Source organism: Haemorhous mexicanus, chromosome 3 (assembly GCF_027477595.1).
Source record: "Haemorhous mexicanus isolate bHaeMex1 chromosome 3, bHaeMex1.pri, whole genome shotgun sequence".
Lineage (NCBI taxonomy): Eukaryota > Metazoa > Chordata > Aves > Passeriformes > Fringillidae > Haemorhous > Haemorhous mexicanus.
This window is the reverse complement of record NC_082343.1, coordinates 71,312,758-71,601,115: the sequence shown is the minus strand read 5'-3', so window position 1 is coordinate 71,601,115 and position 288,358 is coordinate 71,312,758. Positions and strand designations below refer to the sequence as shown.

Below are 288,358 nucleotides of genomic sequence, written 5' to 3'. Positions count from 1 at the left end.
TCTCTCTGAGAATCCATTCCAGAATAAAAGATACATAGACCCAATCCAGTCCAGTTAACTGGACCAGTTAAGCAATGCCTCTTACTCTAGTGGAGAGGCAGAGAAGAGACCTTTTAGCTGGCAAAAGGCTCCTCTTAATGACACTTTACCAACAGACAACACAATCTTCGGACAAACAAACCCCAGAGTATTTACAAGATCAGCATGGCCTGAAATCCTTTCTCCCTGGCTGCAGTTGGTCAGGAGGTCACAGGTTTTCACCTGTAGCCTTCTGTCACCACATACATCGTTCTTTGTCATGGGACCAGTTCTTGGCCTCTTTCCTATTTTGTGCTGGAGGTCAGAGATGGCAGGGCACTTGTTAATCATCTTCTGGTTGTACAAAAATACAGGTCCCCAAGGCTGAATTGATTTTCAGACAGGTTTGATGGGTTTCAGACAGGTTTGATGGGTCTAGCTAGCTCTACACTATAATGATCTTAAAGCCAGAAATCTTGTATAGATTGCTACCCAGCAAGATCAAGGTTCCTGTACAGTGACCCAAAGAATAGGTTCTACAGACCCTGCATGGAGCAGGCACACACTGCACATGGACGTGGCTGAGGGAGAAGACCTTCCCCTCACAAGACAAACTGAGCATCAAAAATCTTTGTTCCCCATTTCTTTAAACTGAGACTAGTCTCCAGAGCAGGCAACAGGAACCTCACCACTAGCTGAAGACTCAAAGCGATGCTTCCTCAGAGGAAATGGTGAAAAGTCACCGTGAGGACATAAGCCTTCAAACAGTGACCTCCTCATCTGCTCTGAGTGGCAGCAGCTCTCAAGTGTGCACCTCTGCTCAGAAACACTGTGCTCCAGCTCCCATTTGTTACCTTCTACAGTTCACATGGCTCTCCTGCTGTACACTCTAAGATGAAAACAACCTGGACCCCTTGCCCGGTCCTTCAATCTAATGTCTAGATTGCCCAAGTAGGAAAAATCCCACAAGGGGTCTGCAGAAATCCTGGCTTTAAATAAATCAACAGCCTCATCAGCTGCAAAAGCTCTGCTTGCCAATGCCCTTGCTGCAAACAGACATTTTAAATACTTTACACACTCCTCCAGCAGCCGAGCCGGAAGCGCAGCCGCTCTGTGTGCAGCCCTGGCTGGGCGCAGGAGCTGCTTTGCAAAACGTGCATTCAGCCATCTAATCCTGCAGGAGATGTCCTGCTGCCCACTCCCCCCACAGGGGGGGAAACCCTTTCCTTTCTGCTCTTTTGGTCTTCTCTGCCAGACACTGCTGGATGCCTGTGGGAACGGATATTTACTCAAAAGAGTAAATGGTGTATGCTAGACCCTCAAACCTCTTCATTAGAGGGGAACGAACATTTGCAGTCTGTTTGTGCTGCACCAAGCACGGATGGTGGGACACAGCTCCGTGCTTGCATAAAGCCACATTATCCTGGTCTTGCTGAAAGTGAAAGCCAGCAGCAACAGGTCAAGCACATTGCAGCAGGACAAGGGAGCTGTCAGTGCAGGAGGTTTGCAATAGGAGGGAAATGGTAAAGCAACAATTGATTCCAAAGCCCTGAGGGGCAAGACCTGCAAGTGTGTGCATGCAGTGCAAGGGACAGAGGGCTTAGGCTGCCATAAAATAGCTGCTCAGAGTAAACAGCATTTTGGCTGCAAGGCCTTCTATGGTTTATTAACACAGTGCCCATGGGGGCCTTCAAAATGTAGATAACTGAAGAAAAGAGCAGAGTCCCATCTTCAAAAAATGTCCACCACACCTTAAAGAACATCTTTTGCAGGATAAGAAGCAGCAGCCCTGGTATATTCAAGTAGCTCCAGTTAAACCTGGTGGAGGACTTGGCTTCCATCTGCACTTGCCAGAGCAATAAGGTCCTTTGAGACTGCACCCCTCCATGGGGATCTATTTGTTTCATTCCATTTCTGGTCCAAGGTGCCAACCTGCCTCCCTTCTATTTGCTTGCAACCATGACAGGAAGAAAGTTGCAGGTACATTCCTGAAAATGTGAATAAAAACCATCACAAAATGCTTGCACAACTCAGATTTCATCTGGGACAGGGATTCAGGTGGGGCAGGAAGAACTGCTAAGCCTTTGACCTCTGGATTTCAAATTTTTGAGAACAGAACATTAAACTGCTGTCAGATGAGAAGAGAGACCAGAAAGGATCCAGACACCAAGGTGAAAGTATTTAAACAAGATATGACCAATTCCAATGACAAGAACTTGTAAACCATGACAGGAGGAGGGACAAGTGTTGGGAGAAGAAAAAGTACATTTTTTTAGAAAGCTCCTAGAGGCTCTGAATAGGGCATCTATCTGAAGTGCTTGTTAATGTCAACACCACTGGGAAATTGTGAGAAAGATGGGCAGTGGAGAAAAACCAGGATGCTCATAGAAAGGGGTTGCTCTCAATTCTCATTAAACCCATGCCACACCACGGACCACCACCCCGATCAGATATTCAGTACCTCAACCAAATGGAAAGCGTAAAATTCACATTACTGTGTTTAAGCCAGGGTTAGTGGCTTAAGGAGGAGCTGGGGAGAGTGCATACAGGTCTGAGCTCAGCAGGTACCTGCATCTGGTACCACCTTGTGAAGCAGGGCAGGCTCCCCAGGCTCCTGCCAAGCTCCAGGTTTGGCAGGAGGAGGGAGCAGGACTGCCTGGTTTCCTTCAGCATCAGCACAGCTCTGTGCACTGCTCCACAGTGCCTGCAGCGAGTGCCATGCTCCTCTGAACGCAACTCTTAGACACTGAAAATGTCAAATAGGAAGGTGGAATTGAGCACAGCTTGCACAGCCCTCTAGCAAAGCTGGGGGAAAGAGGATTTTTACTACCTGATTTTTTTTCTGAAGGGTCTTAACAACCACAACAAAGGTAGCAAAAAAAAAAAAAAAAGGAAAATAAAACCCTAAAAAGAATTGTCCTTCCCTTCTAATTTTTACCAGACAATAATATGCTTTGAAAGTGCCTTTATTTCTTATTTTGAAAGATGACCTGAATAAGTTCTGCTTCAACAGCGCAATACTTCAACACTTTCATTACAATTCAGGTGTTGCACTAGGCCTTTTCCTAGGGGAAGAAAAGGCTATGGATTGCACCATATTCAGCCAATGGTATCATTAAAAAGATCTTTCCTCCATGCCTGACAGTTGCATACTGAACAGCACCTTCAGGTCGCTGTCTAGAAATACCAATATTCTTAACAATGTCTTGCGAAGTGCTCCTGGTGGAGAGAATTTAAATGAGGCAAAAGGAGATGTAAGGGACCAAGAGAAAACCTGCAAAGGAAAGTGCATGAGGCACTTTGTGCACACAACACCAAAAGCAAGAGGTGGTGAGCAGTAAATCACTATCCAAAGATCTTTGCTTCCAGAAACATGAGGTTGTCAAGCCCATTTTTAGTTGCAGCCAAACTCTTCAATCTACCTACAATTAAAATACTTCAGGCAGCAGCAGCCCCAGCTGATTAGGCAAATACAGACCTATCACCACCTTGATTTCATTATCCCTGAAATGAAAAAATATATAGGTGCAGGAAAGAAACACTGTGTGCCAGGAGCTTGTGGATTACTCAGGGGCAACTATTACAAGGCTACAGAATGCAGCATTTCCAACTGCAGGAAGAAATGTCTGCACCAGCTTGACTGCCTCTTTTCAGCAAGGGGAGTAAGGTTTGCCAGCTCTCTGAGAGACCCCCAAACAAAGGGTTCCCACGGGGCACCAGTTAGTGCTCAAGCTGCAGCAATGTCTGCCCTTGAACGAGACAAACTGCACCATAACAGTTTAGCTTGAGTCTATAAGGACTTCAACAGCTATCTCAAATGTAGAAATTTAAGTTACTGGAGGTGAGGTTCGTGCTCCTCCATCCTGTGGCTGGTCATTTATTTAGACTATAAGCTCTAAGTGCTATGGCATTGCATCTGCCTGGTGCAAAAGGGTGCAGTACTAAAATGGGACTTCGCTGAGCAGACTCACTCCTTCTGCAAATAGGTCATGACCAGCCATTTACACTCTGAAAAAATTCAGTGTTCTGAGACTAAACTCCTTCTACTGTGCCACTCAGAAACTGATATAACAAGGAAACAGTCTGATGAGTCACAAAAAGGCAAACAAGATGATAAGCAGTAACTGCAGACATTTCCAGGGAAGGACAGTCAGGACATTTCCAAGAAGAAGGCAGTCACAGCCTGAGCCTTAGCAGAGACAGCATTGGGACTTCTGAATAGTACTGATTGCTGATGCTCCAGCTGCAGGAGGGGCAGCTCAACACAAATAAGATGTTACTGGAAATAGAGGATCTCTCATATTGGAGTAATCTTAGAAGGGCCAGCATGATAGCCCTGCAAAAGCAAAGGCTGTTCTTCACTGCTATATATAGATGGTAAATAACAGCTGCAGAAAAAGGGCCACTTAAGCTTAGAGACCACTGATTGCACAAGAAAAATAGGATGTAAAAATAATGAGGCTAAAAATCAGATGAAGGGTGGGTTTTTTCCTTCTAGAATTGAGATTCTGGAAAAGCCCCAGATAAGCATAAAAAGCAAAGAAAAAATAAAACCCTTTCAAGAATTCAGAATTCCACACACTTACTTTAGGATTTGTGATGCAATGATTCAAAAGACCTGGTCTCATTTGTTCTTTCTGACACTAAGCCACGTAGCAGAGCAGATCTGAGCTTGTGCCCCCCACTCCAGCAAGGTGATGGGAGCTGCTCCCCAGCTGCAGCAACACCAGAGACAAGGACTCTTGTCCCTGCAAGAGCTCCTGGGCTTCTGAGCTCCTGGCTTCTCATCTTGAGCTCAGGATTCCACATCAGGACCAGTCTGCAGGTGCTCACCAGCTGGTGCTGAGGTCCTGCTGGGAGTTGAGATGAGCTGAGTGTGCAAACACTGGTGGCACCTGCACACTGAGCTAGGGCACAGTGAACCTCAGTGAATGCAACTCACACTAAGCAACCCCCAGGCTCCCTGGGCAACACCTAAGTCTAGCCTTGCAGAGGATAACCAAAATTAAATGTTTTTGTCTAGGCAGGATCAAGAATTCAAAAGCCTGTTCTGGCCCCTAGAGCCCTAAGGTATGCATAGTAAAGAGCAATTACAAGGATTTCATTGCTACAAAACTTGAACATGGACATTTCCCAATCTGAAGAGTTTATTTTTTTTTTTGTTAATAAAATCACCATGCGCATCTAAGCTGTTACACATTTTCTCTGGACTTTATGTTTACTTGTGTACTATCAACAGAGCTGATTTGAAGCAAAAATAGTTAATCCTTTCTTTAATACTTGTCCTTTCACATCAGCCTTCACAAAGCTGAAAGCAGCATAAAATAAATTCTATAGAATCTACTTGAGGAGAAGAGCAAGTGATAAATTACTTGCCTAGGCGGAGATGATGTTATTAATCAAAATGACTCCAGGGTACAGTGTTTTGAAGTTGTGTTGAGTATTAAATAACAGGTGAAGAGTTTTTTCCTTTTGAAATCCTAAATTGAAGCCTATTCAATAAAATGAAGCAAAATTATCCAAGTTATTACAGAAAAAAATCTTCACGAAGAGAAAGTGTAAATTAAGGCCTTCAAATCGAAATCAGGATGTAAAGATTGATTTGCATTTCTTTTCATAACAAACAATGACACAGTTTGGTCTCTTACACAATTTGTTTAAGATAACTTGAATGTCAGGAGCTGAACACAGCTCCGCTGAAAGTTACAGCTATGAGCATTTCCTGATTGAATTAGGGTTTTACCCGGCATTCTCAGATTCTCCTTTGCAGATTAATTTGTTTTACAAGAAACAATTTCATCTGCTGGTGAGCTATACTGCCAAGGAATGTAAACTCATAGCACTTACTGAGGGCAAGAGACTTGTCCTGCAGAGCTCAAGAGGGAGGAAAACTACTACTGAAATAAGAATTTGCATATGTGACCACTGTCCATTTGGGACAGAATAAACTCTTGCTTTTTTCTGCTCCTCAGAGCCTTTCTGTGGAAGGTTTTTAATTGTGCTTCACAGCACAATCTTCGGAATACTGAATACACTTAGTAGCTTGGTTTGAATTTCTTATTAAGGGTTAGCAGTGCATAGAAGCAGGACAAGAGCCAATAGACGTGAAAGGAAATCAGGGATGTTCAGACTGGATATGAGGAGAAATATTTTCATTAAGAGAACAGTCCAGCAGGACAACAGCTGACTAAGAGAAGCTGGAAAGCCTCTGCTCTGGAGAAAACTCAGTGTTTTTCAAGACCAGGTGGATAAAGCCTTGAACAACCTGGTCTGACTTCACAGCTGGCCTTGCTTTGAGCAGAGGACTGAACCACGAGCCATTCAAGATCCCTTCTGACTTGAATTCTCCAACAACTCTCTAGAAAGGAAGCTCTCCATGCACCTATCACTAATCCATGGGAAACACCAGCCCTGTAGCATCCTCAGCCTTGTAGGTAGCTCGAGAATAGGAAAGTGAAAGCTTTCATAACGTTGAACTCCACTGCCATAAGAATCAAGGCCCCTCAGTGGCTTTCTCCCTTTTTCCCCCACTGTTCATCAGGAGTGCACTACAGAGTGTGCATGTTCAGCAAAATAGTTGAGGGTGAGGGGGATGAGAAAGGAAGATGAGCAAGATCAATTTTTACATCTTTATGCTTTCCTGTGGCTGATAAAATATTGCTTTTCTCAGAAGATACACCAGTAAATTTTCAGTTTAGATCTGTATATCAGGAAATAAGGCTCGCGTGACATCCTTTGGAGATTACTCCAGGGCTTAAGAGATTTCACACTCTAATGGTTCCCAAAAATACTCTGACTACGTTTCCTTTGTCAGCCACATCCTAATATATTACTAGATAAATCCTCTGCCTCCAGGCTATTTACAATCCTCAGAGAACTGAGGACTGTTTTGCCACATTGCCAGTTAGATCAAGTTCTTCTAATCTTTTCTCACATCCACTCTGACTCCAAAAAATGTTTGTATTTCTTGCCAAAATATCAGGGTGGGTTTCCCTGGTGTGGATGAGGTCCCAGTATTGCCTGCAGAATAGCAGGTGTGCTCTCATCTGAGTCAGGGTGCAAATGAGCCCATCCAAGTTCTTTGGTTCTCTTGCACACAAAACCCCCAAAATGCAAGTTTTCTTTTCAAGACTACAACAGCAAGAGCTCCAGGAGATCTTGTCTGCACTGTCTTCATCAGCCCGATTTTCTTACATCAGTGGAAGTAGTTTCAGTCACTTGTAGGGTCTTGGATCAAGTCCCAAATCTCAAAGAATAAAAGCATGGATAAAGCGAGGCATTAACTTCAAATGCAGCTGGAATTCCTGCCTTGAAGTGGGAATGGAACAACATTGAGGGTAGGCGGAAGAGGTTTTAAATTAAAAATGGAACGAAGAGCATGTTTTAATTTTCTAATTGGAAAAAAGTTCTTCGGAAAATATTCTGTGAAACTGTTTTGAATTAACTTATTTATTCAGTCAAGGGAACATTCCACTCACATTCACCAGAAGAATGGTGTCTCTACACAATATACAATTTCTCAGGCTGCCTTCCTTCTAAGTTAAAGAAAACCTAAACAGAAAAATGTGAGGACAGTCAGCCCACTCAGGTATTTCACAAGTATAAAACACCAGAAAGTCTCAGAGTGTGTAACACCTTTATCCCCACTGGGAGAAAGTCAGCTCCTGACTTCACTAAGCCATAGCTTTACACAGGGGAGCTCCTCAAATGCTACCAGAGCAAGAGGCTTTATATGCTGTTCATAATGCACCAAAACACTTAACCAAATCCCATAAGTACACAGCTAGAGGAAAGCCTGGTTGCATGTGTTACGTGTGCATTATGTTCCTTGGCTGCCATCCAGCCCACTGTTTTCAGAAAGTTACACACTCAGAATTCACCCCTACATCCTTCTCTTTCACAGAAGGTGTTACAACCACTCTGTTCTACCATGATAACCCAACACTGGCCTCAGCAGGTCTGGTATGTCACAAGACTTGTACACTTTTTCTGGATTGGTTCATTAGTTTTTTGCTGTGTGACTAATTCTTCTAAAATCAAAATAATGCAAGGCTCACATCTAAGAAAAGCCATCTCTGTCTCCTCAGATATTTCACTAATGCACAGCCTAGCACAGATACATATGGCTAGGAAGAAGAAGGAAAAGGCTCCTTTTCTCTGCTCTTATCTTCAAAATGTTCCAATCAGTAGAGCTGAACCAAAAGAAAACATTTTAAAAAGGTAAAAAGTGAACTGAAAAGGACATCTTGCATTTTTAAATAACAAGCCAAACAAACGTTGCCCTGCTTGCTTTGTAAATCTTACACAGAAGAGCAGCTCCTTAGCCCAGGCTGCCTATTTCTTGAAAAACAAAGACAAGAACTAGCTGCAGGCAATGAAGTATATTAGCATTTGAATTCATGTTTGTATATTCTCTGAAGGAAAAACTCTCTTAAAAGCAACCTAAGAATTTCCTGAAATGTATTATGGCAACGTTTATTTGAGATTTGAAGATTCCTGATGTCTTTATAGTTCCTTAAAAACAAACTGGAAAATGTTATAAAAACACCCCACCGATTGCTGCCAATTTCAAAACAGGATGTTTTTGTTTTTGAGGACTGTAATTAGGAACAGTGACCTTGAAAATGTAAACAAACCATCCATTACCTCTCCTCTTCTAATTACTGTTGCAAATATTGTTTTCTCTTTATAAACTTGCCTGTGTGAGTAGTTCAGTTTTCAGACTCAGGCAAAGACCAGAACTTCCACAGGACTGAATGTGCTAGCTCCCAATGTCACCAGATACTTCAAAGGAAAAGGAAGTGAGGAGGAGAAAAAGTATTTGCTATACAGCTAGGGATTTAAAATCATCGTGGCTGTTTTCAGCACACAGAGAAAGCAAGACAGAAAAGGCACCCCTAAAAGAAATGCATGACAAGTACTGCTGAAGAAAAAAATCCACTATCAGGAGAGCTTGGAGAGTGTTTGGTCTCCTCAGGCAGCAAGAAGGGAGATCTGGAGCTTTCCCAACACCTAACCGTGCAGTCAGAAACCTGACACGCAGGCCCTTCCTCACCTTCTGATGTCCAAATTCATTCAATACTGTGCCCAGCTTCTTAGTGTTGCTGTGAAGTTTATGAGCTGCAATGGCTGGGTTGGGATCCCTCCAGTCGATGGAGAGGCGATGGTACCAGAGGCGCCGGCCCTGCTGAATGTGAGCTGACTTGATGCTGGGGTCAAAGCGATGCACCTCACATCCACTGTTGGCCATGCTGAGCTCAAACTGGTTGTCATCATTGCCTAACCTATGTTAAAAAAAAAAAATTATTAAAAAATGTAACAATTAATGCAGCAAAAAAACTATTAGTGAGTAGGATGTTCTGAGGATGAATTAACTTAACTTGAAGAAAATTCAAGCTCAATGCAATAGTAGAACTTTCTAGGCAAGAACTAAACCACTTTTAGCCATTCTGATAACTTTCCCAAAATACTTTTCCTTAATTCAGAAGTTGGAAAAATTTGTACGAAAGTAAATTAAACATTGGAATCTTTGTGCTGTCATTGCTTATTTAATATTTTATGTTTATATATATATATTTCTCTATTTTGAATTTTTTTTTTCTTGAAAAGTTTACACTACTTTCCTTAGTCCCTGCTGCATAAACTTCCAACAACCAAGCCATAAACAGAAGAGAAAATACATTTAAAATGGAGGCAATACTACTTTGTAAAAATCTGGCATATTTCACACCACATCTGTCACTTGTTACAAATGTGACCCACAGTGACCACCAGTATGGACAAGGCACAAGAACCAAATGCCTCTCTTTCTCTGTGGACAGGAAGACACAGGTTTAAAATAGCATATTAAAAAATAAGCACTTTACAACAGTAGCAGAGTTGTTACATAAACTCGAGAGAAAGATTGCTGCTAATTTGGAGAAGACCCAAAAGAAGAAGAAAAATTAATAGCCCCCTTGTACAGCAGTATTGTCTCAGTCCCTGCCTCTGTGAGAAGACGTGTTTTAAAAGGCTGTTCCCTTTTAAAACACGTCTTCTCACCTCCTGTGGCCCAGTGGTTCACACAGGGTGCACTAAAAAGAAAAAAATTTGGCATTTACCATTGCAGTCACACATCTGAACCATGGGCCTTTCCTACTCCGTAAAACAGGATGTTCTCCTCATTCCTACTCCTCCAAGCTTATTCCAAATGTGATTCAAATCATGCACTAAACATTAAACTTAAACAAAATTAAGCTGTTTGATATACACACATGTAGCACTGAGAAGAGAATAAAGATTTTTTCGAATCAGTTGTACTGCAAATTGTACAACTGAGATTCTTCATTTTGTACTAACAGCAGAACATTTATCTGTTGTGCACAGACCATGACAGGGCAGTCCTCTTAGATGTACTAGCAGAGCACTTGCTGCACTACACCACAGTTATCTTCAGCAAAGATGGGGGGCTGAAATAATTTTGGCTATTTGCATCAATATGTGAAACGTGGCACATTTTAAATCACGTCACACACTATGGTACATTAGGCCAGCACTAAATGATCTACACAGATGACATACAGGTAGGATAAAATGAATTCAACTCATGAAACAACGTGTGGAAGAGCATTTTCTTTGGAAGCTACCAACACAGTATGACACCTGCTGTAATACTGGCCAAGCACACTGTAACAATACCCTAGGATGCTGTCTTCTCCTCAACCAACTTCCCTTGGGAAAACAGGAGAAGACAGAGTGAGCAAAAATAGCCCAGTATGCTTTTAAGAACAACCCTAATTCACATGATTCCAACCCATACAGCTGTGTGGGAGGAAAAGAGAGGAGTTTTCTTTTAATACATTCAACACACATTAGGAAAAAAGTTCAGAAGTTAACCAAGTGAATCGACATGTTTGTTTGCATGTGGCTTTCTACAGAAGGGACAGTGAGGGACAAAGACCAGTGTAATCCCTCAGGAATGAGACACTGGCTAAAAATGAACAGCATGGGAATTGTTGGGGACACTCACAGCATTAGTGATGAGCCCACCAGCGACCAATGGCCACATGTGTCCGTGACACACTTCCGACCATACCAGCTGGTACAACCCAGAGGGCCAGCTGCTTTTGGTGCAGACAAACCTCAGGCTGCCTCCAAACAGATTGCTGCTCATGGGGACTGCAAAGGGAGCTTCACAGCGGTGGAAAAAACAGGATAAAAAATACAGATGAGGGTAGAGACGGGCATGTGGCACTCTAGTTACCAGCTCAAATTTATGCCTCAAGAGAGATCCAGCCAGCAACAAATGTATAGGAGAGAAAATGAGGTCTTCTCCAAAGGAACTGGTTCAAAAAATGCCTGGCCCACACGTGATCCTGCAAAGGGATACTGTAGCATGAGAAAGATAAAAAAATTAGGTCTCTTAACAAAGATTTAGTTTCTTAAAGAAAGAGGTGTTACTCAAAAAGGAATCATGACTTTAGAAGGATGGTGTGGAGGTCATAGAAGACTAGCAAGGCCTCTCCTCGCCATCAGGAGAGAGCAGCTGCTGCCTCCACCAGCAGCAAAACAAAACCTGCCGAAGAAGATGACCTATTTTCCCGTGAGGGAGAAGGCAGCTCGGTGACAGAGGTCCCGCGGTGCCCTGCGGAGGGGCAGAGGGGCCCTTCCCAGTAGCGCACACCGCGCCCGGCTCTCCCGGCTGCGAGCGCAGGGAAGGCTCCGCTCCCCGCCGGCGGCAGGGCAGCGACGCTGACCCGGGACACAGCGGGCAGCAGTGTCCCTTGGCTGTTCCCTGCTCCCAGGGTTCACAGAGGGTCAGGGGGCACAGAGCCTTGCACTCAGAATAGGCACTGGGCTGTAGCTTGCTCTGGATGAAGCATCACAGCGGCCCCTGCATCGCCCGGGGCACAGCGAGCGCCGAGCGGCACAAAGGCTGCTTTGTCCGCTCTGCACGGCTCTAGTGGACACCTGTAGCTGATCCAGCCTGAAAAACCTGATAACTGCAGGTACTCCAGCTCCCACAGCGACCACAGAACAGAGCTATAAACACATGCAAGTTAAGGTCCAGCTTTCCCTTTCTCTGTCCCCCCTCCTCCTCCTCTCTTTCAAAGGAAGATAACTGAGCTCAGCAGCTCAGGGAAAAACGATGGACCCCCTGCCTGAATCCTAACACTCCTACACACACTTCAGGATGCACCTGAAATGGCATTTATGCTGTATTACAGGAAGACTCTTTAAACCTCTGCTGGTAAGTTTCTGAAATCCCATTCATTTATGTTATCCCAGCTTGAGTGCTTGCCTGTGGTGTTTGTAACTGACTTAGTTTAATCCAAGCAGATTTAGCACTAATAACTAGAGCTCACTAATGCATATTGCAATTATGTATCACACTGGGAAATCCTGTCCCCCAAGCAAAAACATTGCTGCCTCCCAGTAGTGGAAGCAACTAATACTAATCTAAAAAGATCCCCAGATGTTCCAGACACTGCTCCCTCCCATTCACAAGTAACCTCTTCTATGGCATTCAAGAAGGCAAAGCTTAAGTAGCATGTTTTATTCCAGTTTTAATGATATATGGATTTAATTCAGGATTCCTGGTAACACTTCCACTGAACTTTCACATATGTCCTCCCTCCATTTTTTCCGCAGTGAATGCTCTTCATTAGAAGCAGCTGCTCCCCATTTGGTCCTTATGAAACATAAGAGATAACAAAAATGTTTAAAGTGGATTTTTGCCTTAGAACAAAATTACTTTTCTGTCTATCATAAACTAAAGGAAATGAGTCTGAGGGGAAGAATTACGCAGTAACAAGCTCCAAAGTTTGCAGAAGTAAACCAGTGGATTTTAGAATGCTTCTCCATAACCTCAAGTATTTCTCTTTAATTTTCCAGGTGTTTCATGAGATGCATGCTGGTTGGTTACTTACTGCATGTGTGTATCTGATGATTGATGGGAGAGCCAACATCTGTTTTGATCTTTGCTAAACCCTATCATTACAGAAAATCTGGCACTTGTGGTCCCTGGACCATACACAGAACAGCACCACATATAAAGCACTGGTATGCACACACTAGCTCAGTTTTGGCTAGGTTTTTTTTTTTTTTTTTTTTTTTTCAAAATCATTAGCAAAATATCTCAGTGCTGGTCAGCTTCGTGCCTAATCTGAACTTCCTAGCACAGATTAAATCAACTCTGGGCTGTGCCTACTGGACAATTCAACAAAAATACCATTCTCAATCCACATTTGATCCTTAACAACAGGGAAAATGGACATCAACACAGGAGCTCAGGTATAATATTAATGATCATGCAGCTTGCAGGCCAAGGTCTAGGTCGATTTCACTGAACTTTGACTACTTTGCCAAGACACCTAAAATCAGCAGCCACCTTATCCCAGACTTCCACTATAATCAAAGGAAAGCTGTACCTACCTCCAGAATGCTATTCAGTTTAGCTGATTTTCCACCTGAAAGTGCTTGCCTCTCCCTACTGACTACTAGAAGGGCCCTCAGGCAATAACTCAGTACTACAGTCAGACAGTAAAGTCTGGAACTGAGCATGCACAGCATCTCTCCTAAGTTTCATAGGGACATGAAAAGCTGAGAAGGAAAATAATCATGTAAACCTCTATCTTGCATTAATGCCAGGTAAGTATAATTTGAAATACATTGCAAAGAACACTCAGAAAATAAGAAGCAACAGTAGTCAAAGGAAATTTTCTCTCTGTATATGTGATTTGTCTCTAAGGAGCATGTTCTTGCTCTGCACACAGAGCAGTGCTGCTGAACAAAACTTGAAAGCACCTCCTCTCACAGATCTGGGTCTTTACAGCTCAAATAAACTCTGTCAAAGTACAAACCCACCCAAATTAACCAAAGCCACTCCATTTGACTAGAGGGCACCTGGCCTCCCCTCCATGCTCACTGCAGGTGTTACCTGCCATGAGAAATGCCACCCCGGCATGGTTCCTTGCTATTCACCCTCTGTAAATCCACAGCAGCAAAGTCACAGGAATGAAGTGCGTTGGTTCAAGGGAGGTGAAGCCTTTAAACACACCTCTAACCTAAAGCTGCCTCTCAGGACAGCAAGTACAGTTTTATCAGGCAGCTCTACATGGTGATCTGTGTGAAATGAGCCCCAGATCCCAGCGACCGTTCTCCTAAAGCACCTGTGTGCTGATGGCCTGATGCACTCTGAGAACAGACCTCCCTCTTCCTCTGGGACAACAGAATGTTTTACTAGCAGGGAAACAGGCTGCATGTGTGGATTTGCTACCTGTAAAAGCACTTCTTCTGAGAAGAGTGAAAACTTCACCCTCAAGAGCTGTAAATATCATCAACACTGCACACATTACAATTTACAAAGGCAGTCACAGCTGCCTTTGTCACTATCACTTTGGCACATGTCACCCCTGAGGTGTTGAGCAAACTCACTCTCACATGGAAATGTACTGTTTTGTCCCAGAGCTGGTTAATGAAGTTTTGTAAGCAATGCTGCTGAAATCCCTGGCAGTTATGTAAGTCACCTCTGCTCAAGGCAGATGCTGTAGGCTTCTCAGCTTACCTCTTTGATTTCCATCTTCCTCCACGTGAACTACCACTCACAACTCACCAGCAAGCAATTTGTTTTCATACCAATATTAGAAAGGCAAAGGAAAAGAAAGACCCTCATGGAGAAAGGATTTTTCCCTAAAAATAAAGTTTACAGAAGCACATCAACACATGACAAACACACCTGAACAAAGTTTGTATTTTAGAAGACAACCTTGCTGCAGCCTGTGTTGTATTTATAGGGCTTTTTGAAGCTACTTGCCATGAAACAATTTCCTTTATTTTAAAAAGAGCACTTACCCAAGTGAATAGAGACGGCATTTCTTGCTTCTGATTCGATGGATGAGGCTAAACCTCTCATCAAGGCAGACTGACCAGGGCTTTTTTGTGGTTTCGGAGTACCCTTTGAAGCTGTTCAGGTTCATGTGCTCACATGAAATCTGTTGAAATCAAAGGATATTTCATTTTAAGACAGGACTTTTAACTTGTTTTTAATTTGCCTTCTGGGGGAGTAGTGGAAAAAAGAAAAATGTTCATTGGTTTAATTTAAGTCTTATTGTCAATCTGATACACTGCTACAAAGATTTGATGGGTTTTTTTTCCTTGTTTGTCTGTTCCGCTTGGTGAAATTTAAGGCTTACATAATTCCCCAGAGAGCAATGCAGTTTGAAAAGCAAATAATTAAGCATTAGTACTATACCCAAATTCATTTTTTTTCCATGAGGAAAAGATGTTTCAGCATTCAAATGTTTAAATTTTTTTTTTTTTTGTTTTCAAACCTTGGAGTGGAATCTGCATCCTGAATAATGTTAAAATCAAGACTGTAATTAGAAAATTGCAGTGTCTCTGCAATGAGTACCTTACCCAGAGTGTCATGGATCTCAGCTCCAGAAGGGATTTAATCTTTAGCCCAACACATGCCCTCTCCAACAACAAAGGGATTTAAGCAAGTGCATAACTAAACAGAGGAATCATAGCATGTGTGTCCATGCTGAGCTGGCTTGGACATCTGGAGTCTAAAGCCAGGATAAAAGCCCTCCAAAAGAAGAGATAGAGACCCTGCGGGGAGGAACACTGTTAGTCAAAGCCCTTGTACGGACCAAGAAAGCAAAGACTGAAAATGCACTGGTTTCATCAGAAACCTGGACGTGTCAAAAATCACTGAGGGGTGAAGTCAGCTTTGCCAGTAGCTGAGCAGCAGCCTGGAACAGCCAAACCCACAGCAACTGAGCCAGCAAAGCCATGGCCCTGTGAGTGACACCCTACAGAGGAGCTCCTGCCTGCAGCTCCAGCTCTGCCTGTCCATCCAGCAGCTCAGGCCAGAATTTCACCCCCAGGCCACCAAATTCCACTCCACCTTCTTGCTCCAAATCCACTTGGAAAAGGCAGGCACAGAGGTGGAGAGTGCTGCACCCTTTGCAGAACACAGGGGCCAGAGCACAGCAGTGGATGGAGATCTGGTACAATTCGTACGGCTCTCACCATAGCAGTGGCAAGGAGGCAAGGGGAAGCAGAAGGAAGCACCAAAGCTGTGGCTAATTCTGCCCAAAGCTGTGGCTGCTTCTGCCCAGGAAAGGCTGCACTGCTCTGCAGCAGCATCAGCATCCACAGCTTGTTCCTGAAGGGCTTCTCAAACCACGCAGCCCAGCCATCAGTCAGGGGTTGCAGGGCATAGGCTGCTACCATGCAGAGAAGAAAGCAAAGAGCTGAGAACCCAGCTGGGCCATCGGGATGAAAAGTTTTTCTTCGGACCCAGTACCAGCCCTGGCTGCAGGAATGGGAGCTGGCACTGTCAGAAAGGCAACAACTAAAACGGTGGGAAGGACAAAACCAGGTTAAATATCAGTCCTGAACAGAGTGTTCTCATCTTGCTCCTCTCCTTCTTCTACAGCAGACTGCAGAGGCTCAGTTCTCATTCCTAGCCAAACTAAAAAGCACTGCTCTGGTCCCACCTGGAACCACAAAAATGAAACAATTTTACACAGAGGTGAGAGCAAAACCTGGAACCCAGCCTTTAATGTGGCACTCTCCACCACATACCTTATAATAAGTAAATAAAATTCTCATTCTTTAAGAACTGTATGCTCTGAAAGATCATTACCTGGAGCTTTACATTCAAAGAGCTGCACACTGCATCACCCCCTCCCTGCTCCTGCTTGGCTCATAATTCCCATGGAAAATTCATAAAAGCAAATACAACATCTCTTCATGCTGTTCCCAGGATTCACAAAGTTTTAAGCAAGGATTTGCACTGCACCCCACTACCCATTTCCCTTCAGTCACATAACAATCAAGGAGTAAATGGCACTGCAATAATAAGCACTAATTTAAGACTCAGAAGAATAATGTACTCTCTACAGAAAACTAAGATTCTGCAATGCTGCTACTTAATTGACTCATGGCATTATGAGCAATTACAACAGTCAGAGTTTGAAGCAATTTTAACAGCTCTTGCTACTGAATAGCTCTTGCTATTAAAAAAAAAAACAAAAAAAACCAAAACCAAAAACCAACAACAAAAATTTTTTTAAAAACCAAACAGAAATCAAACCCTGAACCTGTCTTTAGCACCATCATCCATCTGTTGCATGATTTATTGATGCACTGAGCTCACATCCTCTTCTGGGCTTCTGCTCACTACTATTGTACAAACAGCAGCACAAGAAAGATACTTCTCCTGATCATAAAATACCAGCACTGAAAATGCTTTTTCTGGCCACACCTTGACCCTGCTGACATGGCATCTTCTTGCTCCAGCAGTTTGAGCCATTCTACACTAATGGCACGGGGCTGAACTTTGGCACAGTATTTAGCAGACACTTGCTCAGCAAACAAGAAAAATTACATCCCATGCTTACCTACATAAGCAGGATGCCATTTTCAGAAGTGCTCATACCAGTCATGGTGTTATCCCATCAGTTACTCATCTTGTAATATCTGCTAGGTCAGAAACAGGGATTCCTCCCATTTTTTGTTTTCACTTATGATTATTCCCCCAGCCAGGGTCAGTTACTCTGGGAATGAAACTTCTCGCTGAGAGGGTCAAAAGCAATAAACTCTCTGTTAATTGATGTCCTTGTAGGCTTTGAACCAACTAGTGGAGTTCAGCAGAATCTGCCACTGTTTATTAAGTTGCTGAGATGAAGGATGTTTGCAAACTTAATACTTCTGCCACAGTCTAAACTTCTGTACAACAAAACAAGCAGTTCTACACACATCTCTTGCTGTCCCACATGCATCATCTTGCCTCCTGCCCTCTCAGTGCTGGCATGAGTGGCAGCAGAGATGTCATTTTATTGAGAATTTAGCCATGGGTGTCTGTAGGGGGATACAATACAAGAAAATAAAGGTAGTATAGAAAGTAATCTTAGCCCTTAATGAGTAGCAGCTGAGCCAATTATTAGAGAATAGGAACAGGCCTGACTCTAACAGGTCACAGATGTAGCCAGTAAGAAGAAGAGTGTTATAAAAGAGTTGAGGGGAACTAGAGTCAGTTGGCTCCTGCGAGAAGAAGGAAGAGTCAGTGCTTAGAGCAGCTGCCTATGAGAAACACCAAGGAGGTATGAAACTCTAGCAATATGGAACCTTTGCAATATAATAACAACATGTACCCCCAAGCTGGAGAATACATGAACACCCTGCAGTCTTTTTTTTTAGAGGTTTTTCAAATTATCTCAGCCTCAAAAGTACCACATTAACAAAGGATTTCATACATGAATGACATCTCAGTGATGTTGGCACCTGGGGCTTTTTGCTGCTCTTCAGAGTAAGTAATGATGCTGTCAACTCTGTATTTAAGGGTTAATTGCTGACAGACCTGGGTACCAAAAGCAGCTGCCCTGTTGGAGTTGTGAGCATCCAGCACCTTTTCAATTTTTTTTTTTTCTTACAGGAAATGCAGATGCTGTTGTGCATAAGTGATGCCTCTGCTAAGACATGATGGCCGATGAACTTCCATATATGCTGAAAGCTGGAAGTATTCATCAGCACAATCTGGATTTGGAAATGCCATATTTTAAAAAGAACATACACCTACCAATTTCCATGGCTTTTGTTTTTGTCCTGAAAATATCAATATTCTATTGGTATCATTGAAACAACTTGTCCAAGTTAGGGTCTGATGCCTTCTTCTCATTTTACTGGGAACCTCAACTACCTCCTTTTGAAGTAAAATGAGTCTGCTTATCATACTATTATTGAGAGGTGGAGAGGTTGAATACACTCTCTTGATACATGTGCTCTGTATTTTTCCATCTGAGAGGGGAGAGAGAGAGAGAGAAACATCACGTCTAGAATTTCAGTCATACCATACTCCTGTCAGGACAAAAACCCATTTGGAAATAAATAACATGGAAATAATGCATTCTTTCAAACCTGTGTTTTGACCTTTATATTCATGTTGACCATCAGTGCTAGGTCAAGCAACATTAGAAATAAATCAGTTTCAAAATGTTTGGTGTGAGGTTAATCCCTTAGATATGAGGGAACAATCTGCACCAGGCAAAGTGTTTTCTAAATGGAGACTGAAACAAAAAACCTACCTGAGAAGTGCTAATGTACTTTAGGAACCTTGAGGCCTCATAGTTGAGGGAAGGGGTTGGACTTGCCCATGGTTGTAGTTCAATGTGCCATCTTACAGTCTGTAAAACAAAACAAAAAACACCTTAAAGGCAATGCAAGCATAAATTACACGGGCTAATAAACTAAGGAGACTAAACTTCAAACTAAAATAATTTCCTGGGGGCTTGTCTACACATGAAAAACATTTCAGAACAAAGCATCTAACTATGATTCAAAATTATCAGCTTTGAAAGCAGATGCAGGTAATTCAGAAAGAAAGTGCTCCTCATCCAGGATACATGTGTTAACCCAATTATTCTAGGACATGCAATTAAGCTGTGAGAAATGCATGAAGAAAACCAAGATGTAAATAACGAAATCTTACATCAAAACATCTGGAAACAGTGATATCATTGTAATTTCATATCTATCAGTTATGAATGTCCACTGAAAGAAGAACTTGGACTGTAAACACTAATCACCAAAGGAAACCCCTGCAAGCAACCTGTTTTCTTTTTTAAGATCTATATTTTATTGAAAAAACGAGCTCCTTGTGGGCTTTGAGAAAAGCCCTCTTCCTCTCCCACTCTTGCCTGACAGATATACCAGAATCCTTTGTTCCTCTGGAAAAATCAAAGTGTGGCTGGCTGTAGCCCTACCACTCCTCATTTACATAGCCCCAAGGAAGTAGCTTTGGTGGGTGCTTTCTGCACTCCCTCAGCTCTGAACCTCGGGGATCCTGTCAGCTTTTCCAGAAACACTTCCCACGTAGACAGAGTGGGACAGAGAAGCCTTTCAGACACGTGCTTGCAGAGCAACAGGGCTCTGGGCTCCCATCTGCACCTCCCTCTCCAAATTCTGCCCGCTGTCATGCTGGGAAGTTTAGACTTGTCATCTCTTGCCCTCAAGCAGATAAAAATACAAGCATGGTGTTAAATTGTACTAAATCAAGATTGATTCCTCGTGGCCTTTCATCTTCAGGCACCATAACTCATTTCTACGGTTGGGCAGGTACTATCAAGCTTCCCTTTAATCATCCTCAATTAACTGAGCTTCCATAATGGACAGGATGGGGTTTCTCCCTCAAAGGCTCATGCTGGCACTCAGTAAAATACAATCAGAAGCCCCACTCGGGATTCCCAGAGGACTGCGTTTCAGATGAAGCCCTGGAAAACATGTAGGAGAGAGCAATTAGCTGGAGAGGATGGAGGCAGACAGGACTGGTCTGTGGCACCAGGAGAAGAGCCAGCACAGTGACAGCAGGGATCCTCTGATGCCAGGGAGGAATGCAGGAAAGAGAAGGTAAAATTAGAAGAGATTATTAAAGAGGACCACCAGACCAGATGGCGTTTGCCTTGAGCTGGTATCATGAACTGATATTTTTGCAGCCAAAGTAAACATAGTCTACAGTGAATGTGAGCCAGGGGGTCTGCATGCGGTCTGTTGTTACTCTAGGGGTTATTTTTCATATTTCTTGCGGGTTTGGTTTTTTTTTTTTGGGGGGGGGGGTTGTTTTTGCTTTTTTTTTTTTACTGTAAAGAGATGCTGAAAAGGATATTGACTTTTTTTTCTACCCCAAAAGCAGACAAAAGTAGCATTTCTCACCCTGAAACTTCCTGCCTGCAGCAAACTTGGACTCCTATACTCTGCACAGCATGAGCCTGGAAGCAAGCTAGCAAGCCAGCTCTGCAGCTGCATGTCCCCCTGACCTCTGCCTGCAGCAGGCAGCCTGCAAACAGTGAACAGCAGGAGGATAGGTGCACACAGGGGAGGGAAATTTGTGTAATCTTTCAAAATGAGTCACAGTTCACACGGCTGAATAACGTTTGCAATGACAGGAATGCGGCTGTTTCAACAGGCTTGAAAGCTGAAATGAAAATGAAGACTGACAATGGTTTTCAGAGGAAAAAAAAAAAAAGAAGAAAACCCAAACAACCAACCAAAAAACCAACCAAACAAAAAAAACCCAACCCAAACCAAATAAAATCACCAACCACCCAGATACCTACACATCTGTGCCCAGTTTTTCTGAAATCTATTTGTGTGAGAAGTAGCTGAAGTAGCTCATTAAGGAGAGGAATTGCAGGGCGACCATTGTGGACTATTCAGCAAGAATTCCTTCTGCACAGAGTTGACAGGGAAGAAAAAAAAATCTCTATAATGAACCACATGAATGAGATTCTTTTTCAGAAGAGTGCAATGTCCAAGGGCCACTGCAGCTTACACTCAGGTTCTTAAAATCTTCAAGATGATAAACTGCCTTCCCACTGACTGCAAACTATTGATAAACACATGGAAATGAAATAAAAACCCCAGTGATTTACTAATGCAGTTTCACTAAAAAATGGGGGGGGGGGGGGGGGAGGGGGTGGAAGGAAAAAGAACAGAAAATGATCAAGCTTTTGTACAGTTCTTTAAATTTAGGAGCAGTACATAAATGCTACTTTTATGACAGAGATCAGACCCGAGGCTCCTGTTTGACAGCAATGCTTTTGAATAGCTTCTCAAACCTCACACTTGGTCCCTGGCTCCTTGGGAAGCAGCAGCCTATTTCCATTCACTAACGAACACACGGGAGAGTCCTGTTCCTAACACCTCCTGACACCCCCACAGGGTGCCTCAAGAGCTGCCTTACAATGAGATTCACAGACAATAGGTGGGGGTCAAAATCCAACACATCTCTGGGACTGGGTGCGCCCCCACCCCGAGGGTAACTCACAAATGTCAGTGATGAGTTGATGAGTTTTGGGTACATTCAGGAATACAAAATATCCTCCTGAAGGAGCTGTTCCATAGGTACATTCATAGCCTTTGTTTATAGCTTTCCAGGTAATTTTCAGCCTGGTTCATAGTGTTTCCATGCAAGCCTTCTCAAATAAACTCTAGAGATGCTTTGTGAAAATCAGGTTTACCCCTGATTAAAAAAGGATCCTTATTTGAGGAGTTTTCCCCTCTCTTGACTTTGCAATTTTGTTTACTCAGAGCGAACTGGAGTAGGGGCATCATGATTTGGATTTTCCCATCTGTATCGTGGAAATCTCTAGAATCCCTGTGGCTGCTGAACAAACAGGCTGAGGAGCAGCTCCTTTCACAGAGGGCTTTACAGCAAGAGGAGCAGAGGAGCTCTTACAGCCCAGATTATACGGCTCTGGATATGAAATTCAGACAGGCTACCTAGGAGGAGCCAGAAAATGGGGGCAGACAATCTGCATTTTTGCCTATCACCATGGGTGTGCTCTCTTCCTAGGGTTAGGATTCATCCAGCCAGACACTGTGACTGTCTTTCCTAAACACCAACATATCCATATTCCACAATGCAAAGACATGACCTGGAAAGTTACAATGCCACTTAAAAAAATATCATACTGAATATCTTAAAGTATCCCTCTGTATGTAGCTTCACTTATAGACACATCAATTGAAATTAGCATTGTAAGAAAAATCAATCTTCAGCAAGACTTTATCACAAGCACTGGTCAGACACTGACTTCAGTTACCCCTGAAGGTAATGGATATCCAGACACTCTTATTCAGAGTGGTGTCTAAATTTTCACCATGTGAGATAATCACAGAGAAAAGAAAATCTTAAAGCAATGCTATTGTTTTGTTAGGAAAACTAGGACGCATTTGAAGGTCTGATTTTTCTTCCAGGTACTTCACACTTAAGAATAAGGACTGATGTTTCCTTCAGGACAATCTGACAGTAATCTGCAGAGACTTCTCTCTGGAGACCACTTTTTCCTAGATCTTTTTTTTTCCCTCATAGCCATCTGTGATAGTTATTTGATAATCCCTTAATAACCTGTAGTATATATGTGATATACTTTTAAACTGTCATTTAAAATCTGTCCTAAAAATCTGAAATCATAATATAAAACTTAAATCAAAATGTGCAAAGGGCTCACAAACCAGGTCTAAAATTTAGGCTGGAAAAGCCAAAATTTGGCAGGTCTAAAATTGTAGGTCTGCCAAATGTTTGGCTTTTCCAGCCTAAAATTACACACAAATAATTAAATTCTTTCCAGACCAATCCTAGTTTTAGTGCACTAATTCAAAAAGCCCAACTCCTTCCTTCCCTTCTGCTTACATTTGAAAGGCAATTAGTAAATTTTTCACATTTCCATCTTTTTAAACTCAGTAGCTGTTTCTCCTCCCTTTTAATTTCCTTCCTTTTTAGCATCCAGTTAAAATACAGAAACATATTAGCCCTTTTTGTAAACAAAAATTTGGGTATCCCATTGCCCTGCCAAGCAGTCTGTTGCTTACAAAGAAGAAACAAAAGACTTGTCAATATATACACAGATGCCTTAAGTAAATCCTCCGATTAAATCATGCAACAATTTAACTTCTTACATCTGAGGCAGCACCAAATGTGAATGGAAATCATTTGTGGCAATAAATTCCATCAAGAACCATAAATATTTGCCAGCCATAGAAACAAATGACATGCACATCTTCATCTCCAATTATTCTGCCTATGTATTTCAGCAGAACAGAACCTGCTCATGGGTGAAATTTTGCAGGGCTTTTATCAATTTGAAAGGCAATGCATGGGATTCAGATTCAGGCTGCAAAACTTCAGACATCTACATGGCAAATTTATTAGATTGCATTCCTTGAAGGCTTGCCCTTGTGAGAACAGGTTGTCCCCAGATACAATTTACAGAGCTTGGACATAATTTTATTTGTGGTCCCTCTCAAACACCTGTGGCCTTAAGCACATAAGTTTGTTGTGGTCTTACTGTTTGGGGTTTTTCCCTCAATTCCAAAGTTCCCTGAATAGTGAAAGCTGTGTGCTGCAGCCCACTCAAGCCCTGGCTTTGCAGGACACGCCAACGCCCCACGAGGGACACGCGACCAGCGCGAAGCCTGCTAAGGAGAGTGGGAGGGCTGCTGAGGGTGGAGGCAGCAAAACCTGGCACACTGCTCCTCTTGCTGACAGCACAGAGCAGCTCCAGCAGCAGAGAATCCCTCGTGAACACCCACTTTTGGTTTCAGAGGCAATTAGCTGGGTGACTCCCGGGGAGAGCCAGGGGGATAGAAACACTTGTGCATGCAGACAGCCGTCAACGAAGTTCCCACTGTGGGCTGGAGAGCTAAGTTATTTGACAGGACAGATGAGGCAGACAGGATCTTAAAGGGAATGATTCATCTCACTAGAGAATAGACATATAAAATATGTAAGGTGAGTCAAGCACTGGAAAAGTCCATGTCTCTCCATGACCTGCAAAGGAAACTGAAGGATGGGCTCAGGAACACTTACACCACAGACCCTCAACATCACAGAAGAGAAACCCCAGACCAGACATTCACACAGACCATGCCGCAGAAAAATATGCATTTTAGAGGCCCGAGCCTGTTCTTTAGCTACGAGCCTAAAGCAACATTTAGCTGCACTTTATTCTTCAGCAGGGTTGAGTAATTCCTGTTTTATGTTTGGAGCAGCAGTATGTGGCACAAGTAAAACAGACTCCACCTAAAAGCAGAGGCATCAGTAGGAAAGAACAAGTATGCCTTCAGCCTTGGCACAGACCTGCTTGAGAAAGGTCAATTCATACAGTCCCCTTTAGCTAAATGTAACCAGCACCACCAGGGCTCACAAGACACACACTGGTAAAAATCTGCAGGAGCAGCAGGGACACACACAGGCTCAGCAAGCTGTAATTTAAAACACAGGCTTACAAAGTGACTGACTCATATTTAAAGCTTTGACTGAATTAATTTCCAACACAACTGGCTTTACAGATATTCCATCCCTACATGTCTGAACTGTTTCTTTCCTCTCTTTTCTCTTTCACATTACTATTATTTTCTTTTTTTCTTTGCAGTTTGTCTTTCTTAAACATATGAGGTTTTCTCTTAAGGAACCATAGTGCAAAACTTACTAATACACACCTCCTCTGCTCGTGTGTGCCTGCATTGAGAGAAGAATAGTGGGTTCCCTCTGAGGCATCAGGCATTGAGGGCATCACAGGGAAAAGCAGCTGACATCTAGTCCTGCAGCCTCCTGAACTGAGAGTTTTCCCTCTAACAGTGAAACTTCCACACATTGCACAAAGTCCATGATGAACTGAAGAAAAAAAAATTAATACAGGAAATCTTTGTCCATATTTCTACTTTTCTGAGTTAAACTAAGGCAGAGACATCTCTGACACCACTGCACACATGCACACAGCCTTTTCCATACCCAGTCACCACCAGATTGCTCTGTCCTCTGCAGGCACCACATTGGAGCAGTGCAATGAGCAGGCCACAAAGGGAGCCCCTCCCACAGGCAAACTCCAGAGCTAAAAAATCTGCAGTGTGCTACAGAACCACAGAATGGTTTGGGTTGGAAAGGGCATTTAAATATCCCTCAGTACAGCCCACTTCCATGGGGCACACATTCCACTAGGTCAGCTTGCCCAAAATAAACAGCATTGCCCCCAGTACAGACCCTTGATGGGCACCACTCATTACTGGTTTGTCATTTAGACATTGAGCCACTGACTACAATCAAATCCTTATCCATCAAATCAACATCTTTCCAATTCAAATCAATATATTTCCATTTTGGCTGGAAAATGGAAACAAACAGCTCCCCATCCTCAGCGTGTTTTAACGTGTCTTCCAGGAGGATCCACTCCATGATCTCATCCAAAGATCTGACATTGGAACAACAGGCTGAGGAACAATACCTTTGTACCAAGATAAGCCAGCAATGTGTCACACATGCTGTCCAGCTTTCCCATGCAGGAAGGCTGCTCAGGAAAGTAAATCCTGCCTATGGAAAGCAGTCCCATGATAAGAGTGCTTTCTACATTAATAAGTGTGTGTCTTAAATGTAAATGGGTTTCCAACATGATCTGTGTGTGGAGAATTCTATGTCTGGACATGTGTGTTTAATTTTGAGGAAAAGGGAATGTCTAGGATGCACTTAAGTTTCCCCTAGGTCCTCACTCTCTGTGCATCATCTTTTCCAAGTCTCTGCAGTGCAGCACACATTTGTCTGCCTGGAAGCAGGATGTGAGTGCTGCAAGAGTCAATTTAGGAAGCTCCAAACATCACCCAGAGGGCTCCACTTAAAAGCAGTTTATCAGTACTTGCTTCATAAGGCTCCAGTTTGCACCAGTAAGTAGAACTCTTAGACTTAGCAGGGAAAAGGAAAAAAAGGCAAAGTTTTACATTGAAATGAAGAAAACTATTTTCTGACTTCAATTCTCATTAGAAAAGCTTTCAGTCACTGCACGGTAATTGAAACCAAGAGTCTTTAGTAGAGCATATCAGTCTGAACATGAATACATAACAACGCATGAAAAGGCAGCAATCACCAATCATTTCACCTCTGCTTTCCTTTTGTTAATATTGATGTTTATTTTCTGCTCCTTTTGCTTCTCATTTGCCATCTGAAGGTGTGAAAAGGAGCCACATCCATACAAATTACTGCTCTGGGGGGCAACTGCTGCCCTTACCTGCAGGCAAGCTGCACTAGAGACCTCCATGCAAAACACCAACAACTTCAATGCCCTGGGAGATTCTGTATTTCACACACAAAGCCCACACTCAAGCTCTCTCCAACTCTGTTTTCAGGTTTGTGTCTTTTCCCCTAAATAAGCATCTCAAAAGAAAAGCATGCACAGGAAAAAAAGGACGCCCACCATTGACTTTAAGTGACAGAATTTACATCGCTTCAAGAATCAAGAAATGGATTTGGTGAAATAAAGAGCAGCTTCCAAAATTAACAGGAGGAAGCCACATCTGTAGAGGAATTTAGGTGACTAATGCTCTAATGAATTCAGATAGTAACCCTGAATTTCCCAGGAAAGGTATTGGGATATTGGGGTATTGGGAACTCACTTGCCAGGTTTACTTTAGCCACTGTGGACACCCCTGTAAATTCACCATCCCCCTGAGTGCAGGTTTGGGACTTACAGGAAGCAGGGTTTCAGAAGATTTGCCAAAATATTAATTTGCAAGTAGTTATGAATTCAGAAAGCATTGCATCTAATTCATAATTTACACAGCATTATTACCACGCCTCAATACCTCTGGGGAATAAATCCACTGCAGCCAAAGGATCTGGGGTCTGCAGGGGTAGGAAAGGGCAATGCGGCACTGAGGAACCTCTCCTCAGGCATTCAAAGGTCACCAGAGACTAACAGCTCTGCCACTGGAAATCCCAGCAACATATGGGAGAAATGCACATTTGTTAGAAGAGAGATTGATTTTACTCTAAAAGACATACAGCTTTGAAAACAGCCAAGTGAGATTTCTTTGCTATGGTTCTAAAATAGAATAAATAAACTGGGCAGCAGCATTCCTGCTCTATCCAGAGGCTGACAGCATGATAATATATCTAATGGAGGTAAAAACAGGAGCCAAAACAGATTGAAATTTATGGAATTAATTCTCAAAACTGCTTAAGCAGCTCAATTAGCTGAATTCCTTCCAGTGCCCGAATGCCTTTGCCAACACTTAAGGGTAACAGCAAGAAACAGATACAGCAACTACCGGTCACTGCTTGTCAAATTCAGTTTCTTCTAAGCAGAGGCAAGACCGTGGTTTCAGCCTGTATTCATAACTGCTTCAGCTGAAGCGCACTGGCTGAGAAATATGGAGATGTCATAATCCATACAATAAAGGAAAAATGCTATTTTCCTCTAGGTTGACTTCACTGCAAAATTTAAACCATAGAATACAAAAACCAGAATTAATCAGTAAATATTCAGCTAGCCAGATAAGCTGAGTTTATTTTGTGCAAGTTCCAGCACTCTAACTGTGATTTACATGTAGGGATGCCTCTGGCAGCCTATCCTCTGACTTCAGAGCCTCTGCCTGAGGCTAAGAACTGGGGAAAAAGAAGGTGCTTTAGAGTAAAACCAATGCTTTCACACAAATAAGAGCATTTCACACTTGTGCAGCCTTCTCTCTCATCCAAGTGGAATGCAAATGTCTAAACAGAAACGGTCCACCACACCTTCTAGACTAAAGGGAGACATGAAGCTTTAGAAAACTCCTTCCTCTTCACCCTCCCCTCCTGGGTAGGTACCAGGACAACCCTCTGTGCCCAGGGAGAAGGAGAGGGCAGTATTTGGCACTATACATCTATAATCTCATAAAACAGTAAATATCAACTCTTATCCATGGGTAAACCAAAAGGTTGAGTAACTTCCACAGGTATATGGATTTCAGAGTGTAAAACCCTAAGGCAAGATGGACAGTATTTACAACAGGTACTGAGGGTACTGTTCCTTCAACCCACCATCAGTTTACTTGGTTGAACTGGATTTTACTGGGTAGCCAGGGAAGACTCAAAATGCCAAACTTCACTTTTTTCCTCTCTAAGTCCTTATTTCATAAAAGCATTAGATAATGGAGTTCCACAGAATGAAATGTATTCTAGCTTTAAACATATTCCCTTTCTTTTTTTAATATGGTTATGGATTAGTGCCCTTGGTCTAGAGCTACGTAGAAGTCTTCCAAATAAAATAAAACTGTGTCAGGCAACTACTTCCCTCTGTCTAGAAAGGGAACAACAGTTGGCTTACAAATTGTTAGGATTTTAAGTACCAAATGACACATTTATTTTCCAGTCTATAGAGAAGAAACTCAAGCTCATTTAAAAGCACACAAATTTGAAATATTTTTTGTTCAAGACAAGTATAGAACCAAGCATCATAATCCCATGGAGGGTGGGCTTGGGCAAACATGTACCATCCTCTTTAATCAAGGATATTTTCCAATGTTTTATCACTAATTCTGAGCATTATACAGATGAAGTACTGAAAAACGACATGATTTGACCCTGAACTCATGATGCACCCAGAATTCCCACGGATTTCATAATGAATAATAATTGCAAGATCAAACCATTAATCAAGACGTCTAATGAAGAAAAAACACATCGGCTCAGCAGCAACCAATTGACACATAATTGCTTCTTGTTTAATTTTCTCAAAAGAGGGAGGGGAAAGGAACACAATGTTGTTGCTTCGCCCTATACAAGATGAAACAAAGTTCATTTCTTTGAAAGTTTCAGTACTGCAGAACAACCATGAGGAAAGCCCAAAAAGAGAGAGGGCACCAGTATTCAAAATTTTGGGGTTTTTCAGACAGCCCCTACCCTGTGGTGTTTACCTATTGGGTAAATCTCACTCCTCCACTACTGCCATCCACTCTGCAGGGAGCAGGAAAGATTTGGAACTGATTTCTATCATTTTTAGGCTTCTAAGTGGCAGATATTTTCTAACATTGCATGCCATATCAACAGACATTACCATCTGCTCCCCCTAACATTTGAAACAGTGTCTCTTTGTAAAATATGAAAGAGGATACTAAAAAAAGGTCACTGACTTTGAAGCTCCCAGTTGATTATTTGACTTAGCTAGCTGCTAGAAGAGGAATGAGGAAGAGGGCTGGGGATGGATGAGGCCAAGAGGGGGAGGACAAAGCAGCAACAGCAACTCTGTGATGTTAAGGTCTGCTGGTTCTAACATTATTTTCAAATGCAGTTTGAAAGCTTTCCCAACCAGGTCCAGCCCCTGGCACATCCCCTATATTTGCTTCTCTGCAGTAATTTTGGCAATCAGAGAAACATACCACAGAAACACACACTCAAAAAGTGACCCTACCTCATCAAAACTAACAGCAAGAATGGATTTTTAGCAATATCCCTACGACAAGTTGCCTATCAGGGTCCTGTAGGTGTTTCCTTGCTAAATTCTCAAGGCCCAAAGATTTGTCTTCGACAGCCCAAGAAGGGCGGAGGTTTCAATTCCTTCAGTTTGCAGAAGCCACAAGGTCAGTCCTGGAAAGAACCCAGAATTCTGTCTCTTCCAGAAGAACTCACAGCACTGCACCTGAAGCTGCATCTGAAACCTATCAGAAAGTGGAACCCAAAGTAAACTTCAGTGGGTCCCTTGTTAAATGAGCTGTTGGTTAGCTCTTTCTTCCACAAGCACATAAACCCAGAGGTTCTCTATACAAAATCTGAAGCAGCTGGCTTGACCTGACTGTCCCAAGAGACTCCAAAAGCCAACAGCCCACTGCATAGTATTCCTGGTCCTACATTGCCAGAGACAAGAGAAGCTCCCCATTGCATGATGGAGAGAGGTGGCAGCAGGACTGATGTTTCTCACAAGTACCCCAGATTTGGGATTTACAAAGTCACAACAATTCTGTTCTGACTTTTGAAGAACTCTGCAAAGCCATTTTCTGCAAAGAAAATGGAGAAGACCGGTGAGAAGCAGGATTTCTGTCTTCTAACAGCTGCTGGAACTACTACATTTATCATTACACAAAGACACAAGGAAAGGATTTTTTATTTTATTTATACATACATTAGATGGACATAAATTGCAACACTAGCTTTTAAATGCTGCAAAACATCAATAAGAGAGCAAAATAATCACCAAGGTGTTCCCCCAGAACCACACTCAGGACTTGTACTTTTCAAGGGGTCAGCAAAGACCCCGTCCACCCATTCTCTGACAGTGCAGTTCATGAGCATTTGCAGCCAGAGCCTTTCCTGGAGGCACCTGAACTTGATGGCCCATTCAAAAGCAACACTAGTGAAGATGGAAGAGAGGATCAGATGGGGAAAAAACATGTCATTGAAAATCCAAGCCCTTCCACTTAGCATAAACATCTGGGAACATTTCCGCCATCTCCTGCTGAAATTGACCCAGTTGTTGCCACGAGAGTGAGTTCAAAGTCATGGCTTTCATCTGTTACCCTAGGCATCAGTCCATTTGTGCACATGGTTTCTATTACCCTGAGGGACTGGCTAACTCAAAATAGGGCAGCACATCACCTTGTCACTTTTGTAGGCAAAAACACGAAAAAACCCAGCATTAGGGTGATTGTATGCATACAGGTTGCATGATACATATGCTAAATACCACAAATGAAAGAAAAACTGAATCACACCTTTTTTTCCCTGTTTTAATTGTTCCACTGAACTGCAGATCATTTGATCTTAGACTTACAAACATGGAAGGGCTCTGAACAACATTTCATCATGCACAAAAGTATCTTGGTGCATATATTCTAGCTACAAAAACACTGAAGTTGATTAAATGACTCACATCCACTGCACACAGCTCTGGAGCACTGACCAGCCGTCCAAGACAAACTCAGCTCTAAGTTAATATTAGAACAAGCGATAAGAGTAGGCTGTGTTGTGGATGCCATCAAAGATTAGTGGTGGTTCACACAAACTCTCTCACTTACACGTCAAATCTTTTATCTAATCTGTACCACGAGCCGCAGCCATCACTTGCAGGCTGCAGGACAGCCTGATCTACCACGACAAAACCAGACTGCTTGAGCAAAGGCTGGAGGTCCCTTCCTAATGTTACCTAAATCTCCAAATTCTACAACTGTTTTGTAGGAAGTGACACTCATCACGCTGTCCACACAAGTGTGCAAGGCAGCTGGGAGAGGGTTTTGTTCCTCACCACAGGATTTCAGTGCTGCACCCCTTGTCAGGGGCTGCTGGAGTTTTGCTCCCACCAAAGATTCCCCAGCTGCACCTTGGTCTGAACTGTGGCCACAGCTCAGTGCAAGTGGCATGAGAGAGATATCTGGCATGATGGCACCCACCATGCAGCCCCGAGCAGACATGTCTCTGTTAACAGCCTGGCTGGCTGAGTAAATGTTGATGTGAGCTGACTGAACTAACTGGGATGAAAACCTTACTAGCAATGAACTTAAACACTTGTCTTGTAAGAAGGCAGATAAAGGTTGGAGATGTAAAGTTAAAACTATAGGGCTATCCAGCAGAATTTTTACCGGTCCAAATCTCTCTTTCTGGACTCTTCTCTCTCCACAGAAGAGAAATTTTAGAAAAGAATGTAGAAATATTGGCCACGTTGAGAGCTACTTGAGCAAGGGAAGCTGTGTCCTCAAAACTGTCCTCACTTCTTATTTCAAAACATGAAATGTGACAAAAGATTATTTTTGGCACTAACCATGCCACTGCTACTGGGCAGTTCAGGTCACTTGGCCCCCAGAGCAGTCCCATGAAACAGTTTGAGCTGAACACAGCAAACAGGAACGCTTTTTTTTCTGATCTGCTACAGCAGTTATAAAGGATTCACACTTCGTACAAGGTGAACTCTGTCTCTGGGTTCAAGGAAATGATGGCACAACTGTAATGGCCCCACAGAGCAAGGCACCTGCACAATAAATTACCACCTCAATCCTTGGGTCCCTTAGAAGAGAAAGCTTAAACACCTAGCTTGATTTTCTTCTGTGCCACAGCAACCTAGAAAAACTTATCTTGTCTTTATATGCCAAAAGAAAGCCTTAAGCTGGCATTTGAAAGATTTTGAAAGAAATCTATGCTATTGGATATAAAGCCTCATAACACTGTAATGACTTTCTGAAGAATAATATTCTCCATCTGCTTCTCAAAAATTCATGAAGAAAGAACCATTTCAGGTAATAAAAAGTGTGTAAGAATCAAGGTTATTCTTAGTAATCATTTACCTCACAAGCTTGCAAGTGACATCATTGTCAGAAAAAACATTACCATTTCCTCTTTATGGTATACTATAAACACATTTCATCTGCAGTTAAAATACAATAAAAGCCCAGTATTGCCATTACCTGACTACTTGGAGAAGGATTCCTGTGTTTGGGTACTTTCTGGTACCTCAGCTACCCTCGTTTACGGGCAGAGCTGGCTGATGCTCCCCAGATTTGGTTATCAGCTGATGAAAACTGCTTTCAATAAAAGTTTATTCTTTTCTTCCAAAGACAATAACCTCACTCAGTCTGTGCTATCAGCCTGAATATTTGAGCAAAACAAGACCAAGGCTGTTCCCCAGGTACTAACAGATTGAAGACACAAGCTCCTATCTTGTGCTTATCTTACCAGATAAGTAAGTTTGGGCTGGTTTATATTTGCTAAGAGACCTCCAAGTGTTGGAGGGAAAAAAGTTGTCAACTAGTGTCCCTTCCTCAGGGGTCCACTAAGTCATCACAGAACAACTATGTTGGGGGCTGGTCTCTCTAGTGAGGTATTAAGCCAGGGCAATGATTGCTTATTATAGTCTTAAAAGACCCCATTACCTCTTTTTATTCCACTGATGTTAGATCACTGTTCAGGCTAAATTCCAGTTTGGCTAATCACATTGTATCTGCCAGATTGCTTCTCTAATTGCTGAGCAGGTAAATGTAGCCAGAGGGATGTCAGGAGGTTGCCCTGAAGCACAAAGGAAAACATTCCTAGACCTACCTTGTGTGGATACCCACAGTTCACATTCCTCTAAGGAGCCTTTCCATTCCTTACCAGCTGCAGAGTAAAAAGATTTTCCTAATATCTTGCCTGAAAATTAAGCCAGTTACTTCCTGTCCTACTTCCAGTGGACCTAGGGAACAATCAGTCATTATGTCCTTCAAAAAAAAAATTTTTTTTTTAGTTTGAAGTGTCTTGGCACATTCCCTCAAAAGCTACTTTTCCCTATTCAAAACAAGTACCAGTACTTCAGGCTTTCCCTGCAGGCTTGCCTTCCTGCACCTCTTAATACCTTTCTTCCTCTGAATGAAACTCTTCAGTTTATCTACCTGTTATTAAAGAAGGTGCCCAGAAGTAGCACACTCCAAGGAATAACCAATATCCAGCTCTTCAGCTCTGCACTCCTCTGCAGCAGCATCCCACGTGCCACTCCCATCCATCAAAGCCAGGATGCTATTCACTCCTCAACACAGCACTTAGGGAACAGCACTGCACTCTGTGAAGCTCATCACGCTGGGACACAGGTGGAGAGGCTGGAATAATCTTTGGAGATGCAAGAGGCTGCTTTAACTCCTGTGGCTCCTCTGGTTTGGCTCAGCCAGGGCAAATCCGTTGCTGCAGACACAGCCTGGTGGGACTCCCTGCACAGCTCCCAAAGCCCTGCCATGTCAAACTCTGCTGTAATGTTAAATCGTTGCTTCAGGCACACAGAATTAATAAACTCATAAAAGTTAAATCCCAATCCAAAACAGACAAGCTATTACACCATAGGGTGTGGAAAGACAGATGGATAAATTTAACTTCAGAAAGACAGACAGATCAATTTAACTTCAGAATAACCAAGTTTTCTCCAAGAATTTTGGCTCTTCCTCAAGAAGAGTCAGAGCAACTTCCTATAAAAGCAGTACCCAAAATGCAGTGTACTTTTAAAGATGTGAAGCCAGCTTGAAAACACCATGCATGCAACTAGGCAATGAAAGCATCCAATACATTTTTTAAACCAAATTTCAAGAAGAACTAAAAGGGGCTCTTGTCATAAGCCCTACACATCATCAATGACACCAATGTAAAAGGAATTGTCATTCTAAAGTTAAAACACAAATGTAAATTTAAGTAAAATCTTAGCAATAGTGTAACACTAAATCAAATGAGGTTTTTATGAGCCTGCTGTATTACTAAGTGCCAAACGTGTTATTCCACATAATTTCAAAGATATCACTCCAAAATAATTCGCAGACAATTAAAGATGAGACTGTTATCAGTCATCACTGCAGAGGAGCAGTAACCTCCTAGAAATAGTTCCTATTTAAAGAAAACCACAACTTTCAATCTAACAAGGAACAGCAAAAGATAATTAGTCTGCATTTATAATGAACCAAAAGACAAATGTGTACAAGTGAAAGGAACACCTAAAAAATATAATCTCAAAAGAGTTTTTGGTTTTAGGCAATAATACATCACGTTTCAAATTACATTATAATCCCAGGCAAAGTATACATGGGCCCAGCAGCAAAATCTTATTCTTTGCTTTTATTCACTGAAGGTAATATACTTTTATGTTCCTAGATATGACATGAAAGAGCATCCAAAATACCATCAGGTTAAGTTTGGCAGCATACCACACTCCCCACCTCCATGGAAATAAATCTGCCCAGAAGGCAAGGAATTCCAGCTTTTCTCAACCAGACTCTTGAAGAAGGCCCCTCCCAAATTCAGTACACAAGAGCCAACATAGCCTTGTTATTGCAATTATTGTGACTGGAATTTGCTGTTACTTCAAATTCCAAATGCAATATTTTTTTTTCTTTTGCCATGGCACCCTGGAATAATCTTTTAAAACACACCTCACATGTCCTCCACAGCGGTCTGTGGGTGCACATCCTGCTAATAACTATTGCAGAAGCAGGTACACCTGGCAGAATCTGTGTGTTTCCAGGTAGCTGGAGTTTTTATCTGCTGCATATGTTACCAGCTCAGTGCTTAACGCAACCAGATCTCAGAATCACAGTTTAAAATTAGCAACAATGCAGTTTTAAGTGGGATTATGAACTTACACCAAATATAAGTGGAACTATAAACTTCCATTTGCTTTACTCTTGCAGCACAACAAAACTTCTGATTCTTCAGATGACCATCATATGCTATCAATGCCAAATCTTGCTTGTTATTTGTCAGCAAGAGCAGCAGCATCTGCTCTTTGGTAGGCTCAGCTGGGAGCAAAACAGCTGGGAGCAGCACAGCTCCCTTAAGCACCACTACAGACAGCTCCAGCAGCTCCCAGAGATGTCACAAAGCTAAATTACTTTATTCCCTGCCCCTTTCAGTTAACATTTTTTATGTAGGCATCTTAAGGCACAAACAGATGCTTGGAACTTTGGTGGTCAAACTCTCCCACTGCTGCACAGCCATGGTCTCTGCTGACAGAGCCTCACCAGTGGTCAGGAAAAGCACAGGCAGTTTCCTGCAGACTTAGGGACCATTTATGGACAAGAGTTCATCTTTCCCATCCTGTGTCTTTTACTTTTTCCTCTTTTGGTGGTGTTGGTGTTGGTTAATGACTGCAGTTGTGCTTGGGAAATAAATAATAAAGCCCTGCTCAGGAAACTTTAAAGTGATTCAAAGCAGGCACCAAATAATTTCCTTGTGTGCTTTTGCAATTAATTTTTTTTAATACAGCCACAAAGTAGGATATTCAGCTTCATCTATGGAAACAGTCTGTTCATCAGTCTTCTGCATTAATTCAGTGATGTAAGTGTGAGCAGAGCTATAACCTAGAGGCACTAGGAAAACAGAGCAAAGTCTGGCCTCACTGACTTTTCCTTGCTGCCATCCTGCTGGCTCACACATCCCAATATAGTCCAACACCATCCCCATAAACAGCAGGAGAGAAAAAACTCCTGTACCTGAAAGCCTCTGCAGGCTTTAAGAAGAGATTGATAATAATTTATGGACAGACAGAAGACACTGAAAACACATAAAAGCCACAGCAAAAAGCAATGCCAACCCGATGTAGCACAGATCTGTGCAAGGAGCCTGTCCCTCTCCAGCCAGCAGCATTTAAACTCAGCAGTACAGCACACAGGCAGCTGTGGCACCCTGATGCCTTTCTCCAGAGCTGCTGGTAGAAGCCATGGACCATCAATTTAAGCAGCCTTTTTTGGTAAATGCCCCCATCATGTCATACAATACCATGTGAAATACCATGTTTCCTGATTAAAAAAAAAAAAATTATAAATCACCCATTAAATTTTTTAGCTATTGAGATTCTTCTCATGAAAAAATTTCAGAGTACAGACCACCTCTACTTTATTTTACCATTGCTTTTCACCCTATATTTTTACCTAAAAATTCTATTCCAAAGTACAGTTCTGCTATCCCCAAACCCTATCTTTAAGTAGACTTATCTTAGCCTGAAGCAACATGTTCAAGTCAAATAGCTGAACACAGAAGACACTTGATGGTCTCAAACCTAACCTAGCAACAACTTCACCCTCTATTATATATACTGATATTTTTCCTTTGACTTAACTAGAGGGATTCAAATGAGACCTCAGCAGCAACATGCCCAACACCACAAACCACAGCAGTGATGTTTCTTCCACACACTTCACCTGGAGGTGCACCAAAACACCCTTGGGCTTTCCAGAGCCTCGAGCTCTCCAACACTGCAAGGTCCTGCCAGTTCTCAGGTAAAATAAGCAGTCTCTCCTCTACTTACCCACTAGAATTTCCTCAAAAATCATTAACTCAGTTAGGATGTGTTTTAATTTTGCCTCTTGTTTTTTGATTCTTAGCATATTTTCAAGAAACTCTCTGAATCCACAGAATTGCAGGTTTTTTCCTCCATTAATGCTGAAATTCTTCCATTATTAGAATCACTTAAAAGCTGTACTTTAGGATAATGCCAAGTAACAGAGCATCAACAGCAAAAAAATCACAAAAACTGACACTGCAAGACCTAGGTACCTCAAAGCAGTATCAATACCACAGCACAAAAGAACATCACATGGTTATTATTCTGAACAAATATATGGCAATATTGTCCTCATCACTGCCAGTGGTCAAGGAAGTGTGGTAAAGGATTATCTAATTTCTTCTAAACCTTTCAGGAAACCAGAGGCAGAAAGCAGCAGGTTATTTTTTACATCACAGTTTCCCACAGAAGCTGAGCCGAACCTAGAAGTCAATCTATATATGAGATCATTGTCCATCTCCTCGTGAAATAAAAAAATTATTACTGGGGTGGAACAGGCAAAGAAAAGAAAGCTGATTTGCAGTAGACACCACATGCATGATCTCTGAGAGATCACTAGTCAGGTGGTGGTTTGGATGTTAGCAAGTAGTCTTTTCATCAAGGCAGTAAGGACAAGCTTTAGCCGTTCCACAGAAAACTGGTTTTATTCTTGTAGGGGTAAAGATCAGAAATAGTTTTTTACTTTGACCACAAAGGTGGTCTCATCTCCTAGCAAAATCCTGTGTGCTCCTCCTCAAGATCATTCCAGTTTTTTTAAGAACCTGCATGTCTCTGCACAGGCCATCACTACCGTGCCCTGACAGCAGGACCCCAAAGTACATAACAAACTACTCTTTCACTGCCCTCAAAGCTGGCTCTTCTCCCCCTGAAACTCTGCAAAGAAAACTCCACAAAATCATTATCTAGGTCTCTAAGCAGTTCCTGAGAGTGTGGAATCTGCCAAAACCAAGGACGACACGGAGACCATTGAAGAAGGCAACATCCCTCTACTGGCCACACACGCAGCTGAATGCGGGGTGGAGGTGGCACAGGCACTCCTCACTCTTGCTGATCTCCAGATCCTAATCCTCACTCACCCAAAAAGCTTTGCAGTCATTGCAGGGTAGGAACCTTGTTACAGATTCATTTACCAGCTCGTTCACTAACTCACTAATTCTCACGCAGACCAGGTCTTAGAACCATTTCTTGACGCCTTTCTGCGAATGCAATGGCACTCGGATGCCAAGAATGCCAAGGGCCGTGGTCTTTGCCCAAGTTCGATCCAGCTGGGGATGCGTCAGCCAGCGGAGCCCACCCTGACTCGGGGTCAGTGTCACCCTCTCAGACCGAGCTCTGTCCTTGTCCAGCTCCCCTCCCGCTTCGCTGCAGCTGAGCAGTACTGCTCAAAAAGTCGCTTGACCACTTCCCAAGAGGTCGACATCCCGCCACACCATCTCGCTTCACCACCGCCCTCCCGGCCGCCTTTTCTCAGGTACCAGCCCCATCTCCGCCCCGGGTGCCTGCTCGCCCTCAGCCCCTCGCAGGGAGCCGGGGTCGCCTGTCGCGACACAGCGGCCGCTCCCCCCGAGCCCGCCCTACCTTCCTGCGGCGGCTGCCCGGGGGCTGCGGGGCGCAGCAGGCGGGCGCGGCGCTGCCCCGCCGGCCGCTCCGCACGTAGGTGACCCTCCGACGGCCACCCCCCGCCACCGCCACCGCCACCGCGCCCGGGCGCTGCTCCGCGCCGCGGGACGGGGCGGGCGCTCGCGCCGCCGTCGGGTCCCGGGACTTCTCCTCCGGACACCAGGACCGCCTCATGCCCAGCTGCAGGCAGAGGAAGAGTGCGGCGGAGAGCAGGCAGAGACGGAACGCGGCGCCCCGCCAGAGCGGCCGCTCCTTGGGCATGGCGTCGGGGGCTGCCCTGCCCGGCGCTGCCGCCCCCCCGCCCCGCCGCAGGGCTCATGCCGCCGGCGGGCCGGGCCCCGCGGCTCCCGCCGCCGAAACTTGGGAGTCCCCGCCCCGAGCGGGGCCGGCCGGGGAGGGGCCGGGATGCCCCTGTCCCGGCCCGGCGGGGGCTGCGGGACGCAGCGGTGCTCGCCCGCAGGCGGCCCGAGGGATGCTCCGCGCCTCGGCGGGGACAGTGCCCGCTACGAACGTGGGGCCGCGCCGCTGTGTAGCCACAGGTGCGTGTCAGCGGGCACAAACCCGCTGAGCGAAGACACAAACCGCTGCCCTAACTATTGTATCAGCTCGTCTCAATAAAATGGAAGTGTGCTGACTTGTTAAGGTACGTATTTGTCCAGATTATACACTGTGATGTCACGAGGTAGTGAAATTTTACTGGAGTCTTCGGGATTGTTTATGTTGAAGTCAAACAAAAGGACAGCCCAGACCTGGAAGTAAGGACTTTCCTTCTTGTAAGGTTAGAGCTGCCTGTGAAGGATAAAGGATTTTGGACAGCCAAGATAACACCAAAATCCTAGCTCTCTTGACACGTCTTTGAAACCCCCCCCTTCCCCCCCCCCAACTATCTCTGGCAGTACAGATAACTAACTCAAGCGAGGTTGACTCCAGGGACATCTGGATCAATAGACAAGCAGCAAGAATGCTGCAAAAACAGACCTGCTTTGGAAAGTTTTACTATGATTAGTAACCAGCGGTGTGGCTGTTAGTGACCGGTTAAATCATGCTGCTCCTGAACTTTTGAAGGGTGTGAGAAGCCTGCGTGAAACATCAGTTGTGGGGCCCTAATTTGGCTGCAACACCTCATGCTCATGAGTAACTCTTCAAGTTTATACTTCACCTCCTAGCCTCTCTCCTGGGTAGTCACACCATCCTGATGATTTTCATGATGCATCCTTGGTTTCACGTGTGAAGGAATGGATCTTCCTGAGCTGAGAGGCAGTGCAGGGGACACGTCCTGCCCATTCAGTGGGAGCACAGGAGGCCCTGCATTTGTTTTGCAATGGGGACACACTATGAAGAACTGTGAAGTGCTCAGGAGGACTTTGGTCCTAAGGCACAACAGTAATCCATGGCTAAGGCATGAGCAGGGAGCTGTGGCTGGGGGGATTTTCTGAAGCAGGAGCACAGGTGGGGAGCAGGGTCAATGACAGAAGGCAAACTCTGTGGGAACAGGGACCAGGCAATGGCAACCAATTTGCAGCTCAGTGAGTAATAAATATATTTCTAGATGGGATATACAGGGCTCGGATACATGACTATTCCCTGTTTCTTTGACAATAGGGAAGAGGGGCTGTGACTCTTGTCTGCTGTGAGCAGTTCTGTGCTTCCAGAGTCCCTGCCTTGTCTGCTGGCAAGGGAGAGGCTTGCTGCACCAAGCTCCTTCTGGTGTCCTCTCTTCAGCAGCAGGCTGCACTGCTCCTCTCTGACCTCTCCTGTCTCTTCACAGCCTGGAGCAGAGCCAGAGCAGGCTGCTGCTGGGAGAGCAGGCCAGAGAGGAGTGCTGGTAGAAGGGGAGCGTGCCAGCAGCCAAGCAACCTGACCTGCTGGCAGCAAAATGGAGGAGCTGCACCTAGGAAGATAAGGGAGGGAGCAATGATCTGTCTGGAGAAGTGGGATTTCAGTGCAGCTCTAAACACAGATGCTCTGGCAGGTGAGGTGCATGATTCCCGCTGTTTAAATATTGCTGTTCTCTATTTTTTAGGCAAACTGTCCTTCTGGATTCGGTTAAAGCAATTCCATGGTTGTTTTAAAACACCATAAATGTAGGCCCCTCTCGGAAGGGTGTAAGTGTCAGTCCTACCTGCCTTTCCTGTAACAGGAGGGTGGCTCTTTTGTCATCAACTAAGTCAAAACAGGGCCTGGCACAGATGAAAACTCACTCAAAAAGCACCCTATCTGGAGCAGTTTCCTAATAGACCTGGACACATTTGTTGATATAATTCTATCTTTTGATCAGCTTTCAGCCAACATGGGACAGCCTCAGATGTTTGCCACAGGGAAGCCAGTTGGCTCTGGAAGTGGATCCGTCCGACAACCACACACTTTTCCTATTTCCACTCCACTATGGTGGCTCATGAATGGATCAGACAAGTCGTGGTGCTCATGTGAGGAATGAACACATTCATGAGGGCAAAGGGAGAGTGCAACTGCACTCCCTGATCACTGACATCAACTTAAGAGACATGTACCTGGCTCCATTTGTGAGCATCATCTGGAGTTCATCAGCAGAAGGTCACTTGGGCTGTTGTAGGGCTGCCTGTGCATCACTTTGCTCCTCTGTTAAATGGCAACATTCACATGGAGGACAAAAGTAATGTTGCTGTTCAGGGAAGAGAGATTTTAGACATGCCTCAGGAACATTAAATGCAAGGATATTATTTAACGAAATTCTTAGCACAAATGTTGTTTTAAGCTATCGTCACCTAGTCGGTAAATGAGGGTATGTGAAATTCCTATTAAAATGTAAGTTTGTGTGTGTATGGTTATAGAGGAAATCTTGAAGTCAGGTTGACTCCAGAAGTACAAAGTACAGAAATACATTTTAAAACTCTCTCTTGAAGTTTAATCCTTGAGAAATCAAAGCTTTCCTAAAAGCTTGAACAATGCATACTCACATAAAAGAGGTCTACCTGAGCAGAATAGAAACTGCAAGGTATTTCTCAGTTTTAGCATCAGAGTTTCATTTGTTGTTCTTCTCTTTGTGTAGTTTCAGCAAAAAGCTCAAATACTTGAATACAGCCACTCTTCTTGTCATCAGTGAGCTGTAAGTGCTGACCTTGTACAAAATAGTCCCTTCCTTAGAAAGCTGAAAAGCCCCAGTTTGTGGGTATGCTAGGAGGGGTCCTGATAAAGAACAGTTCACTAATTTAACTCAGTGTTTTCATTTTCCTTTTGTGTTTCAACAAACAGTTTAATTTCTTGTGCTTCCTCCCCACTCCCCTGCCCTGCAATTTCTTATGAATGTAAGTCTGCCTGTTAAAAACACAACAGAGGGTTTCTAAAGATAGAGAATAAAAGAACAATGGTAGAGAATGATCTCGGGAAATCTCAGGGACAATGAGAAATCTTATCAGGGTTAGCATGAGAATCAGTGAGAATTAAGAAAGTCCCTTAAACAGTCTCATTTCTTCATTTTAACAAGTGTATTATAAATCAATTCCTCCCCCAGGAATTGGCTGCAAAGATATGTGTGTGAGCAAAGCCTGCTGAGAAGTAGAGCAAATTAAAATTTTAGCATAATGCATGAAACTCCAGTCCAGCTGGAGGATGGGCTTTTTTGAGGTGATTGCTGGGAAATACAGCTTCTGCAATGTTTCATATATTTCGCAAAACACGCTCTCTCACTGAGTCAGGCAGCAAATAAGCTCCTCTGCTTGCTCTCCTAAAGCAAGATGGATGGTGTTAGAGGGACATTCATCAAGCTGGATCCAGCTGAGCGCAAACTGCCGCCATGAAACGTAAGGAGTAACTGGAACAGAGTCTCTGAATGAGAGCGTTCAATTTCTGCTGAGAACAGGGAGCTTCGTGCCCTGATAACCAAAATCAGATATTGGTCTTGCAGTATCTACTTTTTATGTAGATACCACAGAGCTACAGCTCCCTCAGTTTCTCCTGGCAAAGTCTTTGAACTGTTAAAATTTCTCTCTCTTTTACAAATTTGTAGTAAGAGCACAGTGCTAAACCTCTAGAAGGAAAAAGTTTAACACAAATGAAATTTCATTGCTTCAGTGATATCTTTGCTGCATACAAATTACCTCTTTCTTGGGATATTGTTGGTAGTGAAATCTCTCCTTTGCAGCAGTTATTTAATGTTTCTCTCTCTTATGGCCATTTTCAGTTCAAACACCTTGCCTACCCCATTCATCTTCTGCCTCCACCCACTGTCAGGGCTTCTGTTTACCTTCTGGTTAGTTAAAATGTCTGCCTCAATCCCTGGGCAAAATTAAACCCCAAGCAGGAAAAATGCCACTAGGATCCTCTAGGATTCTCCAAGGGCTGTTAATACAAGTCAAACCTTCCTCCTATAAAATGAGTAAATTAATAAAAACATTCTTTTTTACTCTGTGCACTGGAATTGATATGAGCCACTTGCCAAGATCTACAGGACAGAGCAAAGGAAGAGTTTTTTCCCCTCTCCTTCCTCCTGCACTCCTGACTAATGCTTCAAAAATCAGAGTGACGTTGTTCCGTGCACTTGAAAACAGAGATGTTCTGTGTAGAAACTCCCCCAAGCACGGTGTGTCCTTCCCACAGATGTGTGTGCCTCAGATCCTGAGTCTGCAGCAGAGCTTTGGTCCTGGCCCAGTTTATTGCCTTGTGCATTTATGTGCGAAAGCCCTGCCATAGTCCTGAGAAACATGGAATTAAAAGTCTGTAATTAAAAGTCTGTTCCCTGGTTGGCTTCTCAGTGATGGCTTTGTGCAAGCCTGGTTTCAGTTCTGTTTCTTGAAATTGCAGCTCAAAATCCTGGAAGTATTTCTTTATGCGCCAAGTGACAGACCTCTGTGGAGCCTGCACACAGCTCTGCCAGGTAAGTATAGCCCTTACTCCTTCCCATGCCTTAAATCCCACTGAAAACGATGGAATAATCTCTTTGTCTTATCTTTTAAACGTTAGCAACAGAGAAGTAAATTGGCTGTATTGGTCTATTACCCACTTACTGCTGCTGAGAAATATGTGTCTGAGCAGCTGTCAAGGCAAAGCTGTGTGAATCATTAAAACGGCTTCTCAGCTCACCACTGGTAAGTTTGAAGATAACAACTAAAAAATATATGTTCATGCAGTCTCCCATTAGCTCACATCAAGCTCGTGGGCCGTTTAGGCAGCTTAACACAAGATTGATCTTGCTGTTCAGCAGCACAGCACGAGGCACAGGCAGAAGCTGTCTTTCCCTCCAGCTACAGAGGGAATCGAACAGCACAGCCTTGCCGCATGCTCCAAACTTGATGGAAGAGATGGTTGATAATTATTGGCCTGGAGAGGGGATTATAGCTCAAGGTTTACCTGTGAGTCACACCCTTGTGTGGTTGCACTCATACATACCTGTACCTGTGCACACACATTCGCTGCAGGAAGGAGAAGAAGCATAAGAATGAGACAGCCTTTTGGGAGAAGATGCTCTGCAGTTCTCTGCTACTCATGGGCCTCAACATTATTTATTTAACCCCGATCCTTGGGGTATCTACAAAATACAACTTTTGCCTCCAGAAGCTGTGTTTCAGACCTGGATAGGAATAACGGTGCTTTTGCAGCTTGCCTTTTACTAAATTGTGCAATCATTCTGAACAAGCAAAATTCTGCCTGCTTTTTAAAAAAGGGCTGGAAGAGATATTAGTATAAAAATCAAAAATGTATTGCCGTTGTAAAAAAAGGCATTCCCATTTACAGGAATTAAGTAGAGATGGCTCACATGCAGTTCACATACTGTTGCACAAAGATTTTTGTGATATCAGTTCATCATCTGTATTTCCCCTGTATCTATATTGTAATCCTAGGCAGATGTCCAGCTTTGCTTAGAAATTACCCTGTGTTTCTATTAAAAATCCTATTTTCTGTAAGTTTTAAAGATTACCTTAGTGTTATTCTAGCTTCAGCTCTCTGCCTTTTTTTGGATGCAGTAAATTTGACTTACATTTTTACACTTCTAAGCTCAAGGATGAATATCTTTCATTAAAAAGTGTAATTTGGCATAGGGATTAATCTATAATTGTCAGAATTTGACAAAACACCACAGCTGGAGTAGTAATGATGGCTTTAAGAAATTATATAATTCTTTTTATTACATGTTTTTAATGTGCTTATATAGAACAGTACAAATGCCAAAGTATTTATATAGGGGATGGCAACGGCACTGGAACAATGGAGCAGATGTCACTGAGAGAAACCTTCCTTCATCTGCAAGCACTCAGGGAAAAGGGGTCTCCAAGAGGGGATGAGGTGCAAGCCAAAGCACTGGGGCTGACAGGGAGAAGAACAGTAGCAAAATGTTTCAGGTAGAAGATTCACAAACAAATTAAGACCCATAATTAATGTACTATTCACTTTTTCCATTGTCTGTCTTTCAATGTTGTTTGATACACTGGTGTGTGTCCGTACAATTTATGCATCATTAAAGACAATAGGAAACAATAAAAGCTGGGAGTGGCTGGCAGCATCCTTGAGACCTGATGGATGAAAAGCATCTTTCCTAGGATATGAGGCTTTCCAAAATGTTCAGGACCAGTATGCAGGCCAATTTAATACTATGCATCCACCTACAATAAAGGTCTCATCCACGTGTCTGGAAAGCATTTCATTTTTTCAGGACATTTTTAAATTCAGTCTTTATCTGTAACAAAAAGGTTGTTTTTCTGAGCCATTACCATGTGGTCAGCCAGTCCTCTCCTCCATCTGGTTGCATTTTGAAGTCTTAGATACAATCCTAACAAGGAGGAGAGAAATGGTCTGCCCTCAGCAGAAAAGATCCCACAGCTCCCCTGCAGCTGAGCAGCCTGTCTAGGAGCAGACGGTGAGGATAAAACTCAGTGTTCTTCCCGCAGGCTCTTTTCCAAGCAGTTTGCCCTCAATGTCATGTGGAGCAGCATCAATGATGCAGAGACATCGGTATTGATCCAAAGTGGAATAACCTCCTCAGCCAAGAGTTTGTATGTAGGTTAGGTGCTACCACAGGGCTCATCCTTCCAGCATGTGCCTCCTTGCAGCGTGTCTGCCTCCCTCCTCAGCTCTGGATGTGGGAAGCAAAGGCCAGTCAGATGCCTCAAAGTTGCGCTGGGATGGACAGAGTGGGTTTGTGACAATGCAGGCACCTCTACCGGCATTGCTTCCAGCGAGGAACACTCAGCAGGGCTAATGCTTGTGGCTGTGCCCTAGTTCTTGGCTTGTTCACGGGCTCCTTGTTAGGAGGAGATCCCTTTGCCAGAATGTATTGAATTTCCTCAGGAACAAGGTCATTTCTCTGTACTCTATCAGAGATAAAGGACATGTTTCTGAAAGCATCAAGGCTTTTTTGCAGGGCTCGCTTTGTGCCTCCTACTCTCCTGTCAGCAAGGCTGGAGGACAAGCCACCAGCTACAGAGGAAAGCCTGCTCTGCTATCTCCCCATTGTCCAGTCAGCACAGAGTGGGGAGGAGTGTCTCACAGGACACTTGCCTCTCCTGAAAGGCAAAAGTGAAGCTGTGGCTTCTCCTGAACTGCAGGTGGGTCAATGCCAGGAGCCTGGCAAGCAAAGGAGCCTCCTAGCTGGAGCCCAGGACACCAAGACCTGCAGGGAGACACCCCAAAACTGGGACATGCAGAGCAGCAGCTAGAATAGTCAAATTTTCCCCTTAACTTTTCACTTCTCCCTCAGGCTAACATGAAGCCAAGATGATGATCACTGATCTATAGTGGCAGGAGCCTTTAGGAATCCAGGGTTTTTTACTCAATCTTTGTGCTGAAGTGCTCAGCCTTACACTGCAAAGACAAACAGCAACAAGATTGCTCTCAGCAACCCAGACAAGAACATTTTAGTGCATAATTATGGATGAGATGCAAAAGGACGAAAAAGAGGGAAAACAGCTGTTCGCATAGTTTATTGCCGTTCACTTAAGAGGCCCATTAAATGCCAGAAAAAGCTATTTATCCTTCTGTTTGAGGCAATTATCCTGCTGCAAATCTCTGTGTCAATTCGTCCTGTGATTATTCCTGGAGTGCTGACACTATGCAGATACACTCACCATACAGAAAAAAAGGTGCCCACCCAGGATTACGGAGGGATTTTCAGAAGCAGGATAGCCAGAGCTTCTCAGGAGCTTTACCTCTGTAGAGAAGTGGGTTGTTTCTTGGAGTCTTTCCCTGGAGTTCAGCTGCCTCCTCTTCTTTATTTCAAAAATACCCTTTGAGCCTTTTTTATTGGAAGCACACATTAAAGTGGAATTGCTCTTCTTGTAGTCACAGCAACATGGGATGTGAGAAGCCTAAATCCAGTTCTTCAAATGCTCAAAGGAAACCAGCTGTCCCACTGACCAAGGAATCATTTGACTCACCAGGCTGCAAGGTCTGTGCAGAGGTGTCCTAGGGTGACTGTTATCCCCATTTGTGTGTGTGTAATTTATGCTGGATATTATGTTCTGTGCCTTTAAGACTGGCAGAGTGAAAGTTTTGTTTTGGGCCTCTTATCAGCCACTCGGCGGGACACACAGATAGCACCAGTACATATTGATGCTTTTTTGCTTTTTGCCCTGCTTTTTGCCTTTGCTCTTGCTTCTGCTTCGCTTCTGTTTTGCTTGCTCTTGCTTTTTTTTCCCCCTACTCATTAGTTAATTTAGCTAAACAGTCCAAATTCCTCTGTTCCACCCCCGCCCCCCCCCCCCCCCCATTTGGACCTGCCGACTGCTCCGGACTGGGATTTGGAACACCAAGAGAGAGTTTACACCTTGTGACTGCAGCAGCTGCCTCAGCGCTGGAGGGACTGATAACAGCGACCACCCCAGGAGAGACTTTCTGAATTTGTCATCTTTTTCAGAGCGGTGAAAGAGTGGTGTCATCCAGTATTGTTCATTTTGTGTGCTGGGGGGTGCTGTGCTTGTCAAATAAACAGGTCCTTTCCACTTCTCTCCGAGGAATTCTTCCCAAACCGGTTGGGGGGAGAGGCCGTGTGGGTTTGTTTTTTGGAGAAGCCCTTTTTGGGGATTCTCTCCCAAATTTGCCCTAAACCAGGACAAGAGGAGAGGCTTCATCTCCTTGAAGCCCAACAATGTTCTTGTTTGGCAAGGAGGAAAGCAAGTGTGAGTGCATTGGTTCATCCCTCCCCCATCTCCTCTGGCCTGCTCAGGCCTTTCCACAAGAGATTGGTGGTGAAGCATCTCTTGATCATACTGGGAACTCTTGGAAAGCTAAGGTGCGGGTGGTACTGACCGTACCAGGAACTCCTGCTGCCTTATCAAGGTGGGAGATGACAGCGGGAATAATCAATCACCCCTGACAGCCCTGGAATGTTCCTTATCTGAAAAGTAGCTCAAGTGGAACAGTACCATCCTCACTGGAATTTCATAAATTCCAGTAATAATCCAGTAATAGACTGCAGCCAGGATGAAAATATATCAATGGCCTAAGCCAACATTCACGGCCCTAAAAACAGTGGTCCTAAGACAGACCCTTTAAGCTCTTCTGGACTGCGGTGGGCTGCATCAGTAATTCCCTCTGTGTGGGATGCCTCTCAGAGTGCCCAAACTCTCAAGTTTGTGAAATTCAGAGAAGTATCACTTGATGACAGAACCTGGACTGATATCCCAATACTTGAGGCTCAACACCCCACCTCACCCCCATTAAGAAATGCCTTTAAAAAGGCATTAGATATGAGTGTTTCACTGATTCTTGAGGGAAATGTTATGGTACATATACCTTTGCACTTATACATTACATATCTGTGCCGGTGTGTGTATTACCTTTATACGTTTGCATACACGTATCTGGGGGTGTGTATTCACTTGGACACCCCCTAGCAAATATAAGTATGCCTGTTATTATCTTGAATCCTTAACTGATATTACTGTTTGTTGTTGATCCTTGGTTAATCTAACATTTAAGTGCTTCTAGATCCTTTAGACAAACAATTGACCCTGTGTGAGTCTGAGATAGGATCCAGCCATGTGTGGGTACCTCTCTGAGAAGCAGTCTAGCAAGCAAGGGAGTTCACTCTGAATCTCATGACCCACCAGAGAGTCTTCCCTAACCTTTCCTTCCTTACCCCTTTTTACATCTCTCCATATAAATCACTCTGAATTGATCTAATTGGTTATCCTTTACATATGTATTATCCATGCAGTATTAAATAAGCCTTTAATACTGCATAGATAATACATATAAAGGATATATATGTATTGTGTATCAGGGCTTTGCCTGACTTTTGCATTTGTATTAAAGTTCGTTTTCACTAATATATTTGATGGTGATCCTTTAAGCAATCTAAACTATTCATTTGTGTGACAGAGAAGGTCCCTCCATGGCTCTACTGTGTTCCCTGAGGGAAGGATTGTTTTTCAGAACCTTGTTTTAGCCAAAATGCTGACTGAAGGCTCACACACAGGTGCTTCTGAAACACCGACAGCTGGCTCAGTTGCTTAATTGTCTGATGACACAGAAAATAAATGAACCTCCCCTCCTCTGTTTGGCTTGCAAATTGAAGGAAAGGCCCATGTCAGGCTTAGATATCCACTGGTTGACTGGGACTTTGGAGAAGTCGAATCAAAAAGCAGGCGATGTGACAATGGTGGGAGCACAGCACATGATGCACATGGTACACGTCTCTTACTGTGTGAGAAATATATTGGTGTTATGGTGGGTAGTGGACATTAACAGGAGAAGAGGAAAGTGATGTGGGGCAGTGCTCCCCTAGTGCTGGCTGCTGTCAGTGGTGTAAGACAGTCTCAAAGGATGAAAGCAAAACACAGGAAAAATATTCCTTTGAAACTACTTTTACTTTAGGAAATTCCATTTGTATGAAATTGTTACTTTCAGAAAAGTTTCTTTCCTCTTTCTTTTCTGACTAGCACCTCCCTTTCATAGTAAGCCTGGTTTTTGACCCATGTCTGCTTCTCCTTCTTCAAAATATGTAATTTTTACTTCTTCATTGAGAAAAATAGACATGAGGGGGAAATTCACAGAAAGAAGCCAGTCCATTTCAGATCTTGAAGCAGCAGTAATTTCTAATACCTGAGCACCCAGAATGGTGTCTGGGCTCACCAGGAGCCTGGTCAGGAGCCAGTGGACACATGAACCAGGGTGCAGCCCCATAGGGACTGCCCCACAGGATGTCCAAATCAGACATTCCTTGAGGGGCTAGGGGACCCCAAGAACCCACAACATGAGGAACTCAGGACACTTGGCTATCCAAGACAATGGTTTTCTCTCCAGCCTTTTGGTAGGGGAAAAACTCTGGTACATGCTGCTATAGTATCAGCTTTACCTGGGATTATTATTGTTATTATTTTTTGTTGTTGTTGTTTTTCTTGGGGTTTTTTGTTAACAACCACTTCTGGTATGCTGCTACCTTCACATTTTACTGTACTTCTTTTAAGTGTTCTCCATAAATCCATAAAGGATCCACGATCATTATTCAGAGCTCTACTGAAGCACCCAAATCCCCCAAGCCCTGCAGGTATGTAGGAGCCCGACAGGCACCCAGATTTCCACTGACTTAAGCATCACTGCATTTGCTCTTTGAGATGGTGTGAGGTTTTTTCAGCAACTGCTTGATCCAATATCTCCCTCTGGTGGAAAGTAGGGAATAGAGCAGGATAGACTAGAGCAGAGGACAATCTAACAATAGTCACTTGATTGCTATGAAAACAATAAAAAACTCGGTCCACGCCATGATGTTATCTCTAATTGCTACATTTATTCCTAATGAATTTGCAGTTTACCTCAAATTGTCCTCGACTGGAAGAGAATGGTAATGAATGGTGAATGCCAATTTTCCTGTATTTTCCAGAAATTTGTTTTAAGCAGAGGCAAAAGCCTGTATCAAGAAAATACGACTTTTTGGCATTGTTTCTGTAAAGAAAATCAACAAAATTCTCTGTTGCAGAAAACTATTATTTTGTGCTCAAGCTCTAAAATCCATCACACATCCCATCTGCTCTCTGGAATTGCAAGGATTGATAAAAATGTCTCAAAATATAATCGTTCTCTTTCTATACCACAATTACACCTTTGAAGTTCCATGTGAGTGTGACAGATTGCTTGCCATCTGCCAGGGGTGCCTCTTCAATGTCGATCAGAAAGTGTGGATAAGAAGGAAATACTCAAGCACAGTTTGGATAACTTATGTCCAGACACGCATGGGCTTAAGGAACAGCACAGGGATAAAATGCTTTGCCCAGATGACAGCTAAGTCTTTCTTTCAGGACACCTTTCATAAGCACAGACAGGTCAGGGAGTTTAATGAACCTTCCACTGTTAATCCTCTCCCACGTGAGAGTGTTTCTCTGACACTTGTTCTGTGATTCCAGATGAAATCTACAGAGCTGATGCGGCAGCACAGACAGATTTAAGATCAAAACAGAGTTTTGAAAATTCCTCAGCTGCTGGCTCAGCTTCAGCTGGAGCTGGAGAGACAACAGAGGCCGCAGCTTTGCTTCAGCTCCTGGCACAAGTCTTGGGTGAGGAGCAGAAACTCAGGGACGGCTGATGAGATATTGCTGGAGACCGACACCTGGGGCTGGGCAGCTGAAGCAAGCCAGGACTCAACAAACTTCAACTGCCTGAAAGCAGTCAGTGTCAGTGAGCTGGCCTGAAGTTCTGAAATAGTGTGACTCCCCTTTGTGGGCAGGTGTACAGCTGGCACAGGGCAGTATCACCATGTATCTAGGATATATTTTAGATTATTTAAATTTTCCATGCCCAGGGAAGCCTAACAGAAGGATGTTCAGTTATTCTCAAAATATTAGGGCATATTATTGGCAAATTAAAAGCTTTTGGAACAAAAAGAAGAGGTTTCTGAATAGAATGCCCAATCTTTTTGTGGCATGATTTTAACCAGGAAGAAAACCTCTGTGAGAAGGAGTAAGATTTTAAAAACAATTTCAAGCTAGAAACTGGAGGAGTAAGGAGGAGGAGAGGAGCAGAGAATCATGATGACATTTGTTTAAAGGTGCCATTTTGACCTCTTTATAATCACAAGTCAGAAATATCAGACATATTCCAGAAGGAAGATAATTACTGGGTCATTGTAATAGCATGATAAAAATTACATGAGAAAGAACCAAAATAGACCCCCTCCAAATTAGGAAAAGGACATGAACTCTGTCAAATTAAAAGCAGAAACAGAAAGGAAGACTAAAACAATATTTTGAGGAAACTTGCTACTAGACAAAAAGCCTCCTCTTTCCCAGCAGGAGTAGGAAGCCTGCTGGAGGGTTCTGCAGGTGACCAGGGTATGCAGTCAGCAGATGATCAAGGTGGCAAAGGAGTTTGAGAGGAAACACATCCTAACACAACAGCTAAACAGATTACTTGTGTCTGTGTTTAGCACTGAAAAGCTTAGTGAAATTCCCATGGCAGAACCACTTGCTAAAGGGATAATGTAGGGAAGCTGCCTCAGATTGAAGGGTCATTAGATGAGGCTTTAGAACAAATAAATGCAAGGGATAGTAGCAAATTCATGAAAAGCAGATGTTACTCGCTTGTGGGTTTTTAAGGAATGCTAATGGAAATTATTACACTATAAGAGCCAGTGTATAAGCTTTTACTTAAAACAGCCGAAGAAAAAGGATGGCAATTGATACCGTTTTCTTTTAAGTGCTGAAAGGGAACTAGAGAAATGCAAGCCATTAAATCTGACACCTGTGGCAGGCAAACAGCAAAAGCCATAGTAACAGAATAGTTGCGAGGAGAGACACAGACTAAGAGGGGAGAATTGGCAGAGCTTTGCAGTGAGAGCCTATGAAGCTGTGCTCCACCACCCTCTGACAGCTTCAGAGGAAACTGTGAAGCTGCAGATGAGAGCAATCCGCTCGCTATGATCTGCTCAGCTTCTGGAAAGCCTTTAACAACATCTGTCACCAAGGACCCATTAAGAAGCCAATCTGGCATGGGGTAAGGAGGTAGATCCTCTCATGAGTCAGCAACTGCATACAGGATAGAAAGACAAGGTAAGGATAAATCATCCATTCTTCACAGTGGAGAGAAGCTGCCAATTGCATCTTAGAAGGATTGTGGTAGGGTTCATCCACAGACCCATCAGTCAGGCAAATGACTGATCTGCTGGTGGTACCAGTTTATTCAAGGCAGTAAAATGCAAACTGCCTAAAGGAGTTGCAAAAACCATCTCACGAGTTTGCACAAAGTAACAGCAAGTGAAAATCAGTATGGCTAACAGCAAAGAAAAACAACTGGCAGAGCTGGGAGGAAGACTGCCTCACTACCCAGCCATAGCCATGGCCTCTAAAACACCTAGTACTACTCAGGACAGGTATCTGGTTGCCACTTAAATGCTTATTAAGTACTAGAAAGCATTTTAATATGAGGGGAAGAGGGGTCATAGAGTTATGGAATGGTCTGGGTTGGAAGGGACATTAAAGATCATCTAGTTCCACTCCTTGGCACGGGCAGGTGCACCTTCTATTAGACCAAGTTGCTTAAAGCCCCATTTCATTTGGCCTTGGATGATTTCAGGTATAAGGCACCCACATCTTTAGACAACCTGTGCCAGGGCCTCACCACCCTCACAGTGAAGACATTTTTGCTAATTTAAATCCACCCTCTTTCATTTTAAAGCCATTCCTGTTACTACATGCCCTTCCAAAAAGTCTCTCTCCAACTCTCTTGTAAGCCCCCTTTAGGTACTGGGAGATGCTGTAGGGTCTCTCCAGAGCTGACTCCTCTCCAGGCTGAACAACCCCAGCTCTCTCAGTCTGCATACATAGGAGAGGTTCTCCAGCCCTCTGATCATCTTCATTATTTCCTCAGGACTCCCTCCAGCAGGTGCATATTCTTCTTATGTTGGGGTCCCCAGGGCTGATGCAGCACTTGAGGTGAGGTCTCACAAGAGCAGAGCAGAGGGGCAGAATCACCCTCCTCAACCTGATGGTCACTCTGCTTTGATGTAGACAAGGATACAGTTGGCTTCCTGGGCTCTGAGCACACATTGCTGGGTCATGTTGAGCTTCTCCTCAACCAACACCCCCAGGTCCTTCTCAGGGCTGCTCTCAGTCCATTCTCCACCCAACCTGTATTTGTGTTTGGGATTGCCCCAGTCCAGATACAGGACCTTGCACTTGGCCTTGTTGAACATGACAAGGTTTGCACAGTCCCACCTCTCAAACATGCCAAGGTCCCTCTGGATGACATCCCTTCCCTCCAGTGTGTCCACTGCACCACACAGCCTGGTGTCATTGACAAACCTGGTGAGGGTGCACTTAGTCCCACTGTCTGTGACACTGACAAAGATTTTTAACAGCACCAGCCCCAATACTGACCCCTGAGAAATATCTCCTCTTGGGACACCAGCCCCTCCTTGTTGACAAGAACAGGATCCAGCACAGCACCTTGCCTTGTTGGCTGCTCTATTACTTGGAGAAGGACCTCCTGGATTGCTTATGCTTTACTGTGCTGTCTTCTCCAACAGGTATGTCCCCATGAAGATCAGGGCTTGTGAAAGTGAGGCAATTATGTATTATGTAAACCAAGATTCTTCAAGGTGGGAAAGAAGAGACAGAGAGAGTATGGTGGAGCTCTATAAACTCAAATGGGTCATGGAGTCACTACCTCTCATAACATGCTAGAAAGGGGTGTCAGATGATGTTTTTAGGTTCAAGACAAAGATGAAGGCAACAATCACTGTTTCTGGACAAAGTTTCTCCCTTTACAGAACCTGTTTTCGCAGGATGTTGGGGAGTATAGAAGCACCATAAATGGTTTAGAGGCAAGTCAACAACTGTGTGGAAGATAAATCATCTGAAACACTAAGCTATCCCTCAGATGAGGAAGACCCTAGACCAGAAGTGGCTGTCCTCCCTGCTGGCCATGAGCAGAGCTAGGACTCCAGATGGACAAGCTTTGGAGCCAAACCTGTTTTGACAATGTGTCAACCAGACAACTTTCAGAAGCAGATCAGAAGAAACCCCATCACCCTGCAGAGAAGAAGTGCACAAGAACAGCTTTGCTTTCTTATGGGACTATGATCACCCTATTAGCATTAGTAGCATTTCTTGCTCCAAGATAAGTTACACTGTTTGCTATTTTAAAGCTTAAAATAAAGATTAAGAAAAAGAGCCCATATTCTTTTTCCATGTATTTTTATGTTCTGTGTTAGCTGAGAACAAAGCTGCAGTTTGACAAGCCCTATGCCAACACTGCTGCCAAAAGCAGCAGCTCTGCCCTCTCATACCACTGGAAAGGACAAATGGGGGGGAACAAAGGGGGGAGTGCAAAATTAGCTTTCAGAGCTGAGAAAATAAGGATTCTCTTTTTCATTCTTCTTCAGTCCTGGTGAAGGCAGAGCTGGCTTAGGCTGGTCCCAGGTGCTTATTGACCCATAATTTAATTTGGTGATGTTTCTTCTGACAGGTGTCCCTTGCAAATGATAACTGTCCTCATACTCTCTGAGAACAGCAGGAGTTGGTAGCTGAATGTGGCCTTTCTTGGCCTTGTCAGGCCATACTAAATGAAATAAAATCCCTTGCTTATGAAAGGAAACACTACAGAACTACAGAACTGACCTTTGCTCCATTATTAGAACTTTATTTATCAGTTAATTTTAATCACTGGAATTATTGAAGGATTTTTAATGGTTTTGTAATTCTATGGACAAAAAAGCTAGACAAAAATGGATGATAACACTCTCAAGTGAGCCATTAAAGATTTAATGAGTCATTTAATCACTAAGAGTCAGACCTGTACTTTGATGGTAAGATCCAGTTTTGGGGAGTGATTATCTTCAGACACATCAAAGGGCTTGAATTGCTGAGGGGAGTGTAAAGCCCAACAGAGCCTCTGCCACGGAGTGAGCAGAGGACTCATCTTTCTTACAGCAGAGAAGCTTGCTCATGTCCAGTTACAGACAAATTCTTCCGTAGAGTGTTTATCTAATCTTAAATGGCTCTTCTACAAAACTGATGCTGGTGTCAGAATCCTTGTTGGTTTGTCTCCAATTTACTCCTATCAGCTGTTGCAAGGAAAGCAGACAGTGTTGTTGTGAAGTAGAAAAGGGATGCTGCATTCCCCAGCCCACTCTGAAAAATCCTCTTCAGTAGAACAAGTCCATTTCAATGTTGTTGTGTGGGGGAGAAGGGGAGGGGCCGGGGGAAAATCATTGGTGTCTGACAGCAAAATCTGAGGGCCTTGAAGGAAAAAAACAGATTTGCAAAGCAGTGTGAGAAAAGACGCACAAAACTGTAGCTCATGTGGGGCAATATTAGCAGAAACTTTAAGTTCCCTGAGGTGCAATATGAGCAAATGCAGTGATGGGTATCACAGACCTGCCCTTAAAATCACACTTGCCTGGTGACTGCGTGTGACAGTGACCTAATGCTGCTTTCTATAAGAGCTGACCTGGAGCACTGTAATGCAGCACTGCATGGGGTTTTATTTTCCTTTTAAATCATATAGACGAATGATAAAATTTATTAGCAAGGTGGCAGAAACAAAGGCAATTCTAGATTAGATTTGGTACAAGAGGAGACAACCTATTTTTACTGAATCTGAACCTACTGCATCTGACACCCTTTAGATGCAGGTGCAGAAATGCTAAATTGATGTTATTTGTATTATACTGGAACAATCTGTTATGTGAAGAGTATTTATGTATCTTGTCTTCTTCACATGAGACTAGGACAAATGCCCAGGACAGACGGAGGAGATGATCAGCTGAGCTAATACATGGATCAACATATCATGCCTTTCCAAGGTGGTTAAAGATAACACTGAGTATCTGCACTGGAACAAGATGTTGACTTAGTTCCCTTCTATACAGTAATGGACTTAAAGTCCAAGCTGCTGCTAGGAGATGCAGCACTAGCTGTAAATGGAAAAGGAGCCTCTGGGATTCAAAGTTTGGCCGTTGCTGAGGAGCCTTGCAGAGCAGAAATGCACTCTTTCACCAGGCAAGCAGCCTCTTTGGCTGTGCCCCTGTGCACTGAAAACCCACCTGCCCCATGCCCATAGTTGTGAACCACTGGGAGCTTAACTCCTCCTTGGCTCAAAACCTCTCTCTGCACTCTCACACACTGCCTGGATGGCCTCAGGCCCACCTTCACCTCGATATCCTGAGCTCCCTGCAGTGAGGGCTCAAGGGAGCAGCATCTGTCAAAGATGTCTCTAGTAGTGCCAGCATCAGGAGAGAGACTCCAGCTCCCCTTTTCCCTGGTTCCCCCCAGGGTCACCCTGTGTATCCCTGGGTAGATGTAAGTTAAGCCATCTCCATCCCGGATGAATTGTGTCACCCAAGGAGCGTGAACCTTGAGTACTTGTCCCCTAACAGGGAAGAGCTGCTTGTCCCCCACCAGCTGGTGGGCTCCCATGCCTGTGCAGTTGACAACGATGTCATATTCACTGTGCAGCTCCCACAAGTCTGCCACTTTCCTGGTGTACATCTGGGTGCCAGTTGCTTTCAACCTGCAAAAAGACTCCAGAAGTGAGGCAGAAAAGAAACCCCTAAACCCTTATGCAATTATTATGAACATTAAGTAAATGAGATAGATTGCCTTTGCCTTTACATACTGATCAAAATCAAACAATAGGACAAAAAGCAAAGAAAATGCCATGGAGGTTCTGTCTGTGATTTGTCTGATTTGATCAGAGGTATTTAGCCTGGTGGGGCTGGAAAAAGTACAGCAAGTTGAGCAGTTTTAGAGAAGGGTCTGGCATGAGACCCTAGGCAAACAGTCAGGTCTTCGTGGTCTGATTCATGTCTGTAACAGTATGAAGACTTAACAGCCCAAGCAAGCTGGGAAACAACAGATTTATTTACCAACTTGCTCATGCTAGTGGCAGAGCTATTGTCCTACACTCCTTTTAATGTGCCTATATATGATGTCACATTCATTCCCAACTCACCTCCTGAGCTACATAGCCATCTAGTGCCATGTGTCAAGCCCTAAGATCTGCACTAAGGCTGGGCAGATGTGGCACAGGATCCCAAGGGTGCCCATAACCTCCTGGAGCAGCAGCCAGGAGTCATCCAGGACAGCTAAGAGCACTATACATACATGCCTGCTCTTCAGTGAAAGTCACATATTCTTGAGATTCATTTTTGAGCTCCATTTCAAGGCAAATCCTCCCCTAAACTTGCCTGAATTTTGTAGCCCTTCCCTATGGAAAATCACTAGTATGAATTGGAGTCTCTGCATGCTATCAGCTGGATCCTGTTGCTGGGGGTTTTTGCTTAGGGTTTTAGAATAAGCAAGTCAGAAGACAGGTCCAAGATGCACAAAGTGGAAAATCCCATCCTCTGCAACATTCTAGCAGCTGGCAAAGTCCTCAACTCTACTATGAAGGCAGTGGTTTCCCACAAAGCAGTGAGTGAGCCAAGAATCCAGGCCATAGAGTAAGCTCTGGGGCCTGATGTAGCAGGACATTGAGGCTGTCTACAAAGAACAGGGGCGATCTCATGCAGCAGCTGTGGCTGGGCAACGTGCAGGAAGAGCTCCTAAGAGTTGTAACTGGGACTCTGTCTCAATGCCATAAAAAATACACCAATGAAAAAACCTGATGAAAACTCCTGAATTTGGGCAAGTAAGCAGGAAAAAATTCCTGAAGTCTATTTTTGTCCAAGCAAGGTGGGCACAACAACAATTTTCCTTGTGGATTGCCAGGAGAATGGTCTATAAATACTAGTCAGGTCACTAGGGGTTTGAGAATTAGTTACATGTTTAATATTCTCGCACTTCTCATCACCAGGGAGAAGAGAAAAAAAAAAGAGCTTGATCATCTCATTAGACTACATCCTTTGAGAAATAAGATTACAGCAGGAACAAGGAGGGAGCAAAAATCACACGGCAGATACTAAATGGGTTGTACAACTTAGCTGTCCTGCAGCAGAAATTGCTTCAGTTAGGCAATGAAACATGACAGATCATGTGTACCGAGTAGATGGCACAGACCTCACATGGCACTGGTGCCACAGGAGGACTCCCAGCCCGCTTGGCTGCTACAAAAAGAAATGCTTTTTCACATTTTGCAGTGTGATGAAAGGCATCCAAGTTAACCAGCTGAGCTGGCAATTTGTACCTTGGTGTCAGTACACATCTCTTTACTTAACCCCAAATCAGCTTGCAGCCTGTCTCTTTCTCTCAAGCAGATACAGCCATTTGCTCACTTTAGAGGTACTTATTTGAATTAAATACTTATCCCAGTACGTCCCAGCATGTCAAAGCCCTTTTAGATCTGCATCCTGTCTCTCCTATGGTTCTACAAAATTGAGTTATTGGGGGGAAACTTAAAAATTTGGAAATCAGCAGATTTTCTAACTTTCATGTCAATCCAGGCATGAACTCTGAAACCATAACTCCTCAGAGTGAGTGCATCACCCATCTTATGCAGGAAAACTTTTTCAAGAAATTTGTTACAAGATGATGCTGTTTAACATCTTGGGGCTCTTTTCTTCTAAATGGATTAAGAAATTACTCCAATTGTTGAACAAATTTGAGATTAATTGGTCCAGCTACTTCTTAAGAGCAAAGTCTTCACAATAAGACAGCTTCCTAGAAGCCTTATTCTTACAGGGACTGGATTATTCTCACAGGGACTGGATGTATCTTCAAAAAGAGAGGGATATTATTTGGGAAGTTTGGTAAATGTGGAGCGGCCAAATGCTTTCTCATAACATGGCAAGTTCCTGATGTACCTTCAAGCTCTGGCTGGCCAAGCATGGCCACTGCGGCTATGTTGGCCCAATGTCCAGGGTCCCTCACACTCCAAGCCCCACTGTACAGACACACTGGGAGAAACTGGACATTGCATAAATAGGGCCTTCCACATTTCAGAAAAGTTCTGTATTTATTTCCTGTGCTTCTCCCCAAGCAAGAGCTTGTTGCATTTTCCACAATGAGAAACAGCCTTTTCCCAGTTTTGTTCAAACCTAAGCCTCTCAAGGAAACCCTGTCTTGCCTCCAATCCCTCTGCCAGGGTTTTCCTCTGCATGCCCAGCCTGCAGCAAACCCTACCTTTTCTCCAGCCACAGCAAGTAGGGTGGGCAGTCACATTTCAGGGTTGTAAAGGCCTGACCAAATCGGTGCTGCGGGAACTTTTGGAGTTCTGCTTCGGACATTGGTCGAAATCCCAGCACAATATCTGACCAGAAAGGTAACTCTTCCTTGGGAGTGCTTTTAAAGATCTGCCAACTAAAAAGACAAAGAAAAATCTTGAAAACTTCATTGCTATTGCTCTGCCATGTTATGTGTCATGGCAATCTTAAAACAAACCCAGGAGCTCAGAACCTCTTTCCCCCCATCAGTGCAGCTCTGCAAAGCTAACAGCAATGGGGAAAAATTGCTGCCTGCTCCTGCAATACCTGTCTGGGCAAACAGGCAGAAGGTCAGCCGAGCTGAGTGTGAGGGTGGCACGCCAGGGTAAATAAACTGCAGAGAGCCCTTCCAGTGATAGTGTATGTACAGAGTGCTCTCGTACAGTGTCCCCACCACAACTGCAGACACCTGGCTAGACCTGGTGGGGCCACCTGCCCCACCAGACTGAATTTCCTGACTGACCTCCCTGTCCCTGGGGAAGAAAGGGGAGCTGTGGCTTGGTGGAGATTCAGGTTTCACAAGTCTACCCAGTTCAGATGGGATTTCTGCAGATGAGCCAGTTTGATATCAACTGATCCCTAAGCTGCAAAATCCAGCGAGGGCAGGAAGGGGCTGCTGACCTGTTCACCATTCCTTGGGTATCCATAAAGCTACAGAGTGCTCAGTCTCAATACTCCTAAGAGGCAAATTTCTCAGTACATAATAGGCAGCATAAAACATTCCCAACACACACACCACCCAGCAGAATCCCTGTACCTATTTGCTGAAGCTGGAGGATCCTGAAGTCCCATCCCTATGGAGATGATCCCTGATGCAAACAACTAGTGGGTGACAGTGTGGAAAACATCAGTTATTAAAAAATATTTCATGCTGGTCAGACTTGAGTGGGTTTTCTGTGCACACCTGTTCCTGAATTTTGCCTAAAAATACATCATATGTGAGCAGCTACAATGTAGTTTCTTGGGAATACAGACATAAAAGCTATTCCTTAAAGGGAATACCCCTGAATTCTAGCAAAGAAAACCCACTCCAGAACACAGCACAAATGTACCAAAGGCTGCCCCAGGGGCTGTTCTTACCCAGAGACCAGGTGAATGCCAGCCTCTGATGCCTCAGCTGAGTTGCTGATGGCAAAAAGGTAAGTGAAGGTCTCTTGGAACCACTGCTTCTGCCTATGGATCGGTGTGTCTGCATGTGAACAAAACCAAACATGCAGAGAGCAATAATGCAAAGAAGAGAAGCATTCAAATGAGTGTCAAGGATATGGGACAGACAGGGAACACAGGTCAAGGCACGTTTTTTTCCTGAGCCTCTATGCACCACTGCACACCTGGACACAGCTGCGTGAGGTGCCATGGGCAGTGCTGCCCTAAATTAAACGAACCTGGGTAGATATGAGGGATGAGCATCCCAGCTGCCACATCACTCGTTGTGTTGGGGCTGAACTGGTCTGAAAGGACTGTCACAGAGCAGCTGGGACAAGTCTCTGTGATGCACAGTGCTGTGGACAGGCCGATGACTCCTGCACCCACCACTGCAACCTTGGGTGAGGCCATCTCCAGGATGCAGAGCCAGAGGAGAGAGGTTCCTATCTGCATTTGGAAACAACATATCACACATCAATATCATCCAGGGCAAGAATCAGGCTATGAAATACCCACATGAGATGTAACATAATTCCTCCCCAACAACTAATTAACTGCTGCACACAACCAGGACTGTGGTTAGGATTAAAAAAAAATCAGCCTTTGATATGACAAAAAAGTTTTGAAAAGTCTTTAAGCAGCCAGTACCTCATTACCTCATCCTCAGCACAAGAGAGTGATCTGCACATGCACCACTAGTGCTTGGGCTGGTTTGGGGGAGGTATCCTCAATAAAATCTGAGGGAGTGAGGCACCCATCAAGTTTTCTATTGTGTCAAGTGCAAAAGGCACAGAGCTTTGGAGAAATTGGCTTTTTTTAAGCTTGTTAAGCCAAAAGTTACTTGAGTATTGGGATCTCCAGCAGTGAGGGCTATCACTGCCTGGGCAGCAGAAGCAAATCACACTGGAGGTCTCCAATCCATTCTTGGTCCTTGTACCTGCCAGCATGACTCACTACCTTGGACAGATTCATGGGATCCAAGGTTGCCATGCTCTCTCAGCAACACATGGCGGTCCCCAGGTGCCAGCCAGTCCTGCTGCTCCAAGAGCCTGTATTTTTGCCTCTCTCTGCATCACTTTATATCTTGCTTTAAGTCCCGGGCTCCACTCCACTCCTCATCTGCTTATTGCTACTCCAGGAAGTGCATTGTCTCTATTTTCCCCGGTCCTGGGCAAGTCTTGGAGCTGGCACCTGTCCTGAGGAGTGGCGCACAGCTCTTGCTAGACCTGGTTGCCCATCCCAGTGAAGTGCCAGCCTGTGTTCCTGGCCATGGCCAGCTCAGGTCTCACACTGGTGAAAGAACCAAGTAGAACCGAACCATGCAGCTGCATGCACCCTGCAAACTCTCTGAAGCCAGGACTAAATGGGCCCAGGAGAGAGAGACTGGGCACCCTCAAAGGTGATAAATCATTTAGCAGCTTTGAACCAGGTGAATAGGGGTGCTCCTGCTGGGTCAGGCATCCTTTCAATAGGTTACTGCCAAAATCTGACCAAGGATATAGGGCGGAGGATCCCTTCTGCCTATGACTAATTTTTTCCTGGAATAGCTACAATATTCACTCTTGGAGAGGATACTGAGCGAGACAGACCTTCAGTTGTGTGCCCTTGCGGTTCTAGTTTCTCCTATGGAGCTTGCTTATCAGTGACTAGAAATCCAGCCTCACTAATTGCTCTCTGAGAACTTTTTCTAGAACCCAGTGCCTGCACTTACAATGACAGGCTGATTTACCATCTTCCTGTGGCTTTTGGCATCTTTGATGTAAATTGAGGCAAGACAGACAACCTGGAATTATGATAGGTCAGGTTTATTTATGAGATCCTTGTTCATAACTGTTCACACAGCTTCTCACTTACCCCTGAGGTTTTACTACTTAAAATTTGATGTCTCTGCTATTTAAGAAGGGAAAGAGCAGCTGGAACTGTTGCCTGTCACTGCATTCCTTCTGCATCACAGCCAAGGGTTGTTATAACCCATCTTCTTCCTCTCTGGGCAACGCTTAAGTTTCTTTCTGTTAATTATCACATCTTCTCTTACAAGCTGACTACAGAAGTGCCTGCACAGCAGAGGAAGAGCACACAGTACAGGGCGGGGGAAATGGACCCTGGACCAGAACTGCTGGCCTGCATGGCTGACACCCAGAAACCCAGTCAGGAAAAATGCTGGGAGAAGAGGAAAGGGAAAGTAAGGAAGAATATTAGCAACAAGAAACTGGGGCAGGGGGGGAGGGGGGCTGGGTAATAATTCTTTAATTACTGAGGAAAACTGGTTCTGAGAAAGGTATCTAAATACATCTTTATGAACAAACCTTCTCACTCAGAACTGGCAGCTGTGGAAATGGCGTGCGGCCCTCAGAGTGCCCAGTGAGCCTCCCAGCAGTCCATGGACAAGCACAGCCCGGCTTTTTCAGCTGCCCTGGAACATATGCAATGGGTACATTATCCGCCTGCCAGAGATGTGCTTTTGGTTGTCCCTCACAAGTCTCCTTCTCTGAAGCCCTTGGACCACGGTGGAGATTGAATTTCCTGACTGACCTCCCTGTCCCTGGGGAAGAAAGGGGAGCTGTGGCTTGGTGGAGATTCAGGTTTCAAAAGCCTACCCAGTTCAGATGGGATTTTTGCAGATGAGCCAGTTTGATATCAACTGATCCCTAAGCTTCAAAATCCAGTGAGGGCAGGAAGGGGCTGCTGACAGTGCTGGAGCCTGTGAGAGCAGCTCAGAAGACCATGACAAGCACCTGTTCAATGCACCACTTTTCCTGCTGTAGTCCAGGAGCACGACAAGCCTCCGTGCCAAAAATTAACTGGGTGCAAAGCAGTGCATACACAGCTTGTAAGAGCAAGCACAGCTCGGGCTTTGCAGAGCTACTGACCCCACTTTGAGTGCAAGGCCCACCTATGGCTCTGCCCTGGCAGCACAGCCTGCATCTTGCTGGGTGGAGGGCAGAGAAGGAGAAACTATTTTTAGCTGATGTGGCAGCCCAGCTTAGTCCCAGCAGGGTTGATACATCTCATCCCCTCAGACAGGCCTGAGTGTTTTGCAAAAATCAGCATTTAAAAAGCAGATCAGTTGCAGTTGCTCTTGGGGATGGAGGTGAATGGTGACAGGTATTGTTTAGCTCTCTGTCCCTTCATAGTGAATGAAGAACAGGGCAGAAGCAAGAGAGAGCTACCTGGAGCTGTACTCCCCAGCAAGGAGGACACCACTTGCCAAATGCGGGTTTCATGTCCCTGCCACCCTCCTGCTTCTCCCAAGCCAGAACGAATTAGTTTTAAAAATACTGAGATACTTTGTGATGTGACTTCACCTCCCAACTCCAACAGCTGACAATGTCAGCTTCATGTGACATAATGGGGTCTTTATTCTTTCTTGCCTCATATAGCTGTATGTCACCACTAAGTGCCACTAACTCTCAGCTCTAACATCATTCTGGCAGTGGGTAACATGGCCAATATGGATAAATACACTGTTCCCCAGCACACACACACACATACACATACACATACACAGAGGAACATGCACATGCACTGCCAGCTGCAGCTGCAGCCCACGGTCACAGCAGGCTGGACGCTCTTAGCTTGTGTCGCAATCTGGCTGGCCTACCAAAATAAGCACATTTACACACCCAAATAAACAGTGGAAAAAGCCCAGATGAACTGTTGACCAGAAAAGTTAGAACAGGAAGTAACTAAAGAAAACCAAAACCTGTTCTATTTGAAGGGCTTAGTTTGTTGGTTTTTTTTAACTGACTCTCAGCATAAGTGCTGAAACACTGTTTTGAATCATGTGAGCCTCTGGTACAGGGGAGCAAAGGCTCAAGCCTTTCTGAGCTTCTGGAGGGGCTCTTCATCCACCAGGGCAGCTGTACCCACTGTCCCTGTCAGTGCATGAGATGGAATACTTTTTCGCTTCATTTTTTTTGTTGATCACTTTTATCACTTCCTCAGTTTACAAGCACCTTTGGTGTTACTTCCCTTCACATGACCCCAGAGAGGGGTTTTTCTGGGCAAAGACTGATTCATTCTTGGGTGTTTGCTGTGGAGGAGCTCCTGATTTTGGCCTTTTGACTCTGGCCAGGTCCCCTTTCTGCTCTTTGGGTAGCCCTGAGAGATGTGCATTTAGGAAGTGCTGCAGGAGAAAGGCAAGGATTATCCTTCCTCACCGAACAAAGGACTCTAGAGGCTCCTCGGGATCCCCTCAGCCTTTCTGCACGCACAGCACTGCTGCCAGAAGGCAGAATTCACAGGTGATCACAGAGAGCCACTGTCACGGGGGACCCCGGGAGGCCTCAGGTCCTCCTTCATGTGGTTTGTTTGCATGGGATACACCTTCCAAGGGATGGCAGGGATACCCCTCCATCAGCCACCTGCAGGAGACGCCTTCACCAAGAGCACCTATGCACCGAGCGGTGCTCTTGCTTTCCTCCCAAACGGGAGAGGAAATCAATCCTCTCTGCGATCCTCGCTCCCCCAGGGCCGGCATGTCGCTGCTCAGGACGGGGAAGAGGGGAACAGGGAGCAGCTGCGATCCCGGGCCTTCTCCCCAGCTAAGCCCTGCGGTTCACCCTCCCGCCCCGGGCTGTGGGCTGAGCCCTCCCTACACCGGCTCCGGGAGATGGGATCTGCCCGCGGGAATTCCCCACGCAGCCACTGCGGGCGCTTCCCCGGCCGTCGGCAGCAAAAGGGCTCCGGCATCCAGCATTTACTTCTTCACCTAGAAGTACGGAAACAACCCAAGCGGGGAGCGTAGGCGATACCTGGTGAGGAAGAGGCCCCCGTCCCGCCTGGAAGAGCCGGCGTCCCGGGCAGCGCGGGGGCCGCCGCACCCCTGTCCCGGGGCGCTGCCGGGCCCGGCTCCGCGCCCCGCTGGAAGAAGGAGCTGTTTGTGCCCAGGCCCAGGCTCAGGCCGCCTCCGGCGCTGGCAGCGCTCCCGGAGCGCCCGGCGGCCTCTGCCAGGGCCGGGCTCTATGCAGCCTGCCAGGACTTTTCCCCCTGATACTCCCTCTGGGGCAGGCCCAACGGGACCCGCTGTGCTGCAGGGAATACATTGCCCTTTTCTGTCCCTCCCAGGCAGTCATGTCCTGAGTGCTTTGGAGCTGCCTGAGGATTGCCACAGCGCTGGAGCAATGGCGCGAGCGGCCAGGAGGGGAACTCCAGCCACCGCAGGTCGGTGAGGAGCGAGCGGGCTCCTGCCAGACCGCAAATCCCTAATGAGCGCAGCCAGGCAGGGCTGTTTTCAACACAAAGACACGAGTTTGTCAAAAACAAACCTCTCTGCAGGAGCTCTAGGAATGAAATTGCATGCCATACACCCCGGTTTATTGCCTCCGGGGCATTAGCCGTTGGCAGGATATTTTGGCTAATATTTGACAGCCTGAGCATTCATCCCTGAACACTCTCAGCAGGACGGTGTTTGCCGACCACTCCCCTCCAAGCCTGTCGAACAGCATTTGCAAAGGATCTTCCAAGCAGGTGCCTTTTCTCTGTAGCCATTTGAATTCGGACCAGCAGCCATCCAAAGGGTAGCTGTATGAACAGCAACAGCGTGAGCCACACACGGTGGATTGTTCTTGCCTCCCAATCTAGCTGTGCTCTGAAAACTAAAGCCATGATACATTACACTTCACTGATCTTTAAGATAGATAATTTTTTAAAGGATTTTCCCTTCAACAGTGACAGGAATAAGGCATAATTCTCCCAAATTATAGTATGGCTTGATTTTTCTGTGTTCTGAAAATAGGGGATTAAGACAGGGAAGGCAGCAGAGGAACAGAGGTTTGCTTGCTTATAAGTTAAATTTTTGATAGGCTTGCTGTATTGTAAAATGAACACTGGTCTTAAGTTATTGCAGGGTGTCTACAATAGGTTTGGAAAGGAACCTCTCACATATGGAAATCTACAAATATAAATGGAGGTTGCAGATCCAGCTAAGATAAAAACTGCCTGCTACATCTCCTGAGATTCTACTGCTTATTGCTTAGAACTTTGCCAAATTTGAATGATTTGGATCAAAACATTCTGTGACAGATGTTTTTGCAAGTCTGAATGTTTCAGGGAATTCTCAGTGTGTTTTTTCCTGAAAATAAGAAGCAGGAAATTCAAGCTGGTTTGGGATACCAAATTTAATAGTAATGTTATTGAAAAGAATCTTCTATGGGCTAAAGTACTTTGCAAAGGTGAACAAACACATTGTGTTTGGTAAAGTACAAGTAATGATTTGTGTGTTTGGGAAGAGACTGCCAGCCTTCTGGCACAGAACAAACACAGCCCTGATTGTACTTGGAGCTCTTCCTGAACCATGACTGGCAGTGGCATCCCAGCACACCACCAACCCAGCCTGAGCAGTGCTTAAGAAGTGTCTCCTTCTACCTTAGCATTCCCTTTGCTTTGTGTGCTATCCTGAACAGAGCCATAACAACTGACAGAAATTACCTCTCTGAACACAGCACTGCTGACCTATTTCAGATCTTGTGAATGGCATGCACCATTTATCTGCCACTTCTTTAACCAGTTCAAGTCAAGCATCAGTGTCCATTGCAAGTTACTATTTCAGCAAGGAGTTTCAGCTGTGCCTCATTTTGCTGTTGTCCCATGGTATTTACTTACTTCTGGGGGAATTCCCTCTCTATGAGGAAGAACCCAGCAGTGATGACCTTCCTATTAAAAAGTTTTGTGAAAATATTTACTGAGAGATAGCCCAACCATTTAGGATGGTTGTTTTGCCGTGTTCCTGATTATCTCAGTCAAAACCACTTTTTAATCTCATCACTGGCAGTGAGACTGTGGAGACAATCTCTACAAGAATCACCCCTTGATGCTGTTTTGTTCTTATTCCTATGCAAGTCTGTTCATCTCCACATGGAAGATTATGAGGCAGTGTTAATAACTGAATGCCTATGAGCATTCCATAGCTGGATCCTACTTATCTGCAGCAAATACCCAAGCAGTATCCATGGCTTGTATGTTAGCCAGGAATGCAGAGACAGATGAGTGGGTTTGTCACTAAATGAGATATTCCCCATTACTTCTGATTATTCATAAATCTAGTTTGGTAATTTTTTTGAAAGTGTTGTTTTGTCCAGAAACTGGAATCTGTAATCACTGTTTATGTACCAGTCATACTAAAAAGGATATATCCCCATATGAAGTATATACTTCTTAAGCTTGATTTTTCTCAGCTTGATTGAACTCAGTGCTCTTGAAATCAGTCTATCAGGCTTGATTCAAATTTCTCAGCTTTAGCAGCAACTATTTGGACCATTCACTCCAGTTACTTTCAGAGAGGAATGTAAATCACCTGCCAAGGATGCATTAAGCCTTCAGAACACAAATGATGAAGCAAAGCAATGAGTGTAATTTGGTCAGAAAACACAAGATTAATAAAATATGCATGGAAAGTTGAGTCATGTGCACTAATTAGAGATTTAAGGGAAGTGAAGAATAAATAGGTTCCTGAGACACTCTAAGAGGACAAATAACAATAGAGCAATGAATTGCTGCAATTCTTATTTTCCTTGCGCTGTCAGCCCACTCCAGTTCCCACATGAGGAAGCTATAGTTAGTCTTCACATGCACTGAACACCACGTGCTTACAAGTACATTGTTCTGTCATTCCTGTGGTCACCTACTCTCTCTTCTGGTAACTCATACCCATTCCTCAGTATCTGCAGCTATTTTTGTCACTACCAAACGTGTCTGAGGGACTACTGCTCCAGTCAGCTTATACAAACAAAGGCAAGAAAGAATCATGTTTTTCCTAAAACTGAAATGCAAAACATGTCACATTTTTAATGCACCTTTTGTCATAGTCACCACTTAACATATTACCCAAATCTTGGTTTACACCTGCAAAGACAAACAGGAAAAAGACACACGCATGATATTTGCCATCCTAAATCATAGGATCTCCATGGAATGCCAAAACACCAGCCAGGCCTCTTTAAGGGAGTGTGAACCAAATGAAGAGTTGGTGATAGAAGTTAATTAATTCAGGTAAAGGTGTAAAGATTAAAAATGTGTGTCTGACTTCATTCTTGCACATAATTGCAGATAATAAATACACATTTAAAAAACCCATTAAAATGTATTGTATTAAATCCACAAATTATGGGCAAACAAACTTTCCTACAAGTACATACTTCCCCCATGTAACCAAAAGACACACTCCATGTAGTACAGAATCTTGTACAAAATTGTGGGGCTATCAGAACATAGATGTGTTTTAGTCTTTCTTCCTGTGAGAGGTAACTAATTGTCAGCATTGACTAGAATTTTCCCTGATAGAATAAACTCAGGTTTTGTCAATGCTCTTTTTTCTTTTTAGTCCTTGTGTCTAATTTCTCCCCTAGGAATCTGTTCTAGGATTCAGACAAACATGTTTCAGATGTTTGTAAAGCATGCAGGATGAATCCAGAGCCTCCTTTTTGCAGTCACAAATGCCTTTCTGGACCAAGAGCCCATGGCAGAAGTGAGCTCACCTTTCCCTAAGCCTTTCCAAAAGGCACTCACAGGCCGTGCACACTGCTGAGCCCAATGCCACAGAGGCTTCCTAAGTGACTGCACCTAAGGGGTTGGTAAAATAAACCTATGGAAGACACAGGAGAATGCCAATAAGTCCTTCACTCCATCCCAGAGCTGGCATGTCAGGCCATTTGTCTTTCCACAGAGCCACTACACAAAAGCCCTCAGCCTTCAAGGAGGCTTCACCCCTTGTTCAGACATTCAGGGTACCACCCAAAGCATACGATAACCCCACATGATTTGCATAGCATTTTTTTCCTACATAGTTGGTTAAATTACAGAATTTTGCACAGAGAAATTGAATGAAGCTGTTAAAGTAGAAAATACACCTTTTTGTATAGCTTAAAAATACAGTTTTGAAATACCAAACACATGTACTTATTATTTTTCCTTAGTTATCATTCAACTAATAATAGTTGCTCTTATTGTTATATTTAACGCAGAAAAGTATGTCCTTAACAAACTGCAAGACTGTCTAATAAAACTGGATATCAAATTTCGGAAAAAAACAAAAAACATTTGCCATCATGCAATAGTGCCCAGCAATTAAGAGAGATAAGGACTCTAATTCATTATTTCATAGAACCATTGTGTAACTCCAGAGACATCGATGAGCACATAAAATTTGCACTAAGATAAGGATGACAAATACAAACATAAAAGGACTTGTGAACTGAAGTGAGAAACTGTGAAAATTAATTCTTCTTATGAGCACTGAAATGAAAATATGCCCCACTGGAACAGAAGCATTTGTTCTCAAACTAAGTGCTCTCTTGCAAGAGGATTTTAAAAATCTATGAATATTTAAGAGAAAGAAATCAACTCACCCTGATTTTCCTACATTTATAATGCATGACTAGTGTTAACATATTTTTGCCCATATGGAAAAAACAAGCAAATAGAAATGCTAGAGACATAGAGATACATGCTATTTCCTTTTTAAAAAGTAATATTCTTCCTCAGGTTAAAGAATAGGATACCCCAAGGCAATCTCTACGCTATTGATGCATAAAATCACAAAAGATGTACCTGTAAATCAACAAACATTTTATTTCCAAGGAAAAACAGTAACATCATTAGTTCAGGGAAATTCAGGGGTCATTTGAATTAAAGACCAAATACCAGCTGACTTCGGTGACAGGAGGAAATGGCTTTTGGGGTTAAACCATCAAGCTACATTGTGGTCTAGACTCAAAATTCAACTTTAGTTGTAAGCAGTATCAGTACCATTGTGTATTTAACTTGTTCTTTTCTTCACCTTATGTGTACTGATTACACATGACCAGATCCTGAATCCCTCAAGCCAAAGGAACACAGAATATGCTTTGGGTGTTCTTGGTGGGGTAAGACCGAAATCAGTTACTCAGCAGGTAAAGAAGTAGAAAATTTAATTGTAAATATTCTTTAATACCTTGTTAGAAATAGACGGTACTGTTCCTAAAAGTTATGAGTAGTGAGTTTTAAGATAGATGGAGTTACATAGAGTTTTGAGATATTAAAAGAGGGACTATCAGTGTGAAAGAACCCCAAAATAAGGAAAGAATGTGGAGCTCTGTGTGTGGGGAGGGTGGTTGTAAGGCAAGACAGTACCAGTTTAATTCCTTGTTAGGTCTATTGCATGGTGGTGGTTTTTTAGCATGATTAAACCCTTATTTAAGGCAGGGGAGGAAGAGTTTGGCAGTAGATCTTGCAGATAAAGAGAGCTGCTCTGCCCTGAGAAGTGGAGGAGGACCTGAAAGCAGTGGAAGAATACTGGGTTTGCTCTTCAGCAAAATAAAAAACCACAGCATGTGAGTAATCTGATCTTCAGTCATCAAAGTATGTATTCAAGTCATTCTCAGAATAATGATGGGATTACTCACAGGGGAAGGTTAAGTGCTTTTGCTGAACTCATATCTGGACAGAAGCCACAGTATTCTGTGCAGGTCTTTCTGGAGGTTTTCCTTGCAAACACTGGAACACCCACAGAATTGTAAGAAGCATGAAGACTCCTTTCTGCTTTCTAAGTAATTATCTCAGAGAAACTCCCTAAACTTAAGTTTACTGATTTTTGCTTGCTTCAAAGCATGTTAATCCTCATATAGGGTATTATTTTCTTTTAATACCAGGACCAAATTCTAGGACAGTGCAGTGAAGAATAAAATCATTTATAAGGGGATATAAACCATTATTCTGGTTTCAGAAGTCATTGAAAGTAATAAAACTGTGCAGATAAAATTGAAAAATGTGGCCAGTAATTTCTACAGCATATAGAATATCTACAGTAATATAGATATCTTTTGGGGTGGGTACATGGCAAAGATCAAGACGACTTGTTTTGATGAGACCATGCCATGAGAAAAGGGGCCTGAGAGAGGAAAATACTGATTTCCAACCAGGGAGGACTGAATTCACACAACCCAGGCAAGAGAGGGCTGTCTGAACCTCAGGACGCAGATGTTCCTGTGCTGCTCACTCAAACCAAGGGTGGTCAAGCAAAGGAGATGCAGATCCTCAGACAGGGAAGAAACCCCCAGCTCTAGAGATAGACTGAAAAAGAGGAAGTGGGAGAAAGCCATAAAAGAAGCAGGCAGAATGATGCATTCCTATCTATCAGTTTTCTGTGGTCCAGAGTCACAAGGCAGAACCACTGCACCAACAGTAAGTGTTGAAGCACACATGAGGTGTAGCAGCAGTGGGATGTTTTGACACTTTGACTAAAACTACTACTAGGAACTCTTCTATTGATCAGTGTCCTCCAGCTACCGTCTTTTAATTTCTATTACTCTAACTAGTTTTGTGTGATATAGTAAGGAAAAAATTAGTTACAGACAGCTATCTATGAGAAAAATGGTGAGTGGAAACCGTTTCTACCAAAAATTCATAACTAAATCCACTTCTGTGCAGAGAGCCTGAATAAGAGCTATATGCCATTTATTCTTTTCCACTAAGGATTATGAAGACCTTGCTGGAGGCATTTGGCAAAGTTGCTGGTCTAGTTCTTACAAGTTATGAAAAATCTGGTGCTTGATCTAAGCTGAAATAAGTGAGAATGGGTGCACTGAAATAATGCTCTGGAATGAATATGACTTTAAAAGGGAATCAGACAGTTTAGTTTTACCTAGACTAAAAGAGCAGAAGATCCAGTGATTTTTTTTTTCTAAACCCCTAATAAAAATACATTTGCCATTCAACAGAATGAATATACAAACTATTTGCACATTTTGCAAACTTAGTATTATTTTTTCAGTCAGAAGCTGTGCCACAGAATACTTTCCTTTTGTTAGCAATGGCACAATTTCTAGCAGAAAACTTGAAAGAAAAAGAATAAATTAGTTTAAAATTATTTATGTGACCTGATGCAATGATAAGGCTTCTCTCTTGAATTGTAACAGAGTTTACTGTGTTCTGAAGTCTCAAGCCTGTAACTGGCAGCTGCAACAGGAAGAGGCCAGGCAGGGCGCTTTGTTGTAGGTTTACAAATCTAACTGCAGAAAATGTGAAGCAAAGAATTGGCATATTTTTTTTTACATACATGTAATCAGGTAGGTTCCAACATTTAGAGTAATCATTCCAACCGGTCACAGCAAGTCAGTTTAAAGTCTGGGTAAGTTTGATAAGGGATCTAGAAATCCTATCAATTTTCTGCAGTAACTCAGTCCCTTTGAAAAGGTTTCATACAATTGCTCTATTGAAAAGAGAAGACAGAATACAAAGTAAAAGGCACAGATGTTATAGAACAGTCACATTTCTTGAATACAGAGATCATATAAATTAGATAGTGATTAAAATTGGGAACGGCCATTTTGCTGCTGCTTTATTTGTCAGTGCTGACTCTTTCTTGACCAAACATCTCTATCTTTTCTAATGCTGCACCACTATGTGCTGGAGGAGTCTTTTCTGAATAGCTTTTCTTGTTTCTTCCCATTTCTGTAGCTTCCACCAAAGTATTAGTCAATGGTTTTCCCAGTGTTTCTGGAAGCATTATGGTTAAGATTCCACTCAGAAGAGCCATGATTCCAACAAGCAACTGGAAGAAATAAACAGTAGCTGTAAAGGTAAATAAGTCTTTCAATCTAACCATAGTTTTGATCTTGCTTGAGAGTAAATCTAAAACAAAGCACAAGGAACTGTAAAGCAAAGATCGTAAGTCTTAAATGTTGCCTGTATAAAAGATCTACCTTTTTTGTTGCATAAATGAAAATATTATGCAGCAGAATTAATGAATGAGCAAGTGAAGTGTTTTGTTCACAAGGGATCAGTACAGTGCAAGCAGGAGTAATTCTGTTTGGGTAAACAACACATATTACCTTCATTCAGTATTTCAGTATCAGGAGTGTGTTTAAGAACTGATTCTAGGATTGCAAACATTTCTTTTTACAGGCATGTTCACAGAGCTACAATTTCCCTGTCACCTGTAATCTCCATTCATGCTCCAGCTCCTGTGTACCTGTACCTGTGTGCTTGTTCCTTCTCTACATAGCCAGATTGGAATTTCTCAATATGGCTCATTGGCCCAGAGCCACAGAAGTGCACATCTGTGCTCAGGAGAGCTCTTCAGCATCTGCTAGCTCTCAACAGGAATATTTTGCTAAACTCAGTTTCAAAGAACTGTCAGGAGTGCAGGCATCTACTGAAATTTGCACTGGGATCACATTTTGGATTTGTCCATGGTGTACTCAATTCCACAGCAACAGCAGAAGTGGTGCAAGGATCAGGATAATGTGGGGTCAGTAGAGAAACACTCACTTGTTCCAGGAATAGCTACTCTTTCCATTCACATTCCCTTCACACAGACATTTCTATGTCTTGTTCAATGACACCAATTCCTACTTTGCTCCTCTGAGTACAGAGCAGCATTAAACCCCTGACAGTCCTCCAACACCAGGTTATAAATGACCTAATTCTCTCCTGATAAAAAAGCTTTCACACAGAACATCATGCCTGGTCTCAGTGTTTTTCCATTCTCTGACTGTGAACTTTGATGCTATATTATCCTTATCTTGCCCTGCGCTGATTCTGAAGTCCTTTGCTTAATGCATTCTTTCCAAGGGTGAGGGAGAACATTTGGAATCACTGTGCCTATGTCTCTCACACAGAGCTTGAGACAAGAGCTGCCCAGCTACCATCTGCAGCTAAGCCAGACTTTAAGTCAGAAAGGTGCTTTAAAATCAGAATTCCCTACTGTAACCCTCCTATTTGCCTGCCCATGCACCATGCTGGTTTTGCTTCTCTTCCCTCCCAAAAAAAAAGAGGACAGTTTGTTTCGTGTATTCTTTTGAGAAGCAAAATGCACTGTTGCACTACCTCGTTTTTGCATTTGCAATAAATATAGAGCCAGACAAAAAAAAGAAAAATACTGTTAAATACTACAAACTACAGTGAAAATAAAAGTTACAGTCTTACCATGAAAGTTAAAAAAAAAAAATCCTGTCAGTAATAGGACTAGAGGAAATGTCACAAACTGAGTGAGATCCTTTTAGACATGTATGTGGCAGGAGTGATACTTAAAAATATATTCCAAAATATTAAAATCTCATCTCTGAGTGTCAAATTTCTTCTCTACTATTCAGACATGATTTTCTGCCATGGAAAGACAGGATAAATTGACACATGGCAGCTATTCCACAATATCCTCTTTTATATACACCCTTTAGTCTGTCAGAAGTTTATAACTGAGGATGTTGGGGTCTGTAAAGGATATTGAATCTTAGGGACACCCATAAATTTGGAATGTATGAGAACTGGGTCACTAGTGGTACTCAAAAGAACAAGCTTAAAGTAACACTGTGTGCTTTGAATATGTGTGTCTTTTCTCTTTTCATTATTCTTTTTAGACACTTGGCATTCTTCTCATGTTTTCCCTCCTCATGAACCTACCTCTCATTCCCCTGAGAACTCTCACTATTCTGTAAGTGTACACAGCACCATCTTTCCTGCCTTTTCATCTCAGCTCTCATAACTCTATTTCATCCCATGTTAGTTTCCTTTTTTATTCCCCTCTTATGTGAAAGCTGCTGCATGCTGAGTAATACAGTACATTTCCCTTCTCCCTGACCCTCAAACCCTTTTCCAGTATTTCCTACAACTGACAGAGTATGAAACAATTCAGTCACAGTGTATTAATTCAAGAACATCTACCTTTTCAAGGGCAGTAGCCACAGTTTTCAATTAAGGGACTCACATTTAGTAAAAGCAACTCTTCTGCAGTCTTGGCACATTTCTTCATAAGGCATCTGACATAATTTAACCCTTTGTTTGCTCACAACAAATGTATGCATTTTGTATGTATGTATTTACTATTTTAAATACACAATTCAGTATCAGAAAATGTTCTCCTGATAAGGTCAAATGCTTATGTGTAGATATAAAGTGTATTTATGTTATTGTACAAGGTATTTAAGCATGTTGAAGTTAATTTGACAGACATACATGGTTAAATGCATTGTGTTTTCAGGGTGTTAATTTGAAATCTGAATTTTTGCTTAGTCAAACTCTTAGAGTGTTCCCAACACTTCAGTACAACCAGCAGATACCATAGAAACCCTCAGAAAATATTCACCATAATTTTTCTTATGTCCTCTTCCATTTCTGGAGCAACATTTATAATTCTGCAGTGATCTATGACTAGGACTTGATATTTATATACTCCAGAACAAAAGATAATTCGAATTAAATATCCCTACAAAATAATACCTTTACTTCTGAGAACAAATTATTATTATTATAGTCTGCTATTTATATTTATATTCACATCTGATGGCTCTGAACCAATCTAAAATGTAATCTTATTGACAAAGTTCCTACTTCAACAAAAAAGGTTATATTTTGACATGAAAAACCAGTAGTATTTGACTGAGGGTTTGTATTCATTTATTGACACCAGTGTGGGCTTTTAAAATTTCTAATTTATGTTTTTTCTGAGAGAAAAATCAACTCTGCTAAAGAGCTATTGCAACATAACTCTTAACAGCTGAGAAACAGAAATAGGTTATAGAAGGAGCAGTTGTTTTACTGCACATTTTCTATGAAGTTGTCACATGAAAAACATACTTGGCAAGTTATTAAATGTATAGACTTATTGAAGATTTATAGCCACTCAAGATGCTTGCAGTACTCACAGGTGGCATAACTGTGCATGAGGCAGAGTGCCAAACAAAGAGCAGTAGTAACTGTTCAACACTGTGTGGTGTTTGCAATAGATCAGGGTGATGTGTATCAGTTTACTTACAAATGTAATCCATTTGATTTCACTTCCATTCCAAAACACTTACTTGACCTGAGGCTTGGCACGCTATGCTCCAACTCAAGGCAAGCCTATTTAATAAATTGACAAATGCTCTATAACAGGAGCTAATAATGGAAACATGTTCACTGTGAACACTACTACTCAACTCTACAAAAACTCTGGATAACTTTTGTACCATGAGAGATGTTCATAGCTGAAATAATTCCTGTGTTTTTACTGCCATTTGCACTGCTCTCCAAAATATCTGAGCACTCCCCCATCTGTGGTTTAACTGCAGCACTTCTGCACAGATAAATCTTATTTCAGACAGTAAAGGCAAAATGCTGACAAGAGGAAAAAAGATATGTTCTCCCATGACCACTCTGCTGTGCAAATGTTTCTTTGTCTTTTCTGTGATTGTATCTTGGTGGAGACATTGTTAAGAAAGAAAACACTTTTAGGAACTTGAAGAAATAAATTCATTTGTGGTCTCCTTCATCCTCTTAGTTTTCATCGAAAACAACCAAAAGTACTTAATTTAAATAATGAAATGAGCTCACAAGAATTCTCTGAAACAATCGATAATAAAAGTTGCCAAATCAAAGGGACACAGTGCCCTTGTTTAGGAAACTTCAGTATGGTGGATAAAATTTGACTAAGAATCCAGGTTAAAGACACTTTCACTTTCTGACATGTATAATCTACATATAACAGTGCTGGAGTCACAGTGAATTCTAAGGGGTTTTTGAAAGAATTAAAACTATTCTAAATCAATAATAAACATTTTTTTTACTTAAAGCTTTAATACAAATTTTGTAATTCCATCTGGTTTTACATATATAGGCATAATTTATCCTTCAGGAAAAAAAATGGACTGAATTGCTGCAGGATTTCTAAGCAGCAAACGCTTCATAGCAGAAATGCAATGAAGAAATGTGATTCATGTGTGAGCAGGAAACACATAAAATACTTTGTAGTAGTGGATCTACTACATAATGCCCAAAGTACACAAAGAAATGGTCCCACCTCTCTTTTCTGGGGCAACTGGTGGTAAAAAACAAAACCTAAGGGTAACCTGACTTGCTTGTCCAAGTCATCATGAAGCTAATCAATATACCATTTCTTTATCTTTTCCTATCTCATGAATTGTTTTGTTCAGTTGTGGTGAAAAACACAGACAGGTCAGGAGAACAAATACAGTAAGCACAACACCTTCTTGACATTTTTGGAGGCTGTTCCAAAGATGCAACATCCCAAAGAAACTGTGAAAAATGTTAAGGCATAATGTAAGAAAATCCAGCTACCTGTGGTTACTTCAGGAATGGAAGAACTATGCCTTTGAAAAAAAGTGAAACTAAATCAGGAGCATGGTCAAAAACTGCTGGGCCTGCAAAAAATTCTGGACTATGACACTTCCTAAATGATACATGGTAAGTGCAGAATATTTTTATCAATTTTATGCTAGGATTCAGAGCATAAATATTTTTATGTCTTCTGTCATAAAAACTTTTCTGACTATTTCAGTGATTCAAAGTCTTTCTTTTGCTTTAGCAGCATATTTTTAACAATATAAGACTACTAGTCTTTGGGACTTGAAAATTTCAAACTAGAATGGTTTATTCAATTTTCTTTTTGAAATAAATGTTCAGCTTTTGCTTCCTTTGTCACATGAAAAACATATTTAGTAAGTTACTAAAGAGAAAAAAAGTGACACAAATGCCTTTTCAAAAAACATTCACCATTGAAATAAATACCTACAAGTGGCATGAAAATCCAGACACTTCTCAGATAAACACAGAAAGGAGCAACCACACTTCCTACACGGCACATCATGCTTCCACTTCCAACAGCAAGTGATCTACACAGAAAAGAATTTGAGTAAGAATTCTGGAAGTTAAAGGAGACAATTAGAAATGCACAGACACTTAAAACATCAGTAAGATTTGTGTCTTGAAGCAATTATACTAAGAAGCTGTTGCTATGCCAGTGTAAATTTATATTGTAGTGAAATTCAGCTGCTTCTGAAATTAAGATTAAAAATATAATTATCATTCAGCACAGATAATGGGATGAATAACCAAGACTTATAAGAAAGGCATAAAAAATGTTTAAGAAAGTATTGAGTATTCTTCTAGTTCCCCAATGGAACCTATCAAGGCACATGGAATGCAATATAAAGGAAAAACTATGGTACAGCCAAACTCCAGACAGCTCTGAGGCAGCCGAGGAACTCATCCCATCCCAAGTCTTTCAGATCACCACCACTGATGCCAAGAGCTGCTGGATCTTGTGTAGAATAACAACTTAATTAATGAAAATTAATTAATTAATGAAAAATACATAACTAGCAAAAGTTCTTACCTTACTATTGTTGGGTACAGTTCTGCTGTGTAGAGATATATAAGGCCAAATGCCACACCTATGGAAAATTTTCCAGCCATATTTGCTAAGATAATTAGTATATTGAAATCCTATTGAAAGAGAGCACAAATAAATATATCACCAGAAAATTACACCCTTCCAAACATAATTTACATTCTTCAAAAGTTGTGACCCTTCTTTAAACAATAAGCAATACTCATTGCTTGCTTTTTAAAAATTGCTCAATGAATTACTAGTTTCCACATCACTTTCTACCAGTCCTGGTTCACTGAAGCCATGGGAGCGTTTTATGTGTGACTCCAGCAATGACATTGAAACTTGTACTGAAAATACAGAAATCTATCTTAGACTGGCAGCTGCAACTTAAAACCAGCTTTTAATTAATTATTCTATGATTTAGAAAGAGCAGCTGCATCTACTGACTTAAGAGCCTTTAAAATCAATTCCGGCTATAGGAACACTTCCAAGCATATGTGACTAACCTGAGGTATGAACATAATTAAAACACAGATCAGTGCACTTAAAATAAGGAATGGAATGAGTGTGTTTCTCCTTCCCAGTTTGTCCATCGCAACGCAAGCAATGATATAGCAAGGCAACTCCACAGCACCTGTCAGTATGAAATTATCTCAGTTTAAGTCATGATTGCACATATTCATCTCATAACTGTAACTTCCTCTTTATGGGGAATTTATCTGATCTGGGGGCTAGTAAACAAGTAATATCTAAAGATAACCAGTGTGTTGGGCTAGTTCATTTGGTTACAGAAAGTGTGACAGAAGGCAGAGAACAGCCTAAAATATGGAAGTGGGAGTGGAGAAGGACAAGGGAAACAGGTTTCACAGCACAAAGCAGCTCCAGTTCTCATTGGGGTGGAAAATTACAGAAAAGAGCAAGGCCACAGTTCTGTTTCTATGACACTGACACTTCTGTCTGAAAGCTCTACATTTGCTGCTCTTCTCCTTCAGGTATTTTCACATTAACAGCTCAAGTGTGCCCACAGGGAATATTGCTAGTGTCACACCGACACAGCTCTCAGGATTTGCCAGCTTCCACCTGGACAGGGAATGGAAGCCACAGGTGCCTCCCCCAGCATCAGCTCAAAATCATCTCAAAGTAAAAGGCAGGAAACCTCTGTCCACATCCAGTTTTCTGAGTAAGCCCCAATATTACAGAGTGCAATTCCAGCTTTCTCCCTTCTCCATAAAAAAAGAGGGCTTACAATATCCCACTCTTAATACAGATCATCCTCTCCTAATGTTCCTTTCCAGAGAAAAACTTATGCTGCTCTAAAGGTCCTGGCATTTGGCTAGACCTGTTTGCCCTGTGTAAACATGATTTGCCCCTAGACAAACAACACTGAGCCAAAGCCAGTTTGGACATGTTTTAAGCCAATTTGCTCAGGAGGAATGCTACTATGTCCAATATAAAACCAAGGATGAACATAAGATACAGCCCTGAACAGCCTGGATTCCTTTATTAAGTACATATAGCATGTCATACACCTGTAATATCAGGAAACAATATTTTGGAGTTGTGTTGGAAATAGCAGGTTGCAATTATTCAGTGTCTGTTAGTCTGCTAAAATGTTTTTAGAAGAGGTGGGTCCAGTGTACTCCACAATAGCAGTTTAGTTATCTGTGCAGTACCAACACCCCCTCTTCAACACATCAGTCTAACAATACACTGTAATACATGACTAAACAAACTGGAATAATGAGAGCCCCAGCCCTTCTGTGAGCCTGTGTACACCAGCAGTCACATTCACTTCACTGAGAGTACTCAGCTGCACAAAGCAAAGCACATGATTTAATTCTTCACTGGCTCAGCGCTGCAAGTCTGATCTAGAGTCTTCTGAAGTCAGTGGAATATTTTTACTGATGTTAACAAACTTTGGATCAGGCCTTGAATGCACTTGAGCTGCCTTTATAAACAACTTACATGCCAGAGAAAGATTACAGCCAGAATGATAAAATTAAAAGAGTATTACCACTTAATTAAAAATACACTTCTGAGAAAATGAAAATTACTCTTCCTTCTGACAATTATGACTATGTTTTCCACACAGACAAACTCAATGTATCATGACTGAAAGTGATAAAAGGAATATTTTTTCTCCCATTTTCTTGGTTTGTGCCTTTAACAGAGCTGTGTGAATTTTGTATTGCTTGTCTGCTTCCCCTGGTGTTTGTGCAGATCTGCTATAAGCTTACAAGGCAAAGAGAAGACAAGCCAGAATATGGTTTCACAGTCAGAAAGACAGACAGAAAAGAATTCTGTGCATCAACAAATTCTATTTTTTTTTTCTCAGATACAGTGAAATTTGAAGTGAATGATACTGTGTTAGTCAATTTTATGAAAAGTTAGCAAGAAACTTTTCAAACAAGATTCACAACTGAATGAACAAAGTAGAAAATTGGCTGTCAAATCTATAAACATTTTAAAATGTTTGTTCCAGTTCTGTCATTAACAGAGTAAGGTACAAGAATATTTACCTATGAGAAAGAGATTTAAATATTCATTGCCTCCTAGACTGACAGAACTGAGGGAGAAGACGTAGTACCCCAAGCTCCCAGTGAACCAGATCAGCCAGACTGTGATGGTCCTTCTTGCAATTTGCCAGTTACAAAACAGGTCTAAGATGTTGTGCTTCTTTGCCGAGGATGTAGCATCATCACCCATTCTGCCACTGGCTAGATCGTCTTGTTGGACAGAGCACAGTTCAGAAACTTTGCAGGGAGTGCTGACTTTATTCCATCTTGCCATTGTATCAATCACTTTTTGTGCATCTTCATATCTTTCCGCTGACAGCAGCCAAAAAGGTGTTTCTGGGAGCATCCAGCAGCACAAGACAAAGGGAAGAGTTGCTATGGATAGAAATATCTGATAGACCCACCAGGTCCGAACCAAAAATCCCACGAGTGCCACAATCATAATTCCCATAGCAAAAAAAGCATGGACATGCATAGAAGCCCAAGTTCGTGCTTTAATGCCAACAAATTCAGTCACATAAACAAAAGCCACAACCAGATAGCCACTTGAAACCTGGGAGGGTGGGAGAGAGAAAAGAAAAAAAAAAAAAAACCAGAGTCAGGTTTGTTTCTACTCTCCCTGTGCACCAGCAGTAAAAGCAAACAGCTAACAATGTTCTACATCTGTGTATGCTTAATTGTCACCGCGCTGGCCTGTCTCACACTGACAGAAAAAAAGGCAACCATGAAAATGAGTCAGCTGGAGAAAAATTCACTCAAACCTTCCGACTGCGTGGACACTATTTAAAAATGTGAAGTGAATTAGGATGCTTCTCTGTAGTGGGGGACAGCCAGCAAGAGACACCTGTGAAGAAACTTAATTTGCTGATGTCATTAAGCCCTTCTCCTCCAAAAATCAGGTCCCTTAATGACATCACAAACTGGACGCTTGGGAAAGAGAGGTCCCCTGAAGTAATTGTCACTTCTGAAAATCTTGATCTCAGCTTTTAAGCAGACCATTAATACCCTGTATGTCAGAAAACTGCACATTTACAAACAATTACCTTCCACAGCCTTGTAAAATATCTCATTAAATCAAAATTTTTGCAATATTGGAAGAGAATCTCATATATATACACAATTACAGGTTCTCATATGGCATCAAGTGAATGCAATTACTGCATAATAGTATTTCTTCATTGAATATATATATATTATTGAATATATATATATATATATATATATATATATATATTTCAATTTCTCAAATATCTCAAAATCAAATTCCTGGTGTCTTAAAACATTGCAAAACACAGCTAGACAATACAGACTAGAAAATATTTCAGTATATTGTTTTGATTAATCGATTTTCCCATTAACAATATTCCACTTAATAGTCTCCGATTCTGAACCCACTGATAGGAAAGCTGCACTGACCGCAGTGGCACAGGGCTAGGGTTTAGGATTGCACCTTGCAAATCAGTCCCAGTGGCCAGATAAAACCTACAGCATCAGCCTGGTCAGAGCCTTTTGCTTTTCTAAACTACCACAGGACCTGGCATCAACAGCCAAAGGAGTCAGCAGAGGGACTCCTGTAGATCTCACTGTTCAAGGCTGAATGGTGCAGTTTTTCCTGCTAGGAAGTTCAGGCAAAGGGAGCTCCAGGTACAAGGTCCTGTCTTGACTAATGCACTGTCAGCAGAACAAAATAAATTATGGGAATATTTTAAAATATCATATCCAATAAGTTAGATGATTTTTTTGTGATGGCATTCTAATTTCTTTATGCCTTATGTAGTGAAAAGCTCAAGAATACACTTTGAGCTGTAAAATAGTTATTTAAAATTGGTTATTGTGTATAAATATTGAATAAGTGTCAGATATTGGATGTATACCACACACACGTAAAATCGTGGGTGTGGGTCTGCATAAACACATATACTGAAATACCCTTTAGTACAGTATAAAACATCTAGGTGTTAAACATATCTGCCTATGTATTTAGTATTCCAGATACAGCTTAAAAGACCAAAGGACCAAAGAGATGCATGGAAGAGAAAATGTGCATCTCTGCTCCATCACTCAAAATGGTAGAGATAAAAATAATACTTATTACAGATTTGCTAGTTTATGAAAAAATATATTCCATTTCTAACAATAAGGAGAAATGCAACAGCAGCTGCAATGCAGAATCCAGAGTTTGCTGCTCACACTTGGTATTTAATTACCAGTCCAGCAGAGGTTGGGATGGAGGAAGTACCAAACACTGCTTCATACGGACGCTTTCTATTAATTCAAAGAGGAAAACTGCTGTGGTCCAAGAACATTCAGACTCTCCCTGCTCTGCTGAAATAAGTGCAACAGACGGGGCTTTAGAATAATGAAGTAAGAGGGATTATAATAACAAAAGGGAGGTTTTCCTGAGAAGGGGTAAGAAATGACATGGAAAAGGGCCAAGGGTGAACATCCTTTCTTACCATAGCGAGGAGAAAGCGCACAATCACAAAACTGTAGTAGTCAAACGTGAAGGCCACTGCGATGCCAAATACAAACTGACCAGCACTTGTGAACCATATAACACGCTGCCTTCCCAGTCTGCAAATCACAGCAGTAGTAAAATCATCAATAGCCACAAACATTCTATTAAAATACACCTGTAGCTTCAGAGAGCCTAGAGGAAAGTTAATAACTCACTACAGAAATTCTGATTTAGTTACCTGTATTAATTTGTCAGTAATTCCAGCTTCCAAGAAAAAGGATGAATGGAACTTCCCTTCCACAATTCCTTGGCTGGAAGCAATGTGCAGTGAGCATTACATATGTTCACGTCCTTTTTTAACTTCTACATAACTGATTGGTAATTTTACTCTTATTTATAAGGACATAAATCAGTTTTTCAGCTATTTTATATTAAGTAGCATCATGTTAATAATTTCTTACAAAAGTTGGCTGTGATAACACACGCCACCTTTTGTCAAAGTAACAACCAATTTTGATAGTAACAGAAGGTTTCTGTAACATACCTTTGTCCAGTTTTTTAAAATTGAATTCTCTAATAAATGACAATCACACAATTCCCCATAATTTTCTGATTTGTGACAGCACATATGCATGCATATAAAAACACAGAAATCCAGGAAGAAAGTAAACTAATGGCAAAAAAAATCATGTCAAACTCTAGCTGCAGCAGTACATATACAAGACTCCGTTGGGAATTCACTACATTCTATCTACAAATGCTCTGTAACACAAACTGCATGGAGTTATTTTTCTTCCCCAATAATAATATCTTGGCCTCGTATTACCTCCTCCATTGCAAACAGCTTTTCACAAATGGGGATATTACTTTTAGACAGAGAGTTGGAGGAGTTTTGGACTGTTTTTTTTATGTGAGTATGTCGTACTCCAGTAAAATTCCTCCTGTTTTTTCCCCAGCCTTGACCTGAAGTCATGATTTGGTCTTTGATCCCTGCCAGGAAAGATCCCAATAAGTCTTAGCTATCAGAGCTCTTCTGTTGGGAAATCTGTTAATTGGTGATGGGAGGGATACACAAGCTTATTTCCCAAGAGCCAGGATGTGTCAGAAAACAATAACTTGCAGCTGTAAATTCTGCAGCTGTAAATCTGCAACTCAGAATGTGTGTATTATCTTAACTGGTTGTCCATGGGTAGAATTAATGGAAATGAGAACAATACAATCCTAAACTTATAAATCATGTCCAAGTATTAATTAATAAAGTTATGAATTATTTAAAGGGACTCAAAACAGATGTTGGCATTATATTCTGGTTTTGAATTAAATACAATTTTACAAAGCCTGGGATTGGGAGGCAGATTGATTCCATGTGTTCCAAAAGCCGAATTAAAAAGTTCATCATTGCTTTTGCATTCCCATGTTGTGACTGTCATACTGCACTGTTTTGCTAATGAAGGAAAATCAGAAAACAACACTCCTGATCTCCTTGTTCTGCTTACAGTCTTAGATGTGGGAGGAAATGTCACTCCACTCAGCAGAACTGTCAGTCAACAAGCTCTTTTATAGAAAGACATTAACTCTAAACCAGCCTTCAAAGCAAAGCACAGGTACAGAAAGTGCCCAAGACTAAGCTAAGTTCAACATAATTTGGATAATGGATTCTCATATGGACAGACAGGCATGGCTGCTCTCCGAGGCAGGAATATGCCTGGTCACGTTGAGAGAGAAAACCAACTGAGGCAGGAGACCACAGATGTGCACCCTGAGGCTCACTGTTGCTTCTGAGTCCAGCTCTGATGCTGGATTTCAGTGCATGGTCTGAGATAACACCCAGGGAGGAACTGTTGGACAGGAATGGGCCTTGGAACTAAGCAAGAGACTGCTCGGCTCAAGTCCCTCCAGGACTGGTGCTCCTCCTGCTCAAACAGAACTTTGTACATGCTGGTAAACAAGTGAAGCTACAGCACAGCTCACCCACACCCATTTTTCCTCTTATGTTCACAAGCTTTCAAGAGACTGAAGTTTAAGCGAATTTTTCAGGGAAAACCTACAAGTGGACAGCAAGGAAAAATAGTGCATGGGTGTTTATTTTATGAAGTGGGGTTTGATTAAACCTTCAAAGCCTTTGCATCAGCTCCATTGAACTGTACTTATGACAGAGGTTAGGAAAGGTGACTTTCAAATACATGATATTTAACCTTCTAGTAGTCCTTCAGCTGTTTGTCATATTACAAAAAAATAAAGAAATCTGCATTTCCACGAGGGACCTTTTCTCATGAAAAATGAGGTGAAAATCTCCTCCCAGGTTTTACAATTTCTATAACAATGAGCTATTGCTATTTCTGTCAAAATAAGTAAGTAAACAAACAAACAAACAAATAAAATTCTAAAGGCAAATACTAGCTGCACAGGGCAATTTCAGGGATCAAGGCCTAGAACAATGGATGAGAAAGTATGAAAAAGTTTTAAAAGTAAATTACTTGAGAATACATTTTAAAATTAGGACTTGTTATAGGAAAAAGAAACCAAGTTAAACAGATCTGTGAATAAAGCAATAGCCAAACCTCCTGGATCTTGCATAGGTAGTTATGAATATGCAATGAATAGAAACAACAAAAACAGTAGATACACATGAAGTTACTATGGTCTGAAGCTACAATTTTCAGAGGATGGCACTTTACCTGTCAGCAATGTCACCAAAAATCACGGCTCCAATCAAGACTCCAAGCATGAACGTAGGCTGGATTAATTTTGCAAGCCATTCTCGGTCACAGACCAGATCCCACTGTGTAACAACTGTGCTCTTCCACTTTGTATCATCATAGAGAAATCCATCAGAACAAGGAAATACAGACTTGTTGCCTTCGTATTCGTATGCCAGGTCCAAAGTGACTTCTCGTTTGGACCTGCTGCACTGATCAAGTTCCCAAATTTCTCCGTTTTCCAGCTGGACTACAATGTAGTTTTCTGTTGATGTCCATAGTGTCCAGATGTCCTCTATACTTGATGCAGAGGAGTTGTGGAAAAGAACACTACTCACATTTCCAGGGAACCCACATACAAAGTTAGGAGTAACAGCCATGAACACAGATGCTAAGTAATGGATACCACATGACATAGCTTGAAAGACAGATGCAAAATAAACACATGCTTGAAATCTGTAAAGGGAAAGAAAACATTTTACTGAAGAAAAGCCCTCTATACATGAAAAAAATATTCAGCACAATTGTTTGGGTAGATCAGTAAATGGAGATACCATTAGCGTGTCTAGTGTTTTGTTGTGTGGTGCTGCTTCAATGTTAGCTAAGCTCTTCAAGAGACCAAAGATGAGAAAAAGATCCCCAGTTTTGAATCTATTGTTAAGAAATGAGTGCTGCTCTTAGTCATGTGTTCGATCATAAGAGAAGACAATTTAAAATGAAACAGTTCTGACCTTAAGCACTTAGTTTGAAGCAGCCTTCCACCCTCCAATTCTCTGCAGCACATCCCCTTAAAAGAAGGCCTTAGATTACTTGAATGGTTAGAAAAAACAAAATGTTGCAACTTCAGGTTCTTAGGGATAGAGATGTGTGCATCAAATAAAACAAACCAAACACATTACGACCCTCATTCCACCCAATAGTATCTCTATAGCTGAATTCCATCTATTTTCCATCTCTCTTTATTGCAGCCAAAAGACAAAGAGAGAATACATGTAGACACATGTGGAAGGTAGAATCTGAACAATGTGAAATGTTTTGTAGCAAAACAGAGCTCTGAACTGGGTTGGGTTTTGGCTCAAAGACAGTGTGCAGTTATCCATTAAAGATTGTATCATAAAGCAAACCTAGTAAAAGAATGTTTTATGCCTAGCCGGAATTTGGGCATTTTAACAGCTTTTAAAGCTTGCTTGAGATGCAAGTAAATCTTAGTAAAAAAATTGCACATGTGTTCAGAATTTCAAAAGACTTGCATTGAACTCTAGTGTCACTGTATGCAAATTCTAGACAGTTTCTGATAATTTAAGCATAAGGAGTTGTTTTCTCAATTAAATGTTAAAATTATGCATCTAATTAATACAACATCTGTTCAGAAAAAAACAAAAAAGCTTTTGTTCTCCTCCTTTTTTTATTTCCTGAAGGCCAATGAATTGAAATAATTTGAAGTGTTCAGTGAGCTTCTATACATACATTCTTACTGCAGGATGCAGCAGGCCTTGGCAGCATGAAACAAAAAGCAGATTTTTTTTTTTTTTAACATGATCAGAGGCAATCTCGGCTGAAGTTATAGGAAATAATGTCTAAAACCAAATGCCTTGAAATGTCTTTTGGGATAAGTCAGAGCAGTTCCAATCTCTGTAAAAAATGCAGACTCTACATACTCCTTCTCCAAAATTTACCTAATCTAGCCATGAATTCCCATGATACAGATCTCAACAGTACATGCCCCAGGACTTTTAAATCTATCATCAAAATTTCTAAATAATTTTGAAACTATCTATAAGCAAAGTATTGAAGCAGAATTTACTGGCTACATTGTCTTAATACCCAATTAATCTTTCCAATAAAATAGTTCTCTTGTAAAGCACACTTCCATTCACCATCCTCATTCTCCTCTGCCTTTTATCTTGATTCTTATTTCTTTCCTTGGTAAATGCAAACCCAGTGGCCTATCCTGTCCTTCCAATGGCATTTGACATTGCTGTTGTTCTGCTGCAGTGCTTTTTATCCCCCTTTCTCTTGACTAACAGCTCTATTGACTTTTCTACAGCACTCTGAGGAGTGAGCTGAATTGCTAAAGCCACCGCGGCAGCTAAAAATCTGGCTCCACTTCCCTCTGGAGGATACTGCAAGGCAATCCTCACAAAGGTACTGTGCTGCTCCTTCCCAAAGAAAACCGAAAGATATGGTCAGGAGAAACTGAACATAACCACAGCAACCCTTCAAGTCTATCAACTCTCTCAAGAGAACAGCTTCTTGGGGATTAAGCAGCTAGCCATAGATCAAAGCAGGGCTGAAACAGCTCTGAAAGGTGTTTGAGCTATCTTGGACCATAAAAAAGAGCAAAGGTTATTTTGAAATGTAACCCTTGGGACCCTATTGATGCAGACAAATATGGTCAATTATGTTTTTTAGTTCCTCTTCTCCAGTTTCATTTTTAACTGTTCCCATCAAAAGACACAAACTCATTTTAAAAATAGCAGAGCGCGACCAAATTCAACAACCTGGGCTACTGTTGCAGTATGCAGAAGGCTAGAAAGAGAGAATAGTAAATTAAACCCCTAGGAGCTGTCACTAACATCTACTAGCGAGTAAAAAGTGGCATACTTAGAATCAGAGTCCCCAGTATTTGCAATATCTGCATTATGCATTAGAAAATTGCAGTGTCAAATAATCCACTTGGTATTTCTGAGAGAGAGGGAGAATGAAATAATTTCAAATATCAGGATCATCATTTATCTTCATCTCAGTAAGAGTGAGTAGGAAAAATATATTTATGCCTTTTTTTGTCAGAGAGGCTTAAGGGAGATAACAACTTTTAAGGATAGAGTCTGAGAAGATGGCATGAAACAATGCACTACACAAATTTTTACAAATTCAAAGCCCAACAGTATCACCAGGGCTATGAGCAGGTCTAGTTAATCTCTGCTCTCACTACTCACTTGAGAGTTTTATCTTATCTCTTCCTGAACATTTCTTGTGATCATACTTATATTACCATTTTGACAGACTGCTCAACTGTCAAATCTTTCTGTGGGAAAGTTTCTCATTAAATCTAATTTCTAAGTCCCCTTTTCAAATATAAGACTATTATTAGCTTATAAAACACCCTGGTACAATCTTGAATAGATCTTCCTTTTCTTTTATCACTTCATTGTACAGAATTCTCAGTTCTCCTCCTCCTCTTCCTCCCAACAACCTTGGGAGGAAGAGGAGGAGGAGAACTGAGAACCTTGTTACTGCCAACAACCATACAAACTACAGTCTGTACCCTTTCCTCTTCTTTGTGTCCCTTCTTTCTTTCCACCTCTGTAAATAGCAATAAAGGATTCATTTTAAAGAAATACCTGTCATACAATGTTTCACCCGTCTTTCAGGGGTTTAACTTACAATTAGATATAGCTTATTCTTGTAAAAACATCCTTCCATTTCCAATGTTACAAAAATCTTAGTCAGTTTCAACAAAGAAATCCACTCTGTAGCCCCATTATTTTTCTTACCTAATTTGCAGCATCAATGTTAAGCAAACACAAGAAGTCAGAATGCCAGATATACATTAACAGACATAATTTATGCTGAATATGACTTCATTTAAGAATGGGAAATTGGGTTTTTACAGCAAAATGACCATGTTGATCAGAATTTAGCAGGCAGGATTGCACTGCAGTTTTTAACCTCTACCTGCTCAATAAAAGAGCCAAGGAGCAGGCAGGGGGAGCTGAGATAGGGAGGAATAAGGCCTGATGTAAAGTTAGAAAAGCATTTGGAAGCACCAGGTCTGAAGGCACTCTGCACCACACTAACACACTGCTTCCCTGCCTGCAAAAACTATTTACTGCTCTCTCCAGTAAAATTCCACACTGGGCTGGCTAAGCCTCTCTCTGTATATACTCTGTGTGTGCATATTTTTGTACATACAAAACACAGAAAAGCTACCCTGAAAGTCCTGTTTTGCTGTGAAAGAAACCCACTGGTGTTCTAACAGCATTCCCACCGGTCCTAGATTGAAAAGCCCAACCTTACAAGCTTCTGCCAACCTCCTGTGGGTAGGAAGAGCTTTTCTTCCAGAAAGACCAGTGGTGTAAATGCCAGGAAATTCCTTAACCTGTATAGTTCCCAAAGAGGAATGAATCCAACCATTAGGGACAACATAGGGAAAGAATGAAAAGTGTGTAGGGATGTAGGAAGATAAGTATGTAGGGATGGGAGGAGATGGGAGAGTACTACAGGTTCATGGAATTTTGCCTTCCACAACAGCTGGAGACTGAAAAGGGACAAGGGCACAGGTCCAGCCTCAGTGCAGACAGAGGACCAGAGACTGGGGTGGCAGAGAGTGCTGAGCGAGGAGGGGCACAGAGCTGCTGCCTCCTCTGTTGCCACCTGGGACGCCTCCCTTTGAACCCCTGGGTCCATGAGCTGTATCCCAGACCCCGTGCTGTGGCCATGTGGGTGCCCTGCCCCTGTGTCAGAGCCCTGGGACAGGTCCCTGGCCCGTGCTCATGCCACAGCCAGCGGTCCCCGGCCTTTGCGGGAGCCCGGAGCAGCTCTCGGGACGCTGTGCGGGGCCAGGAGGTCACAGCACAACACACACAGGTCATGCACTTCTCTGGCTCTGAGGCACAGGGTAAAGTCTAGGCTGTCCCTGCTCCCCACTGTAAATTACTAACTTCTTCCCCAATTCTTCATTTAAGAACACCAAACCGGTAAGAAAGTCCTTTATTACTGAGCTTAAAGCTCTCTGCTGCAGACAAATGTATACTACAATGCCTTTATTAACCACATCAAACTCAATGTTTAAAGTTAATTTTCCCTGAGTAAAGAAATACTGTTGCTCATGCATCGAAATGGTAAGAAAACACCACTGCAGGAGCAAAAAACACTACTGAAATTCACCAAAAGAAAACAAATTCTGTCATTTATTTTCCAGGACTGATCTCAAAAAGGGCAGATTTTGGCAATAGGATTTCAGATGCCAGTCATCTTCACATACACACAACAGATCATAGAACATCTATTGTTGCAAATGGTCTAATGTATTTTACAGATATGTTTTCCTTTTAAAACCCCACTTTTTGCCATTTTAAATAAAGTTCTGTGAACATGATGACTGTCCTAAAAGGTATGATAATTTCTCTCAGTGTTTTTCCATCTCTTCAGTGACTTGCCATGGGAGATAATTATTTGGCAAGTACATTTTGTCACTCTTGCCAGGAGTGTCAAATATAGAAATCAAGAAGACTTTATAGGTTCCTGCTCCAGTATAGAGATGCTTAATGAATGCCAGAAGTCAAATGAGCCTAAAATTGTCTTCACAAAAGCAAGACACAACATGAAAACATTCCAGTCCCTCTTAAAATATTTGTGATATTTCTCCACAGTCTTTTTTTAATCTCACTTTGCAGCTTATAGTAAAAAAGAGATTTTTGCATTTTCTATTTCCTCTGCACAAGCTCAAAGATCAGAAGAAAAGCAACTGGTAATAGCATGTCAGTACCTGAATATGAAAAATACTGTTCCATAAAGACAATAAACTAGATCTCAGACCACTGTTGCTCTGGCTGCAATCTCACAGCCCAACATCTCTGTGGCACTCTCACTGCAAGATATTTTCTCCCTTTTCTTCTGCCACTGTTTATTCCCCCCTTGAGACACAGTGCACTCTAGTCTCAGCTGTGGTGGTATTTCTTTTGTGGACTATCTGTGAACTTTGTCTGGCAAACTGATCTGACTTGAATAAAAAAGTCAAAATATATATTAAATTTTTTTTAAATGAAACACAAAACCAATAAGCTAGACTAGCTGTTCAGTCTAATTTATATTACATCCATGCAAATTATCCATACCAGTCTATTTGGAAAGTTGTCCATCTCTCAGACAAAAAATAACTGAAGTGCACACTGCCACATATATGTTAGAGAATAAATCCTCAGCCTCAGAGTACTTTTAGCATTGTCAGTTATTGCAGTGTATGGCAGGAACAAGACTTGCTTTTGGACACTAATTTTATGTTAAATAAAATATGATTCTGATTTCCTTGTCTGTCCATCAAAAAGAGAAGAGGGCAAATTACCAGATACTCATCAAAATCTAATATAAACATTTTAAATCATTTTGGTGTAAAACAGAGTCACAAATCTGTTCTGAGATTAGCAAATTATTTGTACTATTCCACAGGCTTTACAAGAACTATTTTTACTGCTTGTCTTGTCAACAACCTCACTTGTAAGTTGCTTAAGTCAGAAAACACAGTCATTTTTGTTGTGCAGTGTACATTCAACAGGATGGATTCAGTGGAAAGAAATTTCCAGATATTTACTATTTCTGAATGAATTTGTGTTCAGTAACCACTTTAACCTCTGTATTCCATCCTGGGTTGATTGGTTTTTTGTTTGGTTTTTTTCATGTGAGAAAAGCCATTCAGCATTCTTTCCACTCTAAACCAAAAAGTGATGATGCACTTCTACATTTATCTTTTGAGAGGAAAGGAACTCAATGTGACTCAAGAGTATTTTTGCTATGGTGCAGAGATACAGATTTGGAGGCAGCCTTAAATATACAACATGCACAGCCTTATTTGACTTATGGTGTCAAGAATAAACTTCCTTCCCTCCTAAGGTCAGTTTGAACTATGCTGAGAGTCTCAGCCCATATGGTTATTGCCAAAATTTGTTTTCAGAGGCAGAAGATGCTGTGTTTGATGTCCAGTTTAAACCTATCAACAGCAGAGATGAAACAGGATTAAAGGAAACTGTGGAGATCAGAAAGATCTCAGGAATTAAATATTATAATTACTGACGACAATGTGTCATCTGCATCAATGTGCAGTCACCAAACATCAGACATCAAATCATTCTTACATTTAAAACTGATTATCTCAAGAATTCACTTCTATCCCATTAAACTTATTCACATTTGCCTTTGATTAAGACAAGCTCAGCATTTGTTCACCAGAGTCCAGAAGAAAAATACATTGGCTGCTCACTACCCAGCATTTGGTATGACAGCTCAGATGAAGGAAGTCATAATCAGCATGAAAATAAAGAAACAGTGCTACAGAATTAAGGGCCATACTTAAAAATAGATGTGGTTTTTGAAACTTAATAGAACGGTTCTACAGTTCTTCCTTTTTGACTATTTAAATCAGGCACACAAGGTTCCTGTCATCACCTGTGACAACACAATAAATATTGCTGGGTTTTAACAGCTGAGTAGCACAGCTTTCACCAATGGCAGCCGTGCACAGCCGAAAGGGAGCTGCTGCTAAAGGTGCCTCGGTGTCTCTTGCTACCCCCCTGCCAAGGGTGGCTGCCCCCAGGGGACAGCCAGGCAGGAAGATGGTGTGACCATGGCTCAGCCACTCCAGCCCAATGCCCAACCTTCTCATTCAAATGGCAGTGAAACTGGGAAAGACACAGAGGCTCTGGATTTGCACTCAAGCAACCAAGGTACACACCAACATTCCACTCGACTTTCCTGGGAAAGCAACCTCTGATTAAGGGGGAGCACATCACTGGGAGCAACAGCAATTCCAACACTGGAGTCAGCATTTTTTTATTCTAGCTAGCCCCTTGCCCTTTCTGCTATACATGGGTTAAGGACACATACCAGGTAATTTAATTAAGAAAGAGCATGCCCGTGCAGTTTGTACGTGATTTAGCTTTGTTTTGGAATAATTTGGACTAGTGTTACACACAGCAGAGTGGTTACACTTGGACAGCAGTAACACTTCAGGCTCTATACTTGGAAGTTTCTATTCCAGGAATGGCATTTCTATAAACATCTACCATTTAGAAAATGAGCATGTACTCTGCATGATGTATCACTAGCATTACTGTCACAGGGAAAACTCAATTCCAGTTTCTCTGGTAACGCTGTTTTCTTTCGGTCAGCCTCTGTTTCGTGGACAAATCCAAATTAGGTATTTCATTCCCTTCCACACTGTACCGTTTCCACCAGCTTACATAAGCAAATCATTTCACATCATAATCTGTAAAGTCTCTAATAGAATTTCAGTGTTTTTTTTGAGGTTCCATCTAACTATAGACATAGGCAGTACTTCAGGTATAGACAGTTATATTTCATTCTTCCTTTCCCATTTAGGAAATTGGATGTTTTCTGCTGGTTACATTGCTGACACAATGGATTAACTTTGCTCAAACTTGGTTATACTTATTTTATCTTTTTTTCTGTCTGTAATCCTGAAATAGAACTAACTGGTTGTCATATTAATTACGTTCTTACTCCTCTGTTATTCTATTTACATATTTCTTCTGCAAAACCTTGCATTTGTTGCAGCTCACAGTGCAAACACATTAACTGAATGTCTACTTCAGAGTGGCGAAAACTGCCTATTCTGAAGCAATAAGCAATCTATTTTTTAAAGAATAATTCACAAAGTAATTAAGGCTTACAGTTCTCATAGTTATATTATGCCTTTTAAGTCTCTTTTTTTGTTGCTGCTTCCTATTTATAGTTCACACCTAAGAAGATTTGGATACAGACAGTTCATTTTCAGTAAAAATTCTACATAAATTTTCTGCACATCCTGCCACACATTGTTAAGCATGCTACCCAAAGTTTAAAATTTCTGTATTTGAAATTTAATTCCTTCCTGCCTGGAAAATGATTGTAAAGTTACTCATTCTAACAGGTTTTTGAAAGTTCTCATGGAAAAATGTAAACAAGTGAGGAGTCTGTGTAATTAGTTTAAGAACACTGGACATCACTTTCCTAGGGAATGTTTGTAGCTGTTCCTGTACCTACGAGTACCTTCTGAGTTTTCAGTTAGAAATAATATGGAATATCAGTTCCATGGATCAAAGTATATTTAAATTATTTCTACAAATACTTGAGAGAAATGTCATGGAATTTTGGGTTGCTCTATTCTGTAAATCTTCCTTAATATAAGCAGTGATTTTATCCATAGCATTACTTTTGCAGCCTTTAACATGGTCAAGGTAATTTATGGGCTATTAATTCTATGGGCTATATAAAGCAGTTTATACTAGAAAATGTGTCATTTTACTCTCCCTGGCTCCATTTGCAACTCTTAGGATGTTCTTTGTTAATTCTGACATTCACCATAGGGACTTTTCATACAAAGCAAAACAGAGAAACTGAAGTAGATACCTTTGTCACATTAGCTTTTTTTGAATATTTCACTTAAAAAAATAATAACACTTAACAAGACATTACATTAAGGGAATTAAGTGTCAGATAACTCTGTCTTCTAAAATTTGGGACAAAGTCAACATGTAAATCAAGGTATCACTTCAGAAAAGGCAACTCAGTGTCAGCCGCAGATTCTTTTCTGTTGAAGAGAATACTGCCAGTTGCAATCTTACCCATATGGAATCCTACCTTTTCAATTCTGTATCTCTACACCTTGAAGAAAGAGATTCAATTTAATGCAGAGTCTGGTATGGTCAAATGGTTTTCTTCTGTTAAACATGCTTTAGTTTCTGGAATTAAGTACACCCGTCTTTAGTGGCTATGTGCTACATGAGAAATAAAACAGCCTCCACACCGACAGCTCTTCTCCCTCTCTCTAACAGAGTAGCTCGAGTCTTTAACAAAGTCTCTTACAGCTTTGTTAAAAGCCAGTTAGGACATGGAAGAAGAGTAAAAAGTATGTCCTTTCTTCCTCTCTCTTCAGGAGTCCACGCAGATGACCCACCAGGCATTCAGGAGCTCTCAGGAGGGCTCAGGTTAGTAGTCCTGACAGCACATCTTCCCCATGGCAAGTTATTTCTAAACCCACAGAAAAGATATCTATGGGTAGCAAGAGGACTTTCAGCTCCTTTTGCAGGTTCATGCCTCATCTTCCCTCCAAACTGTTCCTCTTCACTGCAAATGCACAACCCATTCTTTACTTCCACAGTACTGTCAGGTTCTTTCCTTGAATCTTTCCCTTGTGGTATCTCATCCTAGGGAATGATGTGGAATAATCCTATATTCTAACTGCACATTAATATTTACAAGCATTTTAGAGGTCCCATTCTCCACAAAAATAAAGAAGCCGAATTCTGCTCAGACCTACCAGGATTCTTCTACATAAATCTACTTCTGTACTAACTGCCCCCTCTATTCTCAATGGGTGAGACAGAACCAAGGTTGGCTACACTCATCTACAAAGGATGACAGTCCTTCGAGGAGAGCCTAAAACACAGGTGTAAATGGGATGAGGTTCCAGTGTCTCCAAACCTGGAACTACCAGGTTCAGAAGGGTGGACCTGTAGCAACTTTATGGTATTCCCAGCTCTGCTGACATACACCAGTTCTAAAGACACAGGAAAAAAGATCAAACAACAATTTGTTCTGGAATATGATACCTAAATATAAATTATTTAAATGAAATGGGATAGCATCAGTATAATTTTACCATGATTACAGTTCACTTAGATGCAATATAATGTAAACAGTATGCAACCCATATGCATCTACACTATTTCTCTAGATCCCTTTTCCACTTGGTGAGGAACCACACACACACCAGGACTGTCCTAACCACAAAGTGAAAACAAGACAGATGGGTCATGCCCTTAACAGTCCAATTCTCCCTCTGGACAAGGTGATTTAACAGGGTATGAAGTTTACACTACAGGCTGTGAAGATACTGAGGTGAGCTCTCCAGTGCTTTGACTTGGACAGCTGATTCCTCACACAGCTAGAACAGACTTTTACAGATGTATCAGGTAGGAACTTCGATGCTTCCATACCTCTTTCACAACTTAGAGAGGAGAATGATGTCACAATACAGCTGGAAAAGTTGAGGCTATCACAGATATAACACATTTAAACGGCATTAAGCTCCATCCAAAGTGTGGTGCTGATTGCTCTTTATAGAGCAGCAAATTATTCCCAGTTCTTTGAAGCACCTTTTCAGCAATTCTTTTCTGCTTCTTGCTGCCTTATTGGCCTTTTCCATCTATCCCTCAGGGCTTGTCCTGTATTCTTGCCTCAGCACCACTGCTGCAGCTGCATCTCCGGTGCAGCTACCTAAGGGTAATGCCTCCAGATAATAAGAAGAGGAAACCTAACTTCACCTCTTGATGAAAACATTTTCTTGAGGAAAGTGTTTGGTATATGATCCAACGGATGGTGCTTCTAGATTCCTCAAATCATATTTTCACCACATGTGATTTTCAAAGAACATCTGCTCTGCATCAGCTAATCTGCTAATGGATACCTTAATATGGTACTATATTACTATACATTGTGTACCTTAATATGGTACATTAATGGCCAAGCTACCATTCTTAGGACTTGTAAATCTCTGTCTTCTACAATTTTTCATCACACTTTTCCCAATCTTGCAATTGTATACAAGATATAGCTACCTCAGCTGGTATCTTCTCTTGCTTGCTATTTTTTCCCATATTTCTGAAAAGTTGAGGATCTCATGTTCTTGTTCAGCTGCTAAGAATTTTGTGCCTCAAGTCATCTTAAATAAAACATCAGCAGTGTATGTATCTCAGTACCAGCCCTGTGGTGTATAGCAAAATGGTGGCACAGAAATTGTCACAGAACGTGCTAAAGGCTCCTGGGGCCTTCCAAAAATTCCCTAAATTGAAAGGTGTTTTCTGCTTGCATGACTTTACTTCCTGCAATAAATTCAAACTTTTCATGAGTAAGGCCTTTAATAAAAATTTCCTTCCACCTTAGAGATATCTTAGTATTGCTGAAAATCTTTACCATTATAAGAAAATTACTGACACAGCTTTTATAGGATTGGCATCCCTGTCCTAGGCATTGTATTACAGGGAACACACTGTCCAGTGCCCTGCATATTTCATATTCATTCACACCATAGTATTTCAGGATGAAAGAGTTGATCATCAGCTCCTTGACATGTGTGATAACTGCCTTATGCTGCCATAACTGTGTCTATGTTACAACTTGGTTTAGAAGCCACCCTGGCGTGTTGGCAACATTTCAGAGGTGAATCTCAGCCGTCTGGTTTACAAATCATCATTGATTTACCAGCTTCAGATTTCAGTGTTGCTCGCACTGCAGGTTCTAGCCTTAGAGAAGAAATGGATAGTACAGGTGCAATTTCATCCCACTTTTTATTTAGTCATCTTTCTATTATGGCAATCTACTTTTTAATCTGCTTCTCTTACTATAATCTACTTTTTCAAGCCAGAAGCAGGCAAGCACCTCCAGGGTGAGGATGCCAGCATGTTTTGTGGCAAAACCATTTGTCCATGCAGATCTTGCTTCAGACTGCCCCCAGGATGACCTGGATCCCAGCAAATGCTGTTAGAGCCTCCTGCAGACCATGCTGCTGGTACATTGCCACCATTATCCTGGAACACTTGCCAGTATCCAGCTTTGGTTCTGAGTCTTGAGAATATTTCCACTTTTGCCTAGTCAGGCATAGATAATCAGGCCTTTGTTTGGGCTGCTAGAGTTTGCTCTCTGAAAACACATGGGCTGTCTCGGTGCTCCAAAGCTATTACCATGCCTTTCAACCAACAAGGTTAAGCACTATTTACAAAATATCTCCCCCCCCACACACACACACAAAAAGGGGGAAAAAAAGAAATGCTCAAGTCCCCCTGTTTCATCCTATGTACATCTGAAATGATCACAGGCTGACTCAGATGTTAGAATATAGCATAGTTGTAAGAATGCTTATCAAACATTTCCGTCAAACACCACCCCTGACTGGGAGCCAAATGAGGACTTAGATATGAGATTCTTCTGTCTGACAGCTGTCCACTGGTACATTTTGAAAACAGAAGGACAGATGTGTTGCAATAAACTTTTCCACTGTATAAGGTAGCATATTGGGGAAAAAGGGATTTTTTTTTTTTTAAACAATCTCCAAACCATGGCACTTTGTTCATCATCAGCAAACTACTCAAAGGTTAAGCAGAAATTCACTTTATGTTTTTTTTAAATATTAATTTTGTGTAGAATGTACTAAGTACTAAATGTATTAGCATTTGAGAAAAATCTTGCAATGCTTCCACTTTTTAAATTAAAACTTGACTGTTCAAATGCTGAATATGAATACAATGGCCTGCTTCTCCATACTAACTTGAAAAAGGAAAACCAATTTCTTTCCACATCTAACAATCCACTTCCCTACTTGAAAAATATATTTTTGCCGGGAAAGAACCTTTCAAGGTATCTGTAAAATACGTGAGTGTGAAAAATCATTGCTTGAAAGTGCTCTTTTTTCTTTTTGTGAAAAGAAGCAGTGAGCATGATCTTTGAGATACTTGGGACTCCTTGTTAATCGATACAAACCAAGAATTTCTGGAAGTAAAATGTACACAGCACAATTTGCAGATGTAATCTGATCACAAGAGCTGTGAGCTGTGAAACAAGAGAAAGGATAAGGGCAACAGCATGAAAAGAGGAGCCTGGAAAAGTTCCAGGATGTGAAAAGAAGACAGACTGTTTGGTGTAGAGCTTTAGAAGTGAACCAAAGCTCTGCAAAGTAGGGAGAGGAGAAACAGTTGTTAGCACTGGCCACTTAAATATTGCTACCATGGCACTGAGCAGCAGTCAGCAGAAGTCCACTAGAAAGAATTTCTACAAAAGTCAAGCAAGTTTTTTAGCTAAGCAGACTCTCTCATGTGTTTATAAACACTAGAAAAGTTCCAGGGTAATAAAGAGATGTCAAAACTGTTGATAAGTGTATCAATGTCTACTAAATCCCATGTTTGGCTGGAACAGGTGACTGTTCTACCCAAACAGGCAGCCTGTCCTGCTTCCCTCCTCCTCACAACAGCCATTGCTCATCTTTGGTTTGCTTGCTTCTTAAGTCCAAACAGCAGCAACTCCACTGACCAGGCTAAAAGTCCATAGAAGACAACAGTGCAAAGATGTCAAAATCTGAATGAATATCTCAGCAGACATAAATAGCAGTAATTTTTAATTTATTAGAGAGTCTAGCTGCTAGTAAAATGTATTCTTTATAAAACCAACATTTGAAAATCTAGGTAACGTATTCAACTTTGTAAAAGACAGAATATTTCAGAAGAAAAGGCACTTTTTTAAAAGACTCTGAAAATACATCATTACAAAATCTGGAAACAGTGTCAGTGACACCCAATCTTCCTCTCTCTGCCCGACAATTTCACCACCTGCTTTTAGCTAAAGTATAAGCCAAGATTTGAAAACTGTTAATCACAAGGAAAACTCTGCATACCGTGTAAGCTGCATCTCAGAGCTACCAGACGTTCCAGCTGGGAAATCAAATCCTTGCACTCATCCACACTTACCCTAAGGGGCACCCCCCAGAGCTCCCTCCAGACAGTCATTCCTGATTAGATCACGTCTCCACTCTGCCATGGTGCACATGAGAGCAACAGAATATACAGCCTGTTTCTCACCAGCAACCACACACGTATGTTTTGTGTCCTGCTGGTAGATTAAAGTCACTGAAGTTATTAGAAGTCCTTTAGTTTACCTGGGAATCAGCCATGCAGGCAGTGTGAGCCATCTCCCAAGGCTCACCTCCCCACCATGCTACCAACCTTCTGCCCACTGGTTGTGTCTCCCCCTTCCCAGAACGGGGCCTGCCAGTGACAGCCAGTGTTTGACTGCACCTGATGAGCCCCTGAGAGGGTTTTTGGACTTGGAGTGGGTGGGCAGAGAGGGGCTGAGGCACGGGGTTGGGAGGGAGGGCCCAGAGGTGCACTCTGGCAGGATCTGCTGCACGAGAGAAGGGTGCAGTGGTGCAGTTCACTGCAGGTATGCTGGGAGCTTAAAGGCTTGGCAACCCTTTAGTGATGAGGCCATCTGAGTCAGGCAGGCACTATTTGTCTGTCACCCAATCTCTGCAATAGTGACCAGTGATCTCATGCTCCACAGATTCAAGAACAATGTTTAAAACACCCTTCTTGAATTTATAGGCCACAGATGCTGCCCATGCCCAAATTCAAACAGAGGCATAAAGTCTTCCTCTAATGGCACAGGCTGCATTACATTTTTATGGTTGTTCATGCATGTCTCAAGACCCTATTAAGAACAATGGCATCACTGAGGCTTGTGAAAGAGAGCCCAAACAGAGAGCAAAATATTGTCAGCATCCATGTGAATGTCAATTCTGTAAAATTCACAATCTTAATCAATGGGAAAGACATATATAATCTTTATATTAATAACTTATGTATTATCTGTATATTAATAACTTTTATATAGCTATATATTATATATTACATGTATATAAAATGTATGCATATTATCTCTGTATTTATATATGTATGAACAGCTGCTCATTCTCTACTGCATCTGTCAGATTTTAAGAAAATCAAAGTAGTCTCAAAATACTAACAGTCATGCTTGGATTGCTCAGAATCTGACTGTGTCAAATCTATAGAATCTATATATAGTGCATAGGTTATATGGGAATTGCTTGAACTGAAGAAATGAACCACTGATTATCTCTCAGTGCCAGGATGCTGCATACTGAACAGAACTAACTCGATGGTTACAGTCATGAACAACTTTTTCATATGAAATAGGATCATTTATCTAGCACTATCAAGGGATTAAAAAAAGTTTTTACAATATTTTTAAGTAGCTCCACCCACTATAAGCTGCTATTATACCTACTGTTATACTATACCACTAGTGTGGCCTTTGAAATCTCAAACAGCCATAAATCTAACAGGACTATGCAAATTTTGGTAGCCTGCATCTCATCTCAAAGCTCCTAAACTTAAAGCAGCTCTTATTGAACTGCATCTCAAATAATCTGGTCCCTAGATGTCAGGTTGTTGCTGTAGAATTGGTCTTCTTTTAATTGCAAGGAGTAGTCTTGAAAACTTTATCCAAAGTTTGATTAATTGATTGTTGATAAATGTTCTCAAGAAGGAAAACTACTCCAGTAATTAAAAATAACTACTTTTGTGTTTTAAACTACTTTTGTGTCAAGTGCCTGCTTTCCACAAAGGGCACAAAACAGAAAAACAACAGCAGCATCAAAATCAACTAATTTCTCTCCTAGTTCACACAGAACAAGGCATTTTTGTTGCTGACCCAGAATTGATGACAAATGAGATTTGTTCAGATACACATGCCTGTAAGTCACAACCTAGTCAAATATCTAATTTCAGCACAGGTGCCACTTAAGCAAGAAAATGTCTTTCCATCCTAACCATCTGAAGACACTATTGAAACCCACCACTACTGCTCACACATGACATTAAGAGCCTCTCCTGCTGCAGTTCAGGCACTTCAACTATTACAAGGAGCTCCCAGGCTTTGTCCAGAATGCTGATCCTGCCTGCCCCTGAGAGAAGACCAGCACTGTGGGTTAGGCTGGCTCACTGCTCACAGAGTTAGGAAGCACAGCATTGCAACTCAGCAGCTTGAACTCGTAGCCAAACTGTGACACACGGGTCTATTCCAGCCATCTGCTCTGAGTAGCGTGTGCCTGCAAACCCCACGATGATCAGCACACCACGGACGTGCAGGACAGAGCTCACTGTGAGGATGTGCACCCATTAGCCTTAATATTCATATCCTCTGAAACTTAATTTCCTTGCCTAACATTTCTTCTCCATTACCCGCTACAAGCAGTCTCAGATACCAGCCTTGCATCCAGAGCTACAGAAGCATAAACAGACACACATGCCATGTCTGTGTATCCATCCAACAAACCCAGGCCTCTGTACACACAGACACACCCCACAGCCACAAGGCACATCAAAGGAAACTCACCACAGGCACACATCATTTACCATACAGGTAAACCCTTGCTGATAAGGATAGATGCACATACTCCTATTGCCTGTAAGACAGACAACAAACCCAGCCTCAATAAAAAACACATCAGCTCTTGCACTCCAAACCCCTGTGCCCCTAAGCAGAAACAGCCTGAGTGTCACACAGTGCTCCCCTGCATACTGCTTGTGCTCTTTTGTCACCCCTGAAGTGCGCAGGCTGTTCCACACCCTGTGTCTGTGTGTGTGAGTATGTGTGTGTGAGAGTGTGAGTGTGTGATTGTGCTCACACGTGCAAGAAACGTGTGAGTTTTAAGTGTCTAAGAGTGCATGGCCCTGACTGGGTGGCTGCACGCACGTGGTGCCGGCAGCTCGGTGAGGCCAGGCGGGATCGCTGCTGTGCGAGCACGGCGCACACAGGGATGCGTTGCGCGGCGTGAGTGGGCACACGCGAGGAGCGCTGCCTCTGGGTGGAAAAGTGCATGGGGGGTGTGGAGTGCTGCAGATACGAGCAGCAGCGCCCGTCAGCTCCGCGTGAGTTCACACAGCGCGGTGCCGTGTGTCATTTTCTGCGTGCGTGTGACAGTCCCCGCGCGTGTGCCGCTGTGTCTGAGTGAGCGCCCCGCAGGCTGCGCGGTGCCGGGAGCACACGGACACTCGGTGCTGTGTGCCCCTGGGGCTGCTGTGACAGCCGGCCAGCGCGGGCAGCATCAGTCCCCGCACGGGGATGTGCGGTGTGACAGCCGCGTGCGCGGGGCACCCCCAGTACCTGCCGAAATGTCCCAGCGAGTCGAAGAGCCGCTCGGAGCTGAGAGCCATGGCGGGGCGGCTGCCAGCCGGGAGCCTCGGCGTCGCTGTCCCGGCGGTGCGGGGAAGAGGCACTGTCCCGTCCCGTCCCGTCCCGCCCGTCCCCAGCCCGCCCCCGGCGCCCGCCCGGCCCCGGGCCCCGCCCGCCGCGCGGAGAATGGGCGGGCGGGAATGGCGGGCGGGAATAACGGGCGCGCCCAACGGCCGCCGCTCCCCGCGGGAACCGGGAGCCGGAGCCGGCAGCGGGACCCGGGAGCTCCCACGGCTGGCTCCAGGCCAGTCACAGCCCCCGTGTTGCCACTGCGGAGCTTTGGCTCCCGGGCGAGCGGTTCGACCTCCCGCAGTGACCGAGCGCCTCAGCCCGCTCCTGTTTTTAATGCAAAACGAAATTAAAGGAGGCAGTTATGTGCTTACATCCTCCTGTTACAATCCAATAATCCAATATATTTAGGCTGTAATGTATTTCACGCGGACGTTTTGAATTAAAGAAGGGTAAAACCTTTTTTTTTCCCCCCCACAGGGCAATATCCGAATCATTTTTAGTAGCCTTACAATCTACATTACTATTTGGATACATCACCTTCCTCCCCTGCCCCCAAAGTTTTAGCACATAATGTAAAATAGAATTATCATTTAATAAAAGTAAAATGTATAACATATACCATATCTGCTTGACTGTCATTAGTTCTCAAATTTGTCATGAAGCCTCAATTACATTTGGACTTACTTTTCTGCCTTGCCTGTAGTAGGCCAAGATAATCACTTTGAATTTGTTTGAGGATTAGCAAAGTGAGTTGCAACAGACCTTTGCAATTAGCTTAGCAGAGGGTTTTGTTACAACAGATACACTTTAGTAGCCCAATCACTCTGGGCTCTGATAATCAGGCAAAATACAGGGGAAAAAAATCCCAAAAAGGTTGCAGGTGCAGCTCTCCTATTTAAAGCTTTTCCTTCCTTAGAGAACTTCATTTCCCTTCTCAGATAGCTACAAGTTGCAGGTTTTCCCTGCTCAGAGAAAGGCAGTGGACCAGATGCCCTCCAAAGTCCCCTTCCAACCTGAGTTGTTTTATGACCCTGTGATGAAAGACACATTTTACAGCAGATTGCATTATCTCTTTCTGGGCTGCTCTATTGAAAAACACAGAAGACCAAAACCAAATCAAAACAAATCGGCAAAAAAACCCAAGTAAATTCAACCATTTTACCTGTGTACTTCATTTTTTAGGAAGCACAGGAAAAGCTGAGAGGTAAATCCCTGTTAAATCCCTGGAAATCAGCCTTCTGTCTCCAAAACCTGACCCTTCTGCTGTCACACTGAGGCTCTGCTGCTTCGCAGGGAAATGTGCCTTTAAGAGGCTCTGGCACCAAGCAAGTACCACAACTGTTCCTCTGCACAGAGCAGATGTTGGGGCTTCGGGGTGACAATCTGTTCCAATAGACCTGGAAAAAGCAGATGTTTGTCCGGCTCTTTGGCTCTGAGTGACTCCTGACCACACCAGCAAAATGAGCAAGCAGTTAGTTACACAACCAGGAACCTGAATAATGAGTTCAGCTGGGGATTGCTCCTTGCAGCTGGTGAGTTGTGAGACCACTCACCTCATCCACCGGCTCTGAAGGCTTTGCTGCTTCTGACAAAGCTCCCCATATGTCTCTGTGCATCTGCAAAGGACATTTTTAACCCTGAACCTAGACTTTGTTGCAGTTCCTTTCTTAGGATAGGTAAGCCAGAAAATCTAAGGATAGATCTGTTTTCTTTTGGTATGAATTTTTGAATTGCTTCAGTTTTACTTTAAAAATACCAGCATTAAATTTAATCATCCTGGGGTTTTGGGGGTTCTTTGGGGGTTTTTGGTTGGTTTTTTTTTTTCCCTGCAGAATGTTTTTCAGGTTTAAAATGGTATGTGCTTTAATGCAGCACAGGTACTTTAACAAGGAGTTTCTTTCTTCAAAGAGCCACACTAGCCAAGTAACTATTTGCATAAACAAACACCACTGAATAGTAAACATTTTGATTTAATATTGCATTGCTGGTCATGTGCCTGGTTTTAGTGTCTTGCTTCCTAAAAGTAAATTAATCAGTTTTCAGTAGCTTAATGGTAGGTAGGGAATATCTAATTTTGGTGTAAAAGTCAAGCACGAGAGAAAACCTAATCCCTTTCAGCACCATTTTTAAAGCCCAAAAAGATCCATAAATAATTTTTTCTCTTTGCAACCACTTGTAGGCGTTCTTGTACACATTTCTATGCTTGTCTTTTTGATAATATCATGACTTTACTGCCCACAGCAGAGTAAAGGAAAGAAATTTGCATGCACTCCTATTAAATTGAATATCAAACTCCCACATGCCTGCATTTCTAAGGGTTATTAATGTAATGTCTTTAATGTCTGCTCTGTTAAACTTGTGGTGGTCAGAGATTTGCCTTGTTTCTTTCAAGCCTGTGAAGATGCACAACATGGTTCAAGCTTGCCTTTCCTCCTATCCTGTTATGCCAATCCTACATGAAGTAGTAACTGTGCATTTAGTCCCCATCATTCCTGACTGAGATGTTTTTCACCAGGCATCTGGAAATAGTCATAACACTGTTCTCACACAATACACAGATCTCTTCCCAAAGGATTGTGCTCCATGCTAAACTCTTGTGCAACAGAAAATACAGGGAACATCAAAGAAGGCATGATAAATTTCTGTAATTAAAATGTGTCGAGGTGAGGCCATCCACATCTAAACTCTACTTACTGAAGTATTTTAGGGATTTATTCAGAAGAAACTGAAGCAAGGTTGTGATCCCTTTCCTATAATGTCTTCAGGTGGGAGCACCAAGGGTGTTCACAACAGACAAACACTCTTCCTGGTATTCCAGAAGTTTAAAATTTTGGTCTTTTAATCCTGCAAGGGGAATGTGCAGTGGTTCATCACAAGAAAATTTGAGTTAACCTCATTTCTGGCACTCACAAGCAGGATGTTTTTCAACAGAGACATTTGATACTGCACAGTCCTCGAGGAAGGAGGGAACTTTGCAATGTGTAACAGGAGATGAGACAGTTTACAAAATAATCTCCTTCAGTCTGACATTCCCACTAGGAAAACTCCAGCACCTACTGGTAAGGGCTGTTCATGGTCTCCTCTTTTTTAAGTCAAGTAAGAGTGTCACCAGTACATGAGAGGTGTTAGAGGAACGTGCCCATGACGTGGTTCTAAGGCACCCCTGTGTGTACACAGAGTTTCACATTGCAGCTGAACCCAAAACACCAAAGTGGTGTGGATGGCAGATACTGGCAGTGTTGCCAACGCTGTTCCATGCACACAGATAATGACTTCTCAAACAAAGCCAATTCCTGACCCATCTGTTTCCCCACTTCCATTGGCAAGGTTTGTAGACCAGAGATGAGGAGAAGTGCAGGAGCTACAATAAACAGTTGATCTACCCACTGCCTACTCTCCCCCAGGCTTTCAGGTAGTCTCATCCATGAGGGCTCTCTTGACATCTGCTTTTACCACACTAGTGAAAAAAAAACCCTTACTGAAATCAACCAAAACACATCTTGAATGTAACCTCTCACTTCCTGTTTTGAAGTTAGAAATTTCTGTTCCCTTGCAGGAAAAAACCTGCAGGACCCATGGCAAATGTATTTATCAATGAAAACACAGCTTCTAGAGAGTAAGCCCAAAATAAGCTTTACTTGCATAAATGTGTGTCCGCCATTGAATTGCTGGTGTTGAAAAACTCTTGCAGAAATCTTGTCTTTAGGAAAGGTTGGGCAGTGGTGCAGAAGTTGTTTTTATCGGCTAGAAGGTAAACAAAGGCACTGTAAGCCATTTGCTTTGGCAGTTTGGAAGTCTTGCAATGACCCTGCAGTAGCTCGTTCATCATTTTACATTTAACAGACTTACAAACATGGTCAGCAGTGTAGCAAGCAGGCTGATAAAGCAGATTAGCACAGGTACCTAGCTAAGCAAAAACTTTTAAGATTCTTCTGAGCTACAAGGAAGGAAATCTGCAATTCCCCGATTTCTCAGGAGTCCAGGCACTGTCTCATCAGCCTGGAAGAACCAGAGCTGTAGCAAGGTTGATGGGAGAGTGGTTTGTTGGCAGCTGCTGCAAATATGCTCAAAATACCTCGTTTTCCTCCCTGCTGCTGCTCAAAGCAGGCCAGGCAGGCACGAGGCAGTGGCAGCAGCCCAAAGTCATTCACTATGGCTTTGGCTATATTTTTTCTTCCACTGTGTCCTGGACAGAACTCTGGAATAATCATGAGAGGCTCTCCTAGACAACTCACTCAGGATTTGTATTCAGTGCAATAAAGGCCCAGATTGGATTTTGAAAGCCCAGAGAGTGTCTCCTAGCTGTACTGTGGACACCCACAAGGATACATCCAACCATGATCCTTCAGTGTGGGCCACTTCACCTTCACATTTTCAAGAGCTCTCCCTCCAGACTGTGCTTTTGTATTTAGTTATTGCAGCCACACAGATGTTGAATGGATATGAACAGTGTTTCATCATGGAAACTTCCTTTACTGGTCCAATATGAATAAATGCCCCCCTTAAATAATCCTAAAATCATACAGAAATTCAGAAAAGCAAGTTGAATGTTCAGGAAAACAATGAAATCGTTACAGGTCTTTGCTCCATCTCAAGTCTCTGGGGTAGCAGAAGCCTGTTAGTCCATAAGGAAGATGGCAATGAGAATTTATCTGAATATTGTTTCAGTTTCAGGCTACATCTACAGGATATACACATGGAGTTTGCCTTTTAAAGAAAGTAGAAGGTAAACTCCATGATAACTTCACAACAGAGCTTTTCAGAAATGTGGTATAAAAGAGAAATCTAATAGGCATCATAAAAATACATTTTAGCAAAAGCTTAAAGAGAAATTCAGAAGAGGCTGCTGTAATTAAACAAAACACAGCACTCTCAAAATCCCATCTGTGATTTTTATTTAATTATTAGGAAAGAGGGCAGATCTAGATTAGACATTAGGAAGAAATTTTTCCCTGTGAGGGTGGCGAGGCACTGGAACAGATTGCCCAGAGAAGCTGTGGGTGTCCCATCTCTGGCAGGGCTCAAGGACAGGTTGGATGGGGTTTTGAGCAACCCAGTCTAGTGGAAGTGCTGTCCAGAGCAGGGGGATTGGAGCTGGATGATCTTTAAGCTTCCTTCCAACCCAAACCATTCTATGATTCCATCATTAGTCCCTTGGCAGTTTTCCTCCCTTCCTGTCTTACCAGTGATCCCACACTGGCCAGGACACAGTCCCAGAAAGCACACCAGCACACACAGGCTCAGTGGCAAATATTCTCCCAGTCCTGTCTGCTCTAAGGTTTTCACCACAACTTCCTGGGCACTGATGTGACCAGTAAAGTGACAGTGTGGCCTTGTGAGCTCCCCTAGAGACCTCCTCAAACAGCAGCATTGACTGCAACAGCAGTGTTAGCAGGGTGACCAAATTATTCTTTGCCAGTCTGTATTTAGGTGGGGAACCAAGAAAGTCTCTGTAGAATGTGTATCTTTTAGAATATCCTGCATTTTATACTGGTTATGCTTTGATCTTTAGTACCTTTCTTACCAAAATACATAGATAAGAAAATGTTTCAAAGAGGGTGAAGGGAACTCACAGTTCAATTTTGTTGTCTTGTTAGAAGGAAAACAGAGGAGTGACTAGAATTTATGCTGCATTAAAACCCGAATAAGGAAAAAATACAACAACCAAATGGCCCTATACACTAGCAGAAACAGAGACAATATAAAGTAGAAGCTCAAGGTTTAAGCCAGATTCATTAAACAAGAAAACAGGGTCCATGGCCATAGCAGGTATTGTAAATAATTACTGAAACCATCAACCAAGGAAACTGATGGATTCTCCACTCCTTGAAATTTTCTAAACATCATCAAATTAGATTTTTTTTTCTTCTGTTTGCTATAGAGAGATATGCTCATATACAGAAATATTTATCAAATGAGTTATATAATAAACCAAATTGAAAGTCTGTATCTTTCATTATGCAGATGATCAGACATGCAAGAAGTGCCTTCTAACTTACAAATATATTCAGTGAGAAAACTGATGAGGTGAAATTTTTGTAGCAGCTGATTAGTAAAACCACACTGGCAATTACTGAATTCCTTTTACTGCTGCCATGCCAATGTTTGGAGCTCTTTTTGAAAACTGGACTTTCTTTGGGACCTCAAAGAAAAGCATTGTGGCTCCTTAGCAGTGCTTAACAGTGCAGAAAAATCCAGCAGCACATCATGTTAGCTTAAGCTCTTTAGCATGCTTAACCAAGGACACAGATCTGACAGAGTTAGATGAAGTGACTGAGGATGATACCAGTACCAGGTGTCTGCTCCATGCCCTCTGCTTGATGCCTCAGCAAATATATGGTCTGTGAAACAGCCTGGATGAGGTTCAGCTTTCATGTTATTTGGCACTCTCTGTGCTGGCAGAAACGTGGGCTGGACCTGAGTGCCAGCAGCATCTTAAACCCCTGCATTTGGACTCCCAGATCCTGTCAGTTGGTGGTCTCAGCAAGGAGGAAGTGGCAGCAGCGATTTCAGAGCAGGGAGGACGCCAAGAACAAGCACCTCAGGGATCTGGAATGCCTACTGTGTGTGCTGTACACGGCAAAATAACACCCTGGCTAATAAAGCAGACCATGTGTCAACAGGAGCTACTCATTTTCTAATGCAATATGACTTTAACATATGGTAAAGAGCAATGAAGAGTAACTGAAATTTTTGAGAAAAAATTACTTCCTTGGTGCAAGAAAAGTACCAAAACCAAGAGACACATTTTGTGTGTGTCTCACAAAAATCAGATGGAGGCTATAGGTGGATATGCAGCCAGATGTTGTCAGATACTCTCACCAAAAATTCTAGTTTGGAGTAAAAAATTTTAGGCAGCTTTGTCAACAGATTCAAAAACTATTGCCACAAGCAATTATAGGAGCACAATTATTCTGCATACCATTTAGGGATACAAAATGCCATGGGTGAGTTTGCATTCACTGGGCTTGCATTTAGGCTATGAAGAGTCAAAGAAAATGGAGGCTGACTTTCCAAAGACACATGCAAGCATCCCTAAGAAAACCCAATCTCAGGCTGATGTTGGCTACAAAAACACTTTAAAGATTTGAATACTGCTGCCAAGCTGAGCCAGGTGAAATCCACAAATGGCTACAAAGCAAATCCAAACTTGAATTTTACAACCTTGTCGAAGCACAGCCTCATAGAAAACCTTGTGCCAAGTCCTGTGGCCACATCCACTGTTTCTTAAGAGGTATGGAGAAGCCACTGTCATGAAGCAATACTCCAGATGGGTTTTTTCCATGCAAAAGTAGAACAAGGGAAACAGAAGCAGGTGAAGATAACTCCAAAGCCAAGCAGCACAGATGGATAACGCTGCAGCAAGGACCTTCCAGAAGAAGCCCTACCAAGAGATGGTCTTGTCTGTTGTCCTTGAGGCCTTGAGGGCACACCACCACTCCTAGACAACAGAGGCAAGAAGAATTACATAGTTTGTAAATTCATTTGAGCAAAGTTCACTGGCAATTTCGGCTACTATGCACTTAACTGTAACTGATTTCCTGTGCAAGGCAATTCATATCTGGGTAGAGAATCCCACAACAGATGTCATTTCACACTCTGTAGCACACACACCCTGCTCCAAAAAACCTTTGCATTTCCTGTGCCTCCCCTCACTTAAAGGAGCTATCGACAACCACTGCCACCTTAACCTGATACCAGCTGAAGCTGTCCTTCCTCTTCACTTCTGCAATTGGCATGTGTCACTGCTCCAGATTTGCAGGGTCCTGTGTTCTTTAGACAAATATGGAAGTACAAATGAACTTTGGTGACGTGCTAGAGAAGCCAATATCCTACCCAAGGCATTTCAGCTGCTTTGCTTTCACTTTGATACACTCAGCTCTTCGATCTTGCAGTGAAAATGACCTGGACTACACCAATTTTTTTTTCCAGTTACTTTAGTCCCAGTTGACCCAGTTTTTTCCTTTACTGGGTTTTTGATGCCTGCTATATGCTGTAAGACCACAGTGAGGCAGGTATGCTCAGCAAGTTCCTGCCAAGCCTTTGGGATTAACAGTTTGTTTAGTATTCCTCCTACACCCTGTCATGCTGTGAGGTTTCAAGCAGAAAGCAGTGATTATTCAGGATGCTGCTCCTGTTACTTTTGAATTTGTTTGGCTGCCTCGAGAGGGGCTGAACCAAGACTGCACAGGCTCAAGGACTTCCAGTCCTCTCAAGACAATTATTTTAAGGTACTAAATATTGTTTCTGTTCAAAACAAACCACACAGGATATCACTGTGATGTGATAATAATGGCCTTTGGAAAACTCAGCTGAGTTTTCCAAAGGGTATTGTAAAAATGCCCTCGATTTTAATACCAAATCAAACCACTCAGTATTTTGACAGCTCAAAACTCAGCAGCTCAGGAAACTAAAGGAGTGATTTTGTGTGCTTACTATACATCGTTTCCTTCTCTAAGAGTCTCCAATATACAAACAAAAATCATCCCAGGACAGTTACTCCTGACATAAACTTGGCTAGATGGAAAAATGGGGTCCACCGTCCTACAACACTACTTCAATTCAGATGGAAAACACAGGCAAAGAGTTGTGAAATGAAAGAAGTTAAATAGTGAGGCTCTGCATTTTCTTCCATTTGTTTGAGAAACATCAAGCCATGATTGATTTGAAGCACACCTGAAGAAGATAGAGGGGACTAACAAAGAAAGGAAAATTTGTGGCTTTGGATGTATTACCAAAGTGCTTGTTCCAGCAAGCTGGGTCTCTTCCTTGGAAAAGAAAAATGAGCTGCAATTTTTTTTTTTCATTAGAACTTGCCAATTCAGTGATGTTGAAATATCTTGTGGAAAGGCTATGACTTTGGCAGAGTTTCAGAGGAGCCCACACTTGTCCTAAGCAGTCGCTCAGCACCATTCCCTGGCTGCCCGACAAGGACTCATCTACCAGCAACACAAGTTGCTCTATTTTCAGCTTCTCAGGAGCCCACAGGCCCACAATTTCCAGGATGTGAGACTTGCTGCTTTCTCCAGTGCCAAGGCTGCAAGTCCCTTCCACAGAAAATCTGACGTATTGGAGTTTTGCAGCTAGGTGGAACAAGACCAAAATATTCAAATGCCTTGTGACAGTGTCAGAGGAGGCTCCCAGCACAAACTCCTAACTCAGCAGTTGCTCCACTGGCAACAGGCACAGGAGTGAGCAACAGGCATTGCTTGTGCAGGGATGTGGGCTGTGATTGCTGTGGCACATTGCAAATGCCAAGAATGGTAGATTGAAGAGAGGGAAACAGCAGTGGTGGATGGACAGAGAGGCTCACCCTGAACAGTGTTTCCTTGAAACCTGGAGGTGTTTCTCTCAGCTTTATTGTGGCCTTTTGCAAATGGGGAGGGAGATGATGGTACTTAAAGAGAATTTATAATGTCCTCAGCAAGAAAAAGCATAAAACAACTAAAGGTAGGGTGGCTCTTAATCCCTCTTCTCTCTGACTGCCTTTTAACTGGCAATCAGAAGCAAAGTCAAGGTTTAGTGGAGCATGGTGGTATCTATCCAAGAAGTCCACATGATCCATCTGCTGGGTGCTGCTGGTAGTAGGAATTCCTTTAAGGAGTATTCAACACAACAGGTCCAAGTATCTTGGGAAGAAGAGACACATCTCCTGTGCACCTTTACTGACAGGAGACACAAAGGTATGCGCAGACTGTTTCTATCCCACTGTCTCAGCAGAGACTGTGTCCATGCTAAACCCTGGATGCTGGCAGCTGCAGCAACACAAAACTCAGCCCCAGCTTCCAATCCCATCCAGAAAGCAGGGGATGAATGACCATGTAGGGAATAAAGCCATGTACATCATACTGTTGCTTCCAGGGTGGCTGCCACCTCGACAGGCTCCTCATGTGAGCCAAAGGCAAGGTTTTGTTAGCAGAACAACTCACATGAATATCTTGAGGAAACAGAGCAAGAGCTGCTGTTGCTGAAGAAGATCCCCAATGAAATCCTTGGGTGTTCTCTTCTCAGTTTCCCAGTTGCCTTCTGATACCCCTTCACTCTGTTTTCTCCCATCATCTCTCTTTCTCCTCTGCTCCATCTCCCTCAAATCCTGAAGGAACTGGTGAGCACTGGCCAAAGACCAGCAAGGATTTGTGAGCAGATCTCAGGGGAAGCTATCCCAGGTGGGTGCAGGTGATCCCCTGCACACTGCTGGAGGTCAGCTGTGTGATGGTCAGCTCTGTGGTCTCCACTCTCTGAGCTCAACAAAAGTGTGCCACCCCACGGGTGCAGCTCAGAGCCACTGCTTGTACACCACTGCCTCTCACTGACTGCAGTGGATAGGACTCCACAGCCATGAGCAAAGATCCTAGCAGTGTTCCCTCTGAGCTCACCCATGCCTTCACCTGCCAAGGGCTGTGCATGGGCTGTGGGACCCCATGCCTCTGCTGAGGAGCACAAATCAAGCCATGGCTGTGCTCTCCTCCATTATTTAGGCAAGGACAGCAGCAAAGCTGTGAGCTGTGGAACACCCTCCCTGACACCAGGAGGTGACCCCCACCTCCTCCCTGTCCCCTGGGTCATCACAGCTTGTAACATCCCTGGATGACCTCAACTACCTATCAACACATTTGAATCAGAGCAGCAAATAGCACCTTCCTACCTTCACACACCCCTGCTCTGGGTTCATGGGTTTCTTTGCTGCAAAGGGCATCGCAGAAACGGGATCTTTTCTGCACTTGACCTGGCTTTGACAGCCTGGAAGATGTCCAGCAGGCTGGAGCCCTTCACAGCCCAGGGACTTGAGCCCACATCCTGTGGGGGCCTGGCTCTCTCCTAGGGCATCGTGGTTCATGGGCTCAGCCCTCAGTTCTCATTTCCAGGCAGTGAAGCCACAACTGCTTCAGCCCATCATATGTCACACAAACCCAGGGAAAACAGTGCCAGGAGCACCAGCCTTTCCTGCACACAGGACCAATGCAGGTACAGCCACAGCGAGGGGAAATGAGGGATTACCTGCCAGGCTTCAGCTGCTCTAACGCAGGCAAGGAGGCTGTGAGCCACTTTCCCTGTCCTTGGAGCAGGGATCTCTGCATCATCTCACACCGGTACCTGGCAGAGGCACCATTACCTTCTAAAATCTTCTGCCGTGATCCTTCCAGCCGCCAGTAGATGGTGATACTCTATCTCCATCCGACGTGCGTGCCCTGCAGTCAGGGAGGCAGCGCGACAGCCGGTTTGAGAAGAGATTAAAAAATAAAAATAAACGCGAAAGTCAAGCTACAGACAACCTCCAGCTTGGGCAGATGCTGATCTTTACAGTCCATCTAATATCCCAGATCTCACTCGGGAGCCCCGGCTAGATTTACAGAGCTGAAAAAACGGCAACTTCAGCTATATCACCTGCTTCCTAGTGTGATCCTTTGTACGTGGGTGAGCGGGCACAAGAGAGGAGCACTGAAGGCAGAGCTCTTTATCGAATCTGCATGGTCTGGGCACCAGTGAGATGAAGGAAATGTATTTATCTCTGAGAATGCAAATAACATCCTCCTCATCTCTGACAAAGCAAAATCCTGGAGGTGTTTAGCAATCACTTTCTCTTGGAAAGCTCCCTTTATTTAACAGAGTTCTCTTCCCACTGTAGGTGAAAAATAGTGCAAATCACTGATCTACAGAGCAGTGTAAACCACTGATCTGCAGAGTCCCTTGTGGAAAATCTGCTCTCATGCTTCCACCTCTTACAAATTGCCTTCAGAGCCACATTTGTGCAAGAACTGACCACATCATAAAGAAAAAATAGAACAGATCTGGCTAAAAGCTGCATGAAATTGAAATGGCAATATTTTTGTCATTCCTGATTTATTCATATATCCTTTACTTTGGGGCAAGACTGATGTGGTTGTGAGAGATGTGGTCCTAAGCATAGGCAAAGGGTGGCAGGATAAGAAAGCCCTGCCTAACACAAAGCTGCATGGCCAGCCTGACACCTCACAGGCATGCTAGGAGTATCTGACAAAATATGGACCACAGCAGATCTTTCCCTTTTATTGCTCCAATTACAGGCCTGATCTTCTTTTCTCAGAAGCGATGTGGGTTACATAGGTGATCATTTTGCCTGCCTTAAAACCACTGCTAACATACCCTCACCCATTTAGCTGGGAGCCGTTTTTTGGCTGTTTCCATCTCCATTGCCAGAAGAAATTACTTTGCAGTCTCATCAGCTCATCCTTGTTCAGCCTGGATCCACTCCATAGGTGTTCCAGGTTCTGGCTTCACTGCCACCAGCCTGCACAGAATTTCACAGCTTGGGAATTGTCTGGCTCATGGCCTGTGAAGGGCAACAGTAGACACCAAACTTCGGGACACCTCACAGTAGAGAGGGCAGGGTGCAACTCAAACTAAAGAGGCTGGGCTTGTTTCAGTAGTTTGCATGAAGCATTAAGATTCTACAGGATCACAGAATGGATCAGGCTGGACTACAGAAGGTCCAACCCCCCCTGCCCAAGCAGGGTCATCCTAGAGCACAAGGCACAGGATTGTGTCCAGGCAGTTCTTGAATATGTCCCATGAGGGAGTCTCCACAAGCTCTCTGGGCAGCCTGCTCCAGTGCCCGGTCACCTGTACAGTAAAGAAGTTCTGACTCATGTTCAGGTGGAACTTCCAGTGCATCAGTTTCTGTCCATTGCCTCTTGTCCTGTTGCTTGGCATCACCAAGAAGATCCTGGCTTCATCTTCTTGGCACGCTCCCTGCAGACACTGATAGACATTGATAAGGTCCTCTCTCAGTTACTTTTTCTCAAAGCTGAACAGGCCCAGCTCCCTCAGCCTTTCCTTGTAAGAGAGATGCTCCAGACCCCAAATCATTCTTGTTACCTTCCACTGGACCCACTCCAGGTGCTCCATATCTCTCTTGTCCTGAGGAGCCCAGAAACAGACACAGCGCTCCAGATGTTGTCTCTATAGGGCTGAGCAGAGGGGCAGGATCTCCTCCCTCAACCTGCTGGCAGTGCTTTTCCCAATGTACCCCAGGATGCTGTTGGCATTCTTGGCCACAAGGACACACTGCTGGCTCGTGAGCAGCTTGTTGTCCATCAGGATCCCCAGGTCCTTCTCCACAGAGCTGCTTTCCAGCAGGTCAGCCCCAGCCTGTACTGGTGCCTGGGGTTATTCCTCCCCAGGTCCAAATGGGACCCTGCATTTGTCTTTGTTGAACTTTGCACAGTTCTTTGCTCATCTCTCCAGCCTGTTGAGGTCCTGCTGAAGGGCTGCCCAGCACCCTGAGGTTTCAGCCTCTTCAGATTTGTGTCATCAGTGAACTTGCTGAGGAGGCATCTCCCCTTCATCCAAGCAATGGATGGGTAAGTTAAACAATACTGGGCCCAGTATTGATCCTTGGGGGCACCACCAGTGACAGGCTTCCAACCAGACCCTGTGCCACTGATCATAACCCTCTGGGATCTGCTGTTCAGCCAGTTCTCAATCCACCTCACTGTCCACTCATCCAGGCCACACTTCCTGAGTTTGCCTGTGTGGATGTTGTGAGGGACAGTATCAAAATCCTTGCTGAAGCCAGAGCAGACCATAGTCACTGCTCTGCCCTCATCCATCCAGGTAGCTGTCACATGACAAAAGGCATTCAGGTTGTTCAAGCAGGATTTACCTTTAGTGAACCAATGCTGACTACTCCTGATGACCTTCATGTCATCTATATGGATAGAGGTGGATTCCAGAATGAGACTCTCCATCACCTTTCCAGGGATTGAGGTGAGCATGACTGTAGTCCCCTGGGTACTCGTTCTTGCCCTTTTTGAAGACCAAGATGACATTTCCTTTCTCCCAGTCCTCAGGCTCCACCCTTGATTGCCACAAATGATGCAAAGAAGGCATTCAGTAACTTCAGCTTTCCTCAGGTCCATGGCTGTAATCTTACCTGCTACCCTGCTTCCCCCTCACCCAATTCCAAACTCCAAAGTATGACCCAACAACATCGTTGGCAACTGCTGATATGAGGCCATAACGTTATTATGAAATCAGGGATCTAAAATCAGTTCTCCCTTTTACACTAGCAGTCCATGTAGCCCAGGAAAATGGGCAGGCATCTGAGAAGAAAATGGCCTGAGTAAAATCCCCTCCTCAGCAGGGTTCCAACTTCCCTACTGCACAGTTAGCAGCATGTTTCTCCCCTCAAAGCACAATTTCCAAACAACTAATTTGGACTCAAAATATCTCTCTCTCTCCTTTTAGGGTTTGAGAAGACAGAAACACAAATTAGAGAGGAACTGTTCAGATTTAGCAAGAGGTTGTAAGTGTTTCACCCAATGAAGAGAATAAACATTGGCCAAGAATTTTAGAATCCCATAAAAGAGGCAAAAGCCACCAGGCAGACCTCAGAGAAAGACCTCCAAAATACATGTACAGAAATAGGAGATAAACAACAAAGAGCAGTCAGCTCCCAGAGGCTCCTGGCCAGAGCAGTAAGGATGAGTTTGTGCTGGCCAGGCCCAGGAAGGAGGGAAAAGAGCAGCTGGGGCTCTGAGTGTACCCTGGGAAGGAGCAATGCCTGTCACCAACCACAGCCTGTGCATTCCTCCCCTTCTGTGAAATGATGCCCTAGTTTGAGCCTCTTCTGCATGTGTGGGGAATGGCTGACTGCAGCAGCTGGCAAATGGCTCTGGAGAGAGTAGTAAAAGGCATCATTAAAATTAAAAAAAAAAAAAAAAAAGAAAAAGAAAAAGAGTGAGATCAACAGATACATTTGACAGAAAAATCACATCAGAAGCAGGTTATGGGGAAATGCCTGTGGTGAAATTGCAGCTTTGGGCTAAAGAGGCACCTGCTGTGCCCACGATTAATTAATTGCCACAGTATCGGACACTGCCAGAAGCTCCTCGCGGTGGCTGTGCGGCATACGGCCGTGTTACGAGATGGCCTTGCCTGTGAACAACCAGCCCTCAGAGCATCCCTCCAAGCAGCTTGCTGGGGAACAAAACCCCTCTAAGCCATCTGGTGGGATAAACACTCTCAGTTAACTTGGAACCTGCAGTTCTGGGACAGGTGGAGGTTCAACAGCCTGTGCTCAGGAGTCTTCAAACCTTCATGATCTTAAGCTGGTGGCCCTGAGTCAGCCATAGGAGGAGCTGCTCATAAGAGATGTTTTCCATGTAAAGGTTCCACAAGGTTTTCATATTTTCTGTACTCCTCCTTTACAAGATTTTGTGATGGATGGTAGAGCTGGGCCAGCCAGGAGCTGTGGCAGTGTCTCCTCCCAGCTCTGCACAAGGCTGTGAAGGAGAAGTGTGAGTCCCCACACCAGGCACCCAGACACAGACCAGCAGCATCCACTTCCCTGGAGGCACAGAGAGGCTGCTCCTGCCAGCCAACAGCTCCTGCCTTCCCCTCATGCTGCCTCCCAGCCTGCCATCAGTGGTGGCTCTGTCCACCCTTTTTCCCATTCCCCAGGTCAGGTTCCATGCCCCCATCCCACTGAGAGAGCTGCAGGAATTCCATTGCCCCCTGTCTCCATCCTTGTTTATCCCACTCTGCATCCAACAGGCTCCATGTCCTCACTGTCCCTGCCCAGGTGGGACCAGCAGTTTGGAAGGGGTGGAAAGCCTGGGCCAGCACTACTTGAGGATGCTCTGTCCCAGTGCAACATCAGAAGCAGCATTAGGCCAATGAATCCCTTGTCTTTCTTTCTCTCAGCACTAAAGTTTTCCCTTACTTCTATGCCACACAGCTCTCTTACCAGCCACCCCTCTTATCCCTCAGTTTTAGCCATAAGTCTCCTATCCCCATTTGTAGAATATTGTCAGGAAGCTATCTGCCAAAAGAACAGCTTCCATTCTGAGCCCTGCCACATTCCAGGGATGCAGACAGCCCTAACTCCGTGGCATTTCAGCATCAGATTTATTATTAATTATTGGTGTCGTTATTACACAGCACCTACGAGCCCTGGCCGCCTAGCAAAACCCTGCACTGAATATTAAAATGCTAATTTCCCTCCGAGATGAGAACTTGCTGGTGTCTCTCTGCTCATTTGTTTGCAAATGCCGTTTTCCTGTCGAGGCTGTATTCCCAGCAGGCATGGCAAGGAAATGCTTGCATAAACAGCCCCTGTTTAAGAAACCTTGTATCTAGCACATTCCTGCGTTACAGCCCTGATCGGGATTACTGCGACACCGTAAGAAAAACGTTTCGTTTTGTCTCTTAAAGATTTTATGGTGCCTTCAGAGTGCCTCCGTGCAGCAACGGCATGAGGATAGATGGTGGGAGATGCGATTTCCTCCTGCAAAGCATGAGGATAGATGATGAGAGATGCGATTTCCTCCTGCAAAGCGCGGCTTAGCTGGCTGTAAGGGGTTATATTAAGGCACAGCTCATTTTTGTGCCCCTGTGTAAGCCTCCAAATGGCGCGCTGGTGTGTGACGGCTGCAGCTGTCCTGGCTTTGCCCCGGTGTCGGGTTCTGCTCGAGGAGCGGGTGGCAGCGCGGCTCTTGGCAGCGCTGGCTGTCCCGGGCCAGCTGCCAGCTGCCGCCGAGCCCACGGGAGCCCTGCACCAAAGGGCTCAGGGCTGACACCCTGTCCCCTGGCACAGCACAGAAACCCCTCTATTTTGGATTAGTAGGGTATGGTTAAAACACTAGGGACGGCTTGGTGGTGAGGGGCCTCAGGAAAAGCAGAGTAAAAGGCTGCAGCTCTGCAAGTGAAGCGAGAATGCTGTTACTCCTTCCCCCCCTGCACTGAGTTTCCTCGGAGAGCCGCATGCGAGGGGCCAATCTCCTGAGCATCGTCTTCCATTCTCACTGAGGAAGTGTCTCTTGAAAACGCCTGAATTCCCTTCTCCTCAGCTGTATGTTTTCCAGCAGTTGGTGCAGCATGGGAATTCATGCTACATTTTAAGGTAACTAAGCCAAGCATTCACTTATATGGCAGAGGGAGCAAAAGAATTTGGCAACACCAAATGCAAGTACAGCTGAGTACAGCTCAGCTTAAAACAAACAAACCAATGAAACCGGGATCTCTCCCTGCAGGTATTTTTTGTGAGAGCCTGCCACTATTATCCCTCTGCCATTGAGCAAGACTGGCAGCGTTATCTCAAGTTGTGCAATACCCTGAGGATTTAGATCTCTTTCAACACCTCCATACTGGGGGGATACAGACACACAGCCAGAAAGCAGCTTGGACAGCAAGATGGACAGTTTTTATAGCTTTGCAGTGAAAGTCACACACATGCACAGCACAGGCCATTTCATTAAACTGCTTTTTATAATCATGGTACCCATCCCATTTACAAATACCTGCCTTATATTTAGGGCCATGTGTCGGCCTTCAGGTGCTGATACAAAGTGATTGCAGTGGGGCTTGCTGCTCCCAGATGGGAGTAATAATCCCCTCCCCAGGTTAGGGATGCAATCATCTTTGCAAGTGTTTAACAGTTTATTACAAAAAAGGCATAGCTAGCACACCTGAGTGAGACAACAGAGTGAAAGAGAGTGGAAAATTTTCTGGGTAAAAAAAAATCAAAGCTAAGATGTAGCAAAGATCATTGCAGGTATTGGCTCCTGTAACTCTCAAGGGTAAAAGAAGTCACTGTCACAAGAGACAGGGGTGATTCCTGAGGATGCCTGTCTCCTGGCACCAGAACTGCTCCCAGCTTCATTTCTGAACTGCCCACACATAGCTTTAATTCAGGAATGTTCAAAATGTACAAAAGGGTCTGAGCAGACATACTGCCTGGTTTTGCACAGATGGATGTGCTGGAATGCACAATTTCCCAGAAAAAAACCTGCCCAGAAAAAAATCTCTGTCTCACACAACTGCCACTGCTCACAACCAGGGTCTGACACTACTCCAGCCTGCCCAGCCACAAAACTCAGTCAAATCTAGTCCTAATGGATACAAAAAAAACCTAGTAGGGAAATAAAATAAAGAACCATACCCACGATGGGCAATGCAGAGCAGTTTATTCCAGCCCAGCTATTCACAGAGGGGAAAGGGCAGAGAGAAGGCAGGCTGAGCCATCAGCACAAAGAACACCCCCTGGGCAGGTTCTTGCTCTCCTGCAGAAGCCCATCACATGCTGCCTGGGGCTGCCTGGTGTCCCCACTGCCGGTGGGATTCACCCTCTGCAGCCAAGGGGCAGGGAGCCTGGAAGCAGAGAGCTCAGGGCAGAGGATCAGCTGCAGCAGCCCTTGGCATGTGGGCCAATCTGCTGCTCCTGCTGGTGGTGCTAATGGTGCTTGACCCAGCAGGCTGGGCCCTCCCCGTGCCTCTGCTCTCAGCCTCCAGCATTATCTGACAGCTCAGACACGAAGAAGGCAAAATACGTGTAGAGCAATCTGGAAAACAGGTTCCCTGTGCAAACAGCAAGACTCAGGCAAAACACTGCTTATCTCCACGGCAGAGACAGGGGAAGGGAGGCACTCACTGTAAATGACAGCATTGCTCTTTCTGCACCAGGAGCATGTACACATCCTCTTTGCCAGGTTGCCTGGGCCCCAGACCACAAAAGCATTCTGGTGTGTAAATAGATTCAGGCACTGCTACTCAGAGGCACAGAACTCCCAGCTGGCCACTCTGAAGTCGCCAACATCTGCCCCGTTGTGTCACTGCAGTGCCCAGCTGCCTGCTCCCCCCTTGCCCACACAGACCTCGCTGCTCTGCCTGCCCCAGCCGGGCACTTCAGCAGCTCCTCCTGGGCCTGCAGAGACCTCCTTGGCTGTGGGGCTGGTCCCAGCGTGGGCAGGTCCTGCTTCCCCTTGTGGTCTCACCCTGCTGACTCCACAGCCAACGCTCCACTGTGGCACCACCCTCATCTCATCCTCCTGTGGGTCCAAAGGAAAGGCACTGGTGATGCCTGCTTTGGCAAGGAAGTGCCACAGCCCTGAATCCAGCACAGCTCATGGCTACAAAAGTGCAGAGAACTGGCTGAGTCTGGGATGGTGGTCACTGCAGGCCCTGGTGGTGGTGGGCAGAAGCTGGCATCACAGAGAGACAAGATATGGGCATCAGGATGTATGTGAATGCCAGGCAGTGGCAGATCAGAAATTTCAGGGCTCCTCTGAAGGTCATACATCTCTGCAACCTGTCCAAACCTGTCCAGAGCTGGGGTGCTATGGAACTGTATTGGACAATAATGCAGTCTTCAGTCTCACCAGCTGGAACAGCAGAGTGATGAGCCCTCAGCCCTTGATCCTGTCAGAAATATTGTCTCTGGCCACAGCAATACTATCTAACCACAGCAGCTTTCCCTTTGCAGCGCTCTCCTGGGCTCTGTCCATCCCGTGGGATTTACCAGCAGATGGCAGGCAACCCCTGGCAGAAGTCCTCACCATCCAGCCACAGAAGTCTTGGCCAGCTGCTCTTGGCTGCGGAACTCCTCAGTCCCACCCCAACAGCAGAAAGGTTCCCAGCTCTCTGGCCCCTTCCCCAGTCCTATATTTCAGGAAGAAGAGGCCCATTGTCCAACACTCCATGCCAGCACCAAGGAGCAGATACTGCACCACAGGCTTCAGGCTCGGGGCCCTGTACCTGCTCACCCTGGCCACTGCCCAGGACAAGGGCCAACACAAACCGCTTTCACAAACCCCACCACAGCACCATGGAGGGGTCTCTGCTGGCACCGACCCTTGCCAAGCAGAAAATGGCAACAGCTAGGGACAGGCATTTCTTTTTCAAGCCTCGAGAAGCTGTTTGCAAAATCAAACCCAGCATGCAACCGTTTTGCTCTGAAACCTCCCAGGAAAACCAGGGACAAGCCTGCTCTAGGAAAGCAGCTGGCTCAGAACTGTGTTCAAATTTTTTGTGGTTTATGTGTTAGAGAGTATTTAGCCAAAGTCTTACAGAGAAATGTGAATTTCACATTTGACTGTAGGTGTCTTAAGAAGGAAAAATCCACAAAAAAAACCCCTAACAAATGCACAGCACCCTCTTCCTAAAGAGCCACCCCTCCAGTGGCAGGCCTGCAGCCCCGGCTCTCCCAGGCTTATCAGGAGCTGTGGCTGGTGCTGGTGGGATGGAGCTGGCCCTGTGGCCATTCCAGCTCAGTGGAGCAGCCCCAGCTCTGTGGGCTGCTGGGCTGGGCAGCAGGGCCTCATGGCTCTTCTCCTTCCTCCAGCTTGCACCACACACTCTGACCAGCTGCCAAAGGCTGTCCCACATTCCCTGAGCCGTATTCGTGCTCTGGCAGCCGGGATGGGCAAGGCCTGGGCACATCCTGAGGTGCTTCTGACTGCAGGTCTCCATTTGCAGGTGCACATGCAACAGCTCAGAGGTCAGCATCTCTCAGTAGACACAGCAGACTGCTGGATGTTTGCCCTCCTGTTGGCATCACCAGGAGCCAGCTGGAGTGTGAGGGGACTGCTGAGAACAGCATCCACCGGCCTGGCTGCCTCTGTTCACACACATGCAATTTGCAGCACGGTTGAAAGCATGATTGAAAGGCTGCTCTCTCCTCCAAGCACACCAGGAGCTATGGCACAGCCCTCACAGGGCCAGCTCTGCCCACGCAGGGTGTATGCTACCCCATACTCTCAACTTCCACACGTGTTTTCCCGGGGGCTGCACCAGCTGCTCCAAGCCAGGACAGCATCACCCCTGCAGAGATGCCTGCCGGCACTGCGAGGAGCAAAGCTGGGTTTGGGGTTTGAGACAGTGACAGCTCTGCTGCCCAGATGCCAGGTCTTGCTGCAGCCCCAGCACTGGGCAGCCCTACACCTTGTCTGCATGGGATGGTCCCGTGCCCTCAGGCTAGCAGTGGCTCAGAGAGGATTCAGGCCCTTTCAGGGTTCTTATTTTGGGACCAATGCTCTTCAAAATCTTCATCAAGAACATAGAAAATGGGGTTGAATGCACCCTCAGCAAGCTTGCAGATGACACAAAGATGAGCACTGCAGTTGGCACAACAGAGGGAAGGGATGCCATCCAGAGGAACCCGGATAAACTGGAGAAGTGGGAGCATGAGAACCTCCTGAGGTTCAACAAGCACAAATGCAAGGCACTGTGGGGTCAGGACAATCCTAGAGGTGAGTACAGACTGGAAGAAGAATAGAGAGCAGCCCTTTGGAGAAGGACTTGGGGTTCTCATGGATGAAAAGCTGGACATAAGCCAGCTGAGCACTTGCAGCCCAGAAAGCCAAACACATCCTGGGCTGTATCAACAGGTGTGGCCAGCAGGGGAAGGGAGGTGATTCTGCCCCTCTGCTCTCAGTCCCCACCTGGAGTGCTGCATCCAGCTCGGGGGTTCCCAGCACAAGATGTGAAGCTGTTAGAGGGAGTCCAGAGGAGGCCACAAAGATGATCAGAGGGATGGAGCACCTCTCCTGCTCAGACAGGCTGAGTGAGCTGGGAATGCTCAGCCTGGAGAAAAGAAGGCTACAGGGAGACCTCCTTGTGGCCTTGCAGTACCTTAAGAGGGCTTACAAAAAGAAGGCAGAGAGACTTTATATGGGCAGATAGTGACAGGACAAGGGCCATTAGTTTTAAACTGAAGGAGGGCAGGTCTAGATTAGATATAAGGAAGAAACTCTTCAGTGTGAGGTGGTGAGGCACTGAAACAAGTTGCCCAGAGAGTTGTGGCTGTCCCATCCCTGAAAGTGGTCAAGGTCAGGTTGGACAGGTACCTGAGCAACCTGATCTAGTGGAAGGCGTTCCTGCCCATGGCAGGGGGTGAACTGGATGATCTTTAAGGTCCCTTCCAAAACAAACCATTCTATGATTCTCCAGGTCTCTGGTGACATTAGCACTCCTGAGGTCCAACAGCAGTGACTGCTACAGGCTCATGCTGCCTAGCTACAAAGCAAAGAGAAGAGGCACTCTGGTGTTCCAAGAATCCAGTGGAGGAGTCAAAAAAGGGGTCCTGATCCCTCACTGGAGAGCCTTGTGTAAAAAACAAGGAGTGAGAAACTCCTGCAGAATGGCATTTGCTCACACTTCACAATACCACAGTTCATATATCATAAAATCTTAGATTCATTTAGGTTGAAAAGAGACCTTCAAGATCAGCAAGTCCAACTGTAAGGCAAACACAGCCAAGTCCACCAAGCTGAGGCAAAGTCAGCTGAGCCCATTCCCACCAGGCTGGCTGGGTCTGGCACACACCACATATACCCACATGCACGTGGCTGTTAAAGCATGTTCTGGTGACAGAGGAATGTGGGTGATTCAAGAGAAAATAATGAAGCCACTCCCACCTGCCCGTGTGAATGTGACTCACGTGGGCTCAAACCCCAGCCAGATACAAATCAAGGGTTCATAAATGAAATATAAAAGAGCACCCCCTGAGGTCTAGCAGCCTGCCCCACCTCTCTCCCCCTACTGGGATGTCAGTCTCTCTAATGGTTTCTGCCAGGTGTGTTCAGATCCTCCCTGTCCTCGTTCCCTGCCAGCACCTCAAAGGGAAGCAAAAATGCACATTTTCAAGGGTTTTCTGGAAGAGGGTCTAGCTTTCACCCTCTTCTCCCCAAGTGGGAAAGTCATTTGAGTCAGTGTAGTCTTTAGCTGGGAATGTTCCTCCAAAGCAGCTGCTACCTGGGACTTTGGGCCAAGGCAGGTCAGGCTACAGAGAGAGGAGAGCAGGATGATGATGCCAGTGGGTGCTCAGGGTCCCACTCTGCAGAGCATGAGGGGCAGCCAGTCCCCTCCTTGATGTCTGAGGAACTGCTCATCTTGCAGGCCTTCAGCAAGATGCTGGAGAGCCCCTTCTTGCTTCAGACCCTCTGCTACCTCCCTTCTCTCGGGAGGCTGAGGCTGCCTGCCCATCAGATGATTGAAGGAGGCAGCAGCTTCCTGCTTGCAGAGGGCTTGCACAAACCACACCTTGCCTAGTCCAGATGGGCCATCTGGAGCCTCACACAAGCACAGTATCTGGGGACTTCCTTTTGCCTGCCATGGCCAAGGAATCCAAGTTTCCATCAGCCCTTACTGTTTAATTTGCAGGTCAATGAGATGGACTTCCTCAGCAAGACTGGTGTTCCACAAGTAGAGTATCCAGCTTCATGGCAGATGATGCCTGCAATACTGCTGAACTGCCTAACTCTGCCCAAATAGGACTATTATTTTCTTCACAGTTTCCTCAGTCGTCTCCAATGAGACACACCGTGCTTTAATCCACAATAGTATATCATATGTAAGAAAATTTAAGACTATAATCCCAAGAGGGCTCAGACTGTGCTCTGAAATACATGCTGTCACGTTAGATATCCTGACAGACAAACATCCAAGCTGTCAGACAGTTCCCCAGGACAGCAGACAGCACTGACAGCAGATATCCTCCCTGGAAGTAAACTGAAACAAACCACCCAAGGGCCCTCTGAATACACCTTTTTTTTAAATGCATCTGCCATTAACCATAAAATGGTCACCTCAGGTACAGATTGCTATGTCTCTGCAGAGGAGAGGCTTTGTGTAGGACGGCAAAGCTGAGCCATAATATGAAAAGGGGCATTTTTGCCAAAGCTTAGAGCAGCCCTAGCAGATGAGAACGGAGCAGGGGAAAAAGGGATTGGAAGGGATCAAATCTTCCTCAAGTCCACCCAAATCCAATGAACTGTCAGTTACTGTGAGACCCTCTTGTGGGACAGTACAGCAAAACAAGATCTGTATCTGGGGCACTGCAGAGAAGCAGAACACGCTTCCCATAACTTCCCAAAGTCCTACCCTCACTCACACGTGGGACTCATAAGACTGTCCAAAAAATCTCAGGGCCAAAATCATGTTGGAAGAGGGGTACTGCAGCCCCACTCCACGGAGGCACACAACCACGGAGCTGGGCAAGCCAGTGTGTCTCATCCTTCCAGCCAGGAGTGAGCTGGTCTGCACGTGGCACCTTCCCCTCTGCTCTCCCCCCGCAGGCCCTGGGGAGCGGCGTGCGTGGGGGGAAGCGATGCACAACACGCCCATGGCTGCTGTGCTGTGCTGGCTGGCACCTTGCTGCTGGCACCGGCCTCCTTCACGCTCCCAGCTGCTCGTGCCCCAGTTTGCAAGGCTGGGGTTTGCCATGGGGCTTCAGGAGGCCCAGAGTGTTTCTGTGAGGCACCGTGGTCTTTGCAATGTGTCCATAAGAGAGGAGCCCAGTGCCACAGCCCCTCTGTCCCAGACAGGAGTGGCACACCAGCAGCACTACCCACTTCCAAGCCGCCCCAGGCGCTGCCGGCACCTTCCCAGGACGCCCACTGCTGCAACATGTGTGGACAGCTTGCAGAAGGTGGGGACTCAGGCTCCTGGGGACTGGGCAACCTTCCTTCCCCTGTCTGCACGTGGGCCCCGCTCCGGAGCTGCTCCATGGTGGCACGTTGCATTCACCACCCCTTGCACACACCACTGCCACTGCCACCAAGAGGGGACCTCTGTGCCCACACCAGAGCCCAGCACACCAACCCAACAGCTCACATCCATCAACAGCAGCAAACCTCCACATCAGCTCTGTGCAGGGGCTCAGGGAGCTGCCCATGCCACACACCACCTTCCCTAGCAGAAGGGATGGCTCCAGCTGGGAGGAGGTGGGTCTGGGTCAGGTAATCGCACTCCCAGCCAGCAGCTGCCGGGCTGGGAGCTGGCCTGGCTCCCAAGGAAGCGATCACGTTACACGGTGGGGACGTCTGGCCCTGAATATCCCAGGCTGCCATACGTGGGGTAAACCCGAACCCTGCTCTGCGAATGCCCAGCACTGTTATATTTAGGATGCACGGCTATGCTGGCTACACAGGGTATCCTGTTTTCTCAGGGCATTTTTGGGAAACCAGTTATTCCTTAGCTCCACATTTGGATATGTGCGTGAGAGCAGCAAGGCATAGGAAACTTCCTTAGGTTTTTTAGTTTAAGAAGTGATAGAAACTATCAATGTCAACACAGTTTCATTATTCACGCTGGTCTAAACAAACTTAGGACATATCCCAATAATTTAAACTTGCATACTCTTGGAATTCACCTGTAGGGTAAGATCCTGAAATACCAAAGGAAAAGTGTGGTTTTGTTTTCATATTCACATGCAGCATATCCAAAAACCATCCCTAATCTCACAGAAGCAGTAGTAATTCCCACTCTCTTCCTGTGTCCCCTCTGTAAGCGTGCCATGTCACATGTACTGGAATTTCAGCCCACACAAGGACAAGACTGAATTCTGCTGTGGTGCTCTTTTGAGTTCATTTTCAAGGTTATGTATAGGCTATCCAGAGTCAGGGCCAGTGCATTGCTGGTCTCCCCACAGCCAAACATGAAACATCCCAAAGGAGTTAGACAGAACACAGATGGATTACCACATCTCTGATGAACGAGAAGCAGCAGTGATAATGCAGTCTTGGAATAGTACAGCCACTGTGTATTAATAAAAGCATGACGCACTGCAACTGATTTATGAGCTTGGCATGATAGGTGGGAAGAGAATATGCCTGGTTCTGATAGAGCTGATAGAGCATCCTCCAGCACACACGAACCACTGGCAAGTATTTAATAAGATTTAAGTTAGCAAGTCACAGTTGAGCATGTCTCCACAGAAAATATGTAAATGTTATCGTGCAAGACTGAGTTCTTGGAGTTGGAAGTATACGGCCACTGTTCAAATAGGATACATGTCACAATCTCAGATGACTCAAATGCACTTAAAATACCTCTAATATTGCTCTGGATGATAAGAAAAGCTGCTTTCTTCCTACTTTCCAGAACCAACTGTTTCAAAGTCACAGGGGACTTCCAGCTTTCATCTAGCAGCAGCATGATGTAGAAGCAACTCTTGATAATCCCCGTTGGGACATACCACCAGGGTGTGTTAGTAGATGTTCCCATTGTTTCTTAAATGAGTAGGGATTTATTTCGATGCCTGTGGGATACTGCAAGCTACAAGGAAACTTTCAGATGCTTTAAGAAAAGCTCCATTATTGCCATTATTCTGAAACCACAAACTATGCAGATTTTCATGCATTTATGGGTAGGCAAGACCAAAGTCTGTAACCTTCTTGACATGATCAAGTCAGTCTGCTTGCTATGTGAAGGGAATTTTGTAAAGGTGTCCAACTAATATCAAATTTGCTGGGTATACTTTCTACGGTTGTGATGCTGCACTCATAAGTATTTCTTTCAAAAGCAAGTGTTGCAGTTACTACACGATGTCATGGTATGATCTGCCTCCTTGAATCTCCTCTGCTGCAGTGGAAGGATTGACACCAGCAAGGGAGATGCCTGATCTCCTTTAGTTCCTCTTCCTTAGCAAATTAATGTTCTGAGTTTTACTGCCAAAACCAAACTACTGGAAACTGTCCTTTCTTCTGTACCACTGCAAAAACAAGTAATACAATTACAAAAGGTTGAAAACTGAAAATCATAATTACACTTTCACAAATTACTCATTCCACATCATACTAGACAATGGCAAGATGTTTTAGAACAATAGATGTTTTAGAATTGCACAGTCTTGCAGCAATTATATGATCTGATAATTTACAATCATCTCATAATACTGTCTGTCAAACTGGGGGGCCACAGGAGCCCTTTGCATAAGACTTTAAGCCTTTAATTTTGTGGTTCTCTGTTTCACCTTTCAGCCAAGGAAGTATGTTTTCTGTAAAAGCTAATTGCTTTTCCACAGACCTGTGTGACCCAAGCTTACAGGTTAAAGTTCAGTGTCCACCTGTGTAAATTGTCTGCAAGACTGAATTGACAACCGTGCCCCTGACCAGATCATGCATGCAGAGTTGAGGTTATCTTTTCAGAGCAGGCTGTGCCACATTGCCCAGACAAGGGCAGAAAACATTTTTAACAGATGTTAAAAATATATACTTAAAAGTATTTAGAATTTCATTATGAACTGGAGAACTTCAGATACCTAAATTTGATAGCATTGAAACTTTTTTACAAAATCTAAAGGCTACATGCTTCTACTCCTTCTTTCCCCTCCACAACATCCCAGAGAATTCCTATTTGTGGATACAGGGAAGAATCTTACCAGTGTAGGCTTACATGCAGGCCATAGAAAGGATGTCTGGGCCATATATGACTTGGCATATTTGGTTCATAATTAAAACTTTGTCTGCTGCTGCTAGGTATGAAGAATGCCTTTCTTCAGTGCTTCACATATCAGGTTTTTTAGTATTTGAAACATGATGTCTTGCGGGATGGAGATGATATACTATTGCTGGCTATCACATCATATCCAAGATTCAGTAGCAAATAACAAATTTTTAAGTAATATTTAAATATTTTCCTTTACTAATTTATTTACCATGTTTACTGACAGCGCAAGCAAAAGCAAAAATCCTTTCTCGGAACTGACTGGGGCAAAGGTTTCCTTTCTGTAATGATTTCATATACCAGCTTTATTCAAACAACTTCTTACTGAACAACATTATAAGACATTTTAGCTAAGTGAATGTATTGCTGAATACTTCATTCAGCCACATGTTCTGTGCATGCAATGCACATGCAGAAGTTAAATACTCTCAGGCTGTCCTCTTTATAAGGCTTCAAAGAACACACAAAATAATCATAGAAATGGCTTGTTACAGACCCTACAATACACCCAGCAGTATGCCAATACACCAAGCTGGAAAAATTGATCCTATTCAAAGGCAAGTACATTATATAAAAAATATTAGGTAGGTTAGTATTACTTTCAGACTTGCAATAATAGTAATAGTAATAATAACAATAATAATAATTTTTTAAACACCTACTCTGGATTAACTTGGCAATCTGTTACATAACAGTTGTGGTACTCCCCCAGCAATTTCAGCAGCTCAGCTATGACTGTACACACATCTTTCATAACCTTGTTGGTGATTTTAATCTACCTCAACAACTGCTGTTCTAATAAATATTTCTTACAAATGAAAAAAATCATTGTAGTAATTATGCAATAACAACTTTCTAAATTACTATAAACCCACCAAAATAAACCAAAGCTGCTGGTTTTTTCTGTGATCATAAACAAGGATATGAAGCTCCCTGAAAAGTAAAAAAGCAGAATCTACCTGTTAAAACAACATTACAAGACCACCATCATTAACCTTTGCTAGCTATTGGAACACTGCTTGCTCAGGTTCTGTGATTAGCCAAATTAAATTGGTGTTTGGCACTAACATGATGCTTCTTGTGTTGAAATAGCATATGGAAAGTGGCAACACTACTACTGTGTATTTTCCAACAGTAAAACACTAATATATTGCAATGATTATTATTCATATTCCAGAGTGCTGCAAGCCCCAGTCATGAAACTACTGTATCAGAACAAAATGCCTGTTCTTGTCACAGGGAGCCTGCAAGGGGCATGCAGGGAGGTGATGGATGCAGACAGACTGGAAGGCAAAATGAACACTGGAACAGTTTTCATTTACACAATAGACATGACTCCTTGCACACCAGTAGTGTTAAACACTAAACTTCTGTATACATCAGCGCCAGGGGGCTTTAAGGAGGGGTGCAGAAGACACCAAGGAGGGAATTTTTCAGAATTTTATGCAACCTCTCTTCAGAAACAATGGGCAATTGGAAACAGAGCCTTAAAATGCTTATTTTGAAGTTTGAAAATGAAGGGTGCAGAGGCTGACCTGGTGGGACAATGAGATCAAGAAATAACTTACATAATGTCTTGATTTGAGTAAGAGGGATGGTGTAACAGCAGGCTTTGGCAGTCATGAGCAAGTGAAGAGAGACGCTTTACAACTAATGCAACAGAGATGGCAATAACACAAAGCAAGAAGCAACAAGTCAAAGCAAAAGACTAATAAACAACCCACTCTGCAAATTTCTCAGTGGCTGTGAAATCAAAGTTGTTTAGCTGTCAAGGACAAAAAAGGGACACCATTAATTCAGATCAATATGATCAGGTTGGATTAGACTGTAAACTGAATGACCAGGTAGGAAAAACAGAGAGAGATGTGCTGTAAAAGAATGGAGATTGAGACAGAGCTGGCATAGGAGGTGTTAGAAACATACAAGTCAAAGCTGTTTACTAAGCACAATCGTATCAACAAAAGGACAACAGAAGCAGAAACCCTGAGAGTTACAGAGCTGGGAATATTCAGTTGCAGTGAGGCTGTCTTGAGGTGTCAGAGATGCAGACAAAGCTTTTTGTCAAAAGGCCACTCCCACTCCCACCCTTGTGTAAAAGGCACATCAAAAACCAAAGCCTCTTTCTTAAAGCAATGGGCAGTGCAAGTAAATCCAAAGCATTCTTACCCATGCAACTGTTGTGGAAAAGACAACTGGGATTTTTGGAAGAAGTTATCCATCCATCCATCCATCCATCCATCCATCCATCCATCCATCCATCCATCCATCCATCCATCCATCCATCCATCCATCGTTAGATGGAACAGAAACACACAGACTAGCAAAGCACACAAAATCTCATTGTGAAAACACACCAGTAATGCTCTAGCTCATACTTTCCATGTTGCCACCTGAAATACTTGAAGTGCTCCAAGATCCAGCAGGAGGAGAAAGCAGGAAAGCATTTATTTCCAGAACAGAGTAAACCAGCTTTCTTTTTCAGAAGATGCATCTACAGGACTGTCATGCAAGTAATAATGAATTTCAACAAGTGCCATCAGCATGGCACACCCGTACGCTTACAAGCAGAGAGCAAAACCTAAGAGAACACTTCATCAATCCTGCTTTCCATAAGGCTTCATTCTATTTTGATAGACACATAGCTGTGAATATCCTCGTGGGCATTTTAAAAACTGCAATTTCAACTCTGAGGTTTTGCAAGCTTTGTTTTCTGTGGCGTATGATATCATAAACATCCTGAATATAATTACAACTGCAATTTTGTGGGCTGTATTTTCCCTACTGGTAGCCCGAAGTTGACATTTACAAAAACTTTTCTGCACGCTTATTTGATTTGAACTTTTTATTATTATTACAAATGTATATTATTTTATTAAAAAAATTCACACTGAAGCAAAGTCAATTCCATTTCATTACAACCAAGAATATAAAATAAATGCAATGAACTCATAGCTTAGTTTTAACAGTCATTTCAAGAGTGACATCAGGACAACTTAAAAGCAGTAAACTCTCAACTCTAGAATGAGAAACAAGTATTTTGCTTCGTGGTTTTGGTAGCCCATTGGCACGGGCATTACTGAATGCGGCCACCACAGATCTAGAGCGGGAAAGTTTTGTGGCAGCACCAGGCACATACACAGTAATTTCTAATGGAAACTACAAAAATGAAAGATGCGTGCATGAAATTATTAGGAAAAAAAATAACTGAGTAGAGACAGGCACACCTCCACAAATAGTAAACATGGGAATATACAACTAGAACAATTTGAAAAGTTACTACCTTACATATATAAAAAGTTCTTTAAATTGCTGTTAAAAAGGACATGTTCTGTCCAGATTTTGTGTAATACTTTTTAGTGTCTACACAAGACAAATTTTTAAAAAAATTAAATAGCATTAATTTACTACTAAATATTTAGGAGATAACAGTGCATTAAGGACTTTTTTCATATTGTAATACACATCGCTCCTGTCTGGCGACATTTTTAGAAGATTACGTATGGCCTTATGTACAATACATTTATTTAATCCTAAAACAATTCTTTACTTAATGGTGTTAAAGTACCATTCCTGAAGATTATGAAGGGGAACTAAGCTTATTATGTTTATATAAAATATCATACATATTTGAACACTTCTAGCTTCCCGCCACCCCTCCCGCTAAGAATGCACTTCCCTCCCCCTCCCCAGATACAGTGTCACAGATACAGTGCAGGAGTTGCAGCTTTCCCTATATTTTTCCTTCATTGTGCAGTTTGTGCTACGTAAACTTCACCAACGCGGAGCAGGCTGCTCATCCCATTAATTCCCCACGTGTTTGTTTCCTCTGAGCCACGATGTGAAAAGCTGTGCTCAGCAGCCTGTTCTCCCAACAGGATGGAGAAGACAGCTCTGCGCCTCTCAGTACAGGGGTGAAACACTTTGCTGAGGGTCTATAGGTTATGGACAGAGACAGAGCTGAGTAATAAAGAAACTGCACAGGCAAAAAAAACCCTATAAAAATGACATGGTCCTGGTTTCCCACGACAAACTGCACAATTCACTTCTGAAAGCGGAGAGTTTTTACCTCATGGGATAACCCTAGGCAGCAAGGCTTCTTCCACTATGACTGCTACCAACCCTGGCAGCATGCATCAAGCTCCCAAGAAAAGGCAAATAATTTCACCCCAGTGAAGAAACTACAAGAGTGTGCCGAGCCTACATTTTGCAGCCAGTGCTGTTGCTTTTATTCCCTCTCCTCCCAGCTATGAATTTTGGAGGAAGACACCTCGGCTTCACCTGTGCGCATAAAAGCTAGAGAGAGGAGTGGCATGTGGTCATCTATCAACCCAAACAGGACAAGAAATGCAAGTGCAGCTGAGAGAGGTTGTGGCAGTCACTCTAGAAGCTGGAAGTTCACTCAATTAAAGCACCTTACATTGCTGTGAAGTTTCACACTCTACATACAGATTATTCTACACCATGATTTTACCTTGTTGGCACAAGAGCCCACCTTAATTAACCAATGGTCCCCCTACCACCTCCTGCTCTTGTATGAATTTTGATGATCAGCTGCAGGTCACAGCAGGGAAAAAAAAGTTGGATAGCTGTAGTAAAAAAGACAAAATACTGTCCCCTCATGTTCTTTTTATCCTTCTGAGACAACAGAAGGGGACAAAAATCACTCTGCCCTAAGTTAAATTCCAGAAATGTGACATTGCAGAAGTATAAAAGTAGTGTTACTTAATAGCATTGGCCAAATACCCATTTGATCAAAAGTACCTCATTCTAACATCAGTAAGGGGGGAGACAGAAAGAATGTCACCCCACAGTCACTGAAATGAAGGAACAATTAAAACCTGTCCTTTCACAGTACTACAGTAAGTATAAAATGTAGCAATTCAAGGGTTATACATTGAAAGCATCCTTTGGGAGATTATTTTTCCCCAGAAAGAATTTTTCCCTTCAATTGCTTCATTTAGTTTTTCACCACCTTCTCATCCATTTGATGACAAAAGCAGGTTTTACCTGCTTTTCTGGAACAGCTGGGTGTTATCAAAATCACATGATGGTAGGTATGGCCGAAGCAAGCCAACTGCTCGCACAAAGCAGGAAAACAGCACAAATATGAGGAGGAAGGGGCATTGAAGATGACTGGGAGATCAAATCCAGAAGAACCATGTATGTGATGAAAAGCATTCTCCTCAGAGCAAACAGACCCACTCATCTTGCTACATCTGATCACAACTTCAGTGTGAATGTGCAATGGTACACCATTTTTTTGTCTGGGCACAGGACAGAAGAGAACACTCTGCAGTATAAAAACCTGTTACCACTGACCATTTACACCTGAACTCCTGTCACCTCTTCTCTGGACACCAGCTGTAGAAGCTCTCTGATGTTATACTGCCAGTAGCTTTCTAAATGCATTCCTCTAGGTTTTCTGCCACAAGAGCCAGCCTTATTTCTGAAGGCTGAAGCAAAAGCGAAGCTGTCCCAAATTACATGTTGTGTCTCTCTGAATAACTGTGGTTCCAGAAGTTGGACAATAATCCTCTGATTATGCTTCTGAACTCTTGCTTAATTACTAGGGATTTTCTGCCAGCTACCCATCCACTTACAGTCCCTTAGGCACAATCAAAACATGTTTGCTCTAGGGAAAAAGAAACATTTCAGTGCAATCAAGCGCATCTGGTGTAACTAATCTGGTTAATCACAGCAATGTGAGGGGGACAGAATATGCATTATAAACAAGAAAAAGGAACAATTTTCAACATGCTTTTCAAACTGCACAATAATTTCTCTTAATTATAAATTCTAACATAAAATTATTAAATGCATTTGTTTTTGCAAGTCTTAGTATTTCTGTCACCTTTAAATTTTGAGAACTGACTCAGGAATGTGAAAGCAAGCTAAATTTATAGAACTCTCACACACATTAATAAGCTACTTTGCAGAAATACAGAAAAAGCCCGTCATCCACATTCCTACTGAGACTTGAGGGCAGTAAATACATTTTCCTGACTATTTTGGTGTCCAGCCTGGGAAGACATTCCATTCTTCTGTTCCAATAGATCCTGAAAGCATCTCCTTTTCATGTGACTGTCCTGGTTTCATTTAAAGTAATGCTTAATTTAAAACTAGTCAGATCATGATCACTGTGATTTCAAGAATTCAATGTGAATGAGTTAAGAAATATCAGCAATCTTCTGTGTGGCGTTCAGTCCAGTAGCATGAAGCATATCTGTCGCTGCAGAGACTTGGGAGGGTTTTTTTCTTTTTTCATTTTTCTCTTTACATTTTATTAATTTTTAAAATTTTTATTTTTAATACTTTGCCTGAAAACTAGACTAATAAAAACAGAATAGTAAAATACTCTGGAACAGTAAAATTTCGCTGTTCTTGACATCCATGAGCAAAACAGTAATATCCTGTGAAAATAACATAGTGCTTTAAAAAGGTGCAATATACCTGTATAGCTAAACTGGTTTGCCTAGTATAAAACTAACTATATACAAGCTTGAAAGCCTGGGAGTTCAAGATTTTAAAACTTTAAAATCCCATCAAAGAGATTGAAAAGACAGATTTATGGCAATCACTACAGCATAAGGAAGGTGCACCAGGAATCCTTCAAAATTCCAAAGGTTAAAGAAGTTAAGTGCTGGGTTCAGATCAGAAGGGTTCATTAGAGTAACCACAATGGAGCACATGCAAGGGCAGGAAGGAAGGAAAACTTCACTAGAATCTCCTTTATGGCAATAAAGGGATGGGGATGGGGCAGGGATGGGGCAAGTCTTCAGTGAGTGAAGTTTTCCTTTTATCATCATGAATTTTAATTCTGCATCACAGTTTGTATTTTTGGTCTTCTCATCATTATGAACTTCATATTGCTGGAGTCTTCTGGCTTCTAGTCCATTCCTTTCTGAGTGCAGCCTGTCAGGCCCCTCAGTACCTGTGAGACTGATGAGACTGGTGATACTGAGAGCTCTGCTGAGACGATGTGGAATAGCCCATTGTACTCTGGGACTGAGAAGATCCCTGAATGTTGCTTTGGTAACTCAGGCGCGAGCTGGAGTGCTGCAGGAAAAAAGAGAGGGATCAAAGGAATGATCATAACAGGTTCAGCCAGCTAGGACCATGCAGCTCAGGAAATTTTTAACCTCTCTGGTGCTCAATAAAACATGACTGCTGGGGAAAGTGATATTATTTAGGGTCCCATAAAACCCTAGTCATCATTCTGATCTGCAATCAGCTTTAACACAGCACACAAAATACACAAGAACCCTTGGAGACACCTAAAAGTACAGTATGTACACACCCATTTTCTGAAGAAAAAATGCACAAGAGACAAAGAGAGCAGACTCTCTTTCAAAATACATGTTTCTTAAACTTACATCTATTGTTATTGTAAGTGCTATTAATGCAAATACTATTAATGCTAAGACTACAAACACCCTTCTCAAGATAGGCAATAATAAACGTTATAAACATTTTATTCTTTTCTGAGAAAAAGACAACCATGACTACTACTCAATTTATCTAAATGAAAAATTGTCCATTAAGATTAAATAATATAATATTAAGTGAGTCATTTAACCTGATACCTTGACTACTGCAAACAAGGACAACTGCTTAAAAATGGGTATATGTATGTACATAACCTAACATTCATTTTCCTGAGTATTTTTTTTTTTTACCCCTCCACAGTTTGGGACTGTCAGCTCAGTGCACTCCAACCTCATTAAGACAAATTTGTGGATCTTGCAACCTGCAGATTATTATTATCATAATAATTTCATTATCATAACCATTTTCCATCCAGAATAAATTGTGAGCTGCCCAATAATGCAACATGCAAAATCACTTGGCATGAGAAGTATCGCTCAATGGACAGGAGACAGTCCAGCAAGGTAAACCCCACCACAATCCCATGATAAGGCTGGTTGTGTTACACAGTGTCTGAAACCTGAAATTCTTCTCAAAATTTGGGGAAGTTTTTCAACTTCTAATGGAAAAGAAAAAGAATTGTGATAAATTCTATGATTTTAGAGGTGCTCTTTCTGGATGAAAAGCATCAGCTCACCATGGTAAGGAAAATACCCAAGGTCACATAGGAAAGGTTCAGTAAAATTCAACAAAAGAGTTTTGCACTGTCATTTGTGGAAGCAACATAGATTGAGGCTGGTGAATGACAACAAAAACTTCAACAGAGACTTCAGACCACAAGCTAAATGAAACTCAAAGCAAAGAGAATCTTCCGAATAAAATAAAATGGAGTAAAATTACTGCCTTAAGACTAGAAGAATGCATTAACTTGCCCATGCTTATTTTTGTTTCACATATGAGAATTTGTTTTTAATAAAGTCAGACTTGGACAAATTGCAGACATTCCTTTCTGGAACAGAAGATAGTCAGCTAGAAGTTGAAGGCAGATAGCCAAACACAAGTGTAAAAATGGATAATCAGACCCTACAATTTAGTGAATGACATAAAAGAAACATACAGATCATGATTTTGATGCCTGTGCTGTTAAAGTTTAGAAGGAAAGCATCACAAAGGGCAAAAAAAAACTGAAAAAAAGAGTATTTAGACTACTAGCTACTTTTAAGGGGGAAGTTTGCCAACAATTCAGAGAACTGGATAAGAATTCTATAACGGATATCATCAAATGCAGCACACCTCAAAGTATAGACCAAACCAGACCAAATAGCGTGCAGTCCAAACCAAACCAATAGTGTACAGTCAGACAGATGTACTGTTCAGTCCTCAAGCCTGTGTTGAACTTTTCAAAAAAGAAACCTAGATGTCTTTCCCCTTAAATTGACCTCAATGCCTTCATGACAATTTGTAACTAAAGGAGTTAAAAATGGGAGAAATATGTCTGGCACTGAGTAATCAATTGTCTGTGGAGAAGGTCTGGAGGGCTAAGTCAAGACAACTGTAGAGTTGGTGTCTTAAAGCCTACTTATTTTAACTTTAAAGCAGCCTGAAAAGACCATTCTCCAAAGTAAGACCCTCTTTGGAGGCTAGGAGCAGACAGAATTTCTAGCATAATTTAAATTTACCCTTAATATCTAACTTTTTTTTTTTCTTTCAACTAATTACTGCTCCAGCAAGTATAAACTCTGAAGTACTGAAGATCCTGGTAAGTTCAATGCTTTCTATATTTAATCTAAGTCACTTTTTCAGTGGAAAATATAATTCTAGTAAGCAAAGACAAGTATGCAAATTCAAAAAATATTCAGTGATAGTGCTTTTCCTTATGAATGCTACTGTACCGAAAAACATGAAATCTGTTCTACTTTGGTCACATTAGAAACAGTGCATGTCTTTGTGCCTTGCTCTGGCATAAATCAAATGGATGAACCAAACTGTCATTCCTGCGCTTACATGCATTTTTTTTCTTTAACATTAGAAGTAGTCTTAGAAAGATACCAGAATAAACTACAGAACGACTTCATACATGTGACAATAGGAGGAATGAAATGGGAGAGCCTGGTTCTAACTTTGCTTCTCCTTCTCAGGATTGCCTCACATCTGCACCTCACATGGGATTTAATACTGCCAACACTCAAGTATCCTGAACTTGATGCAGAGCAGCATTTACATCCACTGGCTTCAGCAAGATTAGTCTAAAGTTAAGCAAATATTTAAGTGCTTTCCTGGAGTGGACTAGTCCTTAACACTTTACAGGGTGCAGTAGGTACAACTCAAACTGGTATTCGATTGAACATTACTAATCACAGAACAAAACGTCAGCATGCCTCAGGTTACATCAAAAATTCATGAAAACACGGTCTGCTCTTGCAGCTGGGAATGGGGAAAAATGACATTTTGGCCCTCTGCCCTACAGTATCAGAAGCAGCAAAATTTCCAGAGGTACCTGATAATCTGAAGGCATGACAGGCCCGCCTGAGTTAGCGCCTGAAGGCCCTATGCGTGGTTTCTTGTTGGGAGGCACCTGGTTGAGGCTGGAGTCCTGGCTGTGCTGGAGCCCCGCGCCCGCGCCCCCTCCTGCCGCGCCGGCGCCCGCCGCCGTCCCGTTGGTCTGGCTGCTGCTCTGCTGCTGCGGCTGCGGCTGCTGCGGTGCCGCCTGCGCCTGCTGCTGAGCTGCTGCTTGCTGCTGATGCTGATTCTGCTGCTGCTGATTCTGAGGGAAGAAGCCACACAACACAGTCACTTGCTGTGAGCTAGGTTTGTGAGCTTCATGGAGCTGCCAACCCCAGTGTCACTGAGGGGGAGGCAGGCTCTCGTGTGATGGGAAAACACAGCAAGGCTGAGTGCTGGGAGGAGTTCACCCTCAGTACAGACCTGCACACCTGTGGGGTGCCCCACTTGTGGTCGTTTTGCTTTTTTAATGAAACAAGCTGGACTTAAACTGGAAAGACAGTCGAGTGCTTCCTACAGCTACCCAGGTGTCCTGGGTTGCAAGATGTGGGTGGGGTTATATGTTCTGTTATCATCTGTTAGAGGTGGGGCAGTTATCTTCTGTAAATTGGGCAGTTTTTCTTATTGGCTTTCACAATCAACCCTCCCTCTGGGGAGACATCTACTGTCAATGGGTCATTGAGTCTCACTGATAAAACTACATCATGCCATCGTGAGATGCTCTGCCCAGGGGAGGAGCCAAGCATTCCTACCTGGATATAATCTGGGATTTGGAACACCACAGGCAGCCTTTTCCACTGGATTCCCAGAGGAAGATCAGGACCATCTACACTACCACTGAATGTTCAGAAGAAAACTACACCCTTCTACAGGATCATTGTTTCAGCAGAACCACACCTGTCACTGCAGGAGGATTGCAGCCACCATTTAATCAGACTGCAATCAACACTGACCAGCAGGGTGTCAGGTCGTATTCTAACTCTGTCAGTGGGTTTTTTTGTTGTTTGTTTCTACTATTGCATTTGTATTTTTAATTTTCCTAGTAAAGAACTGTTATTCCTATTCCCATATCTTTGCCTGAGAGCCTCTTATTTTCAAAAATTATAATAATTTGGAGGGAGGGGGTTTACATTTTCCATTTCAAGGAAGGCTCCTGCCTCCCTCAGTGGACACCTGTCTTTTTCAAACCAAGACACCAGGTGCTCAGAGAGGATAAAAGGAACACTTTATAAAGCAGTAATCACCTAATGAAGTAAATCAAAGCACCCAGAATTTCACTAGTGCTCAGTGGCAGACATGGGGAACCCGCAGTAAGTTGTTCTAAGTGGTTCAACGGCCTTGTTCACACAGAATCAAAACCACATTTCAAACTTTCACTTTTCACCTGAAGAAGGCTGACAGCATTACTACCAGAAAGGTAAGCACAGTGAGACCAAAGGAATTTTATCACGCCTTCCTGGTTGTGAGGAAATTCTGTGGCAAAACCAGAAACGGGTTTCATTACTATTTTGGTTTCCCATGCTTTTAAGCTCCTTGTAAATAGTGCTGTACTGTGAGTAGGGCCCAGCACAGTGCACAACGTACAGGGTCACAAAATCTTTCTGAAATAGCAGAAAATAAACCAGAAATGTTGAAGACAAAAGAGGAGGAAACTGATGAAAGAAGAATCTGGCAAGGGAAGGAGGAGACTAGCAAAGGAAGAGAAGCCAGATAATTAAGATGACACCGGTTCCTAGAAAGAAAATAAACAGAGAAAAATATCACAGAAGGGAAAAAATGGTTAAGAAGAAGAACACAAGAACAAAAGATATTGAGAGCTCTTTTGGCTTCGGAAGGCTACAGACTAAAAGTAGTATTTGAGGAAGTGGAGGGAAGGTCAGAAAATGAACAGAGTGCAACTCTGTCCTCCATGGTTACACTTCTGGGAAAGATGTCACTTGCTCATCATGAAAAAAACCTTCAACTGACATGGATTGAATTAAAAAGCCTTACTATCCTTCCCCTAAGATACTGTAGAGAACATTCCAGGATAGGTTGGGTTTTTTTTGTTGGGTTTTTTTTTTTTTTTGTATAATATCTGCTTATATAACAACCAAAGCTTTAGTATGGCAGCCTTTTAATTAAAACCTTAGTTTATTAGTTTCTCAGAAATTATGACAACCAGTTGCCACTAGCAGAAAATTCTTGATGTCCCCTTCACCTTGAGGCTTTTAGTTACCTCAGATAAATGACATAAAAGATCTGCATCTATGCCATTCATCACAATAGTCTCCCAAGATACATTCCAACAAAATTTGCAGTGATGTATTCATTTAAGACTACAAATAAGACTTGCATCTTCAAGAACTTAAGAGATGGCCTGAAATTCCATTTCACATTTAGCAAAACCCATAATGTGTCCCCCTGCATGTAGTTCTCAAATCCCATCTCAGTCAGATTCTATTTCCTGGGATATTTAGACCTCAGTAATCTAAAAAGTTAATCAAACTAGCTTGTTAAAAAAAAAAACTATCAAGAAGCAATTTATTTTTCATAATGGTTTGAGCTTCACTTACACAAACAAAACACCAATAACTAAGGTACATTTGTGTTATAATTCTGAAATTTGTGTTTTCATAGGAGTGTTTGGATACAAGTAAGGTAGTTACTATGGTGAGTGGCATTCACATTCTCTGAACAGAGAAAAACATAATTTTCTCTCTCAGGGCTTTTTCCTGGAGAAGCACAAAGAGAAGAAGAGAAAAACAATTCTTATTCTACTTGCTGCTCCTGTTGTTTTGCACATGTGGAATGCGTTGGGAAAATTGTTTACCTGAAGTGATTTGTCAATTGGATTCTGCTGAGGATTGTTTTGTTTCCTTGACCAATTGGCTCAAAGCTGTGCCCTGGCTGTCTCAAGACAATCACGAGTTTTCTTTAGTATTCTTTGTAGTATAGTTACAGTGTAGAATCATGTAATATAATATAGTTTAATAAAGCAATTGTTCAGCCTTCTGAATCAATGGAGTCAGATGCCATTAATTCCCTGAGTTGGGGGCGCCCTATTTTCGATAACTGTGTGAGCTGAAAAACTTCAATTTTTTAATGTGTAAGCAAATATTGAAGGCACTCTCACAATTAAAGGCAAGAGCTTGTTGTAGGCCCCAGGTTTTGTGCTTCAGTTGTTACCACAAAATTTAGTCGACTAGCTGGAGTTTGCTCTTGTGTGGAGCTACTACAGCTACTACCTGGCTAGAGACTGAGACCTGCTCTGCTAATCTCCAGCTGGGGCCTGGCTGCACCACCTAACTGCACAAAAATGGCTTTTTTGACAAGCAAAAACCTTGTCCTCAGGTCGCTCTGGTTCATGGCAGTTCCTAAATGACTAAACTCATGAAAGGTCTGCACTTAGCAACCCATTGCCATATGTCACCTCTCAGACACAAATTACCAAAATGAAATTTCAGTCCTACCTAGAAACAAACCTAGCAGAAACTTGCCTAACAGAATTTAAATGATAAAATTATATTTTCACTTTGTTTTCAAACTCTTATTTTAGTCTAGCTAACTAACAATTAACCATTTTGAAGAATGGGTGCTTATGCTAAATGTATTTAATTCAGATGTAAGTTTCAAATAAACAGAGACAACTTCTCCAGGTTTCCAAATGATTGTACAGATATTTACAGTTTTAAAAACAAACCAGTCTAAAAAAAATAAAACCTTTCATTTACAATAACATCATAAAGCAACAAAACATGGAACAGATTCAACTTTCAGAATAGCCTTTACCTCCACATTTTCTGCACTGCAGGAACACATTCAATGAGTAATGTGGGACTTGTATAACCTAAACGGCCTACGAAAAAGTTTAATTTGGAGAGTGCATAAATACCTGACTGTCCTCAACAATCTCAAAGACCATTTATATATTGGCTGTTTTAAATATAAACATGCCATTGTCATCACCCCTGCAACATTCCCAGGGAAAAGACAGATTTTTCCTTTCAAGTACACTGACTTAAATATAAAAAAGCCAGAGTAACTTTAATTCATAAGGTTTCTTTTTGTTTTTTGAGGCTGTGAGAGTTGAAGCAAAACTAGTAACTAAATTACAATCAAATTAGTAGCGTAAATTTAATTTTATTTTTGCTCAGGGGTCTGTTTCCTCCTCTGGAAAAAACCATCTGGAAGCAAAAATCATGGATACTACCACTTGGTCCCAGTAAAGAAGAAGCTGCAATATCAGTTCTGAAAACAAAATTTGCTCTCTAAAATATAGGTTTAAAATCAGCTAGTCTGTCATGCTACACAAAAAATTGAAAACAGAATACTCATGTCCTCAAATGGTTTCTCCCCAAGACAACAGCCTTTCTCACATAGTCCTCACACAACTACAGTTCAAGACTGTTCTCTTCACATTTGGTTAGCTATACATCACTGTTGGTGCCTCACTGTACCCTGCTCTGTGAAAATAACCCGCTGTTTCCTACACTGTGGCACCATTGTCTGGCCTTCCCAGCACTATGGGACAATTGCTGTGGTCACACAGCACAGCTGAGCTACACGCACCAAGCAGAGCACATTATGTTGCAAATATCCCAGAATTTATTATGCACACAATCAAGTTCTCGCTCATGTCTGTGGGGCTATGGAAAAGAGAATATTCAGAGCAGATTGTTGCTACCAGAACAGTTCAGAATCCTTATTACTCCTTTGTCTGAGGGCCCTTACAACATGATCAGGAAACTGCATGCAGATGGATGAAATGTTCTGATGTAGTGCCAGAAGCAGGCTGCCACTATTTATTTGAGACCCCGACAGCCATCTACATTCAAATGGCTGGATGGATGCCAGTCATACAATGAAAATGCCATTCTTTTCATGTGCTCTCAACGTATTTTCATCATGCGATGCTGCAGGAGTAGCAAGGTCTTCCTGGAACACAGCAGCTGAGAGCAGGCTGCAGATGACAGAACAGCCCATCCAGCTCATTCCCCACAGGTCAGGGCAAACCGTGCTGGTGATACTACCTGAGACACTCCGAGGCATCTGATACTTTTCAACTGTCTGAGAAGCAGTTTTAAGAGAGCTTTGCCTTGGAAACACATTTTTGTTAATTCTTCATGTTTCATTTTTGGTTAACTCTGTAACATTTTTGGTTAACTCTTCATGTTTCATTAGTTTTCATTTGGAACCATGATGCTTTCTTATTGCATACTTGAAAGTAAAGAAGCCCCAACCAAACAAGGAGTTTACTATACCTTATCCCCTTTCTCTTCGGGTTCATCTTCATTGAGGAACTCTCTTTTCGGATATGGAATCTGACAGCCAGCAAACACACTGAAACACAGTAAACACTCCACAAATATGTACACATGGCATACATTTACTTAATACTATGTTAAAAACAAGTGCCTATAACAAAACTTCATTTCTTGTATTTGACAAATCCCGTTTCCACAAGTGAGTGGCAGTGTGAGCACCCAAGATAGGTGCTGATTGTAATGTCAGATCTCTTTGCTGTTGGCACAAGGCTGTCATTTAGAAATCATGGCATGATTGAACATGCCCAAATGCCAGAACGACCACTTTTTGATCCAGATGGTAAAATGAACAAACACAGTGTCAGAGGTTCCACAGCACCCAGCTGGAACATGCATGGCTCACTGAATAAAGGGACTGATCCAAAGAATATTAGTGTCTTATGAGCATGCCTTGGCTTACAACAGGCTTCGACATATTTGCCAATCACAACTGCAGAGTTACTTTCACTAAGCTTCTCAGGTCTTGTTTAGGAAAAAAAGATCACTTTAAAATTCATCTGACCAATGGAATTTGGAACATTCCTTAATGACTATGGCAGAGACCTTATCATAATGTTATCCTGTAATCCATGGGGATCTACAGTTCTCTACAGGATAGCATCAGATAAACACTAAGCAGAAAATTAGTGGTAGATCTTGACCAGTATCAATTTCTTACATTTCTGTGCCAACATTCAGAATACAATCAACATGATGTGGCTTTTAAAAGGGTGTAAACAGTTCTTAATCTTGTTGCTATGTAGTGTTTGATTTTTTCAAACAGAAAAAGAAATTTTAAAACACCAACTAGTATTAACTAGACTCTGTTTTTATTCCAGTGACTGTTCCCTCCTTTTGGTGTTGCCTGCTAGTTGGGGAAACAGTGAAAGCAAAGGTAGAAGTCTATCTGCATCAAGTTCATACAGATCATAATGCGATGCACCACCATGCTTCTGAAAACTGGGAAGAGAAACTGACAAAGTCTGCCAGCTGGAACTGAGTATGTCATCTGAATTTTTCATGACAACAAAATATTCTCTCAAGCCTTCTGAATAAAGGGTTTGTGGGATTTTAGGCAGTCTCTTCACTTTTCTCATACTGTTACCCTGTGAAAAGAGGGCATGGGAATGGGCTGTAGGTCAGAGAACTGTCCCACTCCTAGGGAGAGGCACAGTCAACCAGGCCATGGAGAACAGGGCTCTGTGAGGCTGTGTGAGGCAGAGATTGATTCACTAAATGCTGCAGCAATGTTGTAACTCTGGCTTTGGTAGTGTGTTCAGAATTACAACACTACTGTGGTACTGGGTTATTTTTCATGAGCACTCAGTTCTCACACCAGTAGATACAGACACTTCTGTACTACACTTGTAGCTTCTACTAAGCATGGCTGAGCTGCTACTTCTTGTACACAGGTGGGTATCTGTGAATTTTTCAACTGTCATGCTATTCCAGGGACTAGGATGTAGCAGAAAGAAGTCACCCCAGATGTTCACAGAAGAGGGAATACATACTCTGATGTAGGCAGAGGATCCTCTTGAAAGTAGGGGTCCTGCAAAGCCTGCTCTGAGGTAATTCTCTTTGTAGGGTCCATAGTAAGAAGCTTCTGAAGCTGCAAAGCATAACAATAAAAAGAGCAAAAAGCTTATCAAACTATCATTTTTCAAACTATGACTTGTATGTCTTGGATTGTGGATTGCTAAACTATTTCTGGCTTGTCCAGACAGGCCTAAGTTAGCATTGCTTGTTCAGTGAAGTTCCCAAGAACTACAATGCACATCCATCAAAGTGCTGTGGTTGTGAAGTACTTCTCACGTAATAAACAGTTAAGAGTATCAGGCAGTCTTAATTGCTCAGGCTGAACCACTGCAATAAAGCAATGCTAAATTCAGCTATTACAGGTTCATAAAACATTATTTCTAAAGAATGGCTTTTTGTGGTACTTGTATAGCTTTTATACTGTTCTACACTGCTGACACAAAAGGGAAAAAAGTGTCAGAATGGACAGAACCCAACCAGGAGTCTTCATATCGCTTTAGGGACAGAAACAATAAATCTTCATTTTTTGCACTGGCAACATTCCAGAATCAGAGCACTCTGCTGATCATGCAGCTCCCAAACCCACTCTAATTGGTACTGAAATGAGAAGGAACAGACCCTTCCTAGTAACCTTTGTTCCTTGCTAGGAGGAAAACAAACATAAATTTATTAGCTAGAATGCTTTTGACTGAAGCAGGCTATAAAAGAGCCTGCTACAATATATTAGTAGTATAAAACAGGAATTATAGGCATATCAGATCATTTAAAATAGTTACTTATTTATCACATTCTGATAAACTTACAGTAGGAAATTTGGGTGCTCACATTACACAGTATCCTGCTCTCACACAATACTCTTTTTATTCAAGCCAGTAGTGAAAATAAATTTCCTTCTGTAAAGGACATCTCAGCTCAAACTCTCTTTCAGGTCTCCAACAAAAACTGCCTGGATATTCAACAAAAGAATGTGATTTTGGCATGAGTATTTGGGGTTTTTTATTCCAATAAATTAAAAACCTGACATACAATTCTATATTCTATATATATGCTACTGCAAAGAGCCTCAGTAAAAGCACTCACCCTCCTCAAGAAAGGAAATACAAGGAATAATCTTTTCCAATAGTTGTAGTTAACCCTACTTGATAGATAAGGTCTCAAAACTCTCTGTACTTTTGCCATTTCCTTCCCAACTCTTATTCCCATACTTTATGGGCCACAGACCTCAAAAGACTCCCAGCAAAACAGAGCCATTTGGGCTGTCTCTCCACCCATCAGTTTATTTGCAGCTAGCGCCCAAATGGGTTTATGCTGCTTGCCTAGAGATACACCTCAAGCTATTCCTGCATTGTATACACCTGGAGGGTTTGAATGGGTGCTTATTTACTGTATTTTTGTGTGGTGAGATAACTCTTAACCCTACATTTTCTGTGCATCTTCACAAACTGAACTTCTAATGATATGTCGGCTCTCTACATAGTAACCTCACACAATACAAAATAGACAACAGTTTGGTACTCAGTATCTTTACTTCAAATCACCTTTCCCTACATGAAAAATTTTTCTCAGCTAGAGCAGCTTCTGGCTCCATTATAGGTTATGCAAATTTCCCAGTTCCTCCACAGTGACTTGTAGAGACAAAAATGCATAATCTGTACAAGGCCACTCCTGATCTTTGGTGATCTCCCTGTTCTCCTCTGTCAACGATGACCAGATATCATCGTTGACAGAAGAGAACAGGGCATCAGCCTCTGCCCCATGGACTCCTTCCCTCAGCATGCCTGCTTCACTCCTGAGGAAACAATCAGCTAGCCCATTCCAAGTAATACCACACACAATATCACACCCAGCAAGATAACCTGCCTATTGGTGATGGTACTGTGAACCAACTGCTTTGAGAAATTCTGATTATCTGTAGCTTCTGGGAAAATGAATTTAAAAAAAAAGTCTGGAGACAATTTGTTTTTAGAGCAGCAGCTACTAAGACAACATTGGAAATGAAACCAATGAGACTAGATTCTGATGAAATCTCATACTTCCCAGCAGGTCTCAAGCTCTTAGGCTCCACTGGCCTGACAATGACAGCTATGAATACTATGCTTGTAACTTTTCCAGGACAGCAAGAACAGATGCCTCTTCTTGAATGGAAAACATTCTGCCCTTCATTTAGACATTATCATTCAATGTCAATCAGCAGAATGGCATAATATCATTCTCTTTGTCAAGAGTCACTTGCTATCCTGCACTGATCTACTTGATGCCATCTGTTCCCCATGAACCACACTTCCTGTACTCATTAGCACAGTCTCAATCAATGCTACAAAGCAAACATCTTTAGAGGTCACCCTGCAAGATGGAGATCATCTCATAAAAATAACTGTCTTGGATATGAACAAGGAGTTTTCGGGAGTCTGCTTCACAATACGTGCACCTCCAATGTACAGCAATGAGATATCAGGAAGGTATCCCATACTAGTGGCCATTTTTATTCAGAGCTTTGGGAGACTGACCTATTTGAGATCAGCCTCTGTCTCTGTAGCTGATCATTAAGACGCCCTTATTCACTCCTTGAACTGTGAGAAAAATCTAACAAACTACCTTACTTAGAGAACTAAATCTTTGTCATGATGTTCAGGAATAAGGGCAAAGTATGGCTGGTTTCGCTGTTCTTCGGAGATCTGGTTAATATTTCCCCTGGGAAAAGCAGTCAACCCACCCAAGATGATTCTCAGCTCAGTGTTCAGCCTTAGAGAATTAGTAATATAAGCTGACAGTTAGCAGGTTTTCCGGTGGATTCCACTTTTGGTAGGAAAACATGGAAATTCATGTGCTAACTAATGATGATAGCAACTGCTGTCTTTTCAGTTAGACTTACCCTCCAGGTGATTCCAGTGTGTGCCCAGTAAGTTGAGTTTAAGAAATTTTAATTAATTTTTCTTCAAGTTTCACTCTTCTTACGGAAATTCTTCCCTTCCGCCCACTTGGGACCAACCTATTTTGTTTCCACAGCTATTTGTGTCATCATCCAGCAGCAACTAATGAGTCAAAGAGCAAATCTTTGCCAGGACATAGAGAGATGACTGCTTTGCTGAATTTGTAACTGAAAACAGATCACTGAAAGTCAAGCTGCACTAAGAGTCTCTTTACAGACCTCCCTGTACACAGCATTAGCAAAGTCACTTTGAACTTCATTCCTAAATTTAGACAGCACTAAGTCATCACAGAGACATCCAGAAATTATGCTGTATTAGACAGAGCAACCCTGTGTTGGCCTACAATGGATGACTCAACTAGGCAACCAGCAAATATATGTTTAGGGATTTTGTTTGGAATCATCCCCAGAACAGTGGTGGACTACTGTCAAAGGGAAGAAAAAGAAAACCAAATTACAACAGGAAATAAATTTCTCCTTTTCTCTTCCCTTTCTTCACAAAACTCTTTGGCTTTGGGGGGGGCTCTTTAGGTCTCTGAAGCCACACAGAATCAAGACACAATATTATACTCACTCTCTTATTTGCATAGCAGGCCTAAAGGTAAGGCTGGGTATACAAGTGTCTTGCAGATCTTAACTAGAGAAGACCCTCTTCAATTGTAGCAGTTTAAGCAATTTGTGTATGAAGAAATCACATTTCAAAAATGGCCAGTTAGTGATAAATAGCTTTCTTTAACATTGGTGTTCATAAGAATGAGATAGGAAAACAGACACAGATATTACCCTTAGAAATGCAATTTCATTCCTGTCATCACAGCAATTTTCAAGTTGCACCTACCAAAAGAAAAACTTTGCTGTCAGGCTTGACTTTGTGTTTCTCCATGTATTTTATGAGGCTACTATTGGCATATCTGAAAAATACAGTTAAAGAAAATATGTCTGAAATAGTAGTGCATTAAAAACATGGAACTCTATCAACTGACCACAGAAACATTTCCCAACCCTCAGGAAGTAAACTGTAAAAAGAACTGCTATCTGAAGACATGTCAGATATTTATCTAGCAGTTGCACACATAAAGTGTGCTTTTCACCAATAGGACTACTATCAACTGTGTAAAGACTATCTCCACGAAACATGCAACTTTTATAGGATATGGATAAGCTGTTGATAAGGACAATGACAGAGACGCAACTTGAAGTTTATACTCTATTTTTCTAAAGCAATTCTGCCACAGAAAGTATTCAGCAGCTCATCACAGCTCAACATTTAAGCTATTGTTTCTGCTTAGAACTTGGCAGAGCAGTTAGATTACCATTCTGTCTCCCCAGCCTCCAGAAAACCACATAGTCCTTACTGCTCCCAAGCTCAAAATTACCCTGAATACCTATGACGTGTGCCTTGCATTTAATGTACAGCTCCAGAGATTATCTACAGCCGTTTTCAAAACAAAGAAGCTTCATATTTTGTGTAAAGCCAGTGTAATGAATCCATGTCAGAGCTGGGAACAGAATCCAAAACTTCCAAATCTATGTCCTCTACCTTACTTTAAGAAGTCCATGTGACTCCTTACCAGCTCTGATCTATTATCATCACTTGACTAATTTAGCCAAAGCACCAGGAAACAGTAAAAGTGAAAAATTCTCAGATCCTGGACAGGCTTTGAATCGCAGCCTATTGAACACATGACCTTCAATAGAAAATTCTGTCCAATACATTGCTGCCTCCACATATCCACTTGTTAAAAATACCAGTGCTTCCCTATTCTTCCTCTCACAAAATGAACAACATTATCTTGCATATGTAATAGAGATGGGTTAAGGAAGCTCATTTGTCTGTGCCTGCCATAGATTAAATTACACTTATAGCAACCCCTTCTAGAGAAATGAGGAGGCCACTCAGTCCATGTTCTTAACAAGCAGCTGAGGGAGAGAACACCATTCATGTAAACTAGCTTATTCAAACAGAACAGCTGCCACAGTGTTAGAACCCAAATACTTCCAAATCCCCTCCCCAAGAAGTCAGAGTGTAGGAGCTGATCTCTGCCTCCCCCACACTCAATGCACTGCTGTTATATGATCATTACTTACGTTGTTCGTCTAAAATCTTTCTGAAGAGTTGGATATTCTGGCATCTTTCTTATGTCTTCCCAGTCTTTATCTTCAATAGTGTGGAAAAAAGAAAAATCATTTACAATTCTGAATGTTTTGGTTAAGTAATACTCAGGAAGAAATAACTACAGGAGTTGTTTGATTTCCTGTTTGTTGGCCAGTGCTATTGTTCTTTAATTGCCAGCATTTCCAAATCCATCAAACTGACAGTTTCTTCATACCTATACAAACAACTAGTAATTTCCTTTAGGAAAAAAACCAACAAACAACTCACTAGCATTATGTCTGCTGCTTTAATGAAAATAAATTACCTGCAGGGAATCCCATTACACTGAAAATGCGGTCTAGCTGATCATGATGAAAAGGATTACTTGTTTTGATGTCCTCCTGGCGACAGTGAAATATAGGTTCTGAAGTCAATAGTTCAGCAAATATGCAGCCAATTGCCCAAATATCTACGAAAGAAGGAGAATAATTCATTAAAATTCACTGTACTCAATTTCTCTGAGTTTTTTTCTGCACGATTTCTCAGCCTGTATTACCACATTAAGACAAAATGCTTCACATTTCAAACAATGCATTAACATAATACATTAAAAAGGATAAAATCTGGAGATATGCTTTCTATAAACCAAAATTAAACTCTCAAAAGTCAATTTGTATGGTGGCAGTCCAGTACTTAAAATCACAGTTATGTCAGAAACCCAAAAAACATTTGCTTACAACATCGCTTAAAGCTGATCAAAGATTATCACTCACAAAGTTACATTGAAATAATACTGCTACCACGTATTTCAGAACAATTCCAAACAGATAATTGAGAACCAGGTAAATACTAAGGAGAAGACTAATGGCTCATATGTTTAACCAAAAGGTGCAAGCTAGTTAAAATGAAGAAAAAAATATGCTAATTTTAACCAAGTATAGAAGAGTGAGTACCAAACTTTGAAAAAATTAAAATCCTACTTGACAACTGACTCCCACAGCAACAATACTTTAACTGTATCATCTACATCTCATGTACATAAAGAAAACAGCAGCATGATATTTGACAGTTGGACTTGATGATCTTAGAGATCTTTTCTACCTTAATGATTCTACATACTGAAAGAAAAAATCCCAAAACTTCTATTTCATAAAACTCTCATTAATATACTTTTTTTGGACCAAAACATTAATTTACAAGAGAGCAGTTTTTTGGATTACATGCATGCATTCTAGTTACTGCTCATTACCATCCATCCTAGTGTTCTGTATGACCCAAATATGGATTCACTATGCATCTTAAAATGAAAGTGTGAATTTGCCAGTGAGAAGAAGCTTTTTTTTTTTTGTCAAAAAACCAAACCAAAACGAACAAAAAACAAACAAGCAAAAAAACCCCAACCAAAAAAAGGATTTAAGGATTTGCTACACTTATAAATATGTGTCTGGGATACTGGGGGCTACAACTTTGGAGAAGGTGTTGAGAACAGACTAATAATAAGTATAGTCTGCTGAATACAAGAGTGTGGAGACTTGTGTAGTAAGTGAAGTTAAATTAGATGACCCTTTTTTATTTTTTCTAATTTAACAAAATAAATGCAAAAAGCAATTTAAATTTAATATGTAAGTCTAACAGATACAAAATTCTTTAAACAGAGTTTAGCTTACTGGATTCAGACTAGAGAAAACATCAAGAAAAGCCTCTTGGTTGTTGCAATTAATCTGAGACTCCAAAGCCCACTTGCTGTCAATGGTGGTGTTACCCCATGCTGCCTATGAGACACAGGGTGTCCTTAAGAAACAGCACTGCTCTCCTTATGTAGGAAATAAAGAAATGAGCCATCACACCCTATTCGCCAAAATTGGTCAGCTCCATTTCCATCATGTTACAGGTGTGGAGCTTGAGGTGTCTCAATATATAACCCTTTCCTCCAACCTCCCTTACAGGAAAATCTGATAACATTTCATTCAGGCTTTACAGTTTTGACAGGGTATAACTTGCTCTGTGCATTACATCACATTCGCGAGGTTTTATCTTCCTTTGATTTTCCTATTAGCCCTATCTACATGAAAACAAGATCTTTAGCTGTTGAGATTTTATCTACTCAGGCAACTAATGCAGCATATTAATCACAATTGCTGCCTGGGTAGTAGGCATAAATTATCTACTCCACAATGAAAATTACTTATTAATTGAAGAATGAAATCTTCATTTAACAGTATCTCTTCACTCATTTTCATATGATAGCAAATCCTTTTGGAGATGGCTTATCTGGGGGCCAAAAGAATTGCAGCTCTCTTAGTTTTCATGGCTTTCTATAGTGCTCATTGTCCATCACATTGTCAGGGAGATGCCAGGCCACTGCTCATTACTACATTATTAACTGCTCTATCCAGACTGACCTTTTCCTTTTCATGAAAAAAAAAAAGAAAGGTAAAATCTAGTAATCTAGTATTCTCCCTGACAGCAAAACTGAACTGGGAAATCTCCCTGATGTGACACAGCAAACTTCAAAACTGTTTTTACTTCATCACCTGCACTGTGCGAGAGAAGAGCCACCATAGAGTGTACAAAGAGCGCATTTTAAAACCTCTGAGAATTCAGAAAGACAAACATTGTACCAACTGGATGTTACATCTGTATAAACACTGGAAACTCCCAAGATGGTGTTATAATTTTCTGTGGGATGGCATTATTGGGCAAGTCAAACATGAGACTACTTTAATTTTGACCAATTGTTATATTCTCTAGCAGTTCATATGGTGGGGTTCAACCCTTTATGTTTCCTGCCAGATATTCTTAATCTCTGAAGAACTAATATAAAGTAACCCAAAAGACTTGGTACAGAAAACCTGAGGCTTTAATTTATGCAAGAAAATATTAAATATATGGAAAAGGTCTTGCAGCCATGCAGCTCAAGCAGGTCAGGGTCTTCTCTTCATGAATCTTTTATGTAACCTGATCTGGAACACATCCTTGGCATATATTGATACCATTCACAGTTAACAATTTTCTGCTAAGATTAACTAGTCCTTTTGTTTGTTTTTTCTAAAAAAACATTCATAATTTGCAATAATATTGTACCACATGTGGCACTTTACCTAGCAGGAATGATTCATTAAATTCTGCTAAGTTTAAACACTTTGTAGATACAAGCAGTCTTAATAGGTATTTATCTCCTACACTGTCAACCAAATACAAATTTTAGGTCTAACTATGGAAAAAAGTCCTTGTTTAGGGCCATTTAAGGTTTTCCATTTATGACCCTTAAAAATTAATGATTATTAGATCTATTTCAAATATATTCCAAGTACCACCTACTACTCCTCAGCAGTGGGCATTAACAAAGCAAACCTTAAAACACACAAGTAATATTTTTCAAGTACAATGTATTATTATTCTAATGCACATCATCTGCCTCTAGCACTAGAGGAGCTCCTTATAATGTTATTTGAAAATTTCATAATAAATGAAACTTTTTTTAAAAGCAAGCACCAATATAAGTGGCAAAAATTATCCATCAATTAATTCTCTCCTCTAATGATCAAGACGGTGAGTGGCCTCGCTGCTCCTGAGCCAAAGCTAAAACTACTGAAGGTATCCATTTGTTATGTCCCAGACACAGTGAAAACTGGGACACAAAAGTCCTACAGCACTGACTGGGTACTAAATGTTTTCCATCTTGGGAAATGGGAAATGTGTTCCCATCTTGATGTCTTGGGAGGATGCTAGTAAGTTTACCAGAGTAACACAACCATTCCTGTAAAGATGGCTCTGCTTCCTACAGTCTCTTCCACTGTCATTAGGCTTCAGGACTGACCCACGGTAAAAGCATTTTACCGTCTGTTGGGCTGTGTTGTTTTGCTGATGTTCTCCTCCACCCCCAAGACTTACAAAGTCCTCACTTTCCTGAAGTTCACAATGGACCCCAGTGCAAGCCAATTTCGCTCCCTGGCTCTGGAAAGAGGGGTAGGAGTGACTCTTAACCACACAACTTCCTCAGGTTCCATCCAAGCCTGTTCTCCACTGAAATATCCTTCCACTGTGACAATCCTTCTCGAGTACTATATAATTTTATGAAAAGAAATAAACCTGTCCAGCTTTTTATGGATGGACACTTGTGATTGGCAAACAGACTTCCTATATAAATGCCTGTGTGCAAAGATTATTAAAATATTTGTATGGCTGTCTATGTCCCAGTTTTAAAACCTGGGACTCTGATAGCTTTATAGGTCAGCTGAGAAAATCCTGCATGTCCTGCTGCACTTCAGCACTGTAGCCAAGAAGCAAGAACAAAGGGATGCTGTTTCAATGATAGGGCTGATTAAGCAGACAAATGCTCATGTATTCTTTCATTTCTATGGAACAATAACCTCATTTCTGTATTTGTTCCAGTATCTTGGAAACATTCTTTAAGAATAGTATGACCACTTAAGACAATAAGACAATTTATTAAGCAATAGCCTTGACTCATAAAAGGAAACATCTTTTCCCATGCATATTAAGCAAAACAGAATCCAAGATTAAGTACATCATAATTCTTAACTACATCCAAGAAAAGAAATAGTCTCATAGAATTCTTTAATAAAATCCTCTTTAAAAAAAGCAAGTAAAGACTTGGAAAACATCTATTTAGGTGTAATCAATCTGAGGAATTCATCATTAGTGAGCTTTAGCATAATAGCATCAGTACTCAACCAAAGTGATTTTTCCTGTTGGTGTTTTGAACATTTTGAACACAAAGTCTACACTCTAGGACACATGTGAATGCCGGTAAAGGCAGTGAAGAGCAGAAGGACAGACAGCAGAAAACAGCTTCCCTGCACCTGTCAAGGGCTAATGCAACAACCAGGCTACCCAAGAGCTAGTTAGCAAGTCCTTAGCCCAAACAGGGCTTTTCAGGCCACCTCTAAGAGCTACAGCATTTACCTAAGATCCTCCAAAACCTTCCAGTCAAGGCAAGGACATCAAACACACACCAATGGACTGGAAACCTAAAATGGGGCTGTACAGGCAAACGTGTCTAAGTTTCTCAAACAGCCATCAATTGGTCAAATGAAAAGATAAAACCTCTTATTAAAAAAAAAAAATTCCATCTCATGCTGAGCACAACAGCACATTCTAGATTTACCTGGAATATTTATACACAAGAGACTAGGAGCACAGAGATAATTTAGAAAAATAGTTTCTTAATTTTTATGCTGGTTTTAGCATTAGAAATTAGATTTAAGAAAATAATATACCCTTTAACAGGGATTTCTTTGGTCTGGTAAGGTGTACAGAATATGCCTGTTACATATGTTCTGTTATCATATATATACACAAGGGAAAGACCTTCCCATTCATACATTAAGGTCCCAATTTTGATGTGCTTCATTTAAACTTTAGTCAGCAAAACAGAAGGTTGAGGAAGTAGTTACTAGCCTTTTACATTTGACACCTTCTATGAAGAACTGAAAAGGGGGTCAAACATTTTCATGTAAAAGGCTTTTCAAGGGGATGCAAAAAAGTGTGCCAGTGGGTTAAGGGTCAGAAATTTGCTTTCACTCTTTGATGTTAGGAAATGGTGACCAATTTTTAACAAACAGCATCTCAACAGACCCTGACTGAGGAATAACTTACACTGTAAAACCACAAAGATGACTGTGCTGCAGACAGAAACAGCACCTCCCACTAATCCAAGGGATGTTCACAGCCAGCCAACCATGTATCTAAGAACAATGTTTTATTTCAAAAGTGCATCATCTGTGCCATGATGTAATGTCAAGATAATTCAAAACTTTTAACTGCAAAACCATACTAACTTGAATTAATAATGAAATGCACCACCCTTACTTTTCTTTTTGCCTCTGTGCCTTCATCCTAGCATTTTAAACTAAGCTGCCTTCTTCTCATGTTTGAACTAACAATTTAATTAATTTCAATTAATACAACTCTAAACATTTTAAAGCATCTTGACTGAAATTCTGAGTTCACTTAAAGCAATTGTTATTTTCTGCAGTGCTTTAATAGATCAGGCTTTCAACATTCTTTCTTAACAAAAGTATTGAAGGTTATCAAAATACTTTATTTTCCCACTTAAATTTCTACTCCTCAGTATATCATTAAATGAAGATCCTGTATTATATGATTTCAGCCTTCTGCTATGCATTATATACATTATCTAGCTTGCAACATTACACTAAAATTACTGTGCTAAGCTTGACAAAAGAGGTACAATAGATTTAATACAGGGAGTGGTAATAAATCCAGATGCCCTAAGTAGTCCTTTCACGCAGCAAAATATTATTTCAAACAGCAAAATCCTGTAAAAGAACTTAATCCTTAATTTACAGAACTTCACATCCAATAATTTGGAAATTCCAGGTTTATGGTTCTATATGAAAACTTGCACTTAAAATGTGTAGATTCCTGAAGACAGGATTCATCAAGACTGAAATCTTATCAATCATTTTAACCCCAGAGCACAAGAATTTGACTTTTGCCAGCAGCAGTACCTTGAGAACTAAACCCCAACATTATATTGCTTTTGCAAGGATTTTCAGTGACTGCCTTCTCAAAGACTCCTCTCCCCCCAACCCATGAATCCTATACACCACATTGTCATCAGCAATTCTTTAACTCCTCACTTGTGTCTCCAAGTCTACTGCTCCATAAACCAGACGATCTACTACATTAGCGAGCAGTAGGGCAGCTAACTTCCTTGGGAGCAGAGAGTGATGGTTGCATGAATGCAGAATAGAGTGACAGTTCCACCTTCTTTCTCCTCTCAGTTCCTCCAGAACCTGGAGCCTCAGGTGGTTTCATTTCAGGTGCTCCAGCCTCAGGTGGTTTGATTTCAGGGCAAGGAATTGGGTCAGTGGGACAAGCACTTAGTTCTGGCATGGAAAGGGTGTTACAGGCGTGCTTTTTTCTTAATCCTAAATCTTTAGATGGTTGGAGATGGCAGAGGAACATTAAGAGAACTCCAGCACCTCCAAGATTTAGTAAAGAACATACTGCTACTTTTGTTTCAGCAACAGCCATGCTTATACCTCCAAGGGTCCAAAAGGTACTCTGGCAAGCTGTCAAGCTCTTTGTGGAAACAAGGGAAAAAAGAAGAATGGCCTTTCAGTGACAACTCTTCAAACACCTGAGGAATGTAATGGGTGACAAAAGGGAGCTTTGGAGCTTCAGTGCTACTTCCCACTACCAAGTATCAAACTGCAGCAAGTAAAGGAAGTATGAAAACTTATTGCAAAGGTCACAAATCTCTCTTATACTGCAAAGTATTAGGCAGGTCTAATACAGAAACTTTTACTATTTCCTCCTAAAATGATGACAGAATAAAGAACAGGCAGGATTAGCCACTGTTAGGCAAAACAGTATTTACAAAACTTTTCAGGAAATATGCACAGCTCTGCATTTCATAAAATCATGTGAAAAAATATACTGACAATAGCAAATAAGAAAGCAGTACATATTCTTTGAAATTACATCTGTGAAGAATGCTTTCTTGGACTGTTCCAATTCACAAGCCATGACAGTCTTTTCTAGATGTTATCAATGCTTTTGATGCCTACTTTATTTCAGTCAATGGAGAGGAATGCACATGAAGAAACCTTGCTTCCCAGACCACTGGAGAAGCTTCTTTGTCCTTCCAAACAGAGTGTTTTACTTTACAATATCTTAACATGTCTGTTACTAAGGTTTTCAGCCTTACAGCTATTTCTAGTAAGGCATTGACAGTAACTCCAAAGTAATTATAAGCAACTCCATTGGATAATACATGAAACAAACTGGTGTGAAGAGTAATTCTGCTGTCAATCACAGTAACTGACAAGAAGTCAACTTGTGAAGCAATCGCACCTGTCCTGAAAACCAGTCATTCTACTCAATCAGTGCTGTAACGTTGAAAGTTTCAGTTGATATTGCTGAAGTAATTATGCTTGATGATCAAACTGAAGGATCAGCTAAAACAACTCCTCTGCACCAGAAGTATGCATCTTGTTAGGATGGTAGGCATTTGGTTTTTAGCCAAAACCAACTTTTAGGAGCCAGCTTTTCAGAATTGGTAGCAAAAAGTGCACATTAAAAGCTACTCATTACTGTACAGCGTAGGGACGGTAACATGTTTATGGAACCAACTTTCATGAGAAAAACTCCTGTCTTACTTCCCTAAGTAATCTTTCTTTTAAAAAAAAAAAATCTAATTTTTTTTTTAAACTGAGTTCATGGCATATGTTGCTCAGGAAGATTAGAGAATCAACGTGCAGCTGCAAAACTCATCTGTCTGGTAAAGGGCAAAGTCAGTGAGATCCTAGGGAAGAAAAAGCTTGCCCATGTGAGTCCCCATGGTTATTAGCAGCTTGGAAGAACACAAAGCTGATACGTGGAGGGAAAAACAGAAGGGAAGAAGACATGGAACTAAAACTATGACCAGTACGGAGGATTTTTGGCCCACAAATCATTGATGATTCTTGATGTACATGGGATTAAGTGTAGACAGATTTTTGAAGGCACCTCTTGCTCAAAAGTGGGTTTTTATCACAGAGCTATTGCTATAGAGGATATTCTTCTTTATAAGCATTTTTATATTATTTTTCCTGCTCTAAAATAAGCCATATACAAATTGTCACAAAAGTCACAGTAATCATCATGCAGCAGCAAATCTGTCAAAATACTAAACAAAATGGCAAAACCATCCAGTATGTCCCTTCATAAGTGTTGCAAGGGGAGAGAGTCATAAGAATAGAAAAAGTATTGGTTGACCACATGTGGAAGTTTACAGGTTAATTTATCAAGCAATCCAAATCAGGACAATTAGCAGATTGTAGTTGTGCTGAAGATTTAGCGGTTTTGTTTTCCTTTTCTTGATTTTTTGTTTTTAATGTCCAGAATGCATAAATTTCTCAAGTTAATTGCAGATGCTAAGTGACATCCCAGGTTCTCAGACAAATAATCCATTCATTGAGGTAACAAAACAATTTACAGCACACTTGTACTGGAGTTCCCTATTATCTTTAACTGACTTTATCTCCAAGACAATACCATTTAGTGTCCTCATTTTATACATAATGAAACAACACCTGGGATGGAATAAATTAAATGTGGCCAACTACATACAACCCTTGGGACTGAATCAGTATTTAAAACCAAGTCTTTTGAGACCCAGCTTGCTGTCCTAAGGAATGAAACTTAGTCTGCCCCACATTACAGTACGTCCATTGGTTTTACACCAGCAGAGACCGGTCAGACCCACAGCACTGTTCTCATTCTTCTGACTATTAAACTACTACACACCTCTCAGACTCTTCAGAGTTGACAATGACCACCAGCTAATTTCCAGACTTAACATATTTGAGAAGCAAGATTAATAGAGCAGTTAGAAGAAGGAAGAAATTAAAGCACAAAACAGTAAATATATTAAAGTGTGCAACAGCCCTGCGGATGATACTCCTTGAGTTGCTGTCAGCATCCCATGCTTCCCAAAATATAGCTTTAAAATGTTCTATTAGGTGATCTAATAATCCTTTACATAACTTTACATTTCTTAGATTATTGTAGTAGAAAACACCTTCTATTTTTTAATAAAAAAAGCTTGTATAGTATTTTAGACATATCTTGCTATTTTAGAGAGCAAGAAGAAAAAACAGCAGTAAATCATTCAGTACCTGCAATAACTAGATAAGAGAGCAACAATTAATCCTTGGTATTAAAATATTTTGCCTCACAGAAAAAGCATAAGAACAACTTTGATAATCAAAATTAAGAAAGTTTATCACATGCCAAAACAAGTTTACCACAAAATATCATCTGAATCCAATTACCCCTCATGTTGTATAACATTTCCCAGGGCATGAACAAGGCTTCCTTCTTGGTGCAGCCTGAGATTTTCTTTTCAGTGCGCATAAATGAATATTTTCTAAACCTCTCTAATTTACTTTATTTTTCTAGTTTTTCCACAACCCCTTCCTCAAATCACAACCTCCCACAAACAAAAACGTAGATTCCTATGCAGTAATCAAATCCTGACTGACTATGGATTTGTTCTTCTTAATTATTTCCCATGGATGCTTAAAAGCAGTCCCCTGCTCCTGTAGCTCCACAGACAACAGGTGGGAACCTCCGCTTTCCTTTTTTCTGAAGAGTTTTCAGTCTTCTGGCTGATCCCACCTGTAATTTCTGGTTTACCAGATTTTCCAGATAGGTCCTATTTTTTTTTCCTTCCAACCCTCCCAGAACATGAGACCAAAAGAGTTTCAGGCATCAGTCCAAGATTTCCAGAGGCCCCACAGGCTGGCCAGCATGCCAACAATCTGTGCATGCACAGTAGGGACATCTGATGCACCCGGAATGTGTGGGACTCACTGCATAGGCAATATGGAACACATATGCATATATTTCCATCCTAAATCCTACATAATACACCCCAGATATTACCCTCTCGTATATTCCTGCATGAGGTCAAATGCAATTGTTGAAACTCTGATGGATCCCAGCATTCGTTATAAATGCATTCCTTCTGACACAACAAATATTTGCCTGTGACATTTGCTTTCAAAGGCATTTTGGTATCTGCTTATACCTTTCACACATTTCCAGCTTCTATAACTGCATGCTACTCTGGAAACAGAATGAGGTGACTGTTAACTACCCAGGCTTTGAATTACAGTTTCTCTACACCTAAGTCTCATTTGGGCTGGTAAATGCAGTTACCACAGGGCCATTACTGACATTTCTGCTGACCTATAATTTAGACACGTGCAAAAAGGCACCTAAGAAATGGAGATTTCTCAGGTTTCCAGATTTATTTTTTCACAACAAACATGCCCATCCTTTTTTTTTTGTTCAGGACAGTGTTTTAGCCTTGCTTAATGGGTGGCTGAATGATCACTTTAAAGAATTCTTATGTCAACAAAATCCAAACCATCTAAAGTACTATAAGTCATCTGATGCCATTTATCAAGCATGCTATTGCTTTAATTAAGGCAAGTGGTAAAGAGAGGTAAGATAAGAGGCTTGTTTGATAGCACTGATAACTATACAAGCTGCGGCTTGATAAAAACAAGTCATAATTATGTTATTACCTTGATATGCTACAAGATGCCCCAGAATGAATCACATTGGAGACTGCCACATGTTTTCCTAAAAACCTATGATGAAAGAGTTCTTACTATTTGCTTTACCTACTAAAACATTCTTTTCTAATCTGATGTTCCCAGAGTGAAAAAACCCACTCTGATTAATGTCTCCTTTCAAGCTCAAAGTCAGCTTAACTTTTCCTTCATTTTACCGTAGTCATTTCCTTTAGTTTCCTTAAAACTAAACTACAGAAGTTTTTGCCCATACATGAAAGGAGCACTGTACCTTGCCACTTACTTCAACCTTGTTTTTCAAGTATTTTGAGTATTTTTAAGTATTTTCTGTTGTGCTGGACTTTCTGGTTGTTCAGTAATTTTATTAATGCTTCCATGATCGCAAGCAATTTACATTTTTGCAGCTACTTGGTTTCACCTGAAGCTTGTTCAAGTTATTTTTATTTGCAGGTTTTACGTCTTTGCTAAAGTATTAAGACCCGATGAACACAGAGAAACATATTCTGGTTTTGAATTTTGATGCAGAAAATGTAGGAAACCTTCACAGGTTACAGTGAATTTAGTACAAATTCATATTGCAGTAATGGAATAGAGAATGAACTTTGGCTTCCACAACACCATTTTCCCAATTCATCTGGTAAGTTACTTACCTGTAACTATGGTACCAGGTATTACATGTGTAATATTATGTATTAATAATAATGTTAATAAATTTAATCTTAATGTTTTATTAAATTTACTTTTCAATATTAATATTGCTTTTATTAACAAGTAGGGTTTACATTACAAACATTCACAATTCAGGAAATGAAATATTACTCTCCATGAAACCCTAACACAGGCTTTTTATTATCCTTTTAACATGCAGAAAGTAAAAGCTATCTCTGTTTTTCAACATCTGATTTCTACATCTCTTAAAACATTATGTTATATATAGGATGAACAACTATCTATTCTGAAAGGAAATAAATTAAAATTAATTAGTAGGAAGAGACCAACTAAATAAAGGACAAATATCACTGAAAAGTCACCCCAAAAAATAATAAAATATGCTTATGTACTGTTTTATGTAATATATAGCACGTTCTAAACAGAATGTATTTACTCCAATTTTCCCTCAAAGTTAAACCCATAAAATGTAACTAAGATCAGGTCCAGAAATCAAAGACAAAAATCCTGAACAAGTCAAAAGTCAAATTCTAATTTCAGTCTTTGATCTTGTATGAGAATTATTTACATGCAAACAAGCACACCTAAAGGCATTATTACAAGAATAAAACCAAATTGGACACTATAGCAGACAGTGTCCAGGATATTTTGAATGCACTGCTAATAATTAAATTATATGTGAAACAAAGATAAGGAAGAAAGATTACAAAAAATAGATTTAAAATAAAGTTAAATCAAGACAAAGTCAGTAAAAACCTAAGCAAACATCTGAATCATGTAGCAACTCTTGGACAATTTTGCAAAAGAGAACTGATGACAATGATTTCCTAGTAAATTCAAAGAAAAATATTTCTCACGATGACAAAACTGAAAGAGAAAACTCTGCTTTTAGCCTTATCTTATTTGTATTTAGTAATCAACAGAAGTTATGTATTATCCAAAAGATACGGGAAAATAGCTATGGAAAACAGGTAGCTATACTAAATAATCTTTTTTTTCCTCTCATAATTTGCTATATCTAATCACCTTTCTTCTAAATTATTATTTCCAACTCCAGAGCAATTAAATGAGAATCTTACTTAATTTCTGAGCTCTTACTAAAAGCAACACATTAGACTTCCTGAGAATTGTGCAATATTAAGAAATATAAGAATTTTATTTCTTGCACATAGATTTAAGAGAGAGTTTTAAGAGTTGCATCTTTTGCCAAAATCATTAGCATTCGAATTAAACTCTCACTAGCACGCTTAGCTCATGAAAATGGCCTTTAAGTGCACATAGTGCTAGAAGCAAAACACAAATCTGGACTCAATGAACTGCATGAACATCATCACTACTGTCATTTTGTTACTCACTTCTTTTTCCTTAAAGCTGCACACAGATCAGCTCCATGTGCCTTTTTTCTTTTCTCTTCTCTTCAATCACATGCTCCTCTAATCCTTCAGTCAGCCTACAAATCTCAACTTGCAACTCTGCTTGTTTTCATTTCCGTATTTTTTATTTTGCTGCCCAAAGAATTTTGAGTGCCCTCAGCACTCACACTGCATGCCAGGTACTATGGAACCATTCACACCCCTCCTGGGTGACTCACTGGTGTGATACTAGAAATAAAAGCCTCAGAAATAATAAACTACTAGCAAAACCAGATCTCTCCAAAGTACCATCATCCCCTGAAGTTTCATAGGAACTTCTTGCCTGTGTTTTAGTATAGACTAGAGATCCCTCAGGGCAAGAACCAAGTTATTTATGACATAATTAAACAAACAACAGCATTATACTAATTCATCCTTCAAAGAGATACCCTGAGATAGTGGTACATATCACTCACCCAAATCTCCAAACAATATGCCATCTATCAAAACCAGGTAGCTGTCAGCTGAGGTAACTTCCCTGTACCACACACGCAGGACACTCAGTAATCTGGTCCATTCACATCAGTGTTTTCCACTATGAACACAGGGCAATTTAAGCACCTAATTTGCAGGTGTTTGAGGCAATTCTCTTGGTATTTTCCTTCCTTCTTTAAGGAAACACAGAGTTAATAGTCAGCAGCCCAGTCTGCATAGTGGCAAATGCTCAGCAGGTCCTAAGAGTCTGCTCCTGTCACCATGGGATTGTGGCAGAACCATGAAGGGGACAGGGCCATTACCAGGCTCCATCCCCAGCTCCCACTGGAGCAGATGCCCTGGAATGCCTCTGTCTCCGGTGAGGCAGAGCTCCAGAGGGAGGGTGCTACCACACAGGAGTCAGTCTGCAGGGTGACACTGGCCTCACACTGGGAGAGACACCCTGGTTGGGGCACTGGGACATCAGTAAAAGGAGCAGTTGGAGGAGGTGAACAGACCATGGGGCATCATGGAGAACAAACAGTACATAAACACGGTCACTTCAGGGATGCCAAAAAGATTTCTAGTGCACTTGGGGGTAAACTGCATGTTTCATCCCTCAGATCTGCTGCTGAGGAAGAAGGAAGAACCTGGTTGGGGATATGATAATCAATAGCAGCCTTGGCTGTAACAACCACAAAACAGTGGAGTAACAAAGGCAAGAAGCAGAGGTAACCAGCATGGTTAGAAGCTGGAGAACCTGCTCCAGGAGAGGATAATGAGGGACATGGGCTTCTACAGGCTGAAGAGGAATCTAAGAGCAGCCCCAGCAGAACCTACACAGAGGTGACTATGATGATGGAGCTAGGCTCTTACAATGGCATACAACAGGAGAGGGAGAGATTATCGGCATGAACCAAAACAAAAAGCTGTAATTAATAAAAAAAAATTCTTTGCTATGAGGATGATTTTGCAGTGGAACAGGTTAACCAGAGAGGGTGTGAAATCTTTGTTCTTAGAGGTTTTCAAGATGCTGCTGGAAAAACTCGTCAACAGAGCAGGCAGAATTCATAGTGGGCATTGTTTTGAACAGGAGGATGAACAAGAAACCTCCCAGGGTCCCTTTTGACCTGACTGAATCTGTCTCCAGTTATTATTTTTCTTTGGACCAGGTTTTTGCTTTTGAAAGGGACCAGATTTTCCTCACTTCTGATACTTCAGCTTTTGCTGCAGAGTTCTCCTAGAGTACACAAATAAATTCCTGCACTGAAGGATTCCAAATGAAAGTGGAAAAGCAATAAAGAAATGGGAAATGCAAGTCTACATCAAAAAGTGAGGTGTCGGTTCATTCATTCTCCAAACCTTTTGCTGTATATGGTAGCTGAATAAACAGGAGTTATTTAAAAAATAAAAAATAAAAAAACCCACAGTGAGCCTTAAAAGTGCTGGTTTACCCAAGAAAACACTCAAACCGAGATGCCAGTACAACACAGTTTTTTGTAACTCTCTGAACAAAGGCCCACAGAGCATCTCCAAAAACTTCTGCAACAGAAAAATGCCTGCCAAGAAAGCCGCCTCTGTACTCATAGGAACAATTTAATACTACTGACAGAGAGGCACTGTTTCCTTTGCAGTTCAATATATAAGCCAACCATGCCTCCCATGCACCTCAATGCTTTAACTCTCCAAACAGCTGGGCACTGAGGCTGATTGTGCTTCTGGAACTTACCAGGGCAGAAAAGAACCTGGCTACCAGCATTTCCTGAACGTGGAGCTTTGTAAGTCATCAGGAGGAAATGGTCTGCAGATCATGCACAGCACAGGAGTCCAGCCTTCTACTTATCAAGACACACATTTCATAGAAGCATCTGGACATGAAACACCCTACAAGAATGCCACAGCTCTTTCCCTTTCCAAGGTTTATAATATTACAAGATTTCTAAGTCAATATTAAGAAAACATATAAACCAATTCAAAGGATATTTTTGTTTTAAAAACAAAACAAATCAGATATTTAAAATGTCTAAGTTAAATTGAAATATAAAAGCACAGTCCTCAAAAAGTTTTAATCTTGATTAATCCTTTATGGATGGGATCATCTGCAACCACTTCAGTGCCAAAACCCCAAAACTAGCAGGTCAGCTGACCATGCTCTCTATTATAAGGTTCCTGCCCTTATAGTACTTGCAGGCAAATGTCTTTCTTACAGGACAACTCACCAATGGCCTTTGTGTAATGTCTGGCCCCAAGTAACAGCTCTGGAGCTCTGTACCAGAATGTTACCACAACTGGATCCAAGTCTGCCAATGGCTTCAAAGGTGAGTTAAACAATCTTGCAAAACCCATATCAGCTGGGGAATGGGGAGAAAAACAGAGGTTATTTAAATTCTAATACAAATAAATCAAAATTCAATAGTATTGTCAAAAACAATTACAACAACAGCTCAAAAACATTAAAAATTACAAATAAAAGTTTCTAACAAAACAAAAACTACTTACAACAATACTGGACCAAATTTTTCTAAGGCTAAATTCCATTTAGTTCATTCCTAAAACTATGAAGGATAACATCTGACGTGCTTTGATCGTGGTATTGTAAAACTTTAAATAACACAGATGTCTGTTCATTTTTTAAAACTGTAACAGAAACTTGGTTAACTAAAGTCAACAGTAGTAGGTCTCTAATGTACCTTTTCTCCTTTATTTTTATACATGCTTACAAAAATGTGAGTCCTTGTGACTGCTATATATTTACCCAAAGTGCAAAATTAAAATGACTGCAGTGTAGATTGTTTTTGCACTCTTTTTCAAGGCATGCCTCCTACATGATTTGGAGGAATGAGCTCCAGAGTCAGTCAGTGTGCACTGTTACAGAGGTATATTTTAAAACTAAGCATTCATTCTATGCAACTCAAAAATTCTCCTTAGAATGAGCCTGGTAAGCAACAGTAAGAAATTCTGGATGGGAAAGCACAAAATCTGGTGTATTGCCAAACCCACACATTTTAAACACAATTCAAATCTGAAACTTTTCTTTCACACAAACTTCAATATTGCCACATGTAATATTCACATCACTTAAACTGAGAAGGGAATTAGATTTTGGATAAAGACCATCACAGTTACATGTTACTCACCAAATAACTTTTGCATAGCAAACCTTTGGATCTCTACAAACATATGCAGTAGTGTTGTTTATATAAAAATAAAAATAAGAAACCAAAGAGTTTATAAGTAACAATGCTAACTTATGCTAACTAATCATAGTAGAAGTCAAAAGAACCCTGGTCATCACCACTGTTCTCTGTTCTTATAACTCTTTTGTTTCATATAGATGTTTTTATGTCTCATCTAATACCCTTGGCAAGTTTAGAAAAGCCTAATAATATATTTGGAATTTCTTAAGTCTGTAAAGTCAGTGAATGAGATTTAAAATTGAACTAGAGGTTGTAGATACATACACTCAAAGAACACTGAAGATCTGTTTCTATCTTACACAAAAGATGCATTTTTTTATTACAGTAATCTCTTAGCTGCACAATTAAATTTTCTCAAAACATTTACCTATTTTGACTCTTCCTCTTTCAGGACCTTCACCCATTACCAGAATGTTTGCTGGTTTCTGGAAAACAAAAGCAGACTTTTTAGCTGATCAACCTTTGATGATTATTTTTGAGAAGAATATAATTACATACATTTATTTAATAATGAAAACATCTCTAGAAACACTCTTAGAAGTCTAAAATTACCATACCTTTATCTTGCTGACTTTTAGTTTTTATCTCTAGTTACCAATTTTACAATTAGATAACAGAAATATACTTTGACATTTCACGGTAAGAAATGCCATCTTTAAGTAAATGTGCATTTCTCTTGTTACAAGAATAATTCTATTCACTGGAGACATTTTCTTCTAAAGGAACGTTTTATATTAGCTTAACTTTTATGCTCCATATCAATAATCTGGCAAGAACCACTTTTGCTGGTGTAACTTATTTAAAGTGATGCCAAATCTTGGTATACAAATGCATAGTTGAGAGCCACTTTTGTTTTCATCCTATATAACTACATTTTTAGAGCTGTGCTTGTTTTTAGTGTATGAATGATAAAAATCACATGGGCAAAAGCACTTTTTTCCCACAAAGTTGATTTTGTGCTATGAGAATTCTCTTGAAACAGGAGTATTCACAAACAGCTACATCCCAAAAGCTTTTGACAGTGCAGACAGCAGCTTTACAAGTAGAACAAAACCTTTACAGGCATTTTTTTGCAATCTATTTGTTTGCAACCAACTGTTTGTGAACACCACATAAAATCTACACATGACATCACAGCAATTGTTCTGCAATAAGGATCTAGGTTCCCTCAAACATCAATAGTCATTCCTTGGAAGCTTTCGTCCTATTGTGTTAACAGCTGTAAAAAGTAAACAAGATTGAAAACATCAAGTGATTTGAATGAAGAGATGCATAACAAAGCTTCAAAGCAGAATTTTTTGAATGTTCATCCAAACAATAATTACATTTAAATCCTTAATGCCTGCAGAGGGGTCTGCTCAAGCAGGATTTGTTCAAGAGTCTGAAAAAGATGTCCAGAAAACCAATGTCAGAATCTCACTTAAATTATCAGTTCCTTGCTATTTACCTGAAATCAGACACTCAAACTAGGGTTACTAATTTGACTCAAAATTACATGCCTTTAGCTTTTTTGAAAAAGGGAACAAACAAACAGATAAAGCACTCTACTTCACCTATTCTTTCTCCTTCCCCCAGGAAGCCGTTCTTCCCATCCCATACCCAGTGCTAACTTTGTTTTTCCCGTGGCTCCAACCACTGCTTCTCTTTGCAGATGCCTCTTTTATTCTTCCTTTTTTAATCGGTAATTCTCAACACCATCACTGACTTTTAATTCCCCAACATATACTGGAACCATTCAAGAGGCAATATGCAATCCCCTCTTGGAAAACACAAGCGACTTCAATTGACCTAGAGCAAACACTCACCCGAAAATCTAGGAAAGAGAAAGATGATGCTTGCTCTTCTCTAATATTTAATGACAATAAAATCAACACCTCAAGGCAATTGTTGAACTTTGGTTGTACATTTATGTATTACCCTGAAATGAATATTCCAGAGAACAGAATAATCACTTTCTGCATACTCTGTAACCAGGCAGCAAGAGACGCATGCAAGTTCACACCACATTTTACCTCTGTTAGAAATCATATGGATTCAATTGTCCTAACCAAGGGAGCAAAACTCCGGTTTTCTTGATGAACTTCTTCCAAAACTTTTGCCTAGCAACTTGGATTCAGAATTGAGTATGATGAGTTTGCTGGATTGATGTGCCAAAACCAAATGTGCTGGGACCTGCCTTTGGGTCACAACAATCCCATGCAGTGCTGCAGGCCGAGGAAAAGTGGCTGGGAAGCTGCAGCTGCAGGCATTGGAACAGGCTGCCCAAGAAACTGGTACAATCACCATCCCTGGAAGTGTTCAAAAAGTGCAAAAGGATTTGTGCTTGCGGGCATGGTTCAGTTCTACACATGGTGGTGTGAGGTTAATGTTGGACTCAATCTTAGAGGGATTTTCCAGTCTAGAAGGATTTTCCAATCTTAATGATTCTATGAATCAAAAATACTACAACAGACCTTTACATTCAGGATTGGATTTTAAGCACTATAAAAATGCATTAACTTGTCAAGAGAAGCAAGTTGATAAAAATGATGTTACTGCACTGATTTATAGGTGAGGTTGTTTCTAATAAAAGAATTAGGTTGTAAGAAATAAACATTCTAACTTCAGAAGATTTTGTAAGATAAAAATTAAAATCTAAGCTGAAAGGACTTTCACAACTCACAAAAGTATTTTATCTCTGGCAATATATTATTCTCCAAATAGCAATTTATTCACAGAAGAAAAGCTCCCAAATCTTTTATCTGCTGACATAATCCATAATATTCACAGAATATTTCAAGTCAGAAAGGACCTCTGGAAATAACAAGCCTAAAGCAGGGTTACAAATTACAGCAGATTGCTCAGGCCTGACCCATGTTGGGTTTTAAACTTCTCCACAGATGGAGACTTCACAGCCTCTCTCTGAAACTTCCAGTGTTTGACCACTCTCACAGTAAAAAAGTTTTATCAATACAGTATATTTACATCTACTGCCTCCTGTTCTACTGGATAGCACTGCAAGGAGACTGGCTCAGTTTTCTTTATTCACCTGTGCACATTGTTAAGATCCCACATGAGCCTTCTCTTCTAGAGATTGAATAGCCCCAGAATCCTCAGCCTCAGAAAGATTCCCCAAAGCCCTAGGAGTCTTAGTGATCCCATGGATACAGGAGATACGCTAGGTCAGAGTCTATGGAAGCAAGAAACTCGTCCCTTTATATATTTTTAAAGCCAGAATGTTTGGAAGAGATGTTCTTCTGATCAAAATTTAAATCTGTTCTAATATGTAATCCACTGAGGATCAGAACCCTGCTTAGGCAGCCAGCAGAGAAACAAACTGATTTATGAACTTAGCAGATGTCACGTTCATTAGCTCTTGTGAACCCCTCTGAGAGAGTCAGGGGCAGGGGAAACAGGGAAGGAATAAAATAGGAAACAATTAAAAACTTTAATTGAGCAAAAGAGCAAGCACTTCTCCTGAGGCACCACCACCAGTATGAAGACAGCAGAGATTTCATGGATGGCAACTGATGCCTGCAGGATCCCCACTGTGTCAGTAACACATTGCATCGTGGCACCTTCCTGAGAGGTGAGAAGTCTTGGTTCCAACCAGTTTTTTAAGTAACAAGGAGCCTACATCTCAACCTCTTATTTCCCACATGAGCAAATGAAGCACTTGATTATCTACTAATCAGCACTTTCTAAGTTCCTCTGGCTAATCAGAGCTGTTCTGGCTAGGAAAGACTTTTCAATGTACATATGCTAAACCAGATGGGAACCATCTTCTTGAGATGTAACGTATAATATCCAGTTCCTGTGCCCATGAATTTTTTATTTAATAAAAATAAACAGCTTCAGAGGAGCTTAAAATATAGGTCAAATATTTTGTGGTTGTTTTATACAATAATGGCTTGAACATTGTAAAATTCTTCCCAGAGTCTTCACATTGCACATACCATGGTGACAGAAACACAACCCTCACAGAGCAGCAGTGCTTGGCTAAAAAAGAGGCACCAAGGCAGAGCAGCAGAATTTCAGGTACTCAGGTATGGAGGAAAGATTTTGGTTTACTTCAGAGGAAGTAATTTGAGATCCTCAGGAAACTATGTTAGGAAGGTTTCCATCATGAGGAAAGAGAAAGGACTACTGAAGGAGAAATCAAACAACCTCTGCTTCTTGGAGAAGGTAGAACATGTTTGCTCTACCTCAGTTCTTAGTAATCTCTGAAAAGGTAGCATTTAAATATCAAAACATTTTACTCCAAGACCATCAGTTAGTCAACAATAAAACTACAGCCTAGTATACTATAGTTAGTGGACAGCTGCAAAAATCAGATTAAAAGCAGGAATGAAAAAGCCCCCCACTTCATTTATGTTCAGGCTATCTATAAGTCATAAGCACCACTCTAGTTCCTGACACAAATCCTACTGTCAGCCATTTGATGAAGAAAACAGTGTTTTAGCTGGAAGGAACTATCAAGAACCAAGCAGCAGCTAAAAAACCAAAAGCTGGCACATACTTAAGAGTAAATTGTGTCTCTATACAGGAGGACAAAATTTTAATAAAGAAAGTTTGAGAAGCCCCGCTTAAAATCATTAACTAACTCCTCTAGAGTAGTAGCTGGGTGAGACAACCCAACAAGGAGTATACTTTCAACCAGTTACATCCTAATTAATCCTCTATTTTCCTCATACTCTCCCCCCTTGCTGAGAACACAAACACCAGCTGGGAAGCGAAGTGATGCTGCTGCATCTCCCCCTATCTAGTTGCTATAGGAACAACAGAAACAGTAAGAATTAGGAGTCTCACATTTAATATAAGCTATAAAAATGAACAGGCAAATCCCTGCTGAGAAATTCAGTTGAGGTTTGACTGTCTAAAAAAACACTTACAAAAGGAGCAAGCTAAACAGCAACAAACAACTGAAGCAAAAATCTGAAATATTTGCAAAAAGGGATGAAGATGACAATGATTCTTTACAAGTCTTTACAATAGGTTCAATAAGCATTGATAATAGCATCTACTTTTCTACATTGGTGGGGGGGAGGGAATGAAATTTTAAAAATCTTGATGGGAGAGAAATTAAAGTGTAGGATTAACAAGTGTTTTCACAAATACTAGAAGTGTCACAACTGGGACTCAAACAGACATTCATGTGAAGATACACTTCTAATTTTAATATTTAGACAGTAAAACAGAAGAAAGGTTGAAAGAAAAGAAACCCTCTACGGTATTAAAAGAGTATAACAGTTCAAAACAGGAACAACAACCTAACAATAGATGGCAATACTTCAGTTTTAATGGTTGTTGTGATCTCCTTAAGTACAGCAGTGACACAATTCATAAGAGATTTGGTGAGGAATTACAGTCCTATGAGAAAATGTCCACAGGGATATACCACTTTCCATACACAATTCTTTATTGTTTATATCCAAACAAATGTGTTTCCCTTTTGGAATGTGCCACTGGAAAAAGAATAATCTCAAATTAGGAGGCTTCTATTGTAAAAGAGATTGCAAGCTTTACAGATAAAGGCTCTCCCCACAGTTACTGACACTGCCTTGTGATGAGGTCTCCATTATTTAAAAAAACAATTGTAAACAGCCCAGTGTTGATACACAGAGACACTTTCATTTCACAAGCAAGAGGAGAGCAATAGCATTTTTGTCTCAGCTTTCAGCATGCTGCTCCCCAAATGACAAAGGTCCTGAGTGAGATGGCAGTGTTCCACTCTGCAGGCACTACTCCAAAGACCACTGAGCCTCTCAGTTCAAGAGTAAGAGTGAGATGCTGATTGTTCAGTGAAATTTGCAAACAAAGCTTTTGTTCTTCTCATCTGTAAGGAAATGTAGGCACTTCCCTGCCTTAAACCAACACTGTTCAAACCCAGACTTTGTGCTCAGATCAATAAATTGGCTCACAGGTACTAACACTGCTGCTAACAACTGAGCTAATTAAATTTAATTTAAAAATTAAAGGTTCCTAAAATATTTTATTATGCACTGCAAACCTCCAAATCATTACCACTTCCATTTAAAATATTTTCATATATTGAAATGCATGTAGGAAAATTGTTATCCCCACTTCTCTTTTTTTAGAAAACTTTTTGGTCAACATTTTTCTGATACTGAAGCACTAGACAGAAGTATACCATATAGAGCAAAGCATCTTCACATCTGCTTCTCTTTAGCCTTACACACTGCAAACTCATATGAAAGTCACTACTCTGATTACATAATATCACTTCCAGCTTGGTTTTTATCAGTTGTTATCCTTAATGTTACAAAAACCTAACCATATTTCATTACATTTTTGGCCTAGATTTGTAATCTGTACAATTTTCTTCCAATATTTATCTATTCTGTTGAAATTATTGACCTTGCAAAGTAATATTTTTAACAAATTACTTCAACAAAATAATATCTTTAACATCAAGATAATCATAATTTCATTTGATTCAATAATGTAATAATACAGATATTATCAAATTACCAAAAGGCCAAACATAAAGCTGATTACAACAGCACATGATCTAAAGAGTTAGCAAAATCTCAAAGCATACAAAATGCTTTGAAATAGTAGATCATTCAACTGAACTCAAAACTTATTTAAATCTGAAAAGAAGGGGAAAAAAAAGAGGTAAACACATTAAGTAAATAAAAAGAACACAGGAAATAAAGAGTACCACAGAATGCTTTTATCCCATCAAGCAGAGTGCTTGTGCCTCTGAGATAACAGATTTTAAAAGGAAAAAAAAATGTTATTTCACAGAAGCAACTGAGGTCAGACTAGAGAGGAGAGGGAATATATAAGAGAAACTCTGCAGACACCAAGATCAGTGAAGAAGGAGGAACGGGAGGAAATCCAGTCTCTGGAGCCAAAATTCTCCTGCAGCCTGTGGTGCAGACCATGGTGATGCAGGATGTTCCCCTGAGGCCCATGGTGAACCACAATGGAGCAGAGATCCATTGGTAGCCTGTGGAGAAGCCCATGCTGGAGCAGGTGGATGCCCAAAGACAATTGTGAACCAGGACTTGTGATCCCATGGGGGACTTCATGAAAAAAAAAAAAAAAAAAAAAAAGGACCCATGCTGGAGCAGCCTGTGAAGAACTGAAATCAGTGGGAAAGACTCCTCTGAGAAACTCATGGAAGAGTGTCTCCCATGGGAGGGACACAGCAGTGGAGCAGGGGAAGGACTCCCTCCCTGAGGAGGAAGCAGTGGCAGAACCAACATGGGATTGACTTGCTGCTAACCCAATTCCCCATCTCCCTGTGACCCTGAGTGTGGGGAGGAGGTGGAGAATTGGGAACAAAGCTAATCCCAAGCAGGAGAATGGAGGATGTGGTTTTAGGATTTATTTTACTTCTCATTATCCAGCTCTGATTTCGATTGGGAATGAATTCAACTAATTTCCTTAAGTCTGGCTTGCCTGTGATGGCAACTGCTGAGTGATATTCCCCTGTCCTTCACTCACCCCATCAGCCTTTTTTTCCTATTTTCTCTCCCCTGTCCAGTTGAGGGGGCTTTGGTGGGCACCAGGCATCCAACCCAGGTCCAACCATCACAAAATGGTACACAAAATTTTACAGCTAAGTGTCACCAGACTGTATCTTTAAAAAGTTCCCAAAATTCATTTTATTGCCGTTAGACGAGTATTAGTGACAACAGAAACATTTAAAAATGCATGGTAACTTTTCATCTCCACTCTTGGTCCTTCTAAAATAATTTTAAAATAAAATGTATTCAGAACTGATAAGGAAAAAATGCTCTTGCAGGATTCTGAGATATGAAACCACATATTCAGATACAAACCATGCTGTCAGATTATGGTAGTGACTTACGTATTTCATAGCACCTGAACAGATGTGGTCAAAATAGTTATTTAACTCCAGCTACCATGAATCCTATAGCAACCACATTTGCAGAATTTACATGAGATTGATGGCAAAACATATTACTAACTAGGAGTAGGAACAAAATGTATGGAAGAGACCTGAAACATTTCTTTGGAATGCCTTAGGTAAAGATTTTGGTTAAACACATTCCTTGCTTGTACTCATTATGTGTTGAAAGGGGAAATGCGCTGTTTTCATATAGAAGCTAGTTATCAAAGAAATCTTTTCATGTTTATATAGTCTTATAAAACTTGGCACAAAAAGCAAAGGTAAAGGAAAGCAGAAAAAAAAACAAATTTTGGCCACAATGCAACCATACATCTGCTTTTGTTTTTTTTTTTAAAGTCCATGAATTAAGCTTAAGGTGATCCAGCCTTCAACACAAGCAAAGATGTCACTTCACAGGCTTCATTACAGACTGATTTCAACAGCCCAAGAATCTGGACACTCATCTGGAGGATCAGCCAAAATCATAGAACGCTTTGAGCTGGATAGGACCTCTAGAGATCATCTGGACATTTTGCAGCTCAAAACAAATCCAAATTTAAAGCTGCATCAGATTGCTCAGTATCAAGACCAGGGGAGCTGCAAGTCTCCAACACTGGAGGTTACCAAACCCTTCTGGTGGGCAACACCTGGCACTGTTTGACAAAAAAATTGTTTCCTATCACCTAATCAAAATATCTCTTGTTAAAACATGGATCTGTTCACCCTCCTCTTTCTGCATTCCCCTTAAGAAGGCTTCACCATTTCTACAGCCCTTGCAGCTCAAGTCCCCTCAAACCACTCATGCTGCTGAGCTGCGTGGTAGGACAGCTGAGGCTCAGAGAGCCATCTCTGTCACCCTGCTGGAACCAACCCAATCGCACCTTTGGCTGAACAGCTCCAGAGCCACACATTCAGCAGCAGAAAAACATATGTGAGATATCAGCATCAACCTGGAAGTCCAGTCTCGGGAACACACTCCCTACTAAAGTATTGCACCTAAGGGAAAGACAGACTTTTCCACTCTGCCTTCATTTTAACCAAAACACACGCATCACACACAGATATACATTCTAATTAAGTTGCTACTTCTTCAGTTACTCTCATATATAACCACACAATTAAATCAGTGGTCAGGTAGAATATCCGTGTCTCTGTTTGACTTGATTTTTCATAGGTCAGATGTTCTCTTGAGAAGTAATTAAGCATATACCTCAAGTGACATTAATTCTTTAAATTCATTCCGCTCACATCTATCTAGGTCTTCCCCAGAAATGGCCAAAGCGTCCATGCTCCTTATAAGAATACTCTGCTTCAAAATCCATCTGGAACAACGGTTTCTTAGGCAATTTCTAGAAAAAATATTTGATTTATAAACTCAACGTGCTTTGATCATTGTTGAAACAGGAAAAGACTATTCACCAACTCTATTCCCTGGTTAACCAATGGATAATAAAGTTGCACTTATGTCATTGGAAAATTGACTGTACACACAAGGGGAACATGAAATAAGAGTAATCACAAGAAGAGAATATAATTTTGGGCTGCATAAAAGTTCAGAAATGAAAGTCTTCCTTTCACACATCATTTCAGGTTTCCTATGGTTGACAGGGCGTTAAACTAATGCAAGACAAAAAAGGAAACTCCTGACAATTTTGGATGCTGGGCACTGCTTTGATTAAAACAATCTTCACAATGTACCAGTATACCAAGTTTCACCCCAGTCAATGGCAACCCAATTTAAGTGAAAAAGAAAAGGATGAAAAAAGCCACATTAGAAGAATGCCAAAACATTTGACACAAATTAAATTTTATGTTGCCATGCAACATTATCCAAAGCATTCTGCTGTTACTGGTGCTGCAATAGCATACTTGAACTTAAAATGTTACATGCAACCTTGAGAAGGACAAAGAAGGGGGAAGTCAGAAACAAAGAGACAAATATGATCATAAATTTTCAATGAAAAATAAAAGGTCATAAAGCAAATGTTCAAATAATATGCTGAATTCACATTGTCCCTGGGATTTTCAACACATTGCAGTACACACTCCAGTAAAATTCCTTTGAAGATACCCAGCAACCATCTAGGACCTTGTTTTTAGACCTTGCCTGGGCTCTTTGAGAGCACCAAGCACAGCACAGAACAAGACAGACTGTCCAACCTCTGCTACCCCATTTCTGAATAGTGAGATGTGCAGGCCCACCATGCGAGAGAACAGAAAAAAGACTAACCACAAGAATACTTTGGGAGAATGTTCTGCTTTTAATGTATTACAAAAAAAAAAAAAAAACCCAAAAAACGGAGGGGATAAATTTTGTTCTATCAAAGCACAGTCAAATTCTTCCTCTGCTGGGCCTTTAAAATACATCCTAAATGCTCCAAGATACTGTGGTCAAGCCAAGTCTTTGCATCTTTGCTATCAAGTTGTCATTACACATTCTTCACCCAAAGGCAAATGTACTGAGAAGATATGTGCACACGTGAAACATTACCAACACTACTATTTTCTTCACCTTTTTAAAGGCAAAAGCCAGGAGACAGTAAGTCTGACAGAACACTAACATAAGAAAGCCTATGCCTGTACTAAACTTAGGACTAGAATTTAAGAGAAGCAGGAAATGACATGATGCAATTCTCACCTGTTCCTTGCATTACTTTGTTTCTTTTACAGCAGCATGAAAATTAGATACCATAACTGCTAATTCTTTCGGTTGCAGCACTAAATTCCACCAGGCCAAAATCTGGCATTTGTTTTATATTCTGACAACTCCTCCTAATTTAGTAGGGTTATTAAGACAGGAGCATGAAGCCCAATCAAACAATAAATGACTGAACGTGAGACTGGTGACACCATCATAAAACATTTTCTCAATTGCCTTTCACAAAGTATTGTTGGCAGTAAAACTCCAATACCTCCATTCCCCCAAGAGTCTGGTAGAGTCAAATAATTAACAAAGCCTTTCTGACTGCAATAAATAATATAGTACCAAATGAACAGATATAAATGTAACCCATTTTCATTACAAACAAGCTTCTGCTTGGATTGCTTAGATTGACTGAATTAGGTCGAAATATTAAAAGCCCTTTAATGGAAATTTCAAAGGAGGAAAAGTATAGGGTAGCATGATTACCTGAAGTGGTTACTTCCATGCTGAGTGGGTCTTAACAAGTCCCCTTTTGTCTACATATGGACATGGGAATATAGCTGAAGGGACTCAGAACTATGGAATACATTTTTTTTTGTTTTTGGAGTATAAACTTGGCAAGATTCAGAAAAGCAATAAAAACATTTTACAGGACTTCAACCATCAAAGGTTTATGTCTAATAATATTTAATATATTTTTAATAGCTCTTGTCAGTTTATTACATATGAAATTTTGTAGCATCAAGCTATTTTTTTAAATCCATTTTTACATATGCTGTTTTTCTATGCTCATTATCTCAAGAATAAAAAAAGTGAAATCCCATCTCTTCTCCCCTCCTTCCTTGATGTTGAGTCTAAAGACTAAAACTAACCCTTACCTACATAAGCAATTCAAATGCCTGTTCTACTATAGCATCAGCCTTCTTCTCTGTGTGGAAACAATCTAGATCAGTGATTTATAATGTAAGCCAAATCCTTACACATAGTCTTTCTTGGAGCATCTTCTTAAAGCAAGCTCCCACATTCTACTATTTGCAGGGCTAGGTTATGTGTCCCTTTTTCCTCGTGATTTGTTCAGCAGATCAGTTTTCAGGTTTCAAGAAGGAATTTTATCACCCTAATACAAGCCTTGGGCCTACAGCAATACTGACTGGGACTTAGCAGTCCTCTGGACCTTAAGGTCTCAAACTCACCATCCAGTTACCATGTTTAGGCAATTAAACTCATGCATCACCTGAGGCAGCACAATCCCAGGCGTCTTGCAGTGGAATAAAAGCAAATGCAGACCCCAAAGCAAGCAGATAGTACTACTGTTCAGCTGACACATGCATTACAAACAAAGCTAAATAAAACATAACCTTTGAAACCCATCCTAACAGAAACTTTTGCTAGTTTATCACCATCAGCCTGTTCACCTCAGGACTCAGATTAAATCTCTCTTTATCTCTCAGTCAGTTCTCAGCTTCCTGACTTCTGGGAGATCTTCAGGCTCATGAAGACGCTGATTTTTAAGAAGACAAGCATCAATGGCCAGCTTCTTCAGCAAAAGTTACTTCAGACCCAGTCTTGCAACATTAAGTTAGAGAAGCCTTGTGCTCCTAGTTTTCTCTTGGAGGTTTTCCAAAAGTGTCTCCACATGAACAAGCAGCTATGAAGTCTTTTAAGTAACCAGTAAATGCAGCCAGCCGATGGCGTGCTAAAACAAGGTCACAGATACTCATTTCCACTGTTCTTCAGAAGAGCACTTGTTTCACAACATTAACCAGATTACAGGAGAGTAGAATCCTCACTCCATCTCAAGAGTTGTCCTGCCTCTGCAGCCCACATCTCCATTACTGTACTCCTTAAAGCAGGGTCCCCGGGTAGCTGCAGTGCTCAGCCCTGAGCCAACAACCTGCTCGTGTGCTCAAGGTGCTCTGCCATGAATGGGATTGCAACAGTTCCCTTGGATGAAACGGCACTGATGAGATTTTATGAGGCAGTCAACCTCACAGGTGACACAGGAAAACATCTCTAGATACACTGCTATAGCAGTATTCTGTATTAGACTTCAACATTACACAGTTAGTAAAAACCCAACAAGATAGGATGATTGTCTGAAATCTTTTTAGGCTCCTTTCTTGTAGAAGAAAAAGTCAGAAAGAGGTAATAAAGGTTATGTTTGGAGATAGATTCATAAGTTATAGTATTTCTATTTGTTTTCTGAAGTCTGAGATGTATTCATTACCTGCCATTACTCCCACACAGAGACGAGATTAAGAGATACTAAGTAGCACATCTGCATGTGTTTACATTCATGATGTCTCGGTAATGTTTCTCAATACAAATGCACTCTAAAATTTAGAATCATACTGCATTCCCTTTTTTTCTCATTTTATCAGGAAATGCTAGGGAAAGGAGCTTAATGTTCAGCTGGGATTCAAATTTTTATGGTGTTCCTTTTGTACCAAAGCTTCAATCATTACAAATCCAGTGTAAGGTCTAGATGGTCTAGATGTGAAGAACTTAAGACCTAACCCTTAAATCAGCACTAATACAGAACTATCAGGATCTCAAAACAATTTAAAAGCATCTCATCACAACAATTATTTACATAAATTAAAGGTCATCTGTGTTTAAGAAGGTTTTCCACCAATTAAAATAATTTTCTTACAGGCCAGGCAGGAACAAGCACGAACCCTTTCAATACAGAATGTACTTCCCAAAATTACCATAAACAACTGAAAGGCATAGAGCTGGAGGCTGGGAAAGGCCAGCACAGCAAGAAAACAGGGGAGCGAACAGAGAGCAGCGCATGTTGTGTAAGGAGGGGCAGAACTCGGAGAACAGTAACCAGAGAGGTTCTTTCAAGCAAAGACTGACACATAAAACATTGAAACTGGGAGGAGTAAGGGACAGAGACCAAGGAAGGCTTCTCCAGCCACAGGCATAGCTGGTGAAGGCTGTGAAAGGCATATAAGAACAAATGGGGGGAAAAGGCTCTGAATACAGAGACTGAAAACCTGAAATTGGTTGAAGAAAAGGAAAACTATCTAAAGTTTTTAATATGCCAATTAAAAAATTATGGAGACCACAAATTATTTTTTAAGACTCTTGAGCGCTTATCCCAGTTACCTAGCTACTGCAGATATAGTCCAAGATTGCTATGTTTTCTTGCCTTGGTAAAGAAAAATATATTCCTTTCCCAAATATCATATTATTTACACAGCTTGATAAACATTTATATTTTAAAAACTATTATTGAAAATCACACAGTTTCACTTTAAAGAATGACATTTGTAATTTGTGTTTTAGTATCAACTAAACAGTCACAGCCGAAGACAAGCTCGAAGCAAAGGTTTTAAGTAGTTATGTATCCTGCCACTTTGGGCACGAGTATTTTTGCCTGCTAATCCAGTTTCCAGGTTTTCACGCAGAAAAACATCACTTACTCAGAAGAGTCTTTCCACAGAATACTTGCAGCCGTACATTTCTAACCAGCTCCTCCAAAATTTCAAAGTAAACATTCTGCAGATGCTGAGGCGAAATATGGTGGACACGTGCAAGGAAGGTTCCTAACTCCACCATCACTTCAGAGCTGGTAACACTGCTCCCTCCTTTCAGTCTATGAATCTCTTACTAGCAGTGAGATTGTGTTTGAGGGTCAAAAACTTCTCAAGAGTTTAGACAACCTGCTTTTGAACGTAAAAACTCTGGCCACTAAGAGCTCACACTGCACTTCTGTGCTAGTGGGAAGTTGCCAGGACCCCTCATATATTTGCTTGAATAACCAAAAGCAGTAGGTTTTCAATGGCATACTTCTCCACAGCATAAATGAGTGAGATCCCACAAAAAAATTGTTCATAAATACATCCATTAAATACAAATACCATACATTAAACAGCTATGTTACATTCTTAGTATTTGTTATGGGTATTTTCACATGCAGAGTAACACATTTGGAGTAGCCTTAGATATTCAGCTGGATGAACAGCTCAGGCTAAATGAAAGCAGGAGCTGTCAGCACCTCCACCAACATGCAGGTAACTGCCATGGGCACATTCTTATCATGTGGTATCTTGCAGTAAGCACGAAGCAACCTACTCCTTTTCATGGAGGCATAAACATATCTTATATTTACTACACGATACCACTGGTAAAAAAGTGTGCTCACTTTTTTAGGCAAGTAGAGCAGCTGAAGGGCTTTGAGTTCATATTCCCCACCTCACACATTAACATCTCCTTCAAGAAAACATGCTTATACTCTGAACTGCAAATCTCTGAGTAAGAGGTTCCTTGGGTTAGAGACTACACTGATAGCTGAAATGAAAACTGAGGTGCAGCAGATCAGTGATGAAATCTCTCCAGATTAATAATGAGTTTATCCACCTGACCCAATATCTTACAGTGTTTACAAAGTCAACGCAAGATTGAGGTGATGACACTCTGTCAGATGCATGAGTATTCCATTTAGGCTTCCATAATACATATGGAAGCTTTTCAGCCCTTAAATTTAAAATAACCTAGGTAGATAAAAGAGTGTTTGTATTGAACATACTTGATACAGTGACTTGAAGTGTTAATGGAAATGACCACAGTTTATTAAAAGCTGCACAGTATCTAAAGCAAAATGCTAATATTCTGTCCTAAAAACATCTTGATTTATGAATGTAAACAGAAGAAAAAAACATATTTGAGGAAGCAGTGATGGCAACTAGGCTGGAATAAGTTACACAAGAAGCAAGTTGTTTCTTTATTCCCTTTCTTCAGAGGTGTACAAAAGCTTTTTTTGGGGGAAAGAAAGTACAATAAATATATTTCTCTAGTGTAACATATAAATGCTACATCACAGCATTTCAGATTCTTAAAATTTTGTTTCTGTAGTATATTGCCAGAATCTTCATTTTTTATTTTACTACCTAATAAAAATGCATCAGAAGACAATTATGTTAAGAGATGCTTTCATGAACAAATGAATCAGGTATTAGTATTACTTGTCCTCATTAATGCAAACCAAAAAGCATTTCTTGGCAGGATATTAACGCATGGTGCTTAAATATTTTAGATGAGCCAGCTTAAGACAAGATGTGAGAGTCTGTTAACTACTTTTGAAGATTAGGCTCTTTCCAAATGACACATATAGCACAAAACAAAGAAATCATTAAGTCACCTCAGAAAAATGTAACTTAACACATTAGCACTTAAATAAAGCCTTGTTAATGTCTCTGGAGTTATTTGCAGCAGTTTTACAATAGTTTTGTAGCGAGCATGAAGGCGCCTCTAACACACATCGAAGCTGCAGTGCTGTATCTAATACCACATGGAATGGCTGATTAATTATTGACTTGGAATGCCTGCAGACAAGTTTACAGCACCAACTACTAAAAGTTTTTTCAATCAATTGTCAATCAAGGCTGATTCTAGACTGAAGTTTGTGGTTGAAGATTCTCAACTTTCATGCAAGCTAGTTGATTATGATAACTAACTCCAAAAACCCTGTAGTCAGTAATACATATACTTCTGATAATCTAAAATCACATAAACACTTCTAGAAAGCTTGATTTTTTTTTTTTTTTTTTTGAGTATGGACAAAAAGTTATTCACTGTTCAAAAAAAAAAAGTCTGCCAAACCCAAAATGGATAAACCCCCTTTTATTTTATAAACTATTTTCTCAATGATCTCCAAATGTTTTAGAAGAATTGCATAAAACTAAGACATATCAGAACTCTAGATTGTAGCAGTTTAAACATACATGACTATCTTCACACATAAAGCTACAAATGGAAGCTAAAAGCTAGAAGAGATAGGGATAGAAGATTTAGTACCTATAATTTGGAGTGGGGAAACACAGAAAGCTGTTTTGGGAAACAAAAGCCTTAGAAAAGTCAGTCTCAACATCTTTTCTGAGGCAGAACCACCACAGTAAGGAGTGTTACTGAATTCAGAATCTAGAGACTAAGTTTTAATGAGTGAGTAAAGTTTTTGTATAAGCATTTAATGAGAACCTAAAACAAAGGAGAGTCACTCCACCTGGAATGTGTGAGCTTTTCCTGCATGGGGGTCAGGTTATGAAACACAGCATTCTACCTGTAGCAGCCACAGAACTCAAAGTTACAGAGGCCAAAGGGAGGAGCGATAATTAAGATTGTGAAGATGAGATAGAAGAGTATTTCAGGAAAGTCAAAGCTGAGTCAAGGTTATATGAGTAATGTTAAAGAAGTGGCAAAAGGCAGATCAACAGATATGGAACGTGGGCAGAGAAGGAAGTTGGAAGCAAATGAAAGATTTGTGTCAAGAAAAAAAAAAAACCTGAAGAATAGTTGCGAAGAATGTTCTACGTGCCAAAAACAAAATCTGAAGTAGTTCAGAACTAATTATAATATTTTTCTATTCAATAATTAAGCCCTTTTAAAAAATGAAAAACAACCTGCATAGACATGCAATGGCTGTGAGATTCCTGAGAAACATTGTGATTCATGTCAAAAACACGAGCATGTTAAAGAGTGGCAGGTCAAGCTGCCCTAATTTTTTTAATTTTAATTTTTTTTAAATTAAACAACTCCAAACACATACCCCACTTTTAAAGTAAGACACAACTGTACTTGCTACAACAAATTTGCTTCAGCTTACTAGATAAAATATCTATGTTTTTAGTGCTCAAGGCTTAGGATTTACCTCACTGTTGATGTTGCCAATAAATCTTTAGATATTCTCCCAAAAATCAAGTGCTGAAAATGCAAACAAAGCCCATGTAGAAATTCTTATTTTCTTTTTTGAAACTGCATAAACAGGCTAGACACTCAACTTCTGTTACTCAAAGCCAGATTATGACTTTTGATAAATTTACTGTGCAACAAAATGCCTTTGAGAAAATCCCTGGCTTTCAGAACACAGCATCAGAGCACTTTATACTTCCTGTTACTCTGTCCCATGTTTCATATAGTCTATGCTCATCAGCTGAACTTCTTCTCTATAAGCTGCAACATCAATTTTGAGAATAGTTACAAACTTAGGACCAGGATTAAAGTTTATGGAAGCTTTATTGTAGGCAATAATAATTTTGATACAGATTTAATGGCTGCAATGTTCCTACTCTTAAAAATCCCAAAGCTATCAATACATTTCACAGCTTGAAATCTAACATTACTAAGATGAAAAGAGACACTCACACCTTCAATTCTGAACAAAATTTTTTCTAAGACTAAAGTGCTTCTTGCACACTGAAGCCTAAACTAGACATACACTGTAGGAGAACTGTACCCAAAAGGCTGCTTTGTTCCACAAGCTCAGCATATGGGTACCAGTCAGAAAAACCCAATACCATACTGTCATTATTACTGCACTGACATTTTAGTCACTTGCATTTTAATAAAATCACTCTCAGAAACAATGTAAAGCACTTGGAAATTAATGAAATAGCTATCCAGTTTTAATGATAGTAAATAGGACAATTTTATCTCACCCTATTAAGGAGTAAATATCAAAGGACTATGCACTTTCTGCAGAATAAAAACATGCAGGTGAGCAGATACTACAGAGCACCTAATGCAGAGTAAATCCACACCCTAGACTACCTTGCTGTAACTTGTTCATGTAGCCATACCCTCTGCACTAGTTTAAGGTTTTCAACAACATTAAAACTACAAAAATACTAAAACAGGGTTCCACATCATGTGCACTAAGAAGAACAGCTGTATAGTTAAAAATGTTGCTGCTTTTAACAGCCCATGCTGTCTTGCTGGAAACAATCACCCAAGCAGCAGATGGCTAGAGTGGATGACCTCTTCTGCTGTAGTACTCCAGTCCACTTTTAGCACCTCAAAGGCAGCACTGGGACCATGGGCTGGGTCAGACACAGTGGAGAAGCACCCTCTCAGCACTGGGCAGGGACACTGCTGCCTCGCACCAGTACAGCTGGACTGGGCACAGACCCCTTCCAGAACAGCCAATAGGCACTTTTCAGACCACTCAGAAGAGACACAGGACAAGTTTAATCCAGTTTAGCTAATCTAGTTCAATACTATATACAGACTTTCTTGAGTGTACCCATGTACACTATCCATGAGAGTGAGGAAGAGAGATTAGCATCTAGTATTTTTCCAATGAAGCAAAAAGAAAAGTCCTGAAGTGAGCAGAACCGTGGGGAACAGCACTTCAGTAAGCTACAAGTTATAAAGGAATATAAGGACGAGTGCAAAGGAATAGGAACACATATCCCTATAGAAAAAGGAAAAAATAAAAACCAAAACTTCACACTGCAGAAGGAAAAAAAGATCTTGAGATAAACAAGAAAACAGCTTGATCTAACATTTTTTCAAACATATCAAACCACTTGCAATATACACTCAGGCACTCTTCTGGTAGATAGAAAAGATTACTTTTAGGTCCCCTAAAAGGTTTACTGTTACTGCAAGCTCCTCCCATTGGTGCCAGCTTCTGTAGTGCAAAGAAGAGCAGCTCCCCACCAGAGCAAGGAGATGTGCACAGAGAAACAAACTTCAATTAAATCGGGCATCCTAGAAAAGAGCAGCAGCCAGCTAGCAACAGCATATACATTTGCTGACAGCAAAATTACTAAGAAGCTACTGAAAGCATATTATATTATCCAGCTATAACCAGAATTTCAAGCACATGCCTCACCCAAAACCTAAATGGGTCTGCAATTCTACTTGGTTTAGCTATCAAGAATTCAAATTAATATTTACTTAATAAACAGTTTTAGGGGTGAAACTGGGATTCACACTCAATGTCTCGAAACAAACCAAACTTAAAACATCTTATTAAAGAAATTGTATTTCATCTGAGCTGGCAAATAGCTAATCATTAACTCACAGTTAAACAGCCAAAAAACCAGTTTCCATAGCATTAGAAGTCAGCATCAGTTCATTAAAATGTAACCTACTGGAGTTTGCATTTATTTAATAATTCTAACAGTCATCATCCACAACTGTTACATCAAAAGTAACTACGTAAAAGACAAATCAAAGTAAAAATGTACAAGTGCTTTTCATGGATTAGAGAAGAATGCAGAACAGAAGACACACTTCTGAAAAATGTTCTCTTTGCCAACAACTACAGTGAAAGATAAAATGGCGTGAGTAGCTGAAATCCCCCATTCCAAAAGGATTTTCAGGAATGGAAAATATTGGCTATGGAATTTTATTTTTCATTAGTTACGTTTGAGAACACCAGCTACACAGAACATTACCATGCTAAATTTTGGGATTTTGGCTCAATATTTAAACAACAAAGCAAGCAGGCATAAAATCCTACTACAACCTGACTTCATTTTTATTACTATTTTTTTTGGTTAGGTAAAATACTTCAACCAAAAAAAACCCACAAAAACCATCCCCAACACACCAGAATTGGTTAAGAAGAAATAAACTGATAGAAAAATAAGCTCAACCTATGTTCAAAGATTATTACAGCAGTAGGAGTTCAAACATCACAGATGGAGGGTGGGGGTAGAAGGTAGGGGTTGCAGGAAAATGTAAATAAGTCCAATACAAAGAACATTTTTCAGATGCCACCAGCTACCTTACACTGAATAAAAGAATTTCCACACAGTTTTCAACTACTTTACATAGTAGCACAGAAAGTTACTGAACTGCTTGGGAAGTGCTTCTACAAGCCACTCAGAGGAAACCAGAAGGTGAACTGTGCTCTAACACCACTGAGGTGCTGAACAAAGTAGAATAGGGTCTGTCAAAACAACTGCCATGTTCACATGGGCTTTAGCTTCCAGAGGTAAGGAAAACAACAGAGATCAGGAGTTTAAAAAATTCTGTTAGTACTGAGGTTGGGTATTCAGAAAATTGTGTGTGTGTGACTACTTGCACTATGAGAAGCCTTTTTTGTCTTGAAATCTTTGCTGCTTCACTGTTAAAATAGGTGACAGAATAATGTAAGTATTTTACCAGTGGTCCAGATATCTTGAAGGAACTGTTCCTGTATTAAATAAAATGCCTTGAAATTTTAATTCCAAGATGGTTTTATGTGAAATTCAGAAACCTCCCTAAAGTTGAATCTGAAGACCTAATGCCTAGTTTCTGAGAGGATCACTTCACACAGCAGGGTCACTTGACAGACTATGCAAAGAATTTCCTTTGTTTTAGGTGACATAACTGCGGTATTTGGTCTTAAGAGCTACCATAAGGCCAGTGATTTCTGAAGCCTTTCCAGAAAGCATGGAGGTTGGAGAAGACAGAGGCCCTGAGAGAAGCCATCTGGGAAACACCAGCTGATCAGTCATTTTCTGCAGACAAGCCAGTTTCTTTGACAAAGTTCACACATAGTAAAATAAGAAATAAACTAACATCCTTTGCTAGTCACTGCAGCTTCCTGGATCACTAATCAAAGATGCTTAATTTAAATGCAAGACAATCTGCAATGTTACTGCAACTGCTTAGTAGAGTAGCAGTAACTACAACATATTTGCAAATGAAGAGAAATGCACATGAGAAAGCACAAGATTGCAAGCAACATGGAGAAAAAATTGTCTTTTTTTTCTTTTATTTCTTGATTACAAGTTGTTACATTAGTTGTATTCACTGATTGCAACATACTTTTCTTAAGCTTCACTATTTTCTGTTACTATAAAACAACATAATGCCAATCTCTGTAGCCTTCAGAAGAGGTAATGAGTCCTAACAGAAATAATTCCATAAATGCACTTGTAGTCAATCCCATTATCCCAAGGGTACTTTCTCCAACAGAAAAAAAAGAAAAAAAAAAAGTAGTAATACTTTTACAAAAGAAAAACTTCTAAAATCAGCTTCTGACATTTGCATTTTTATTTAGAAGGCAAAATTCAGTTTGCTCACTCGAAACAGTCTGCTGCAACAGTAAGCTTAAATACATCACGTATTTACTAGAAACTTCCTTACGGCAGATGGTAAGCTAAACTGGGGCTATTAGAAAAGATGACATTTTCAATCTATTTATTCTGCATCAGGGAAAAAAAAAACCCAAATAAATTCTAATACTATTTTAATACTTTCACTTCCTTGTCACCCTTTTTCCATCTCAGGAAAAGAGATAAGTTCACAGGCCATATGTCATCTGTTGACTTTAGCAGCAAAACGCAGCCAAAAGAACATTAAATCAGTCCCTTTGTTTCTTCTGACTCATCTGAATTTATATCCAGTCAGAGTTTTATGAGCATAAGCTTGTTTCAGAACCTGAGGTAAAGCATTTCTCTTCAACTGTAATTATTTTTATTAGTAAAAATTAATCTACAAACATCTTAATACTCTTGCCACAAACCAAATGTATGCATTAGTCAGCCATGGAAAAATTGCTGTTTCCATGTACACAAGAGAGGCAACAATCTGCACATCTTCACATACCTTTTAAATCATGTAAAGATTAGTTTTTACAACTGAAGGACAAAAGCAAAGTTCCAAGTAATGAGAAATGTGCCATTTTTAAGAGATGCCCTCAATATATGCTTAAGATTAAAAAAAAAAAAAGATAAAAAGATAAAAGTATATGCTGAAAAAACTCAGTTTGTTAATCAGCATGTAAATTTTCTATCTAGAAGCATGTACAGATACATGTATGGGCACCTACATACTGCTCTTCCTCACTAGTAAATGAAAAAAAATTATCTTCTCTCTAACCAGATATAAAAGAAGAAAAATGAGTTGACCTTTCAGTTAGTAAATTCAAGTCACTTTCTAAAGTCATCAGTGGAGTCTTATTTCTTGAAACATGAAGGTTTAGCCTGTATTTTCTTTCTTTTGGGAGATCTGCAAGCTGAGTGTGATCATTCATATGGTTCTCTGACACTGTGGAAAGTGTCCTCCATCTCAAAGAGATCATGCAGATGGAAAAATAAATGATTAGGAGTCCTGAACCCATACACAGCTCGGGAAGAATACGAGTCAAGAGTGCATGTCCGGACATATTCCTGCACCCTTCCCATGCACGCACACACATGATGACACAGAATGGTGGGGATTATAATTACAGTGGGTTTTAAAAGTTTACACAAACTGGTAGACAGGTTGACTTGGTATTTATTTATAGGAGTCATGTGCATGCTCAAATGGGTGCAACAGGGCTAAGAAGCTTTTCAAGTCAGTACAAAATTACTGGCAGAAGGCAGGACCCAACAGTTCTACATTCCTACACAGCAGCTGCCTGTCAAGAGAGGGATGCATGAACCTGGACCTAAATTTACTTTTGATATCAGCACATAAAAATCCCATTTTAGAATTGCTAGTAAACGGGGAGTTTCCCACACTCATCTATTTACAATTTATTTTTCAAACCCACAGTTTGCTTGCATAGCAAAATGCAAGTGAGAAATTTAAAAGCCACTTCAGTGCTGCTGCTTTTTGCTTAACTTTTCTAATAATTTACTGGAAAATCTTGGGAGGGCACAGGGAGGAAGTGGGGGAAGTATTTAAGTGATGTGAACTAGTAATAATAAGCATTTGTTTATCAAAGGCTTTGAAATGAAGGCATAAAAGCAAAAATGGAATATCTATATAACATAATTTTAAGTCTTCTGGTGCCTTCAAACTACATGCAATTATTTTTATTTTTTGAAGAAGAGCATCAAACAGCAAAAGTCACCTATATAAGCCATACCACACTAAATCAATTTCATAGCACATTAAGCAGTGAGCTACGAAATAGACCCATAAATAGGTAACAGATTGGGAAACAGAGGCAAAGACAGGTTAAGTGAGTTGTGTAATGTGGGAGCAAAGTTTTAGAGCAGAGTCCAGGTATAGGTCCCTGGTCAGAGACTCCATACATGCTGGCTAGAAAAGGATTAACAAGAGAAAATGACTAGGGGTTTTTCCTAAACCAAAAGTCAATCGACTAAAAACCTGAAAACTGTTGGAGCTTTACTGAATTTAATATAACTGAATTACTAAAAATTTACAAAAATGTTGCTATTCTGTAGAAACATTGTGATGGGTCATTTAAAATACTTATTTTGAATGAACAAAAATATTTTTTAAAAACCCCCATAAATTATCAGAGTTAGAGGATGAAAACCTATTTAGTTCAATCATTTCTGAATAGGCTGTGCTTGTATGGAGACAAAAGTTGCAGATTCCCACAGAAAATTATCTGTTTGACACTTTCAGTGTGGGCTTTCCCTTTCTGCTTTACTTCTGACAGAACAAAACTCAGGATCCAGATGGCTGCAGTTTCCAGAAAACCCTGAGAGACAGCAATACTGCATTGTCCACTCTGGAGAGTTCCACAAGAGATGCAGAGCAGGACCACTGGAGAAGACAGTGTGTCCTGAGTGCAACCACAGCCAGCTGGAGCCAGATACCACACTGGCATCTCTTGGCTCTGCTCAAAATTCACCCTTGGAAAGATACCCTTGGCTTCCTGTTCCTACACCAGCTGGGTATCCAGAGGACTTGTTAAGATGCCTGAATCTGAGAGCTCACACATCTGATCAGCCTAAAGGCTGCGTATAGACGTTTACTGTACAGACAGATATGTGGAGAGTCAAAATTATGTCAGCCTCAATTGTCTGCTATGCCCGTTCACCAAAAATGCCCAGATTAGCTCTCCATAAATTTTGAAGGTGGGAGAAGCACACTGACCCTCCCTAATCCACTCCATAAAGAAACAGAAACTGCTCAGCTTAAGCACACAATGAAAATAACTTTTCCCAATACAGATGGCACAGTGAAACAAACTACAGAACACAGATATTATTTTATCCTTCTTTAAGAGACAAGGAGATGGCAATAAAAAAGCTGAATATAGGAAACCAGTAGCAAAGTCTTTACCACAATTGAATTCCTCCTCCCTCTCCTTAGTGAATTAGTGAATTATAGTGAAAAGGTTAATTTGGAGAGAACAGGTTGCACTGAGAAAACCCCACATGGACATAGATGTGCCCAGATTAATGTTTATATAATAAAAACACTTAAACAACTTTGTTCATTTTACAAAGTTACTTTATATGACCATCACAAGCAAGTTTTTTACTTCAGAATCCTTAGAGCAACCATTTAACTCCCTGGGGAGAAGAAGAAGAAATGTGCATTTCTCTGATGAGTTTGATTTCCAACATTCATTTTTCAACCAGTCGTTTTAATATTAAGCAGTATTCTAAAGAAATGCCCAAGGTACATAAATGGAATCTTAAATTAATTACTCCATATGGATTCTGTGCACTTCAAACATCCCATAGAAAAAAACCTCCCTTCAGGAAAATACATTCTGTTACAAATAGAAATTGCTTTTATCAGGTCATAAAGGATATGGTCTCTACCTGCTTTTGACCTTAAGCAACTAATCTATAGAAGGATTGTTAGAACAAGAAAGTGCTCAAATCCTTTCAGTTGCTAACACGAACAGACATTGCAAACACTACATGGAAGATCTCAATTTTTTGACATCTGGGCAAACTAAGACCTTTGCTGAACATTCCAGTATAATCTAAAAATTTCCCCTCTAGGAGAGGAGGGGACAGGGACAAAGACCTCAGAACACTCTGAAATAGTGTACTTCAAGCACTGGCTCTTACCTCAAGGTATGGAGCACTGGTTAGATCCCATTCAAGCAGACAGCCCACACTGTATACACAGTAGTTTAAAAAGCTAAAAACTTAGTACTCATAGGTTTTTTCTCCAATATCTATCTCTATTAACCTCTTGCTCATAATTAAACACTCCAGCAGCTAGCAAAGGCAGCAAATCCTCCCTCCTCTTATGCACAGCTTTCAGGAATGTTGCTATGCTGAAAAGGTAAAATTATCATTGCCCAATGCCATGCAATTCAAAAGCAAAATCCCACTCAAAAGGGGCTTAAGTCAATTCCAAGGTGTACTAACTGACACAATGCTATTCAAAGAAATCAGTAACCCAGTGCTTCTGTCCCATAGTCTATACTTGTTTGAATCTTGCCTTAAATGCTGAATGGTTTTTAACTGAGAGAAATTAAGAGCTTAGCTAAAAAAAAAAACACACCTAGAAAGTAATTCAGCACCTTACAGCTACTCTCACATTACAAAAGCCAGACTCAAAGTAACCCAAATACTAGAAAAAAATTTAAAGATACACAACACTAAATTAGTTTCCCATTTCTAGAAGCATGAGTACAAGTCTGTTTGGTGTTTGCCTCAATTTGAGCACTTTCCTTAAGCTGAACTGGTGTTGGGAGTCTCAAACTGCTGTAAATCTTGCATTACAAAGTTATACCAATTTAATCTTTTAAGAACACTTGCACTCCCTCCTAAGAATCAAAACAGTGCATTTTAACAATAAAATAACCAGATCTAATGACAGGGGATGTTGAATGGCCTCTGTTGAGCTCTCTGCCACCACCTCCTGCCTCATGCTGCCTCTGCACCAGCTCCTGCACACCCAGCTAAGCCCCAGTGAGGTCCCTCTGGGACCTAACCCTGCAGAAAACAAGCTCTGCAGGTGAAAAGCTTTCTGTGACACTTTGTGTGGGTTTAACTCTCTGAATGAGCTCACCAGGAGCAGGTGAGTGTCCCCTGCCAGGCCATTAGCAGGGGTGTCACTGCCAGGCAGTGAAGAGGGGAAGGAAACTGTGTCCTTGTGTTAACAGCCATCCCTGAGCTCAGCCCAAGGAAAGGACATGGAATTCAACTTGGCAAGCTCACATTGTTCACCACTTTTATCACCCTGCCATGCACTTGCTGGCTACAGCTGATCTTAAAAATTATTTAAATAAAAATATCTTAGTAATTCTAAGGTTTTTAAGCAACGAATTTGGTATTCCAGCTACTTTAAAAATGTCTTTGATTTAAGGCAGTAGTAAATTAAGATTTAAACAATGTTCTTCAAATACCTCTAAGCAAATACTTAACCTCCCAGGTTTCTGCTTTTTTCACAACAACATTTGTTAAATAAATTACAGAGGTCATTTCCATGGCTCAGGAGAATTTGACTAATATTAGGATAAATATTCTTGGAGAATCTAATTTTATTGAGCAATGAAATAAACATAACATGACTTTTATGGATGTCACCATTTTTGGTCTACATCCAAATACAGGTTAAAAATAGTAAGAACAGAGTTATATTAAACCAAGAAAGTACAAGGTGTTTTGATGCAAAACTTGGGTTTATGTAAAATAGAAAAATACTTTTTCCAGCAGCTGTAAATTCAAACAGCTAAGATAAAACCACCAGAAAAACTGTTCCACATCTTAAGAAGACACTAAGGAGCTGGTATTTATGTATTATGCAAGAAACTGATGCCAGTGAAATTGTGCCTGAGTATCATTCTTAGTAGCAAAAAGTCACAAGCATGAGCATACAAATAAAAATTACAGATAAATTAAAAAATCGTGGTTAATCCAGGATTAAATTGGTTGCGAGTTATATTAACCTCTAATCTCAAGTGCAGACACAAGGACACATCCAGAAAAACTTTTTTTCTTACCATGGTCAAGATATAATTATTTGACATACCTGAATTCTTCAGAAATCCAGAAAAAACTTTAAAAGGCAAAGGATTCTGATTATACTTTTAAATCATTAGTGTATCTAAGCAATTTCTGAAATGGTTTCCTTTGTCTTACTGAGGCATCCCAGAATCCATCAGTTTACATTTATTTGCAGACCAAGAACACACTAAGACTTCACAAATTACTATTCCTCTCCCTTCTCAATTATGCCAACATCATTCAAGCACTATCATTTCAGAACCAAAAAATACAGTCCTTTTCACAACAGCAACCGTCATCTCCCAACATTCCAGAAGAAAAGACAGAGACATTAGGCAACAGCTTTGCTGCAAGTCATCAGCAACAGGTAAGAACTGCAAAGTAGCAGCACTAGTCACACAAACACCTGGTGCTGGAGGCTGAAAATAACAACACCAGCAGGAAAATTCTCAAGGCTATTTGTTGTTATTATCTTAGATACCATCTTGTATTTCCTATCAAAATAACGAGTTCATGTATGGCATTTAAGTGTATATGTAATTAAGAGTTCCATGAAGAGGTGTGTCTCCCTTAGAGCTGGATATAGACTTTCCAGGTGTTATTTCTCAAGCTGGAGCTAATCACAGCTGAGCACTCTGACAAAGCGCCTGACTCTTTAGGAAAGTAGGAATTGTAACATGAAAATCAGAGTTGTACATGCTTCCTGTTTTTTGGTCATGGCTACTATTCCAAAGGCAAAAGCACACCCCCTGCCCCTCCCCAAATATACTAACATCTGGAATTTAACAGAAAAACTGATGATAAACAACCAAGGAACAGATTAAAAAAAAAAGATCCATAATGAAAATGGAAACCCGCTCTGGCCACTGTTGTTAGGTATTACAAAAAAATTAAATAAAATTCAGTTCAGAAAATGTTTGCGACTTGTATTCCAGGCCTGCCTTACTTTATAACTATTATTCTTTAAAAAATTTGGTCTACAACTAAAAATTAATCAAAGTCCCTACTTACTATCAAAAACTCAAGAACAATTAGTGACTGTAAGTTTCTAGACAGGCAGCCCTATTTTGACATGCTGGGGCAATTATGAAAAACCAAAAATAACCAAAATAAAAGCAGTGACTTTCTACACAGATTACCATACCTAAGAGCATTGTTTGGCATATTAACCATCACACTGCTTCATGCCAAACATTCTAGTTAGAATGCAAGTGGAAGCACACCCGTATTAGTATTCTTTTCATAAACCACAGTAGCACTCCACGTAATTATGAGGAGCGATGGAAAACTTTGAGGGGAAAAGGGGAACTAAGACAAGGCAACTGGCTGCCCTTGTAATCTGTAATCAACTTCAAGAGCTACTTCAGGTCATGAGAAATTTCAAGATGATAACTCTTTTATAGTTCTCTTCCCACGGTCAGAAAAAATACCACATGGAAAAGAACTACTCCATGAAAAAACTACTCTTTCACTAGCTTTTATGCTAAGTTGCACGTAAGCCAAACAATGTAAAAGGGTATCAATCACTCTCCTATTTAGATGCCTTTTCAAAGTCATGTGAAAGGTTGTAAGAATGTTCACCCAACATGTATCAGCTGTCTCACGTACTGTTTTTGGGTATTGATATCTGCAATCCCTTGACCGGATCTGGCATCATTGTCTGAGCTCAGATGACTCAGATAAAAACAATGTGAAAGCATAGTTTGTTTTCATGTTTAAAGTCACAACTGGGCTCCAGCAACAATAACAGGAAGAGCTGTAGGGATCGATACGCAAGATTACTAACAGGGGCCTTTCTTGTCCTAGCCAACAACACGCACGTGGAACGCTCCTGGGCAGGTAGCACATGCCACACTTACCAGATCCCTGTGAAGCACCCAGTTTGCATGGAGGTAATGGATTCCATCGAGGATCTGGTAGAGAAGGGATTTAACCATAGATCTTGGCAGCTGCATGGGCTTTTTATTTGCTTTTGAGGCACGGTGAAACTTGATAATATGCTAGAAATAAAACAAGTAGAAACATGAAGAAAGTTAGGTATTAGATGGGTGAGAAGGCTGGGCGTTTTGGGATATTTTAACTATTAACACTAAATAATGGAATGAAATACAAAGTTTGTTCAACTTTGGAATTAAAGTAATAGTGATGCACTCACAATTCTCTTAAAATTGTTTTTATTCTCTGAGTTGCTTCAAAGAACAGCTGTGAAGTTTTTGTGAATATCTAAATACTGGCTACTTACCTCCAGTAAAGGGTCTTAGACATTCTCCTTCCTCCCTATATGGCATCCTCTTACCCTTGGCAGCTAGACTAGAACCTTTCAAACCAGGAGTATCTACCAGTAGGAGGGCCACACTCTATGCCTTTATAGAGACTTTCCCTCCTCCTCTTCAAGAACACCCAGGCTAGCATACTTGCAACTACTATTCCTCCCCAAATCAGGATCCCAATAGGCAGATTAAATCAATATTTTTATAAATATTTGAAGATGGGGAAGGTATAACTCCAAAAACCCCACACCACAGCATTTGGGTGAGATCATGTTCAAGCATGTAAAAATGGTTGTCTTCTTGCTCCCAATTTATGGCTGCATACTTCACTGATGATGACAAGCTGGTGGCTCTTGGATTACAGAAGTGAGTCTGCCCACTAGAGGACAAACACCCCTTGGAAACAGAGAATTCAGTAAAAGACCTCAGTATTAGTTGAAGGAATGGAAAAAAAAAAATTGAAAGATTGCTGAGAGACATTAAATAGTCATAAACTAATTAATACTAAGATGAATGCGGAGATGATGGGCTAGGTCTTGTTTTGCTACACAGTACAAGAAATAAACTATAGTCAGGCCATTCTACCTTTTCAATCCTCAGAAAGGTGGGGCTATGCAGGGCACAAATCCAATCTTAATATGTGGTCATTCAGCAAATGACTAAAGATGTTCATTCAGATGGGGAAAAAAAAATCTCCTTTTTGAAGGCAATTCAATGAAGCACCTCAAATAACAAAACAGTTTTCAGTTATGTGTCTTTTGAAAGGTGGAAATGATAAAGGCAGTTTGTTTTTTACTGAAAACAATACAAAATGCTAGAGTAGGACTATTAATTACCCATTTTTTTAAATAGGATTTGTCTAGCTCAAGATCCTCTCCCTTCCCAGGCTAAAGAGGTAGCCAAAGGCTGTGTTTTAATTAGACCACTGCTCCCTCCTCCACCACCCCCACTCCCCACCCAGTTTGTCACTACTGCTCCCAATGACAATGGTAATGAGTTAATGTTTACTCATGGTAAATGCTACCTCTGGCTGTCACCAGTACTGTAGCCACTGTCAAACTGTACTTAGCAAAAGTGTAAACAATACTGTTTAAAGAGAAGCAAGAAAGGCAGAAAACACCAAATGAATCAAAACAGCCTACTTACTCCCTATCAACAACGATCCCACAGAGCCTTCCACTAGTAAATGTACAGTTTTTCTGGCTTTGTACTAAAAAACAGTAGAAATTTACAGGATTGTCAGTTTTTAATATACTCATGAGGATCAATAAATAAGACAAGCTCTTAGTACCTGATCCTTAGTTGTGCAATCACTCTGGAAACTGTACTGAAATGCTTTAAGGGATTATTTCCTTAGAAGTATTTTTCTTGTGATGTTACAAGAAGATCTGGTCTCATAACTTCAACTAGGAGTCCCTAGTACTACACAATGCTCACCAGATAGCAACCTTCATGTGTAATTACAATATGATTTATAAAGCAGTAATTATACCATAAACTCACAAATTAGTATATTTATTAATACAGGAAATAAAAATGAAAAATACAGAGGAACCAACAAGCAAAGGTCATACACAGAGGCCCATAAATCCAGTCCTGCCCTTTTTCAAGTTGCATGTAATCACTAGAAGGGATTTCTAACCCATCTAAAAACCATCTACTACCCACACAAAACATTAGTCCTTAGGCACAGAGAAAATGAAGGAGTCTCATGAGACAGAACAGGACCCAATTAACCACAGATGTGTTGCAGAGAAACAACACATGTGGCTCTGCCTCTGGCTGCTCTGCTACCTCTGGAAGTGGGGAGTGAGACAGCACCAGGCTGATGCCATTGGACTTCTGTCCCTGCCCCTCCCATGTGGCTCCCAGTTAGAAAGGCTAAGGAAACAAGCTCCTTTCTTGAGAGGGTTATTGAATTGCAGAAGCGAATAAAAATGGATAGTTTTGCTCGAAGCAAGCAATATCACCACTAGGTAAAATCCAATTTCCTGCAAAAGCAAATAAAACCCGCTGTTGCCAGCTTACTCTATGGGAGTTTATATCCAAGAGATTGCAACTATCACAGTTTAGAAAACTGAACAAAAGCTAAAAATATACTGCAGGGCCAAGTAGTATAGGGAACTGAAAAGCTAGATTTGCCCCATGACATTGGAATGAATTCACAGTGTTTGTGACCAAGCCCTACACTGAAAAACTCTCTTAAAAAAAAAAATAGTCCATCCAATTTCTTGTAAGCAACTAGCCATATGAAGAAAGAACAATGCACCTAACAAACACTAAACAGCAATTTTAATGGCACTGTCCATCTAAGAAATAGAAGAGCAAACAGGTGCTGCTTCAAGTACAGCACATAACAGCCAGAACCTTAGACCTAATAAAGGCATGGAATAATTTACAGGAAATACAGCCTGCATTTCCCATTTCCCAGAAAACTGACTTAACCATTAGGCTTCAAAACTACACTTCTCTCATACAACAAATCTTTTTGCTGAACAGCACAAAATTAAGACTGTTCTGTGAGTTGAGTATAAATCTGAACTATGACAGGTATGAAGCACATTCTGCTTCTCTCTCTAGGAAGCATGAGGTGCACTTGGACACTGCAGTTTGTAACCTTTAGGTATAACTCAAGTACTTTGCTGAATCTTACCCCTAATGAATAGCCATTAAGGACAAAACACGAGGACTTCCACGATCCAGGCAAGTCAGAGGCACGTTTTTAACAAGACAATAAGCAGAGGGTCAAAAAGCTTCAGTATTCCCCATGTCTTTTTTCACTGCAACTCCTTAACTCACATATCACCTGGCCAAAAAAGCTGGAAAACACCCAGACTCATTCAGCAAAATTAATGAGGAAAGTTATTGTCAGTCCACACTATACTAGTTGCATGCTACAGAACAGAAACCCATCCACAATGTTATGCAGACATAAATTCATTTTAATTAGTTCATTAGAACACTGCAAGCTCTCTTCTGATATATTTAACATCTTTCAAAACAAAATAACATATGTCATAAGAGGTAAATGTAACTCCAAGCAATACTGAAATCTATTCAGCAAAAGGAACCATTTTCCCTTTCTCTGCATCCATATTTCTGATGCCTAAATTTTAAAAACATACTGCCACTGACTGGATCCCAAAAATGGTGTGAGCCAATTAGGTATTCACTATTAAATATAATGTGAAAATTTTTCTATTACTTGTACATATTTTGGTTTTAATTTAAACAAGACAGCAACTTTGTACAAGTGATTTTAAATCTTTACTCCAAATTAAATTTATACTTCACTGACCAACATTAAAGTACACATTCAACAAAAGCCTAGGAAAGCAAGGAAGGTATAATTTGCTGCTTGCAATATCTGGGACTATTGGTTTTACTTACTAACTGCTTATTCCCAATTTTCAGCTTTAAAAAATTTAACAAAATTGCAAGGAAAACTGGATGAACCACATTATTTCAGTAAGATGATTTTAGCTCTTGCAAAAGTGAGATCACATAAATGATAAAAAATGAAGAGGAGAAACAGAGCTAGACATTTGGAAATAAAATTAAACAATATTCAATCTAGGAGTTTGACTGCCTTCTTCTATGTTACCTAGTACACTGAAATGGCTTTGAAAGCTGGCTGGTGAAGAACTATGGGCATTTACTAAATTCTCCACCACAAACAAGGCAAACATCATGCATAACAACAAAGAGCAAATTCAAATCCCAAGGATTTACCCAGCAGTTAAGTGAGCATGCAATAACATCCTAATTTTAGTCTGCTTCCAAGCCTGTCTGTGTTTGTGTCATCCCATTCCCAATTCCAAGAACTGCTGTTCAGTGTGACAGAGGTTAAAACAAGCAAACAAACAAGCTAGACCTAGAAACTTTTCACAAAAGTAGGAAGCATGTCTGACTAAATGAAGTTACAGTGAGCTCCCACCTCAACATACATGAGATAATCCATAGACACAAGCCTCTAGAAAACCTGATTGCTTGAGTTCTACTGCTCAAGGCAAGGCTTTGCTGAACATTACATGCATCTCCTTCAAACTGAAATGCAGTCATGCCAACGCAGATGCCTCTCCCTGCTAAAGCAAACTGCTTGCGCTCCCACGCTTCAGCAAAAACCCTGCATTCTATCCAATCCCTAATCCAGCCTTTGAGAACAAAACAGAATTATATTCATGTGCCAATAAAAAGTAAAGTTACATTTTTAATATTGATGGGAGGGAAGCTTGGATACATGTAAAATCTATACTAAGGCCAAGAGGATTTATTTTATACGGCTTCCAGTCGCATTTTTAACACAAAACCACCTCAAATTACTACATTTACTTGAAATGTAAAGCATTCAAAAAGGGCATGAAAGAACAAATCCAAATCTGAAGGTTGTATAAAAACTAACCATGCACTGTTTCCATGATTTTTAAACAGAGAAAGCAAAGACCCAATGAACCCAAGTAATTTGTCTGCTGTTCCAAAAATAAATCATAGCTTGATGTGCCTGCACGTACAACTCATTTCAGACATCAGAGTTTTAGAAACGAAGAAAATTTTTCAATGTACTTATCACAAGTAAAATAAAATAAAATCAAAACAGAAGTGGACAGAAGTACCTCTAGAGCAACCGCTTTAGTTTCCAATTTTGGAAACATTACAGCAATTAACATAAACTGTCCTTCAAAACAGAAGGGGGAAAAAGCATGCTTGTTCCCTCTAAATGCTGCCAGTGCATGGCCATGATCAGTATCTTCTTTAAAATGTCATTAACCAAACTGCTTAATGAAAGCCCCATCCATTTCACTCGGAAGGAATCAATCAGTCAATCACAAAGACCTGTGCCAGCTCATTTCCTTGTGTCCTGACAAACCTTATACTCTTCTTCCAGCCTATACTGGTACATACGTATACAAGACAGAAGACTGCATGAAAAACCACCTGGCAGAATCACTTGAATTACACCAGAAATGTAGACATGACTTCGAAAATCAAAAGATTAAAAATCACATGATCCACTGAGAAAAGTATTTTTATGTATATAAAGATATTTGTCATCAACTAGCATCTGAATTATATTTATGATTAAGAGCTAAACTGAAGCCTGTTGAAGAAAGAACTATAACTGATTATACCATATTTAACGAATATGTTAAAACTCAGTTGGTAGACATTATTCTTGTGATTAAACAAATGTACAGGTTTATTGTATACATCAGTATGCAACACTCTCCCAATTTCATTTATCATAAAAGATTATTCAAAATGTTGTTAGCTGAAATTAAGTATATTTATTTGCAGACTGAGAGCATCAAGTAGTGCTATGAAATTCACATGTAGGAAGAATAGTTTCTCCTATAGTTTCTCCTTTCCATTATTTGTTTATTATTTTTAGGTACTCATGACTGTGCTAATAATCTCTACCCTATATTTTTTAAAAGCCGAACATATACATAACAAGTAATTCGTATAAAACAAAGCCAGTCTGCCCATACATTTTTATTATTATCAACAATAATTCCAACATTAATTTTACTCCACATTTCTCAGTAGTATTGGTTACCAAGGATTTAGTTGTTAGAGATCACTGGAATATAATAGTAAGAGAGAAACATTCAACCAAACTTAAAAAATTCCCAGATCATGGTTTAACTTGTCTGGGATACTGAATGTATCATCACATTCAATATTACCAAATCATAGTTAATTATTTATGTACTTGCTTATTAAGAACCAGCAGTGGTTTTTATTGCTATAAAGCACATTTAACACATTTTTACTGTGATAAAAATGTCACCCTTTTTCAGAATGAGATCAAACCCATCCAAAAGCTTCTTATTTAAATTACAACATTCATTTCCAGAAAAGGGAATCTTAAATATTTGACTTTATACACACATACTAAGTGAGTCTGGGAATTAACCCTGCACCATAACTAGTAAAAGGTATATAGATAACCTGCCAATACAAAAAGGTTTTTTTTAAAATTATAATTTAAATGTTGGTTAGAATCAAAAATCCTGCTTAAAGTATAGAGACTATGAAATTGAAGTCATCAAATGCGTGTTTATCTGTGGTACTAACAACATCTGCCTTAGCAAATACTTTCAATATTAGAAATCTGCTTTTAAAGGGAACAAAAGAAAAGCTCTAAATATTGTAACCTCTACAGTGGCTAAAAGTAACTGATTGACAAAAAACCTTCACCTCCAGGACATTTGTATCAAACTTTTCCTGAAGTCCATTTTAGTAATCATCACGCATTTAAAGTATTTGATATAAATTTGAATAATGTCTTTAAATGCACGAGCTTTATGCAGGAAGTTCTGGACAGCAGTATACTGTCTAGAAGTATAAGACTAGGGTGATAAAGAATATCCATGAAAGTTCAATTAAAAAAAAGTTACTCTTTCGCTGACAAGACAGCAGGAACTCTGGCATTTAAAACAAATTTTTGACCTTTAAAAATAAAAAGTTAACATCCTACAGCCTGAGAACTTTACCAGCTCTCTTTGGCAGAGACAGATAGCCAAGAAAAATCATAACATTGTGTTTTACACTAAGAATTCTGGTAATCAAAGGAAACTAGTTATAAATCAATTTGTCAAAAGAATACCTATATTCTTAGATATTCTCCATGGTAATTTCATGGTTTTGCACTGTTTTGTATCATGTAACTTGAGAGATAAGAAAAGAAAGTATCTTTGATAGGCTTAGTTATTAAAACTGATGACTATCTTTATAGTTAAGAGCAGCATAATCAGTGTTCACCAATACTTGCCTAAAGCAGTTCAAAGTAGCAAGGCTTCTACATTCCTTGGTAATGGTATCAGCAGAAGTTACAGACCATTATTAAGTATGCATTATCTAAACATAAAATTTCAGATCTGAGCAGTTTTATTCTTGGGAATTTAATGAGAGGTGAAAAAATGTTCTTGCTCACCATGGAAGAACTTTTTAATAAGTTTAATTAGCACCAACCCTTTAGAACAGGGCATTTTTTTTCAGTACTAGAAAATTCACAGAATAGCATTGCATCTCATATAGTTTATTCATCTCTTGCCAAATGTTTCCAGTACAGAAGCTGAAAAATATAATGATTTTAATTAATCTAATGATTGAATGTGATGAGCATTTATTCTCACTGAAGGCAAAACGTGTTAATAAAAGCTGAAAAGCTTTGAACAGAAAGACAGTTTCCATTTCTTATTGATTTCAGTAAGTAACTCGAAGCTACCTGCATTTGAAAACATTAGTCTCTAAAAATCTACATGTCTCTAGTGACAGCACACCTTCCATTCCCAAACTTAAATCTTTATAAACTGATATATCCATGATAAATAGACTTATTTTGTCTTCATATAGTGCTGGCGAAGCACATGGAGCTAAGCAATTTAAAAAAAAAGTGCTAAACCCCTACTAAAATTTCTACCCAAAAGAGCTGAAAGGGCACAAGTTGTAAAGCACAGGAAATGCAAAACACAACACAACACAGACAGAATGACAAGTGGTTGGTATTACTGAAATGCGTTACAAAATAAGTGGATTTTCAGGAGCTTTTTGAAGGAGGATAGTGAAGGATCTTTACGTACGTTAATTGGGAGGCTGTTCCATGTGTAGGAGGCAGCGTGGAAAAAGACACAAAGTTGGGAGTGAGCAAAACAGACAAAAGGGGAATTAAGAGCGATGCTTGGGAAGTGCTGACAGTAAAGGAAATGAGGACCAAGGTTAAGCCAGAACCAAGAGTGCCTTGAACATGGCAGACTTTATGCAAGGGAGGAAAAAATTCCTGGCAAAGGCTTAAGAAGCGAGGAAACATGGGCAATTATACAGGAAAGGAGAAATGACTTGTGTAGCATGTCCCATAGAAAAAAATAAAAAACAAAAGAGAGTTAGGAAGTGGAGACCAGTTTATATCAAGTACCTCATTGTAGCAAACATTTCAGTCTTCAATAACAGAAAATAATTAACTTCACTAAGATTATATCCAATACCCAGCCATATGAGAGGGGTGGCAAGAACATCAAACTGCAGTGATTCTTCTTCTAAAGCTGTTAAATCATGTGAAAAATGACCATGTAGTGTAAAACCACACACCCAAAGTAAAATCAAATGGAAAAGGTTAGGAAAAAAGGTGTTTAAAACACATGGCAATAAATGCAGCAGTAAAATGTGTTTGTTATGACCATTCCATAAAATGAGTAAACTCATTTAAAGCACAAAGTCTGTCATACAGAGATTTAGCTGATGCACTTCTCTTCATCATCACTACCACCAGTTATGTGAAATACAAAAACTCTCAATGTCCACTGAACTTTGATGAACAAAACTTTCAAGATCCAAACCTGCTAGCCCATAAGAGAAATAAATTAAACATCTTTCAAGCTTTTGAAGGGGAACAAATGACCATGATTTTACGTGTTCTGCAACAGAAGTGTCTTTTTGAACGGTCTAAGTTTACTTTCTGTCCAATTAAAATCTTGGGTAATTTACAAGCTCAATAGCAAAGTATGAAGAAATTGAGCAACTCATCACTAACATTTGTAAAAGCAACATCTGTATTACTGAAGCCTTCAAAAGTAATACTGGAATTCATATTACCACTTCCTCTCCTTGCCATTTTCAAGTATTTTCAAAGGAATCATAAACATATCGGTTACACTTTGTGTTTGATATCTTTCAGGTTTAAACGGAAATCTAGGTTCAAGTAACTCACATCTTATCAACAGATGTGGAGCTTGAATATTCTCCAGTCCAAGTCACTATGTCACTGATGTCCACTTCTACAACAGACTAAACCAAATCCTGTCATATTTTGCTAGAAACTTCAAAACAGACATCTAAGTCTCTACTTGTCTTCCATGTAATGAGTGTCCATCAGTAGGCCCAATTAGCTTACTTGTTATTTTATTTCCACTCATACTGTCACAAATTGTCTGTTTAAAATATAGATGACTGAATGTTAAGTTGCTTGCAGTCACTCTCAGTGAGAGGACTCATCAAAGCAGTCACTCTCGTTTTTTTCTTGTGTGTGTATGTGCACAATGTCAGGAAAAAAAGTATTAAATACATTTCCAAACAGTTTTAGAAGATCTCAATTTAGGAATGCTTTCTTTAACACCAATTAAAGCTTGCAGAAGAATCCTTTTCTCTTCAAAACCCAATCTGACTCAAAAAAAAAAAAAATCTATGTAATCTATGTAGTCTTTGGCAGGCTTTAAAGTGTAAAAGTTACAGGATTATCAGTTAGACCCTTAATTACAGAGTAAGAAATTAATGCATCTCTGCCTATATATAAAGGTACATCACACACATCAGTTTGAACAAATTCTTATTGCACAATCTCAAATACTCAGGGAAATCTGTACTTACCCACAAATCATGCTCAGCATAATCAAACAGCAGCCAAACCTTTCTGTCACTGTGAGAAAGGAAAACCTTCTGCAATGCAATCACATTTGGGTGCTTCAACTCTCGTAAAAGCTGCAAAGAAACAGAGAAGCTCTTGTTACTTCTGTGCTTGTTAAGAAAAGTAAGCACAGCAACAAAACCACCAAACAGGTCAAATAGCAAACAAGAAATCCTAAAACAGGCCCTAGACAGACACCACTGGTTCAGCACATTATCTTCCAAACATCAAAATCAGGATATACACAGCCTCTGTGGCATGGGCTGCTGTTCTAAAAGCATAGCTGCCCATCCCACCTATTCATCCTGCTTGCCATCAGTATCTTTCTCAAAAAAAGTTATTACACACAAGTATAACTGTTTTCTTGTCAAAGGTGAACATCAGGATTTGAGGATGCCAGAATGAAGCTTGGTCCAGTTCTTTGTCTGGACAACACAGTTCTTGATCACCACATAATTATTTTATTATCAATAATTTTCTTTTGCTTTGGATCCCTACCTCACTTGCCCTAAAGTTCATAGGCTGTTGTTCTCAGAAAACAGGATGTTTTCAAAGAAAAGCTTACCAAAATGAGTTTCCTATTGGTTGTTTCAACTATTATTCTGTAATCCAGAAATAATCCTATATATATTTATTTATTGCCAGAAAGAAAACTAGGTCTCATCATTAATTAGACAACATATTAGAGCAGGCACTACTGCTGAAGTCATCCTTCTGCCAGGTTAAACCAGGTTCAGGAGGAGTTGTGAAGCAGTACTCCCAAAACATAAATTCCATGGAATCACTTCCCCCCCCACTGTAGTCACCAGAATGATTGATCATTTCTGTTTTATCTGGAAATTGCTTACATCTGCAGCACTAGTATATACACTGCCAAGAATCAATTTATAATGGCAAAATTGTAAATGGAGTACGTTCCAAGACACATTTGGGAGAAATAAGTCTTCCAGTTTGTCACCCTACATAAAAAGACTCAGGATGTTTATTTTAGGGGAAATAAAATACTGACTTTAAATTATATTATCTTTGACTATACAGATATCTGTCAAGAAATCTAAAGAATATCATAGCTGCTTCAACGTATTCCACTTGTCCAGAAAATGAAATTTAGCTGCTTTTTTTCACCATGCAGGAAGTGTTTTCTTATTTTTCTTTCTTTCCCCAACCCTGAGCCTCCTTTTCTGCATGGCAAACAAGCCCAGTTCCCTCAGCAGCTCCTTGTGAGACTTGCTTTGTTACATTCTGGCTGTCAAGGCTGCATGCCACAGCAGCCGATGCTTCAGCAGCACCAGAGAGAGTCCAAGGAAATGTTGGCTCTAGGAGTCCAACACATCACATCAAGAATGAGAGCTCTATTCTAGCTATGCTGGACTTGCAGTGGTGCTCCACTACAACTACAGGAGGTCAAAAATGATAACATAAGGTACAAGGGATGAGTGTGAGCCACAAACACAAACTGTTGGTCAGATTTATGTTAAAAACTATCTCATCATGAAACATGCTACTGCAGGAGAGAGGGTGACCACAGGGACTGAAGAGATGTAACTCTTAGGTACATAAAGAGTGGAGACAAGGGAAGTCATTCTAAAAGCACTGGAAAGATGTGATCAGAAAGGAATAGTGGGCAGAACCAAATACACAGCTGTGGAAATTAACAGACAGCAAGTTTGAGACAAGTGTTCCGAAGCAAGTATTGATCTAAGGCTAAGACAAAAAGAAACTAGGAACTTCAGAAATTGTATTTTCATTACAACACACAGGTGGAAGCCAACAATGTGAAAATTAGGGTGACAGAGTGAAGCTACTTGCATCATGATTGAATCTATCACCTACTCTAACAGCTTCTATGTTTGACTAGAATTTTGTCAATATTTACCTTCTACACATGCCACATACACCTAACAGGTAAGTGATGCACCTTTATGTAATATGATTGTTATGTCCATGCATCACCATAAACACCTCTGACAAATGTGCATTTCAGCCCTACCTAGAACCACATGAACAGCTTCAGGGATGTGGTCAATCATCATCTACAGTTTTCCTGCAGCAGATTGCTTTATAAACTTTAAACAAACAGAACAGATAAATGAAACATAATACCAATATTACTTTCTTAGGTCTTCTGCAGAAGTAAATCAGTTTGAAGACTTGGTTGATTTAAGTTTGAACTTAGAAGGAAGAAATTACTATATTGTCCTAGTAATTGAAAGATTCCAGTGTACTTGACAACAACATCTGTTACAAGAGAGCAACATAAAAAGGGTCTGCAACTACTATAATTAATTAGTAAATGAGAACAGCATCGTATTTGAATAGTACTTTAACCAAATGCTCCTCTATAACTTAAGTTCCACCATCAACTTTTGGTAAAATGCTAATAAAAACCTGTGTCTCACTTACGATACATTCCCTTCTTGTAGCAGCACACACGGTGGTTTAGACAGAAAGACACTGAGAAGGACTTCATAGTGAATTATCAACATCTGTGCAACTTTGACTGTCCTGTGCAACGGCTTTCACCTAAACAGATTATGGTGATTATTATTAAAAGTATTAACAAGAGAATTGTACAAGCATGTTTGTTTATCACCATTCTTAGCTGATGCCACAGCTTAAAGTTTAAAATTATGCTTTTGGATAGCCCAAATAGGATGGAACAGCTTCTAGGATTCCCAGATATCTGTTATATGCAGAACTGCTAGTAATTTCTTAACTGCCTGTTGAATAATAAGTTCTCCATGATGCACACTGTGAGAATTTCCCTTACAAGTGAATGTCTCATAGCAGGGGAAGGGGAAGGTGAAAGTCTCTGATGCCTGAAAAAAAAGTTAAGTTGGCAACAGTATTGGTATAGAAGCTTGAAGCCTTGGAAAAGTAAAATGTCAGTAATCATGCTGAGGTAGACTTTGCATAGAAAATCCAAGTAAAGAGTAAAGGCTGTCTAGCCAGAGAAGGAGCACAAGAGAGTATACAAGATAAGGCAAGTAAAAGTGGGATATCACATAACAAAGAAAAAAAAAATCTGTTATTTTTACCTCAGTTCTCAATAATAGTTATGATACTGACCATGGAATGAACGAACACACAGATAAAAGAAATGCCTCACACTTAAGAAAGTAAAAACTAGCACAAGTCATTTACAAGCAAAACTCAGATGTGGTATCAGATGATTAGCAAATAGATCACATACATCTAAAAAAGGGACACAAAGGAGACATTTGGAGACTTGTGAATCCAAAGCACGCAAAAAAACAATTTTGAAATAATGAACATAAAGAAAAATGTGTGGAAAACAAACTATCCTTTCTTCTCTGATAATTGATTTTCTACTCAAGCAGAAGATCTGTGTTCAAATTTCAATCTTATAATAGTTGTAAGTACTTCATCAGATGGGAAAGATGACAACTGGAATACATCCAAGGTGAGAAAAAAAATACCCTAAAAGGGCAGCTGACAATGGGACACATTTCAAGGTAAAGTAGCTCTATATATTAACTATTTGAAGAGTTACCAAAGAAAGAGTATTGTGCTTATTAATAAAACCCATCTCAGTATCAACTTCATGAGTGTGAATGAAATTATCTGAATAAATAAAGGCAGCATTTCCAAGGAAGAAAATGAATGTGATAATGCATAATCTTTTATGCTACTTTATTTTGTGACTGAGTAAATAGAGAGTAACAGAAAAGATTAAATCAACAGCACAAAATCTGAATTCATGCATTTAAAAACTAACCAAGAATTTCTACTATAGACTGAAAAGTCATCAGGTGCAAATGACAAATGGTAGAACTGGATTGCCATAAAAGAATGAAGAAAATTGAGATGGTAAATCTGATATTAGATATCCTAGTTGAGGTCCTTACAGGAGAGAATGGAATGTATTTATATCAATACATAAAAGGCTTCTGTGATTTTTTTTTAATACTATATACGGTTTTCTTTGCTCAAACACCTCTCCCTCCACACCCACACAAAAGATGAACTCTCCCAGAAAGAGGTAAAGGGTGACCAAAGGAGCAAAACAATCCATCTCTCAATGGGGAATTCCCAATTACTGTAACTTTCTCAATTAGTATAACTGATCAAATATTGAAAGAAATAAGATGGATACCCACTAAAACACAAAGATATGAGCATCAATGATGAAAGAAATCACTACACTAGATGATAAACATGGCTGAAGAACAGAAAGACACCTAATGAGAGATAAAATTACCCTGCAAGTTCGCATCTCATGAACAGGAAGGTTCAGGAATAGCTTCTCAATAGCAGGGAAAACAGTATATTTCATTTGCTTCTTTAGCAACATTGGACAACAAATTTAGTCGATGAATTTGATATAAAGTCACTACTAGACTCCTTAGACAGATGCCTATGCAGTGTGTGCTCTTGTAGAAGCCTTCATGAAAAATGGGTTTAGTGAGGTTTTACTGATCATCTTCAGCACATGGAAAAGCTGATTGACAGCAAGCCCTACAGCAATTTGGTTTAAACGCTTGAACTGAGCCTGAAAATCATCTATCACCATATAATGCAAGTTCCTTTTACAAGAAGTAGAGAAGCAACTAGGAAGTCTCTTGATCTTTTGAGACAGGTAAAATTCTCCCTTATTTTTCCCAAAGAGATAGACAACTTCTATGGGAGAAGAGTTCCAGTGTTACCAATATAAATAACATGATCAATTTTGAGGGCACTTAGCACATTTAAACACAAGTCAAAAAGTACATTCCTCAAGGAAATAAATCTTGCTCAGAAATACTTTATGCCACTGGATGAATAATGCTTTCTAGATACCACTTGAAAAAGCAGGATGAGGACAGACACTTCCATCTTGCTGTGAAGGAAACCTAAGAAAAGTTAGAGAAAACAGGAAGACAAACCAGTGCTGTCAAGACTGACACTAGTATATCTCGCAGCAAACATGTATCTCTGTGTCAGTGATGACAAAACCCATAACCACCTTCAAAAATTTATTCAGAGGGCATTCTCATCTAAGAGGTGTACCCACCTTTCACATAGTTTACTTCAGTCTTTTGATCTATGTACTTCAACTGATCTGGAACAGCACTGGTAGTTTCTTTGATGGAAATGCACACTGTACTGCACTGAACCATTTTCAAGGTTAGAACAAAAACCTCTAACAGGCAGAAATGTGGATCACAAGAAATCACAGGAAAGGCCAAAGCTCGAGGCTGATTGCTCATAAAAGCAATTGCACATTACAGAATTTTAAAGCTGCCTCTTCTGTGATGAATTTATTCAAAGCCTCTAGGGTCACTGAAGTTTTTTTTTAATTGAAGCTGGGCTTTTCAAAGGAGCATAAAGATCATAATTTTACTTCTTCAGAAAGTCTTTTAAAATTCCAACTAGTTTGAATGCTACTAATCAATACTAGATCCTCTCCTCGGTGTTAGTAATATTATCCTTTCCATAGATCCTCGGCTGCCTATTACCATATCAAGCTCATGCTGCAGCTTTTCCCTCAGGGAGGTATATATGGGCCTCTCTCAAAAAACAAACAAACAAACACACACAAAAACAAAACAACAAAACCAAAAAAACCCATAAAAATAAATAGGCAGCTATTTATTTTATTTAACATGTAAGAACAATCCTTTGCTAACTGTGCTACAGATCTTGAAGTTATCAAGTTAAGAGGAGAAGTTATCAAGAAAAGATAAGGGAATTCAAATTCAAACAGGGTACCATATTAGAAAACTACTCAAAATTCAGCTTTTTCTAGTGATGCAGTTGATTCTGAAGTTAGGAATTTTCCAGTTTGGATTCCCATTTCCACTTCTTGGAGAAATTACAATTACAGAGTTACTGCATAACTGAAGTACCAAAAGACTTTATATTAATACCGTCAAACTGAGCAGGTATGGAGGGTTTGTTTCCAGCTTTAAGCTGTCCATGGCTGACACTTATATAAGAGGTCTCAGAAAGATGCAGGCAACATAAAAACAGACATGGAGAAATATAGACATATACACCAAAAAAAAAAATCATCCAAAGAATCTAAAAAGAAAGGTAAAAGTTTAAGCATTAGCTTAAGCTCTACTTTAGAAAGGGCATATTCTTCATACTCTGGTCTGGTAAGGCCTGTCCTTGGACTGCCTTTGGCATGCAAAATCAAGTAAGGGAGGTAGAGCAAAATGCCAAAAATTAACAACTGCCATTCTTACACAAACTGCTAGGAGTGCTGCCTGAGTTTACTCCAAAGCACACTGCAAATTAAAATTAACAAGCTAAAATAATTCAAAATAGACTCTAAGTAGGGTCCATGCAGACTCTCTTCTTCCCTCTAATTCTTCCTATACATGTATCTGATTTTGACCAGTTTGATCCCAGGCAGTCCTTCAAATTAAAGATCCTTCCAAGTATGCCTTAACGTTCTTCAACCTTTTTTCACACTTCCATCTCTTCAAAGCATACAGTCCCCAAGCTGTGAGGGCTTCAGACTACCAGAAGAGAATTATCAAGTATTTAAAAAAAATAAAAAATAAAAAAAAGACAATGAACCGAATCGAATCAGTCAACTGCCAAATGTCAGGACAGGAAGAAGGCAAAAATGTGCCCCACCCTCCTCCTATGAGAAGGATTAAGAAAGTATTTATTCTATAAATATTTTCATTTCGGGAGCTGAAAATGGTCTGGCAATGCTAAATCACATTATTATTATTCTGAAACAAAAGCTTGGCAAAAGACATCTTGTAAGTATTACATTTTAACTCAGCTAAAGAAAAAGAAACTGGGATAGCTGCATTTCTAATTCTTAAGGTCTCCATTGGGGAAAAAAAAAAAAAAAAAAACACCAAAAATTATCTTTGGCATTTATCTTGAAGCACACGAGCACAAATACAAGTATAAAAATTCTTTCCATTTCTTACTTACAATATCATATACCAGAGCACAGATTTCTTAATAATAGAGACAAAGGACAACTGTAAAATTACTTCCAAAGCAAGAAATTTCTCAATTTTTAATACAACTATATAAGGAAATGCTGACATTAAGAATACACAATATCAGCTTTGCTCCAGTGCACATATTATATATCTAATTTATTTTTATATTTTTTCTACAAAATAAACCTGAATTATTATTGAATTTGCACATCTTCCTAAAGGAAACTTCATTTCCTTTAGGACAATTGAATTCTACACGCTCGTCTTTTAAAGGTAGCTGTGTATTTAATTTTGGTCAGTCTGGCTCAGATTTAGCAATAACCATTTTCCTCCCAACTGAAAGGTATAGATAAGTTAAAGCTCTGTCTCTCTCTACAGAGATTTTTCTCCTTATTTGGTCTACAATAAAAGAACATCCAACCACTCAGATAACACCAACAACTAAACTGGAAGTAACTTGCTTAAAAAGTAATAGCGAATGTTTGTCCTTTCTGAAGATTTTAAGATACCCTGAATTTGCTTTTAGGCTGACCAGAAATTTCTTCCATTACTGAAAGGATAAAAAAATTCCCCATCAAACTAACAAAGACTCTTAAACCTAAAGCTATATTAAAACTTTAAAATGGGTGAGAGGGAATATAACACATCACAAGTAGCATCACATCATTCCCAGACCCACACATTCACTCTGGAGTTTTAAACTGCAACTAGTTTTCTCTTGTAGGTTTTATTCTAACATTTCCACACTTTTCTGAATTCCTGACAACCAGTTATCACCTTGCTCTAGCACTGTATCTCACAGTGAATAAACAGTGATGGCAACTGAGGTGCTCTAAAACTCTTGCAGAAGGGCAAATAGGATGAGTAGACATCAATGCTGATCGTCCATTTTTCAAACATTTTCCACTCAAGAAGATTTCAGAAAGATAAATGATAGATGAACCAGAGCAAGACAAACAATGCTTTAGCAAACAACAGCCAAAAAGCATGTTTTCCCAATCTCAATTAATTATGGCACCATAGTGGTGCATCTCATAAAAGGTAATAAATTTCTAATCTATACAAAATATTGGGTGGGGATTGCAATACTATCCTGCAAAGATAATATTTTTACAGTCCATTTTCCCCCGAAAGTTTACTTATCTCCTCTACTTAAATGACTCTTTGATTAATCCTTCTATTATTAAAGCTTTTTTTTCATTGTTGTGATTATTTGCCATTTTCCACATTTTCTACAGTATAAACACAAATTGTGAAGCAAGTTATTTGAAGTTACCCCTAAAAAAAACCAAAAACATAGATCTTGAAAAAACTTCCACCTAACAACTTCTTGTATCTGCACAGTGTCAATAACCAGCCTCCCAACTTGGTGAATGTGTTTGTTGGGCTCAGGGAAAAGTGCAATTCTGTGCCTCTACTTCTCTATCCTATGGTATGAAAATTTCCCACATTTGTTAGAACCAGAGTGCATCAAGTGTGACAACGCTGAGCTGATCCAACACCTATACCCAAGATCCAAAGTTTCTGCCAAAACCACCTGCAAAATTCATTGTGTGAAGGGCTCTCTCAGATCATGCATAACAGATTTGGCTCCATAATAAATTGGTTGTGAACTGCCAGCATCCCCTCCCTCAACAACCAGAGCACTCCCACCAAGAGGCAAACATGGCTTCAGTCCTCTCCACTGCTCTGACCTGCTGAACGCAAGGGGCTTGGCACCTGGAGAGACACAGCTTGAGCACCTCAGGACAGTATTCCAGGTAAAAAGAGATGACTCTCTACAGCGAGAAGGAAGGCATCCCAGCCCTTTCCCAAAAATGCAGCTTATCAAGTGTGCATGCTGCAACTTACCAGTCCAACTTTAGAATTTAAATCTACCCCTGCTTTGTAAAAGGACTTGGTGTATCATTCAAGGTCAGGTGTGCTGCTACTTAGTATTCTCACATCCATGTTCTCAACTTGCAGACAATTATTTCTCCAATACAGAAATATACAGGAATATACATCAACAGTTATAATGAGACAAAAGTCTAACAATAATTTATCATGTCCAATAGCATTTTAAGAAGGCAATCTTCTGATAATACAAAGTACTTAAAAAACCACTCTTTTGTAATTCAAAAATTGTTTGGAAAAAAATAACTAACTTAGCTTAATTTTGCATCCAGGGGCTGTATGCCAGATCAGGTATCAGCTATCCTGTGTCATGGTTTAGGAATGGTATTCTCCAATTTAGTGTTCCCACCAAAACCACTTCAAACCATGTGTCAGTTGCTCATTCCTCCCTCTTCCCCAACCTCTCTGGAGGGCTGGAGAGAACTGAAGGCACAAATGGCAAAGTTCAGGCTTAAAACAAGAACAATTCACTGGAAACAGCAACAACATTAATAACAAAAGTGTGTGCAAGAGAGGTCAATGATTCATATGCAAATGCTCAGCACCACATCGTGGAGCTCTGACAACATAGACCCAAAAGGGACATCTTCCCCCATTCCTGGAAAATGGCATGAGGTGGTCCTTGTGCAAAAATTAACCCTGTCATGGCCAGAATGAGGACACCTGTCTGCCTAAAGCCAGCGTAAAGTCCATGCTCTGAGATACTCAGAAGAAACTAAATTAAGTGCCTATGCCCTAATCTGTACCAAAGAAGAAGGTCGCTCCACCAACAAAACAGCAACCTCCAGCTGGGATACAATTCTGTTATATATCATTTCCATGATTTTGAATCACAGAAAGCAGATTTTTCATGGGGGAATAACAGAGTCGTGTAAATCCCATTCAGTTTTCTGTGACACTTATGTGACAACTTGTATTTTAGCATTTAAGGATTAAAAAAACATACTATTTTTTTATAGTTAATGTGGGAAAAGAAAAAAAGAAAAAAAAGGAGAAAAAACCCAGCTAACTAACCAACCAAACACAACCCTAATGGTTATGCTCATATGCTTCATTCTGCTTACTCAAGACTGGGATACAGGTGTTTAGATACATAATTTATACTTACGGTCTTCTTTAAATAGAAAATTAAATCAAATCAGAGGTATGAATTCTAAACTCATTAAGCATATTAAACCTCTGGTCCTTATGGGAATCAAGTCAAAACCGCTTTAGTTCTGAATGACAAGATCCATTAAACTTTGATGTACTTCAACTGATGTGCTTTAATGTCTTAGATGTCTTACCTCTACTTAAACAAGCTAATACACAAGTCTGCAGTTGCAAGTGTAAGTTGAGTCTAACACCACACTTCAAATGAGAAATGTGCCTGCAGACAGCAGGAGATAATGTATTATTTAGGGGTTTTAACTTCCTTTTATTAACTTAGGTTTGTTTAAAATAGCAAAAGTTGTACACATAGATCAGGTTTCTTATATATTGTTTCCAAAAAAGATTAATTTAGAAATATTACTCTTTCAGAGTTTTTACTCAAGAATTCTTTCTATAATTACTCTGTTGACAGTTATTTACAACAAATTCAGCACTTCACTCTGGAAGCACAACACTAGAACATTCTCAGAGTTCATTAACACAATTACCTTTTAAATTTGTTCTGCTTTTGCTCTTAGGTTTCTACTTTTTATCCAAATCTTTTGCAATCTTCAGCCACACATTAGACAAATCTAATGTGTGAAGCAAGCTAAAACAAGATGTTCACTGGCAGTCTCCCAAGTCATTAAACGCCTACCACAAGATTCTTCTCATACTCTCAGGATCAGACTGCAACTAGATAAAAAAATTCAGTTTGTAATCTATATCCTGCTATTTCCTCATTCTTCTATTAAATATAAAAAAATCCTTTAATGAGACAATGAATGCAGCAAAATCACATTTCCGTCAGTAAGGACCAGTACAGGTCAAAAGCAAGTTACAGAATTTGGTAAGCAAAGGGATAAAAATATAAACAAGGTATGGCAAATATGCTCTTACAGCAACCCATAGGAAATCCGAACATCAATTTTGTAAGAAAGCTTTGGAAACAACAGTAGGTTGTTATCAGATGAAGAAATTAGTAACTGGTTAATATTTACCAACATAAGAGGTTAAGCATGTGGCATTACGCGTTTATCTTCCAATGAATATAATCCTTCTCTAAACAGACTTTGACTCCAAGCAAATGGGTAGTGAGCTGACTTTTTGCTCAAGGCAGCAAAAGCCATGTGGCCCTGAAAACAACCTATGAACACTCACATTAGACTTTCTTCCTGAGAACTGACTGCAGACACTGCCCCAGATGTTATGCAGAAAGGACTAATTGGAAGTCTCTCAAGACCTCCAACAGAACTCTTCTAGTATCTTATTAAGCATGCAATTAGTGGCAGCAAATAACATTTTCCTAATCCCAGCAAAAATGACAGCATTCATTTATGTGCATCTTCCTTCTGAAACAGCAGCTTTGGACTGCCTGAAGAAAAAGAATTACATCTTTCAGAATTTAAGTAAATTTCTTACACAATGATGCCATGACCCACTAAGAATACAGCAAGCCTTCTGCATGTTTATTGCTTCTAATTTTCTAGTCTGGGCACTAGTGAGAACCTGATTATTCACATAAACCATTTAGCCATTTTATAAGAACCCACTGCAATAAAAACACAAATACACGTGTGTCCCTAGTCAAAGAAGTAAGAGCTGCTGTACGTGATTCAGACTCAAGACTCATTGAAAGTCTGTTTACTCTCCTACCCCAACACAGCTGAGGCAAACACAAAGGAAAAGAACAGGTTGAGCAGTGCATAGACAGTACAAGCCTTTTATGATATGAGCAGTCAGATTCCAGCAACCCACCAGATCAGGGATTTAAGAACCAGAGACTGCTATCTTCCTTCAGTTGCCTTAGTTCTTCTGCTCTGATAAACACTGAATAACAATTCCATAATTAACTTTCCCATCTAACTCTGTGATTTTAGACCTCTCACATCTTCCTTCAGCTTACCTCCCTTCCAACCCACAGACTCCCAGTCTACTTTGTTGCTGCTCATCCAGAAGTAGTTTTCTATCACCAACTTTTTTGATTCCCATTCTCTCTACCTTTACTAGTGCTACTGTATCCTTTCCAAAGTGGAAAGAGACCAGGACTGGACAAAGACACTCATCATCTGAACATAGTGATTTATGTGGCTGACCAAGTGTGATTTGCTCTCAGGTCTTGACTTAAGAAACTCAGTGGAAAATCATTTTAGTGACTTTGAATTTGCTTTTTTGACTGCTCCTAATCTTGGAGCTTTTTACAGAAGACGAGTGACAAAGATTCTCCCCCTACCCTCAACTTGCACTGAAGTAATGGTCATTCAAGAAGCCACTGCAGTCTGTAAATAGGTAGGATAGTTTCTCTCCCATTTCCACTACATTAAAATTCAAAGATGACAGACATAAATGTAATTTTATTACACAAGCAGCACAGTATTATGAGATCTTCTGCACAGGTTAGCAAAGAAACAAAATCAAGCTAAGCAAATTTTGATCAAACTGCCATCTGGTGCTTCTTTGTCCCTTGGGGGAAAAAAAGAAAGCTATTTGAGCACACTCTAGAAAAATCTTTAGAGCACCATTAAATGATGCAGGTCAGAGACAGCTCCAGCACTAAAGCAAAGGAGAAAGCATCCCTCGTTTTTTCCCTGCTTAATTCAGTCCCTGAGAAGAGGGCTGACTTCTTATGGGGCAATGGACATGAAACTCACTCCAGAAAGAGAGGTAGGAAGAAGGTGAAGGAAAAGCTTGTCAGGAGAACCATCCCAGGGAGAAGAAAATCAGCATGGCAGCCCCAGGAGAGGAACACAGGTGCATCTTACCAGATGCTCTGCTCAGCAACACTGAGCAGGAGAAATGGCAGAGCTGGAATGAAAAGTGAGGATAACTGCAAGACCTTGGAGAAAGATGCTAGACCATGTGAAAAGGATTCATGGACTACAATGGTATATCAGTGATGAGGAATTCAACTGGCTGTGGAAACAGAAGGGACGGGGGGGAGGAGAGAAAAAAAACCAGGGGACACTAGCAAAGCTGAAGACAGAAAAAATTATGTTAGTGAGGTGAGGAGTGGGATATGGAAGTGTAAAAAGAAATGAACTGTGTGGGAGAAACACAGAGAAAGAGTAGTGGAGAGGGAAGCAAAGGGCAAATACAAAAAAAGTCAAGGGAGGAGAGCCACACAGAAATGTGTCCAACATAGCAAATGCTCCTCCTAACCTCAGCACAAAGTCCAGAGGCACACCAACCCTCTGGCAAAACTGTCCTCTTGTTCTCCCTCTTTTAAGCATTACTTCCCATGACAGTGAGGTTACTTGTGATGGCAGGCTGTGCTGTGAGCAGAAGGTCATAAAGAAGAAAAAATGAGGCATAAGGGAAATGAACCAGTGCTGGGAAAAAAAAGGAGCATAAGGAACAAACTTCTATTTCCAAGGACAGAAAATGGAAAAATAAATAGTCCTTGTCAAATGCTTTTATTCTTTGAGCACAACCTTCAGAAATAAATTCAGTTGAAATTATTTGTATGGAAAGGGGTGGCAGAAGAAGAGAAGGGCTCAGAATTTATGCCAAGGGTGATGAGAAGAACCTGGGACTGGAAATATATGATACAATTAAACTGCAAAAATGAAGAAAAATCTCATAAAAGCAGGTGAAAGATCGGCAGAAGGTGATGAAGGTTTTATTATAAGTAGTCTAGAATACAAAAGCAGCAACAAAAGTAGTAAATTTTGCTGCTGACAGAGCCTGTGAGAAAATAGGGAAATGCAAGGAGAATCAAAATCAACAGAAGAAAAGCAAGCAGGAATGAAGTCACAAATGAGAAGTTGTGAATACTTACACACCAGATATCATAAAGAGGTCTAAGCAACAGAGTATGAAGGATACTATAGAAAGAATAAGCTGTACAATAAAGAAAAGGTTTGGAATAGAAATTAGAGATAACATTTGAAAAGCCAGGAGCCAGAGTTGGAGGTAGGACAAGTAAAAGATTACAAGTTACATGCAAGGAGTCTGGTAAAAAGGATTAAAAAACCCTAGGATTAATTTTTTTTCCTACTCAGACTGCAAATATTGTACAATGGTTATTGAAATAACTGAATGTAATAAGACATTTTGTCCCAATCAACATGTCACTACTATACAATAGGATAATTCAGCCAACTAATCTAAGAAGAGCAACATGCACTTTGTTTCCACTCATTATGACATTTTCCACCGTTAGATAAAAATCAAAACAGCACGTCCTTTATCAGAGGGGAAAAAAAAAAAAGAGCAAGTCAAGGATTCTTCCGTTATCCTATTATTGCCAAGACAAAAAACATGTTTTTGCAATGCCCTACCTAAAAAATAGAATATTTGCCCTTTTATTTGGCAAGAAGCATGGAAAAGTTCAGGCAATGGGCCAGATCTTTTGTCTAAAATGCATAACGTTATGGCTTAGCTTTGCTAAGGACCCACAAACAGTACCCCGAGATTCTGGTCCCACTGCCCTCTCTCCTTATTTAATACCCAACATCAGATTTTTATCCCAAAGGTATAAAAGTAGATTTAAACACACACCTCCCCCTAAATCTCTTATAAAAGACAGGAGCATATCTTATGCTGTAAGGACTACAATAATGTCCCAGACTAACAAAGCCATATCCATTAAGAAAACAAACACTTGAATCCGTACTAGAAATTTCTTTAGCACAACTTTTCACATAAACAAGGCACACTGCTGGCAATTGCTGCAGTGAGAGTACTGGGTACTACTTGCTCCACACTGTTGCCTTCAACTCTTCTCTCCTTCTTGCCAGTGTCACCACTTGCTTCACTCAGCACACACAATTTGTGTCCCCATTTAAGCAGCCCATGGTGAGGTTTCATGTCTACATGGCTTCTTTTTGCCCCAGCTTTTAATAGCATAGTCCCTACCTGACTTGCTGTGCTTGGATTTTGCCACCCAAAAAAAAAAAAAAAAAAAAAAAAAATCAATCTAAGAAAACACTTTTATCTCTTAGAAAAGCCCTTTCATCTCTTCCTCCACTGCAAGTATCCTTCTACCCCATGCCTTCAGACTTTTAGGTATTTTAAATAAACAAAATAAATTAACGTGATCTGACACAGATGTGATGGAGCAATGGGATTCAGTGGATCATGAAAGAGACACTGCAAATATCGAATAGGAAAGACTGGATGATATAGAGAAAAAAGGAGTGATAAATGGAAGTCTCAAAAGGCACATGGATGAGTGCAATTTTATAAACTACAAAAATTTTTTAAAAGCCTCATTCAGGAAAATCCATGCAAGGAATACTCCTTCCTTTAAATTTTCTTCACTATTCACAGCCTATGAATTGAACTGTATGTAACAACAAAGCAATTAGTTTAAATACTGCCAGTGCTCTCACTGGTGATAATTGGTTGCTTCTCGTAGGAACATCTGTTCCATCTTTCTTAAGAAATGAAGTACAGACCCTGTTACCTAGACAACAGAATCCTTCTGCGCATCATGCACTGTAAAAGGGCAATATCAGCCTAAGTCACTCTGCACACTTGCTCTCCCCACTGCTCCCTCATCGCCACTAATGCAGCCAAATGCTGTGACTTTTTAACATTAAGCCCATATTTATTAGATTGCATACACTCAAGCCCACTTTCACATGCACTAAAAGCTGCAGCTGTGTCACTGTCCTTTGGCCAAGCAACAGTCACTTTGAGGCTCTGTACTCAGCCAGTTTCCACCACTGTGACTGCCAAGCTGTCAAGCTGAAAATGCTGCAGCTTATGAGTACTCTGAGAGCAAGTCTTATCAAATCTAGAATTGTCTCAGTCCCCCTGAATGTGGTGCAGAGTCACTTTCACTGCTATCCCTCTTGATTACTGGAGCTATTCTAGCACTAAAGGGACTTATCTAGACACTCTCTAGTGTCCTCTAGCCAAATTCAGGAGAGAAGCAACAGACTAAACTTTGAAGATGACTTTTATTGCCTTAAACGCACCACAATTCTATAAATATTGATAAAATGTTAACAAAAACAATGAAGTGCACCTGATGACCAAATTCCTTTGCATGCTTTAGCAAGATGGATTGACTTACTTTTTCCAATCTGCATGTGATGGAAGACCAATAAACACAGAAACTAAAATTGTAGAATCAATAAGGTTGGAGAGGGGCTTTTCACAAGAGCATGTAGTGACAGGACAAGGGTCAATGGCTTATACTGAAAAAGGGTGGGGTTAGATTAGATATTAGGAAGATATTCTCCATTGTGAGAGAGGTGAGACACTGGAACAGGTTGCCCAGAGAAGCTGAGGATGTCCATCCCTGGCAGTGTTCAAGGTCAGGCTGGATGGGGCTTGAAGCAATCTGATCTAGTGGAAAGTGTCCCCACCCATGGCAGGGGGACTGGAACTAGATGATCTTTAATGTCCCTCCCAATCCAAACCATTCTAAAATTTTATGAAAATAATCCCAGTGAGAAAGCACCATAGATCTGTTTTCCAGGCTCATCTCTGTTGGGAAAAGGAAAAGAAAAAAAAAAAAAAAAAAGCTCTAAAAGTACTGAGGATAAAAAATAAAAGCTTTTGAGATGCCCAGAAGAAGCAAAAATTAAATCATCCATCTGTCCTTAGACTGAAAATCTGAACAATGGAGATAGCTGAAAATTATTAAACATAAAATCACAGTAGAATTCCTTATTTTGACTGCACGTCTCTGAGCAAAGTTCAGAGAATTTCAAATGTGAAACAGTACAAAAGACAATTTTGCAACAGTGAAGTAATTTTTAGGCCACAAGTATAATATTTAGAGACAGAATGCAAAGCTGCAAGGATCACCCATCCTTAGAAAAATTAAACGGACTAGGTGAAACCTAGGCAAGCAGAAAATCACTAATACATAACAAATAAAACATGTCAAAAAAGAAGACACAATTATAAGTCTGAAGTGCAAAGATATTAAGGCAAATGAGGATACTGAACAAACCTTGGAGTTTGGTCAGAGAAAGAGATCATTAATCACAGTAATAAGAAGCTTTTTTAGGGTAGGAGCTTAGAGAAATCAAACCAAAATGGATCCAAGACAGAACTAGCAGACACAAAACCACTATATTGCCTGTAAATATTAAAGACATCTGGAGATAAAGAAAAGCAAGCGAAATAGTACAAAAGGCAACTGAGGTAAAAATGAAACTGAAGTAATCTAATAAACAAGTGATAATATGGAAAGACAATGACAGTTGAGAAATAAACTTTGCAGGGGCCATGGAATGGAGTAAGTTCATTAGCACAGAAAGAAAAGGCAGGGACTCAATGTCTTCAAGAACTGGCAGTAGATCTCCCATTTCACAACTGTCTCCAATCAAAAGCTTTCTACTGATAGCTTTTTTTCAATATTCCACATATTCAAAAAAGTAATAATTTTTTCCAGAAGTATAGCCTGCCTGGACTACATTAACTTCCGTATGCTCAGGTGGTGGCATATGAAAAAACTCAAGGTCAAGTACACTTGTGGCATATTCACATAGCCACAACTTGGTACAACCCACGACGTGCAGGCAACAGGCAGGTTCCAGGAAGCATCCTGACTCTGCAGTGACAGAGGAAGCATGAGTGTGATGCTCTTTCTACTAGACAGAAGCATTTTGCCAATTAGATGGCCAAATGGAGAAGAGAACAAGACTATGATTGATGCTCACACCTTTCCTATCAAAATGCAAACAAAGCATCACAGAATTAAAGACACCAGGCTATCCACTTTGTGTTGTACTCTTATGTCAAAACAGGAAAGGCTTCCTGTATCTTAAAATCCCCATACATTAATATCACAAGTCATCATAAAGACAAGAAAAATCTCAGTAGGATATGGTAGAAGCTGTATTTTACAAGAGCTACTGTTCAGTTTACCACAGAAATAGACACAGAGATTCACAAGAAAACAAACAACACACTGAAACTGCTCACATAATGGATTTCAATTAAGTCAATAAAGTTTTAGTAGGTGACATTTTGACTTCAATAACAAAGCTGACTACAATTTGCATATAAAAACTTGCAGAGTAAAATACGACTGCAGACTAAAACCACTATCCACTTAGCCATACACAGGGCTGAAGACAAAGCCAGATAATTCATTGGAAAAAAAGCAACATTTAATCAAATTACTAGAATTTTTTTCTTCCAGTGACGATCCATTTGCAATCCAGTCATCTCTGTTCTGTATTAAATTTATCCACTTTAGGCACTACCAATAGTATTTAATTTCTGCCTCACAGACTCCATGGGAACCAAGAAGTCTCAGGCAGTTTACGGATCTGGGACACCAGAGAGACCAGCAAGGAGGACATTGTGTTGGGAATACATTACAGAACCATCTGATAAGGATGGCAAATAGGGTGAAGTCTTCTCTACAACTCAGAGAAGTCTCTGATCCACAAGCCATCATTCTTATGAGAAGACATTTACCTCCTTGACATCTACTGGAATTAACTCAGTTAATTTTGGGAGGCTATCAGAAACAGCTTCTTGATAGGCACACTGGAAGGGCCAATAAAGGCAGCACACACTTGTTCTCCAACAAGGAAGAACTGGTTGGAGACTTGCAAGATAGCTTTGGCTGTTGCAACCATCAACTACACCTGAGGATATTCAGCACAGAGAAGAGAAGGCTCCAGGGAGATCAACCATCTATGGCTTTCCAGTACTTAGTACAAGGGGGCTTATAAAAAGGAGAGGGACCTTCTACATGGGCAGACAGCAATGGGACAAGAGAGAAGAATTTTAAATTAAAAAAGACAGGAAAGACTTTTTTAGAAGTTAGGAAGAAGTTCTTTACTCAGAGGGTGGTGAGGAACTAGAACAGGTTGCCCAGAAAAGCTGTGGATGCCCCACCTCTCCTAGTGCTCATGGTCAGGTTGAATGGGGCCATGAGCAAACTGATCTACTGGTGGCATCCCTGGCCCAAGGCAGGAAGGATGGAACTAGGTGACCTTTAAGGCCCCCTCCAACCCAAGTCATTCCATTATCTTATGATTCTAAGATCCTGAGTGAAGAAGGCGCAGCACAGACCTGGAGCTTCAGAACAGCATACTTCAGCTTACTGAAGAAACTGGTAGGTAGCCACAGGAAGCAGCTCTGAAGAGCAAAGTTGCTCAGGAAAACTGGCAGGTCTGTTAAGAAATACAAGTAGACCTGTTTGGCTAAGCAGATGGTTAGAGCTCAAATGCAAGTGTAAAGGGAGGTGCAAACAGGGACAGGCTACATGGGAGGAGTTTACAGACTTTGCCCAGGCATGTAGGGACGGTACCAGGAGAGCTGAAGCTCACCTTAATTTGACACTTGCAAGGGATGTTGAGTGCAACAACAGCTTCTGCTACTACATTGATTATGAAAGGATGAACAGGAAAATGTGAGCCTGTTTCTAAATGAAGTGGACGATTCCATAATAGGAGTTCCAACTTAAATATAATCCATCATCTGATAAACCATGCCATCACCTCTCAGCCTGAGGCATAAAAGTAGTTACATGTAATGTTAGAGACATTTTAGTTATGCAAAGTCAACGTATTAATTCAAACAATTTTACAACTCCACACAGAATAAACCAAAAACATGTACAAATGAATTTTACCTTACAGGGAAAGCACAAATGGAAGAACATAAGGAAAATATGCAATGTGAAAGAAAGAATGAGAAACAGGAAACTGAAAGTTTATGGCAAATTCAGAAAAGAACACAATTTACAAAACATTCCAACTGAAGCTTTAAAACATTTAAGTATATATGTTCACTTGTGCACACACACACAGAGTCTTGCATGGAGTATTTAAGTTTGGCAAGTAAGTATTTAAAAACCTCTTCTTTCCATTATCGGCAACTCTGGCTTTCTTTATCTGAGTGATAAAGTAGCTATTTGTTTTCAGTGCATTGCTGCCTAAAGTTTAATCTGAAGCAGTTTGGCTTTGGTTTTTTGTTCATTTCTGCTGAAGACACCATCAGCTGGTTTTGCATTTGTGTGTTCTGAGAATATTCAGAATCTGAACAAAACAGCAAATACAAAGTGAAAATAACAGAGCCTAAATAGCACTGAACAGTCATTCTCCCTAGTCAGCTGCACTGGGAATTTGGATTATATCCTAACTGATGTCAAGTTTCAAACTCAAAGACATTTCCTCGGCTCATATCATGTTAGGATGAGGTAAAAGCTTGCTTTTTCTTCTTTTTAATGTACTTGCCATAGATGTACTGGCATTGCTCTCCTGCTTTGAGCAGAAACACAACTTCCCAAGAAGTTGCACAAAAAGAAGTTGCAAATTTTGCATTTAGAACTCTAAAAACAGCATCTTCCTTTTCCTTTCTCCTCTGCATACTCTTTTTTGTTATTAAATTGCTGAAGGACATATCTGTAGTTAAGACAATGGAGCTGACTAGCCGCTTCAGACGATGCTCTAATTTTGTCCAATTTCTTGATATAAAATTGTACTTCAAGCTGTGAAACTTTATTTTCATAAACACTACAGTGTATTTATGGGCTGATAGAAACATCAACTTAAATGATTAAACAAAAATAGCTTTATTCCACATATTTACTCCTTGTGTACTTTTTTATTTACTGAAGTTAATTGTTCTTTCAGATGCAATAAAATAAAGAAGACAAAAAATGTCCACAGAACCCTTCTGAAGAATAACCAAACCAGGAATTTAAGTACTCCCTTACACAAAAAGCATTTAAATTACACAGATTATACAAGATTAGACCATGTAATACAGAGAGCTCTTATTCTTCCTATGGCACGCAGAACACGAGTTGTCATGTAGCTGAACCAAAAAACCTTTTTACAGCTAATTCACAATGCATAGACACTTCTAGCCAACACATGCCTTAGCTCTCTAATAAAAATCCCTTCAAAAAAAAGTTTTTTTCACTTATTTAACTACCTCCAGCTATTGAAAGAGGGAGTGGAGTTTCAAAGTTTCCACAAACAATCTTTTCTAATTAGGTAGTAGAGAATTTATGGGGAGATTTTATACTGCCAAATATTCTACTCATTTATTCTGTCTTGGCATGGGAAAAGAAGTCCTGACATTCAAAAGGAATCTCCTACAGTAAATGTACTCAGGTACACAGACTTTTTTTAAGCCTTTTTTAACTCAACCTTGCCTCCAACAAAACCAGGGACCAAAGTCTACGTAAGTCTCCACAGCAGCAAATGCTGCTAACTGATGTGATAGTCATGGACAAAGAAAAGGTTGATATAGCTGAAGCACAGAATTTGTACCTATTATGAAATTTTATGCAACTTCACTTGAAGAAAGCCAATGGCATTACAAATCTTTTAAGTGTTTTATAAATACTGAAAAGTTACCATTATTTCTGTATAGCTGACCTTTTTTATGTAACGAAGAGATGCAGAAACAGGTCAAAGATGTTTAAGGCCAGCCTGGTCCACAGTGTCAAATTAAGTAACTTCATGTTTAGCTCATTTGACTAAGGGGTTTCCAACCAGGGAGGTGAGAGCAGCTTGTAAATGATGTGCAGCACCTGACAGAGGTAAAAGCAAGTAAGTTTTATCAGCTCTACCAGCAAAGCACAACATGTCCCCTTGAGTCTCTGTGCCACACTGCCAATGGCACCAGAGGAAACACGTGGCATAAAGGCATAAAGTGCTTTGAGATGGAGATGGTTAAGTCTGGCTGACTTCTTTGGTTCAGCTTCAGCACCACAACATCACAGCATACCCAAACCCAAGAAGAGGGGGACACAACCCCAGAAGAACTGCCCACACAGAAAGGAAGGCCATGGACAGCGGGGAGGCAGAAAAGAATGTAAATACAGTGAGAAAGTGCCACTTTCAAGAGAGCTGACAAACACGAAAAGGTTACAAAGATATATTATTTAACCTATAAGGCTTCTAAAACTTAGCCCACCCTCAGGAACCAAAATATTTGTATGCTGCAGTACTTTGGAATATATACTGCATAAGTAGGCAAAAGGACTGAGAATGGTTTGTGCATGCTAAATTGTTCAACTGAGCTTTCAGTAACTCATTTAACATTATAGTCTGAATTTATTTTAGCCTGTACCCATAAATACAAGTTTGAACAACAAAGGCCAACTGATGCTCCCACTAGTGTGCCACAGCATACTGGCACCATTTCAAGGCCTCCCAGAAGGAGAAGCCTTCCCTAACAACCAGCACACACAGGCACAGGATGTGGCAACTAAAATGGTTACAGGACCCAGACCCAACATTCACACAGGGCAAAGCAGCACCAATTTAGGGCACTCAAAAAACACTAGGCTAGCAATGCTGGTTTGCGGCTCCGCTTCTCCCATTTAAATCATCTACAACAGCCTGGTCTCTTTTTCCCCTACAGGGAAAAAAAAAAAGAATGATCTATAAAACCACCCTGATATAGAAAAATTGAATTAAGTTTAGAATTAAGGTCACTATTTACAGAGAAGAAGGCTACAGTTCGTAATCTATCCTCAGAAGAAGGGAAGTTCTTATTGGCAAGGGTGCAAAAAAAAAGCTAGAAAGGACCAGAAGTTGAACAAAGAACATCTAAGTCTTGACTCAAGTCTCTGGTTCATGTGAAACCTTTAGTAAAGTCATTTTTGTCTGTAGACTGTGTTAGCTGCTCTGTGAGAATATTATGGATTACTAAAGTCAAGATAAACAGAATCTACAGCATTCACCCCATTCACCAAGCCAGACATATTATATAAGACAAACAGGTTGGTTAAGGATTATTTTCCCTTTCAAAATCCATGCTGACTACTTCCAATTACCATCTTGTCCTGCATGTGTTTGGAAATGGTTTCCATGAGGATTTGCTTTATCAAACTCCCAGCGACTAAGGCGGACCAACTTGCAGTTCCTCTGATCCTCCTTGGAAACAGGAATGACACTAGTTCTCTTCCATAAGAAGAGATAAAGAAAATTCACCATTATCTTTCTAAGATAACTGAGAGTAGTCTCACAAGGAAATCCAAGCAGCTCCCAAGCACTTGTGGGTGCAACTCACCAGGTACCACAGACTTGTGTATGTCCAGTTTTAGTGCTCCCTAACCTGGACCTCCTCCTCCTCCTTCCTCAACTTGCTCTCTGGTCTCAAGAGCGTGAGACTCCTGAAGGCTGGACACACTGTTAAACACTGAGACAAAGAAAATATTGATTACCTTGGCATTTTTCATACCATTTATTTCCATACAGCTGCAGGCTCATAATTTCTTTGGTCTTTTTGCAGGCCCATATTTTCTTTGGGATTCTTTTTGATATTCACGTACTTGTGGAATCCTTTCTTGTTGCCCTTCTGGCCCCTTGCAAGACCCAACTCCGTATCAGCCTTGGCTTTTCTAACCCCTATTCTTGCAAGATCAAACAGCAACTCTATACTTCTCTTGTTATGCCTATCCTTGCTTCTAATTCAGATATAATTCCATTTCATGTCCAGGTTCAATAAGGAGCTCCTCTCTCATCCACACAGGCCTCCTGTTGCCCTTGCTTGCTTTCCCCCCTTGCTGGGGTGGAACTTTCTTAAGTTTGGACAGGCTGATCCTTGAATACCAACTAGTTTTTCTGAATCCCTCTTCTCTCTAGGGCTGTATCTCACAGAATACTTCCAAGCAGATATCTGAAGAGGTTCAAGTCTGCTCTCCTAAAGTCCAGGGTCGTGATCCCACTTTTTGACACACTCCATTCACTTAGTGAATCCATCTTCAACCTCATAATATCAGCTAAATAAGCCAAAAACAATTGCACTGAAGTTCTTCCATGCTCAGGGACAGGATACATATTCATACATTTACACTATTGGTGAATGGCACTGACTAAGAAAAGGCTTATTACTATTCTTTTTTTCTGAATTAAGTTTTCCTGAAATCCACACTTAAAAGTTTATAGTCTGTGAAAAAAGAAGTCCTTGAATTAAACTGAATGTACTCTCACAGGAAGTGAAGCCTTTGGAACAAGAAATCTCAGATAAAGCTGTATTACCCTCATGCTTTTTGATACAGAAACACCAAATTCCATTACCACCACCTGTTTGCACATTTTACAAGTCATTGCTTTTGGTTCTTAACAGGTAACAGCTGAGATATTAAACAGGGAAACACAGCCTTAACAAATAATACTCCTCTGGTCTGTTTCTCCACTTCTTGTTCTAAAGAACCTACTTAGATAAGGTAAGGAAAAAATGTAAAACACAAAAGCAGCAGAATTAAAGTCTTCCTTTCAACCCACCTCAGGTTGCAAAATAAGCTAATGCAAGCCTGGAGCAGAAAGAAATGTCACATTCATTAACTAAATAATCATCTAAAAATAGAAACACTCTATTTCATTACTCCCATTCACATTTTACAGATCTGCTCTTCAAAAAATGCTGTTGCTTAAGCCAAGCAATAATCTGCCTCATAACAAGAACACAGAAATCGTTAGCATTTCAATTATCTTCAGACCACACTTGAGTTACAGGGAACTGATTCAGTTTTTACACACTCACAGAATTCTTCGAGGTATAAAGAGTCCTTTCTAATATTGTGGTACTCAATACAACAGAATTGGCTGAAATAATGATTCTTTAAGTAGGAATCACTCTACAGCTGAAATAAATCGTCAATCACTTGCCACAGGAACCACTGCCTATATGATGTTTTTACTGATATAAACTTTCTTCCAGAAAAAGCTCCTACAAATGAATAGTGGTAAGAGAAACTTTATGGGTTTTGAAGTCCTAAGTAAAGACAGACCAACTTGATTTGTAATGTCAGAAGAGACATCATCCACCTTTTCCTTTAGGGAAAGTTAGCCAGCAGATCCTATTATAGATATCTATGCAATAAGACACACAAAATGGTCTTGGACTGTAAAACTGAATGCCTTTCAGTTCAGCAATATATTGCTTAAGTACAATGTCAAGCGTCTAAAGTTCACAGAACTATTAAAATATTCTGAACATACATACACAGAACCAGGTACACTTGTGTCCCTGTCATTTTCTCATCTTCCAAAGTGGGATTTGGGTTTGTTTTGCTGCTGAAGCAAAGGGGAAGGGTTAAGTGTCAAGAGAACTACTCATGACATTTTTTAAATTGCCTCCGTCCAGGCTGATAAGCTTTATTTAATCAGTAAACATTACCCTCCTTGTCACCTATCCAAGCCTTTAAATACAAGATAAGCTATTGATGTATTATTTAGAAGTCTGTTTCATTTATGGAAAATGCACTTGATTTTGGCCATATGACAAAAACTTGGTAATTTTTTTCAATTATTTCACCTTTACCTTTTTCACAATTCTAATATTTGCCCTGAAATTTCACTGAGGCAAATGCTGATGTGCTACATTAGCTCAGGTTACAGAGTTTTACAATAAGGTGAGAAGAAGAAGAATGAAATCTAACTCATGGAAGAATTGCCTGAAGATCCACTGAAAGCAGTCAAGTAACTTAAACAGCAGATGTCAAAATTCACAAGCTGTACTGACCTTTGTATAAAGCTTTACTAATTAATAAAAAAAAGTGATGTATCATGGGAGTTAAAACATTATTTGACACTCTCTCCTTCCTTACATTGTTTTGTCCAGGTAGGCAGAACCAGCTCCATATCACAGTGCTACCATGCCCACAGGAAAGTCTTCTCCAGACTAATCCACACATCTCCAGAGCAGCAGAATTTAAAACAAAGGACAAGAATCCAAGGGGAAAAAAAAAAAACCTCAATATTGTCAAAAATGACTTTGTAGTACCAAGAATATAACCTAGTACTGATGTTAAAAGAGGATTTCCTATTTCCTCCAAAGGCAGAAATATTAGCAAAAGAAGGTCACTGGGTAAATCCTGTGTAAAGTGACTGACAGCAATGCGGCCACCTCTCAAATCCATGAGTGACCTTGACCTTATAGTGATAAGCACTTTAAAAGGACAGCAGTTTTATCTGTTAAGTCTCTTCATACAGAATCACCATGGACACTGCACTAAACACAACCCAGTGGTTTGTTCAGTTCATGGACACCATGAGTTTCTAATGCCTCACATTGCATTCCATATCTGAATGCTGTATTTCAATGCAACACTACCAGATTATAAAAAGCTTTAGGCACAATCCTAAGATACATTCAACAGCTGACTGCATAGTGACAGCAGTAAGACAAGGCAAATATTTAATCAAGCAAGTGCACTCCTTTTGCAATGCAAGAAATACTTGCATTACAAAATTCTACTCAGTATCCAGCATTTTGTCAGTAATGCACATTTTCAGACATAAACATTTAAAGATCAAATTCCACCTTTATTTACAAAACACTTAATTTTTACCAAATTCAAAGGAATAAGTATGCAATAAAAGACACATGTAATAAAACATAATTAAAGCTCTTTTTCATTTTGCTATGAAATTTCCCTGTACTTGGCAAAACAAATTAAAAACGAGGAGAACAAAATGTTCTCAGATACTAAAGAACAAGTCACCATCAGTCTAAAATAAAATACATTATTAGTAAGTGGACTTCAGATGGTAGTTGTAATCTTTCAGAACCTTTTTCTTTCAAGTCATTTTAAAAACATTCCTTTTTAAAGTAAGTCTTCATTTAGAAGTTCATATTTATTTCCCTCTCAACACATAAAAGAAGAAGAAACAAAATTATATCAGAAAGAGACATTGCAATTACCTGAAAAGAACTAAAAGAAAATTATGATTTTAAAAGCTTCTTTAAAAGGCTCAGATCTGAAAAAATTTCCATGCTTGCATACTTTAAAGAAAATACTTGGATAATCTCCACATTACTTAATTCTAGGAAAACAAAATACTTGTTGAGGAATAATATCATTAAAATTACTTTCATTTATGTACACTTACTGCAATCTCTCTACAGGCCGACATGGATATCCCTGTACCTTCAATTTGCTTCAGTGCATACTCCTTTTCATCTTTTCTGTACACACAAAAAAAAAAAAAAAAAAAAAAGAGAGAAAGAAAAATATATTTAGCTCTGACTTACATTGCACCAATCAATATCAGTATAATGATGAAACACTTTAATTTGATCTGGATCAAGAAGCTGAAAAGCCAATCTGCTTTTATGCATAAATTACACTTTTATATAAAAAGCATGTTTTCTCTTAACAAAGACCTTACAGCTCCCAAACAAAAACTTCCTTATAAAAAAACTTGGTTAACCTATATCCATTTCTCTCTGAAAACAGACATAATACCTGCAGATAACTGCAAACACAGAATTTTAGAGGACACTTTCTCTGAAATTCCAAGATACTGTCTACTTTTGTGAAACACTGCAGTCATATCCCATGCCTGGAAAATTCTCCTAGAAATATCTGGGAATGGCAAGCTTTTTTCTTGATTTTATGAGCTACTCTCAATCCACTTTTATTTCTGAAATAATACTATTTTAAACTAATTATATAATAAGTACTAGCTACTGACAGATCCCTACAAAGTACATGAAACGCTGTGCTCTGATGTACAAAGCCAGAATATGACAAAAAGTCCAGCCCAAACACTGTACTAGCCTTTTAAATAATCACAGCTTGAAGTGATTTAGAGGGAGCACCAAAAGAACAGGAAAAGGAGGTAGAATCTTGAAGCTTTCATGATATAACAGAACCAGCCTACAACATGGTTTTGCAGGATTCAGCTGTCAGTGACAGATGTTGGTAGGCACCAATACCCTTTGTACAATTCCTGTTCATCTGTCGATGCCCCTTTGTAGACTCACCAGTAACAATTCAACAACCCACAAGCCCCTATTCAAATTCCTTGTGGCATTTCTGGTAGACCTCAGCTAGCCCCTCTTCCAGTCCCAAACCATTTTGTTTTGCCACACAGAAAGATTCTGAACTTGCACGTGATTCAGTCTCTCTGGCTTTGAACTCCAAGCCTGTGCCCTGCCAGCTTCAGCCTGTTTCCCACCTTCCACCAGACCCTCTCCCTCCAAAATTCATTGGATAAGAAGTGACTGAGTGGAAAAATGTGGAGACAAGATAACTTGAAATAATAGCTGTCTACACATAAGTAACACAGGCAACCATTATTCTCAGTAGTTTTCGGCAGCAGCTAAACCCTCAATGCATGTCTGTAATTAACACTGAGCTACACTTTTTGAAATAAAATTTTAACAATAAAAACTCCACATACTTTCCAACTACACATGAAAATGTATAACTTCACAGGTAATAAGATCACACCTTATGTCTCAGGAATTGTTTCTGATTTCATTAATTAGTCCAAATTTTAAACAGTAATAATAAATGCCCATCCCCTCTTATACATGGTCCTGCTGTCTATGCAGAGGATTTCCATACACTGCAAAGTATCAGTTCCTCAACTATCAATCTCTGTAAGCAACTCAGGTTGCTTACAAAGACTGCAAAGACAAAATTATATTGTCTACAGAACCAAAACCAACTCTGGACATAGAAAATTGATCATGCCATTTAAATGATTGTCATTTTTAAACTATGCAGTAGAAACAATCCTGTGCATAACTATCAGCTGGAATCCCAAAGCAATGTAGTCACTACAGCACTGCATCACATCCTTCTTTTGGCACATCTACTGAACCAGGCACAGGACCACACTGATATGGCCATCCTTGAACTAGTTCTACATGCAAAGCATTGCATCCAGTTACTCAGATCTTCACAGAGTGAAGGTCACTGCAGAGACCAGGCATGACACTTGGCACACACTGCCTTCAGCAGCACTGCTGAACGCCACTGCCACGGCGAGGCTGTCAGCACTTGTCAGACAGCCACTGCATGCAGGACTTCAAGATACAAATGAGAAATTATGAAAGGTGCTTTAAAAAAAGACCCAACCAATCCAACAACCTAAGGTATTACAGCATGTGGGGAAAGGAGGCAGTCTTACTGAGCTGCAACCCAGACAGTTCTAAAACACTAGGTTTTGTAAAAAATTAGCAAAAATGGGGATAATGAAATGCTTATTTATAATAAATGGGTGGCAAGGATAAAGAACTCCAAAGAGATTGTATTCTTGACCTGAGGATTTTTTTTTTTTTTTTTTTTTTACCAACAGCTTTGGAATTATAAACACGGCCTCCTTTAGATACTATTTACTTGCTTTAGCAGAAATACAAGTCTATACAAATACTTTTCCAAAGTTAGCTGTCCTTATTATAGAAATATTTGAGCTAATTAAAGCACTTTCCAAAGATGTCCACCAAGTGGTATTTTAACTAATAATTATTTTCTATTCAAGATAATTCGAAAAAAAAAGCAGTATATTCAAAACTTCAAAAGTAAGTCAGCCAGTGCAATCTGATGAAACAAACAGTTCTGGATATTCAGTGACGTGTCCAAAGAAAAGAACACATAGATACTTTATTAGCTATTTCCCCACTTGTAAGAATTCAATAAATAATATCAAATGGTGTGTGTGATAGGTGAGAACACTGTTCAACTCCCTAAAGACCAATGCTCTCACAAAACACTTGAGACAGGGGGAAATACTTATATTTCCTTTTAGAAAAACTCTACTGAACTCTAAACACATGTCAATAAATTGTATGGAATTACACAGCAGGAAAGTTTTTATAAATCCTTTTCTGACAGATCCTATATCAGCACATTTTTAACTGGAGCAAAGCAAGCATGATCAAGTTAACAGCAAATCCAAACAACAACCACAAACCACACAGCTCTGGTATGAGGCAAAAGACACCCATGCCAGGGATAGCCAAGCAGAAAGCAGGGTCTCTGCCCACAACCATTTTTATCTGGTCTGCAGAAACACTGTCCCAGGAACAGATCAACTAACTTGAAGGTCTTAACCTGCAACTGTAAGAGAGTTTGTCTGAGGGCAGGAAGCAAGTGGCACAGATCAAAGTTCAATCAAGCAGGTTGTATCAAACAGCCACCCCAAGCTGATGGTGGCAATGTGTTCACTAATCTGAGCAAAAAACATAGCAAAGCAGAACTCAAAGGGAAACCATACTTTAGGAAGCTGTGAGTTAACAATTTTCATTAATGCTTTTCAAAACTGATGCAGAGGAATTTGCCTGATAAAATAAGCACCGTATCACACAACTACAAGGCTTCTCTATGCTTCAAGTTCCCTTATCCAAAACTAGGGGTTAAAGACTAAAATCAGTATTGCTTCTGGTTTCAGAAATATTACAATTCATGCTATTCTAAGAGGGATTAACTTTTTACCAAAATGACACTGCAAATATGAGATACTGCCCTCCTGAAGACTTTTCAACAGGTATTTCATACTGCCATAGGCAGCACTCAAACACAAAGGTCCCCATGTTATCGGCACTTGCATGCCAGCATGTATTGAGAACATTCCTCCATTATAAAACTTGGTCTTCAAGTTTTTCTCCCTCACAATAAATATCCCAATCTGCAATCCTTGAAGTTACTGTCAATATTTTAACTGGCACTATGCAAAGGAACACTCTGTCCTCTTGCCCCAAAAAATTATACTCAGTGGTTGATGTCCAGCTGTAGTACTCAATATAGAAAACAAAAATATGATTACTACTTCTTCTGGGTAACACTTTCAGTTTCCATTCTCCAAATGCTTTGGAAAGAACTAAGTACCAAATTCACTTTTTAAAAAATGTAGCTCAGAAGATTTAGAATAATTACAAGATTTCAAAGGAGCTAAACTGTCTTAACTATTGCAATTGTACTTCAGAGACCTCCCATCATATGAGAAACTACTTTACAAACAAGTGAACGGAAAACTAGAAACAACTTGCCCAAGACCATAAAAAAAAACAGGAGGATTTGAAAATAGTGCATGGTTCAAACAATTGTTTCATCCCAATTATTCAAATTTTAAGACTTTCAATGATGGTCTCTCTTGAATTCACAGATAATTTAACATACATCCCAACTTCAGAATTAATTATCCACATCAAGGAACTTGGCTTGAAAGACTGCAATCACTCTGAAGCTAGAACTGCAACTATCACATCAGTTAATACAGATATTATCCTTACTGTGTATACTAATAATAGCTGCCTTAAATTAAGTGCACAATACCATAAATAACTATTAAAGTGCATATTTTCTTAAGAAAAAAAAAGTGCACCATAAAACCATGTCAAGACTTAGCTAGAAAAAAAAGCAATAGGCAAGAACAATTCACCCCTGTAACAACACTAATGGAATTTAAGTATTTGAGACTTTGTAGGACAAAGCCTGGGAACACCACGGAGCTCAGTGTCCTTCACAGTACTGCCTGGAACACAATGTCCAGAGGAGTATCTGGTTACATTCTGACCACTTTGTTAAATTGATGCCAGACAGCAGTAAGTTAATCACTCAGCAGGAGATCACAAAGAGTTGCAAACCTTTTTCCCCCAGAGGGAAGGCAAACCATGACACTGAAGCGCACGCAACTAGAAGCTAAATGAAAACCTCATCTGGAACATGGCAGCCAAGCCACTAAATAGATCATACTCAGCACTGGTTACCCTAGGCAAGCTTCTCATGGATTTAATTCTGTACTTAGCACATGGCCCTAGCCCTTTACAAAGGTAACAGTACCAGAAAAGTCTATGACTGACTGGAAAAAGGGACATAATCCTTTCCAAAAAGTAGTGAGTTCTTGTGCTTTAGTGTTTTATGGATATAGAAGCAGTCCCTAAGCCAAAAGAATTACTAGATCAAAAAATCTACACACGGTGTCTCTAGGGTGAATGCTCTATACCAGACTAGGAAAGTAATTTTCTTTTACTGCTGTCCTCCAAACCTATCAAGCCTTATCCAGTCAGCAGCTCAGACAGCTCATTTTCATCCATGTGACAACCAGTCACAAATGACAGAGGCTGTGAATCTACAGACTGATCTTAATTTATTTCTAGCCAGCAGTATACACTGTATTTCAATGCACTTCCATTAGTTCATTTTGAGACCTACATAAGAAACTCAAAATGTGAAAGAGTAAGGATGGTAAGCAGAAATTTGAAAAGCCCTTTAAAAGATTTGTCCTTCTTCACCTTCACAGCTAAAACTTCATAGCAGCTACAGGCTGTTCCAACAACCCAGACCCGGACAAGTTCACTACAACATGAACTACAACCGGCTGGTTTTGGCCATGAAAAGAATGGATGAAACCAGCAGGTGCATACCTCATCCTGCTGCTGTGAAGAGTTTCAGTACTGTCTGTGGACTGCATAGCTGGCCTCTGTACTGATGGGAGGTTTGATGGGAATTTTCCTGGTGTTGCAAACAGAACATCACATGTGTCAGGCACAGGAAATGACTTCTCATAGAGAAAGAGCAGACATGTATGTCACCTGAACCTGGGCTTTCCTCTCAGTGGCAGTTTTGCAAAATATGGAATATGTAACATTTTCTTAAGAAAGGATGCTCTTTCATGTTTGATTTTTGTATACTTTCAAGCCTAATCAACAAGATGGGAGATTTAGTCTGTGAAACAGACAGCAGCCCACAAGCTCTAAGTGATATGCAGAAAGACAAATTACTGATTAGTAGAATTGTCTTGCTAAGCTTTAGGGCCTGGCAGGCTTCAGTGATCTCACACCCAGAGGGTGTGAGAGGTTAACAAAGTTGGGGAGAAGGATGTACCACTGACAGCAGACACAAAGAATGCAGAATTTATGGGCCACAAGGACATCGGGCAGAACTCCCAAGATAAGGAAGAAACAAATAAACCTTACCCAGCAACTGTGCTGAACCAGCTGTGACTGGGTAAAAGGGAATTCTGCAGGGGGAGATCCCAACCACCACTCACAGATCATTGACCCAAAACCCACCGGCCCAAGAGAAGAGAAACACCATGGGACTGATTAGCATGAGAAGAGAGAATCATTAACCAATAGAAGATAGAACACTAATTAATACAAGGATTATGTAAAGTGTAGCCAATGAACACTAATTTCTTTGTTTGCTGACATATAAATAGCAAAAGATTTTGATAGTTATTGTGCTTGATTTGTGGAATTCCACTGGGCACCCAGACTTGCAGAACTATGAAAAAAAAAAAAAAAAAATCAATGTCTCTCTCAATTGTGTAGTTATTGGCTTGTCACCCACTGGGTTACAAAAACCAATTCTTGGGGACAACAGCAGGGTGGTAAACCAACCTCCCCATCAGGCAGTAAACATTCAATCTTCAAAAGCCAAGCTTGTATCTTATCTGAAACATCTACAAGTAAACTTGAGGAGTGGGAACAATGCAACAAACCTATATCAAACAGGACAGTATCTACTACACAATATTAAAAATAACTAGAGTGAAAATAGAATGTCCAAGGGTTATCCAGGTAACCAAAAGGAAAAAGCTTTTTGGAATGGAGACAGTATGCTACAGTAAATACTGCATTTCTAGTTTTTGGTTTGGCTTTCTTTGTCTCAAGTACTTACAATCTCCATTTTGAAAAAGGGGTTTAAATGCTTCTCAGCTTCATTGGCCTGATAATACCTACTGAACTCCTCTAGGTCTCACTCCAAACATCAGATGACACCAGATAGCTCAGTATATACACAGAATAACACAAGGCAGCAGCACTTTTCTCTATCTTCTGCTACCTCCTGGACCTAAAGTCTACCCATTAAACCCTATAGAACAACCTAAGAACACATCCAAAAGGCACAAGTCTGTGCGTCGTTTTAGATGTTACTCTTCTCAAAATGCAATACCAAATTCCTGAATGCTGTATGGCTTACTACTCCATTTTTCAATAATTGCCAATGTCATTGACTTGCCAATGTCAGGCATAAATGCATGCCAAAAGAAGGCTAACTCGGGAATTATAATGCAATCTGAATTTTTTAAATAATTAGGTTTTTTTCTTGGTTGGTTAGTTGCTTAAAAAAAACCTTTCAAGAAAACAGATTTTTTTTTGTTGAAATTAGGCATTCTAAGCTTAAGTCTACTATAAATTGGCAGAGACATTCAAGTACAGAGCAACTGATTAATACAATTAGGCTTTTTGAAAAGATATCTGACTTTCATCACATACACTATGAGAAATTGGCAGAAGAACTTTTACATGCAGCTTCACTGGAAAACCTGCCACGTTCCAGTCAGACTAAAAGAGTTCATATTAGAAGTACCAACTGCATCATATTATTAATAGACACTCTGTGTTATCACAGCACTCCCTCAGAAACTGAAACAGATTTTGCTTTATAATCTGTAGAACAACCCCAAATGTATCTCTAAATCACACTAGTGATATGGCTATCCTTCCCCCTGTTTACTCCTCTGTAAAACAGTTTATGAACTCAGGGGGAAGTGTGCATGTTAAAGAACAAGGCAGTTCTCAAAATGATGCTAAGCTACTTGTTATTAAACACAATGCCCTTGATATTGCCTGCCTACAGAGCTTCACAAAAGATGCTGAATAGCTATAAATCCCCCACAAACTTCACCGAACATAAATGATGTGTTCTTCATGCATGAGGAGACAGCTGATTAAAAGGACAAAAAGTGAATCTGAGCACTGATAAGGTTTTCTGTCATTAAAAAAAAGATGCCTTTTCCCAGCTATGACTTCATTAGACTAGGAGCGGGGAGTAGAGGTCTCTTAATATCAATGTGAGGAGACTAAAAGTAATCCATCAGCACCATTACACATAACTCAACCATATGCTCTTCTCTTTCTTGCAGTAGTTTCTAATTCAGAAATTTAAAAGCAAATCTTTGCAGCATAGATACCTTCTAACTGTTAACAACAACTTCACGTTAACTCACATCACAGACAGTCTAAGATCTATGTAATACCAAACCACTGGAAATCTTACCAACCTAATCTATTAAAATTTATCCTTTACACTATAACAATAAAACTTTATATTTGCAAGGAAAGAGAGCACAATTTCAATCACTACCACCCTCACTCCAAATTTATTGATGAAAATTCAGGAACCTCAACCAGCTACAGTGTTGTTGCCATTGCTAAAATTAGACTGATTCCTAAGAATCTGGAGCGACTGAGAACTGTGAATTTCATACAAGTACATTCATAGCAGATTGGGGTAAGCAGACTTGACAGCCTGTTTGTAAGGGTAAGAACTAAAGTGTTCACATTAAACCCTGAAAGCTGTAAAGTTATTCTGTTGCTTCAGGTAGCTTTTTCCAGAATTTGCTATATTTAAGCAGAAGAGAGAGCTGCACATGATTTTATTTCTTTACAGACAGGCTTGATTACAGATAATGAATAGATTTAGGAAATATCTCCCTGCACGTGAGGATTTGCTACCTTAAAACAAGGAACAGCAGCAGCAAGGAGAAAAATAACTCTGAAATAAAGAGGAAACAAATTTTTATTTGTCAGCAAATTACGTACTAGGATCACAGAAACAGGGTCCTAAGACTATGCCAAAAAAAAGAATCTGCCATTTTCTTCATAAACTCACTTACGAAGAATGCTTGCAACTAACTATAAATGTGAAGAAATGAGCGGCCTGGTTTTGGAGTTTTTTAAGTCCTAAAGCCATACCATAACCACACTGTCCAGCTTAATCTGCATCACAGCTCTTTCTATGTAGTGCTAAATACTGCAACTTGGATAGCTGGGAAATTACTATCAAATCACCAAATAGCAGGAAGTCTGTACTTTGGGATCTTTTTTAGCAAGAACATGTTTCAAATACCAGGTGCAGATTTTTTTTTCTAAACCCCTATAATGCATTAGGTTTGCCTATAGCAGAACAAGCAGAATTATTGACTCAGTGTAAAAGGGGGGAGGGCAATGGCCTAAAAACTGCAATTACTCAGTTTTCTTTTTCTGACTCATGACATAATCAAATGTTCCCCTAAAGCACATCAAAGTCCAGATTTATCAGAGATCTATCAAAATTTTCTGTTCTTTTCCTTCAGCCTTCCTAACTCAAACCTATTACAGTGAAATTATCAATTCTCAAAGCCAGACCTACACAAAAGCTTGCTAACACAATGTGGGTATAATTCTTAGGTGGTAAATTAGCCTTTTGGTTCTAAAGCTGTGCCCAGACCATGAATAAGAAGCAAGACCCAAATTCCATATGGGCAGAGTAGGGCAGAGTGAGACAGAACACATTTATTACAGCTGAAAAGTTGCAAAGTTGAAACAACTCCCTCACAATAAAGTAGAAGGACTGGATTGAAACTCCATAAAGTCACCCCAAGGTCTAATTTAATTCAGTCTAAACCATAAAAAAATCCTAATTTTTGATTTTTTTTAATGGAGCATCTCCACTTTTTTTCTTCGCTTCAGTGTCAGGACATGAGGATTTCTCAAAGATAGAGGTCTTAATTCCAGCCACTAAGACAACCTTGCTACTTCTCAAAAACAAATAAGGTCTTAAGTCATCTATCACATCTGTTCCTGGGGAAAGGGAGGAGCATTCTGTTTCCTTTGAATTTTAGAACTCCATGTCCAATAGTCAGAATAGGCTTCTGTCACAATCTGAGGTTTAAGAACATCACTTGATAAGTTTTATGCTGGTTTTTTCCCATCACTGAAGTGACACTAGAAGTAGAATAAATGGCATTCTACTCATAACAAGTCTTTCGGTTGTTCTGAAGGTCAAGTTAAATCTGGCAATTTGTCTACCTCTGTTTCTCATTTGAAGCAGAACTAGGCAAAGGAACAACTGGTTATCCAGTACAATGACTGGTTTTAATCAAAAGATATGAACATAAGCTAACTTTGAAGTCTACAACACCCTTGAGAACAAGGCAACAACTGATACAGAAACTCTGTTTTAGGAATCGACACATTCAAAGACATCAGCTGACAGCCACGCTCAGCTGCACTGATGATAATTAACGCAAGCAACAAACACAGCATTTTTGAAGGCGCAAGGTGTTAAATCTTAACGTGAATCCATGGTAATTCAATATTAACACAGGTGAGAATTTTCTCTAAACACCTCTGAATTTGCAGAATTCACTACTTATAAGAAGTATCTCTCTCAAAACAACCAACTTGAGAGCCAAACATTCTGCTAGAAATATCATGCATGAGTGGCCCTTGTATCTCCTCAGGCTCTCAGACCCCACAACATTACCAATGAGGTGGGAAAGTCAAGGACAATCAGGCAGGGCTGAATCCCAGCATAACCTGTGTGAATGCTTCCAAGTACTCTAATAAATACGGCAAAACAAAAGAGGGACAAAAGAGGAAGAAGACCTTCTGGCCACACAAAAAGGATTGATTCTTCCTTCAACTAATGCCTGAGGAAAGCAGATACATTGCTTCAAAATAGTGAAGCATACTTCCAGATGCAGTTTCCATTCTAGCAGATTTAGCTTCTGCCTTTAAGTCAATTGCCTGTAACTCTTATTTTCACTTGACTGCAAAAAGATCAATAGCATTTTCTACTCAAGTCAGCAAAGAGTGAACAAAAATAAAATCATACTGCACACGAGGCCCACTTCATAGGAACACATGTTTAAAGACACACTGTCCCAGACTGTCACCATGTTATAGCTTTTATTTAGCCCAGAACCCTGATGCTTAACTGAACAACCTGACATTCCCAGCACACACAAAAAGCTATGGCCATTGCTCTGCCTACTGGAAAGCCAATTTTCAGTGAGGTTTCATCTACAAAATAAACAACTGTGGAATATTTCAGGATTGTGAATTTTGTAGAAAACAGATGACAACTGAGGAGAAACAAGCAGTTATACAGTGGCCTCATTTGAAAATATTGTTTTAAAGATTGCTAAGCCCAGAAAAGAGAGAAGCAAACATGAACATGAATAATGCCCTTCAGCAATCCACTCTTTCAGTAATCTCAGCTTCTTCAATCTTTCTCACAACCAGAAAAGTCAACTGTGCTTTCCAATAAGGTAAAATAAGATAATTAAATAATAAAGGATAAAAACCCCAGTCACAACACATGAACCAAAAAACCCAACCCACACTTCCAGACACCCATTTTGTAAAGGTCAGTTGACACGATCTCCAAAACATTGCTTCCCTCTTATTAGACACACTAATATTTCATAAACTCTCTCAAACAAACTCCCAACAATAAACGAAAGTGTTGTACACCCACAGAAATGTCTAAAAAAATGTTATAGAAAATTCAGACATAGAAGTTAAGTTTCAGTTGAGTTAAAGACTTTCCCTGGACTCTCTTGGCAACAAATTTTGGTTTAAATATTTCAGCACTTTTTTCTTCTTGAATCTATTGAGATAATGAACTTCACAAGAAGTGTAATGATTTTTAATATCATCACAACTATTATTGTGATCTGTCAGTCATCTAACTTATAGTCAAGCAGACCATGTAAACCAAGCTCCCAGAGCTGGGAGGTCTTTTATAAACCTATATTATTTAGAAAACATGAAACTCAAGTCAAGTTAAAACAATAAACTTCTTGTGTTTGCTACACAAGTAGAAACTGTTCTTCACTTCCTGAAGTCACATACTAAGTTAGCCAATTTATTCTAAATGCAGTTGTCCTGGACCAGTTTCAGCATATGTGCTGTTATTGAAACAAATAAATCTTTTTTAAGTTCTAACACTTTGTTGCAGTAAAAAAACAATAAATAAAATAAAACTGCAGTGTATGTCAGTTCTCAAATGCCAGCAAAGGAGCTCAAAGAATGACATCTTTGGAAGCAGAACGCTAGAGCTGCCTCTCCCTGCTGCTAACAATCCCTTCCTGATGACACACGTAGACCACAGCTCCTCCTGGGCCCAACACAAAGCAGCAGCAAGTGCACTCAAACAGAGTCACATCTCAACACAGAGCTCTGCTGCTACAACCAGAGGACAAAGACACCTTCTGACCCAAGTCTATGCAAAAATCCATGAGCTTGATTAGGGCTGCAGAAGAGGCAAACAGCATTTCAGAAGGTATTTTCAAAACATAGGTGAAAATTTAATGTTACTGGTAAATCTCTAGTGCAATTTGGTTAGGACATTCCACAGAAACTTTGGTTACTTGTACAAAGACATCTGCAGCATTATGAACCACAGCAATTTCTGGGGCTTTGGGGTTTTTGCTGGTTTTTTGGTTTCTTTTCAAATCATACATGATGTGAAAATACTCATGTTGAAAATAAATTTACAAAATTTAGACCTCTACATGTCTACTCACAATATAACCTGTTAGATTGGACAACCCAGAAACACAACATACTAAATTGCTATGTCAAGCAGTTCACACAAAGAAGCACTTAGTTTCTGACCTAGTCCATGGTCTGTCTTGCTTTGGGGGGCAGAAAAAAAACTCTTCTTCCCCTTGAACCTCTCACTTCCTTTTCGGCAGCTCTACTAGAAGACTCTTAACCCCTTCACTCAGAAACAGGAACCTTCTTGCCCTCTTCATTTCTTTAAAAAAAAAACAAAAACAACAAAAACCACCACTAAACTTTGAAAGTTTTTCCTTCACATCTTATGGCCTAATTTATGTACAATTCTTTCTTTACAAGCTGGGGAAAAAACCCATCTGTTTTTCTCAAACACAAACCCTTCTACATCCTACTGACCCCTTTTCTTCAAGCTCCTACTGCCATCACACCACCGAAAGGTGATGCTGCACTTTACAGCTCATTTCTGTACCTAGTTTCAGGGAGAGTAACAGAAGAAATGACAAAATAGCCATGGGAGAAACCATATGCAACAGTCTGTGGGAAGCACTAAAAATTACTCATCACCACTTGCACTACCCTCTTGAGCAGGAAGCAAAGCCATGGTATAGTTGCAACAGCAGCTCTCGTTAAGGCACAGATATGAAGTACATATTATCTCTTCCTAGATGGGGACTCTTCTGCTAGAATGCATGGCAGGCAACTAGTTAGACAGGTTTGGTTTAGTTCTGCTGCTCCTTCTCACACATATTGAGAGCATTTAGTGGTTAAGTGGTATTTTCAGGATTTGCAGGAAATTCTAGTATTTAGGTTTTCTTTGCTTTTGAGAGATTTTAGCAAGGTATAAACACCTTCAACTATTCTACCTTCCTCAAGATAAGAAGTTTCATCAGGAAAAGAAAAAAATATGGAAGTGGAAAGCAAACCATAGGTTTTCCAACAATGGTAAGAGATTTTCCTGCAGAGAGAAGTAATTGTTTAAGATCTAATACATTGCATTCTGACTTCAGTCAATAATTCTGTGATTTAGCCTGTCACAGGTTTATATTAGTAAAAAGGAACTACAGCACAACACTCAAATTACTTATGTTCACGGCAATGTCAAATAGAGGAGGGTAAGAAAATGTAAATATATAAATTATTATAGACTCTCAAATGACTTACAAGTATCAACTTGCATTGGTAAATAATATTCCAGTTTCACATTCAAGAGAGTATAATCCTTGCCACATCAGTGAGTTGCCTCTCTTTTAAGAGTAAATGCAACTGCAGTACGCATGTACTCATTCCCCAGATATTCTGCCACCAACGCTGCTCATTTGCAGCATTTAGCTAACTTGAGTGCAACTTTCCTCTCCTGACAAACTCCTGCTATATAACTTAAATTACTTAAGTTTTACAAAATAAGAATATGGGGAGAACAATACACAAATTAATTGCTATACAAATACTGATTTAAGAGATCAAGCAGATTACCTTTACCTTTTCTACACTTTCAGTTTTCTACTACCACAGTGACCTAAGCCACCACCTTGACCATACGCAACCTCTGAAAACGTAATATTAGCAGAAATACCAAATACACTAAGCTGCTCCAGCAGAAATTCTGTTTTTCCATTGGAGCCATGCTTCATAGCAGATTTTTTTTTTCTCTTTCTTAATCAGAATTTTGCTACTTCTGCTCCAAACAAAAAATAATAATCAAATAAAAAACTAAAACAAAGGAAAGCTGACATGGCTACAATCAGAAGCAGCATTCCAGTGTAAAGATTACATAGTTGCCTTGGCTAGATGCTTAATCCTTCATTCTCTCTCCATATCCTACCTACCATGGGATGGTTTGGGTTGGAAGGAATTTTAAATATCATCTAGGTCCACCCTCCTGCCCTGTGCAGGGAAACCTTTCATTAGTCCAGGTTGCTCAGAGCACCATCCAACCTGGCCTTGAACACTGCCAGGAAGGGGGCACTCAGCTCTTATGTAGACTTGGAAGCTGTGAGTTAAGAACCTTACATTAATGATTCTGTACACCAGTGTCAGTCCAAGGAGGAAAACAAACTCCTCTTCAGTTACTAACTTATAATACTGAAAAATAGGGGTAAGAAGAAGGAAAGAATATTTCATTTTTCTTCCCCTTCCTATGCCTGTGTTCCACAGTGATGTTTCTGGACTTGCATCACTGTTGTCCAGTTTTCAAAAGGGAATTCCGTATTTGGCATCTAAGATGAAACCTGGTTTATACCAACTCTCTTTTGAAAAGTTACAGGTACCATAACAATAAAGTAATCTGACAAGCTACAAAAGCATACTACTACAGTAGCAGATAAATCTACATCCTTGGTTCATCTGATACATCCAAAGTACAGGGCAGAGCCAAACCTTTTACAGCAGGAGGGTCTGCCAGGGCAGCATCAGCTACTGAGCTGGCAGTGAGCCTGGGAGCTGCCCAGGGTACAAATCCTGGCCTGTCTACTGCCATCGATTTGAAAGCTGATCACTTCATACTTTTGGCATTCCTTCAGTTACAAGATTAAAAAGCACATACTTGCTTTTTGAAAGGTGTTCTAAAACATACAGATTAAACTAAAATTACAAACCTATTTTTTCTTTCCAAGTAGCTATATAGGTAATATTTATAAGAACCTTTGTTCCCCAAATGCAGATAGTGAGTCAAAAGAAAAATCAAATAGCCCTAGATTGAGAAAAAGCAGCCACCCTGATTGTTTGTTTACAGGTAAGCACAAGTAGCAAAAAATAGAAAGGTTGTATTTACATAAAGATACAGCTTTTGCAAGTGTTGCATCTGCTGTTGCTGCTACAGAATGAAGAACAGAGTGGCCTATTTTCTACTTGACTCAAGTATCCTACTATTCCTTGCGCTCCTGACTAACCAGCAGTGGTGTCTTTTCAGATTGCTGACTCATGCAAACCTCCACCTGCAGGTGGACTGACATCCTGGTGAAGAAATACTCTGTAGCGGCCTGTATTCAAATATTGATTATTTCAAAAAAGTAAAGGAAAATAACTCAGGCATACACAACAAACACAATTTCCAAACCTCACTCATCCTAAAACTTGCCTCTCATATGAGGAGGAGATACAAGAAGTGAATCAATTAAGCACAACATCGTAGCTTAAAATACAATCAAAGAGGCAGCAAGGAACATAATGAGGAGAGGTAAGGCATGAAACAAAACTACATTTTCCTAACCATGACTGGAAAAGTTGCATTCTTTACTTTACTAAACAGATGTGAATGTGTACTGCTAAGTTCTTTTTGGAAGCAAACAAAAAAACTGTAACAGATTTTCCAGCTACATCAAGAGCTAATATTGATAACTGAATTGCAATCATGAGGCTCATATCACAATTTCCTCCATCAGTCACTGGTCCAGTTTTAGTGTACATGAAATAAAGGACTGGACAGCTTATATAAATACCTATTTTCTACACCTTCGGGACTACAGAGGTATTAATGAAAGTTCTGTAGACCCAGGTGCCTAATTTAGCTAAATGTATAGCACAAGTAGTACCTCCAGACCTCATCAGACCATACAAACACTACTGAACTAAATAAAAGCTGCAGCTGCTCAAAATGTCTAAAAACATAATGATGCAGTGCATTCAAATGTAACACCAACATTGTTCAAATCTGACTATTTAAAAAATAAAAAAAAATCTTTTAACTTTCATAGAAACCAGTCATCTCACTAGAAACATGCCAAAATGACATTCTACTTTAGGCTGAAAAAGCCAAACTAAGCTGTTACTTTGTCAAAAAACTGCTTTTATGCACCAGCCATTCACAGAGATCTAAGCAACACAACCACTTTTTCTACAAGCAATTTATCGAACAGCTTGCCAAGTTCCATATAAACACATTTTACTATTTCATAAAATTCATATGCCAACTTTTTGAAACATGAAGTGACAAGTTCTCAGTGGAATTTCTGGAGAGCTACAAGGTTCTTATTGCCCTCAGCCTCCTGAGACTAGACTGTAAATTAACTATATGAAGAAAGGAGTCAGAAACTTTCTCTTTTACACAGGAATGCCTTGCAAAATACTGAAACAGTCTCTGCAATCAGCTAAAGAAGAATTCCTTTACACGAGGCTCAAAAGCCCCCAGTGATCAGCACACAATAAATATGCACCACTGCTAGATTTCTTTTGCTAATTTCTTTCATTAGGGGCCCCTTAAAGTTCATAACTAATGCTAAATATCCTCCAAACTGCAGATATACTTTAGCTAGATGTTTACATAAGGAAATCATCTCATATTAATGGTTTTATCTGTTTTCTAATTTTTTCCTAAATTGTTCACATCTTACTTTCACCCAAGGATCTAAATTTACACAAAAAGAACTAAGAGTGAACTCAGCAATGCCATAAAATAAAGACCAAGAAAAAAGAGAAAAAATAGGCCACTGTCCAAGCTTCATGAAGTAAAGCCTCTGAGTATCCAATACAGTTGAATTTGTGCCATGTTATATTACATGTCAATCTATCTGACAGCACTGAAACTTTGCACTTCCTTTTACCAGTTAGCTGTCTTACAGCTCAAGGTCTCCCTTTGATTATTCCCAGCTCGGACACATTAGCTATCTTCTTATCATATTTACTTTTGCTTTACTACCCATTTGCATTTGTCATATTATTGTAGGGATTTTGAAGACATGTTCTGTATGGTGCTTTGTAGCAGCAATGTAATTCCTGTGATGGCTTTCCTTTGCAGATGATGGAAATGAAAAATGTCTAAAATTTCTGGGGTTTACTTACATCAAATTTCTTTCTCATAAAACAGTAAACCCAAAGCTCTGCCTTTATTTATGCTATTCTTACAAGCAGCAGTTCTAGGCTTACTATATCAAAGAACAGCAACAAACATTTAACTAGCCTTTTTGGTGGTTTTATTACCACTTCCTTTCCTTAGTATTGCTTTCCTCCCATCCCATGTATGTTTTACATACATATTTATGTATATATATATATATACACACACATATATGTATGTATGTATGTATGTATAAATTCGTACTTAGGAAAAAGAAGTAACCATGAAAACTTAACTCAAAAATATTGGAAGAGCTCAGTCATAGCTGCAATACCTGCAAAAGCTTTGACATTTCAAGTTAGCTATGCTCTAGTATTCCTAAGGCTGCAGAGCAAGCTAGTCAGAATCAGAGCTCATTTCCTGGTATTTAATCCTTCACTGGAATTAGTGTCTACCTTTCAGTTATTAATCAATTTTATACTACAGCCTCCTAATTCAGAGTTTAAGTTTTCAAGACACACATGAATGCCATTTATTCCTACAGAAAAATCCCTAGACTTCTCTACTAATCTAAAGCAGCAGCATGTCATTAACCACTTCCAAAAATTTATTTAAGAGTTGTCATTTTTCCATATTCAGTCTCTTCTTTTTCAAAGTTTCAGTTGGCTATAATGGAAGGCTATTCCCTTTAGCATTCTGATAGAAAGGAATCACCTCCAATTCACAGGCATATCTTAGCCAACCCTACAGTATGTTTAGAACACTCTGCAAACACAGCCTGTGTTTGTGCACCAGGCACACACCACAGTGAAAAAATGTTCAATGGCTCTTCTGAAAGAAAAGGATTCTATTTGGAACCCGCACCTGCACGAGAGCCTTGCTCAGGCCTCAGGACTGCTCCCCTTCAACAACTGCAGGCTAGCCAAAGAATCCCAAATTGCAATCCTAGCTCCCCACTACTCTCTCAACCACAATACCGTGAAAATAGCATCCATGGAATACCTATCCCATGGTACTGGCTTTCCCCAGAGAAGAGAAGAAACCTTGCTTAGCCAACATACATGGGCTTAATGCCTAAAGGACCTCTCTGGATCAAGCCACCAGCCAAGTGTTTGGGGACAGGGACTTGTATCCTGCTCTCTCACGGGAAACTGATGGAGACACACCTGTGCATAGGTACTGACAGAAGACACCAGCTCTGCCTACAAGGAGCGTCCCGGACAGGCCATCAAGCCAAGCGTGCCTGGCACTGGCATCAGCGGGGTGCCGGGGGCTGGGGACACAGCAGGGACCACCACACACCCCGGGAGCTTCCCGGGCCGCTCGGGAGGGAGCAGCCGGGGAGGGGCCGTCGGGAGCCAGGTGCTCCTCCCTTCTCAATCCCCTGCAAGTAATCGGAACAGAACGTCAAATTACGAACGAGGTCACACAAAAGACGAAGGCGACGACCTGGAACACGGCTTGTAAAGCAAAGGCGACCCCAGGGCACAGCCTACTGACACCGCACCACTAGGGATGGCGGGGGGGAAGCGGGGCAGAGCGGGACGAGCTTTAGGTTGAACATTAGGTAGGACTGCTTACATAAAGGGCGATTAGACATTGAAAAGGGCTGCTCAGGGAGGTGGTGGAGTCCCCGTCCCTGGAGGTGTTTAAGGAAAGACTGGATGTGGCACTTAGTGCCACGGTCTAGTTGAACATGGTGATGTTCGGTCATAGGGTGGACTCGATGATCTCAGAGGTTTTTTCCCACCCTAATTGATTTCCGTCGCTCCGAGCAGCCGGGCACCGATGCGCGGGGCCGGGGCACCGGGGCCCGCTCCCGACGCGGGGCGGGGGATCCCCGGACGAGCTCCGCGCTCCGGCCCCCGCGCTGCCAGAAACTTTCCGAGGAGGGAGGGAGGAAGGGAGGGGAAGGAAGGAGGGGAGGGCGCTGGTGCGGGAGGTAGGAGGGAGGGGGTTGGAAGGGGGTTCTCGGCGCGGCCCTTACCCGTCCTTGCGGCGGGCCTTGTAGACGTGCCCGTAGGTGCCTCTGCCCACCTTGCATCCCTCGTACTCGAACAGGTCCTCCACCCGCTCGCGCTCGGCCGCCAGCTTCGACTTGAACTCGTAGTCCATGTCTCGCCCATGGGCGGGGAGGGACGGGCGGGCAGGGGGACGCGGCGGCCGGATCAGCACCCGCAGCTGGCGGAGCCCCCTCCCAGCGCCGCCATGTCCGGGGCTCGGCGGGGGCGGTGGGCGACGGGAACGGGGCGCGGGGGGCGGTTTGTTTTTGTTTTGGTTTGGGGCTTTTCGGCGGGGGGGAGGGGGCGCGCTCCGCCGCCGCCACCCGCTTCAACTGGGCTCCTCGCGGCGCGGCGCGCGAGGTGCCGGGAGTCGTAGTGCGGCTGCGGGAGCCGGCCCCGCCGCCGCAGGCGGGACACCGTAGCGGCAGAACTGCAACTCCCGGCATGCCCCGGGTCGCCCCGGCCGGGCGGCGTCGGCGCACTGCCCTCTCCGGAGACACCGGAGCGTTTCAGCGGCCGCTGGGAACTTGCTGACTCTTCACATTGCGCGCACAGGCGGGAGCGGCGAGTGCGGCCGGACAAGGCGCCTCTGGCTGACAGGGAGCGAGGGAGGGAGGACCAGAGGAACAGACGGTGAACAGGCACCCCATGCTGCGGGGCGCCGAACAGGGTAGCTACTTGTTTATCTCGCCAGCTGCCATTCACGGTCCGGCTCCGCCTCCCTGCGGGGTGCTGCCCCGCCGTGCGGCGGGCGGGGCAGGGCGGGGCCAGGCCAGGCCGGCCCCTGCGCTGTGGCGTTGCGGGTCCATGTTGGAAGCGGGAGGTTTTGTAGGTTTCGCGCCGTCGGATGCTGCTGAATAAACCGATCGCTTACAGATCGGGGCTCATGCTGTCTGTGCGCTCACATACAAACCAGGCGTATGGTTGCGTCTTTAGTATCCGATGCCGTAGCAAGGCTGTGTCCCTTCAGCCCCGAGCAGAGATTTTTAGACAAACGCGGCGCTGCTTTGGGGTTCGGATTTCATCAAAGTATTTTGAGATCGCAGAAACATTCAGGCCTTTTGATGTTACGTCTCGGTCTCTCGAAGATTGTTTTGTGAGGAGCGTCACTCTGCAAGCTTTCTTGCGTTATGGAAGTGCCAAGCAGAGGTAACTATATGAAGAGTCACACAGAATCACAGAATCAGGCTGGAAAAGGCCTCTGAGGTTGAATCCAGTCTATGACAAAACACCACCATGTCAACTACAGACCGTGGCATTAAGTGCCATGTCCATTCTTTCCCTAAATATCTCCAGAGATGGTGACACCACCAAATCTCCAGGCAGTCCATTCCAATGTCTAATGACTCTGTCTTTAAAGAAATTCTTCATAATGTCCAACATAAACCTCCCGTGGTGCAGCTTGAGATAATCACCTCCCATCCTCTCACCTGTTGCTGGGAGAAGAGGCTGACCCGCACTCACAGCTTCCTTACAGGGATTTGTAGGGAGTGTAAGGTCAACCTCACCCTGACCTTATACAACCTGCAGGTTACATCCCACTCTAGAAGCAAAGGACAATCCCCACCTTGTGTGTTCAACCTTAGATTACTCCTGCCAGCAGCAAGTGAATGAAGCAGAATTAAATTAGAGGAGCGGAGAGTAAAAATGGCATCTCTCCATACACAGAAACTATCTCAGTTCATCACCTGCTCTGCCAGCATTACTTACCACAATGGAAAGTTTTTCCACATGCTGGATGGGAGGGGTAGAGGAGCTGATGAGAAGCTGTCATTGCTGACAAAGCACAGGGAGGTGTCAACTGCACGATAAGATACGGTGCTATATATGATTACTAGTGCATAGCTAAGTCATGAGGTCATAGCCAGAAGTTTGTTTCTCAAGGAAAGGCAGGAGTGTAACCATTTTGAGATGATTATTTCTTCCAGAAGGCAATAGATGATTCAGAAATTCCCTTGGGACAGGTAGCTAGCAACTGAAATTCTCAGAAATCTTCATCACTCCTTTACCAAAGTAATATTTTCCAGAGAACTGCAAGTGCTTTGCTTTGCAGTTGCAGATGTGGATCTTTCTGAGCAAGGCCTGCTCATGAGCTGGCAATTTTCCTGAACAGGAGAAAGAACATTGTTGATCTTTCAGTGTCAACATTAAAGACATTTACTAAAATTAGAGCTAACTATTTAAATTTTGCAAAGTGTTCACATCTTTGGTCACCTAGTAATCAAAACCAACACTGAGAAGAAAGGGGCATAGACATGAAAAAGAAAACTTATCTGTAGAAGGTTATTTTACCCAAATTTATTCTGGCAGTTTTAGCATCAATAGAAATATGGACTACCTTGCTGTTGGTAATAATAAACTCTTCAAGTAGTTCCCATTGCTCTCTTTGACCAAGAAAAATATCCATTATTGCCCATTTCCACCACTAAGGCATTTGTTTTTACTCTTTCAATTTTACAATGTACTGACAAGACTGTCTTTTATCATAATTCGTTTAAAGTCCACAGTGTTGGTGAGAGGGGGCTAAGAGCACCCTCATTATGGTAACCTGGCACTTGTAAGCCAAGGCAGTATAATTTCCCCTCCACCCTATACTGTAAACAGCTCCCTAGTGTTGCAAGCAGCCATTTTATCCTTTCTTCTGTAAATTAATTGTGCTTTGCCAGTAAATTTTTTGGCCCTCGCTGCTGCTGCTGGGAGGCTGTCTGAGAGAAACCTCTCTAACAGCTGGAAGCCTTTTAAAAATGTTAAACCTGCTTTTCCTTGTGACCAGTACCACGTCCATCTTTTCTTCCTGTGCAAATACTGTCCTGAAGTAGCCTTTCCCGCTCTCCTGCATGTACCCCTGCCAGAAGTATTTATAGACAGCAGTCTCATCCCCACACAGCCTTGATTTTGCTGGACTAATAGAGCCATGCTCTTCTCATTCCCCTCGTGAGCCCTGCCAGTGAAGGCTGGACTGGTACAAATCAGGTAGTGAAAAACACAAAATGTGATCTGTGTCCTGATTCCTTCTCTCCTGACTCAGCCCTACTTCTACTTTCTGAATCTGTATGTTGGCCACACGAAAGCCACTAAAAGTGTAGAACCAATTGAACAACTTCAAGCACAGGCCAGCTTGGAGGCCAGTAAGAATAAGTCTGCTGTCTCATTAGTGCAGAAGTTTTATTATGGTTGAAAGATGGAAATGGGCACATTTGTTTCTTCTTGAGATTGGAGTATACGTGGAAAGGTGGAAAAATCTGTTTGTGTGGGCACAGGCTGTCAGACCTGCTGGAAAACACCTGCCTGGCATCTCCTCTCCAGGTGGTTCCCAGAGGAGAAGCAGCAGCAAGCAGCCATTTACAGAGCAGTGACAGCAAATTGTTTGAGAGAAAGAGACAGAAAAATACTGTGACATTTCCATTGCTCTTCCAAGTTAATGGAACAGTTGCGATACCAGTAACACATATTTAATAGCATTCACATTTTCTTTTAAAGTGTTTTACCAATTGTATTATTCATTTCTGGTCAGCAGAGAAATGACTGTAACATTTTTAATATGCAGTGCCATATAATTTGTTAATTATGCTGATGCAGAAAGTTTGAGTAGCCCTAGCAAAGAAAACAGAAAATTATGGGGTTGCAGATTGCAATCAGTACTTTTTTCAGCCTGCCAGCCTAAATGAAGATGCCACGTTGTCACTCATTAGAATCACCATTTCTGCCAAATCTCAAGTCACTGTGGTTAAATTTCACTGGAGGTGAAAGATATACCAAGCAAGACTGAAAGCTGAGAAATTGAGTATCCTCACCAGCTCTCTAAATAATTCTCCAACACAGGTAAGTCATGAATTTCTAATGTAAAAAGGAAAATTTTTTTTTAAACACTTCAATGTCAAGAAAGTGGTACATGCAGGACTTTATTCTTCTTTGTAGATTACCTTGCGCTTAAAATACACTCCTGTTTTCTTTCCAGCATGTTTCATTCCTTGGGCAATCTCTTAGAATTCTCTCTTCATTTGTTAGTGAAACCAAAAGATAGACAGTGGGATTTTTTTATTTTTCTTGGCCACATTTGGAAGTAGCAGCACTTTTTCTTAATTCGCTTTCTTTGTAAGCTTTTACTTGTTGATCTAATGGGAAATTTTTGATTCTTAGGGATCAAGATAGCATTTCTTCCAGTTCAACTGGAGTGGGATATTAATAAACACATGGACTCAGTGTTGACTTCTGTCTGTCACATTTAAAGCCAATGTTGCCTCACTTCAGAGTGGAAGGATGGCTCTCAGAATTCCAAGGGATACAAGCAGAGAAACCTTAGGATGAATAGAGGTCGCATATGCACTGTATTACCATCTCTTCATAAGCAGAGAAAAACTAGCAGACCTGTTTCAGAATGTGTAGAGATGTACTTGGGGTTTTTAAACATATTGCTGTCAGTGTGAAGGGCCTAATGAAAGTGGGACAGAATACCAGAAGATTTCTAATAGGGATAGATTAGAAAGTCCCCAATTGATTCATATCAATTCAAGTTCATATGTTATGATTCCCAGTAAAACTCTGAATTTTGGAATCTTTTATGTCAATTAACTACTAAACCCCTATAGTAAAAGTATTAACCTTATTATATTGGTTTAAAAAAACAAAGTAGATAACAAAGGGGCTCTATCATGATTTTATAGTAAATCTAGAGAGCATGCTAGGAATGAAAGAAGGGAACGCTGACTTCTGCGCTCATGATATAATTATTTAGCTAGCTCTGTTTTGTTGGGGGTTTTCTAATTCATTTTTGTAGTACCATAATCCAAATAGTACTAAATGAGAAACGTTGTGCTGCTTTTCTTGAGCATAATCCAAGAACCTGGTCCCAGAATAGTCTGTACTGCTTTACTCCATGTTAAGAGAGCCCTTGCGAAAACTATTCCCTAACTTCTCTTTACAGACTAGCAAGTATGAACACTTACTTGAAAAAAATCAAAGTAATTCAGAATTCAGCAAGTAAAAAACAGTGGGAGAGAGCAAAGTAAAACAGGTTTTTATGTGAAATAAAGTGGTTAAAGTGAATGAATTAAAATGAAATCATTCTGTGTTGCTCACTTTGCTAGAGTTCACCATTAAGCCTCTATACCTCAACCTTATTGCTCAAGCAGTGTAACCACATGTATATCTTTCTTAGGATATCCACTCACTCCCTGTGAATTGTGAAACATGCTTATTGCATTTGGGGAGCAGCACACAGTATTGCAGGCTGGCTTCAGTTTGACAGAAAGAAAAAAAAAAAAAAAAAAAAAAAAAAGCCAGAGGATACTACTAACTAATGCCTTTGTGTTCATATTTGAGAATCAGTATGACAGCTGGTTTAGAAGGCAAGCCAATACCTCCAAAGCAAAGCTTTAGAGAAAGCCTTGAATTCCAAAAATGTAGAAGTTGCCCATAATTATGGAGAAAGAATAAACTCTAATTCCAAATATAGCAGCCTAAAATTTCATCCTTTGGAGCTGCACAGTCAGTGTAATTGAGTTTCCTTGTCTTCATTGGGATACATGGTTTCAGTCTTCCTGCATTGTTGGCATTCTAATTCTAGCACTAACATGTTCCATCCACTGTATTTCCTTGTCAGTCATTAAAGTTTTTGAAAGTAATTCTAAACTTTGCATTAGAATCCACTGGAAAAGGCAGTACCATGTAATGAAAAAGGAAAGATGTTTCTTTGCTCACTCCTGAAGCATATAAAGGAGAATACAGATTAACTGCTCTCATAGCTTTCTGCTGTTAAATTCATTCCCACAGAAGAAATAGAATTGTGCTAAAAGGATAACCTGAACCACACTGAATTCTACTCTTAGGTTTTCAACTTTTTCCTTGGATTAAATAAGTTTTGACAGAATCCATCCTAAATGCAAGCCACAGCTACAAAAAACCGTTTGATGACAGGTCTATACAATGTACATCATTTATATAGAGAGAAGATAAATTATTCTTTAGTGTTGCTCCTAGCCAATCAGATTCTGAAGCCCTATTACAAATGTTTTCAACAGCAAATGTTCATAAGGGCATCAATAAATCATCTTAGGGTAGGAAACATGGGACAAGGAATAACATACACCCGTTGTACCAAGTGAGATGTATATATGGGAAAACCTTTGAGGGATAAAGACAATTACATAATCAATTATCTGAAGATACTGTGTAATGATTAGACTACAATTAAAATAATTCGATTTTTTCAAGAAAAGATCAGATAAACCTCTGTCAGAAATTTTGTAGGTAAGGTAGCATTAACGTGATGAGAAATAAGATTTCTTGTTTTTCTTTCCAGACCTATTTTCCCATGTCTCTGTTATTCTATATGGAATAAGAAGGACCCTCAGTTCATGGACTAACCAGTTCAAAGACAAAAGTAAACCAGGAGTTTTCATGACAGAAAGGTTATCCCACAAGGATTCATACCTAGCACTGAGCTGTTCACAGTTCATAAATGACCTGAGAAAAGGCACGAATGATGATGTGACAATGTTTGAAGAACATATTTAGTAATTCAGATCTAAAGCTGATTGAAAAGTACTGCGAGAGTCTTCCACAACAGTGTGAGCAGTGGTAGTTGAAAAGCAGTATTCCAGAGCATAAAGCAGCATAATCCACAAGGAGATGAAAAGATACAGACATGACAAATTCTAAAAGTTATTGTCAACCAGGAAAAGCCTTGAAGTCACTGTGAGTAGTTCTCTGAACAAAGTTCAGTGCTCAGAAGTGATTACTAACATGAGAAAGATGAACTTCTTTGGGAAAAGGATAAGGAAACATGATGTAAAACACATTTATAGTGCAGTGCACTACTGGCATGTTGCTTTCAGTTCTAGTTACCCCATCTCAAAGTCCATATAGTAAGGATTACAGTAACGTTCAGGATTGAACAACCAAAACCCAGAAAATCAAAATGGCAAAATACAAATACATTAACAACTTATAAATACAAAATACTGGCGCTGTCTCAGCAAGTCTGCAGTACTTAGATTACTGGAAGATGGGAAGGCATACAGAAGGGATTATTGCTACCTCCTTGCCCTTTTCAGGTACTTTTTAAATCATGTGCTCGTTGGGCCTCTGGTCTTGTCTACTACAGCCATTCTTACGATCCTGTGGGGAGAGGCTAAATACATTTGGATTTATTAGCTGGGAGGATAAATGATTTGGGGGAGGGGGGGTGATAAATGGTAAAAATTAAATTGAGACAAAAGGCATATTTGATTAATATTGTGTCATATACAACTATTGTGTACTATGGTCCAGAGGAAACTTCCAGCACATGAATTCACTGGAACACAGTTTGTTAGAATATGAGGAGCTATGCTAACAAAAGAAACAAGTGATCCAAGAGCTAAATCCCTCCTGCCTGTGAATGATTTTGTGTAACTATGGTAGAATTCGATTTAGAAAAACCTAAGAACTCCTATGCTGAGAGCCTCAATATGTTGCTGAAGTTCTGGTTTTCTTATTTCCACCCTAATTTTATTATTTCCTAAGTCCATCTGTGCCTCAGTGGCAAAATCCTAAATTATCTAGATTCCAGAACTGTATTTACAGCCAAATAGGAAATGACAGCATTGGCTGCTGGCTCACAATGCTGAAGAAGTTGAGCAACTCTGAATTTTAAAAGAAAGCCAGATGGTCTAATGAGAGTAGAAACCAGAAGTTTCATTGTCCTGCATGGTTGTATTTCTTTGGGGAGCAGGTTTTCTACCTGTAATGCAAGGTAGAATATGTTCCCATCTTTAGGAGAACTTTTATATTAAAGTATTACTAAAACTTTCACTTAGCTTTACTAGTTCTGTCCATCAACCAGTAAAAAATTTGCACTCAGTCAAATTTCAACCACCCTAAAAAAGAACTGACCAAAATCTTTTTATACTTCAGGCTACAATATTGCCAATACAAATCAGGAAAAAATATATCCTGAGTCAAATTCCTATTGTTAATGCCATATATAGAAAAGACTTAAGCTCTGACTGCCGAAGAAAAAATATTTTTTAAGCCCTTGGTACCAGACCTCAAAAATTTTATTGTCAAACCCCTACAGTGCTTTTGGCTGGATGAAGTATCAAGGAGAAGGTGACTGTGGCCTCTCAGAAGATGCAGAAACAAGACTAGAAGCATGGGGATGATGCATTCACAATCACTCTTACTACAGAACATAAATGCCCTTGCTGTTAACTTCTTATCACTTGCTTCTGTCTTACCTTCTCTCCAATTTTACACAGTCAGTAAAATTAGAACAATCAAAAGTGTTAAATCAATGCACCTAGGCTGAAGGACATTTAACTTCCACATTAATGTTTCCTTGAAGGATAAAGTGCTCTTGCTTTCCTGTAGCCTCTGGTAGTATATTGTGTCTGGTTGGGAGGGGGTTAATTTTCCTCACAGCAGCCTGTGTTGGGTGTTGTGTTTTAGATTTGTGGCCAAAGCAGCGTTGATAACACACCAGTGTTTAAGCTACTGCTGAGCAGTGTTCACACAGCATCAAGGCCTTCTCTGTTTCTCACTCTGCCCCCACAGCACGTAGGCTGACATGAGCTGACCAAAGAGGTCCTGCAGGCTGTGTAACATCATGCCCACTTTTGGAACTGGGGGGAGGTTTTGCGAAGTTGCCATTGCTTGCAGACTGGTTGGGTATCAGTCTGCTCGTGGGAGGTGGTGTGTGCCTTTCCATCACTTAGTGCTTTTTCTTCATACTTTTTTCTTTCATTGCCTTATGAAACTGTCTTTATCTTGACCCGTGCCTTTTTCTTGCTTTTGCCCTTTCAATTGTCTCCCCCATCCCACCTCAGGGGGAGTAAGGGAGAAGCTGGGTGGGTGTTTAGGGACTGGTCAGGGTCAACCCACCATCCACAGAAAAGCTCTGAGAAAAGAATGAGAAGGAAATGGGATGCATCTTACTGGACTAATTGCTTTGCCATTGCTCTCTTCTTCAGTGCTGTAGGTGGAAACAACCAAATTCTTATTGTTATGGATTTGGTGGAAGAAGTTACAGTTCATTTTCTCTTTCCTTTCTTCTGGTGCCAGCAAGAAGGCAGTAGGGATCTCAAAGGGACTAACAAACCATTAATAAAAAAAAAAAAAAAAGTGCTGCTTCTTTCAACCTTTAATGCAGGCATAGGCAACCTATAGCTCATATGTGGCTTCTGCAAGAGCTACACCAAATGACAGACAAATAGCAGGCAGTGCAGCTGTGGAAGTTCCTGCACCTTCTGTATGTCCAGCTGTCAGAAAAAGCAAACAAATTGAGGCCAGTAAAGCCAAAATTACCCTGCCACCTTGGGCACAGCTCTACTCTCCGACAGAATCCTTACCAACAGCCTATAATGTCATTCTAAAGTTGGACTCTCCTTAGTGTGATGGGGTGTCACATGAACTTGAGCTTTTATCTCTTATCTTCCATAATCTGAAACTGTTGTGTTTGATTCTGCACAGACCCAGTCTGATACCATGACATCCAAACCAACCATCCATGACGGAAGTTTTTCTATTGATGGGTAAATCTGTGGTAAAACAAGCTCCTCCAGTAACCCTGAGACGTCTGAGGAACTTCAGGAATTTGGATTCTACACATGTAAGAGCTTTTCAGAATAGTTACAAAGAAAAAAAAAAAAAAAAGTTTTTTTTTTCTGTTTGTTTGTCATCTCAGAGTAAGGAGACTCAAATTTTAGGAAGTGCACTTATATAGAGCTTCAATAGTAAGTTAACAGAGACATGTTTAACTCAGAGTCTGTTTCAAACCACTTTGTTAGGAAAGTGGAAAAAATGCATCGCATGTGTTTCAGTTTTTCTGGCTATAAAGTAGGAACAATCATCTTTATATATCCTTAATAGGGCCATCTCAAATCTACTTGGTAACTGTGGGCACTCTGAGTACTAACCATTCCTTTGTTAGTAGTACTTTATTATTACAAAATTATAGCTGCTAGTGCAAACAAAGTTTTCTTCCTATAACCCATTGAGTCCATCACTTGCAATGGATTCTCTGGCATAAGACAAAACACTGGGAGCTGTAATTTCATCATGCTTGTTGTAGAAGTAAGCATGCTGGAAATAGAAATATCTGTGCTATCAATGGTAACAGAAACAATAACAATAGACTGGCATCAGATTACCAAGCTGTTCTCAGTAGTGAAATCCTGACCTTTCTATGTAATGAACTGGATGCTTAAGGGAAAGAAGATGAACTAAGATAAAGAAAAATTGTTGAAATGGTGGCTGTTGTGCTGGTTACACTGAGAATCCATTTTGGTGCTAAGCTAACTTCAGTCTGCTTAATTTTGATGTGTTGCTTTTGACTCTAGTCACTCCCAAGTAGAGATCAAGTTCTGCTCTTAAGAAATGGAAAGCCCCAGCTTCTTTGGATCTGTGCCCCATTCCTCATGCTTTCCCCATGTCCACACCTCAGGTTCACTGCCCGTCATCAATCTTCCCTTCCCTCAGTGCCCACAGCTCCTTCCTCCTGCCTCCCAGCTACCAGCTGGGTGAGAACCAAGGGGCTGCTTTTGAGCTAAGCGTGTGCTGGCTGCCAGCAAACTCAACATAATAAATAACCTTTGAGCTCAGGCAGCAGCCTTTCAGTCACAGTAGTAATATGAAGGAAGTAGTCTTTCCTTTACTGAGCTGTTATGTTTCTTAAAACTTGGAAGAATTTCATAGCCTGAAGTTTTCTGTTTCTGAGCCAAATGTAACTGAAATGAACTTACAGATTCTAAAGTTATTAGAGAGGGTCTGACAAGATGGGTAGGCAAACAACATGTTACCTAACCCCTGTTTCCTGAGGCTTACAGTCCCAGAGAAGTATCCTTTGACAATGTAATAGATACAGCTCCCAGAAGTTTATAAAAAAGGTCTAATGACGGAAGGTATGGGCAATATGCAAAATATTGATTTCAGGAGTTTCCATACCACTTACAGTATTCAAGGGAAATCTCCAAAGCCATTTAGCAGAAAAAGCACCGTGGGTTTGATTTATTTGGATTCATACAGAAATTAGTAGACACTGGGAGCACATTTCCAGAGCCAGAACATGTGTCCTTGTTAAATGTCTCAGCTCCATCATTTCCCAAATAAATATAATTGCAGTTTATTGTCAGAATTATATTTAATCATAGACAGGATTATATATAAATTAAAAAGGAAAAAGAAAAAAGTATTCATAGGTCCATACTATACAATTCTACTGAATGAAAGGTTTTCACTTACTTAGGACTTCCTGCATACAAAAGATCTTCTACCTGAACATCCACAGATGAGAATCATTGGCAGTGTATGTATGAGTGTACTTTCGGCTTTTATTAAGTGCATTATTTTTTCACGTTTTGAACATCCTAGGCTATACCTGAGCTGAATTCAGATGCAGAAAGAACTGGTTTTGGCACAGTGCAAGTAACATGATACCTGTTCTAAAACCTGATAAAACTGAATGCTTTCTTTTCTATATAACCTCTTTTCCTTGATATTATTTGAATATTGATTCCACATGTCATGCTTATCCCTTCCAAAACACACTAAAAGTGAGGGGGAAAAAGAAAAAAAAAAAGCCAGATGCAAATTCACCTTGACATGACCTTGATGGAAGAAAGACAAAGACATGTGCTGAACTCAGTGGCATGCCTAATGAATTTATTTATGATTGGCAATAATTTGGATTGCATTGAAAATGTGTCAGGTCCCTGAAATAATAGAAAAATCCATCTAGTGTCAAAAATATGTTTCAGAAGAACTTAATGTCTGAAAGCATTCTGGTGGTCATACAAATTCTGGGTAAACTGAAAACAGAGGAGTAAATTTGGTAAATTACTGATGAGGAGATAATATGCAGTGACTGTAGCTCCTGTTGGTCAGGCAGCAGAGCAGATCATATGCTTTCATAGAGAAAGGGGCTAATAGAGAAGTTCTGTACATATATATGAGAAACAATACTGGAAATAAAGATAAAATATGGAAGAAAGCCTCAGAATATGGGGAATTTGATTTCCCAGCTCAAACTGATCATGTGTAAAATGAAGATCTAAGTACTGTGCCCTGACCACTGCAGAGCTTTCAGCAGGCAAGTCACGTAAAATCCCTTCAGGACCTCTTTCCTACATACAGAAGCTATATGGACTTATTTCATGCACTATTAACCAAACAAGTTCAATTTTTGTGTGTGGCTTCTCTCACATTGACTTAGAGCTATTTTTATCCATTTGCTTTATGACTATGCCTTTACACCATAAGCACAAATTAAGTTTGCAAACATTTGCTCCATTCACAGTCATTATTTCTCCCCAGCCCTTTATCACTGACCATTTGCAAAAGGCCACTTACCACCACTGTTCTGCCAGACTGACCCCAAACAGGTCCCTGGTGCCAACAAGGCTGGCAGGCAACCTCCCATGAAGTATCCAAAGGGATGAGCCAAGGAGCACCTACACAACAGGTGTGGGTGCAGTAATCTGCTGCAGGATGGTGACAAGCAACCAGGTGTTGGATCTTCATCAGTTCCAGCTGTGCTGGGAAGGAAACATCCATCTGCAGCCCTGCTGACAGCTAAACCAGTGTAAACAGATCTAAACCATGCTAAAGCCTTGACTGCACACAGCCTTGTGTAATATACTTGCCATATTGATTGGAAAAATCAATAATGCTAAGCAGGTAACCCCCCTGTGCAAGCATATTTATAGCATTCTAAAGGGTTTTTTTTTTTTTCACTGATGGGATATTCCTATAAATTTCTCTCTAATACAATAAGAAATTTTATCATAATCTACAGCATGATGTAGTATTGCATCCTGACCCAATATATAAGCATACAAAATCAGCGTCTTTATCTATCATCCCATAAGGCCATTTAATTTAATATTATCTAATTGCACTGCAATGTAAAATAGCTTTAGGATGCTTTTGTTAGCCAAATAAAACAAAAGGGAAACAAAAACTACTGAGCAGGGCCAAATGAAGCTGCAGGATAGCTGGGAGGGTCGGGCTGTAAGTTATTATGTTATTCCCATGCTGTGTGACATGGAATGTGCCACACTGAGGGGTGCTTATAGCCCCCAGCTGTAGCCAGGTCTCCTGAATGCCCTTTGGTGGCAATTTGAAAGGATACAACTTGAAACCAAGTAAAACAGTGGAAGAAATCTATAGTTTCTGACATTGAACTCCTTCAATCACAACATTTTATTTATTACACAATATGTTTCAAAATTATACCCCTTATTTAAAAAGTATCTTCCTTAAGAAACCTATCCAGAATTCAATGCTATATGCAAATATATATAGAATGCATAAATACATAACACATAAAATTATTACTTTTTCTAATCATAAGATTGCATTAACATGGGTAACAAGGCTGCTTACCTGCTTAGATGCTTCTATCAGTGCATTCAGTTTGTGGGTGTAACTTTCAGGTGCAGTTTAGCACCGTGCCTTCTGCATATTTACATGCCACTGTAAAGGTGTGCTCTTCCCTTTCCCTTTGCCTGAATCACACAGTCCTCAGAACTTACTGTCCTGCTGAGTTGTAAAGCTGTGGACAAGCACAGTAGATCTGGAGAACCAAAACCTGCAGGCAATAATGCATATTTGAGCACTTGCCACTGCCCACGGTGGGCAAGTAATCCTGTGCTGTGCCTGTCAGCCAGCCAAATTTCTAATAGAGTTAAGAACTGAATGACAGTCTTCCCAAAGGCAGCATCAGAGTCAGAGAGTTCAGAAGTGGCTTAATACTTGCTAGAAGCTCCACCTAGGCAATCCACAATGTCTTAGGAATGCAAATATTTTGCAGCACTCTGATCCTAGCAGGAGGTTTCTTCTTTGTAATCTCATAACAAATCCAAATCACATAATTTGATCCTCTGGGACAATTTCTGCTTGAGAAGAAATTCAGATATCTTTCTTAGAGGATTTGAAGCTGAAGTCGTTCTGAAAGCTCCACTGAAATTAAAATATATATATGTGTGTGTATGTATGTATATATATATGTGTGTGTGTGTGTGTGTGTGTGTATGTGTATAGATATATGTATATAAAGAAATAGCCTGCTAATATAAAAATAGCAGTACCAGCATATGAAAGCAAGACATTTAATTTCTTAATTTAATTAATTTAGATACAGCATTAAAAAAACTTTAGATGAGACTTGAAATCGCACATTAAGACCTGAATCCACCTACTATTTCTAGCCAAGATTCCATTTACTGGAATAAAAACATTTGGACAGGCAAATACCAAAAAGAAGTGGCAAGAGCTGATCTCTCAGTAATGAATTGCATAAGGGTATCCCAGACTAGAGGCAAATTCTGGGACATCACATTGACAGCCATAATAATTATGCAATCTGGCTGGAGTTAATGGGTTTATGGCTACCCTTCCCTGCTTTTCCTTTAGAATAACCTTGTGTAACAGAGAGAGTTTGATGGAAGACATGTGTTTCCCAGCTCAGGAGTCAGAAACCTCTGAGAAGAACCCTGAAGACAAACTATGCCTGAAGCAAAAACAGCACTTCCTACTGAAAATCAAGACACGAAGCAAACTTGAAGTACACCCTGTCTCAGAAAAGATTTGACAAAACATGACTCCCAGCTGCTCAGCAGCTCAAAACAACAGGACCATTTTGTACTGTGGGCGGGAAGACTGCAGCAGGTCCTGTTATCCTTGCCCTCTCTTGTCTGAGGGCACCTTGTACCATCACCCTTGTTGATAAAAAATAAGGGAGTGGTATATCCTTTTTTTTTCCCAAAACACACTGTGTCAACTCCTGGTCCAGAGCATTTCACAGTGTTCCTCACTGCCCTGAGTTCAAGCAGATAAACATGTGGCTGTGCTGTACAGGGCCTGCAGACCCTGCCTTCACACTACCTCAGTGAGATGCCTGTTTGCTACTGCTACTGCATTTATGCAGAAAATGCAGGAGCACTCAGCAACTGGTCCTAGGTGTGTCTCAGATAGACACAAATACCTTGTAGTCATTTGCATAAAGTCTCACATACCGTGAGACAATCAGTACAGGAGGGAACACAACCCCGGAAGAGCTGAACAAACCCAGTGCTCAGAAGCCAAATTGTGGCTTGAAAGAAGATGCATTGGAGGTGGGGTTTGACAGGAAGCTACTCTTTTGTCTCACTGATGGACTTAAGGTTTCTCTCAGATCCAGTTGTGACTCTGAGGAATTTAGCACACAATACAGAGAATAAGGAGTTTGTTGTCTCTATCGTTTTTTGGACCAATGTAGCTCCTGAGCTGTGTGCAGCATGTATTCAGAATGTTTTCCACCTTTGTATAGTCCTCCTATTATCATCTGGCAAAATTAACCATTCTACTCTCATACTAAGAATGCTACTTCTGTATTATACATTATCTTATATATTGTTAATAATCATATATAATCTTGCTTTCTTTTTTGATACTAATGTTTTCCATTAAATGCTCTTGTGTCATTTAAAAAATCCATAGCTGTATTATCTACAAATTGCCTCCTGTATTATGGCACTGTAAGAAACTGGGTGTTGGAAATAAAATGTTAAGCCACCCAAAGCCACTGCAGTTAATCATATTTAACACTTGACTGAACTGGGCTCACCCAGAGCTTTTGGTAGAGTCCTGCTCAAGTCATTCTGTACTATTATGTGACAGCCCATTAATAACTGCAGTTTCTATTAAAGTTGGATATAATTCTAAGAAGCCAAAGCTCTTTGTATCTAGTTTCTTTGGTACAACAAGGCCTCTCAGAAGGGCTTATCATTTATTTTTCTATGACCTTCAGATTGACTACTGATCCTTAATCTATTTGCTTTTGATTGGTACATCATCATGATAAGCTTATGAGAGGACACTGCAGAGAGTATGCTCTGCCGGTCAACCTCCATAGTGATGCCATAGTTCTAACTGTCTTTTTATTTACTGTCTTGAACCTATAATGAATACATCCTCTATAGCAATCAAAGTGTTAACTTTTGTCATCTCTATCCATATTTCCACCACAAAACTGATGCGAAAACTCAGCTCTTGTGTTGCCTGAATGACATAATCCCCCCAAACAGCTCACATTTGAAATGGATCAAAACCCCCAGCTCTGAAGAGCAAGCAGAGTGCAGAGTGTTAAGAGCAGCCTTCAGTATGGAGAGACACGGGTTTTTTGAAACAGGATGGGATTAGAGACAGCTTTACAAAGAGTCAAGTACATCAACGAAAGGGGATAGGAGCTCAAGGATGTCCTACTGCATATTACTTTGAAATGTATGATTTTTCCTTTGTGGGAATGCTTGAACTTGACTTTTTTTTTCACTTGAAAGGAACAGCCTTTTCTTCTGTCTCTTAGCATAAGAAAGGAAGGCTTTTAGTGGTAGCTGGATTTTTTTCAGCCTGCAGACAAGGGAAAAAATCTGATTTCCTCAGAATATATATTTTATCTATAGAAAAATGGCACTTTCATCCTTCTGGATCGTTTTTAATCCCTCCACGTAATTTTCTTAGGTTCCCAAGCTTTTTGTCACTCCATGAGGGTATGCCCTTGGGTCATCCCGGTACATATGGCTGGGAACCTGCAGCTGTGTGTACCTGGGCCTTTGTCACTGCTGGAGACATTGGAATGGTGGGGACATAACCACTGCTTCCTGTCCTGAGTTTGACACTGACTACACTGTTCCAGTCCCCCTGCTTTAAAATCCACTACATCAGTTTCCCCTTTCATAGGACTCACAGGCAATCCCCAGCAATTTAGCTTCCCTGCAGCAATGCCTTTACCCCAGCAAGCTGTTTGGAAAGGGACAGGAATTCCTGCAGGGAAAGAAGTTTCAGGAATTTCCAAATTCCTTCTCCTTCCTGTTACCAAGAAAATCTAACAATCTCTCCTTTGATGGAAGCTCCTAGAAAACTGCAATCTCCATAATTGCTGAAGGATGGATGCAGATTAAGAGGGGAAAACGGGTTAAACAAGAGATAATAGACTGCCAGAGCCTCCTTATTCCACAAAGAATGCTGACCATGAGTATACACAGTAAAAGGAGAAATATCCTGGGGAGATCACAGGAGAAAATCCTGTTGCAGAAAAACAACATGCTTCAATAAAACCAGAAAAGCAGATAGGTGCATCTGTTATCAATCAGCTCTTTAGACAAGTTGAGGAGTCGTGGAGCAAAAGAAACAAGCGTTCCCTCAGGCTCAAATTCCTCCTTGGAATTTCTCAAATGTCCATGGCTGCAGAGCTGTAATTCCCGGTCTGCCCTGAGAACAGCAGCTATCGCCACGTTCCTTACCAGCCTGGTTAGGCAGCCAGGGAAACCAGCGAAACTCTGAGTACCTGCACACAACCTCACTTGGCTCACCGAGAAAAGGCAGGTTTAGCCCATTAATCGATCAACCAAAAAGCGTTGAGGAATTCTTGCGCACATACATACTCGCTCATTGCTTCTTTATTTGCTTGCTTTCAATAAGGATATTTAAATTGCAAAATGAACTTCCTGTGAAGTTGTTCTACCATACCAATTCGGCTTTTCTCCCTGATCATGGGAAACTGCAGAGTACATTATCGGTGTGCTGAGTGCCCACACGCTGATGTTAGCAGCAACCAAACCCCGGCCGTTTCGTTTAGCATAAGAATGGGTTTGCTTTGTAATGGCAATGCTGACTGAAAAGCAGACCTTTCTATACAAACACTTTCATTTAAAGCTTGGCCGTACGTCCTTGTACAGCACAAGCTTGAGCACACGTCACACACCCTGGTCCTCAGTTGTGACTCGCAGTTCCCTCCCTCAACCCTGGCTGCCCTTACCAGCCATGCACCTCGTCTCTAACTGCGGGCAGCCCGGTCTGCCTTGTCCTTTACTTGTCACAGAATCACACAGCATCAATTCGATTGGAAAAGGCCTCTGAGATCATCTCGTCCTCAGGCAGGGTGGCTCCTGCCACTCGTCCTCTGGCACTGCGCTCCGTGGCAGAGGCGCCGTGCTCCCTGCCGCTCGAAAAGAGCAGGGCCTGGAGTGATGCATTCCTAAGGGCAGGAGGAGAGGGGGAGGGAATTCAGAAAGAATGTTCTGGCCGAGCAGCAAGTGGATACACATTAGTATTTTGGTTTGGAAGGTCTTTTGTTCTGCAGATCCCTTCCTAGAGGTGTACACTGAGATCGTGTAGGTGGCAGCAAAAGGAGGATTCCCCAGAAGCACCCTGCATCGGTGCTGCATGTTCTCTTTGCTTCTTAAGTGTGTTCTGTGCTCCTGGATATTTCCAAACCCTCCTCTAGCCTCTGGACTCTGACCTCAAACCGAGGAGAATTCAATCATGAATGTAGTTAATTTGACACCAATTATTGTTTCCAAGGTCAATAATGGGAAAACTGACTATCAGCAAATAACCCTCCTGAGAACACAATTCTGAAGGGATCCTGTGTTTCCCTTAACCAAACAATGCCATAGAAACGGACCAGATGTTTGCCTACTCAACTTACCAATCTACTACCATGCTTTTCCTATTGCTTAAAGCAGGCCTCACAAAACCTGAACTAAAAGTACACAGTAGTCACAACAGCATGCTTTTTTCGCTCAGACCACGCTTAATAGGGTGTTTGGCTTCTGAGTTTTAAGAAAGCCAACAACATTCATATTGCATTTGCTAAAGCAAAAGTTGGATCTCTTCTTTCTGATTTCTACATTTGGGAAGAAAAGGCCAAGTTTCACTATCCACCCTTCAATAAAAAACAGTCAAAGAAAAATGTTTCCTGTGAGAAACTGTAGATCTTTCTTGATCAGCCAAGGTTTACATCATGGACAAATATTCAGAGGATGCAGACTCAGGATGCGCCCAACCTATTTCCCTACCACAACCTCATCATCCCCCGCTTCAGATTCCTCTGTTCCCCAGGAACCACCCTGATTCATAATCTCAAGAAAGTAGGAGATGCTTGATAATCTTGCAGACCTGCACAACAACTGTGTTCACTGTGGATTTTCCAGCCCAATTGATTGCCTACTGTCTGGCTTGCTAACTTCTAGAGCATGAATGCTATTTTCTTATCTGTCATCAGAGTGGCTCTCACTTTGGTGTCTCTTTGAAGAAGGCCAGGGCCAGCACCTCTTCAGCATGCAATTTCATTTATGTGGCTTTCTTCACTCTGAATTTCTTCATCCAGTGCTAGTCACACAAGACCTGCAAAACAGTTTCACCTCCTGGTGCAGTGGTTTTTAGGCCCAGAAACATTATTCCATTGTGTTATTATTTCCAGCTCCTCAAAATTAAAGCATTCTTTTCCTATCATGAGTCATCATTTTAGAAGGACTCGGTTAAGTTCCATGTATATGAAAGATGTGCAGATGAGAAATGCAAGGTACATTACCTTTTACAGATCCTGTGCTGATGACAGAAAGTTGCAAAGTACGGATTTTTGTTAAATAGAAAGAGAATATAAAAACTGCAGCAGAGAAATGTGTGAAACTCTTCCTAATGCCTCAAATGGAAAAATTCTGCACAGAGCAGTGCAGTGCAAGTTAGCACAGGGTGACATCGCCTTTTGGTGTGGCTCCACCCTGCACAATCACACTTGGTGAGGCTGGGTTGTGTCAGGGTGAGCATGAGTGTACTCTGGTGTTGCAGTGTCAGCTGTTGCAGGCTGACAGCAGAGTTTTTCATGGAGCCACATCTATAAACCCTGGGCTTGTCAGTTACCAACTCCGCTTTGACTCCAAGTCAGATGCAGACATCAGAACTGCAGACATCTTACATTAGATAATGCAAATTCCAGGGCTGGTTCTGTAAAGATTGAAGACAAATGGTCTCAGGTGTTCAGCAGGGGGTCCTACTTACCATTTTTAAAAATTTTTCTAAGAAACTTTTTAATATTTTCTCTCCAGTAAAGACACATCAGTCTTTCAATCCCTGAAACAGCAAGGCATGACTTTTCTGCAGACAGTTTTTCATCCAGTCTATGTGCAAAATTCTTAGCAGTGTAAATAAATCATATTAATAAAATAAATTATTCCACAGACTATGATTTATTATAACATAGTTTATAGGGTTCCTGAAAATAAGTTATAAACTGTTGCTATGCCTGCACAGATGGTTCATTTCTCTGCTCACTCTTCCCAGACTGGACATATAGTTTCACTGCCACACTTCCACTTACTTTTCCAGTAGAACAAGTAGATCCTTTGGTGTACCTGGAAAATTTAATGAATCCTTGCCTAAAATATGTTGGGTGATTCATGCCCTAAACCTACCTGTTTTGCTACGCTGACCACCAAGGGAAGCCCTGGCTGACTCATCTTGGTTATTACCATCTGCATTGCATATGTAAAAGTTAAAAGAGATTCATTTTTCTGGTGGTATCTGCAATTGCTTCAGCCACTTCCTAGCAAAACTGTCATCTTTCAAAGAGCTCAAATACATGTTTTTTCTGAAAGCTAAGAAAGCACTTGAAAGTCATTTGACCAAAGGAAATAATTGATCAGCCTTTCCACAAATCTTTTTGCCACCGAGCAATGAATGTCTTAAAACAGTCCACAAAGTAAGTGCACACAAACACAGGTGAGAAGAATGCACCAACAGGGAAACAAGCAGAAATCTGGATCCAATAAACTGAGGCAGAGGAAATAGACAGAACCTGGGCAGAATTTACTGAAGTCCTATATAAATAATACCTTATAGTTTCCCATGTAAAACCCAATATGGAAAGTTTAGTATCCCAACTACACTAGAAAATTAAACTGAGCAACAGAAAAAATTCATCACTTCAGTGATTCTGTCAAATGAACAGTGTTAGCATGCTGAATTACATTATTTTCCTGACATAAACAGACATGGATACAAATAAAGAGAAATAAATTCTTAGATTATCTGTCTAAATATTGCAATTTTCCTTATAAAACTAGAAACTGAAGAGTATGTCTGAATAAATGCTTTCTTTTAGATCACAGAAATCTGAAGTATGTATATTGGCATATATGATGTTACAATTTGAAGAACTAATTTGAAGTTATCAACCTCTTGTACCTCAACAACATGAGGTAACTATTAGTTAAGAAAATTGGTACAATATCCTACCATTGTTTATGTGGACCACAATTTGGTTATAGAGTACCTGAATCAGCACAGCTCTTCAGATGAAAAGCCTTGAAGCCTTTGTTGGCACATGAATTGAAGAGACCAAAGAGATGGTAGGTAGGAGAAGAAAAAAAAAAGTTTTTTAATATGTACAATCAGGCTATGTTTTGACACTGTCCCCCATGACATCCTTGTCTCTAAACTGGAGAGACATGGATTTGACAGATGGACCCCTGGGTGAATAAGGAATTGGCTGGATGGTCACACTCAGAGCTGCAGTCAATGGCTCTGTGTCCAAGGGGAGACCAGTGACGAGGGGTATCCTCAGGGCTCGGTACTGCGACCAGAGCTTTGTTTAACATCCTTGTCGGTGACAGATGTTGGGATCAAGGGCACCCTCAGCAAGTTTGCCAATGACACCAGGCTGTGTGGTGCAGTGGACACACTGGAGGGAAGGGATGTCATCCAGAGGCACCTTGACAGGCTCGAGAGGTGGGACTGTGCAAACCTCATGAAATTTAACAAGGCCAAGTGCAAGGTCCTGCACCTGGATTGGGATGATCCCAAACACAAATACAGGCTGGGTGGAGAATGGTGAGAGCAGCCCTGAGGAGAAGGACTTGGGGTGCTGGTGGATGAGAAGCTCAGTGTGACCCAGCAAATGCGTGTTCAGGGCCCAGAGAGCCTACTCTGTCCTGGGCTGCATCCAAAGCAGCGTGGCCAGTAAAGAGAGGTGGTTCTGCCATTCTGCTCTGCTCTCCTGAGACCTGTGTGGAGCACTGCATCCAGCTCTGGGGCCCCCAATATGAGAGGAATGTGCGCCTTCAGGAGTCAGTCCAGAGGAGGCCACATGAAGAAAGAGAAAAAGATGAAGAAGATGAAGAAGATGAAGGAGGAGGAGGAGGAGGAGGAGGAGGAGGAGGAGAAGAAGGAGAAGAAGGAGAAGAAGGAGAAGAAGGAAGGCTGGGAGAACTGGGGTTGTTCAGCCTGGAAAAGAGAAGGTTCCAAGGACACAGCACCTTCCAGTACCTAAAGGAGTTGGCAAGAGAGCTGGAGAGGCACTTTTTACAAGGGCCTGTAGTGACAGGACAAAGGGGAATGGCTTCAAAGAGGGTGGGTTTAGATTAGATATTAGGAAGAAATTCTTTATTGTGAGGGTGGTTAGGCACTGGAACAGGTTGTGCAGAGAAGTTGTGGATGCTCCATGCAGCATTCAAAGGGTGGATGGGGCTTTGAGTAACCCAGTCTAATGGAAGATGTCCCTGCCACTGGCAGGGCATTGGAACTAGATCATCTTTAAGATCCCTTCCAACCCAAACCATGCTATGATTCTATGACTCTGTGTTATAAGTTCCAAATGCTAAGTTAAAAACCCCCAAATTATTATAATTGAACTGATGGTATTGCTTAAGGTGTGTCTTTTCATACCCAGGCAGCATATATGCCATAATATAATTGCACACAGACTGAAATCACTGGTGAGAGATACTCTGTTGACCAAATGACAAAAAGGCTCCTGCAGTTAGCAGTAAGTATAAAAGTTCAGTGTGCGTCTTCCACCACAGTTGGCATAGCTGGTGCACAAATTCAAAGCTGCAATCAAAGACAGTTGTGCAATTTAGACCTTAGCTAGTATTTTGAAAACACAAAGGGAGGGGCAGTATAAAACTACTGAAGAAATATTTATGAAAAGGACACAAAGTAGATTCCAGTTTAATCAGGAACTACTGATCCACAGGGGAAAAAAAAAAAAAGAAAAATAAAGGAAAAAAACCCTGCAGTTATGAAAAACTGATATTATGCACAACACAGTGTAATAACTTTGTATGCCGGTCTCCAAAACAGCCAGATCGCTTTTTATATCATCCAGAAATATGCTCTCTGCAACAATTTATCTTAGAGAAACTTTCAGAAATCAGTCACAACCTTTGATTAAAGGTTTTATTTTTGAAATGCTGACAGCAGCTTAGCTCTAGCATTGTCTACAGAGAACCCTACTACAGAGATACTTAAATGATGCTGTCACACAGAGTAGAATAAATTATTTCAATTGTAAATCAGCTAATTATATATTAAATCTGGTACCTTTTATATAAGAAAGCTTTTTATTGCTCTGGATGAAATATAGAAGTGTGCCCAAAGTCATATAAAGAGCCATTATGTTTTTATCTTATCAGTATCACTCAGTGTCTCAATTTAAGATTTGTATTTCTAGTCATGTGATAGCCTCCAGTTTTCTTTTCACTTTATTTTTAGAGTTTTGAAATTTTCAATGTACACATTGACAAATATCCCAGAGGTCAAATCCCAATTTATTAATGTCTGAAATCTCATTATTTTTAAATAAATCTCATTAGTTTAAGACCTAACTGGTGATTTTTTATGCTTAGGCTTATTAAAATTGATGACAATATAACCAATGTAAATCCCTTCTTTATATAAATGAGCAATTAGAAACAATGTAAGCAATTACAAGCTACATAAATATTTTTTCATTAATTCTCTGATAAATAGATGAAATTTTCCCTGTAGAAGGCTGATTATAAATCACTCACAATCAATCTCTGCAGAAGCAACCAGCATAAAGAGGAGACAGCCTGGCTTTGCTCAATCAAGTCTAAAAGAAATGAACTTGCTTTACCTCAAAGACAGAATAAACGAAAACAAAAGGAACATAACTTTAAACTGAACTTTGGATATACCTACGTTCTCTTGAGAGAAACATGCATTTCAGTGTTGGGTCCCCAAGAATCCTTTCAGCTTCAACCATAGGCCTTGCATTGAAAAAGAGATGCATCTTTGTAGCTCTGTGTAAGCAAAACTCCTCCATGTGGTTTACATCACATCCTTCCCAGGCTGGTTCCTTCAAACAGACCAGGTTGGGTATTTGAAAGGTTGGAGCTTTATCTCTTCTTTAAAATATAATAACCTTTTGGGAGTTGGGATTTTTTAAAACAGATTATTTGTTTTCTCTTTGCCTACTGCACCTTTCTTAGTTTAGCTGATAATGAAAAGGTCTCAAATATGAACTGCTAACAATCTACATCAAGGAAACCACACACACAAACTTTTAATAAGGATCTCTTATATGTTCATTCAGTATTAAACTACAGTCCATGCCAACACAATTAATTAATTTAACTAATATATCTTATTCTTTGTGATGTTTCTACTGGCCTCTCACCATGGGCAGATGAAGGCAAGAAGGTAGGGCACATGGCAGCCTGAATTCCTATTGCAAAAATAAGCAGAAAAAAAATCTGATTTGACAAGAAGATCAAAGATGAGGAGAAAGGGCATTTTCCTCCCTGGAACCCCTTCTCTGAAGGTCAGTTCTGATTATTCTGTACCCTGGTAACAGAAAACAGTAGACATTATTGTAAATTACCATTCCTTCCTTCCAGAGGAGCTAAGAGAAGCCTGCCTCTCTCATTCTGTCATGCCTGCTAATACTTCTGTACATTCATTGCTTCTTAGATTTGCGTACTTTTGTTGACCTCCAATTTAGTTTAAAAGTTAAATGTGTAAATGTTTGCAGGAGCAAGGCCTGAGTTTGTGTACTGACTTTCTTTAGACTGGACTAAAATGACTGATATGACCAGGGGCTTTTGGAGACTGGGGAAGGGGAGAAAGTGTGAGTTTTGCTCATATGTGCGAATTCTCTTCTTCAGTAACACAATCTTCTCAGGGAAGTTTAAGTGAGCCTTTTCATTTTCAGGAACACAACTACAAGACATCTCAAGCAACAGTTTCCATGTACTTTTAAATTGCCTAAAAGTAAGGGCTGACATGAGTTTTTAGAACACTACAAGAGAAAAAGGGGATTACCCAATTCTCTTTCTTCAGTCCCTCTTTGAAGATCAGCTATAACTGGTTTAGATTTTGTTTGAATAATGTCATATCTTTAGTAAATTAGTTACAAATAAAAATTGAATGTAACTACAGCTGAGCTAAAGGTATTCCTAAGCAAAGTTCATAGATAAAGATAAAACATTTATGATGTGAATTAAAACATTTATTTGTGAATTAAATTCATAATTGCATTCAGTGTATTACATTCATTAATCAAATGCATATGAAAACCTATATAGGCATGCTAGTAATTGCATTGCCATTGACCAATGACAGAAGGAGACTTTGACAGATATACAACAATTTGATAAGGCAAAAATTGATTTGGCAGAAGATCCAAAAGCAAACAATATTCTCAGTTTCCCAAGCTTTGAGAGAATTTATTTGTGAAGTCAGGGACTGAGGAATTCAAATATTGAGGATAACACAATTATTTGAAGTGAAAAGGATTAAAGTATGTGGACTTTGTCTCAAGAAAGCAGAAAAGGTTTTACTGAAGAGAGTTAGTTGAATAAATAACCACAAGCAAACCCCAAAACATTTGCAAAATGGCAAAGAGGCTTAAGCACAAAGGAAATGTTATCTGAGGGATGAAGAAAAGGAAGGACAAAGTGAGAATTACCAAAAGTCAGGCTGAATTAGACTTTAAAAATATATGAAAGCAAACAACAAAAAATATTCTTCATCACCATAAACTAAAGTCAATAAAGAAAAGGACTGTAGTGCTATGGAATAAAAAGTGCAGAGGAATGGAAGATAATCTTGGCAAAATATAAATTACACTTTGCTACTGATCTGAAGTGAATACTTTGCCTCAGATTTTAAAGAGTACATTGATCACGGAAGCAAAGTCAGTTTAGACAATGGCAGGAGTGTGGGGCATCATTCAGAACAAGGACGGAACAGAAGCCAAGAAAATGAATGCAAGACCCTGCATCTTCTCCACCCCATTTCTGAAAGGAACTGACTTGTGAGCTCATGGGTCTACTGCCTGGTGGCTGGAGAGGAGCAAATTTCACACCCATCAGTAAAGTGATGGTTAATTTCAGCAGTGGAGTTTTTATGGCCCATCACCATGACATCCAGGCCTGTAGAACACATATAAACTAGCAGCAAGTATTACTTGGGTCAAAATTGAAATTGCTAACTTTTTCATTTAATTCCTCTTTTCCAAATGTAATTGATTGATTATTCCATTAGCCAAATATTTCAGCTGGATCTACAAACTAAACCTGAAGAAGCTTCAGTCATTTAATGTTTTTAATAAGACATACACTGTCCAAGTATTAAAGTTATGCTACTTCTGCTTTACAGTTTCATACATACAAAATTTTACAAGAGTTACTTAATTGTCAGCACTTCCCCTTTTTTCTTTTCTTTTCTTTTTTTTTTTTTGGTCAGCAAGTGTAATTTATGATGAGATAAATCGTATGGCAACACTACACTGACAACTATCAGTCAAATCTGAACTAGCTGCAGAGGAAATCATAGTGGCACTCTGAAAATTATTTCACAGGACAATTCTTCACATTTACCTTCCTCATTTAATTTAGAAGGATATTTACTGGTTCTAGGTAATAAATCCATTTATTCAGTAGGGAATAACAGCATTAGATGCTGAAATCACTATTTTGAGCTAAAAATAGCTCCCATTACTAAAAGATCTTTTCTGCTTTTTTGCTATGACAGTTTCTATTTCTACCATGTAGCAGAACAGCCCAGATTTGCTGAGAAACTCTGTTCTGAGACCTTTGACTCTCTGAACTCTGAAGCTGGCTGCAGTTGCTGTCCTTTCTGTAAGCAGAAACCTGAGAAGCGGGGCAAGTAAATCAAAATGGAAATGGAGGAGCAGGGCCAGGTTGGCAATAGTAGGGATGAGTGCTTTTGTTTCTAAAATAAGTGAAAAAATGCCTTGAAAGTCATGCCTTCTCTATGCCTATACTGGCTCTGCAGCAACTTGCTTTCCTGTTCCTTTTGTAACAATGGGAACTAAAGCAGTGCTCCTCCTCACAGCACACTAGTTTTTGCTTTTCACAGTGACATAGCAGAGATGCAGAGAATTAGCATTAATATAACTTTTACATAAATATTAACAAGGAATGTTCTCCTTCACAAAGAGTGAGCACGATCCATTACTGCCTGGTGGGTGGAGGGCTGCTAAAGGCGGCTTTAATTCTGTACTTGAATCTCAATTTTTCTTGGCAATGCCTCTCGTGTAAGTTGGCTGCTCAAAATTTGCTGCCACAGGCCCCTGTGGATCATTCCAGCTGCTCAAAATAGCTGTTCAAAGTGAGGAAACCTCTACACAAGAATTATTCCCTAGGGAGAAATTTCCACAAGTCTACAGTCCCTCTGTGCTACTGGGAAACTGTAAAGAGACTGGCTAAGAAAATAGAATTTATCATTGTCCTTTCCATATAAAAAACATTCATACTCTCTCATCTTTCTTCCCGGACATGGTTATTTGTTGACACCAAGCTTACCCCATTCAAGAATATGGATAAGACCAATATGGGTCAGTTAACTTCACACTAACTCTGTAAGCTCTGTGCTCTGCAGCAGGCTATAGCAATGAAAATAGGGAGCAGCTTCAGTAGCATACAGGCTTGCATTCTGTTTCTGAATGCCCCAAAGCTCTGTTTTCTCTGTTTTAGTATGCAGAACCTCTGAACTCTGACTGTTGGGCTTGGTAACACACCTAACATTTAAAAAAAAAAAAAAAAAAAAAGAGGTTACAATAGTCACAACAGGTTTTTTGTAGCACAGAATTTCCTCCTGCACACAGGGTAATGTACCTGGCCAGTTACAGCCTGTTGTGCCAGCAGATTACTACAAAGGAACAAGATCATAAACAATTTTTGGCCCCGTGTCTACAATCATATGATGATATCTGAGCCTTCCTGTCTTCCCAAGCCATTCTTCCTCCAGATTCAAATGCCTGATTAATGTTATCAAAACAATTTCAAAACTGGTCTAGTTAAATTAGTGCAACCCCTTTGAATGGATATTTTCAAACCTGTTGGTCCTTCAGCTCCTGTCCTGCCCTTTATCTCTGGGTAATCTCAGTTGTAAACATGAATTCAGCAAACATCTTTCCAACACTGACTCACAGAACCTCCCCCTAATCCAAAACAATCTCCTTCTGTCCTTCCTGAAACCTCAGCCTGTCTCTCAGACAATACTTTGTTCATGTCTAGTTGTCAGTCAAGTTCAAAAAAGAGCTTTCACTGTTTCCCTCCATTCCCTCCTCCACCTGTTTTTTGTGTATGTCAGCAATCCAGACTCCTGTGAAGGAAGGCCTGCAGCTTTCAGCATTAATACAAATCTCGTTTTAGGTGATCTGGCTTCTCAAATGTACAACATCATCCTGCTACTTATCTAACACATCAGGAAAAATACTATTCCATCTTGCTCAGTGTTGAGATCATTTCCCTCCTCATGTCAGCTGGTGATACTGAGCTGTATTGTCCCTTTTTAAACTTTCAAACAAATACTTCATGTGGTTTCATAGGTTATCCATCCCTGCGACGCTTCCCAGAAATAAAAAAAGAATGTACTTCACTTTTTTTTTAAATCTTGTCCTCCTCTGAAATGTCTCAGAAGCATTCTTACAGGCAATTGGTGTACCTTAAAACCAAGGGACAAAAGTCACAGCTAGTGGGTTAGGGCCACTCTGACTGTAGTGAAGTCTGTCTGGTAGCAAGTTCCAAGTCCTGAATTGGAAAAGTCAGAAAGAGAACAAATTGAGGGGACAGACAAGAGAACCGTCAGGACTTCAGGAAATGAAGTTGGTGAGCACGTGGTCCAAGACATGCTGAGAGACCACACCATAGTCAAGATCAGGAAGTCAGAAACTTCATACGAGACAGGATCCATGACAAGAAATAGACATATCTGGCCCGAGCAATGTCACACAGGTCACGTGCAAACAGCAAGTAAGATCAAACACCTGACTGAAAACTAGAGAGGACATTAAATCAACAGAAGACAGATTTAGGAACTAGTACTGCACATTTAGAAAGAAGGATGGGTAGACTGGTATTAAAAGTAAATGTGGAATATGGCTGGACTAAATCCACAAACTCTTAGATGTAGTGCTATTAGCACTTTAAGCAGATTTAATCCATTGTGACTACTGAAACTAGTGGTCCTGCACTCCCCCTCCAGAATTTCTTGTGCATGCCCAAGCACAGCTTCTTATTTATACCAATACAAGCATCTATGTGGCTGGAACATGAACTGGCTTGGGAAACTGATGCCAATTAAAGCTGATCACAATTAAAAACTATTAACCATCATTAAAACTAAGTAGTCAGGATTAAACTTGATGCAGTCCACTACACAGCCATGCAAGTGCTTGTACTGGCACAAGGAAGGAGGCAGCAGGGAGGTACAGACAAACGGCTGAGAAAGGAAAACCTTTTTATTTAGAGCTGTCACAACTCACACTAAGTTAATAAAAACCAGTGAAGCCCCAGCACTGGAGAACATGGTTCTCTGCCAGCTATTAAGGCTGTGCCATGGGAGCGTACAGCAGCAACCAGCTACCTAGGGAATGATTCACGTCCAGCTGCCTTGGCAATGACTCACTGGCTCAGTGACTCACTCCTCCGCTGGTGGACAGAGCCCACTGCCTATTACGCCGTCCGATACTGTCTCACTGTCTCCTACTAGGGACTCATTCATCTGTCCCCAGCCATCTGCTGCTGCCTGTCCCATGTAGTGCAACTACCGTAGGCTCATCGGGGAAGACGGGATTTTCTGTTCTTCATTTGGTCAGTTGCGAGCCTTTCCTCAGACTACATAGTATTGCAACACTGAGGTTATAATGTGCTATAGTATCGCTAAAAAATGCTTTAGGCGACCATAGATCTATACGGTTTTCAACAATTTCTTCTAAATATTAGAAAGAAGAGTCGCAGGTTGTCAGGTAATGACCCGCGCACACAGATCCGCGGTCCCTCCAGTGTGCGCGCACAGATGCACATGCCCTGCCCGGTCACTCGCTCCTTGTCCCACACACCCGCGTACCAGCGACTCCCCATTTCTCGGTCACACACGCTGGGCTCCTGGAAGGGGCGAAGGGAGCGGGAATTACGCCTGAACGCTCGGCTGAGCTTCTCTTACGAGCGAGGGAAGCGCCTTAGGGTGGGCGCAGAGGGAAGGAGCGCCGGGTGCGGGCGCAGCGCTGCCGCCGCGGCCCCGGAAGAGCCGAAATTCTCGGGCTCGCCCCTCGCTACGCGCCGAACGGTTTCGGGAGATGCTCCCCCGCCGTCTCTAGGCCATGTTCAGCCCTGCTTCCCCTGGCACGGCTCTCTGCCGACCACAGCCCGTGCTTCCCACCCACGTTCGGGGCGGCGCGGTCCCATCCCGGTGCGGCCACCACACCGCGGCCCGAGGACTGCCCCAGCTCGCCGCCGCCCGCGCTCCATCTCCCGCTCCCTGCGGGCCGGCGGGAGGGAGGGCTGCAGCGGGAGGGGCCGGAGAAACCGGCATATGCCTCGACAGGCGTCGCCGCCACCCTATGGGAAGCGGGGAAGGGCGGGCCATAGCGGCGGCCGCCCAATGTGCAGCGCGGCCCGGCGTGATGCGGCTACCTGCGGGAGTATAAAAGCGGCTGCGTGCGCACTGGTCCCTCGCTTACACAGTATGGCCGGCGACATTAGCTAGCGCTCGCTCAACGCTCTTCTCTGTAACAGGGGAACACACGGACTACAAGGAACCGAACCGCATCGCCCGCCCGCATCGCCCGCTCGGACTGTAACCCGCTCACACACGCTCACGCCGCATCCGCCGCCGCGCACTCCGGGTGGTTTTCGCCCGTTAAAAAAAAAATATCCATCCTTCCTCTACTTATTCTCCTTTTTTTTTTTTTTTAATTAATATTACACAAATCCCCCAGAAGGTGAAACCCGCCCGGGACGGACTGGGACCCGGCGGCGGCAGCAGCGCGGCCCGTGCAGCAGCAGCGAACGGTGGCGGCCGGGGGCGGCAGTTTGGTTGTCGTTTAATTTCTGTGGTTGTTGGTTGCCGAGTTGTCTCACCATGAAGGAGAGCGGTGCACACTTCTTCGAAGGGACCGAGAAGCTGTTGGAGGTGTGGTTCGCCCGGCAGCAGCCCGCGCAGCAGGAGCCGCACCAGAGCAAGGGGTCCGGCGACCTCCGCACCATACCCAGGTCCGCGAACGGCCGGCGCGGGGTGGGGCCGGAGCGGGGCGAGGCCGCGGCGGCGGGGGCAGCGCTGCCCGTGGGGGGCGGCCGGCGGGGCGGGAGGGACCCTGAACAGCCCGGGTGTGGCGGCGCTTTGGGGGGCGATGGCGGCCGCGCCGGGGGAAGGCAGGTTCCGGGGTGGCCGTCGGTGGGGGCTGGGCTCCCGTGCTGCCGGCCGCCTTCCCGCTCTCCCGGTGACAGCACCAGCATCTCCCCGCGGGGGATGACCTTCCACCGCCCTCCAGAGACCCTCGGGCAGGGAGGCTCCCCTCGTCCCAGCGGGCGGGAGGTGGCGGTGCCGGGGACGGAAGCCATTCCGCGCCGCCACCTCGTGCAGCCCCGCGCGGTTCCCGCTGGCAACATGTGGCGGCGGCGGAGCGCAGCGCGGAGCCGGGCGTGTGCCGCGCCGGCCGGGAGCGCCGCGGGGGGAGCGGGCGCGGTGTCGCAGTGCCGCTGGCGGCCGGGGCACGGCAGCGGCGTCCACCGCTCTGCGGCGGCTCGTCCCGCTCCTACGGCCGGTTTCGGGATGAGAAGGCTCGGGAAATTCCTGCCCGTGCCGTACTGCGGACAGCGGGACCTCGGGAATCTCCTTCCCTGTTAATGCAAGCTGGAGAGGGAGATCCCTGTGGCTGTGGCGGCTAAGCTCGATGGTTCCCTCTGACATGGCCGGTGTGGGGGCGACCTCCGGCACTGCGTAGCCGGACAGGTCCATAGAGCGGCTCTCGCCGAGGGAAGCAGGCGGTACCCGGGGACCCTTCCCGTTCTCCCAGCCGTGCGATGGGCACCGGAGCGAGGGAGGCACAGGGAAAGGAGTGCCCCCTCCTCCCCCAGCAGAAGTGTGGCTGGAGCCGCGGTTTACACGTGAGTGTCCTGGCCTCGCTCCCGGGCCGCGCCGCCGCTCCCGTCGCTCTCCCCCATTGAGGAGCCGAGGCCAATGGGAGCGGGACGCCGCGGAGGGCCGGGCCGCACCCGTCACCCAATGGGCATGTGGGGAATGCGCTGGCGCCGCGCTCGGCGCCGCCCGCGGCGGGGGAAGGAAGGCCCGGGGCCCGCTCCGCGCCGCTCCGCTCCCGGCGCACGTGTTCGGCACCGGCTCCCGCCGCTCCCCGCCCGCCGCCCAGGAATGTGCCCGCGCCGCCTTTGTTAGCGCAGGAGCCGATGGCCACCTGCCGGCACGCGGGGCGGCTCTGGAGCCGTGCTGGGCATGGGGCGTCTGTACTGCCCATTGCCAGGACAGCGTAGGAACGCTGGAGCTAGGTGATCTTTAGGCCCCTTCCAATCCAGACCATTCTAGGATTCTGTGAAATACTTTGACTTCTGAGAGGGTCCAGCTGTAGATCCACAAAAAATAGTGTTCTGGTAGTGTCAGAAAATGGTAGCTGCAAGCTTGAAGTACAAAGCAAAATCTGCAGAATTATGGACGAGTTCATTTTTATTGCAGTGACAATAAAAATGGTATGTAGGTGGGATCGGTTGGCATAGTTGGGAAAGGTAGGCTTGTCCTAAGCAAACAGGGCAAATCTGAAGGTTATACTCATGTGAGTAGTTCACCTTCAGTATGATGGTCAGCTGTTCAGCTTTTCAGGTTCGGGTGGTTGCTGGAGGAGCTGGCTCTCAGTGTATCCCGCTCTGCTTGTGCATATCGCTGTTACCCAATGCTCTCTTGTTTGGGCAAAAAAGTTTGTCATAGTGTATTTAATGTTTGCAATATGCTAATGATCTCCATTCAGCGATGTATCCTATTTTGTCTTTTCCTTTGTTTCGGTATTTCTCAGGAAATTTCCCATGTGTATATATTAGTAAATTAGCTATTCACAGATCTGAATTGGCAGTGAGAAGATACCTGCCTTTTTTTTTTTTAAGTAATGAATAGTCCACGTGTGTGCATGTCTGAATGCTCATGGTTAGTGGAAGCTTCGTTTCTGCCGTGCCAGAAGCGCTGCAGAGTATTTTTACCTCTGAGGTAATTTGTTTGTGTAACTCTGTTAACATGGAAATAATCAAATGTGATTTTATAGCTCTTTGAGTCTTAGTGGTGTAGCAGGTACCAGGTAGCAACTTGTATAGGTAATGTCCAGGCAATCCTGGAAGGAAAATCCTAGCTGAAATACTTGCAGATGATGTGGGCTACTGAGGTGCTGTAGGTGTCCTGTAGTGTTTGACTTAAAATGTGAAAGATTGCAAAAGTACTTGTTTGACTTTGTGTTAATATGGAGATGTAGTTGAGAGATGGCATTCTGCGAATGCTTTCCTCACTGACACATTCGTGCTCTCTGGTGTTCCATTTGTCAGCTGAGACTCCTGTTTGCAAAACTGCAAACTTGACTTTTAAACCCAGAGCATTTAATGTAATTGCAGTGTGGGTACCGGGATAGTTCCTTTGTGTGGTTTAGATAAGGCTGTAAAGTTTTAATAGAGTGGATAAAAACTGTTAACTGTTGAACGTGTGGTCTTTAACACAGTGTCAGTGCTGTGAGCAGGCTTTGAAGACTTTTGTGTTAATTGGCTCTTAATACAACATGTTAATCTAAGGTGCTTGCTTTCTTTGGTCGGAAGCTGTGACATGTCTGAAAGTGTTTCTAGCGTGAAATGACCTTGTACAAATTTTCTTTTGGAGAACTATCAGAATTAAATTACCTGTTACAGCTGATACATTGTATTCAGGACTTTCATTTGTATCTATCCTGCTATGCTAATTCTATAAAGGTGATTGAATGGGCTAGTTTATGTTGAACAGAACCTGAAATCAAAGCTGAAACTGTAGAACAATAGCTAAATTAGAATCAAGTTGCAAACCAGTTGAGCTTGCCTTTTGTATTGTAATACCTGCTTAGTAGTGAAATGTGAACCATTCATCTACTGAATGACTAAGCTGGTGTTCAAAGCTAAAATTTCTATGTTATGTGTGCTTGTTAGGGATTAGATATTTTAAAGTCCTTGCTGGGTATCTTGAGCTGATGCAATTAAGACTTTTTTCCACATTTTTTCCCTCCTATGGGCAAACCTGCTTTTTGGATGAAAGTTTGGATTATATGTGATGTGTTTCAGAAAAGATCTTTTTCAAATTAATACCTTCAGGAACTTGAGCTTTTACTTTGTTGTTAAGTTTTGGGGTGTTTTTGCTCACTTGTTAATGAATTATGCAGAAAGGTCTTGTGGTTGAAATAGTTACTGGCAAGCATCTCAGTATGTCTACCCTACTTATATCCAGTAGTGAAATGAAGTTAATGTTTTTGTGGTCTCAAAATAATTTGCTTTAATTTTGTTGCTCGCTCTCACTATGCTTTGTAAAGCATGATTTTTTTCCTAAAAAAAAATAGCCTTAAACTACATATGGAAAACAGGATTTGCTAAAAACATG

The 288,358-nt window shown here is 41.0% G+C and overlaps 5 protein-coding genes and 2 long non-coding RNA genes across 17 annotated transcripts in view; 3 read left to right on the top strand and 4 right to left on the bottom strand.

Annotated features, from left to right (window-relative positions):
- The window catches only part of METTL24 (methyltransferase like 24), a 45,748-nt gene extending 6,713 nt beyond the window's left edge, over positions 1-39,035 (bottom strand). Inside the window, exons 1-4 of one of the 2 annotated variants that reach the window (XM_059842303.1) lie at positions 38,664-39,035; positions 19,092-19,190; positions 14,851-14,990; positions 9,074-9,302 (exon numbers count right to left, since the gene is read on the bottom strand). In XM_059842303.1, coding sequence (XP_059698286.1) covers positions 9,074-9,302; positions 14,851-14,990; positions 19,092-19,190; positions 38,664-38,966 — 771 coding nt within the window. In that variant the 5' untranslated portion in view covers positions 38,967-39,035. The remainder of the gene's footprint in view (positions 1-9,073; positions 9,303-14,850; positions 14,991-19,091; positions 19,191-38,663) is intronic. The other variant, XM_059842304.1, reaches the window with a different exon arrangement.
- Positions 39,036-39,128: 93 nt separating this feature from the next.
- On the top strand, positions 39,129-47,618 carry LOC132325231 (uncharacterized). 2 transcript variants are annotated; one of them, XR_009485854.1, is made up of 6 exons: positions 39,129-39,348; positions 40,474-40,677; positions 40,984-41,258; positions 43,485-43,557; positions 43,644-43,768; positions 45,566-47,618. It is a non-coding gene; the product is annotated as an uncharacterized LOC132325231 (long non-coding RNA). The 2 variants fall into 2 exon arrangements; XR_009485853.1 differs by lacking the exon at positions 40,984-41,258.
- A 7,603-nt stretch (positions 47,619-55,221) lies between these two features.
- On the bottom strand, positions 55,222-65,927 carry DDO (D-aspartate oxidase). Of its 5 annotated transcripts, XM_059842299.1 has the most exons (6): positions 65,649-65,819; positions 63,201-63,307; positions 61,134-61,341; positions 60,829-60,937; positions 59,669-59,845; positions 55,222-57,119 (listed from the first exon to the last, which is right to left on the bottom strand). In XM_059842299.1, exons 3-6 carry the CDS (start codon positions 61,303-61,305, stop codon positions 56,552-56,554), a joined length of 1,026 nt encoding a protein of 341 aa, XP_059698282.1. In that variant the 5' UTR covers positions 61,306-61,341; positions 63,201-63,307; positions 65,649-65,819; the 3' UTR covers positions 55,222-56,551. The 5 variants fall into 5 exon arrangements, with proteins under 5 accessions (XP_059698282.1, XP_059698280.1, XP_059698283.1 ...); XM_059842297.1 differs by lacking the exons at positions 63,201-63,307; positions 65,649-65,819 and adding an exon at positions 62,606-62,627; XM_059842300.1 differs by lacking the exons at positions 60,829-60,937; positions 61,134-61,341 and having other exon boundaries at positions 65,649-65,927.
- Positions 65,928-70,437: 4,510 nt separating this feature from the next.
- Positions 70,438-104,230, bottom strand: SLC22A16 (solute carrier family 22 member 16). Its single transcript, XM_059842302.1, has 9 exons — positions 104,101-104,230; positions 87,381-87,436; positions 86,629-87,105; positions 83,949-84,066; positions 81,496-82,045; positions 79,483-79,610; positions 78,980-79,089; positions 78,377-78,476; positions 70,438-73,420 (listed from the first exon to the last, which is right to left on the bottom strand). Exons 2-9 carry the CDS (start codon positions 87,431-87,433, stop codon positions 73,208-73,210), a joined length of 1,749 nt encoding a protein of 582 aa, XP_059698285.1. The 5' UTR covers positions 87,434-87,436; positions 104,101-104,230; the 3' UTR covers positions 70,438-73,207.
- Positions 104,231-133,987: 29,757 nt separating this feature from the next.
- CDK19 (cyclin dependent kinase 19) lies at positions 133,988-254,364 on the bottom strand. Of its 5 annotated transcripts, none has more exons than XM_059842295.1 (13): positions 253,938-254,159; positions 234,931-235,006; positions 208,175-208,285; positions 198,398-198,538; positions 170,013-170,070; positions 168,668-168,799; positions 153,201-153,344; positions 152,869-152,938; positions 151,619-151,691; positions 147,827-147,924; positions 146,274-146,352; positions 141,026-141,292; positions 133,988-138,219 (listed from the first exon to the last, which is right to left on the bottom strand). In XM_059842295.1, exons 1-13 carry the CDS (start codon positions 254,024-254,026, stop codon positions 138,088-138,090), a joined length of 1,470 nt encoding a protein of 489 aa, XP_059698278.1. In that variant the 5' UTR covers positions 254,027-254,159; the 3' UTR covers positions 133,988-138,087. The 5 variants fall into 5 exon arrangements, with proteins under 5 accessions (XP_059698278.1, XP_059698277.1, XP_059698279.1 ...); XM_059842294.1 differs by having other exon boundaries at positions 253,888-254,150; XM_059842296.1 differs by lacking the exon at positions 253,938-254,159 and adding an exon at positions 253,067-253,193.
- On the top strand, positions 254,343-269,809 carry LOC132325226 (uncharacterized). The gene is made up of 3 exons (XR_009485852.1): positions 254,343-257,725; positions 263,354-263,492; positions 268,295-269,809. It is a non-coding gene; the product is annotated as an uncharacterized LOC132325226 (long non-coding RNA).
- Positions 269,810-284,416: 14,607 nt separating this feature from the next.
- Positions 284,417-288,358, top strand: part of AMD1 (adenosylmethionine decarboxylase 1) — a 17,831-nt gene continuing 13,889 nt past the window's right edge. The window contains exon 1 of the mRNA XM_059842290.1: positions 284,417-284,964. Coding sequence (XP_059698273.1) covers positions 284,834-284,964 — 131 coding nt within the window. The 5' untranslated portion in view covers positions 284,417-284,833. The remainder of the gene's footprint in view (positions 284,965-288,358) is intronic.

Coding starts and splice junctions, on each gene's coding strand:
- CDK19 (XM_059842291.1), bottom strand. CDS start 254,349: ATGCCGGGAGTTGCAGTTCTGCCGCTACGGTGTCCCGCCTGCGGCGGC. Junction 152,939..153,200: donor TGTAATGGGATTCCCTGCAG/GTAATTTATTTT, acceptor ACACTATTGAAG/ATAAAGACTGGGAAGACATA. Junction 147,925..151,618: donor ACAGCAAAGTTTTTCTTTTG/GTAGGTGCAACT, acceptor TATGCTTTGCAG/CTTCAGAAGCTTCTTACTAT.
- SLC22A16 (XM_059842302.1), bottom strand. CDS start 87,433: ATGTGCTGCAGAGAATTGGAGGGTGGAAGGCTGCTTCAAACTAAGTGC. Junction 79,611..81,495: donor TTTAAATCTCTTTCTCATAG/GTAAATATTCTT, acceptor TCATACTGACAG/GTGCTGTGGAGTTGCCTTGC. Junction 73,421..78,376: donor TCTGGATTTTCATGCCACTT/GTAGGTATTTAT, acceptor TATTTCTTCCAG/TTGCTTGTTGGAATCATGGC.
- DDO (XM_059842297.1), bottom strand. CDS start 62,626: ATGGTAAATCAGCCTGTCATT. Junction 61,342..62,605: donor TGGTAAATCAGCCTGTCATT/GTAAGTGCAGGC, acceptor TTCCAAATGCAG/ATAGGAACCTCTCTCCTCTG. Junction 60,938..61,133: donor CATCCCTCATATCTACCCAG/GTTCGTTTAATT, acceptor GTTCACATGCAG/ACACACCGATCCATAGGCAG.